General features: G+C 37.4%; 2 protein-coding genes across 5 annotated transcripts; both read left to right on the plus strand.

Moving 5' to 3' along the window:
* Nucleotides 1–16,712: 16,712 nt before the first annotated feature.
* On the plus strand, nt 16,713–156,297 carry OTOGL (otogelin like). Of its 2 annotated transcripts, XM_036912327.2 has the most exons (58): nt 16,713–16,791; nt 17,823–17,862; nt 18,802–18,850; nt 25,108–25,174; nt 26,813–26,911; nt 28,440–28,594; nt 34,001–34,122; nt 37,370–37,575; nt 42,283–42,410; nt 42,771–42,877; nt 46,943–47,049; nt 47,259–47,384; nt 48,617–48,725; nt 49,828–49,874; nt 50,313–50,458; nt 51,558–51,681; nt 53,280–53,457; nt 56,635–56,759; nt 59,465–59,674; nt 61,512–61,677; nt 62,422–62,496; nt 64,911–64,963; nt 66,524–66,686; nt 70,519–70,626; nt 71,389–71,527; nt 77,139–77,273; nt 82,078–82,227; nt 82,786–82,905; nt 85,610–85,726; nt 86,644–86,800; nt 87,392–87,418; nt 91,845–92,012; nt 93,523–93,801; nt 95,710–95,827; nt 99,927–100,006; nt 100,316–100,384; nt 107,021–107,094; nt 108,025–108,202; nt 108,453–108,595; nt 108,835–108,858; nt 108,943–109,035; nt 110,997–111,186; nt 113,882–114,096; nt 130,647–130,788; nt 132,084–132,269; nt 133,667–133,879; nt 134,343–134,447; nt 135,633–135,740; nt 137,037–137,138; nt 137,663–137,767; nt 137,852–137,892; nt 143,314–143,377; nt 144,851–145,029; nt 145,496–145,600; nt 147,842–147,961; nt 149,324–149,373; nt 153,893–153,968; nt 154,621–156,297. In XM_036912327.2, exons 1-58 carry the CDS (start codon nt 16,713–16,715, stop codon nt 154,819–154,821), a joined length of 7,062 nt encoding a protein of 2,353 aa, XP_036768222.2. In that variant the 3' UTR covers nt 154,822–156,297. The 2 variants fall into 2 exon arrangements, with proteins under 2 accessions (XP_036768222.2, XP_036768223.2); XM_036912328.2 differs by lacking the exon at nt 77,139–77,273.
* A 22,281-nt stretch (nt 156,298–178,578) lies between these two features.
* Nucleotides 178,579–193,704, plus strand: LOC118925931 (uncharacterized). Of its 3 annotated transcripts, none has more exons than XM_057487531.1 (7): nt 178,579–178,706; nt 179,581–179,718; nt 181,246–181,381; nt 181,860–182,117; nt 189,813–189,902; nt 189,982–190,027; nt 193,397–193,704. In XM_057487531.1, exons 1-6 carry the CDS (start codon nt 178,662–178,664, stop codon nt 189,996–189,998), a joined length of 684 nt encoding a protein of 227 aa, XP_057343514.1. In that variant the 5' UTR covers nt 178,579–178,661; the 3' UTR covers nt 189,999–190,027; nt 193,397–193,704. The 3 variants fall into 3 exon arrangements, with proteins under 3 accessions (XP_057343514.1, XP_057343515.1, XP_057343513.1); XM_057487532.1 differs by having other exon boundaries at nt 189,989–190,027; XM_057487530.1 differs by having other exon boundaries at nt 189,813–190,027.
* Nucleotides 193,705–225,271: the final 31,567 nt, after the last annotated feature.

A 225,271-nucleotide genomic window follows, 5' to 3' on the forward strand; every position in this document is an offset into this window, starting at 1 on the left:
ACATATGATAATGCTGTTGTTTTTATGATTTATTTTGGCACATAATGGCATTAATAGCAAGTATCTTCACTGAAATTATATTGGATGAGACTTACTGGGCTGCCGTATGATGCACTGATATTTGCTGAGCTGTATTTTTTGGGGAACAGGATGTGCCCTGCATCTGAAGGACCCCTCCACAGAGAGCCTCCCTAGTCACGTGGAATGCATACATGACTAGTACAATTGTAAAATAGTTTGATGCTTAGAAGTAATAAACAAAAAATTCAAGGAAGCATGAAAAGTAATTCAAGCTGATGCCTACTTTTTCTTTTAGACATCATGGTACTATAGGCATCAAATCAATACTTGTAGTTGGGAAGGACCTATCATGAGTTTACCTGCTGTAAACCATGGGCAAAGGGAACCCTTTCAGCTCAGTTTGAAAATGAATCCAGATTTTGTTAAGTGTAGTATTCTCAGTGGTTCCTTTTAAAAAGTACATTTTCCTTGACTCTGTGGTTCGTGCTTTTCACAGGCTTGTTCAGAGGAGCCTTGCAAGGCTGCAGCGGCCAGAGAAAGGTCAGCTCTCCACCCCAGGCAGCCCAGTTCTCAGCTTCGCTGGGCTCTCTCTTGGCATACGAGGTGATGGGAGGAGGGAGAGCTTCTTTCATCCACAGGCCCCAGGCCACTGTCTCGTCACCTTCGAAGATAGATCCACCCTGATGTCTTTAAGACATCCCTTATGTATGTGTATGTACTGTGGCTTTAAAATTATTGGTCACTGCCCTGATACTGTTTTGCAACAAGTCAGAGAAATGCTAAGTACATTTTCAAAACCATTTAATGTGTTTCTTAATATTCAAATTTACTCAAAAGCTCCAAATATGGTTACAATTTGTAAAATTTTGTTCTGTCTGTTACTGCTTCTTCAAAATAAGAATGCCACATCCAAATAGTTGACGTCTTACTAAAACAGAATAGTACGATGTTGTTGAGAGCTGGTTCTGTAAAGGCTTTGGTGTTAAATCTAGTTTTATAATTGTTACGTTGTAATAGAAAGAGTGATGGCCCAGGGTCAGCCAGCGTGAGTTAGTTCTGGTCCCAGCTGTGTTACTCACTAGTTCTGGGACACACAAATTATTTTGATTTCTGTTCCAGTGGCAAGAGAGGGCCCAGGGGCCGTTATACCAGCTTTAAATACTATGGTGCACGTAAACAAGATTTACATTTCAGGGAAGGAATTCTAGAGTGACTTTCACCCAGATTTGCTTTCAGGAAACCCATCTCTGTGTGTGAATTATCTTATTAGCCATCCCTTAGAAGGACCAATTTTTTCTTAATAATATGTGGGCATATCGTGGAGAAGTATCAAGACTGATCCCCACCCCACCCTCTTGCTCTTTCCTTCTACGGGAAATGTCTCCTCCCCCATCCTGTGTTATCTTGGAAGTTCTGATACATTATTTTGTCTCTCTTGAATCCCCTGGGGACATGGTGAACTTTCTGATGAGACCAGTATGGCGAGTCAGACCCCAGAGTAAAACTTTCTGCTCAGCGATGGTTTCCGTTCTCACAAAGCTCAGTGTGCGGTTGGCTTTTTACGTCCCCAACACCAGAGCTGCAGCGTGGGGGTCGCAGCCTGCTCGCCTGGCCCCTGCGGCCGCCCTGCTCTGTTCCGAGATGGCCACTGTCCAAGATCAGCCTGCCACCCTCCCCCCACGCCCCCCACAGACTTCTCTCCCAGACCCTTTTTCCTAGTCCCTCCTTCTGTGCTTTACTATATGACCTTACTTTTCTCACAGCTTATGAGAAAATGGAGGTTGTGTGTGCGCTCCATTTAGTTAAATGTGAATTTCCATGCTGGAAATGTTGCTTTCACTAAAATGAGGTCCTGGATTTTACAGGAAGTTTCTCCAAGATTCTGTGAAGCCTTACCCACTTGAAACTTTTGTCACTAAAAATAAAAATAGCATGTTCTCTGAACAGGCAGGTCATTTTGAAAGAAAATGCTGGGTAATTCTAAATGAAAAAGGACATGTGTATTTTGGTCCAATGTATTATTTTATTTTAAGTTAAGGGAAATATCTGTCAAATTAAAGTGAAAAGCTTCTGATAAACTGATGAAAATAACTAAAAGCTAGTAAGTGATTGTTAAAAATCATATTTAAGTTTTTTTTGGACTGTGAAGCTCTTAAAAGTCAGCACAGTGAATACATAGTATGTATCTAAATATTCATGAATACAAAGAAAGTTATTACTTAGACAAACAGTTGAAGTTGGGAGCTGAGGGAAATGTCCTCTTCTTTGTTACATAGTACAGGCTTGTATGGGATGTTCTTTAAAAATTGCCAGTTGAGTTTTAGAAAATTGTTGGTAGAAATGAATGCCACAGCAGGATGTAGAGGACTGGGCATCTCTAACAGGATCCTGAACCCCTGAATCCGGAAAACACACAATGTCCTCTAGATGGAGCACCAGGCTTTTTCTTTGTTAAGATAAATAAGTCTTATTTTTGTGAAAGGAAATCCACAACTTCATTTTAAACAAAACAATTTAAATAACCTTGTTCTTAAATTGAGCATATTGTCTCCTGAACATGTACCTTTCGATGAAGGAAATGTATTTCAGACAACATAACTTATTTCCATGTGTGCTGGGGTAAAATGTATTTGATTTTTAAGTTCTCTATGTGAGATCCACTGAATTTCGGAGACTTTCTGCGGCATGAGCAAAAGCCAGAAAAGCTACAGATCTTCTCCAAAGACTTGAGTATAACTGAGAGGAAGGGATGATGAGGACTGAGAACTCCAAGGGTTAAGAAAGATCCTTTTGTCTAGAAGGAAGTATTTTCCAAAAGTAGCTTCATTATCTCCCTAGGTAATATCTGTGAGTACAGAAAGGACGTTTGAAATCATCTAATATGCTTATCTTGTTTAATATAAGAAACTGAGACCCAGAGAAGTAACTGTCTTTCTCTTACATTGAGGGAGTTAGTGATGGCAGACAAAATTGAATAAGCAGTGTAGTGAAGCTTTATTGTTTTAGCTGTCTAGCATTCATTGCCTGTTCCTAACAACACTAGTTTTCTTTTGGGAATTATATTCCCCCAGCTGTGTGGAATCTTGGAAAGCTATCTGTGGAAGCTGAGGTGCCCCACGAAAGTCCTGTGTAGCTGAGGGTTAGGCATGTGACCCAGTCAGTCACTCTAGGGACTTCAAATCTTACTCAGAGTTTTTGTAAGGAAATATGAAGCAGTTGGACTGTGCTTATCTTAGATGCAACCTACTATTCATTTTACTGAGCATGGTTATTTTTTTCCCCAGCTGTATTGAGATATAATCGACTTACTACACTGTGTAACTTTAATGTGTACAATGTAATGATTTAATAAATGTATATTTACAAAATCTAAGCATCATTCTTCATTGTTACTATTAGCTCTGTGAGATCTCCAGTAACCATCTGATAATTCCCACTTTGCTTAACTCTCCCCTTTAGCAGAGTTAATTTCTCATACTTGCAACTAAAGAACCTTAAGCATTTCAGCAACTACAGTCTACCTGACATTGAAGCAAGACCTTCTTATTGCAAATTTAAATCACTCAAAAGAGTCTCCTTAAGTCAACAAGAGTAACTTAAGACTGATTCATACAGGAAAAATGAAAGTACTCTCTTCTAATTGCCGTGGCCAGAACGTAATGAGAGTACTATGCTCTAGATCTTTTGAGCTATCCCAAACCTGGAATTCTAGTAAGAATAATCTGATAACACTATTTTGATAAATATTTGTTGCCTGAGAAAAGTTTTCCTTTACATAATGATAGTACTCTAGCATTATACTTTAGAAAGCATTTACATTTATTTTTCCTAGTGGTAAAAGTAATACTGATTTATTTTGCTCAGATTTCATTTTCTTAAATGCCAAAAATTATATAAAAGAAATAAACTGTTGCTTGTTTGCCTATTAGAAATGAGGAAAAAAGTCCTCCAAACTGGTAAAGCTGTTCAAGAAACAAGCTATAGAAATATATGAGTCAGACTAAGATAACAGTGAAATAATAAGGCCTTTACAATTTTGCCCCATTCAAATTCCTTCTCAAAAGCATTTGGCTTAACCCAGCTATTTAGAAAATGTGTTAGAAAAACCTCATTTTTCTTTTAAATGTAATTCCTTTTAACATACCCAGCAAGTAGATGCTCATCCCCCTTTCTGTACCTCAGAATATAATTTTTAAAAAGGAGTGTGATGTTTCTTTAGGCTATTATAGCTAATCTCCGGAATAATGCAGTAGGATATGATTTATAAGCTGACAACCCTCATGTTTTAACAATGAAATCTACTAGAAACAGTTAGGCCATTCTTATCTTAATGACATCATAAGGCAGAATTTGCAGCTTGGCTCAGCTTGGCAAAGCAGGGGAAAGAAGGCCCCCAAACCCGAGAGCTTCCCACTGGCTTTCAGATGTGCGCCAGCAGGGGGCTTTTCCGTGCTTGCTGCAAGGGTCTCCTTAATGGCAAATTCATAATGCAGTTGAAGAAAAAATGACCTTATAAAATAAGCTCAGCTTAAAAGGAAGTCAATTTCCTGGATGTAAGCTAGCTTAAATAAAAAGAAAACAGGCTGGTTAGTAGAATGAAATTGTTAAATAACTAATAGTTCGACCTAACATTTGACTTGTTAATGTAACATCCTTTGAAGGCCACAATGTGTATTCATCTTGTTGGAGTGTAAAAATCTCCCCGGTTTGTGGGGTCCACTCAAATTAGACTCTGACATAGACAGCACCCTATCGTGGCTCTTTAAGTGGGTCGTAGTGTGGAGGTGTGCTGGAACCAGCTCCTGAGGGTGCACGGAAGCCAATTATTAAATTTGCAGGAATTTTATGAGTCAATTGAAATTACATGGGCAGCTCAGGATTGGCCATGGTGGGATTGACACATCTGCGAACGCTGTGAATCTGGGGCCACCCCTGTCCCCAGAGCTGGTTGTTCAACATTTACCAGCACAGACTAGATAAAACAAAAAAGGGGATTTTCTTGAGAACTGTGCTGTCTCACATCATTTTCATACCTGTTGAGGCCGGCTCTGTTCAGCCCAGGTGAGTGCATGAAAAGTCATTCTTGATGGTTTGATCCCTTCCATAACGGGAGCTCCGTCTGGCTCTTTCCCCACTAGCAAGTGAGGAGGACTCTGGCGCTGCCCCTTGTGTTTGATGTGCCAGGACATGCGTGTGGCTGAGGTGGCCAGCAGAGGCCCTGGTGTCCGGGAACTTCGATTGCAGCCCTCTCTCCCCTCTGGTCTTTCACAGGATGTAGTAAATGCATTTTTCCCAGGCACGCTTAATCTGTGGTTAATCAGTTCTGTCTTCTAAAATCCTGTAGCCTTTGAGCTTCCCACCTGACATGGCGCCTATCCTATGTTGTTATTTATAACTGTTGTGGGGCCTCAGATTACTGACACCACACTCAGATGTACAATGAGCAAGAAGGTTCTTTATTTTTCTGTACCTAACCTTATGACTACTGTCCATTGCTCTATGTGGATGGCTTAAATACTCTTCAGAATTCTAGTCCCTTCCCCAGCTAACATCAGGGTATGGCATGTGGTATGGTTTACTTGACCGTGTCTGTCTGTGGAAGACTGGCTCCTAGGTTTGTGCAGTGTTCTCTGAGGAGTGCTGGTGTCTCCTGGGACCGGCCTCTTCTGCTACATGACTGTGTTCTTATCCCTGGTGTCCTGCTGATGTTTGCTCCTGCTGATGAAAGCTGCTGTCACTCCCGCTTTGCTCTTCTGGTTATTTTCCCTGATGATCCCAATATTTACCTTAGGTCTCATTGGCTTTGCAGAACCTTCTGAAGTCTGTCTGCGAATCCCTAGCCAGCCTGCAGACATGTGCTACCGAGGTGGTACTTAAGACAGCACCGCTCTTGCAGGCTGTGAAGTCAGACTCAACAGCTTTCTGTAGCATCTCCATGGAGGCATGTGGTCTCTGCCAAGTAGCATCTGAAGGCTGCCCGGAAGCTGAGTGTAGGGGCTCCCTGTGCCCGGCCATACTTTACTGCTACCTTCAGTGTGCCCTTTGCAGAGCCCCCTTCTTCCCTGTCGCCTCCTTTCTCCTTCCCACGCCCCCATGGCCATGAGTGGTGGGCTTTAACTCCTTCCTCTGACTGCCTTGGAAATGCATCACATCAAACACTAAGATCAGTTTCTCAGTCCTGCCTCTTAATATTTAAGAGGAGGAGATGAATAGTATAGAGAAGCTCTTTCTTTCTTGGGAGAGCTTGGCTTTTACTTTGTCTTTTTTGCAGACAAAAAAAATCTTGTTTTGCATATTTGAAGCTGAATATTATATATTCCTTTCCCCCTCTTTGTTTCTTGACTGAAATAATCTGAATCCCCCCCGGGGCAGATGCATGCCTCATTCTAACTTGGGAGAAGGTCGTAGACATGAAATTGCAAAAGAGAAAAAACAGATTAATCTATTTAAAACACTATCCCATTACATATAGTTAACTCCTCTCACCCTCTGGGTTATACGCTATTTGAGGAAAAAGCTTTCTTACTGCTCAAGAACTGTTGTGTATTGAGCAGTCTCCTATGCCTGTGTCGTCAGTATCTCCCTCGCCATGGTATCCTTCCTATCAGCTTTTAAACAAGTACCTGTATCCCTTTAAATAAAGAAACAGGACAACTCTCCATGGACCCCATACCTGCCCAAACTTCCTCTTTCTCCATTTTCCTATCTCAGTGAATGACTTCACCACCCACTCAATTAATTATGCTGACAACATCAGCCTTTACAGTGTCTTTCCTCTCATGCCTATATTTGATTAACTAGGAAATTCTACTACTCTGTTTTCAAATATTTCTTGAGTTCGTTTCTTTTCTCATCTTCAGGACTTCCATCCTAGTCCAAATTCCTATCATCTCTCAGCCGGCTTACAGTGGTCTCTGTGGCCGCTTTCCTGCATTTACCTTGCTCTTGAATACAGAGTGACCCTAAAGCAAACAAACAAATAGATAAATAAAATATATAATAGCTAATATGCATGTGTGTACATATGTGTATTTATATTTGGGTGCATATATGTATATACATATATTAAATATTTATGTATATATTGTATGTATGTATACACACACATGTCAAATCCTGTTTATCTTACTCCTTTGCTTCAAACTTTCCACTAGCTTCTATTCTTCTTGGGGTGAAGTCCAAGATTCTGCCCATGTCCCAAAGCACTTGAATGGCCTCATTTGCAAAGGGGTGTCGCACCGTTCTCTTCCTGGGCCACTCTACTTCAGCTGCACTAAGCCTTTTATTTTTTCAAACCTACTGAGCTCCTTCCTTCTTAAAACGTCTACATAAGCTGCTTTCTCTGCTTGGAAAAATCTTGGTTCTCTCTGGCTAACTCCACTTCTCAGTTTAAAAATAACCTTCTTTTATAAAGTCCTTCCTGAGCCTCCTCTTTCCTGTGAAACTCTCTTGGGGCTTCTTGCACCTTCCTGAGGGACACAGCACTACAATTGCAGTTAAATAATGCATTTTATTATTCTTTTTAATGTTGTTTACCTTACTGGATTGTGATCTTTGAGGAGGGAGGCTATCATATTTATTGCTTTATTTCCTCTGCCTAGAATTATAATGCCTATTAAATCAGTTTGAGAAGGTTTGTGTATGTTTCATCTTTATGTTTTATCTTCCTATCACATAACATAGTGTTTTACCCATACCAAGCCTACTAGAGTTTAGATTAATAATTATTTATCATTTTCATGATCTCTTACTTTTTTCCCCTCTGTCTTCTTCTGAGATTTTCTGTCTTCTTATCTATATGAAGTGGAGAGTTCTTTGTGAGATATTTGTATGAAAACAGAAGCAATTAAACCAGGAAGTGAGCCAGATGTTGGATTCTGAAATGTTGAATTCAACTTCATATAGCATATTGCTGTCAAAGAGCTTTTTAACAAGATGGCTTCTGGAACTTCTAAAGAATCTCAGCTGCCTCAAGGAGCACATCCATTATATTTAGCATGGAACATAAGGTTTTCCATGATCTGGACTTGGCCTCCATTTCTAGCCTCATTTCCTATCACACACGGCCCTTACCTTCAAAGTCTATAAACATCAGGAAAAGGAGGTGGTCATGAACATCATTATTATCCTCACCACCCACAATATTTATTAAGCATTAGTTTATACTGCATGAGGCCCAATGGGACCATACACACATGTATAAATCAGGGTCACAGCTCTCAATCACTTACTAATCTAGCAGGAGAGACAGGCAAATTCATGAAAGATCAAGTAAGAGCAAAAATTAGGCAAATAGTAAGTGCCAAAGAGTATCTGGGAGCAGAAGTGCAATTTCCTGAGATGTGCACTAGAGCTTTGCTTTAATTTTAAGTTTCCACGAATCAACGTGACTCTTGGGAAACAGGAGAGGAAGGGAGGAGATATTTAATGTTCTGCCTTTGTCTGCGAAGGTAAGTCCTGCCATCTCCCCATCGCCTTGCTCAGTTTTCCTTCTTCCTCATCTTTATAATGATTATAGTTGCAACCTGAATTCAGAATATGAAGGAACAGCTGTTTGTCAGTGACTGAGAGCCCTCACCCAAGTCTCCTTGAGCCCTTGTGTCATTAGTTGTACAAACTCAACTACATTAGCTTAACCTGTGGAGGGTCAACGCTTGGATTCATCCACATGGTGGAGTTAACCTGGGCCACTGGCTGAGGCCATGCATTAAAATGCCAAAAAAAAAGGAGGCTTTGAAACCTCTACTTTCCCAAGGGTTTTGTAGCAGAAACGTACATAAATTTATTAAATTATGAATATTTTTGAGACAATGAGGAAAGAGATTAAAATGTGCCCCATGCCATCAAATGTCCACAGTTACGTAAGACATACCCATAAAGATATGAACACATAATACCTTGTGCTCAGAGCAGTGCCAGTGGTATGAATAATACACCACAGAGAAGGCTGAGCACCTTTGGAGAAAGCCTGTGCAGCAGGGTTAAGTTTAAATTTAACCTAGAATAGAGCAAGAATTAGCCTCGCTCCACCAGAAAAGAGTGTTAGTTCCCCTCTGTCTATAAAGCTGCCACAATTTTGTGCCTTCTCCCGTATCTTTTCCCAGAGGTAGTAGTCCTTAGACACAACCTGTGGGGGGAAGTGGAGCTGGCCGCCTTCCCCCAGGCCTGGTGAGAGCCCATGCTGAGAAGCACACCCTCCCACGTGCCATCCCGGGCAGGGCTGCGTCACTGTCCTGACCTGCTCCATCTGCTGAAGCTCTGAACTTACTGACTCTTCTAAATGAGCCAGGCTGAGGCTGTGACAATGTTGCAAATAACTAGCACCCCCAAATCTCAATGGCATACTGCACATTCATTTTTCTGAGAGTCAGCTCTTGGAGGCTGCTTTAGGCTGGAGTCTTTTCCACAGGTTTCCTTGTGCTCTTTGGACTAGTAACTACTCAGGATGCATTCGTTTTCCGGTGGATACTGGAAGTGCAGGAGAACAAAACTCTGCAACACATTTAAATCCTCTGCTGGAGCTGCATCTGCTTATATTACTTTGGTCAAAGAAAGTCACATGACCATTTGGTCCGACAGCAGGCAGTACGCCTCTACTCCAGTGGGGGGTACTGCAGATCAGAAGGGAAGGTAAGATGCATAATTCTGTGACAGGAGACTATGAAGGAAGAACTGGGAACATAATCCAATGTAGGCAAGAGTGTTCTCACCTCTTGTCTGCATACTACCACCACCTGATTCTTAGATGGAAGCCTTCATCCTCAAACTCCCCAGTGCCAAAAAGGTCTTCTAGGTCCCCAGTCATGGCTTCCCTGTGTGCTGCGCTGCCCCAGCTCGCCCATGGAGCCCCATAACAAGTCTAATGCACAGGTTCCCCTAGATCTGACCAGGGGATCACAGAAGAGCGAGCTGGACACAGCACACTGCTTGATGGTCATGAGACTGTTTGCTTCATTTCTGTCTCTCTTGCTGTTCTCACTCACAGCTTTCATCTCCCCCTGTATCTAACACTGTTCAAGTTTTCCCTGGAAAAATGTAGCATCTTTTTGTACATATATATTCCAGTTGTCCAGTTTTTTCTGATGTCTGAACGATGACTGGGGACCTTGGAGCCATAGAGGCCCCTGGATTTGCAGCACCCCTCAGCAGAAGGCCATTGTTATCAGATCTGCAGCCAGCAAGCTGGAGACCCAGGAGAGCTGATAGTGTGGTTTTGTCCAAATCCGAGTGTGAAGGCAGGAGAAGACCAATGTCCCACATCAAAGACAGTCTGGCAGGAACAGAAAATTCTTCCTTATTTGTTTTTACTGTTTTATGAAGTTCTTCAGTGAATTGGATGCAGCCCACCCACATTAGGGAGGGCAATCTGCTTCACTCAGTCTACCAATTCAAATGCTAATCTCATCCTGAAACACCCTCACAGACACACTCTGAATAATGTTGAACCACATATCTGGGCACCCCCTGGTGCTGTCACGTTGACGCATAATATCAACCGTCAAGATCACCCCCCTTTTGTTCAGCTCCTCTGTCGCAGTCATGGATCATTGCATACCAAGGAATAAAATCCTAGCCAAGTTAGGTAAGGAAAAAGAGTTACTGGATAGTTGTAGTGCTGTACTCATGGAAAAGAATGTGTTAAAGCATCTTCTCCATCACTTGTTTCTTTGCTCCTTATGAGTATCTTCTCCATGTTCCTACTTGTCTTTGCAGAATAGCTTTTTTTTTTTTCCATTGGCATGTACACAACTGAAAACTAGCTACAACCTCTAATTTTACGTGACCACAAAGATCCAGGGTCCACAACCTTATGATAACATGACTTTTATCTCTGTGATTTATATTTTAATACCTGAGAAAGAGAATTGGATCAGTGGTAGGACCACCATGTATCATTTTGCCTAGCATCAAGTGCTTGTCCCCAGTGGCCAGAAAATGTGTGTGCATTAATTTCCTGTGGTTGCTGTGACAAATCACCACAAATTTAGCAGCTTGAAACAAGATCTCATTGGTCTGGAGAGCAAAAGTCTGAAATGAGTTTCACTAGGTCAAAACTAAGATATTGGCAGGACTGCATCCCTTCTGGAGGCTCCAGGGGAGTATCCACTCCGTTGCCTTTTCTGGCTTCCAGAAGCTCCCTGCAATCCTTGGCTTGTGGCTGCCTCCTCCATCCTTCAATTTCTCTTTTATTCTGATCCTTCTGACTCCCTCTTTCAGTGCTAAGGCCTCTTGTGATCACACTGGGCTCACAATGAATTAAATTAAAGCAATGCTTAACTTAATCACATCTGTAAGTCTCTTCTGCCAGGTAAGGCAAATTTTACAGGTAATGGAATCAGGACATGGCTGTTTTTGGGGGGCCATCATCCCACCTATCATAATAAGAGTCAAAAGGATGTGTTCCACTGGAGCAGAGGCTGTGTAGCTTCTGGCAGGAGATGCTCTGCATAAGAAGTGTGGAAAGAGTAGGCAAATTAAATAATATACCTATTTATATTCCCAAACGGACCTGCTCATTAGTGGGCAGTGAGGCTGGCTTTCAGCCTCCACTTACATTTTATTGCCTCTGCTTACATCCCTCCAATAGGATATGTGTGAACACATATAGGTTCCCATGCTTGTGGTCCACTTGCATTCCTTTTTCCTACTAGAATGAACTAGTTTGGTGCTTAGTTTCCCCAAAGTTAGATTCCCTATTACAATAGAGATGACGAATCCCCTTAGAGTCGTGGGTCAGAAGACTTGAGATGCAGTGGAGGTGGGTTTGGGGATCTGTGTTTGGGATGCCCTCCCTAGCTGATTCCTGCCCACACCAAACTTTGAGTGCCACCACTGTGTTTCTAAGGTAAAGCTGATAAACTTACCTTGTTAGAAGACTGAAGAAAATCTTCCAGGGGTGCTAGTGTGTTTTCACTGTAGCTTTTGAGAGATAATGATAACAATTTTGCATGTAATTCAGTAGGAATCTAATTCAGGCTGGGCGATGGGGAAGAGGTCATAGATAAGGGGAAACATGTCTTTTGGGGATGATTTGCACTTGATCTGACTTTCACATCACAATGAGGGGCTTAGTTTCTTCTAAGTTATGTGTTCATACTGATTTGTGCTCTGCCGAAAACTGCAGTTATGCTGTGTTCCCAGAGGCAGTTTTCCTGTATCACCCTTGCCAGTTTGGGTAAAGGTAGAAGGTGATGAGTTGATGTTTAACTCTCCTAGATGGCTGCAGGGACTATTGCCATAGATCGGGTCGCCAGGTGTCTGAGTTGGAATCTTGGTGTTTTATGAAGTCACCGAACCATGATATTTAGGGATTTGACAGGTTTTCTTTTGTATTTTAAATAATTTGACCCAAGTATGAGATGTTTTGATATGCTTTCTTTATAAATTTATAGTTGTGTGCTTTGAATACCTGGGATAAAATTGATAGAAGAGTTAACTTAGGTAAGTACTGACCTGTGAATCATAGGTGGCTTGACATCACTATTTTGTAAATTAGCTGAGAAAGTAAGCTGCCAATATATAAAGTAGTAACCCGGAAAATAAGAGCATTAAATTTTGATAGTTGTTGGTTCTGTTTTTGGCAATATGGGCGATTAGGCAATCTTAATGTTTGCCACCTATGAAATACTTGGATATACTCAATAAAACAAAGTAGTCATCCATTTAAGTGGTTGAATAAGTTCACAAGGAAGTAAGGGGATATAGCTGGAAGCCAAAAACAAAGCAGAAGCTAGACTTGGCCTTCCTTTACACTGGGTTTGGGATTTGAATTAATACTCTGTAGTCTGGGAATCCTCAAACTGAGAAACTAACATGAAATTCCTTAGAGAAATTGGCAGAAGCCAATGCAAAATCTTTTGAGGTGCAACCTCGACCTGGACAGTAAAGGGTTCCCCTAGAAAATGCCCTACCAGAATTGGACCCAAAATTCAAAATTACAAAATCCATTAGGTGATCCACCCTAAGTGCAGGCAGCAAACCCAACAAAGGGTTAAAAGCCCCTTCTCCCAACAAATTCAAATAACGTATCCCTCAACAGCTCTAAAATCAGTTGATACTATATAGTGTAGAGAATGAAGTTTAGAGACTGAAGAGAATGGCAGGAAATATTGTTATTGTACCCTGAACTTGGTGCTAAAATGTTGACAAGACGAAACTTCAGTTGTTTCTTCTTTCAAGAATGTTAGTTCTTTCAAGATATCAGTTAGGTAGTTAGGTATTGCAAATCAGTGGCACCATTGCAACTTGATAAATAAATATGCCTAAAAAATATAACATAGTAACTTCTGGGATGAGCTTTAAATGGAAATCCTGAACAACACAGATACTGCTTAGGACACATAAAAGCTAAGATAGATGCCATTTGTAAGTTAAAGTATATAAAACATTCCAGAAATTGCCAAGCAACAGAACATTTGAAAGCATAAGTAAAATATGGCAAAACTATCATATATTGAAGCAGTTAAATAAAGAGTAATTCAAATCATGTCAAAGATACAGGATTCCTTTTGCATGCTCAATGATGACATAAACTCTGGGTAAAATCACTGAACCTGAAATGTGTTAGGTTTAGTAAAGCAAGCGAGGAATAATTGCATTTCACTAGCAGAACGTGATATGATGGGAATCAAATGTTATCTACTTTAGATTTCTTCTCAATGAATGAAAAATGAATGATGCATAAATCACCAAATAAATTAATTTTTCCCAAAGATGATGAACTTGGTTAAAAATATCCCCCTCCCTTTGTCATTGATGTATAAACTGTAAGACCAACATTTTTCCATTCTTCCCAGTTGTTTTTAATGTTGTGTGCTAAGGCCAATAGGCTGTCAAGTGTCAACTTTCTAAAGATCATATTCCATGTGGGAAAATGTGTGGTGCTCTTGTAGCAGAGAGGGAACTGTTAATTCCATGCATTATATAGTTGCCTCAGACTTCTTATGAACTTAATACCTCTTCAGAAGCTGGTGGCTGGCTGACTCAATTTTTTACCAAAGCTCTTTTGTTAAGGTAGAATGAAATATAAAAGCTGTCAACTAAATTTTGACAGTAATAATGACATGTAGCAACAGTCATAAATTCCTTTTCCTACGGCTCTGGATCTAATCTTTCATCTGAACTCTCTATTCTGTTGTAGCTATTCATACAAGTAATTTTGCCCATTTCCATGCAGCCTACCATTTAGTGTAATGAATTCATAATGTAGTCAGTTGAAAAGAACTTGGAATTTTTGTTATTGTTTTCTTAGCCATTGTCAATTCTCCTTCACTAATCTCCTACCTACGATAAGCCTGGATAGAGGGGGAATAGAAAGAAAGCCTACACTACAACTCCATAAAAGAATGGTCACTGTGAGAATTCGTTACAATTTCAATTTTCTTTACCAGAGAAAACAATTTATAGCTTTTAAATGCATATAGCTCAAAACAGAAAAGCGGTACTTAATGTGCCAGATGATTAGAGCCTTGGAATTTTCAACTTTAACCAGTGAAAATAACTGTGATGCTTTTGAATCAAAAGTTTAAAAAAACTGTATGAAATCTGAGATGAAAAGTTCACAGTTATCACATTTGAATTAGGTACATACAATATGTAAGTGCATGTTAGAAATGGATACTTTTCACAGGGCTTTATACTGCTATTTACTAACCCTTTCTTACCAAGTTCTGGTAGTGCTTAGAAAGAACTATGAATATTATTAAAATGTTTATTTTATTGAATCATGAAATTTAACTTTGGTTTCCACTTGGGACTTTCCCATATGGGTATCACTTGTGAAAAATTTTAAATTGAAAGAAAAAATCAAACAGTTACTAGATTGTTAAAAAAATAATCCTAATGTATGATTTATGGATTCTTCATATTTGAAGTCAACTTATATGGGAAACTATGAAACCAAGAAAAACTCTTATATTACATGGTAAGGAAGAGACTTATTAATGCACATTAGCATGTACATTTCTACCATTTCTGAGGAGAGTCAATAATCATTCTGCATAGTAATATTGCTGCCCTTAATTAAAAAATTTCTTTGAAGGAAAATAATTGTTTTAAAAAATTTCAAGCTTAACTTCTTAATTTATTCTGGTTTCACATGTTCTTAAGTATCTAGAATATTTTATACTTTTGACTGTGGTTGAGTAGATACATATTTTGGGGCCAATATTTAGGATGTAACTATAAATAACTAAGTCTATCTTTTTAGAATTGCATTAATTTATTGTCTCATTAGTTTAAGAGTAATGACCAATAAAGTTTCAATAAACATGTAGTCAACACATACGATACGTAAATTATTTAAACCAATCCATCAAATGTTTAAAATGAGTGTACATGTGCAAGTGTGTTTGTGTGTGTAGATAGGCACATAGCCTCTTATAATGTAAGTGAAGTTTGTGTGTGTTTTCATGCTTAAAAACATGAATTTATAAACAAACGTCTCTTGGCTCATGGAATTAGCAGCTATCTAGGCAATTGAAATTGATCAAAATTATGTAGAGTAATAGTAAAAGATCATTGAATTTGGGACACAGACAGGGAACTGTTTATATACCAGATATTAGACATGTGATATGTTAGGATGTCAAGGTTACTTCAGAAATCATCGCAGAAGAGGTGTCTGAGTTCAACGAGATGTTCAGAACTGCTGTGGTTTCTATGTGTAGTTAGACATTCCTTACTGCCATGCACCCATCTGTTAAGTGAGTCTGATAATAGTACAGGTGATGGGTGGGATCTGCTATAGGAGATGTGCATCCATTACATAAGCATGGCTCTCCCTCATTATGGGCTTAGATTATCTCTGTGGAGTTCATTCTGAGATATTCGAGCTGTTGTCTGATGCCAGTCTCTATAGTCAATCACTACCAGAGAAGAGGGTGCTCACTGCTGGAGTAAGAAGTCGTTTGTTTTCTAATTGGGTATTTGTCACAGAATATGAAAACATGGGTTGTGAAGGGAAGATTTTCAGAGCTAGGTGAGTTATTTTATGTTCTTTTCCAAGTCAAATATTAGCAGATCGTTTTTTGGTGTTATTTTCTGCTTCTGTTGCAGCAGTTTTAACAGAAAGATCTGTGGGCATGAATATGTCAACTTAAACTACACTATACTGGGACTTGAGTCGAAAAATATAGGCACGTGTTTTAGTTCACTTTTAATTCTTAAGGAAAAATTTATGAGAATGTCGAGACATTTTAGGAATGATTGATAGGATTTTATTTCACCTTTTTTCCCCAAAGGACTGCAATTGTTTTATGAATAAAACAGAGAGAATAGATTGGGAATCAGCAATTGGGAATAGTGGTTATCTCTTATGACATCATGAGATAACAACAGACTTTTTTTGTTTTGTTTTTCTGATGCTGCTATTCTTAGAAGTTGTAAAAGACTAACAAAAGCTAGAAAGGCACCCGATGTGCAAGAGCTGGATAGGGTGTAACTTAACACGGGCTCAGGTAAGAAGCTGCCATGCATTACTAATGAGTGACTCAGCCAAAGGGTTGCCTGCAAGTTCTAAAGCTTCAGATGCTGTATGTAGTTAGAAAGACTAGAATTCTTTTTTGAATTACTTTTTTACAAAGCTGTATTTAAAGAACTTATTGCACTCTACAAATATACACAATTCTAAAATGCCATCAGATTAAAGATAAAAAATTTGGTTGCATTTCAGGGAGAAAGGCTACACTGAAATGAACATTGTGAGAAAACTCAATTTAATGATACCTTGGAGTATATTCTTGCTTCAAATACTGCTGTTTTCATTACAAGGTAAGGACTTAAATTCTTCCCTTATTTTATTGTATTGTAGTCTCTCTTACAACTAATATGAATAGTTTGTCCTTATACTGTAAAGCACTTTGAAGTCATTAGAATTGATATATAATGAATGAAACCCAGATCATCTTTTTGAAAATTCTTAATAATGTAGATAACTTGGGACTTCAAGTTTTTATTTTTTGAGTTTTTTCTTTACAAGTTAAAATCATGCTTTTATGATGATGTGCAACTAAGAGCTCTGAGTCTAACTTTTTCCCTTCTAAAAGCTGATTTAAAACAGTTGTGTAATTTAAACATCTGAAATTGTATAATAAATAAACTGAAATCAAGTACTTAAAATTTCTTCATGCCCCAACCCAAAGAATGGGAAAAAGAGTGTTTTAAGAAGGACTGTAACATTTGGGGTTAAGTATTAACTTTCAATTATCTTTATAGAAATTTTATTTACAAATTAATTTTTACAAAATATTTTTATGGGGTAAGCATTTATTTATATTCAGCTGTTAGTTTTTAATCCCTGCAAAGGGGTATGTATTTTGGAACTTGTAGGTGAAGTGGGAGAAATTATTGAAATGTAGAAGACCAGAAAGTTCATAGGCAGTATCTTGCAATCCTGATAGTTCATGAAACTCCAAGGGGAAAATGTCATAGAGCATTGAGACCTGGAGGGGACTTTGGAGATGAACTTCGCCAACACCATCCTTTTTTGATGTATTTGATAGCTTGCTTATCTTGGCATTTACGAAATGTCAGGACCAGGACTAAAACTTGAATCTCTGACTTCTACTGTATTATGTCTCTGTAATCTGGGTACATGCTCCTTCTTTCTGGATTATCAGCACTCTGGTGTCTCATAGGGAATTGGCTGGGCAAAAATCATCTAGAAAATGTGAAATAGCTAAGAGCAGACCTGAATCTAAGTTTTAGAGTTCAGATTAATCTGTTTAATAACCAGAACATGGGCCCAAGATATTTGGATATATTTTTTCATTCTCACATATATACTTATTTATCTCTGGCAGGATACATTTGTACATCATCAGTCTTGAAGACAAGATCAGAGTGAGTATTTTTTACTATTTATGTCCTCTAAAACATAAAGTCAATGTGAGTGAGCAAATCTCAGCAGATAACTGTATCTGCCTTTGAAAAAAATAAATGAAATATTTAAAAAATAAGGGCATGAGATGCCCACGAATTAAAAATTAGCCGACATTCAGTTCTTTATTTACTAAGAAAACATGTGTCCTTTCACTTTAATTATAAGAGCTTTTGGTGGGGTTCAGTAACTGTAGTGCTAGGGAGATACTACTTCCATTTCAAAGATTTGGAAGAAGTTATACTCAGCAATTTCCCCTTTTATATTATTATTATTATTATATATTGTTACTTATTACTGTGCTGTATCTTAACATAAGGTAAAACAGTTTTTAATGGTAAAAAGAATAAAATTGTTCTAGCACTGAATAATGAAAATCATTTTTTGGACTAAACTGATGAGCTTAATGAAATGCAGAATTCAATTCACCATTTGATTTTGATAAACCAAAGTGGGGTATGCTTACTTACATTAATCTGCCCTTTATGACAAGGAAAGAGAGAGAATTAAGCATCGTGTTTGAAAAAAGTGAACGTGCTCTTGATGTGTTCTTATCACACCAATTTCATGAAGTCAGTGGAGAAAATATGGTGCATGTTGGTGCAACAATATTACACTATTTTGTTTATTTCTCTATCTGAAGTTCCTTTCTAAAATTCAGTTTACATCAGAGACTGGAGAGGTCTGGAGACCCTCCCGAATTTTGTAAAATGAGACAGCGCCATCACCCTAATCTAACTCCTTCAAAAGGGGGAGGGGGACCTTTTAAATGTTAAGCCAAGAAAGACCTCTTTGATAAAGTGATGGAAATCAGGAGGAAAACACCAGCTCTCTCCTGGGAAAGGCTTGTTCAGGTTGCCTAGGGGCCTTTGACTATACAAGTTCTTTTTGTTTTCTTCCAGAAACAGGTTTAATGAAAATCAACAGAAAAGAGCTCTTTTAGCGGCCCAGGTAGGTTATGCCTCAGATGGAGAGAGGCAGAGAAATAATCCGCTCTGTTCGGGCTTCTGCTGTCACTCCAACAAGAGGCCTTTGTGGAGGGAATGAAATGCTGAGAACAAGGCAGGAAGGAGCAGGAAGAGCCAGAGAAGCTTCTCTACTGCTTCTCCACCACCCTCAGCTTCATGCTTAGTTCACGATTACTTGCTGGTGGTCAAATGCTTCCCTGCTATTAACCTCGGTTACCTACTGATAGGCTCACCGCACTGGTGGGAGATTTCATCTCATCTACTTCCTAGAAAATTTTAATTGCTTTAAAAAAGAATCACAATACCAGGACAAAGGCAAGAGAACTAAAACAAGCAAATAGGGCAGAGAAAGGTGCAAAGGTGCAGGTGATCTGAATTAAGTGCTGCAAAGGGCATCAGACGTGTCCTGGTGTCCTAACAGGCAGCTTTTATGTTGTCTGGTAAATCTAAATTACAGTCACTTCTGGACAGGTAACCCTATTATTATTGTTTTTGTTTTGTTTTGTTTCTTTGGAGGGCTAGGGAAGTACTGGATTTGAGGAGGTCTCTTAGCCTGGGGCCCTTTATATAAAGGACATTGGATAACATAATTGCAACATCTCCAAACTATGGTTGGAATGTTCCAGTGGGTGGATTTTAAAAATATTTCTCTATGAAAGATGGATGGTAAAATGGAAAATCCTAATGTAAAAGTGTTTCTTCGGAAAGTGATATGATTTGTGTATTGATATGGCAAACAGCTTATAAATTCAAGGAGGCCTTTGTCAAATGCTGATTGCAATCAATTTCTACCAGCTTTTTCTGGTAGATGCCTGAAATTTTGTATTTTTTGGTTTTAATTAAAGAGCAGTGAAGACAGATTTGATATGATGCTTTGACAATGTACAAGACAGAACTGATTTATCCTTACCTAGAATGGAGATCCTTTTTGTACTAGAAGAGGAAAAAGATAGTCTATCGAATTGAAATACTTCTTTTTCCTTAGAAAGTGTTCTCTGTACATAAGTATGTATGTATCATGTGAAGTGGTTGAAATGATTCTTTGAGAACTGTTAAGTACATTTTTGCCAGAAGGCCATATTAACCACAGAAGGACAACATGACTCAGAGGAAAATCTGATTTTGAGAAAACTGTATTTTAGTGAACCCACTAGATTGAAGAACCTATGAAACATACCCCAAAATTGTCACATAAAGTGACCTGTGGATGGGGTTATACTCTTGTTCATTTAGATGTTTTTAGAATTTTGTGTAATTTACCTCAGAGGAGTGATGTGACCACCTCCCTTTGTTAATAAGTGGGGAACACACTTACCTTCTCTTGATTTCCCTTTTAGAGAAAATGAAGAACATGACACTTGTCCTACTTCCCATAACTAGAAAACGTGCATCAGTATTATTGAATATCTGAACAGGTTTGAAAAGAAGAAATGTTAAAGAAGGGCAGTGAGGTTATAATCATGCATCACGTTGTTTAGGATTGAAACTTCATCTGTTATGAGGGCATTTTTATCCAGAGGTTCATTCCCCTGCTCTAGGAAGACAGAACACTGGTGGTTAGATACATCTGTGCAAGGATGGATTCAGACATATGTTGGGTATGAGAAGAACAATGCGCAAAGGAAGAGTAGATACAGACTTCTATTAATGTTGTGTTTGTGTGCTGCAGTGATTTCTCACCTAAAAACTGCTTCTCTGTGCTTCTCGGCCTCCTGTGGAGATTTAATAAGCAAGGAGGAAGAATGGCTGTCCTCTTTTCTCATTCATGTGAATATACGCACCCACTACTGGAATATTTTTGCATTGTCATTACATTTCAAAATTCTTCTCCTGAAAGCGGCTGCTGAGACGGTCTTAGGTGCAGGGAGATAATCTGGAAAGTGCACAAGTGAGGGAGAGAGGGAAGTGAACTGAGGAAGGGAGGAAATTGAGCACAGTGTGTTAAGGGGGGGGGCGCGGCTCCTGCCCTAGGCATCTGTGGCTCAGTCTCGTGAGGGGCGCTCTGAGGAGTCGTGTAGAAGGTGTTGTAGAATTTTTTTCTCCAAGGGATGAGGGAAGCAGAGGCATTCATCCACCAGCAGGATCCTGCCTCTCTTTGGTGGAGGGTGGTCTCTGGGGACTGTAGATTCAGAGGAAGGTGCTTCCTGTGCTCTGTTCTGGTTCGATTCTGCCTGCAGGCAGAGGCAGAAAGGAGCCAGAGCTTGAAGCTGGAGGTGTCCATGCACACAGAACCCAGATGCACGTGGGGTCCGAGGTGGGCTGGGAGGGTGTGGAAAGGGGCATCAACAGAATCCTTTATACTTATGCTCCCAAACAGGCTTGGGAGGCAAATCGTTTCGCTTTGACTATCCCCAGGTCTGTTGGTCTTTGTGGATGACATATGAGGGACCATGTTAGAGAAGAAGCATGACTAGCAGTGTTTGTTATCTAGACACTCGATGTCTAGTGAAGGCAGGATGTAAAGAAGTCACGTCTGTGTAACTTGTCCATTGAATCTTTGTCATTTTAAACATGACAAAAAATAGAGGTGCTTCTAATTGTAAATGTAAGATACCATTCTGAATTCAGATATGTTAAAAAAGTAAACCTATGTGCCATATCACCAATATATGTTTGTATATTGTCATATGATGATATATTGTCATGGTGAAATATTGTCACACGATTCACGGAACACTGTAGTAATTCAGATGCTGTGGTAACTGGGTGGCTGGTGAGCTAAGAAGTCATTGTAATTTCCATGGAGGATGTGTAGCCTGAGTTGGATGAGAGGATATAGGACAAAAATCAAATCATACATTCTTGCCTTGGTTTAGTGTTGTACAGTGTATTAGCTTTTGCCTAAGAATAAAAATAGGTAACATGTTGGCAACCCTTCGGTGCCTGGCACTGCTCTTGGTGCTTTCCCCCATTTCTTTTCATCCTCACAATTCTGGGAGGAATCTGCTGTTGTCCCATTTAATAGGCTGGGAAACTGAGGCTGAGCAGGTTAATTTGTTCACTGTTATAAGCCTGTGTGAGACAGAGGCGAGGTCACTGTACACGACCAGGGAGCATCACAGACAATTCACTGGAGCTGAAGGAAGGAAGCTGGCGTCTCAGCACCGTAGGGTGGCTGTGCTGGGTTCCACAGCTTGAAACAGAGAATAAGAAGCTGTACAGGGGAAGCAAGGTCATAGACGGTTGTTAGTCTAACTTAGTTTGAAGACAGGGAGAAGGATACAAAGAGCAGATTGAGTGGTGAGGTAATACCCAGGAGGAAGGGGAGTGGAAACAATGAACTCGGAGCCACAGTGTGGGGCAGGAGGTCAGGAAGGGGTGCCGAAGTGATGAAAGAGCCTTTTAGCTAGCATGGGGCAGGCAGCTTTGCTTGTTAAAAAGAAAGAACTTTGCTGAAAAAACTAAAATAAAATTCCACCTGTAGGAAGGAGGCCATAACTTGCTGAGAGAGGACCTTGCAGCTGATCATGCTCTCTGTCCCCAGTTCTTCTTACCCTTCTCCCTTTGCAGTTTTTCGAACATCACCTGGTACTCATTTGGACCATGATGTTGCAAACTGGAGGAGCATGAACCAAAAATGCTGTGGGAAAGGACATTGTTCCAGGCAGCAAAATTACCATTCAGTCGGCATAAAAATCCATAACTGATTAGTTTTAGTAATCTATAATTACTTGCTACTGAGCCATATTGACCTCTTAAAAATCTAAAGGCTTTATCTTAAAAATCTAAACTGCTTATATTAATATAAAGCTCTTTATTGCTAACTTTCAATGTGTGAGGCACTATGCGGGAATCTTTACATCCATTTTTTTATTGAAGTATAATTGATATACAATCATATATTGGTTTCAAGTACACAACACAGTGGTTCAAAGTTCCCACATTATTAAATCCTCACCCCAACCAGTGTAGTTACTGTCAACATAGGAAGCTGTTACAGGATCATTGGCTGTATTCTTCATGCTGTACTACCATCCCTGTGACCAACTTATATTATGATTGATAATTTCTGTCCCTCTTTATCCCCCACACCCTCCCCACCAACCCACCACAACTCCTTCTCCATAGTAACCACCAGTCATTTCTCAGTGTCTATGAGTCTACTGCTGGTTTGTTCATTTTGTTTGCTTTGTTTTTATATTCCACAAAGAACTGAAATTGAATAGTATTTTGTCTTTCTCTGCCTGGCTTATTTCACATAACATAATACCTTCTAGCTCCATCCATCCATGTTGTTGCAAATGGCAAGATTTCTTTCTTTTTATGGCTGAGTAATACTCCATTGTGTATATGTACCACATTTTCTTCATCCATTCATTTATTGATGGACATATCAGTTGCTTCCATATCTTGGCTATTGTAAATAATGTGGCAATAAACATAGGGGTTTATATATTCAAATTGGAGATTTTGTTTCCTTTGGGTAATGTCCTAGAGGTGGGAATTACTGGGTATCATGGTATTTGTATTTCAGCTTTATGAGAAACCTCTGTACTGCTTTCCACAGTGGCTGGACCAACTTACATTCCCACCAACAGTGTAGGAGGGTTCCCTTTTCTCCACATCCTTGCCAACACTTGTCATTTCTTGCCTTTTGGATAGTAGCCACTCTGACTGGTATGAGGGTGGTTTGCATTACCCTGATAATTAGTGATGTGGAGAATCTTTTCATGTGCCTGTTGACCACCTGTATTTCTTTGGAAAAATGTCTGTTCAGGTGCCCTCCACCCTGCCCCATTTTTTAATTGGGTTATTTGCTTTTTTAGTATTGAGTTGTATGAGTTTTTAATATATTTTGGATGTTAACCCCTTATCAGATGAATCATTTACAAATATACTCTCCCACACTGTCAGTTGTCTTTCTGCTTATGATTTCCTTTGCTGTACAGAGCTTTTTAGTTTGATGTAATCCCACTTGTTCATTTTTGCCTTTGTTTCCCTTGCCCAAGGAGATGTGTCTAGAAGAAAATTGCTGATGCTTCTGTTCAAGAGATTTTGCCTATGTTTTCTTCTAAGAGTTTTATGGTTCATGTATTATATTTAGGCCTTTAATCCATTCTGAGTTTACTTTTGTGTATAGAGTTAGACAATAATCCAGTTTTATTCTCTTGCCTGTAGCTGCCCAGTTTTCCCAACACTAGTTATTGAAGAAGCTGTCTTTTCCCCATTGTATATTCATGACTCCTTTATCATATATTAATTGACCGTATATGTGTGGGTTTATATCTGGGTTCTCTATTCTGTCCCATTGTTTAATGGGTCTGTTCTTGTGCTAGCACCATACTGTTTTGATTACTATAACTTTGTAGTATAGCTTGAGGTCAAGGAGTGTAATGCCCCAGCTTTGTTCTTCTCTCTTAGGATTGCTTTGGCTATTTGGAGTCTTCTATGGTTCTGTATGAATTTTAGGATTATTTGCTCTAGTTCATTGAAAAAATGCCATTGGTATTTTGATAGGGATTGCATTGAATCTGTAATTGCTTTGGGTTGGATAGCCATTTTGACAACTAAGACAATTAAAACAACTAAAACAATTGTTTTAGTTTACTGTTATAACTGCACAGTGAAGTTGGTATCATTGTTCCCATTTTACATATAATAAAAGTAGGCACCAAGAGATTAGGAAACTTGCTTACAGAACAGCAGAATCAGGGCCCTATTCCAGGTCTGCCTGGTTCTATAATTCAAGCTCTTACTACTACCCTAAAGTGCCTTGGGTCTATAATATAGTTAAGTGTTGTACAAACTTGAAAGTATCAGCTCTTTGGAGGTTGAGGGTGACACATGCATAGCAGAACTTCTGTGAATGGTATCTTCACAGGGGTCTACAGATAGTGGGGAGTCATTGTCTCTTGGCCCATCAGTCCCATACATTTTCTCCAGACACATCTGCACTTGGAAGTAACAGGGAGCTGCAAGAACGGCAGTCAGAGCAGTATATGGGAGGGTTTATGCAAAGATTAGACTTCAACCAGGCTCTTTGGAAAAGAGGAAATGAACAGGTCAGAAAGGATAAATGGCTTGTCAAAGTCATGCAAGAGGGAAAACCAAACCTTGACATCAGATCTTCTAACCACAACCTCAGAGGATCCCTTTCTGCCTCATCAAAATTGCCTCAATAACCCAAGGAAATATAAAGTCAGTACTTTGTAATTTCTGTATTTGTTGTTATTTTCCAGACTTTCTAATTTACATGTTTGATAAATTAAATAATTTAATTCTTACTCCTTTCTTTCAAAGTTTGAATCCACTTCTCCAAGATATTTCTTCCATGAAGCTATTAATTGGGGTGAGAGCAAAATAAAAGGTCAGTGCTAAATTTGAATTCTTGTATTTCACTTCTCAAAAGACCCTTTTGGGGATATATTGAATCACCTCTTTACTACTTCCACAAAATGCATAGAGGAAACTGAGCCATGGTGGTAATGATAGTTAGTAATAGTTAAATTTACTTCTATATTGAAATTTGAGTTATTTTTTGAAACAAGCAGATTTAAACAGACAAAACAGATAACTTCATGACCAGAAAAGATACCACTGGGGATCATAAACATTTCCTGGATCATCTTTTTGTTCTTTGTTTCCTTGACAATCTTGTTTTTGCTTACCAATTTCCCATTTCCATTAACCAGAATGCTGGTAATAGTTTGGAACTTAATTTTTTTGTGTGTGTTTAAAATAAAAGTGATTCCTGACTAGTTTTGGCTTGATATTTATTTTCAGGAGAATAAGCAGAGCTGAAAACAAATTTTGCAAGGTGATACATTTGTTTATCTAAATATTTAGACATTTATTCATTGGAGAAATGCATGTTTATAATCTAAGATAAAATTTAAAGATTGATATGCCTCTAGGGGGAAAACTACATTTAAGCTTTGAAGTTATGAAAAACATAATTTTTTACCTACATGTGTGATCAAAGATGAAACAGCTTATTTTTCCTCAGTTAAGGTATACTTAGAGAGTTGTAGGTTTTTAAATGTTGAAAAACATTTCAGATCAATAGATCTTAAAGTGGAAGAATACTAGTTTTCTAATTCTTGCCTGTGACAGAACTATAGTTAAATCATTGCAGTTGGGTAACTGCCTTCCATGATAAAAATAATTTCAGAGGTGCAGTCTTTACTAATTCTTTGCAGTGACTCAAAGCTATCTTCTAGATCTTTTGATGCATTACTTAAATCTTTCCTGCTTGAGTTTTGCTATTTGCATCTTGTCCTCTCTTTATTAGAGAAAATTTCTCACTGTGATTCATTTGAGTTTCTAAAACTCACTCAGGAGCTTGCTTCCTCTTTTCAACATAATCCTTGGGGATGATTTTTCTTTTCATGAAAGAAAGAATATTTTTGGTGATGTCCAGCCATGAGTTTGGTTTCTGCCCCATTAAAATCAAGTATGAGTCAGAAAGAATGCTTCATTTCTGATTAAGCCTGAGGATTAATTAATACACAAACTTCAAATGAAATGCTTAATTATTCTCTTCAAATATGGAGTTGCCTTTTGAGTTTTGTATTTTGCCTGATCCCTCAAGCTAATGATGGACGCTATTCTTTCATACAACACTTGCTCCTGGAGGAGCAGATTGGACGTGAAGTGGGTGCCAAACTCCGTCGACGAAATCATCTGCAGCATGTGTATTTCTGGTTCTCATCATCTGGGACAGGGATTCCTTACATGGGAACTTGACCTTTTCATTGCTTGAAGGAGGGTAACCTTTGCTCTCAGAGTATTTAAAATGTGAAAGCCTGTCTTTCTTGTTTCACAGCACACATAATGAAATGAACTAGATAGAGACCTGATAGGCTTAATTCTTTAGCTCATCAGGGCAAAAGGCCCAGGGTTGTGTTTGAGTTAATAATGGTTACAGTTAGTCCAAGCTAAATCTTGACATACTGTTTATAAGAACTGATGCACGCCAGAAGATAACTTATTTTTTGCCCTTCAGGTTCTTGTCCTCATGAATGCCTTAATGGGGCTTTCTGTTCTAAGACTGGTACGTGTGACTGTCAGATATTTCAGGCACTTGGGACAAGGTGCCAGATTGGTAAGTTTCAGGGATACTTGAGAGACTATGAGAAGCTGAGAACAGTAAAATATAAGTTGCTATACTAAAGTTTATCCATTGGGAGCTGGTACAATCATAGACTATATAACTAGAATGTCCACGATTCATTCTAAGTGATGTAGAAATAATGTAAAAGAAAATAGATACGCCCATTTCCCCTTCTCTCTGATTGCTACTATTTCCTCAAGTGTTTTTTAGACTTTAGATGGTACTAGCCCATTAACATCAGGTTCTCATTCATCTCTCTTTTGCTTTATAAATTAGATTTGTTTTTTGGAGTCACTCATTCTTTTTGACTTTGAGTTAATTGGAATTCTGTACATAAAATAGAAATAGTTTTGAGAGCTCTTCAAAGGTAGAGGGTACATAAAAATATTTTTATTCACAGTGTCTAGGACAGGATCCCATGTCAATAATGATCAATAACTATTCATTTGTTTAATGAGTATTTATGGAGCATCTGCCAAGCTAGGCACTGGGGGTACAATAGTGAGTAATAAAGACATGTTCTTGCCCTCCTGGAGGTACAGTGCCCCTGAGGAGAGAACCGACATGCAATGGATACACATTAATCATGACATGTGCTATAAAGGAAAGTATAAGATTTTATGAAAATATGCCACAGAAGGAAGGCATACTGCCAGAGAAGGCTGCCTGCATAATGAATCACTGTTTTTTCCTGAAAAGGCCAAAGTTCACTGAGGCTAATACATTTAGGCAAAAATTACAAAAAGACAAGATACTATTGTGCCTTATCTTAATGCTCCCTATACAATGTATTAAAATGTTTTATACATATTAAGTGCTCAGTGTCATTGATTCTCATATTATTCTAAACAAAAGGGTCTAAAAAACCAAATAGATACAGACCTATCCACAAGGGCAAGAAGAAGGGGTGGGCATGAAGACAACAGGATATGAAGTCATGTGATTTAGGGTACACATTGCTTGAAATCTGGCTGGTTTGAGGTCATGAATTCCTAAATTCCAGCATACTTTGGAAGACTAATGCTCCCCACCCCAAGGTCCAGATACATAAACATGAATTTTTTTGTTGGGGGTTATTTTTCTGTATGGTTACTGTTAAGATATTTTTGATGGAATTTCAGAGACTGAAACATTGTAATGTTGACTATATAAATTTTTAGGATAATCAGTGGTGACATTTCTTTCTTTTCTAAGCCATTGTATTTGTTTATCACTACTACCTTCTTTTAGTGGATCATTTTTCCCTCCCTACTCTTCCCTTTGGAAGCAGAAATTAAGCAAGGTTCTAACTTAAATCTTTTCTTCCAAACAACTTGGAGACCATATTTTCTTCAGGGGAGTTTAATAGTTTCGAGAGCAGTTAGTAATTTTATGTTAGTTATTTCTTCCTGTGATATTCACCACTAAAGAAGAAAATATTTATTTTAATGAAAATTAGAGTCACCAACCATGACTGAACCTTGCCAGAAACAGTTGTAATTTATTTTTTACTACTAAATATTATCTTATTTATTTTCAGTGCCAAACATGGGCAATGGTAGAGATGGGATTTGCAAAACCTGGGGACAGTACCACTTTGAAACGTTTGACGGCATCTACTACTATTTCCCAGGAAACTGTTCTTACATTTTTGCAAAGGACTGTAGTAATTTGGAGCCTCAGTATACTGTATGGGTATGTGATCCTAGGGTATAATTAACTTAAAACATTTTTGACGAAGTCTGTATTTTAAAGTGGATTCTGGATACATGATGAAAAATGTATAATAATCATAGTGTGAATACTTGGGGCCCTGACTAGGGGAGAGGGGTTGGTGCTTCAAGGGGTGAATGAAATTTCCTGCTATATTGAGTATAGTTCTACTGAGATGGGGCCTAGGACTGCGAGAAGAAAGTTTGGATCCATGTAGGAGGGTCTTACAAGCAGTGTGGAAATAAATGTCTATCTCACGGATGTCGTAATATCAGCTCCAGATGATATCCCCGATCTTCAGGTTTTATTCCAACATTTTGAAGAGGAGTAGGTTCAGGCACCAAATTTATGACTCCCACAGGTTTCCTTCTTGACAATCCAGTGTGATGACCACCTAGATTGTTTTTTTTCAAGTGGCATCCCTCAGTATGACCTGGAGGCTGGTGTTTATGGAGTACGCAAGCACAAGGTAGACGACATGAAGACAGGCAGCTAGTGGTGAGGTGGACTGATGCTATCTGATTCAGGTCAGAGAGTTAGCTTTTAGTTGAAGAATTCTTGATTCAAAAGAGTTCTTAAGAGATACCTCAAAATGCAGGCTTCAGAATGGCTTCACCCTCAACTGGAAGAAAAGTCAGGCACCTCTCTCCCTGCTCATACTCAACCTCTGGATTTCCGGGTGTTCCCAAAGTACAGCCAGAAAACTTGGTGCTATCTTGTTCAAAAGCTAGAATTCTCCATAGCCATCATTTATTTGACTCTATGTTTTCATTTTTCCTTCTAATTTACACTGGAGTTGCCTAAATTCCCCTCTTCTTCTAGGGAATGCAAAAATTTAAAGTAGGCCCTGAGCTTTTGAAGAGTGACAAATCCTGTGGCCCAGAAAGGAAATGAGGTCTATTGAAATCAACTGATGGGGCACGAGGATAAAAAGTAGAGCTCTCCTTAGCTAGGGAGGTAGTGAGACGCATCTTTAGTACCTACAGGGCTCCTGTTTTCAGGCACACATTGTCCTTTACGCCTCCACTCTCTCGCTGGGTTTATCACTCTGACACCTTCTGACTCCCTCATTGAAATGTTCTTGTCAAGAGTCTAACCCTTGTGAGGACTAAGCTGTCAACTAACTAGATAATCTCTCCTTTGATAATAACACACAATGCTCAACTGTGCTTCCAGAGTTAATAGATATTGTTTCCACTGGGCCCTGTTTCAGCGGGTGGAATTTTCTTTCAAGTAAATAACTTCATTTATTTTAAATATCATCTTACTCCTGATTGTAGAAAGAGTTCACTGCTTTTGTAAAAATATGAAAAAGTCAGAGAAGACTAAAAAATGATATTAGAATTATCAGCCAAGAGTTACCATTTCTAATGGCTTCACATATTTCCTTCTACACTTTTTCCCCTGGATTTTATACACACTACAATATTGAAATCATATTATGTATAACTTTCTGTCTTACATTTTCACCTAACATTATACCAAGAACTTTCCTCCATGTCAAATATTTTGAAAAACACAAATTTTGTAGGCTGTGTTTATCCCAGCTGAGAGAATACTCAAATCATTTAAGTAAGTCCTGTTTTAGAAATTTGATTTGAAAAAATATTTCCAGAGATAATTGATAAACATCTTTATGCACACATCCTTTTTTATAGTCCTGATTATTTTCATTTTCTTCTTTAAATTCAGTTTTATTTTTATAAAAGTAATACTTGTACATAGTTTAAAAAATTTCGTCAAGGCATATGAAGCAAAATATAGTTCTGCTTTTTCCTTCATTCCCCAACCACAGCTAAAGTCTGGCTCCCCAAAGGAAAATACTTCAACTTTTTAAGCTGTTTCTTCTGGCTTTTATCTTACCTGCCAAAATATGCTATTATTTCTTTATTTTTTCCAAGTTAGGGTTTATTGTTCACTTCCTGCTATGGTAAATGGAGTCATCTCGGTTATATTATCCTTCCTACTCCCAACAGACGTAGAGACACACACACAATCCTTCCCACCTCCTAATAGAGTTATATCACCATTTTAGGTTTTTTACATTATTGTCGTTTGCATATTACACATACATGAATAAAACTCATATAAGCATTGTTTAGAGCTGGTTATTATGATTCTCTGTACATTTTTATAGTATTAACAGTTACCCCATTTTTTGTTTGCTGCATTTTCTTCACTCTAATCATTGAGTATTTTCTTCCAAACTCTCTGTCTGTGTAACATTCTTCTCAACAGGGGCAGATACTTCAGGCAATCCCTCAGTTTCTCATTCCTGCCTGAGGGGTCCCTCCCTTGGTTCTCTGTTCTCCTGCCCCACCCGAGACTGGTTGCCTCCAAGGCTGCCATATACCTGGCACCTGGGGTTTCTCTTCACTCTCCTCCTGGAGAATCTCACTTTTCTGTCTTCTCTACTGGTTTTCTTGTTTCTTGGGTGCCATGAAATGCCTAGTGATCTTTGAACTTTGTTTATACTTAAGAGATACGTTCCAAAAAGAGTATTGGATGCTTCAAACGTGTAAAAAGCATATTGGATGTTTCAAACATGTGGATGGATTTGTTGTAGGGTTGATTGAGAGGGAACCCATTTTTTTCTTGACTCACTTGTTTTAATTGACTCTATTTTCAAGTTGCTTTCTGGAAAGGATGATACTTACCTGGAAAGTACACTGAGTAGTGAAAAATTTGCAACTTTCATTATAATTTGGAAATCACATTCAGAATTTTGAAATTCAATCCATTCTGATTTGTCTTCATTTTGCACATGACCTTTTCCCTCGCCCCCCAGAAATTTTTACATCTTCTTTTCTTTATCCCCAGGGTTCTGGGATTTCATAATTATGGAAGGATTTATTCTTTTTTTCTTTGATTTATTGTGCTGAGCCCTTGATAGGCCCTTTCAAGCTTACAAATCCCTCAGTTTTAAAAAAACATTTTTTTCTTTTCTCTTCTTTAAGAATTTACTCTCCTTTCTTTCAGAAATTCTCTTATTTAGATATGGGAGCTCCTGAACTGAGCAGTTGATTGCTAAATTTTTGCTTATTGTTTTTCCTCTATTTTCCATCTTTCTGCTCTTTTGTTGTATGTTTTGGGAGATTTCTTTCCAGCACTGAGATGTTTATGTTCCAACCACTTTATTTCAGTTATAAATTTACCCAGTCATATCAATATCTAACTATTTTTATTCATTGAACTTGTTTCAAGAATGGCAACTACTCACTTTTCTCTTTGATGTGTCAGTTATGAATCTTTGGAATTTTATTTCTTCTTCCTTTCTTTCATGTTACAGTCTTTTATCAAATGATCCATGAATGTTTATTCATAATTGGGAATTAAGTTCTCATAGCTGCTGGGAAGCTCTGAATATATATATATATGCCTGGGGGCTTGCTTACTCAGTGGGGGATTAAGCAGGGAGCCTCTGGTTTCATTAGATAAGCCCCAAGAGTATGTGTATGTCTTTTTTCCTTTTTATTTCTCCAAAAAAGAACCCTGCAGCATCCTGCTTGGGGTCAGATACCTGCATTCCTGGATGCTGAAGACATTCTAGGCATAGTCCTACTTCAGACTTTTGCATGTGCTGTTCCCTTTACTTAGAATGCTCTTCTAAATATCCATATGGCTTGCTCTTATACCTCCTTCGTCTTTGCTAGAATTCTCTTGTCAATGAGGCTTCTATTGTTCCACTTGATCTAATATTGACCCAGTTGCCTCTTCAGACTCTCTGTCCTCTTTCTTTGCCTAGTGCTTCCCCTTTCTGTCATCTAGCATGGTAAATATTTTAGTTACACTTAGTTATATTTTTTAATTAATTGTTTTCCTCTAATGTAATATAAGGTTCATGAGGACAAGTATTTTTTTATTGAAGTATTGTTTATATACAATCTTATATTGGTTTCAAATGTACAACACAGTGGCTCAATGGTTACCCATATCATTAAATCCTCACCCCAGCTAGTGCAGTTTCTATCTGTCAACACAGGAAGATGTTACAGAACCACTGGCTATATTCTCCATGCTGTACTACTGTTCCTGTGACCAACTTATATTGTGATTGTGAATTATTGTGCCCCTGTATCCCTCATAACTTCCCCCACACATGCCCCAACCTCTCCTCTTTGATAACTTCTAGTCACTTCTCAGTGTCTATGAGTCTTTGGCTATTTTGTTCCTTCCATTTTGCTTTGTTTTTATACTGCATAAATAAGTGAAATCATTTGTCTTTCTCTACCTGGCTTATTTCACTTAGCATAATATGCTCTAGATCCATCCATCTTGTTGCAAATGGTAGGATTCCTTTTCATTTTAATGGCTACATAGTATTTCACTGTGTATATGTATCACATCTTCTTTATCTAGGCATCTATCGATGGACACTTAGGTTGCTTCCATATCTTGGCTATTGCAAATAGTGTGGTGATAACCATAGGGGGTCCTATATCTTTTCAAATCAGAGATCTTGTTTTCTTCTGGTAAATTCCTAGAAGTCGAATTACTAAATTGAGTGGCATTTCTATTATTAGCTTTTTGAGGAACCTCCATACTGCTTTCCACAGCAGTTGCAACAATTTACATTCCCACCAACAATGTAGGAGGGCAAGTATTTTGTCTGTTTTGTTGACAGCTAAATCCTCAGAATCTAAGACAGTGCCTGGTATATAATAAGTGATCAATAATATTTGCTGATTAATCATTAAATTAATATATATTACATTCTTGCAATGTTAAAATCTATCTTATCATTGGTGATTTTTCTTATCACTTTTGAACTTAGAAATTTCTTTTCAATCTATATAATTGCCTATATTTTCTTCTAGTTATTTCATGGTTTCATCATTTACACTTTACTTTTTGGAACTTTTGAAGTTAATTTGGAATTTCCTCCTCTACTTTCTTTTCATCCTTCCTTTTTTTTTTTTCTTTTTACTAGTAAACTAATTTTCCCATCAAGTTGTTTTAGAAATAACTTCTCTCTTCCCTAAAATGTCTGGGAAATTTTATTTATAGTGAGGTTACAGTCACTTTTGCAGCCCTTAAATATTGCATTGTGTAGAGCCCCATTTCATGAGCCTCTAATGTAAACAGTATGGACGTGAAAATTGCAAATGTGTTTGTGGTGCTGAACTTGTCTCCCATCAGAACTAGAATTTTCTAGTACATATCATGTGTCTTTAGGATATTGACATCCAACATATAAAGATTCAGATCATGAAAAAAATATGGTAAATTAACTTATATTATGAAGTTAATTCTGTTGCCCAATTTCTGAGGTAAACCTTCTTTTACTCTTGACAATCCTAAACACAGTTACAATTTCAAAAACTGTCCTGGCACCTGTATGTATATATTGTTGGTTCCCGTGCTTGCTTCTGTTTTTCTCCCATTAAGGTTCATAACAGCCCGAGGTGCCTTGGTTCAGTGTATTCTTGTTATCGGTCAATCAGCTTGTTCTTCTCAGACCAGGAGGAAATCCAAATTTATGGGCATGAAATAAAAAAAGATGGAATCAGGTAAGATATGATAAATGATATAATGACAATAATACCACAGATTCATAGAATATTTACACATTGGAAGTGAATTGTAGAGAGTAGGAAGAAAGGATTTCTTTTCAATAAAAATCTTGAAGTTATATCACACACATGTTAAATGTTAGTAGGCTCTGAGGCCAGTTAGGTGGCCAGGAGTCTAACCAGTTTAACCTCCCTAATGCTTGTTCAGGATACACATATGTTTACACAGTTAGAGATAAGATTATTGTCTTACTCTAAGAGAGATTCAGGAGAAATCTTCATGGCTCAACCCTTCAATTATTTTTGCTCTCTTTGTAAAACCAATCCTCCGTTTGTTCGTTTGTTTGTTCCTTCCTTCCTTTCTCTCTTTCTTTCCCTCTCTCTACCTCCCTCCCTTCTCCCTCCCTCTCTCTCTCTCTCCCTTCCCTTCCCCTCCCTTTGCTTTCCTTAAAATAAAACTAAACCTCTGAAATCCTTTGTGAGTTTTGGGTATCACCTGAGATTTCCCATCAATGTCCTAACAAAGATTCAGAGCCAATAAATCACCAGCCTTCTTCCACAGGCCAGAGTGGGGCCCACTCTGGCTTCCTATCTGACAAGAATAAAACCTGAGGGTCTTGGGGGAAGGTGATAATTACTTATTTGGTGGAAGGTTTTATATATTTTAAACTAGGAATATTGTGGAATAATCTACCTTCCAATCTAAATAATGATAGAGAAACTCAGTTTGAAATATTTCCTGGCTGGTTTGTGTCAGGAAAGTAAATTATGGGATAGACCAATTCTATCCATCATTCAGAATTCACCAGCAAGTGTTTGAACCATGGGGACTTTTTCTAGCCCAAGGGCCTTACCAGCTTATGTGCTTTTCTTCTTAGTTTAGATTCCCTAAGAGGCAGCCGATGACAGGAGAAAGGGCTCTGGATGAAGCACTGTGGGGTCAGGCGCTGGCCGAGAGCTCATCATAGGCAACACCAAGCAGCCCCTCTCCCTCCCTGGGGCTTATTTTCTTGATCAACTGGGTTCTGTACTCATTTTCTTATAAAAGAAAGCTTAACTGTTTGAATGGGAAGATAATACAATCACCTATATATTTCTTGGAGCTGAATTTAAATAGTGATTTAGGATTTCTTATATGGGATTTTGGGTAATATAATGAGCACTTAAAAATTATTATATATTATAAACAAACCACCATTCAAGTAGATTTTTAAGAAACTAACACTTTGTTAAATCTCAGACTTATGTAATATTTAAATTTTAACTCAGGGAAATATTTTTCTGAGAATTTCCATTTCTATGATAGAAAGAGGATGGTTTTCTTAGTATTCAGCTAAATTGCTTATAATGATGCTGTACCTGGCCTAGGGCCTAACTCATGGCAGGTGCTACAGAAATGTTTGCCAAAATGAAATCAAATGCATGAAGCTCTGCACATCATGCCTAATTTCCCTGACTTCAGTTCTCTCACCTGTGAAGTGAAGGGTTTTGGCACATATGAACCCATTACTAATTTTCAGCATTAATCTGTGCATTCATTTCATTTTGTATGGTTAATGTGATCTGCCTAGGTTGCATGGAGTTTTTCTTAAACTTACGGGAGATTACCTAATTTTTATTATTATCTCCCACTTCTGCTAGCATCCCTTCATGTTATAGACATCTGGATAACCACAGTTATGCACCTTTTCTTTTAAAAAATTGTGTATTTAATCAAATTTACTGTGAAAGAGATAAAATTACAAATAACCAAACCCCAAAATCCCTCCAACAGAACCACTGTACCTCCAGACACTGATCTTCCTAGTGCTATGAACTCTCTTTATGAAACATGATCCCCTTTTTCAGTATAGTTTTTATAAACTTGTCAACTTAAACATTTTAAATAACTATTTATATTAACAATTTATAGTTATAGCTATTTATAGTAACTTTTACTATGAATTTAATATGAATTCCTAGTGTTTATGATTTTTAATTAAGAATGGATTATGGCAGTAGTTAGCTAGAGTCTTCTTATTTATTCTCCAATGTATATTTTAGTTATTTTCCCATTCTTGTAACTAGTTCTCTATGAACAGTTATCTGCAGGCATGTTTGTGCAAATGGTTGCAGATATTTTGAATAGTTTCTCTGGGGACTCTACCTGTGTTAACGAGTATGTTTGGTTTTACATTTTTGTCCATGTAGCCATGCCCTTACTGGGAAGGAACTCACTAATTTGAAATTTTTGAAAGAAATGTATGAATATACCTACTAATGTCCCACCTAACTTACATTATAGCTTATAATTTTCATTTAGCATGGCTATTTTAGTAAAAACGATTTCTTCCTTCCATTTCCTTAATTACTAGCACCTGCTCTTTTCTGTAATACTTGTGGATAGAAGACCAGAATTCTTTCAAAAGTATTCAAGATGACTTACTGTGCTTTTAAAATACCTAATTGTTCAGTTTTCTTCAGTTCTTTTATGTCCTCCACTTCCTTTGTTTGTGTATATGATTATAAAAGTGGAAAGAGTAGACGTTAGATCATCACTTTAAATATTCGAGGGGATCCTTGTTTAAATAGGCCAAATTGTATCCAATTTAAGAATGATTAATAATAAGCCCTGTGCAATAGTTTATGACAACATATTTTATATTCAGTAATGTATTTTGTAACATTAAAAATGCAAATTATAATTAATTTGCCTAGACATTTTTCTTTTGGAAACAAATGACTTTTACCTAGGTGACATTTTGGAAATAGAAGTTCCTATCTCTTTATAGCCTCCATTTTAAAACAAAATTAAACAAAATCAGAACTCAAGCAGTGTTTCCATATTTTGACTATTGTTTGTCCTTAATTCAAAATAGTTGAGCAGCCTTTTTTAGATTACTTGAACTCTTTAGTTAAAAAATAAATATATTAAGCACTCATTATTCTAAATAGACAAATTTATTTTCCAGATTTTAGTAGACATGTGTTTTTGGTTGGTTGAGAGTAGTATCCAGTTATAAGTATAAAATCTTAATCAGTATGGGGCAAAAGATAACTTTATTGTTTTTTTATTTCAGTATTTAATTTTTACAAAAGTGTTGAGATTTCCTGTGTGATGGTTGCTTGGGAAATCTATGTGCATAATTTATTCAATGATTTTAAATAATAATTATCAATTCTAAGTCACTTCAAGAAAGAAATAGATCATCTGTCATTTATCTTTCATCATAATTATTAGATTGCATTTATTCTGTTTTTCAAGTTTAACATTGCCTCAGACAATCGGACAAGTCTTCATCGAGAAACTAGCCGACTATATTCTGGTGAAAACAACTTTTGGTTTTTCATTGGCTTGGGATGGAATATCTGGGATTTACCTCAAACTGTCTGAGGAGCATAAAGGGAAATCATGTGGCCTATGCGGAAACTACAATGGCATTCAATCCGATGATTTTATCATTCAACAAGGTAACTGAGCAGAGCAGAAGGAAAGGTGGAAAGAGGGCTTCTTCAGTGATCAAGCCAATTGTACCCAGAAGGGCACAACTTGTCCTAGGGTGGGTCAAATTGGTGGCTATCGCTTGCCTGCTTTAGTGCTTTTAAGGGAAGCTTGAATAGGAAAATGTTTTTGTGTCGTTCTTGAAAGCCACGAGCTAGTTTACATTTACTAAATTAAGATATGTGCCTTAGTCATGTAACAAATATGAACTGAGCATTGACTCTGTGTCAGACACTGTTGAAGCAGCTTGGGGTACACCAGTGAGCAAAACAGAGCCTCTTCCCTTCTCAGGGCTTGTGTTTCCATGATTCAGACCCACTGGGGCGAACTTGTCTACTTTTGGACCAAAGGTATTTTGCATCTAGGTTTGATAGGAATAAATTAAATGCCTGCCAAATGATAGTTTTGTAGAGATAACAAAATGTGAAGAGAATTCGAAGTTGAGCAATAACTCGGAAAGGTGTGTATCATGTATAACAGTGTATGTGTCATCTTTCATTTATTCATTCTCACTCACGAAACTGATCTTAGTGAGCTACTGAAAATAGGCTGTTTCAGTTTACGTAGTGTGCAGTGGTAAGAGAAGAGTAGCACAGCACATGACCGTGACGGAGGTCCACATATAGAGGTGCAACAAAACAGAAAATGGATACGAGTACCAGCAGATCTGGCTTTGAATGTTGTGTTACATGATTGGAAGCAACTCATTTAATGCCTCTGATGCTCAATTTCCTCAGCTGTAAAACAGCAATATAGTAATTCTGAACTCACAGCATTCTCAGTAATAATAATGACAGGATACTATTTAGAATAATAGTTAATATGACCACATAGTTATATTATACTTGACCCTTACAACATTCTGTATAGTGGGTGGTATTTTCTTGATTTTACAGTGATGACACAAGATGATATATGCCCCATGCAACACAGCTTGTAAATGGTTGGCTTACGCATCCAACGGACTCCCAATTCTCTGCTTAGATATGTGTGTGAGAAACTGACTTTTAATCTCTCAAGTACCATATACTTTCTTATTTTATATTATAAAATTAATAGGGAAGAGTTGCCTATATGTTGTATTTTAAGAGATGGTCAATGTCTTCCTTAGAGTGTGGGTTCAGAAATTTCAAATTATGTGTTGCCACCTGCTAAACTTTCTAAGTGTAATGGCATAATAATAATTTATACATCATAGAGATGCAAGGGTTAAATAAGATAATCCATGTAAAATGCTTACTACAGTGCCTGGCATATAACTGATACTGAAAACATTTTGGCTGATTTACAGCCACATCCAGGTGTTCTCAATAGGCCTATAATGGGGCTAACATGAAAATGTTCTGTAGACATTGTTTAAAGAGGCTCTAATTAATATGGAAACATTTTAATGGATGGATGGGTCGTGTATAATGGATATGTGTGTCGTCAGGATGAGTCTACTAGCAGCTGGAGTAAAGAGCAGGCCTCCAAGCAGCCAGGTCCTCACATGTAAAATGGAGGTGGTAATAATGGCCCTGAGAGCTTTTCAGACTGTGAAGATCAACTGGGAAAATGTGAGTGAAAGCGTTCAAAAGTCTGTGAGCACAATGTAGTTGTGCAGTACTGAGATCAGGACATGTTGTTCTGCATCCAGTTGAGTATTTAGAAGGAGAGGGCTCTCAACTTGGAATCTTGAGACTGTGTTAGGAGTAAGGTTTGGGACTCAGGCAGCACCCATCAGATGGTAATTATTAATTTCTTGTTCTGTATCAAAGCGTCATGAAAACCGGTGCTCAATCCAGTTATCAGTGTTTGAGTTAGAAAATGCTGCTCTGGGCAATCGTTCCCTGGGACATCTTGGGGACATGGTATAGAGGCCAGGGGAAAATAGCACCTGCTCTTGTTAGAGGCAGAGAGATCCAGGTTTGCATTTGAGTTAAGAATCAGACAGACTCTGATAAACTGGAACATAAAATCGTTGCTTGCAGAGACGTGGCAGCATGCAAAGGGGTGCTCGCAGATTGTTGGTGGGAGAGGACTGGCAGGATGTAACCGGACTGAACGGTGGCTGAACTGGCGGAGGCCAGGAGGACCTTGGGAAGTGTGTGGGAGGGGCCTCAAGAGAGCTTGCAGCTGTCTTACAACTTGATTTGGTGGACAGTATGCAGTACGCTAATTGAAAAACTAACACAATAATTTATAGGGATATGACTAAAATGGCCTTCTGATTTTCTCCCATCTGTGATAATGCAAGAAAAATCTAGCTGAGCTGTATGACCTTTAGCTTTACAATGCCTAGTACTGTTTGAAACACAGCCAGCACTTTTCTGATTAGATCAATCTTTAGAGGCAGTGAGGTGATTTGATGGGATGCTATTGATGGCAGAGTTTCTTAATGGTGATTAAAACTGTATTTTTCTCTGCATTCCTACTCATTCTTCAGGGATGGCTTCACAATGAAATGAGGTTTTTCAGAATTTCTGTGGATAAGGAAAGATTTTAATTTGTCTGGTTTAGATTCTGGTTCATAATTCATGTCTATAGCAGACTACGCATCAACACAGAAGCCTGGTTTACTCTTGTTACTCCTCGTAATGATTAATAGAGCTTCCCTTCCGTTCTCAGATGAGTCGCAATAAGGACGATAAATTCCTCTATTCGCAGCACATTTCATATGAAACATTTTAATATTAGCTTTGCAGGCTCCTAGACCACCAATTGATATGAATTTAAAGTCTCATAATAACTAACTTTTGTGAATTTTTATTAATGCAGTGTGGTATAAATAGCTAAATGTGTGGTTAAAAGCTGCAACTAAGAAGAGATCTAAGGAATCACCCAGTTGAGTTTACATTACAATTTGTGCATAAATATTGAAATAAGTGTGTGTTTAGGAAATATTTTTGAATCTGCAGACTTTAAAAAAAGGATATTAGAAGTGAAATGTGGCTAAAATTTACTTAAAAGGAACATCAGTTATTCCTTTTTTAAATAAGTATAGTAGACCAGGCCCATGCTTGCTTCAGTGTGTAGCATTTCTAGCAATATCAGAGATAAAGAAGTAGAGCAGACAAACTTGAAAGCTCTAGAATTCTAGTAATCTATTTAATAAATATTGCAAACTCCCTTTTATTTATTTATTCATTTATTTAGCAAATGTATTTTGAACACCTGCTCTATACTGGATACTAAACAAAGGGCACAGCAATAGGACAGCTTAGATGAGCTCTCTCCCTTCATACAGTGGAAGACAAAATAAATAGACAAATTAAAATATATTTCTTGTGAGCAGTAACAACCATGAACAATAATGTGGGGAAACTGGAGGTTCAGAATGATGTAATGTGACAGAGAAGGCCTCTTTGAGTAGGTCGTATTAAACAGATGCCTAAATGAAGTGAGGGAGAGAGAAAAGGGAAGATAGGAGGGAAGAAGGATTTTAAGCAGCAGCAGCAAGAGGGGAACAAGAACAAGGTGGTAATGAGTTTGAGCGAAGAGTAGATAAAGCCAGTGTGACTGGGGTAGGTTGAGATAAAGGGGAATAGAAGATGTAAAAGGGGCAGGGCTGTGGTGGGAGGACATGAAGATTCAGGGAGCACAGGGGCCAAATGAAAAAGTCTTCCAGGCCGCCGTACGGTTTGGGATTGCCCACAAGAGAGCAAAGTGTTCTGGCTGCTTTCCCACCGTCATTCCTGTCGTGGTACAGCAAGCAGACATCTTCCTGTCTTGAAGATGCCGAGCGAGTGGTCACACGTTTGGCTTGAGGGTTTTGATTCTAGCGGTGCACTAGCTCGTCATCCGTGGTAGACATGTGGCTCTGGATATCTAAGTGGTAAAAGAATCTACCGCTCAAATCCAAAGGCAGTCTGAGAGGGAACCGGAGGTGTCATCCTGTTGGTTTCTGCTTGGTCCTTTTTGGGTTCCGCCTTTGCCTCTGTGTGGGTCAGGATGCGTTTTTATGTCCGGCCCTGAACTTGTTCTTAGGCCAGGTGCCGAGACGATGTAAGCTTGATTTGGAGCAGAGAGCTGAGAGTGCTCACCACTGATTGTTGCAGCCTACATATTAGCTCCTGGGTCTTGCCTCAGAATAGTGCTGGGACAGTGTCAGGGTTCTTAACCATCTGTCCCGAGCATGTGTAGAAACACTAGTTCTCACATTCCGATGAGATGGAGCCACGGCTTCCTCTTCTCTTCTCCATGTGTCTTTCCCAGTCTTTCACTGTCTGTGTGTCCTCTGAAATCTCCACAAGGGCTCATCAAAGATAGCTTTCATTGTTGGGTGCCCTCAACATGGAACTGCAGTTTTAGCAGGATCCTGACTAACGTCAAACACACTGACGGGGTGTGTGAGAACTTTCACACGGACTTTCACATAGGTCTCTTCGTTTCATGTGTACTTTCTCTCCTCTCTGCAGCCCTAACTCTAGGCTGATTCACACTCACGTTCAGCCCTTCCCTTCCTTGAGTCAATGAAGTTTGCTTTTTCTTTCCAACGACATGAACTTTTATTTGGTATTCACACTTTGTTCAGCTTATTTTTATTATGTTAATGTAATGTTATAGTCTAACACCCTCAATACTTACAAAGCTCCTGAGTTTAACTTTTTGATCAGGAAGTTTATGTTGGTGAACTGTGTGTTTGTGGAAAATGATATGATTATACATGTTTGTATGTGTGTGTTTGTGTGAAACAGAGGACTATACAGAAGACATTGCCATGTTTGCAAATAGTTGGTCCGTGCACATTCCAGAGGACACCAAATGTGTACCCACACCCTCAGATTTTCCCAATCCATGCTCCAGTGGAATGCCAGCATTTGAGGTAAATCTGATGTGCAAAATTTGGGCATGTTGGATATAAGACATCTATTGTATTTGTATATTTAACATAAAGCATTTTTTAGTGGAAACGCTACATTAGTCAACACTGTGAAATTCAGGAAACGTAACTATGACAGGAAAAACTTTAAGGTATTTCAGAAATAGTGAATGTAATGAGGTCCACAGAGGTGGTACTCAGCATGAAATTATGTAGTTAGAAAATGTTGGTTAAAGTTTATAAGTGGGAATGACCTTCTCTTTCTTGGTAAGAGCAGAGTCTTACCAATAGATCAGGATTAGAAAATGGGACTCTGCACAAAGCTTTAAACATGTTTGGTGACTGCCACCGTTTTGTGTGCAGGCGATCTTCTTCAAGTGCCAGATACTGTTGCAGTTTCCTTTTTTGAGCTGCCACGAATATATTGATCCATATTTATATATTGCCAGCTGTGTTAATGATCTCTGCAAGTAAGTGAAATGATTAGTATTTCCAAAAAAATTTTCCTTATCCAAAAAGAATAGCAAAACCCCTTCCGTAACTTAGCATCCCATTAGGTCACAAAATATGATGGGTAATGTAAAACATAAACTGTACTATGAGCTTTTGAACAGCTTACTAGCTAGCAGGTCCAGTCTGTTTTATATAAGCAGCATAAACTGCATCTCTTAAATGTGTTTTGGGGAAAGTGTAGAGATGTCTATAGACTCTTTCTCAGTATAATGTTTTGGATGCATAAAACACTTATATTTACAAAGGAAACTAATACATTGAAGTAGAGTTATCAAAATAGTTAGAGAAGTGAATTTCTGACATATGCTTTTTTATCTGCATTTTGGGTCTAGTTACTACTGTAGTTTGATGTAGTGATGAGTGTAAATAATATTTTGAGACACCTGCAACAATTGTAGTGAGAAATGAAAACATGAAAAAATGAGGTATGAGATATATTGATGACAAAATGACAGATACGGCTAAGAACATTGTGATATGTTACCAGTATGTATAATGGAAAGAAATGCTAAATTTCAGCTGGAGGTTAGTGAAAATAAACATGTAATATTTTTCCCATCCAAGGCATTCTCTCCCAGGTGCAGAACACCTAGATGAGGTGGTTGTCTGGGAACAAATTCAGCGAGAACCATCTTAATAGTTCATCAATGTAGAACTTGTTATAAATTACTTATTATTGAAGGGAAGTCCTTTGTTTTTTCAAAAATTTACCAAGCATATGTGATTAGACATCTTGAATATTCAAAAATATCTGCAGAAGTTTTAATAAACCTGCCTTTTTGAAATAATCCCAAGAAGTATAAATAAAACATGGGAACTCTGTTGTAATAGACTAATTTTTGGTTGAGTAGAACACCTTAAATGATAGCTTGGATAACTTGTTAGGAGGTTTATGTTAATCAAAAATGAAAGCTATCAGGGAAGATAGAGATAGCATGAAGTTGTCTTATTTATAACTATCTCCTTTAATTAAATGAAGGTTATTTCAAAAATAATGGATATAAATGATTTTTTCCAAAAGCTAATTTGGGGGTTACTTAATTTTGAGTACAGTTAGATCTTTATTTATATGTATAGTCTCTGAATTTTAGGAATTTATGAACAAATGCAGAAACTTTGAAAGAGCTCCCTGACCTGAAGTATGGGGTACTAACCTTACTTTATATCTTCCAACACTCTGTTCTCTATTTGCTCAATGTATTGTTAACATCTCTGTTCTTTCACTAAGTCTCTTTTATGAGGATCTCTGTAGGTTGTCCATGGTCCTTTTTAACCATGTGTATGGACTTAAAGATAACTCCTGTTCCACAGTGACTCATTCTCCTACTATTCTCCAATAGTCTTTTTGCATTCCTTTATCATGCTCGTCTTTAGCACCCACTTCTCAAGTAGCCTGAGATGAAGTGCCATTTGGCAGGTCCAGGAAAGCCATTCTCCATTTATTACTTAGGTTATTGTTTGACTGCTTCAATCGCCAAAGTATCATTGGCTTAAATTAAATTGAATGCTTACATTTCTCTCCTATAAAGTCCAATTGTAGGATGTCCTGGGTCCATACGATGTGTCCAGTCCATGATCCAGTGACTCACTGATACTATTGCTATGTCATCCCCCAGGGCCTAGGGTATTATTGTCAATTTCACGGCCAGAACTAACTTAACACTCCCGTGTCCATATTGTAGCCTTTAGGAGGTGGAAATGGAAGTAAAAAGGAAGTGGACTGGAAGTTTCAGTCATATGCCCGCTTTTGAATCTTGGGCTAGAACATGGCTGCACTTTGATACCAGGAGAGCTGGGAATTGTTGTCTTTGGCTGGGCAGCCATATGCTCAGAAAAAAACTTGAATGTTCTAATACCGAAGAGAAGAAGAGGAAACTGGGGACAAAAAGCAGTCTTTGGCACACTCCATCTGAAATTTCATCACTGAGAAATTAGTTTTTTGTCTTTTGAAATTTCTGATATCTTTAGGATTTGGATTTTGAAATCTAATTGCTCTCTCCAGGGCAAATAAAAATAGCAGGAGAGAGAAATATATTTTACTCATCAAAATTGGCTGATACCTTAGGAGAGATGTTAGAGGGGGAGAGGCCAGGTTTGGGGGTGGTGCAGGCACACACCACCACAGTAAGGGCACTGTAAACCTGGGAGTGGATGTGGACAGAACCAAAGTGAGAAGCTACCAGACTTAGCCTTTCATTCCTCTTAAGATTTCATGCAGGACTAGACCTACTTACATTCCTTCTCCCTTAGGGGAGAATCTCCATTTTTTACATTTGGGGACCAGATCATAAACCCTGTACCGTGACAATAGAATTGTGAATCTGCTGAATACAAATTAATTTTCTGCTTAGATTATGAAAGTATATTGGATTCAGTGCAACACACATTTTCTGGGCATCTATTCTGAGCTGAGCTTTGGGCCACACGTTGGAGAAACAGGAACAATTTAGATAAGATCCCTGTCCTAGGAACTCATATTTTAGTGGGACGGGGAAATAGGTCTCCAGCACTGACAGATGCTCTAAATGCAAAGTGCCGTGGACATGGAGGAGAGAACTACTACCTTTATCAGGGAGTGCCTACGAAGACGTCACAGAGATGACATCTGAGTTGGAATTTGAAGAATGACCCATTACCAATCTGTGAATGAATGCCCTCCTGTGTCTGCTTCTGAGAATGATAAACCCAGCAGCAAGGAAATGGCTTTAATTTTGCCATGCCAAAGTCAACTGATTGAAAAATGTTCTTTGATGCTCATTTTCCTTATTAAAGTTAACATCCAAAATGGAAAAAACAACTAATTTTCCTCTAGTAAATTGGCATACTTTCTTTCTTGTCCAATTGTTGTGAGTTTTCATGTGATACCATATGTAGCATGCCTAGCATGGATCCCAGAATAACATAGACAATAAGTGGTACTCTGTTAATAATAGCTGCACTGGGTTGACAAAGCAATATTCAGTTAATTTAACTTTCAAAACTTCCATTCATTGTAGGAAACTGCATAGATTTTAAGATAAATCATAAACTTAATGTCTTTCTAGGAATTCAACAGTTCTGGCTTGTCCTATTTTCAGAGACTTTTCTTGTTTGGAGTTTTAGAATATTTTCTGAGCTCCTGGAGTTTGTATGCTCAGTCCTTTTCTCCTTCTAGAGCTAAGTTAATTGGACTAGATAAACTGCATGACTCCAATTACTGTAGCACAGGATAAGTGTAATTTGAGACAGGTGGCTTTGACAATAGAGATACTGAAAATGCTAAGGTTCACAGAAAGCAACATTCTTAAGGTCATTATCTTGTAAGATAGTTAATTTCGAGTTTGACGAGTTGAGAAACAGGCCCTCTGCCTTATTATAAACCTTGCTTATTTTATAGGTTCTTGTTAATCTGTTTTGGAAACTGGCAGACCTCTTCTATTTGTTTGGGGAAGCTTCAAGGGTGATTATGAGAAAATAATGAGAGATTATTTCTCTTGGCAATATTATAAAAGTAACTAGCTTTGGTAATTTAGACTTGAAAGAATTAAAAATCTTTTAAATCTTAAGTGCTGGTTAATCTTTCAAGAGTTGCAGATGATTAGTATTGGTTTTATTCCAGCATGTAGACTAATCAAGATCTGGTATCCTAGATATAATTTTCATACTTGGTGCTTTGCTGTGATAGAATTTCATCTGTTGTAAGGAAGAATGTCATAATTAAAATAGAAATCTTTTTCAGTATAGGTACTCCCTTGAATCGAAAGAAAAGTGGCCAAATTATTGGAAAACTTTGATGACAATGATTTACCTAGGCCCTATTAGCTAGGATCCCATGTTTTTTATGTGTTTTCTGCATTATTGTACATAATATATTATTATTGTACACAATATTATTGTTGTACTTAATATATTATGCACATGCTGACATCAGTTAACAGTGGAATATTCACCACACACTCAGCATTTCTAGAGATCAGAGCTTGAAGACATTGTTCCTGCCGATATTTCCTGAATGATTCTGGTTCTGTCTTTTCCTTCTCCAGAACTCATGATGATGATACCTACTGCCGGGCAGCCACCGAGTATGCTCGAGCCTGTTCCCACGCCGGCTACCCTATTCAAGACTGGAGAGATGACTTCCCAGCGTGCAGTATGCTTTCTTATTTTCTAAGCACTGAGCCCTTTTGCTGAATTTAGGTTTATTCTAGTACTTGAAACTTCTTCTAGTACTGAGAACTAAATTGCAAGGATGTGTGATTGACATATTAGCACTGGTAAACTCAAATACTTTTTGAAATACTATAAATTTTTTGAAAGAAAGGTGAATGAAGTTGACTCATCTCTGCTTGCCCATCTTAGCTGATAAATGCGATGACAGTTTTGTCCATCGGGATTGCATCAGCTGTTGCCCAAGAACCTGTACATTTGAAAAACAATGTCTTGGGAGCAATCTCCGTTGTCTTGATGGATGTTACTGCCCTGATGGTAAGTGTCGCATGAAAGGGACCATGTCTGCATTCATGCAAACTAGTGTCTTATGATCTGAGATTCAAGTCATAACCTTCTCTCCCAAGACATCAGGGCTGTTGTGATTTCCTACCCTTGTAGGATTTGTTTCTTGAAGTGACCAGAAGGAATGGCTGCTTTTCTTTAATAAAAGGCTTATTACTTTGCAAACTTCCCAGGAATATTGGAATCTGGAGTCCTGAAGTTACCCATGGCATATCTTTTGTTCTCTGAGAATACTTAAAGATATTTAATAATTTATATACTTCCATTTTTTAAAGATGAAAGCAAGTTCAGAAAAAAGCCATCATGTTTTTAGCAGTATTATAGTCTCGATATAGTTTTAATATTTGAAATTAGAAGTAACATAGCAAGTGATACAGTTGGAATTTAAGTTTGGGAATGTCTGCTATACTGATAGACTTTTACAAAGAACACTGGAGATTTACTCAAACCCTTTTATTTTGACAGATGAAAACAGTAGAATTTCAGAGGTGTTAAGCGTTTTTCCCACTATCATATACTTAATATCAGTGGGGACTATTTGGAACCAGATTTGTTGACCTCAATCCTAGGTTCTGTCCATGCTATCCACAAAGTATGCTATTCGGACCAGTGCCAGGCCTGACCTGCCTGTTGCCAGTCAATGATGAGTTCAGGAGCTTGCACCAGAATATGAATACGTGCATCAAAATATAAATCAGTGCTTCTTTTTTCTAGTAACATGGTTGATTTACATTCTGGCTCAGCTACCATCACTCAGTAGAGGGAAGTAACGAATGTGGTTCCAGTGTGCTGGTCCTTTGAGTAACATTGTTTGGCTCTCTATTATCTGTGACAATAGTGTAACTCTCTCATTGTGACATGAACAGAGGTCAAAACTGAATGTATTTTCTCTATCCTTCACTCCCTTCCTCCCTCAAAAGCACAGAAATACTGTCTAGTTGCCTTTGCTCTGTGCGGTGAGCCTTGATTTTCTGAGAACAAGACACGGGATAAGAAAGTTGACAACCACTGAAATAGACCCTGATAAGTAGCCACTGATTGAGACAGAATCAGGTTCCTGGTAACTTCCTTAAAAATAGAGAAATGTGTATTTTCAGCACCTAGTATAAGCAAGCATTTCATAAAAGTTGGTTGAATTATTATATTCAAAGAATACTATCTTTATTATTTCTTTTGAGAATTTGATATGTGTTTTTCTTAAATAGGCCTCATAATGGACAATGGAACTTGCATCTCCTTGGAAAATTGCCCATGTAGTTTTCATGGATTAGCTTACTCAGTTGGTTCAAAAATTGAACAAGAATGTACTGAATGGTATGTGATCTAATGTACAGCCAATTATTTTTGGGTACCTGCTAGTTGACAACTTTACTATGACATATGTCTAAAGGAATATGCTGATTACTGGTTTTCTTCCAAAAATTTCCCAAACACAGTTTGCATTTTATTTAAAGTCTGTACAGGGGTGGAGAGGACATCTCTATTTTCTTTCCTGATGTAATTCTTCTCACTTCCCTTGAAGTTCCATAAAATCTTATACCCATGTGATGAGTTCATTGTATTTTCTTATTGTTTGTAATCACTAATGTGCATATACTTTTACTCTTAGAACTTGATGGAATCCTTGCCCTTCACTGTTGACTTGTTTAAAAAGTGACTCTCCATACTGACAATTTTTGACCATGGAAAGAAATATTTAAAATTTCTTATTAAATTAGCTAACTGAGACTATTATAGGCAAACATTCAATCCCTCCAGGCCAGTCCTAAAAAGAAACAGGGGTCTAAATGCCATCAGACGTCTTTCCCTTTGCTGTCAGTGTGTATAACTGAAATCAGTTCAATAAATAACCATGTTCTTAGACACTGATTTGAGTTCCTGCCTTTCAGAGATTCTGCTACTGTCTTCCAAAACTCATCTTTTAGATAGAAGGCAGAATTTATCTTACATAAGAGGACCCCTCTCTTTAATGGCTGATGATCTTCAAAACCAACTTTCTTAATCTGTAATAGATGAGTCAGTTTATTAGTCTCACTCTATATCTATTTCTCTAATGATATGGGCAATACTTTTTTGTGTGTGACATTTTTAGGGTAAACACTGAGAGAAAGACATGAAACAGAAGTTCTCTGTTGTCTTAGTGTTTTTGTTCGTGACTATTCTGTATTCCCTTTGTTTCATCTTTAGCGATTTTTAAGTATGACATGCAACAGATAGTAATTTAGAAGCTGCCAGCCAAAATTTACCAATTAATTGAGCTTTTGAGAGACATTTTCCATGTTAGATTATTCTGAACCTAGAAACATGATATATTTTGGTATAGTTAAATATATTGATGCAAATACTATGTGTGTATATACATATATATATATAGTTTCTCTATACCAATGATGAATATTTGTATAATTTCATTTAGCGTATGTGTTGGTGGAGTTTGGAACTGCACTGAGCATGACTGTCCAGGTAATCTTTTAAAATGTTTTTAAAGGGAATGATTCAGTTTTCTTTAAATCAAGGAGGAAGAACACTGATTTTTATAAGATCATCTCATATATATCGAGGCATGTAATGATCTATAATATCCATGTATTCCAAGGATTAATGAAAAATTGGATAAATGATAACTTTGGGCAGGAAACTTTGGCAAAAATTTATTAAAATCATATAAATATTACCAAACTTAAAAAATATGTGACAAGAACAATCATTTAGTAAATTTAATAAATTAAATTAGAAACATAGTTTGTCAAACTAATAAATTTTAAACACTTTAGCTATTTTTTTTGTTGCATGATTATTTACCCTAAACTGATCTGCTTTTTTAAAAGTAAACATAGTTTCTTCCTCCTTCTTCCGTCTCTTTTTTTTTCTGTCTTTTTTTTTTTTTTTTTTTTTTGGTAGTTCAATGCTCTGTTGTGGGCGATTCTCATTTTACAACTTTCGACGGCCGGCACTATTCTTTCATTGGAATGTGTCAATACATCCTTGTGAAAGCAACTGGAAAAGATAAATTTACAATTACTTTACAGAAAGCACATTGCGAGCAGGTAAGAGCATCCCCAAATGACCAGAGGTACGTTTATTTTTTTGACTCCAACTTCATGTCTAGGTTAAGAAAAGGAACATGAATGAGCACAGTGATTTTCTTGAAAAATAAGATGCCATTGACTGGTTAAGATGCATCATTTGTCTACATGCTACCAAGAAAGAAAAAATGTTGGTATTTAATCTGTGTTATACTATTGACCATATATTACATTGTTTTCAGATATACTAAAATAAAGAATATGTCTTAGACTAAATATTATATATTTAATTGAATTCTATTTCTTAAAAAGTAGTATTTCTATGCATAATTTTTTGAACATTTCATGCATGACTGTGCAAGCATCCTAATTTTTAGTTACTTTAATAACCACTTTCTTAAGGAGATAATTTTTGATAGAATTTAACAGGTTTCATACCATTCGAAAGAGATATGATGAATTTCTTAGCATACTGGAATATTTATTTTAGGTATTTTCTATAAGTAAACACACAATAATAATTTTCTACAAATAAACAAAACATAAAGACACCCAGATCTTCCATCTCTCTAAATCAGGTAGTCACAATTTTGAAGAAATCTTTAATTATCTAGTTTTATTCCAGCATGAAATGGTTATTTCCAACAACCCAGAACTACTGTATTTGCTCTTTTTTTTCCAGTTTAATTCTTTTCCTTTGCAGTATGTCAGAGTCTGAATAAGCTTTCTTCATAGAATCTTAATTCTCTTTGTTCTTCTCTTTATTGAATTGCTTATGTCTAATATACCAATTAAATGAATTTAGAGAGGTACTTTATGTGCTATGGAAAACAATTTTTGGCACTTTATTGAAAACATTTTTATTTCATGAGCTGTGTGACATATATGAATGTACATGGTATATTTAGTGTACTTTGTAAGATGTATTTTATTGGGAATGGTGCTGCAGAGAATGGATTATGTAGGAATTACTTTGTTAATGTTACGCTCAAGCCTTCCATACACAGAAATTCTCGCCTGTGTGCTTTCTTCTCTCTCACCCCCGCCTCCTGTTTCCCTCTCCCACTGTCCTGTCTCTCTCTCTCTCTCTCTTCCTGTAATTGATATGATTTTCCTGCAGAATCTTGGCTTGGTCTGCCTTCAGTCTATAACTCTAATTCTGGAGGATGATTTTAACAAGCAAGTGACCCTTAGCAGGGGAGGACAGATCCTCACCAGCCCTAACCAAGGCTTCAGTCTGAATGGTAAGACGCAATACCAATGGCAGCGTTCCTTCCATTAAAAGTAACAAGACGAACCTTCGGTCGTCTCCCTCTGGTTGACAGGCTTAACCTTTGATTGCCTAGGCGTTACCACGTCCTCAGCTAGACGCAGTGGAGACCACCATGATTATGGGACCTCATGTTTACCTTAATGGCCTAGAACTTGGAAGGAGAGCGATGCAAGCTAACAGGCTCTTACCTAAAATACAATAAATTCAAACATATTCATCGGGTCACTGGGGGCTAAATAAGTGCAGCTCACCCAGCCTTGGGGAGGGGTGTGTAGGTGCAGTCAGGAGAGTGTTCGGGAGGAGGGGATGTCTGACTGAGCATTTAGAGTTGAGGATTGCCGGGTTGAAGCAGAAGGGGAAAGTGCCCCACTCAGAGCGAGGAGGAAATGTGCAGTGTGTGTTGGGGAACTGTGTCTGGTTTGGCACTGTTAAAGCTTGAAGAGGGAAATGGACGATGTCCAGAGATGAGTACAGGGAAACAGGTGGAGATGAGCCTGAGCAAGGCCTTCTGTGCAGGGCATCATACACGGTGGTTTTCCTGGGAAGGGCCCTGTTCATGCCTGAATTCCAGCATAGTTATTAATAACACTCCTTTTCACTCAGAAATATACCAATTTGGATTACAAATTATATGGTTACACTACTAACTGTCATGCTAAGGAAGCTGAACTTGACATGAGATTATCACTATTTGACCGTTTTTATGTACGAAGATGACAATCTCATACGGTTCAACAAGTTTCAATGAGAAGACTGTTACAGTCTTTTTTACATAGGCTGCTATGACAACAGTGTGTGGAAATGGCTTTGGAGTTGTTAAGAGACATGGAGAACAGTAAGGATGTGATTAAATTAGGGCATCTAAGAAATGAGGAGGAACTGACCTAAGGCAGTGACAGAAAACATGGAAGAAAGGCAGATAGAAAAATTATTTAGAAAAAAAGTAGTCTGAACTTGGTGATGGATTGGATTGAGATTGATTGGGGAGATGAAGTGATCAAAGAATGATTCTCAGATTTCTGGGGCAGAAATTGTGGTATAGATACAGGAGCAACCGTTTGGGTGGCAAAATTATTAGTTTAGTCTTGAACACAAGTTTCCTGTCTCTAATGTTGTCTCATAAAATGGTGCTCCTCAAGCCCTGTGCACCCCCTTTTGCTGACTGTCTCAAGGGAATTGGTAATTTGGAGCAAATGCCACTACTTCCTTATTGAATCATGGCTAATGTGGGAAAAAATTTACAAGCACACACACACACAAGTTAAGGAAAATAGATCAGGTTCCAAATGTCTGAGGACTGCTCACCTCTGCGGTGCAGTGCTTGCCAACTGAAATTACATGCAGACCTGAAAATCTATTACAAATATCTGCTGAAGACCCAGAAAGGAGGTACAGAGGGAAATGGGAGAAAAGAAGGCAGGCATGTGTTGGCAAAAAGTGGTCCCGGAGGGACAAGAACCGGAAGCTGGCCTCAGTGTCTAGGAAGGAGAACCCTGATGTTGCACGCCAGCATTTCAGAACACTGCCTAGGACTCTCAAAGCTAACTTATATATGTTCTTTTCCTGCAGGAATTGTTGAAATTCAAACTCTGTCATCCTTGTTTATTCTTCTAAAAACCACATTTGGCTTAAAGATTCTGTTTGCTATAGATGGAGAAAGAATTTATATTCAGCTTACGAGTGCATGGAAAAGAAGAACATTAGGTCTGTGTGGGACTTTTAATGGGAACATAAGAGATGATTTTCTGTGAGTATGATTTCTATATAGCTAACATGATTTAAGAACTAGTAATTTAAAGGATATGAATTCATTCATTACAAATATTTACTTAACTAATAATAGCTTAGTCATCACTGTTCCAAGAGCTTTGCATGGATCATTGTATTTAAATTTTGTAGCCATCCCCTTGATTCGTTTCTCTGTTTTATAAATAAAGTAACTAAGATGAAGGCTCAAAAGTGGCACATATATAACTCAAAGTCACTTAGCTCAAAAACAGTGGAGCTGGGCTTGAATTGAAGCAGTGTGGCTCAGAGCCTGTGGGCTAACCCACAGGAACACTACCCATTATTCTCTCGCCTGCCACCCTTCAAGCTTAATGGTATTTTTGAAAATTCTCTGCCTTCCAAAAAAATCTTAATATCGTTTGGTATTAATGATAGTATATTATATTTTAAAAGTCTTCCTATCATTTGGTATGAATGATATCTCTAAAGCAACATTTGACATTTAAGTTTAATTGGATTTGTGATAGTTGATATTTCATGAGAAGGAAAACAAATTACATTTGTACTCCTTGTGTTGGCAAAGCACGTTCACCTACTTGTGAAGAGATACAGTGTATGTTTTGTGTGGATGCTCTGAGCACCTGTTATCATGCTAAATGCTGTGGGGCAATTTAAGCTGTATGACAGGTTTCCCATCCTCAAGGAACTTGTATTGCACATCAGGGAGGGGATAACAACCTTTAAGAGAAATTAGTTCTAGGGAAGGTATCAACCAACAATATATATAAAAATATGAGGTAATTCCAGAAAGTTAAGTGTGGACCTGTATGGTCAGGACTAGCAGTAGAGCAGGAATTTGAGTAGGTCAGTGTGGGCTGGGTAGCCAGGGAATGCTTCCTGCGGAATTCATTCTCCAAATACCTTAAAAAAAAAAAAAACCCTTCTGCATATTCTTCCTTCCTGGAATTCTTTCCCCTCCTAATCTTCCTCATGAATTTCTACTTATTGTTTAACCCAACTCAGATATTATTTGCTTCAAAAAGCGAGTTCACATCCCATCAGAGTTAATTTTGACCCTGTCACCTGTGAAAGTCTATTATCTGTCTGGTTCCCACTTAAATCTGTGAGGGCTTTGAGAATAAGGATCATGTCCTTGGTCCTCGTCCTTAGTAACTACCATACAACCTCTGGGCAAGTAGATGGTTGAAATGAACAGATGGTAAATGAACTTTTCATGGGGCACAAAGAAGAGAATTTGGATGGGTGAGGAATACTGGCATTAAAATTTTAAATTTCAAAAGAGAATTTCTTTTATTTTTCTCTCCTGTGTGATTTATTGGTTTTTAGGTTATTTAGGGTTTTTTGTTTCATTTATCTGGAGAATATCGATATCTTTATCTCACATGTGAAACAGAAACTGTATTAAGTGGCTTGGCTAAGATGAGCAGAATAAGCATTAAGCCTTCCTGTTTGTCAGAACGGGTTAGCAGTTGGTATTTAACAGATGGCAGATCTGTCTGCCTCTTTCTAAGGCACCAGTCTCCTCCATGTATAAACATTCAGGCATGATAACAGTGTAGGATAATATTTCAGAGTCAGAGATAAGTTTTGAATATTGTTCAGCTTTCCAGCATAAGCAGTTAAAAAATCTTTACTTCACAGAGTTTAATGTGAATCTACAAACAGAGTGGAATGAAAAATATTAATTACTTGAAAATGTGTTTTGCATGCCTTGTTATACTAAGCTAACTATGGTTATCCAAAAGGTTATTTTGTAAAATGAATGTGATAAATAAATGGGTCTGCATTTTAGCTTCTAATGGCTTTTGTATTTATTGTTTTAAGTGAACTAAATGAAATAAGCCAGCCAAGCTCTGAGTCAGTTCCTCCTAGGAACCCTGGCTGCACCCATCACCTTGACCTATTATATTGTCCACTGTAGGGGTGAAGAAGGAAGAAGAGGGGGAAAAAATGAGAAGAGCTGGAGCAATTCATGCAATTTCTTTGAGTCTCACTGTTCTCATTTGAAAAAAATGAGATTTTGGATTGGGTGTTTGTTTAATCCTTCACAGTTCTAGAATGGCTTAATTCTGAGGACTAAGCAAAGGAAGGAAAGGGTGGGGACAAGGGATGGGCATTGGGGAAGGGCTTGGGCAGCTGTCTTTTTTCCTCCTCAGTCTTTGTGGTGAGAAGCTCCACATACTTAATGGGGACGCCATATACTAAAATGGTAACCAAAGTAGTTAATGTATTAGGTTACTACGGAGAGCCCGGCTAAAGCTTCCTGTACTTTTTGGCCGTGTTGTAGCAGTGAACACAGTAAGGGCTTGTGTTAGTCACGTTTTGCTTGGTCAAACCTTCCTACAGAAGACCGAGTGCAACCTGATTCGCTACGTAGTTTTGATGATGTTTGGCATGGTGTCCAGCAGGGATTGTCACTTACTAGATATTGGCTGATGAGTTAATAAATGCTGAAGACTGTTGGAGGGAGCATTTTAGTGTCTGGCTCTTAAACATTCTTGTGGTTTAGGAGCTTTGACTTGGTAGGGTAGCTGTTTCTCTTCCATTTTGGTTTGCTGAGGGAACTGAAGAAATGAAGGGTGTCTTTTATACTGTTTTTCAATTTGGTTTATTTGCTCAACTTTGTGATGGAACCTTAGCATTTCAGTTTTCATAATGGAAATTGAAATATTGAACCAGAAATATAGAGTACTCATTCTTTGGGACATTCATCTTTGCCCTGGAAAGAATCATGTGAGCTACCTACCTCTGTCTCCCCCCATGTACCCTGAACCACACACACGTTAATGTGTTGGTTGTCTGAGTGATGTATCATGAAATTGTTAAATTAAACTGGATTTGAATCTTAGCCCTGCCCCTTGTCAGCTGAGTAAATGTTGGTATTTTCCTGATCTTCTACTTTGCTTTCTCTGCAAAATGGAGAGAATGATGTTTCCTTCACAAGGCTGAGATGATTATTAAGTACAACCATGTATGTCCACAATTGGACATATTGTAAATTCTTAATAACATGAAGCTAATACTATGTATATTTTTTAAAAGTAGAAATTTCAAGCTCTAAGTAAGATCTTTGTGAATTAAAAAAGTAGTATTCTCTTTTTTTCAGTGTTTGAAGACTAGGAACAAATGAAATGATAGAGAGAGAGACTAAGAGGAATATTATCTTGCTTTCTAGTTCCCCATCTGGCATGATAGAAGGTACCCCACAACTTCATGCAAATGCATGGAGAGTTTCCTCCACCTGTTTTGCCCCTGTTCATGTCCCTGTGGTGGACCCCTGCAATATTAATCAAGAGAACAGTAAGTCCTTCTGCATGTAAACTTAGGGGAAACTATGTATTACTGTAATCTTGTAAAATTAGCGATTTTAAATTCTGATTTTCTTCATTGTGATAAAACCAGTGCCATTCCTTATGTATTTTTGTTTAACATTATGCCTTTACATATACTTCCTTAGGTAATCTATATTATTTTTTAAAATAATTCCAGAAAATGAATATTTTATGTACTACTTTGCATTCTTAAATTTACTTATTTAGCTGCTTGAATATCACTAAATTCTTCCCAAATGTAGGCTAGCATTTTAAAGATTTCTGATTCTTTAAGTTCTAAAGAAAACCTCTGGAAATACTCTAATAAACACTGTTTTAGTCTTGGGATGTTTAACTTCAGTTCCATAGTGTGACAGCTCATGTGGATTCTCCTGTTTATTGCTGTCACATTACTGGTTCCTTTATGGCTTCATAAGCAGGAAGCCAGTGATCCAGGGACGATCTGTGCCATCAGGTATGCAACAATTTGAGAAGGTCATGCTCCAGATTTCTAATTTGCAGTGACAGTGCAATTCACATGCCAAGAATTTCTCAGCAAATAATATGACAGGTTATTTCACTGCCCAATCAAAGAAAACATATTATTATTATTTGTAAAATCATTCTGTGAAAAAAATTAATGTGCATGCTTAAATAGATACTTTTATAATTTTAATTTGTTCCTTTAATTATTTTGGCTCATTTGCTGTTTTTTGTAGCTAGTATTGGTCGGGCACCCACAGGAACCCAGGACGGTTTCTGGACCCTGGAGTGGTGGTTTGGGAGGACTCGATTGACTGTCATGTGGTTCTTACTGTTAACCCAGGATTTTGGTGGACTGGACAGACACAAGATAATCTTGCGTCCAGTGCTATTTCTTTAAGCCAACTTCTAAATTTGAAGATTTTTAACCTCTTTGGTCATTTTTCCTACCTACAATAGGAAGATTAAAGTATTTTGTCTCTATGATTTGATACTTTCAATCTCATTCCTATTTAACAATACTTTGTCCCCTACTCTGTCCTTGACTTTCTACTAATAGATCTATGCCTTCTCCTTGCATTTGTTTCATTTTTTGTTTCTAACTTTCTCAGTTCCCTGCTTGATATTACAGAAACTGCAGTTTTTATTTTTTTAAATAATGTATAAAACTTGGAGTACAGTCCAGGTGATAAACTCAGTTTCTTTCTCTCTGGTCTTTCCTCTAATGACTTCCTTTTTTATGTGCCATTTTGATGTGTATGTTTTTATCACTTTTATCCCCTATCGCATGTTTTCTATGACATACAGCTTAATATTACCCTTCTTCATCTTTGCCATGAACTATTTTTTTAAATTTCAAATAGCTAAATTCAGAAAATCCCCAAAGAAAGGAAAATAAATAAATAAAAGTCAGGACTCTGATGTGAATTCTGAAGGATCCACACCCTTTTCACCAGGATCTTCTGGAATCTCCCTTTTACTTAAAGTCAGTGGAGTATTTTTGATCTACAAATCCTTAGTGCCTGAAATAAAAGCCCCATAGGTATATTACTTTGTTTTGGAGCCCCTGGGGATTAGGAGTATGCATGCCAGTGGTACACTGCTAGAGTCTGAAGTTGGCTGTTTTCACATGCATGTGCGTAGCAATGCAAAAATATACTTAGACAACAGCCATGCAATTCCTTACCAATAATAAATATATTTAAAATCCTCAACAACTTAAGTTAAGTATAGTTTCTTAGTAGTGAGAAAATTCTGATCTCCGGCAGTTCATGTTCTCACAAACAGTGACACTCAAAGACTGACTCTGTCTGTGAGGAAATCAGTGCAGCCTCGTTCCACTACATCAAGGAATCGCAGGCTATCCTTTTCAGAAAGGTGGGATCTAGATTGTATTGTCAAATATGGTTACTCCCATAAAGAATTATACCTGATCAGTCATTCTCAAGGGAAAAATCAACAAATTTCAGAAAGTGATTGCACCCCCATCCCCCAAAATGCCTTGGTACTTATATCCCTTGGCTTTTTATATTTGTTCTAATCCCTAATTTCTATTCCTTATTTATTTATTCATGCCTTCATGGATTCATTTATCAAACATTATTGAGCTCCTGATGTTTCCCAGACATTGTGCCCAGGGAACTGTGCCTCGGGCAGACATTATGTTCAATGACTGTGTGGCATCTGCTGCATTACCGTGGGCCCCCGCGACTCCTTCGGAGTGAGACGATTCTCAGTCCTTCCTGGATGACTGTGCGGTCCAGGCAGTTGCCACGACATTCACAATCAGGAACCATTTTCATTGTGTGTGTGGATGTCTGGAGATAAGCCTTCCAAGACGTATCAGTTATTTTATAGCAGAATTGGAGTGATTTCCTAAAGTAATCCTCAGGCAAAGGAGTGATTGAGGCCACTTCTATCCATCTTTCTGGTACTTGTGTTATTCATGTATAATACGATACTGTTTTTTCGGGGTTTTTTTGCAAAAGATGATTGAAATGGATTAAGTGCTGTCACCAATGTTACCCAAGCTAAAAATGAACAAACAAACAAACAAACAAAAAGTCAGTGTAAGCTGAAAATACTTTTACTGAAAGTAACATGCAATACACTGTAGTTCTAGGAAATGAAGATGCTTGGATGATTCTGGAATTTGCTGCTTAGGGGTAAGATCTAATATGTGAGGAGCTAATGAGATTCCTTGTCTGTTAGTTGCATACGCAGCACACTGTGACGTTCTCCACCAGGAGCTCTTTGCTCCCTGCCACGTCTACATCAGCCCTGGCCTCTACTATCAACTGTGCCGGCACGATGCATGCCGGTGCGGGAGCCCATGCCTGTGCAATGCCCTTGCTCACTACGCCCATCTCTGTGGCCAGCGTGGCGTTCCTGTTGATTTCAGAGCCCAGATTTCCCTCTGTGGTGAGTATGGTGCTGGTGGCACAGAGAAAGACGATCAGCCGGTACTGTAGACTTTTTATGTTCATATTATGGTCTTTATTATTTTTAATGAAAGGTCACTATTACTTAAGTTATTTGAAATATTTCTATAATGTGCAAACATGGAAAACAAATGAAATACTTTTTTACAGTCGGAGCTGGGTTGGATAAGATCAGTGATTTTTGACTATTTTTATTATAAGCAAAATTGGAGTGTAACTACATGGTTTGAAATAGGCAACAGAAATCATTTGAAAAATTTGGAAAAGTTAGTATTGTAGACATGTCATATTTAAGTACTGGAAAGTATGGGAAAGTGTTACATGATAACACAGTGGATTTATACTTTAATAGGTAAGTTATGCAACAGGCAATTGTCTCCAGTTCCTGGGGCTTGAGTCCTCGTGGCTGTGGTGTCTGCTTTTCTCATTCATAGTATTTCTTATGTGTTCTATCATTTCTTTTGCGAGCTATTCTTTATCAGCCTTGCAACCCCCATTAGAACCTTGTGACATGGATTTCGGGATCATCACTGTCCCCACCCTTGGTGACTTCACAAAACTTCCTCCTGTTACTCCAGGGGTATCACTGGCCCTGGATAAATTGATGTTAATTTCTCAACTTGGGCTTCCTAAGACAAAAGTAGTGTAAATATAAAAGTGACGTAAATTCATATACCAAACCTGTGCAGGGAGTAAATCTGGGATACGCTTTCTCAGGAGATATTTTATTTGATCACAGACGCACAGCGTTAGGATTTCCCAGCATCTTCCTGTAGTATGAGCAGATTTCTTCTAGTCCAGGAGCTGGCAAACGACACCTTGGGCTTCCTGTGTCTTTGTAAATAACGTTTGCTGCCCACGTGTATAGCTTTTGCCTATGGCTGCTTTGAGCCTGGAGGGGAGAGCTGAGTAGGTGTGGCAGGGACTGAATGGCCTGCAAAGCTGAAACTATTCACCGTTTGGCTCTTCTAGAGAGGAGGTTGGCTGCTCTCTGCTGTCGTCCACTTTTCAGCTGAGGATGGAGCCTTTCTGAGGGTCCAGGTTAAGGGTCTCCTAATCCCTTCCTTGTGGAGGACCAACTTTCATTCTCCACCTACGCATGAGTTAAATGTAAGGTCTGAGACTGCTGGGTCCTTCTGTCTTCGTTCTACTCCAGGTCCTGGATCTGATTTCCGTCTTCACAGCTGGCTTCTGCTGTATTTTTCTCACAAGATCAATTATGCTTTTAGCATAGTTTTGGTTAGGTTTGGTTTTTTATCCAGCGTTTCCTAAGTGCTTGTACAAATGTGTTTTTAGGATATTTCAGTTTGCCCACTGTAATCAGTTCAGTTTGGTCTAAAGAGAAATTGAAAGGGTTTAGAAAAAGGTATAAACATGATGAAGGCAAAAAATGAGAGCTACGAGTATGGGTCAGTAAAGTCAAATTTTGTCTTATTTGTAGATGACTAAAAATTTACTTAGGTTTCAGGAATACCATAAATAAGATGATGTCAGTGTAATAGCAAATAGGTTTAAAATGTGAGGATAGGAAGCTTATTTAGATGTACAAAATACCTCAAATAATAAAAATTATGGTACCGGCTATTAGAGAATGGTATGGAATGTCACACTTGACCGAGTATTTCAAAAGAGAAATTTTATTCTTTGGTTACACTTCTACCGAGGCAAATAACTGATGTATTTAGTTAGTTGTTTCTGTTGCAGTGTTCTGTATTGTTGACTGATGCAGGAGGTCCGCTTTTCATGACTGATGTCTGTCAGAGGCCCAGAGCCCAGCATAATGTGCCCCTGTGGCCTGGGGGCCCTCTCTCCCGCAGGGCTGGTGTGCGGGAGAGGCATGCTGTACCACCTCTGCGCCTCCAACTGCCTGCGCTCCTGCGCGCCCCTCTCGTCGCCGGGCCGCTGCGGCGATGACTGTGCGGAGGGCTGCCACTGTCCTGACGGCAAGTACTATGAAGACACGCTCAGCTTCTGCGTGCCCCTGTAAGTCCCTGCGGCCCGTCGCCGGGTCCTGCCTTCGGCTCTGTCCTCTCACAGTTCAAGGGCCTCTCCTCCTGGTTTCTTGCCTTCCTTTTTGTACCTGATTGATTCAGCCCTGGTTTCTGGAAAAATCAATTTTCTCCACTATGAACAGTGAGCTTTTCCATAAAGTAAGTGTGCATATATGCAAAGATCTGCATGTGAGTTGTTTCTTTAAAATTAGTCAGGGTCTTTACTGTTATTAATGTTAACTCCGTACCTGTTTGCAAAGAACTACAGAAAGAGGTGAAGCATCTGATAGGTAATCCTGAAGTTTATGACTTCTTGCTTTTACCAAATCAAAATGAACAACAAGGTTATGTTTCACTGTCATGTGGCGAGTTTTGTAATGTCTGTCACCCTCAGAACTTTCTCAACTCTTACAAGAAATAAAGACCTTTGTCTTACATGTAGGGCTAAATGATTTATCAGTTTTGCTCCTCTGGAGTGCATTCAGGGACTTTTTTTTGTGACTAAAATGATACAGATTTTGTATTTTAGAAAAAACAAAATCAGAGTCTGAGTAAGACTTCACATTTCAGTGGTTTCTGCCATTTTATTTAACAGAATTTCATGCAGTCATATAGAATAATGTTCTCTTTATGGGGTGCCTTAACATTTCCAGTACAGAGCATAGCGTATGCTTGAATTTAGTGTTTAAAAATATTTATGTCCTATTTTATTAATTTAACCTTTTTTTTCTTATAGATACCACTGCCGGTGTCATTATAAGGGTAGCATTTATCAGCCGGGGGAGCTCATCCCAACACCCTCAGGCTTATGGTAGGTTTCTACGATGGTGATTGTACTTGATGACTGACACGTGCTAATGTCATTTCTTAACGAAAACTGTAAATTGAAATATAACTTCTGTCATTTAAAAAAATGTTGATAACCTTAACATAACCTTTTAAACCACATACCTATTACATTTCAACCAGGATGCCTAAGTCTTGTACTCATAACTGCAGAAAATTTATGAGTAAAGTATGAATGAAGTGTCATGTAGCAAAATGTTTTCACATAAAGTTAAGGGTGAGATAGGTGTTTAAATACGGCAAGTTACTGAGAGATTTTAACTCTGTGGTTCAAAAAAAGCAATTCCAAAATAGATTTCGCCATGTCACATTCTGGAGTCAGTGTACTGCCTCCCTAGTGGATCCTAGGGAGATGACACTTATTTATGGGATGACACTCTTCCGAGTTGTAACCTGTTTGTTAAACACACGGACATGTCCATATTGGTGCATAACCAGCTCCTGACCTCCCTCTTTTAATTGTACCATAGGAGCCCACAGATAATAATAGACAGTAGATAATAGCAACAATAATGATAATAATAATGATATCTAACCATTATGATGCACCGTCCACAATCTTGATACCATCCTAAGTGTTTTATTACCATTATTAAAACGTTCCATACCATAACCCTCAGGGATGTCACATATCCTCAGTTTACAGGTGAGGAAAACGCGGTACAGGCAGTTAAACAACTTGGTAATGAAATTGGGTTGCAACGGCAGGCGGCTTGGCTCTGCAGTACTTTTTTGTCTGCTTTGTGGCTTATTTTGTATTCACAGCAGAGTGCTGTTCATGCTCAATTTACCTGTATCATTATCTCTATCTCCCTGCCTTCCATCCCCCAATCAACATTCAAAGGCAATCAGCTCTTGGATCTTTCTCTAGTGATTGCACATCTATACAGTTTCCCAGTCCAGAAATTTGGCAGTCATTTTTGACTCCTTCCTCATGCTCAACACCTCTAGCAAATAAACCCCAAGGCCTAGGGGTTTTCCTTTCTAGATATAGTTGAAATCCACTCCATCCTTCCCGTCACCACAGCCTTAGCACTGCCTCTCACCATCCCTCCCTGGACCTTTCTCCCTGGTCTTCTTGCCTGCAGTCTTGCTCTCTTCCATTCTACCAAGGTGTTATACCTCTCTTGAATTTAATGTAACTGATTTTATTTAAGTAAATTTAGCAAACAAAGCAGTCATCCTTCCTTAATCAGGAAAATAATCCCATTTAGTGTAATGACCTCATTTGCAGTTGTCTCAGTAAGCCTTGTGGGAGAATGAGGATGACCCGGAAGAGCTGGGTTTGTGACCTGGGAGCTGACTCAGTTCCTCTCTGCCGCGAGCACTGCGGGTGCCACGCCGCCGAGTGTCGTCCTAGCGTCAGATGACGCATGCGCATGGGTTTCACGCGACAGGACCCTTAGATGTTCCTCGGCTTCATCAGCTGGGTTCAAATACAGAGCATGTGACCTGGTCCAAAGCCGAAGGAGAACTGTTTATGTTGAAATTATGGAGAACTGGCGTGTTGTTTCCTAAAGTGGTATCTTTTCTTAACTGAGATACAAGTAGGCGATGTTTTCTTAAAGGATTTTCGAGATTAGTTTTGCCTGCATTTGGTTTGCCTGATGCCCTGAATTTAGATCCTAATTTTCAAGGAAGAATTAATTGACTATCGTCGACACTACTGCCAGAATGAATTTTCTGAAATTGAAACCAACTTCTCTGTTTAAAGTCTTCAGTGTCTCACCTCAGGGGCAAAGTCCTAGCATCGTAGTGGAGCCGGCCTTTGCCTCTGGGCCTTCTGCTTCTGCTGCCACTTCCTGCACTGCCCCGTGTTACACAGAACACTGTCCTCCCCCTACGTGGCTTCTTCGTACTAGGTTCCACCGAGTGTTACAGCCTTTCTACTTCATCCTTAAGTAATCTCCATCCATTCTTCAAAACTGTCTGGACTTCACCTTTGTTGACTGCCCCGATGTCAGCCTCCAACAAATATTTAAACTTTTTCTTTGTTTTTTTTCCTTCTATCTTAAACATATTTCTATATCATGTCATATGCATACATGTGACATTTTTTTGTATCTTTCTCGCCTACTAGAACATAAGCACTTGAGTAAAGACCGTGAATTTTGGCCTTTGTATCCCCCATGCCTGTAACAGTGCCATACATATAAGCGTTTGATAAAAATGTGTCGAATTGCAATAGTTCTCTTTGAATTGGACCCAAAACAATTTTTTATACTACCAACCAGTATTTTAAACTTATTTGTAAAATACACCGTGGGGAAAAATAACATTTGTATATGTACTCAGTAAATTCTTGCACATTAAGTTGCTTTTGAAATACAGAAAAAGTAAGGTTTGGGTTCATACACTAACTATGTTTGCTTCCATCAGCCAGTGTGCAAATGGGACTGTGCAATGTGATGAACCAGCAACGCCCTCTACTGGTAAGGCCTAGGGAGACGTTTCCTTTAAGGAGAAAGTGGCTCTAATTCTGCCCACCCTTTCTGGCAGAAGTCATAAATCCCGTCTTATTTCTCCTCGCCAATGTGCATGAATACAACTTTGGGAATGTTCAACACAGTGCTCCAATGGTAGCTAATTTTTTTCACATTGAGAATTATATTTGTAGGGCAGTCGGGGGTGAATGTATCATAAAGTTGCTTAGGGGCAGAGCTGATTAACCCAGGTATGTTGCCTAGACAGTGCCTGTCCCAGAACCACCCCAGGGGCTTTAGGGACATGTACCCAGGCACCTGTTGTGACCCACTGGGCAACATCAGTGGGGCACCTACTCCAGACCAGCATTTCTCAGATTCTAATTTGCACACTATCACCTGGGGAAGCTGTTAGAAAATGGATTCTGGTTCAGGAGGTCAGGGGATGACGCTTGAGATGCTACATTTATCTCAATGCCAACGTGACAGCAGTGCCAGTCTTGGGCTACATTAGCAGTGGTATGGCTCTAGGACTAACAGCCATCAATTAAAAATGGCTCGCAAAATGACATCTACTGCCATCTCTCATCAGAATGCCATTTTACACTGGAGGTCATCCCTGGAGATTCTATATATTAAGGAACCCTATATATTATTTGCTTTTACCATAAGAAAGTCTCAAATTTTCAGTGGAGAAATTCTAGGCAAATAATAAACAATACTACTTTCACTGATTTTCATGGACAGAAAGTGTGTAAGCAGGTAAACTGTGAGGTATTGGTTTGTTATTTATTTGCATGGTTATGTAGATATTAATTCACTTTGAATTATGTGCCTGGATTTACTCTATAAGGACTCAGGCTGTCTAGGGCTTCTTTATAGGGTATGTTCATGGACCACACACACATTCAGTAGCAACTGGGCCATTCCTGCTTTGCCCCGTTTGTTTCAGGGTGGCTCAGAGGGAAAGAAGGTAGACAGACTTCTCACAGAGGATTCCACAAGATTGATCCCTTTGGCCCCAAATAAGGGACTTATTTCATCCCCCTGAGCCCAAGACTTTCTGGAAGAATATGTACCACCAGCCCTGCCTGTAATTATGTCCAATTCTGTACTTCTGCAGTATAATGAGGACTGATGTAAACAAAGACTCAGAGGGGAAGCAAAATCTAAGAGTGTCATGTGTTCATTGCAACCACATGGCTTCGTAAAAGTTTACGTATACTATATTGTTGGTTCTCAAAAAACTTGAAAATACACATTTGAATTAATCAAAACACCCTGTTTCTTGAACTCAGAAAGGTATATACTAGTTATTGCCTTATGGAAGAAAAGTGAAGTTTTCAAACTCAGAATAGGCTTTAGGAATTGAGGTGACTGAAGAGAAGTTAGCTGGATGTGTGTAATCTCATCAACCAAACATCACAGACTAAGAGCAGCATCTAATAATAGCTGGTAAAATATTCTATAGTGAACTCTGTTCTTATGACAAATGCATGTCAATATGATTATTTGACTATGGAGCAAATACAAAGTTAAGAGCATTTTGTCTGTGCCTTGCCTCTGAAGTTCATGCCTGTCCCGAGGGAAAACAGTATTTCGACTGCAGGTTTCCTGACCCTGAATTACCAGCTGGTGGTGTAAATTGTGAGACTACATGTGCAAACCTGGCCATGAACTTCACTTGCGCCCCATCCTCACCCTGTATAAGTGGCTGCGTTTGCTCTCCAGGGTAAGCCTTTAAAAAATATATATATAGAATATTCAGGATTTGACAAAAAATACAAGAGCTCTTTAAAAAACTTTACAGAAATAGCTAAAGCTGCTGTTCTGACTGGTGGTTTACATGGAGTTGGTAACAAAGACTATTGTAATTATTTTGCTCTGCTAATGTTACATATCACATGTTATATTTAAACTATTATATATTACATATGATGAAATAATGTTGCATGTATGTTATATAGGCAGTGTTATTAAGGTGGTGCAAAGAACTGAGGACAGATTTCATTTCAGGATGAACTTCGCATTTATCTCCTGCTTCAACGGCAATTTTGAGAGTGATAATGAGCCACTGTTCATTCCACACACTCTGAGGGCATATCTTTTATGTATTCTGTTATGCTGTCACTGTTGCTGATAAGTTATACTAGTGATGTCAACTGCTTTGTTTAATGGATGTTATAGAAAATTCTATGGTGAGGTTACATAGGGCAGGGGGTTAACAGAGGGAGCGCTGACTTCAGATACCCAGTGGTTCAGGTCCCAGTTCTACCAACGTGAGCTGAGTGATTTTTCTGCAAGTTCCCTTTAAGCCTCAGGTAGGTTTGTGAGATATGGTGTGTTGTACGTGTATGTCTGTGTATTCAATAAATATGAGTTACTATTTTACAGCAGCATAATCTACTCCTACCTGTGCAGATTTCCTTTAATAGCAGGAACGTCTAGCACATGTGAGAGGCAATACAGAATCTGGTGGCTATGACCTTCCTTGCAGGCACACATATGATTTGGCCTCACTGGCTCTCCCTTTCCTGGTCATGATAGAGACAGTGCTCAAGTCGGGGAGGGCCGCAGAAGGCAAACAAGTCACCCATTCTTCCTTGGTGAGCATATTCACACAAAGGGGTTCCTGGGCTCAGTTCACATAAGCCACGAGCAAAGAAGAGAGAGGTTTTGTGGTCTGTTTTCCCAGGAGAGTTGCATTTGCCTCAGAGGCCCCCATCTGAAAGAGGTTGAAGAGCTAAATAACTTGGGGCTGTACCAATGTGTTCGGAGGGAGGGCATAGGAGGAGGTAGACAGAGCCAGTGCCCGTGCATGGGAAACAAAGGCAGGTAGAAATCAGGCCATAGAGCAGGTGAGCAAGGAAGACATTTTTGTAAAAAGGACAAGGGAAATAATCCTTTGTTATGGTGAAATAATTGAAACCGACAGCACTGCTTCATTTATTTGATTTGATTCAGACTCAAGGATGCGTGGCTGATTAGATAAAGCTACGTCCTGATTTTGTTTCATATACTTGTGGTTGATGCTATTATTAAAAAACATATCTATTTTCTGTCACCTGTGACTTTTAGTTCAACAATGATTTATTTATTTGCTGGCCTAATTTCATTACAAAAACTTCAAGAAACTTTCTCCCACCTTCTCTTACTGCATAGAAATAAATAGAGTTGGAATTAAGGCTCTATTCCAACTCAAAAGAGGCTTCTGACTGATTTGGAAATAATTTTGCTACACGAAAGTTTTATTGTAAAGTTGTTTATGGGAATGTGATTGGGATTATCTTGCATGTGACCCTGGCTGGTTTATTTTAGGACACTAGCCCAGTATCAGCTGTTTTCATGGAGTTCTTCATAGTGCCAGTGGTTCACTGTGTACAAAAGGTCCAGGTACCTCAGTTTAGAATTCACTGTGGATGAAAGAAACTGAAAGTAACATAGTGGGTTCAAATGCTGGCCCTCCTCCTTCAAAGCCTAAGTACATTGGGGCCCGTTACGTGAGGCCTCTGAATCTTTAACATCTTGGGTTTATAATGGGTATGTTAACATTCACTTCATAGGGTTCCAGTATACGAGTCCTAAAGTAGGGTCTCAGTAAATGTTTATTTTATTGTTTATCCCATTGCTCAAACCGGCTTGAAGCAGATAATTTACAGTGACTTAGAGCTTTCTCCTTTCTTCTTCCAGTTCTGATTAGTTATGAAGAAATCACCAGCCACCAGCAGAACCCCTTAAACGCTCCGCTTTGGCTGGCGTACAGGGACTGTGGTTCACTTAGGTGACACATCCGTTTGCTAAACACCAGTGTTTATGAAGCACCTAATGAGTTAAGCTACAGGACAGGAGGGACTAAAATACATTTATAAGATAATATTAGAATCTACCTTCTGAGATTGTTACTAGGATTAGATGAGTTAGTGATGTGTTTAAAAGTGGTTAGAATAGTGGCTGGGCCATAGCAAGCACTCAAAAATATTAGTAGTAGTTGTTATTATCTCTGTTACACATTTAATGAAGTACTTGCAGTTCACTGTGATGAATCCTCCCATAAAGGTCTGTACAGATTGCTACATATCGGGAGTGTCGGACATAAAAGATTACACTGAAAAGATTGCACAAAGTTGAGTCTTAAATGAAGAGAAGTATTTCAGGCAGAGCTGGGCAGGACAAAGGTTTTCTAGGCAGAGGAGAATGCTCAGGGAAACTGGCTGGAAGTTTGGGAGGGTAGAGGTGAGAAATTGCAGATCCTAGGGCAGTGATGTCTGAGAGTAAGGAATCCAAATGTGACCATGCAGGGTTTATACAGATGGGCTCGTTTATTCACCTTTATTCAACGACTATCTTCCCTGTGCTAGACATTGGGACCCAGACATTAACAGTATGTTCTTGGTCTTCCTGAGTGGAGCTTAAGGTCTGATGGATAACATATACAATGAACAGTAGTGTGGTAGAAGGTCTATGAGAGGGAACTCCGGGGAACATATGTGATCATTTCTATTCGAGAGAAGAGGTAGCAATTCAGGACTCCTGACTTGTATGTTATTTTGATAGTGCTGAATTATAGCATTGTAAAGCAAATTTAGGAAAAGATTTCTATTATCTTTTATCTTTTTTTAGCAGCTTTGTAAATTAATTTACTATTACGTTTCATCTATTATTATTTTGTTATATTATAACCATATTATTTATGTAAATTATATTATGGTTTATTATTAGTATTTTAATTGTTTATGAAACTAATTTTTGAGAAAAATATTTAAGAATATTAAAAAAATGTATATATTTATGTTAAGGGTATTACAATATATATATGTAATGTGTATCTATTTAATCTTCCATTCAAAATATTTTGATAACACAACAAAGTTAATTCTCCCTTTAAGATGATAAGAAATGACTTAGATTACATTTTTACATTCACAGGTATTGTAAGATATTTTTTCCTGGGTTAATCTTTCAAGAAGGAAATAACACTTCAAAGGAAACCAATATTCAAAACTAGATATGTTAAATTTTTAAAAATAAGGAATGTGAAACACTTGATATAATGGTTTCTTTATTCAAAACACACCGAAGCTAAATTCTCATGATATTAGATTTAAGCACTTACAAAAAAAGCTTTTAATTACTCTGTTTTACAAGATAAAATGTTCTCATAATTCACTGTCCCATCACAAAGTTGTTAGACCCACATGCTCTTTTCTATAAAGTAGCACATATTGAAGAAAGGGTTCCTCATATTTTAAATGTTTTTTTCAGAATAGCTCACCTTATTCAGAATTTTTACCTTCTGTCTCCCTTTAATTGTGTTGTGATAAACAGATGTTTGAAATATCGCATCCAGCCATTTGCCTGGCATTTATTGACTCTGTGATATTATAGGTACTGTGTGGAAAAAAGGGGGAGGAAAACTAGATTCAACGCCTTTGTAAGTCAGGTAGAACATGGTTGCAAGAGCTGAATAAATATAAATGGTGTTGATAATGACAAGATAACCGATTTTTTTTAAAAACTGAAATTAGTAGTTTACATTAAATAGCATTTACTTATTTATTTGGAAGCATGGCAGAGCACAAAGGAAACTGTTATGTCCCTGAAAGCTGTCCATGTATGTGGAAAGATTGGGAATACCTCTCAGGAGAAGTGATTGCTACACCGTGTTATACCTGGTAACGAGACCTATTTATTTCACAAACATTTTCCTAAGCAACTGTATTGATGTTGGTTATCTCGTATTTACTTTATGTGACTGACTTCAGAAAAAAAAAAAAATCAAGCCTGAGTAAATGAGATTTTAAAGGCATTCAGCAGTTGGTGGAGAGCTAGTATCTATGGGGGTGCCATACCACTATTTTTGTATATATTTATTTGTTCCGCCCAGCAGAAGTGTGTGCAATATGACAATTTGAAATATTAATAGGAAAAGATGTCTCAAGTTTATAAGAAAGTGATAAACATTCCAAACAGAAGACCACATTTAATGGAAGGTTTTCTGTCTGGAAATAAGCCAAAACAATAAACATAAAATAAAATTAAAATTTCATTCCTTAAAATGTAGATAAATGTTTGAAGCTCACAAACAATGTCATGTCTAATGCATTTAAATTGGCTCAAATAAAGGAGATGGGACTGTGGTCTTTTGGCTACCAGCAGGTCTATCTTCAATTTTTTATTCCAATATCTGTTTTCAGTGTGATCCCAAAACAATTTCTAGGCTTGGTGGTGGGGTCCGATAATATATTTAAACAAAGTGATCACTACATGCCTACTTTGTCAGTGTAACAAATGTTATTAGAATGAATTGGTAATATTTGTAAGAGCTATCAGTTTAGTGGATGCTCTTGCATACAAACCTTTCGAGGTTTATAGCACTTGAAGAACACTATTAGAGCCATATGTCTCAGAAATTAACTAATGTTACTTTCTAATAGTGTTTGTCGACGGGGAATGTTCAATTGCACATATTATCCATGCCCAGCAGTGTGCACAATATATGGGGACCGACATTATTATTCTTTTGACGGACTGGAGTATGACTACATCAGTGATTGCCAGGTATTTTTGATAAAGGTATGTCATAATTACTTAATTTTATTTGCACTTATGTAAAGACAATGTAAAAAAAAAATCAAGTATGCCGATCTATGGTGTATCAAATCCATGTCATTAACAAAACCTGTAGAAGAAGGGCAAATTTAAACATTTCCTTGACTTGTATGGCTCTGACCTTCAACTTCTAGGCTGTCTTTCTGACTCACATTCATCCCTACAAGAGTACAGTTCCTCAATCTATTAATCTTTCTAGACCTATATTGTTCTCCTGTCATTGCTTTTTAAGAAACAGTGACTACCACTTGCCAGCCTCCATGGGGTCAAAATTCCCATGCTAATTTTTCAAGGTTCTCTTAGCTCTGGCTTTCCTCTCTGTCTTTTCTCAGGTTATTTTTTGTACCTGAGTGACATTTCCAGCTCACATTTATCTGCCCTGTCCATGCATTTTGTTGTATTTAAAGTCATTGCGTCCAAAGCAAGCACGTTATATTCTAAATATTTTACATGTGCTCAGCTAGATTGTGTACCATTCTACTCAGAACTATGTGCTACACTTCTTTTGGGTTCCCCAGAGGACCAGCTCAATGACAGCTGCATTGTAACAGCTGAAAAATTACTTGTTCAACTTTTTAACAGTCTCTACTAGAGAGTGGAAACCACAAGATTACACTTAACTAGCAATCCAATGTTTGTTCTAAATGCATATATATCCCTTCAACATGAGGTTGCAGAGCAGAGCTTAAACTTTAGTGACTATGCACGTCATGTGGAAATGTTACAGTACAGATTCTGATTCCATGGGTTTGGAGCAGGACCTTGGATTCTGCATTTTTAACAAGCTACCCCAGTGTTCCACGTTTAACAACTCTTTGAGTAGCAAAGATGAAGTTTCTTCTTAAAAAGCTGATTTTCATCATTTTTTATACTCTCCTCTTCTTCTGAATAGTGAACTTTAAGTCACATCCAGAAAAAAGGAAGTATCTTTGACAATATCACACCACACATGACATGTTCTTATTGGGTATATGGCTAATGTTCATTAAAGATGCTTTTTATGGTATCATTTTAAGCAGTAAAACAAAAATTCTGCCAAACTTTATTTTCATTATGTGAATGGAAAAAAGTCCTTTAAAAGTATTTACTAAAAGCATTTAAAACCTTATCCATGTATAGACATCTCTGCAAACATTTTCCAATGTGTGACAATGATCCTTGCTCATGCGTTATCATTTCATTCATGTAATGAACAATTTTAGGGCCTATTAAATGAAAACCATGTTAAATCTATATACTTGATATTAGGATATTTCTCTAAGAAAATTTTAAAGCATTGAAGATAGAGATCATGTCTTAATTTCTTTTTTCCTCCCTGTGTCATTTTGCAAAAAAGCTGGGCATTTTGGAACACTTACTACTTATTCAATCTGTGTGCTCTACCTTGCTTTTCCTTAATCCCTCATTTGCCTTCACTGTAGAGAAATCATAGTATTTACTATTCTATTTTCAAACAGTGGTTGTACCAAAAGTATTTCAGGCAGAATATTTGTCTTAATTCTGACTGCTGACAAAATGAAAGAAAAGTCTTGTGTTTGATGCTACTTGATTCTTTATTGGTGCTGCAATACAACAGTGCCATTCTATTTAGCAGGCAAGAGCCATTAATGTTTGGCTTTTAGGCTTTATAAACCTAATTTCCTACCATCACTGTAATTTGCAATAATATCCTTCCATTAAAAATTAATATATCATGTTCAGTTTCAAATTGTATTAAGATATGTCTTCCTGGATATGAGAAGACATGTCCCAGGAAATATTCTTCCAATTTTTTAGTGAACAGTGAAATTTGTATCACTAATTTAATATCTGGATAAGACCTGTCATTAGGGTTCATGTAGTAAGATAGTAAGATTAAGATATTAAGAATACTGAAAGTCTAAATTTTCAAGTTCTGTAATTGTGTCTTTTGTTTCTGCCCAAACAGAAGTATTCTTATTTCTTTAATACTGTTCTTTAAAAAGATAATGTGTTTATGAAAAATGCACATCAGAACTTAACTTTTACTGATTTTGATTTGGTAATTAAGGGAGACTGCCATTAATAATTAATTAGAATTATATTAGTGAATTATTTACTATATTGTAATGGGCACTTTTAAAACCCAAACCAGGCCCCCAAAATGGTTAGGATAATTTGACCAATATATAGTTGATAAACCAAGAAATATTTTATTTGACTGTGGAGCATGCCAAAGACAAATTGGTGACTAACCACTGCAGTCTAATTTTCATGGTCTTGAAATATTATCATGCCAGATAGTAAATTTCTCAACTCTTGGATTTTTTTCTGCTTTAATTTTTCTTCAGTTAAGATATATGCACATTTTCACTTACTCCATCTGCCTAGCTTTCCCAAGGCAGAACCTTCTTCTTTTTATTTTTTGGCATGGCGGGGGCGGGGGCAGGGGGAAGTGTCATCATTTCCTTTGAGGAGGATGCAAGGGCTGCCGGCACCACTCAGTTACTTGCTGATTTTTAGTGTCAGGAATCACTTCTGTGACCAGCAGTTTCAATATTCTTCCTTGTCAAGGAGCTCTCTTTCCTCCTTGTCTTGATTACAAATTCCAGGCTTTTCTTTGTTATTTGTATGGCATTTTTAGGTGGGAAAACTTACCGTTTATTTCTTTGGGCCCTGGAGGATCTAGTAATCTAATTCATACAAATTTCTCTTTTATTTGCTGGTTGGACTTGAAAAAAATGAACACTTACTCAACTTTATTTTAAAAGTGTAATTTTACTTGATGGTCACATTTGAGGAGATACAACAGTCCTTTTTCTTTTCTTTTTCCCATCTCTGGATTGTGGAGTTTTAAATGCAACCTAGTTCTAGGACAGAGTAAGTACTTGCCAAATTGATGTTTGTCAAACTTTAAAATTTCAGATTCTCTGATGTTTCATTCATTTTGGAGGCTATTTACCCTTTATTGTAAATAGCACCTGGAATATAGCACATTATTTTTTAAGTGTGTTGAAGCAAAGTTAGGACAAAGGTCACACATAATTGTATTTCCTAAGGTAAGACTTGTTTAAGAGTAGAAAGGGATGAGAAACAAAACAGGGCCTTGATCTGTGCTGTAAACCCAAAGAAAAAGAGACAGAACACTGGATGTCCTCAGCAAAAATAGGAAATGTAATATCCCAATTCTCAGATTTCTACTCCCATTAATCAATGACAGCCACCAACTACTGCTAGGTTTTTTCTTATAATTTGTTCTAGATTAGGTTTCTCAATATTCTCTTCAGGTGATATCTCAAATCTGCAATGCTCTCCTTAAACCTCTAAAACCCCTTCTAATTTCATCACTCTCAAATTTCATTTCTTACATGAATATTTCTTGTACGATATCTGTGTGTCAGGTCCTATACAGATCACCTCCAACTTAACAATGGTTGGAGTTATGGGTTTCGACTTTATGATGGTGTGAAGCCATGTGCATTGAGTATAGTTACCCTTATAAGGGGCTGAAGCTATGACAAGTGTTACAGTAACATGTTGAGTAAATAATATACTCTATACCTTGAGAGGTGCTGACATGTTATGCTTGAGAATCACTTGAGGAATATTCTCCATGAATGTTTTCAGTACCTAAGAATAAAGAGTTTGAAGAATCCATGTGGCACATTGATACTGACCCTTTTCCTTTAGCTTTATATTCATTATTTACTATGTTGCTTAACAACTCTGTGGCATTATCTCCAAATCTAATATTTCTTGAAATACATTAGAAATGGAAATTGTACAAATGTGACTCTTAAGAACTGATACTGTTTCAGATTACTGTCAGCATAACATGATATTACAAGGCAGACCATAGAATGTAGAATATTGCATGCTATTTCTCAGTTAATATAAAAAAATAAAGCTAACGTTAAAGCATTTTAATGAATAGCAATAGAAACGTAATGGCAATAGAAAGCCTTTCAGCTAGGTTTTCACGTCCCTTAATCCAAGTAAGTTTTCCCCAGAGAGAGCCAAACAAAACCATGAATTATATACATTTTTTACTCCTTTGAATATTGGTCATAGGAGCAGAAGAGTGTGGCATTATTGTTTCGAGGAGTACAATGCCGTAACAGTCTTAATGACCTTTATTATTATTCTTCACAAAATTTAGCCAATGCTTTGCAAAAAGATTGTTTAAGAACAAGCAGAAGCTCTTCTGTGAAGGAGAGGAAAATGGGTCAGAGAGGGATGTGTTAATCACTCCGTCAACACCATTTGCTGCAATCCTGTCCTTTAGGCACTATGCTATAGTAATTACTGATAAGACAGGAAGAATTTGGCCAAACAAAGAGATATATTGAGCTAGTGTTCATGTTGCTGACGATAGGAAAAACTGCATGTGGAGAATTTATATCAAGACCTGTCTGATTTCCAAACATTGAAAAACTTTATTCACTTTGAAAATAAACAGTTCCCCATAATATATCTAAAAATGAAAAGGCTTCAGGAAGAACCCCTCGAGAATTGGACATGGAGTCCAAAAAGAAATGCTAACTTTCCTTCTGATGAAATTACCGCCTTCTACAAGTTAGTGGAAAGACTGTCAGAGCAGCGTGGCTTTTAACTTTCAAAGGGATGAAGACCATTTCAAAATTTGATGAAAACCATAAGTTTTCTTTCTAGAAAAATACAGATACTCAAAAACATTTTATAAGGAACCTCCAGGGTCTGTAGTACTACAAAAGCACATCCATGAAGCTGAGATACAAAATCAGAAACTGATTCTAGAGAGTGTTCTTAGTGGATGGAGTGGGTTGTGGCCAAAAGAAGGTGAAGGAGAGCTGAGAGCCGGTGGGGTGGATTTGGGTTTCAGTGATACTCTCTGAGACCGAGAATGCCCTAGGACTTACCCTTGACTTTCTCCCCAGCCATTGCTAGGCACTTTCTCATTCCTCTACCAGTGGCAAAGTAACAAAATTTTAGGGTTTTGAACTCTTTTCACGCCCTCATTTCGCTAAGTGACTTTGGACAGTTCATTCTTCTTAACTCTTGTTTTCTGATCTGCACAACGGAGATAATAATAAAATAATTATTCTATTTTATCAAAATAATCATAAGAATTAAATGAGACTTGTATAAAATTCAAAGGAACCCTTCAAATGATATACATTATTTTATTTACTAACATGTACCAAGGTTTTGTGTCTATTTCAACTTTCAACTTGTAAGCAAATGATTATTTAGCCAGAAAAGTCCCGAAAATAAAAAATGCTGTCTAATGTGGAAATATTTCTTTTAAAAGTCCCCTAAGTGACATGTCTTGCTGGGTATTTATTGAAAAAAACCTGGTTGTTAAATTTGCCGTAATAATAAGATGGACAGACAGCTTTGGTGGAACATAATTTTAACAGAAGCTACTAGGGACAAATGTTTACAGACTGAGCTATCTTGGTATACTTTTATAAAATTCTTCACATGATTAGATCAAAATGATTTTTATTTTAGAGGTAAGTTGTATTTCAATTTCAACACAGTTCATTGTAAATCTTGGTCTTTTCAAAGATTTGTTAATAAAAAACTAAAAAATATAGTATACATTTGCATTAATGTAATATTTTTTACATTTCAGGGTGCACATGATTCAGATATATCTGTCATTGCCCAGAACAAGAAATGCTTTGACAATGATATTGTTTGTTCTAAAAGTGTTTTGATTTCAGTTGGGGACACTGAAATTTACCTGAATGATACTCCTTACAAACAGGTTAGTGATTTATTTCTTTTAGGATCATTTAACTTGTCCTGAAGCTACTGAAAGTAAAACAGAAACAATTTGAGGGTATTTTTCTCTGTGAGTGGTTACTAGATTTGGATTTTTTTTCTTTGTCATTTTCTATGGCTTCAGTAAATCATACTTGACTTGTCTCTACTGTATACATTCTGCTTCTCTGAATTCCAAATCTTTCTTGTTTCCTTCATTCCCGTTCTGGCCCGAATAGCCACTACCTCTTACCCAGAGTACTTCAGTGTCCTCCCAAGTAGACTCTCGGCTTCTGGTCTTAGTTCGTCCCCTCTAATCCATTCTGCCACCCTGTGGCCAGGGTCGTTTTTCTGAAATAGAAATCCAATCTCCTGTCATGCCTGCACTTCAAAACTTTCAAATGATTTCCCATTGGCTTTACAAGGTCTCACCAGTCCGGCCAGGTGTACCTCTTCTGCCGCATTTCTCATCACTTTCTGCTTCAAGCCTATGTTGCAGAAGTTGGAGTTTTTTATTGGTTCTTCAAATGCTCTGTATTCCTTTTCTCATCTCATGAATGTCATTGCTCCCACATGGATCAACCTTGCATTTATCTTATTCTTATATGATAGGTCTTATCTCACGTCCTACAGGTCCCTCCTCCTCATGCCCTCAGCATTCGGTTAGGATACGCCTCACGCTTTAGTGAATGGCTTGTGTGGTTACCCGTCTTCTCCATTTGTTGGTGAGTTCTGTGACAATTGGGACCACTGTCTTCCTTGTCAGTTTTTGTGTCCTTGGAGCCTGCCCAGTCTGAAAGAACAAATTAATCCATTCATTCATCCAATGTCTCTATGTCCCCAAACCCATGTTAATTGCTGTGATGACAGCAGTGAAGACACCATTCTTGCCCTCAGGGAACTTATACTCGGAAGGGATACGAGCAAAGAAATAAGGTGAGCAGCTGATGTGCTGCAGGGCAGGAGTGTGTCTAGGACAGCATGGGAATCCCTGAGAAGGCGTCAGCCACCCTTAGAAGTTCGGGGTTGTTGTTACGAGCATCGACTGTGGGTTTGGTGGGTGGGGTTGGTCAGTATCCACTTAGGCTCTCTGATCAACCTGTCACCTACTAGCTGTGTCACTTTCGGCAAGTTCACTTACCCTCTCCAAGCTGCAGCTTTCCCATAAGTAAATTTGGGATGATTATAAAATCTACTTCCAAGTTCATATGAGAATTAAGTGAAACTATGGATTTCAAGAAATGGCTCTTTACCTTGTTTATTTTTGAAGGCTCAGAAAACATGCTCTGGATGAAACGATCTGAACTGAGTCTTAAAGGCTGAGCGGGTATTAGCCAGATAGAAGGAAAGAGTAGAAAGGCAATCAGCACAGAGCAACGATCATGTCGACAGGAGGAGAGCTGAAAGACGAAATGGCATGTTTGTAGAATTACCTGTGCTTTAGTTTGGTTGATGTATTTGGGGATGGTGGAGAGATGACAGAGCAAAGAGATTCAGGGAAGAGTGTCCAGACTGGCTTTAATGCAGGGGGCATGGTGACAAGGACAGCAGACAAGGAGGCTGGTTCCAGAACCTGGAGGTTCTTGAGTAGTGTAAGGTGCGTTTACTATTTTGGAATTGAGAAGTGAAATGGTCTGACATATGGCCTTTAAAAAGTGGCCTTGCCTTGAGATTTTAGGTCAGTGTTTCTCAACAGTTTGGTCTGCAAATATTATGCATTAAAATCTTCTGGCACATTTATTAGAAGAGCTGGTTCCTGGGCCCCAGCAACCAGTGTCTTAGATCTGAGCTTCTATCACAGTCAGAAACGCTGAGATCAGCCAGCCAGCCAGAGGTTCTACCGTCATGGTGACACCTTTTTGAAGTAATTACTGTAGTTTGGGATAGCGATCAGCTGGATATTCATTTACAGGTGAAGGTTCTCTCTAAGAACAATGATGTGTTCAATAAAGAAAATAGCAAAACTACCTTACAAAGACAGTTTGCCACATTTTAGAAGTGGTAGTTATAGCTCTGTGTGACTTTTAAGTTCCAGTTTTCACCCTGTATGCAGATGCTGATGAATAGCCTTATTATCAAGTGTGAATTATGAAGAAAAGTCATAAAAATAATTTTACCATAACAAATTCCCTGCTGATATTTTTTCTTGAACATCAAAAGTGAAAATAAGTGCCATTTATTTTAAGGCAAATGCATTGCTTATTTAGGGGAAGAAAAAGCCCTCACTTTTTTCAATAAATGCACAATTCTAATTTTATCAACTATGTAAGATATTAACATTTTATGAATTCATTTAAGCTGTACTTTAACTGTTTTAATTCTCCATACTTATAACTTTCTAATACCACTTGAGTTTGTTTAAAGTGATATAATTCTCATCTGAACTGGGGGTCTCTATTTTGGGCAGTTCATATTACCTCACACTTCTAAACAGAAGCATCCTTACTTCCTAATTGGAAAAAAAAGGAGTACAGTATCTCTCTTTTTTAAAAAATAAAGTATAGTTGATATACAATCTTGCACTGGTTTCAAGTATACAGCACAGTGGTTTCAAGAGTAACCCACATTATTAAATCCTCACCCCCACTAGTGTGGTTACTATCTGTCAGCGTAGGAAGATGTTACAGAATCATTGGTTTTATTCTCCATGCTGTACCTACAGTATCTATTTTTGACCAAATAGGATTGTTTTTCTTGTAGTAAACTGCCCTGTTTAATAAAAAGGAAGGATTTTACCTCTACAGGCAAATGGTAAAGATGTGCTTTTACATCAGGATAACGGAGGCAAAACCAACCTGAAAGGAGTCTAATAAAAAGGTGCCTCTCCCAAAAATTCATTTTATATTCTAGTGGCATGTCAACCAGTCTGAGGGAACTTCAATAGGAAAATACATGAAAAAGTATTTCTTGGATTGAAAATGAGGTATGAGCCACAGTTATTCCACTTAGTTACTTTAACAGCTGCTGACCAGGCCAGAGGGTGAGACCTATGATAGGCCTGTGTGGGAAGGTTTAAAAATACCTGAGACACACCTTGATATAGAAGCTGATACAACCATAAACTTGACAGAGGGCATCTTTCAAGGAGTCACATTCAGGTTGGGGGAAAGACAGATAATAAAGCCAAAGACAAATCGTGCAATAGAAAGGTGCTGAAAAGTGTAATTGAAAAAAGAACATAGGCTCTAAGGCAGAGAGTGACTGAAGGGGGAGGGCAGGCTACACATTTGATGGACCTTGTGAAGAAGGAAAATGTGGCAGCCCTGGTTCAAAATAGAAAAAAAATTATTTTCCTTTGTTTTGTAGTCTCTCTTAACCTGCCACGATGTTTTTCTTTATTATTTAATGCTTTGCTCACTCAGACACACGAATACTCCCAGTTTGAGTGCAGACCCTCACAGGCACCCAAGAACATAACCCCAACATGGCACGTGAGACGAGAAGGAAGTGAGATTAGGAAGAACGCATTCATAACATCCATGGTTACACACTATGTGCTGTTATGTACAATCTACTGACCATTTAGGAGCTTGATATGGATCTGGGAGACTGAAAACTCCTTATGGATATGACTAAAAATATTTAATATGCCTTACAGAATATTTATAAAAAATTTCCACTATATAGTATTTCCAAACTGTGCTTTTGTTGTTACTGGGAGAAAAAATAACCAAAGGATTCCATATCTCCTTCACAATTTTTATTTTGCTTCTGGCTACATTTGTTTTACTCACTTTGACTCAACATGTATTTTTGAAGTTATTATCATTTCAGTGTCAGATTCAATGTAATCTTTTATAGAGTACAGCCCCTGGTCATAAAGAACTCACTTTATTGTTAAAATTTATTCTTTAATATTTTATTTATTATTAAAATTTATTATTGCATATTTCTCACTTTAGGCTGAAGGGGCTCTATATTTTTCCCAGTTGGTTCCTACTAGTATTCTTTCTATCATATACACTGTTTTATTTTAACATACAAACATGGTTTGTCACTTTCCTATTCAAAAGTCTTTGTTGAGTACATTTTGTACATAAAATAACAGCCCTTGATTGTATAGGTGACTTGGCTGCAAAGATCTCAGACCGTGCTTGTCCTGGAATCCATGTTCTAGCCCTTTGGTGCTCGCCTTTGTCCTGAGCAAATATTCTGCTTACTGCCTCTGTGCTTCTACTCAAGTGATTCCATTTGCTTGGAATGAATTATTCTCCATTCTCACTCCCAGCCCTTTATACCCTCCTATGTTTGGCTACTCACTGACCAGTTCATATCCTTCCCCTTCCAAGAAATCTTCCTAAGTCCTTCTAATGGAAATTCATCTCTTGTGTGTGTGTGTGTGTGTGTGTGTGTGTGTGTAAACACACACATACATATGTATGTATATGTTCACACACACTTTTTGTTCTGCTTTTCATTTATGCAGATAAAATCGTACACTTTTAGTATGAAAAAAAAGTCATATTTATTGGTCATCAATACAGAATTTCTAAGTCAGCAGGTCTATCCCCTTAATGTACTCTGTGCCCCATGCCTTTGTTTATGCTCTTTTCTATAACGGAAATACCTTTTCCTTTTGCTAATTTATTCCAGTTGAGCCCATTTACCAGTCTGTGTCTTGTTATCAATTTTAACTACTTCCTATTTTTGGCATTTATTTTGCCTTTTACTACGGAATTCAGAAAAAGACAGGGCTGAGCAAAAAATACTAGTTCATGGATACTTATTGGTGCATATTAATTAATGTTTACATTTTCATTACAGAACAAGGAATTCATTTTTTTTCTTTATTGTCACTTTTTTAAAAGAAAGAATCAGGTTTTCTTCTGGAAGACAATCCTACATACCAGCTTTGGAAAGCAGGGTACTACATTGTAGTGTACTTTCCAGAGATAGATATCACTATTCTTTGGGATAAAAAGACAACCATTCATATCAAAGTTGGACCACAGTGGAAGGTAAGTCAGTCTATTTGGTAGGTTAATCAAATGGGATACAAGAAATGAAATTACATTTGCCTTTCAATATGTTGTGGAAATAAAATGATTGATATTTTCCTTTAAGAAACAGGTTATATTTTCAGAATTATCAGCTCAAACCTTAGTGAAGAAAACTTTACCAGCTAGAGTACAGTGCCATGCACAGTTCTTTTGCATTTCAGCTTTATAGCGTCTAAATAACTATAATCTAAAGTTATTTAGATTGTTTATTTCTTTCCACCCTCTTCAGCATGGTTATGTGATATTTGTAATAAGGTCAGATTCAGTTATTACTGATACACACACACACACACACACACACATGTATATACATGACATTGTTTGATACTTAAAGTTAGTGTTAAATATAATTAAATAGATATGAAATTCCATCTTCCTGGAGTATATTTTAAATGGCTACTGTGGAAATTCTTAAAATGTCTCCTTCAAATCTTTAAAACAATTTTGGTAAATTTGAGTCCTTAAATGTTGAAGTGAATATAGAATATGTTATGGTCATTTTTTTTTTTGCTTTAGAACAAATTATCAGGATTATGTGGAAACTTTGACAAGTGTACTTCAAATGATATGACCACATCCAATAACCTAGAAGTGAGAAATGCCCAGGTATTTGGAGATAGCTGGGCATTAGGACAGGTAAGTTGAATACTTGTATTTCACAACCAAACACATGTTTTTTTTTTGTAAATTAACTCACTAAAACGTTAGATTCTTACAGGAAAATTTATTTAGGTAATACTATTTTATGTAATTGCATAGTGATTCATAGTTGGTAAACTGCTTTCACATTCACCATCTCACGGAACTCCTGTGACAATCTTGTGATGTACAGGGTGTTGTTGCCACACTGTAGATGAAGACATTGAAGCACAGGAAGTTTAAATGGCTTGTGTAATATTATCTAGAAAGCAGCAGGGGTGACATTCAAATGCACATGCTCTAATCTCATGCTTTTCCTTCCATAGCAAAATGCTTTATCAATGTGCGTATATTTCTGTGATGTAACTTTTGCCAACTCAAAGCAATGAATACAAGAGGGCAGAATGTCTTACCATTTGTTCTCCAGACACAGCTTTGTGTGGGTGGCAAGGAATAGGAAGTGGATTTCTGGTCAACTACCTTTGGAAGCAGTTCAAACAAACTAGATTAGACACATTTATTTTTTGAGGGATTTCTTAAACTTTCAAGGGATGGATGTGTTTGAAGGGTTTCTCAAACTTACTGATGCAGAGCCTATGTTTTTATGGATGAGTTCTCAAGAAATAGTGTTTTGTGGGACACACTGAGAAAGGTTGAATGGACTCAAAAAATGAGTCAAATTAGAAATTGATTCTACTCTTTTATTCTACTTTTTCTTTTAGTTTATTTTTCTTTCTCATTGAAAGGAACATCCACAACAATTTCCTGATTGTTCAGTATTTGTTTAATTGCTTTACTACTTTGTCTATTTTACCTAACATATCAAAATCTCCTCTAAAAATTGAAAGGGAACTAGTGGAAAACATTTACCCGATCCACTAAAATTTAAGCAGTATATTTCAGTGTAGTCTAAGAAGAGTATGAAGATTTTATTTTTTCGACGTATAAAACGTCTACTCTACAGAGTGATACAAAATCCTTTTTATTACAGCTATCATATATCTTAGTACTGCATTTAGAAGTTCTTAAATTATTTTATACATATCCACTTAAAATTAATTCAGGAATAACTAATTTATAATAATACTTAAATTTTTGGAGCAAAGAATTTTAGATTCACTATAATGTATAATCTTATCCATACCTAATGAACAAAGCTGAGAATCAAAAACATTTTTTCATTCAGTAAGTTCTATTTAGCACTTAATGTTTCCCAGGTTTTGTGAACAATAATATGACTAAAACACAGCCTCTTCTCTTAGGACTATAGAGTCTAGGTTAGTAGAAAAGGCGGAAGAATTAACAATGAAAATATGAGGCAGGTGTTGTGATCGAGGTACATATAATGTGGGGCTCATGTCAAAGGGAAGTTCAAGCTGAATCCTGCCAGGCTTCCAGGAGCTTGAAAGGCAAAATGATGGGAAAGAGCATAGCAGCAAAGGGGGGAGCAGGACTGTAGAAGGTTTCAAGAAGAGTGGAGTGAGTAGATCGCTTAATGGGAATTTCAAGAAGTTCAGTATGGTAGTGGTGGAGGGTTTGAAGTAGGGAATGGCTGGAATGCATGGCGCAGAACTGTAAGATATGAGGACCTGGGCTAAAGGCCCTCAACTAGTAAAAGGCTCTTAAAATCCAGCTGGAAATGTTAACTCAATGGAGATTTAGAAAGCTATACAAATTGAGAGACATTAAGAATTAAATCATCAGCATCTGTTGGATGACTATAGTAGGAAGGATGCATCTGGAGAATTCAAGAAAGTCTCCACCTTCCTGGCTTATTGGGCACTTGCTGGTCCTCTTCCCTGAGACAGAACAAAGAGGAGAGTGGACGGTGGGGACAATGAGGACAAGCCAATGGTGTAAAGATAAGTACAGGTTAAGATATGTTGACAAAGAAGTGACAGGTAGGTAGGTGGAAATGTCCGTTTTTGATATTCAGGAAAGAGATCTGGTCTGGAAATTTGAATTTGGAGGTTGCTAGTATATTCAGCTTGTTGAAGCCATGAGAAGAGTATAGAATGAGGAAAACAGGTTTGAGGATCAAGCTTTGCAAAGAAGGTGTGGGGGAGGAGAGTGGGGAGCAGCAGCCAGCAAGTCAGGAGAAAACAGTAGAAAATGTTGCCACCAAAAGTGAATGAGGAGAGATGATCAAGAAGGGCAACAGGCTACAGAATCAGAGGGGGTGAGAGGGCAAGTGAGATGACTGAAAAGTTGCCGTCACGTTTGGGCAACTCTAATGAAAAACTCGTTGATGACCTTTCCCACAGCAGTTTCAGAGAGGCAGAGACCAAATTGCTGAGTACATGGGAGGGAAGCCTGTAGAAACTTCTGTATAAATACAGATGCTCAGAGAATGGCTTGTGATAGAAATCAAAGAGGTGAAAATGTGAAACAAAATCATTTGCTCATGTAATTTTTTTAGTCATGTAAATGCTGCATTTAAGACAATTTAAAAATTATTTACCTTTACTGTCTCTCTAATATCACAATAATTTTGGAAGTATGTTTATTGGTTTTCCAAAATAATATATGCTGTTAACACTGAGGCGGCTGAGCATCGGGACTCAAGGTCAAGTCCGTCTGAAAGACCGAGACTATAGTCAATACTGCTGTGATGGGTGGAGTCAGAACTGTTTGCTCTGGTTTCATCTTCAGAAATCACTCCTTGAAAAACTTTCTTTTCTCCCTTAAATTTTTTCAACAGTGTGAAAACCCAACTGAATCATTTAAACCCTGTGAGGCACATCAAAGCAAATTTCCTTATGCCAAGAAAGAATGCTCCATCTTGTACAGTGATGTTTTTGCTCCTTGTCGTAATGTGGTAAATGAATACTTTTACTGAATTCTCAAATTCAAATGCGTTCTACTGTACCTGTAATATTGAAATGAAAGAGACAAGCAGGTCAGCTACCTTTTCAGGTACCTTTTCAGACAAGCAGGCTTTTCAGGTGTACTACCTAACCATTGTTAGGGAGCCACATTTGTTTGTTTTCCTGTGGAAGGGATGAATTTAGCTGGTTTACTTTCTCCCGCCATTTTATTTAACAGCATAGATTTGTACATATTTGTAGTAATCTGTTCTAATTTATGATGCATTTTTTTCCACACATCATCAAAGGCATAAATGATTGATCAAAGACACAAAAATACATATATAATTTTTTCCCGAGCACATTGCTAAATGGGTATTCTTCTCCTGGACCCAAAGTTTAGTTTACGAGTATTACTAGTGATGCATTTAAGATGGTTTGGGGGAGGGAAAACAAAATGGAATGTAACTTATTTAGAAATTTAAATTTCCAAATGCCTTTCCAACCTAATAATTACAGGTCTCAATGGAAGTTTAAAATATCATTTAATCGTCACAAAAATCAAGTAAAAGTATAGTAGATAACAGAAGCATCTTTTAGTGCCATGTGAATATATCAATAATGAGACAATAAATTTCTATAAAATATTAACCTATTCCATTACAGATATTGAGATTATATGTGTTTGCTTGTTAATCCCTTTCCCTGTTTTGCTAGTTCTTCGATCGGACATTTGTCTAATGAATTCCTTTCTCCTTTGGGCAAAGTAGTAGTCTGAGATACTGGGAACTCCTTAGGCAGCAGTGCTAAACTGATAATACCAAATTTTAAAATTCTTCAGTTAGTTTTCTTTTAGAAGGTTGAGTTTGAATCAATCATGGTTAGTTATTCATGAAATTAATTCATCTTTCTTTCACTTCATTTTCAGATTGATGTTACTTCTTTTGCCAAGAACTGCCATGAAGACACATGTCACTGTAATCTTGGTGGGGACTGTGAGTGTTTTTGCACCAGCGTAGCAGCATATGCCTACAAGTGCTGTCAGGAGGGGGTGTCAGTTCACTGGAGGCCATCCACTGTTTGTTGTGAGTACCTAATATTTAGAACAACTTCGTTATGTGGGACCCTTGTAAGCAAATCTATAGTACTTGTCTTATCAAGAACTAATATGGAGCTCATAGAAAGAATTTCTTTAAGATGACTACATTTATATTTCTTTGACAATGCAGGTAAATCGTAGTAGACCTAAAGGATTTATAAAAAGAAAACTTTGAGATAACTTTTTCTGGGTGTGTTTGACCATTGTCACTGCAACATTAGAACTATTTTAAATTATTCATATACCATCCTTAGGGACGTTGTTTATGACTCCCACCTCTTGTAGCTGTGATGTTTCACTGTTCTGATTATATAAAACAGACTTTTAAAAACATCATTTTGAATTTGCTTTCACATTTGGCTCTTAAAACTTTTCATTTACTTGTGAGATAGCAAGTCAAATGAAGAACAGCTTATGATTTTAACACTTTCAGTTGACATTTCTAAATTGGCAGATATATTTGCCTATCTATAAAATAATGTTATGAAATTTAATTAATTACAACACATCACTCTTAAAGAGTCAGATATGTAGTCAGATTCTTAATAGTTTAATATTTCTTTTTCTCTTCTTCCAGCACTTGATTGTGAATATTATAATGAAGGTATGTGACATTTAAATAATCACTATAGTGTTCTATTGGATGTATTTTCAGATTTAAAAAGTTTTTGAACAACTTTTGCTGGGAACAGTAGTTCATGATTTGATATATAATTCAGTGAAAGTCTTTACTTTCTAAACTTCATCTAAATTTCTGAGTATTTATGTTAAAATTTATTCTCTGGGAAATAAGAGTGTGTGAGTAAGCTTTCTGCTTTCAGGATGGCTTCAATAAATAGTTTTTGAATGAATGGAGGATGGAATGAATGATTGAAGTTAGCTAATTTTTTAGGTAAAGAGGATGAAAGACATCTACAAATGCAACTCTTACCATTATATACAAAGGTGGACATTATTCAAACTTTGTGTCATGGAAATCAAAGAAACAAACTATAAATGTGATGATAATAATATCAGGAATTTATTTAGTCATCAATACAGGCAAAAATAATTATTTATATATTATTGGAATGAGAACTTAATTGATTTAATAATAATAATTAAAATCTCCTAGCCCCATCAAGTATCCAAATTTGCAATGACAAGTGTAAGAGGAGTCACTGCCTCAAACTCAGATGTGAGACAGAGAATTGTATCCTTGGTGAAAAAGCCAGATGAGAGCAGAATCGGAGCCTGTTCTTTGTCAAACCTGCTTAATGAGGAAGGCATAGCCCTTCACGCTAATCCAGGCAAGGAAGATGATCCGGGGAGGTGTCTGTTCTGTCGGTGACTGGACAAACTGCACCCTTGGTGAGTCAGTGGAGAATAACAGTTAGAGGACAACTGGGCCATGAGAAAACCCCAAGCAACTAACTGAAGGCATTTTTGGTGCCTTCCTGAACCAGGGAGAAATCTGTCCCTGATAAACACTCAAAGAAGGTCAGACAATGATAGAAAAATAGGAATAATAAATTAAAAAGAAAATAGATGTTTTAATTTTTGGTTCTTTTTGTTACATTTACAGAAGTTTGTTGGAAGAAAAGAATGCAACATTAAAAACTCTGGTAGTTAAAAATCTCAAACTCAAAATATTTCCACACACTCCACATCAGTTATTTGGATGCCATGCTTAAAATGAGACTCATTGATTAATATTAACAACAAGAAGAGTAGCAATAGGCCTTTGTCCACCTTGACTCTGGCCTGCTTCTCCCTTGGAATGTAATCAAATAAAACTTTTCACTCTGCTTAAAAAAAAAAAAAAAGAATAGTAACAATAGCTTTGATTGGGTTAACGAATTCACCTGTATTATGTAATTTAAGCTTCAAGATATGCCTGTAAGGCAGGTATTATCATGAACACTTTACAGAGGAGGAACTTGAGGGACAAAGTAGTTAATAACTTGCCAGATCTGCTCACCAAGAATGTGGTAGGTAAACTGTGGTTTGTAAACTGTCTGAGCTGTTACAAAAAGAGTCACCACACATGGTTGTCATGTGCTCTACACAATGTACCCAGATATCAACTTGAGGAAATGCCCCAATAACTTCCTCACTTAAGAATTCCTGCCTAACACAGCTCTGCTGTAAAAATCTCCATCTGTGCCTTTGTGCTTTCTGGCGTCTCTTCTGCAGTTCTTGGATCCAGGAGCAGAATTTTTTATGAATGTGGAATTTCCACCTTTCACTACTTGGTATATTTTGCTTTCTGTCAACAAGTCTGTTGAACTTGTGATGGCTCTCTTTTCTGATGTGTTACAGGGTTCTTCAAACCAGTTCTGGTTTCATTTGTGATACTGTGTTGGTTAATACTCAGAGGGTGAACACGGCATTTGGCCTTCGTGAGACACTGATAGAGTCAGTGGAGTAACAGGGAAATCTGTTTTCTATGATCAGAGTAGCAGAGAAAAGCATCAGACATCCAAGGAGAGTAAATTTGTGCAAAGAATGCAGGGAAGACAGGTGTTCGAAGGGAGATATAAAATTGTGGAGATTGCTGATAGTAGTCATGAAAAGAAAATAATTTTAAATGATGGTTCTTAATTTGCTTCACCCCAAATACTTTCACAGTTATTGTCAGTGTATCTAGTCTCCACTGGATATTCATGGCTGATATCTTTCTCCCTTTACTTACTACATACTGGACACTATGTTATCAAGTTATTTATCAATATTTACAGCTAATGCAAAAATAAATCCTAGTGATTCTGTGAGAGGAAAATTATTTAGAAAGCTGGAGAATTCAGAGGTTACAGCTGAGATTATTTCAATAATCTTTAACAAGAGACTGTATATAATATCTTCATGTTCATTTTATGGCATTTATTAAAAATATAAAGATTTTATTGTTGTTGCTGTTAGGTGAGCAAGGACTTCAATAGCCTGCTAAAAGTTGGTATGCAAATTTTAAGGTCAGAGTGATTGTATCAGATAGCACATGCCTAATATCGTGTTTAAATTATCATTGTAATGATTACTTTTGGCAGACTGTGAAATTATATTCCTTCTTGAAGAAAATTAATGATTAAATCAACTATTTTGTTTCTTAATTGCTGGTGAAAATGCATGAAAACAATGTAGATCAAAAGTATCAATCAACTGGGTAACGATTCAGAAGCTTTTGATTTTATATGAATGGAATTCTCATATGGCACTCATTCGTCTCTTAAGGTTGCTGTAGTTAAAGGACTCACGCTGTAGGGCAGAGATGTTGTTTAGTCGCCTATTTCCTTTCTCCTTTTCTTTTGTTGAATACAAGGGTGATTTAAATCCTCAGGTTGTAGCTGTATATGTCTTCTTCATTTTGAATAGTATCTCATTATAATTTACATATCTACTTAGTTGTACATTATTTACATATTTATACAAATTGATACATTTAAAAGTTGAGGTATATTTGCATCTTGGAAGTTTGTGTTGCTCTTGTCCCTGGAAAATGAGCCAGCAGGTGTGGAGACGAGTGATACAGTTTCTTTGGTTGTAGACTGGGCGCTCGGAGAAGCACGGCACACGGCGTGCGTTCCTAACAGCAGAGGGCGTCCGCCACTGCCAGCTCAGAGAATCTCCAATGTATCTGCTCAGTGCCAGCCTGGCGTGGGGGCAAAGTTCCTTCAAGCTTTCTCTCTGCTCAAGGTGTCCAAATCCCTGAAACAGCTCTTTTCCTCATGGCTGATAAGTCTCCCAGCGGCTCGGCGGCCCAAATGAGTTACGGGAGGAGGGGACAACACTTGGAGATGACTTGCCGACGAGTCCCTGCCTCTTCTCCCCATTGTCAGGATGGAGATTTTGGATCTTGTTCTCCTTTCTACCTGAAAGACTGCTGAGCCTCAAATCCACTGGTCTTCTCCCCTCCCTTATGCCTGATCTTCAGTCTTGAAAAAGCAATAACCCAGTCCTCAGATTTCTTTGAACATCTTTTTCCTTCTATGTTAAGAGAAACCTTGCAAAGGAACATTGTGGTAAAAGTTGGAGGTAAAAAAAGACCAGATTAGTCTTTTAGGTTGACACCTACAGCATGTATATTAGCATTTTGCATAACCTATAGCATAAAAATATACATACAACTGTAAAAAGTATACAGGTGACAATTATGTAGCTTAATTTTGATGATTCAGAAGAAACTTTAAAGTTTTATAATCTCTCAGATATATTAAGAATATCAAATGGCAGAGATTGGGTTGAAGGTAAACTGAATTTAATATCATAAAATCTAAGTCAACTTTTTTGAGTGTCAGTGAACTTATTTATAATTTATGTGTGTCTTTAAAAAAGATGAGGTTTGCAGAAAAATTATTCTGACTGGGTTTCAGATTTGGTTCTACAGTAATGGTTTTTACTGGAGTAAATATTTTTCCCTTTATATGGAACCACTTAAATGCATGGGAAATGATAGCATAAGTAAAAATATCTTCAACTTCTCTGTTAAGCTTCATGTAATTTTTCTTTTTTATAGACATTCCTCACTGTTGAAATCCAAGAATTCACAGAACAGTAAAATATTGTCTGTCATGTCTGTGAATTCTGTTTTCATGCAGTGCAACATTTTTAGAAGACTGTCAAAAATACCTGGCCATTGATAAAGCTGAACTTACATTTATAGAGAGTAGATTAGAGTCTTGGAATGTTAGAGTGGAAGGTTACCTCGACAAAATTCTTCATATAGGTGACAAAACTTGAGGCCCAGAAAGCTTAAATCAGACTTTTATCAAGTACAGCTTTACATGTGTGCCTATAATATCATATGTGTATGTGTGTATATATATATATGTGTGTGTGGTGTGTATATATTCTAAATTACATAATCTAAATATGTATGTACATATTCCAAATCATATTATGTTTGAAAAGAGTTCAGTTATTTTATTAATAATATTTAAATGCTCAATAATTTTTGGAGTTTTTTTGGTCATGAAAAATTTTCCATTGAAGTGGCAGCTTGAAATGTAAAAATCCTATGCCAACTGGTAATTCTCTTATTTGCATTTAACTAGGGCTTGGAGAAGGACCATATATGCTGGCAAATTATGGGCAGAGTGGCCTTGTTCTGGGGGCCAATATGACCAGTAGAAGTGTTTTCTCTTTGCCAAGGACTAGTATTCATGGCAATTTATTTTTTAATTTTATGATGACTCCAGGTCTTTTCAAAGAGAAGGCATCATGTAAGTATAATTTCCAACTGAAAATAAGAATTTTATTTTAGGGGGAAGGGTAGGCGAGAAAAAAGAATTGTATTTTACATGTGCCTTTTTTTTCATTTATCCATGCAGCAAATCTGCAATTTTTGAAAAATAGTTCACTGATAACAAACATTTGAGAAGCTTTAATGCCAGATGGAAATAAAAGAAAAAAATTGAGATTTGATATCAAAAAAGATAGATTTTAAAAAAGTAAAATAGAGTCTAGACAGTCATGGGACAGTCTGTTATCTGTAGGTGGCCATGTCTGTCCCCATATTTACTGGCACCTGTAGATTTATACTGGTCATATCCACTTGGCACCTGTTCTGACTGGTGGCTAGTGTTCCCCTCTGATATGGTGATGCTTGGGCCAAATTGTTACTCTAGTAACTCTACTTAGAACCATGCATGTTGTGTTGTATAAGCTTAGAAAATATTACTGAATGAATGAATTTGACTTTCACTTACTCTGAGAAATCTCCTGATTCTCCAATAGAATAAACTGCTTCTTTCTTGTAAAAAGAACTTCCTTAGTACTTTTAAATCTATGAAGACACCTATCACAGCCTGAACTTCTAATTTCTATGTTAGTTCTGTATTTTTTTTCCCTTATGAAGATCTCTTTTATTCTTCTTGGCATCTTCCAGTGCTCAGCAGCGGGACTTGCAAGTTTTAGGACATAATAAATACCTTTGGAGTCATGTATTAGATTTGAAAGAGATCTTCTTTGTATGGTTTATAATAATTAATGTTTTTAATAGAAAAATACTAATGGATTTAAATTAAATTAAGACCTAGAAGAATTAAGGTGTAATAAATTAAATCTAAAATATCAACTGAAAACTTTGATATTAAGGGTTTTACAAATATAAGGAAAACTTTTAAAGCAATGACATTCCCCAAATGCTTTGTAGTTGTTCATTAGCCATTGATTATATCTTGGGAAATAGACAAGAATGTTGAGCAAATAGTCTTCCTTAATGCAGTAAGATCACTTGCAAGAACATTTGCTCATTTAAAACTATTGAAATGCAGTGACATGCATAAACTGATCTGTTTCTGTATTTTTATTCTTTTCTATCATCCAATTTAGCCATTTGTAGGTTTTCTGTATTTGAAAATGTTAAACCTTGCAAGTACAAATATGTGTCCAATTAATCATTCAATTACTTGTACCTTCTGGAGTCCTAAACTGATTATTATTTTTTTTCCCCCAAGGACATGATAAAATATTTAAACATAGAAGTGATCGAAGACTGATTTTTTTTTTTGGAGCTGTCCCTGTTAGTCATTACATTAAGATACTACCTTTTCTTTTCAAGATCTTACAATTAATTTGTGAAATCTTTGAGATTGGCACAAATTATGCCTGGCAATTGTGCAGTGCTATTTCTGTCAGCTTTATACATTTTGTAATGCCAGTGTTGACGTGCTTCCATAGCATGGTCAGAGAGCCCAGGGATATGTCAAACACACTGCTTATGTTTTGCAGCATTGGTACTTGTTTCCTTGGAATCTGCTGAAAGGCCAAACTATTTTCTCTGTGTCCACGATGATGACTCTCTTAGTTTGCAACTATGGAAGGCGAATCCAGCCTTTCAACGGAGAGCCACATTTTTCCACCATCAAGGTCTCTGGATTCCTGGGTACAGTGCATTTGAATTATACAGCAAGAAAGGCTTTTTCATCATATTCACAGACTACAGTGTCAAAGCATCAAAATATGATGATTCTGAAGAATTTAAGCATTCAAGTAGTTTCAGCATAGAAGGTATGTTTCCTGAGGTCTTCAAAAGAAGAATAGATAATTTACAAAATGGCAGAATAGTAATTGAGTTTTCATTTTTAAATAATTTTTAATGGAGTGTAAGTCAATAGAGTTGTATGTTTCTTAACCTCTTTGTTCTTTAGTTTATGCTTCTGTAAAATGGCAGGTATAGTAATACCTAAATTAATTGATAAGTTGCTTAGAATAGTCTTAAAAAATATTATTTTTAGTTATTGCCCCAATTATTATGTTCAGTGTTGCCTGTAGCTGGGAAATAGAGCTCACTTGTATTTCATGTTTGTCAGGTGTTTGTTTCTACTATTTCTTTTCTAGAAGGTGACTTCTCAATAACTTGATTCTTAATGATGAAGACAACATGTTTATCTCTGTCCTTTGAATACTAGGGTGTCTGGTTCCACTGACCTCTGAAGGATTTCCTTGTTTCAGCAGAAGCCTGATCTTATTTCTAGAGATTTTTATAGTTTTATAACTGTTCAATTTTCTAAAGTCCAAGGAGGAATCCTCACTGCCTCACTTGATGTTTAATAGTTGTGCTTTACGTTCAAAACCGAGGAGCTGCATATACACCTTGGGTCTCCCAACAAGCTGTTTTACTCTAACCAGCTCTTCTAAATTAGTTTAAGAGAACTAACCATTTTTCTTTGGCTTTCGTGGATAAATTTCTGCACACCTTGATCATCTCTGGATTTTAGAAAATTCAAATTAGGCTTCACAGTTTTGTCTATTGAAAGGGATTCCTGTTCTCATGAGAATGAGTCACTGACATGCATATACAATATTTTATAAAGTGAATATTACATTTTTACTTGAATTTACTTAAAAGTTGAGCTTTACAAATATTCCCCCTCCAATCTAGAAATTTTCTCCAACAGAACCAGACCCATTGGCCCCACCTGAGCTTCAGACAACTGCAGTCAATGGCATCTTCAAAATCTCAGAGACTGATTTTTTTTTTTGATTCCGGAACTAGGAAACTCTATATAGAGGTCTGCTCTAGTCTTGGAACCAGTCCTCTCTCAGGACCCACCATCCCAGTAGCTCAGGTCTCACAGTCTCTATAGCCTTTAGGTGAATAGATACCTTCCAAAAAGTCAAATTTCCCTTCCCGTACCTTGGACTGCATTCCATATCCAGAGTCAGAGATAATACAACCTTTTCCTGAACTCTCTCTGTATGGCACTCTCATCCTCAGAGAAAGCTGTAGACAGACTCCTCTGTGACATAAGAAGGGCAGAATATTCACAGAGTTTGAGGGAGAAAACTTCGGTCAAGGGAGGTTTTATGACTATAAGCATGTATTATTCAAATCCATTCATTTATTTTTTGTCATCAGAGAATACTTACCATGGACAAGACAATGTGCCAGGTTTTGTGAGGAGAACAAAGACGGGGTGCTCTCTCTGGGTCTGATGTCGGGGAGCATGGCTTCGGTCTGACCATAGTCCTCATTGTCTGAACTTGGCAAGCCGCTTGGGTACTCTGAGCCTCAATTCCTTCATTTATGAAATGAAAATAATACCTACTCAACATGGTTGTTGCAAGGATAAAAACAGAATAATGGACGTAAAATGATGGCAAAAAACAAAATTCTAAGCAAGTCGTTTGGCAGTATTATGCAGATCAGTGAGAACCCACTAAAAGTAAAGAAAGGAAGGAGACTTAGAACTTTCCTTGGCCTCCTCTGACTGCTTTTTAAAATCTTTGGAAGACAGACATTTATATATTCAACCTGAGCATGAAATGCTCTATCATCAAGCAATTACCATGCTTTCTTCCCTAGCCCAGTCTTTTCCACTGCATTCCACGGCATTCCACAGCAAAGAAGGGTCAGTGTTTTTCAAGCTGCACATTAAAAGCATGCACAATCTAAACTTATCTTTTTCCCCCCAGAAATCCAAGCAGCTGTGCCTTACAGGAGGATGTGTGAATGGAGATACGAGCCCTGTGCCATTCCCTGTTTTAAAACATGCAGTGACCCTGATGCACAGGCGTGTACATTTCTTCCACCGTAAGTCATGTCTAACCATTGAATGAGTGAATTCCAGCATCAGCAGATTCTTCTCTCAGTGAATTTTGTTAGGTTTAAAAAAAAGCCCACAAGAATAACTTGTATGTGTTATATACTCATCCCACGAATTTATCTCATTTTACTCAAGCAATAGTCACTGAGGGGCTGCTATGTGCCAGGCATGCTTCTAGCCTCAGGGATACAGTGCTGCATGGAACAAAGTACTTGCCTTCATGTAGCTGATGGTTTGTTGGGTTGAGGCAGAGAATAAACAAATAAAAACATATATAACACAGTATTATTGTTAGAGATATGTGTGATGGAGGAAAGGAAAGAAAGAGAGGGGGAGAAGGAGCATAAGACATGTGTGTGTTTGCTAATTAATGCAGGGCGGACAGGGAACACCACACTGACGAGGCAGCATGTGGTCAGAGGTCGGAAGGAAGGGAGGGAACTGTGCACGGGACATCTGGGGAAAGAGCCTTCCAGTCTGAGAACGGTGCGCGTTCCTGGAGTGGGCATGTGTTTGGGGTGTCTGAGGATGATCAAGGGAGTCAGTCAGAGCAAAGTGGGCAAAACTGAGAGGGGTGGGAGATGAGACTAGAGAACTACAGTGGGGGCGAGTCTTACCAGGCCGTGTGGCCATTGTGAGAACTTAGTCTTCTTCTCTGTGTAATGTCCTGGTGTATTTGGGGCAGAAGAGAGTGACATGATCTGATTTACAATTTAAAAAGTTTACTTCGGCTGTCTGGTTTGACTGTTGGGAGGGGAAGGTCAGACGCAGAAGTGGTCAGTGATACGGACAAGACATGACCCTTGACAGGTTGGTAGCCCTGGGAATTATGGGATGTGAACAGATTCTGGATATGTTTTGAACTTTGGGCTGTAAGGTATACTGATGGATTTACTCTCATTTCTGAAAGAGGAGTTAAAGACTCCAGGTTAGGCCTCCACAGTTTGTAAGTGGAAATATGAATCGCCATTTTTTTTTTAAGTCAAAACTGGTCAGCTCTCAGAAAATTCAAATGATTCAGCTTAACGGAAGGCCTGAATTGGCAGTTACTGAGGTAAGCAGCAGGTCAGGTGAGAGCGGCTCTCATGAAAAGTCAGGAATTTGGTTTTGAGGATTTTTAAGTTTGAGACTAAAACCTGCTCATTGGTTTTGGCAAACTTGGGAACAGGGGAGGCAGCAGGGAGACAGAGGGTATAAACAAGTTTTTGTTTTGTTTTGCTGTAAAAGAGAACAGAGAAATGGAACAATAGTATGAGGGGCTATTTTGAATAGGGGCGTTTTATTCGGGGTTTTCTATCTTTTCCTCTATGACAAACACTGATACTACAAAAAGTCCTGGACGTATGAGTGAATGACACGCAGCACCTCTGTCAGGGGGCTCACGGTCTTTAGGAAGGCGAGAGGAACAAAAGCAGATCTTGACAATACCGTGGGCAGAGCGCTGGACGGATAACGACAACAACCAGCACATTTAAGTCTTCACAGCGTGACACACACTATGCTGAGTGCTGTAAAATGGGTCATCTCATTATTTCCATTTTCAGGGGAGAGAGCCGGCTGAGAAAGAGATGTTACGCGATATGCCCTGCGTCACACAGTCTTTAGGCCCACAGAGCCAGGGTCGGACCCTCTATACCCTGAAGTACTGTGGGAGCAGAGAGAAGATGTATTTCTATTTATTTTCTTAAAAATAAAAACAACCTAAATAATGTTTCTCAAAACCACTATACTCGTTTATTAAAAGATGAGTTGGATTTAAAAAAACAACCAAGGCTCCTGAAAAGGAGATACCTTCAGCAGTCACTTGGCCTCCTCATGTTCACAGACCTCTGTCCTGCCTCTCCTGGGGAGGAAGCCGTCTAGGGGAAGGGAAGCAACAGGGGTCCCAGCGTGAGGAAGGAAGGGAGAGCGCAGAGGGCTGGGCTGGCCCTGGCCCTGGCCCTGGGAGGAAATGGAGCTAGATTTAGTGATTTTATTACTTCTTGTGACATAGCCAGTCTCCTGTGTGGTTGAACCCAGATCCACAATGCTTCTATTGTTTGGTCTGTAGCTATTCTGAAGTTTCTTGTTTGGAACGGTTTGGACAGGGTGATTCAGGGTGAAACTTCTCCCTGCCACGCTGTTTCTCACCTCCATCATCACCTCTTATCTCCTTTCTGCTCCTCCCCTGCCCTTCACTGAGGCCCCTAATTACTGCTCCTCCTTGTATGTGCAGCCTGGAGGGGAGACTCATGTACTAAGCATGGACATAGCCCTGCACACCTCCTCCAAGTCCCCAACACAGCCACCACCCTTGTTCTAAATAACTGCAGTTTCTGGAACACAGCAGTTCTTAAAATAGAAATATCTAGTCAGAAAGGGGAACTTTTACAAGAAAAGATGCCAACCTGCATACCTAAAGCCTGTATGCCTATTTAGGTATTCCTGTTATGTAATATATCTCTTACAAGAACTGTTCTACACCTGAGAAATTATATTGATCAGTCAGAAGTTGAGTAGATTGTCAATTGGCTGACACAATAAAGAGGAACCTGCAGTATGTAACCATGAAGGTATTTTAAAGGAATAAGTTACTGGTGTTCAGAAAATATTTTAAGAGGATGACTGTGGTTTTGATTTGCATTAAAAAGTGCAAAATAATTGAGTTGTTTAAAAAAGTGATGTTTATTTAGTTTAACAATAACCAGCACACCCCAGACTCTTCAACAATCTATAACTTTAATTTTTCTTTTTTGCATGACACAATTTAGAGTGGAAGAGAAATATCATATACTGGTTTAAGTTTGTTATTCCAGTTCATTTTATGAAATATATAATCAGTTATATAAGCTAAACTGTTTATTGAAAAAAGAAATCATTTGTGAGGGAGGTATTCAAGGGATGGCTAAATGTACCTTAAGTTAAAAGAAATTGTCTTGGTTTTTAAAATGTGTCGCCTCCACCTCCTCCCATGAACAAGTGCCCTCTGGTGGCAACGCTTTACTACTGGTGTCAAATCAGTTTTCATCCTGAGTTGAAAAGAGGCCTTGAGTAATTTTGGCTCAAATTATTTACTTTACTAATGAGGCAAGTGGAAATTGTTTAAAATATTAAAAATATTATTGCAACCTGCTAGTGTGTTTATGAGACAGGTAAACAAGACTTTTTAAAAAAGAATATTTGCATTGATTCTCTTACAATCGGTTGTTACATGAAGGGTTACATTTATTTCCTTTGAATCAGAATAAATGGGACTCTGAGCCCAGATGGGCAAGAAGGAAAATGTAATCTCACTCATTATCTCGGCTTCATTCCCTTACATGAAAACATTCCAGATGGTCCTTCCTGTCTTTGGCTCGTGTTGTCAAGCCATCATTTTTTTAAATGTGGGACTTTTCCTGGCTTCTGTGCCACATGCATAAGAGCTTGGGATCCTTACAAGGACCAGATGTCCTGGAGCTTGAAATCCATCCTCCTTAGGCTCACATGCAACCATTCTGTCCAGGGCAGCACCCCAAATCTGGGCATGGGTCAGAGATGCTCTGAGAGGCAGCCTCTGGTCAGAGAATGGCAGTCCTGTCCCACCCCCATCCCTCTGCTCAGAGACTCCTAATATCTGAGAAGTTTGGGTATCTGATATGAGTTTAGAGTTTAGAGCTTAATAATAGGTGGGAGAGCCACTGAAGATTCTGTTTTGTTCTGCTAATCTCCTTAAAGCAAGGATGCTGAAAGAGTGTGCCTATCTGCTTGAATATGGGAGAGAATAGGAGTGGAAAGTAGTACAACAAATATAGATTAAAATCATGTTAAATTATCTTCCATATTCACTGTTTTATAGACCATGGCTTTTGTGTGTTCCAAGCACAAATGCATTCTTGGAATGTTCTGTGTTCAAATGCTGCCTTAATCATGAATTACATCCCTATATGCCCACTAGTTTGTGATTTCATCAAATGAGATTTGGTGGGATGGCAGCAAATGGAAGATGTCTCAGTTCTTGACAAGGAGAGTCGAAGGATTTTAAGCAAAATACATCTTAGGTGCATATATTAAGTGCAGTATTGTTTTATATTTTAAACTTCACTCTGATTTTTTTTTTATGTTAAGGGTTGAAGGATGCTTGCCCTACTGCCCTAAAAATATGATTCTTGATGAGGTCACCCTCAAATGTGTTTATCCAGGAGACTGTAAGTGTGAACTTTGCTTAATTTATTCTAAAAATGAAGCACTTGAATATTTTTTCTCTATAATGGCAAGTGGTTGTAAACAGAAGTTTTAGACAGAAAGTAAACTTTCTGAAGAGCCTTCTTCAGTATCCCTCCCATAGGTTTTGTTTCTAATTACTTTCTAAACTATGTAAATCTTCCCTCTAACATGCTTCCTGTGATCTCCCTCCCAAAACGTTCTCCTTGAAGCTAAAGATTACTATATGGGGTCTGTGGGCCTCACTTAGCAGAATCGATTAAGGAAGGGTATCTTTCTTTCTTTCTCTGTAGGCATACCTCTGATTCCCACAGAACCAGAATTAATGACAACAGGTAAGCCATTTCTACTCATGTTTATAGGTAGTGTTACAATTTTAGGCACTAATATTAGCATTTCATAATTTAAGTCTGGGCACACTCCGTAGTTTCTGGTATTAGTACTATCCCACTGACTGGAAAACCCAGAAGACATGTCCATTTCATTAAGTGGTTGTTCAGGAACTCAGAGTGCCACATTTCTGAATGGCTTCTGCATTAGGTCCACCTCTTCCTCTATTTTAATTGGTATATGTACAAGGACTTCCATCACACTTTTGCCTAGAATTTAGGTTTCACTAAATCCTGCTTAAATTTTCACAGTGATAGGCTGATTCTAAAGAGATACTAAGGCAAATGACATCATCCTTCAGCGCCTCCACTGTCATCCCCGCGTTGTGTCCCATCCTCTGGAGGAGGCATTCTGGGGCTTCCTACCCTATCTTCTCCCGCTCACTATGAAATCTCTCAGGAAAGGATTTAATAAATCCATTCACAGTGAGGCTTGACAAACTTAATGTATCATTTCTCCTGAAATTATAATTTAGAAATTTTGGATATTTATTCTTTTAATTTATTTGACAAGCTTTGTCATCTCTGCCAGACACTGTCTTGGCACTGGTGGGTGAAAGGGGAAACGGTGGACAAGTCTCCACCCTGAAGCTGCCTATAGCCTGTAAGCTATTGTGATATTGCAAGAGGGGTAAGTACAAGCAGCAATCAGGAGAGGTGTCATACTTACTTGGGGGTGTGGTCAGGAGGGTAACAGGAGCTAAGAGTCGGATAGGCTGCAAGGAGTAACTGTGTTCTGGCTGGAAGGAGAAGCATATGCAAAGTAAAGGAACTGAGAGAGACCATGTCACAGGGAGGGACTTGAAGCAGGCAGTATATCTTTTTCTATTATTATTACTAAGGTGTCATTGATGAATAACCTTATGAAGATTTCACATGAGCAGCATTGTGGATACTACATTCACCCATATTATTAAGTCCAACCCACACCCCACTGCAGTCACTGTCCATCAACGTAGTAAGATGCTACAGTCACTAGTTGTTTTCTCTGTGCTATACTGCCTTCCCTGTGCCCCCCTAATTATGTGTGTAATTATTATACCCTTTAATCCCCTTCTCCTTCCCTTCCCGCCCACCATCCCCAAACCCTTTCCCTTTGGTAACCATTAGTCCCTTCTTGGAGTCTGTGAGTCTGCTACTGTTTTGTTCCTTCAGTTTTTGCTTTGTGGTTATACTCCATAAACGAGTGAAATCATATGGTACTTGTCTTTCTCCACCTGGCTTATGTCACTGACCATAATACCCTCTAGCTGCATTCATGTTGTTGCAAATGGTAGGATCTGTTTTCTTCTTAGGACTAAATAGAATTCCACTGTATACATGTACCACATCTTCTTTATTCATTCATCTATTGATAGACACTTAGGTTGCTTCCATGAACTGGCTATTGTAAATAGTGCCACAATAAACATAAGGGTGAATATGTTTTTTTGAATCTGTGATTTTTGTTTTCTTAGGGTAAACTCCTAGGAGTGGAATTCCTGAGTCAAATGGTATTTCTATTTTAAGTTTTTTGAGGAACCTCCATATTGCTTTCCACAATGGTTGAACTAATTTACAGTCTCACCAACACTGCAGGAATGTACGACTTTCTCCACATCCTCACCAGGATTTGTTGTTCCTTGTCTTTTGGAGGTTGGCCATCCTAACTGGTGTGACGTGATATCTCATTGTGGTTTAAATTTGCATTTCCCTGATGATTAGCGATGTGGAGCACCTTCATGTGCCTGTTGGCCATCTGAAATTCTTCTTTGTAGAATTGTCTGTTCAGATCTTTCACACATTTTTTAATTGGGTTATTTGATTTTTGAATGTTGAGGCATGTGAGTTTTTTATATATTTTGGATGTTAACCTCTTATCGGATATGTCATTTACGAATATATTATCCCATACTGTAGGATGCCTTTGTGTTCTGCTGATGGTGTCCTTTGCTGTACAGAAGCCTTTTAGTTTGATGTTGTTCCATGTGTTCATTTTTGCCTTTGTTTCCCTTGCCCGAGGAGATGTGTTCAGAAAAAAGTTGCTCATGTTTATATTGATGATATTTTTGCCTATGTTTTTTTCTAAGAATTGTATGGTTTCATGACTTACATTCAGGTCTTTGATCCATTTCAAGTTTACTTTTGTGTATGGAGTTAGACAGTCATCCAGTTTCATTCTCTTACATGCAGCTATCCAGTTTTGCCAACACCAGTTGTTGAAGAGGCTGTCATTACAGTGTTGTATATCCATGGCTCCTTTATCATATACTAATTGGCCATGTATGTGTGGGTTTATATCTGGACTCTCTATTCTATTTCATTGATCTATGGGCCCATTCTTGTGCCAGTGCCAAATTGTCTTGTTTACTGTAGCTTTGTAGTAGAGCTTGAAGTTGGTGAGTGTAATTCCCCCAGATTTATTCCTTCTCAGATTGCTTTGACTAGTCAGGGTCTTTTGTGGTTCCCTATGAATTTGGAAGTGTTTGTTCTAGTTCATTGGAGAATGCTGTTGTTATTTTGATAGGAATTGCATTGAATCTATAGATTGCTTTGGGCAGGATGGCCATTTTGACAATATTAATTCTTCCTATCCATGCGCATGGGATGTATTTCCATTTATTGGTGTCTTCCTTAATTTCTGTCATGAGTGTCTTATAGTTCTCAGGGTATAGGTCTTTTACCTCTTCTTGTCCATGGCAAGAAGTTGGATTTCTTTTTTCTGAAGGCTGTAGCAAATCATTAAAAATTTAAAGAAGTCCTGTGACATATTCAAAATAACAGCATCACTAAAACCATCACTATTATCACTGTTCTCATTGACTACCATTTATTGAATACCTTTTATTTACCAGGTAATGGACTAAGCACTTTCCACACCTTAAATCCTTGTAAGAATGCTTATAGGGAGAGGTTCTCATTACCCTTGTTAAGATGAGGACGTGCTTTCCTGTTGCAGAATTTTAAGCATCAGTGAATCTAATATCATAAGAACATATTTTGGGAGGGCCTGGAAGTAATTTTCTTACATCATTTAATCTTTGGAAGGATTAAGCCTATGAATAAGGTTAAACTTCTCAGTATCCAGGATATAAACTGTTAATTCTAGTAAGTATGTTGTCTACTTTGAATTCTCTAATATCCCCCAAATCAATATTCAACATATAGCATATACATCTAAAACTAAACCACCACTGTCTATATGTAGGGGATATGACTTATACTCCATAACCCTCAGGGGTAAGACAATTACCCTGAAAGTCAGGGTATTTCTATTTCTATATGGCATGATCTTGTATATAGATTATTCAAAGGAATACACTAAGACCTATTAGTACTAATACATGATCAAATAATAAAAAATCAACAAAATTGTAGAAAACAAGATCAATAGACAAAAATCAATTGTGTTTCTATATGCTGGCAATGAATAGTCTAAAAGTGAAATGAAGAAAGCAGTTCCATTTAGAGTAGCATCAACAAAGAATAAAATATAGTACATTTGTTAAAGAAGTATAAGATGTACAATGAAAACTACAAAATATTATTCAAAGAATTTAGAAGATCACAATAAATGTAAAAACATCCTCTGTTCTTGGGTTGAAGAATTAATATTGCTAAGATGGCACTACTACTAAATTTGGTATACAAATTTAATGCAATCTTTATAAAAATCCAGTTACTTTGTACAAGTTGACTAACTCACCCTAAATTCATATGGAAATGTAATAACCCTGAAATGGCCAAAACAATATTGAAAAATAAAAACAAATTTGTAAGACTCGCATTTTCCAATTTCAAAACTTATACAAAACTGTAGTTATCATGACTACTTGACTATTACAATTCTGCAGCCAGACAATGCTTATAACAATTTGGTGATTTTAGAAAACAATTGACTCTTTCATTTCTGAGACCACTCCATTCCCTAGTCATTAGAATTTTTCCATTTACAAGGGCTCTGTGTTTGTTATGGGCTAAAGCTTTGTTTCTTATTCCATTCTTCAAAAGTTTATGACGATAGGAATGAAATACTTAAATCTGTAATAATACCACATTCTCTAGAAGATGTAACATCTAATATATCATCATTACACAAAGGACAAGGAATGGGCATTTTGTTCTACTTTATTCTGTAAATTAGCAACTATAAAATAAATACCAAGTGAAGTTTATGTATAGAATTTATTTAACTGACAAAGTGAAAGTTCTCCTTTATGTCACTGTAGGAGACTGAAAAATGGTCCCTAGAGATGTCCATGTCTCAATCCCTGGAATTTATGAATATGGCATCTTACATGCCAAAGGGATCTGCAGATGTGATTAAGAATCCTGAGATGGGGAAATTATTCTGGATTATCCATGTGGACCCAGTGTAATCACATGAGTCCTTAGAAGAAGAGAGAGGCAGGAAGGTCAGAGTCAGAGAAGGGACCTGATGAGGGGAGAGACAAACAGAGAGTGAGAAACAGGGGGAGGAAGAGAGATTTGAAGATATTATGCTGTGGGTTTGAAGATGAAGGAAGGGCCCGTGACCCAAAGTGCTCAGGCAATCCATAGTGTTGGAAAGGGAAACAGATACCCCCCTAGAGCCCCAGAAAGAATGCAGCCCTGCAGATACCTCTGATGTTAGGACTGCAGGCCTCCAGGACCACAGGATAATAAATTGGTTATGTTTAAAGCCATGAAATTTGTAATAATTGGTTACAGCAGCAATAGGAAACTAGTATAAACATCTAAAAAACTTATTTTCCTCTCAAGTTATCAGAATTTTTTTCACAATTTAAAAAAATATTAAGGTACATATAATAAGATGCATAAATATTAGGACACGGCTTGATGAATTCTGCCTTGTGTATACACTTACATAACCTTCACCCAGATCAAGATAGCAACCGTTCTCACTAATTTCTTCCCACTTCCCGTATTTCACCCATCTACCCACCCCCCTTCCCTATGGCAACCACCAGCCTGTTCTCTGGGTCTGTAAATCTATATTTGCTTTGTTTGTTAGTTCATTTGTTTTATTTTTTATATTCCACATACAAATGAAATCCCATGGCATTTCACTGTCTGACTTATTTCACTTTGCATGCTAACCTCTAGGTCCATCCATGTTGTTGCAAATGTCAAGATTTCATTCTTTTTGTGGCTGTGCAATATTCCACTGTATGTATGTACCACATCTTTTTTGCCCACTTACCTGTTGATGGACATTTAGATTGCTCCCATGTTTTGGCTATTGTTAAATATTGCAATGAAGGACGTAGGAGAACATGTATCTTTCAGAATTAGTGATTTTGTTTACTTTGGGTGAATTCCCAGAAATGGAGTTGCTGGGTGGTATGATGTTTCTATTTTTAGTTTTTTGAGAAATCTCCACACTGCCTTCCATAGTGGCTGTACCCATTTACAGTCCCACCAGCAGTGTAGGAACCTTCCCTTTCTCTATGTCTTCACCAATATTTGTTATTCCTTATCTTGTTAATAGTAGCCACTCTTACTAGTGTGAGATGATATCTCATTGTGGTGATTTGCATTTCCCTGGTGATTAATGATGTTTTTTATGCATCTTTTTATTTGTCTGTTGGCCATCTGTATGTCTTTGGAAAATGTCAAGTCCTCAGCCCATCTTTAAGTTGCATTATTTGTTCTTTATTTTTTGAGGAGGTGTTGAGTTCTATGAGTTCTTGATGTATTTTGGATATTTGCCTCTTATCACATATGTCATTTGCCAACATACTGTCCCATGCTGTTGCCTTTTCATTTTGTTGAGGTCTCCCTTTACGGTGCAGAGCTCTTTAGTTTGATGTGGTCCTGTTTGGTTGGTTTTGCTTTTTTTTCCCTTGCCAGGGGAGACATATCAAGGAAAAAAGTCTGTACTGCCTCTGTTTTCTTCTAGGAGTTTATAGTTTCAGGTATTATATTTAATACTAATACTAATTTTGTGCAGCCATTTTTAGATGGTGTCAGTGATGGATGCCGTGTTGGAGCTAGACAAAATTTCAGCCATTTGTTTTGGCTCGTCTATAGTCCTTTAGACTTTGAATACTTTAGAGATACTGTAGTACTGACAAAAAGCTTTGGAAGGTGCCTTACAAATGTGTTTACCAATCAGATCTTCCCTTTCCATGGAACACTCCTACACCCTACCCACCAACTGGGCTTTTCTCCCTGTGGTTCACAGTTCCATGTATTCTGCTCACAAGGATCACATTATAGAGGTTCACCAAGGGACATAAGACAGCCCTACTGCTTATTTTCAAAATGCAATACACTTAGTAGCTCATGAGCAATCATTAGTGATACCACTGGTATTTCACCTTTTCAAACAATTGTCTTGACACTATCATGACTGTGAAGATGTTTATAAAATGGTGGTTAAAAGCCAGGGCTCTGGAATAAGAATTCCTAAGCTCAAATTCTGCCTATGACACCTACCAACTGACCTCTTTATACCTTAGTTTTCTTATCTGTAAAATGATAAGAATATAATCTACTTCATAAAGCTCTTGTGAGGACAAATAAAACAATCTATATAAAACGTATTAGCACAATTTATACCACGTATGTATTGAATATATGATGACTGCCATTTCACTAATGGAAGGACATCCTCATTCCTAACAGTTCCAGAAATGATTACTCCATCAGACTTCACTGTGTTTGACATGCTAACACCCACAACAGGCTTGGAATGTGAGGTATGACTGGGTGATCTAGTCTATCTATTTGTAATTTCATTATAGCATCTGTTCAAGTGTCTGTATCACTAATCACATGCTATGAAACTTCTTTTGCTATACTTTCTAGTCTCTTTGCTAAAAAATTATAAGAAATATGCATTACATTTTAACAATTGTATATTCTTAACTAATTCAGATATTTCTTATTAACTGGACTCTGGTCACATTAAGAGAAACAGATAAAATTCAAATGAAGTCTTAAGTGTAATTCTGAAATAAAAAATCATCTAGTGTGAGCTTCTCTTTAAGTCAGGCATTCAAAATAATTTATCAAGCAGTTGCCATATGCTAGCCACTGCCAGATGACAAAGATACATTGGCAAGTGAAAGGAAAAAGTAACTGAACCCCAGAGCTTTTAATTGCTAGTCAAGTAATTGAACTAGTCAAGCCAAGATGTGATACAGTAGCCATGAAACTCCATTGTGGAGTTTTCCTCACCATGTTTAATTATCCCTCTTTTTGGAAATAATTACGTTTATGTAATTTCTTTAATTCATCTAATGTAAGTATATTTTTAACTTCGTATTTTTACCTCTTTGGCTGAACAACATATCTTTACATAACATTATATGAAAGGTTGACTGCCACTGTATAAGTCTGCTTGTGACACACTAACCTAGATAATTTGGGACAAGACTTCAGTTTGCTCAGATGTCTGAGTATATGGGCAATTCTGATATCAAATCAATATTAAGGCAAAGCTTAAATGAAGTCCATACCAAGTACTTTAGAGAGGATACATCTACTAGAAGTCATAGTGAAATTTTAACTGTTTCTCTTTCAAAAACTTAGTATTTGGGAAATGTACAATGTGAATGACAAGTTAAACAGTTGAAAATATTTTTTGAGCAGAAAAAAAACAATAATTTTCTTTTTTTTATTCACAGCCTCAACAATTTGATCCTGTTTATAATTGTAGCCAATATATATGCCTGGATATGGAATGGACACTCTATAACTGGTCCCTTCATTGCCCGAAGGACTTGGAAATGCCTGACTGTGGTTTCCGGGGGAGACCTGTTCAAGTGAACACTGATATCTGCTGCCCCGAGTGGGAATGTCCTTGTATGTTTACATGGCAGTCAATTTTCAACTGGGGGAGATTGTTATATTTTTGAACTGATTATGTCACTTATCAAGCCTGAGTTATTATTGCACTTTCTTTGCTCAATTCATGATTTTTCTTCCCAGTATGTAACTTTTAAAGTTGCTTCTTGACTAACATAATAACAAAAATTTAAAAGATTTTTTAAAGAAACAGTTATTACTAAACCTATAAATAATTAAATAGACTTAATCCACTTCTGACCCTTAGGTCGCTGTTCCATGCTGTCAGAACTGAGCATTATCACGTTTGATGGAAACAATGCAGCATTATATAGTATGGCTACCTATATCTTAGTAAGAATTCCTGGGGAAATCATAGTTGCTCATATTGAAAAATGTTCCATCAATCAGGTAGGTCATAATCCATCCTTTTGTCATTTCTTCATAAATCTATAGCTAAGGTACACTGCAACATTAGACAGTCTCAGAGTAAGAAGGGGCTCAAGAACTCACTGAGATTTATCTTTTGGTACTTAAACAAAACATGTTTCATGTGAATATATTAGAAGCATGTAATATGAATCCAAATAATGTTTTTAAAAGTGAAGTAATGTATTTCTTTTAAACGTGTTTTTCTATATTTTTTTCAGAATGGAAACTCATTGAAAAAGCCAGTGAGTATTTGCAAAGTGTTTAGTAAATTCCTTCTGTTTATTGATGTTTAACTCCATAAACTTTTAATTTTTTTTCAAATTAAGGCTTCCTCTGGAAGAATCTCTGGACTTTGTTTTAAGAAGTTAAATTTGACAACATCTCTACATAAAATGCTTGTCAATCGGGCAGCAAGAAAGGTAAAAATACAAAGTCAAAAATATACTTGCATTAAATGAAATAAAGATATTACATAAACACAGTTATTTCCAAAAAGAGAGAAAATTAAACATATCAGTGGAGTTTCATTGTGATGTCTAATTATTCTTCTCATGGACAAATCTAAAAAGTGTATTTCTTAATATTATATTTCTTTTTCCATAGTGTGCCAACTGTTACAAATATTTCTCCCCTTGTGAGATTAACTGTAATGACCTATTAAATAAACTGAGGCCACCTCAGATAATGTGAGTGAGGCTTCTTAGTGTCTGAGTTATCATTAGTGTTTCAAAGTAGACAAAATGGAAATATAGTGAAAAAGAGGGATCATAATGTTGAAAGATTAGTAGCCAAGAATATCAGAATGAAGACGACAAGAGAAAAATAATGGAAGGAGTTGAAGTATTAGTTTTTTAGTTAATGGTGTTTGGACACCATTAATTTGTCAGTGAATAAGCTAAAATAAGAAAAAAATGAAGGACTATTTAAGTTTATTGAAATAAGCTGAGGAAGAACAATGAATTATAAGAAGGTTGGAAAGAAAGCATTTCATGTTACAGGAAAAGCCTTTATCCTAAGAAATATGTTTACTGGAAGGAGTGAGCTGTAAAATGCTTCACTCCAATCTAAGTGGCTCTCTCTAAAATGTAAGAAAATAATGTAAAGATTTTACTAAAAATGGCTGAGCTGTTATATGCTTTCCAGAAAAAATTCTGTCTCAGCACAGGCCATACATTCTAGACTGGAAACAATATTAAAGTAAGCCTATAGTATAGTAAGGATGTTAGAAAGTTTAATGTCAAGTAAGACAAAATATATGAATAAAGAAATATTTCAGATGATAGCATCTGTATATACGTTTGGTTTTGATGAAGCTGATAGTTAACAGAAAGTGGGTGGGAAATAAATTTAACCTCAAATCTGGTCAGTGCTGTTTTTGTGAGCATTTGGGCCAAAAGGCTTATTTTTGGCATAAGCTGAACTCATCATTGGTCATTTTTTCAGTCATAAAAGCTAATTATTTAAGGATCATTTAGTGAGAATTTATGAAATAAAACAACACGCTCCCTGATCTCAAGTAACTTAATTCATATGTGGGATGCATAAATGTAGTTATCTGCCAAGTAGAAAGCAATAGGAGGTATAGTGACAATTATGATCAAGATAACATGGAAACAGATCATTGAATGCAGTTTATAGGAGGGTCAAATAGGTATCTCTGGAGGAGGTGACACCTGACATAAATCTTAAAGAATGAGTAGAAATTAACTAGGGAAGAAGAAGGTATTTCAGCCTGGGGGCGGTAGAATAAGGAAGATATAAAGATGAGAAATTGGGTGGTTGGTGAGGCATTACTTCAACAAATTTACTGCTGGTTCCATGTCATGGCTGTCATTTAAAACTCCTCAGGCTGCCTGCATTTGTATGACCAAAAGCACACGCTAAAAATACAGTCAGAATCCCATCCAAACCTGGGAAATAGAATGGCTGGAAATCTGAATCTTTACCAAGCTTAACAGATGATCGTTAGGAACATTATAGTTCAACACTGATTCAGAAGATCAAAGACTCAGATTAAAGAAAACATCCTGCAAATCACTTTATTATCTTAAATTCATATTTGTAGGTAATGCTGTAGTCACATATATTGAGGGAAACAGGAAAGCATATATAACATAAGAAGAGAGTTAGGTTTTGAAGAAAACAAAGGGCAATGAGGTTAGAATAAATACTGAATATAGCAGGACACAGCAAAGGAACAACAGAAGAGCTTAGAACTTAGGAGAAGCTATGACAGCTGCAGAGAAATAAAATTTTAAAAATGTAAAAACAGTTTGTATTGAATCAGAGGAAATGGAATGATCTGAATTCTTCTAATTTTAACAGGCATATATTTAAACATAAACACTTTCTAACAGAAGAAAACACTATTTTGTTTTAGGTGGAAGTGGATTCTATTGTTGTGCCTTTGCCCTTTTCAAATCAAGAGCTGTCCATAGAGGATTCTGGTACCATGTACGTGATCACCACTCCTGCTGGGCTAATCATAAAGTGGGCACATCTCACAGGGATCATAGACATCCACTTTAGTTTTCGATTTAACTTGTCATCGTACACAGAAGGACTTTGTGGTGAGTACGGCTCTTCAAATCTCAATTTCTAATTCTTTGTCCTGTTCAATTTACCCTGCTTTGCCCTCCTTTCTGGGTATGAGATGTGATGTTCGCTTTAAGTTTCCCCTGTGAAATACTGAAGGAAGTGGTGGCTTTCAATAAATGGGCTAAGAAGCAAGAAAAAAAACAGCTCAATTTGGGTATTTTATGGAAATAGATGTTTACCACTAATACTCTGAAACTGTTTCCCTAAGTAGCTCATCCTTATTAAGCATTAATAAATTGCCACACATTATGTTACACATGTTAATTCATTCAATTCTAACAATAGCCCTAATAAGTAGGCACTCGTGTTAATTTATAAGTAGTAAAATGAGGTGCAGAAAGGTTAAAGGCTTAAATAACCATTTCTTCCTCATTTCTTTAAAGTTTGATATTGGAGAAAACATAGTTCTTCAAGCCACCTTGAAAGTTATATACAGGGAACACAATGTTCTGAATATTTGTCCCAGTTTTATTATAAAGTGTAATATCCAGACATACCTTTACACCTAGGTTTAATATCACAATATGTTACATAGACACATAAAGAGTTATAAGCCAAAGGAAACAAATTAGAAATACCTCTAGGTGCATACCAAAATGCACAGAATAATACTCACTGGTGTTTGCTACAAAGTATAACAGGAGCTCTCCCCTTTATAGCTTTGTGCTCTTGAGTGACCCACAGTTTCCTCATCTTTAAAATGGGAACACTAACATTCTACCTTCAAGAAGTTCTTAGAGTTGAATGTAAAAGTTAGTATAAAACACTTAACACCTTGCTTAATGCACACCATGAATAAATGTTAGCTTAGTACAAATATGTTTATTTTAATCTCACTAAATATTGAATAAAAGTTTATCACTTTCTGAGTGTCTAACACAATGCTTAGAGCTAACAACTCAGGAACAAATAAGACTAAGTCCTTGCCCTCAACAATGAAACAATACCAAATTTATTCCATAAATCATTTAGGGCAAAGCTTGGTTAAAGTGGTTTACATATTTCTGTGCCAATTTAGAAAATACCAAACAAAGCACAAACTTCTATGGTGATGAAAGGTTATTACTGGGGAAAAAGCTATTATTAGTATATAGAGTATTGATCATACATAACTCAATAGTTATTGAGTAATAAGTCAGAGACTTTGGGGATGCATATTCCTTCTTATGATTTTTCTGTGTGCCATGATTTATTTTGATTTTCATATTTTTTCCCTCCTTCCTTGTCAGCTCAGACTTTCATGGAGACACTCTGCTAACTGGATTCTTAACTAAGCACTGCAGAGAAAGGTTCATCTTCCTGCTAACCAAGGGTCACCCCTAAACCTCATGACCTTTGCAGTGGGAGACGGGTGGTTCACTAGAGGGAGATCTGTTTTGTCATAACTACTAGGCTGGGTGCTGGCCGAAAAAGTTGTAGTGAAAAAGCATGTGATCCAAACTGGGCATGGACAGCCGAGAGGGAGGTCTATATCAACACCTCGCTCTGTGTAGCACTGTGAAGTCTGCTGGGGTGGTGGCTGGAGTGGCAATGAAGCATAGAAATTACCATTCTCCAAGAGTTAAGACTTAAAAAGAAAGTACTTGCTTTATGGCGTAGTTCACGTCACTTGACTTTTGTTGTTTTTTAATTTTTGCATTGGATGCAGTCCCTTGTATATTTATAAGGATGAGGCAACTATGGTAGCAGTAACATTTGTGATATTGATATACTTGCTTGAGGATTTCGATTTGATAGTGGAAAAAAAGTTTAATTCCTATGTTTTATAGCCAGATCCTTGGGAATTAAGATAACATGTCAATGTAGGGTGGGATTCAGGTAAGTTCGAGTTCTGGGTCCATTTCTCTGTACTTCCCTTAGCTTTGCACTGCACAAGATGAAGGGTAAGCTGCACCCTTAGTCTGGCCTTCCTTAAGGAAGCTAGAGGCTGTAGTAGGTCAAAGCATTGCAGCCATCAATAGGCTGTGTCATCCCGAGGAAGAGAGATAATCTGTATCTTGAATCCGCAGGTCAAATCCTGAGTTGAGCAGTGGTTGTCCAAATGTTGAAGGAACCCATGTGTCTAGGTGACTTCCACAAATGGACTGGTCTATGCCTAGGTTACTTGTGACCGTTGTTAATACAAGGAAGTAAGGATTACTTTTTTGCCTCTCAAGGCCCTATTCTTGAGTGGTGTTATGTGCTAAGTGATAAGACAGGGATAGTTTTAAGGCATAATGTTAAGTTTCAGGCATAATACAAGTTTGGGATCATGTTTTCAGGCAGGGTTTTCCTGGGGAGATGGATGCCTAGATGGCAATGACCAAACATTTATTATTCTGAGGAATACCTTGACAAGTTTAAGAGCTAGTTCTTAAATTAGGAGGTAATAGTAATAGTAGAAAGTATAGGAACAGAATCAATCTCCTTTCTTCATCTTCTATGATCTTTGCACATATCTTGACTTCTAGTATCATAGTTTCTTATTTAGTTAAGACAGTTCTACACTATTTTATCAAAGAATCAGATACATAATTTAAAAAATCCTTTAACATTAAAGTACATAAATTTTGCACTTCAGCAAATAATTCATCATTTAAAATCAATTATTAAGATGATTCATTTCTGCTGCCTACATTTTTGGTTTAAGTGAAAAGTTTTCCTTCTAAATGGCACATTTCTTTCTAGGAATTTGCAATGAAGATCCAGAGGATGATCTAAGGATGCAAAATGGCACAGTTATTACAAATATGGAGGACATACAATTATTTATTGAGAGCTGGGAAATTGAGAAAGCATTTGAAGTAACAACGAGAAAACCTGTTAGGAATTGTACTGAGCACGACTGCAGCCACTGCACTGAATTATTAAACAGAAGCGTCTTCACTCCATGCCATGATAAAGTAAGCTGCAAGCAGCCTAAGAAGAGCTGTCATGTTAGACATGTTGGGAGTACAAGCCAATAAGTCCTTGTTCTTGCTGTGGGGGTCCTACTGAGAATAGTTGACCCCCAAACCTTCTGTCGGTATGCTTTGGAATTCAGAATCATTTACTGCTTATAGACTAACAGAGACAAGAAGGATAATTACCTTTTTTCCCATATGTTTCTTCAGAACTGTATCTACAGCTTTCAAGAAAAATGAAATTCTAGCCTATAAATAAATGTCTCTAGGAGGAAGAGACCAGAGTTACTTGATAAGCCAGTATAGAAACCAAGGCAGTGAGGGTTTATTCCTTTCTCTATGATCCTGGCTTCTTTGGTGAATACTTGCAATAGAACATGTCATATATTCAATTTAATCATTCTGTATTTGTATATAACTTTCTAACTTTATGCAACTAGTAGATATTTTAAAAAGATCCATCCTTACAGACAAAAGACAGGCAAGTGCAGCATTTCATGAGTCATTTACTGGAGAGTTAGTGAACATCTAGCGCCTAGTAGGCATTATGCTAAAATCCTGTGATCCAAAGATTAATTTAAAAGGTAACCTCTTTCTATGTTGCCCTCCAGGAGTCTAGTGGTAAGGCAAGCCTGTGAACAGTTCATTACAATATACAAGATGGAGGTGCTTAGGAGCCCAGGTTTGGAGGTGATTTCTCAGAGTTTTAGATAGTTGAATTATTTAGAAGGATGAATTTGCCAGGAAAGATGGAGGAGGAAGAGAAACCTAAGCAGATTAAGCAGTATGTCTAAGGAAAGTTTGGTATAAAAGGCCACGTTAGGAAAATGAAATAGTTGGGTCCGAAACTTGTGGAGGGCAAACACCTGGGAAGGAGACTGAGGGAATGGTTGAAGCAGGAACTTGCTCTCTGTGAACCACTTTCTGTGCTAGACAAGGGAGTGTAAATTTCAAGGTTCTCTGCTTGCCTGTCCGTGCCCAGAAGGGAAAGGCAAAAGGTGTGGAGTCATGGGTAAGAAAGGCTTATCTTTCTGGAGCTTCATTTTTACTTGGAGATTTGGATGCAAAGAAGTTTTTTGTTTTTGTTTTTTAATATATTTTTATTGAAGTCTAGTTGATACACAATATTATATTGGTTTCAAGTACACAAAGTAGTGATTTGACAGTTGTATATGTTATTAAACACTCTTGCCAACCAGTGTAGTCACTTTCTATCAGCATAGAAAGATGTTACAGAAACATTGACTATATTCTCTATGCTATACATTCATCCCCATGACTAATTTATATTATGATTGAGATTTGTGCCTCTTTATCCCCCTCACCTATTTCACTCACATACCCCAAACCCTCCTCTATGACAACCACCAGTCACTTCTCAGTGTCTGATGAGTCCTTTGCTGTTTTGTTCATTTAGCTTTGGTTTTTATATTCCACTAATCAGTGAAATCATATGGTATTTGTCTTGCTCTGCCTGGCTTATTTCACTTAGCATAATACTGTCTAGGTCCACCCATGTCGTTGCAAATGGCAGGATTTCTTTCTTATGGCTGAATAGTATTCCATTGTGTACATGAACCACATCTTCTTTATCCATTCATCTACTGATGGACACTTAGGTTGCTTCCATATCTTCACTATTGTAAATAATGCAACAATAAACACAGGGGTGCACATGTCTTTTTGAATCAGAGATTTTGTTTTCTTTAGGTAAATTCCCAGAAATTGAATTACTGGGTCAAGTGGTATTTCTATTTTTAGTTTTTTGAGGAACCTCCATTCTGTTTTCCACAGGGGCTGCACCAATTTACATTCCCACCACAGTGCAGGAGGGTTCCCTTTTCTCCACATCCCTGCCAACACTTGTTATTTCTTCTCTTCCAGATAGTGGCTGTTCTGACTGGTGTGAAGTGGTATCTCCTTGTGATTTTGATTTGCATTGCCCTGATGATTAGCAATATAGAGCAGGTTTTCTCATGCCTATTGGCATCTGTATGTCTTCTTTGGAAAAATGTCTATTCAGGTCCTCTGCCCATTTTTTAAATGGGTTATGTTTTTTCTTTTTTTTTTTTAGTTATATGAGTTCTTTATATATTTTGGGTGTTAATTCCTTACCAGATAGTCATTTATGAATATATTCAGTAGGTTGCCATACAGTAGGTTGCCTTTTTGTTTGGCTGATGGTATCCTTTGCTGCACAGAAGCTTTTTAGTTTGATGTAGTACCACTTGTCCATTTCTGATTTTGTTTCCCTTGATTGGGAAGACATGTCCAGGAAGAAACTGCTCATGCTTATGTTCAAGAGACTTTTGCCTATGTTTTCTTCTAAGAGTTTTATGGTTTTGTGTCTTATATTTATGTCTTTCATCTATTTTGAGTTTACTTTTGTGTATAGAATTATACAGTAATCCAGTTTTTTTTTTCCAAGAAAACGAATACATTTTTTATTAAGGTATCATTGACATACACTCTTATAAAGGTTTCAGAAGAAAAACAATGTGGTTAATACATTCACCCTTATTATCAGGTTGCCCCCGACACCCCATTGCAGTCACTGTCCATCAGTGTAGTAAGATGCCAGAGTCTCTATCTTCTCTGAGCTACGCTGTTTTCCCCATGACCCCACATACACCATGTGCACCAATCATGACACCCCTCAATCCCCTTCTCCCTCTGTTGCCACCCACTCTCCCCGAACCCTCCCCTTTGGTAACCACTAGTCCCTTCTTGGAGTCTGTGAGTCTGCTGCTGTTTTGTTCCTTCAGTTTTGCTTCATTGTTATACTCCACAAATGAGAGAATACATTATTTTTATTAATTAACTTCTGATATACTTTTTCCTCTTAAATGTTTAGGTTGCATACATTTTGATTGCCTCTTCAAATGACAATAGTTTTGTAATAATTGCTATAAAGAAAATCGGAACAATCTATTTTCAGTAACACATGATCATTGCACATATTCATGCATATAGAAAGTGAAAAACCACTGTTTCCAGAAACCACTGTTAACGAGATGGGAGGCATGTGAATTTTTGGAGGCTTCTTTACATAGGCATGATTGATTAAATCATTGGCCACTAGTGACTGAATCAAACTGCAGCCCCGCTTGCCTCCCAGAGGTCAGAGAGGGGCGGAGGGGTTGATGTTCCAACCCTCTAATCCCAGGTCACCTCCACTGCCATCCAGCCCACAATCTTAGGTGAGGTGGGAGAATCAGCTCATTAACATAACAACAGACACTTCTGTCACCTCAGCATGAGGGAATTCCCAGGGTTTTGGGAACTGTGGGACAGGAACAGCGGACAATGACAATCAATGACCAAATACATTTTTTTTCTTATAAATCACAACATCACAGGCTGAGTGTGACCCCTGGCCCCACCGCTACTAGCAAGCACAACAATGGACAAGTTACTTACCCTCTCTGTGCCTCACTTCATTCATGTAAAATTTGTAATAGTAGGGCCTACTTCATCGTAGGCTGGAATGCATTTGGTAGCCATAAATCACTCAGAACAGGTACTTACCCACCATTTAATAAGTGCTATGTAACTGACAGCTATTATTCTAAAACAATTTTAGAAAGGGTATTTTATTGCTTGAGAGTAATATTTGGGAACTATAGAATTTATTGAGTTTTGCTTCCTCTTTGAAAATAAGGAGAAATTTGGGTATCAGCAATGGTTTTTTTTTTTTTTTTTTGAGAGGGCATATCTTATATTTATTGATCAAATGGTTGTTAACAACAATAAAATTCTGTATAGGGGACTCAATGCACAATCATTAATCCACCTGAAGCCTAATTCTCAACAGTCTCCAATCTTCTAAAGTATAATGAACAAGTTCTTACATAGTGAAAAAGTTCTTACATGGTGAACAGTGCAAGGGCAGTCATCACAGAAACTTTCGGTTTTGATCACGCATCATGAACTATAAACAATCAGGTCAAATATGAATATTCGTTTGATTTTTATACTTGATTTATATGTGTATCCCACATTTCTCCCTTTATTATTATTATTATTTTTAATAAAATGCTGAAGTGGTAGGTAGATGTAAGATAAAGGTAGAAAACTTAGTTTAGTGTTGTAAGAGAGCAAATGTAGATGATCAGGTGTGTGCCTGTAGACTATGTGTTAATCCAAGCTAGACAAGGGCAATAAAACATCCACGGATGCAGAAGATTTCTCTCAAAACAGGGGGGTGAGGTTCTAAGCCTCACCTCTGTTGATCCCCAATTTCTCACCTAATGGACCCCCTGTGACTGTGCCTGTCTTAGGTTGTTCTTCCCTTGAGGAATCTTACCCGTCTCTGGCTAACCAGTCATCTTCCAGGGCCATACAGGGAAATGTGAAGTTGGTAAGTGAGAGAGAAGCCATATTGTTTGAAAAGGTTAGCTTTTTACTTCTTTGCATATTTATGGCCTGTGGCTTCTATGCCCAGCATTTGTCTTGAGGTATCTTTAGCACTTGCAGGAATTATGATACTCGGTAAATTCGATATGAGGCACGAATTCTATTTAAGGGTTGTAATTAGGAAGGAAGAAGAAAAGCTATAGAGGTAGCAGATGGAAGAAAACATGGGAAGATTGATTATTTCTTTGACATATCTTCTTGTAGAGTAATTTAAGCATGTATAGGTTTTAAACTACTAATTAAATTGCACACACACATTAACATAATAGGAATACAGTTACATAACCAAAGCAGATCTATAATTACCAGCCATCTCCAGTGAGGCCAAGAAAACCAGTTAGGCACCCTAGGCATTTGTGAAAATTTGTCTATGATATGATGGATATCGTCCAACTGTACTTGAACAGTCTGAGAGAAATCAGACAAATTAAAACAGCCCATTCCTGGGAACTGTTCACATCCCATATGTTCTTTTAACAGTAGATAGTCTGTAGTTGTAAGATTTTGGAGTGCTACAACTTGCACTTCTCCTAATTCTTGGTTGAGTTCCAACAGTGTAGATTCAGTCAAATTTGTTGTTTTACTGTATGCACAGGCCAGCTTAGATATCTCCTTCTTCATTCCCATGGCAAGTCCAGGAACCGGTGGGATGAATGCAGCTACAACTGCAGCATTGCCTGGTTCTTTGTTGAGGTTTTTTGATGATCATCTTCTGGTATGACTCTTCCAGAGAGTGCTGATGTTGGAAGTTCTTCTTCATATTGTATCTTAGTTCATTTTCTGGGTAGCCAAATTAGGCTTTGATCCTCTGTATAAACACAAACAGACCCTTTGCCCACACTTTGATCTGCCCTTTATACCATTGTGTAGGACTCATTGGAGATAACCACACAGGAACTGCTTTTTTTTTTTTTTAAGAGAAAGGAATATTATCAGAAAAGTGTACCTCCATAGCCGATCATCTGACACCCTTTAAGTGATCAAAATTAAGGATATTTAAAGCATGCATTAATCGTTGATTTACAGTTAGTTTTATCCTATCATGGAGTAATCCCCCTTTTCTTTCTTTCTTTTTTTTTTTTTATCTTTAATCTACACTTACATGAAGAATATTATGTTTACTAGGCTCTCCCCTATACCAGGTCCCCGCTATAAACCCCTTTACAGTCACTGTCCATCAGCATAGCAAAATGTTGTAGAATCACTACTTGTCTTCTCTGTGTTGTACAGCCCTCCCCTTTCTCCCACCCCCCCATGCATGCTGATCTTAATACCCCCCTTCTTCCTCCCCCCCCTTATCCCTCCCTACCCGCCCATCCTCCCCAGTCCCTTTCCCTTTGGTACCTGTTAGTCCATTCTTGGGTTCTGTGATTCTGCTGCTGTTTTGTTCCTTCAGTTTTTCCTTTGTTCTTATACTCCACAGATGAGTGAAATCATTTGGTATTTCTCTTTCTCCGCTTGGCTTATTTCACTGAGCATAATCCCCTCCAGCTCCATCCATGTTGCTGCAAATGATTGGATTTGCCCTTTTCTTATGGCTGAGTAGTATTCCATTGTGTATATGTACCACATCTTCTTTATCCATTCTTCTACCGATGGACATTTAGGTTGTTTCCAATTCTTGGCTATTGTAAATAGTGCTGCGATAATCATAGGGGTGCATCTGTCTTTCTCATACTTGATTGCTGCGTTCTTAGGGTAAACTCCTAGGAGTGCAATTCCTGGGTCAAATGGTAAGTCTGTTTTGAGCATTTTGATGAACCTCCATACTGCTTTCCACAATGGTCGAACTAGTTTACATTCCCACCAGCAGTGTAGGAGGGTTCCCCTTTCTCCACAGCCTCGCCAACATTTGTTTTTGTTTGTCTTTTGGATGGCAGCCATCCTTACTGGTGTGAGGTGATACCTCATTGTAGTTTTAATTTGCATTTCTCTGATAATTAGTGATGTGGAGCATCTTTACATGTGTCTGTTGGCCATCTGTATTTCTTTTTTGGAGAACTGTCCATTCAGTTCCTCTGCCCATTTTTTAATTGGATTATTTGATTTTTGTTTGTTGAGGTGTGTGAGCTCTTTATATATTTTGGACGTCAAGCCTTTATCGGATCTGTCATTTACAAATATATTCTCCCATACTGTAGGGTTCCTTTTTGTTCTATTGATGGTATCTTTTGCTGTACAGAAGCTTTTCAGCTTAATATAGTCCCACTTGTTCATTTTTGCTGTTGTTTTCCTTGCCTGGGGAGATATGTTCAAGAAGAGGTCGCTCATGTTTATGTCTAGGAGGTTTTTGCCTATGTTTTTTTCCACGAGTTTAATGGTTTCATGGCTTACATTCAGGTCTTTGATCCATTTTGAATTTACTTTTGTATATGGGGTTAGACAATGGTCCAGTTTCATTCTCCTACATGTAGCTGTCCAGTTTTGCCAGCTCCATCTGTTGAAGAGACTGTCATTTCGCCATTGTATGTCCATGGCTCCTTTATCAAATATTAATTGACCATATATGTTTGGGTTAATGTCTGGAGTCTCTAGTCTGTTCCACTGGTCTGTGGCTCTGTTCTTGTGCCAGGACCAAATTGTCTTGATTACTATGGCTTTATAGTAGAGCTTGAAATTGGGGAGTGAGATCCCCCCTACTTTATTCTTCTTTCTCAGGATTGCTTTGGCTATTCGGGGTCTTTGGTGTTTCCATATGAATTTTTGAATTATTTGTTCCAGTTCATTGAAGAATATTGCTGGTAATTTGATAGGGATTGCATCAAATCTGTACATTGCTTTGGGCAGGATGGCCATTTTGACGATATTAATTCTTCCTAGCCACGAGCATGGGATGAGTTTCCATTTGTTAGTGTCCCCTTTAATTTCTCTTAAGAGTGACTTGTAGTTTTCAGAGTATAGGTCATTCACTTCTTTGGATAGATTTATTCCTAGGTATTTTATTCTTTTTGATGCTATTGTGAATGGAATTGTTTTCCTGATTTCTCTTTCTATTGGTTCATTGTTAGTGTATAGGAAAGCCACAGATTTCTGTGTGTTGATTTTGTATCCTGCAACTTTGCTGTATTCCGATATCAGTTCTAGTAGTTTTGGGGTGGAGTCTTTAGGGTTTTTTATGTACAGTATCATGTCATCTGCAAATAGTGACAGTTTAACTTCTTTACCAATCTGGATTCCTTGTATTTCTTTGTTTTGTCTGATTGCCATGGCTAGGACCTCCAGTACTATGTTAAATAGCAGTGGGGAGACTGGGCATCCCTGTCTAGTTCCCGATCTCAGAGGAAAAGCTTTCAGCTTCTCACTGTTCAGTATAATGTTGTCTGTGGGTTTATGATATATGGCCTTTATTATGTTGAGGTGCTTGCCCTCTATTCCTATTTTGCTCAGAGTTTTTATCATGAGTGGATGTTGAATTTTGTCAAATGCTTTTTCAGCATCTATGGAGATGATCATGTGGTTTTTGTCTTTCTTTTTGTTTATGTGGTGGATGATGTTGATGGATTTTCGAATGTTGTACCATCCTTGCATCCCTAGGATGAATCCCACTTGGTCATGGTGTATGATCCTTTTGATATACTTTTGTATTCGGTTTGCTAATATTTTATTAAGTATTTTTGCATCTACATTCATCAGGGATATTGGCCTGTAAATTTCTTTTTTGGTGGGGTCTTTGTCTGGTTTTGGTATTAGGGTGATGTTGGCTTCATAGAATGGGTTTGGGAGTATTCCCTCCTCTTCTATTTTTTGGAAAACTTTAAGGAGAATGGGTATTATGTCTTCTCTGTGTGTCTGATAAAATTCCGAGGTAAATCCGTCTGGCCGGGTGTTTTGTTCTTGGGTAGTTTTTGATTACCATTTCAATTTCTTTGCTCATAATTGGTTTGTTTAACTTTTGTGTTTCTTCCTTGGTCAGTCTTGGGAGGTTGTATTTTTCTAGGAAGTTGTTCATTTCTTCTAGGTTCTCCAGCTTGTTGGCATATAGGTTTCCATAGTAGTCTTTAATAATTCTTTGTATTTCTGTGGAGTCTTTCGTGATTTTTCCGTTCTCATTTGTGATGCTGTTGATGTGTGTTGACTCTCTTTTCTTCTTAATAAGTCTGGCTAGAGGCTTATCTATTTTGTTTATTTTCTCGAAGAACCAGCTCTTGGTTTCAGTGATTTTTGCTATTGTTTTATTCTTCTCAATTGTGTTTATTTCTTCTCTGATCTTTATTATGTCCCTCCTTCTGCTGACTTTAGGCCTCATTTCTTCTTCTTTTTCCAATTTTGATAATTGTGATGTTAGACTATTCATTTGGGATTGTTTTTGCTTCTTCAAGTGTGCCTGGATCGCTATATACTTTCCTCTTAAGACTGCTTTTGCTGCGTCCCACAGATGTTGGGGCTTTGTGTTGTTGTTGTCATTTGTTTCTATATATTCCTTGATCTCTATTTTAATTTGTTCGTTGATCCATTGATTATTTAGGAGCATGTTGTTAAGCGTCCATGTGTTTGTGAGCCTTTTTGTTTTCTTTGTAGAATTTATTTCTAGTTTTATACCTTTGTGGTCTGAAAAGTTGGTTGGTAGAATTTCAATATTTTGGATTTTGCTGAGGCTCTTTTTGTGGGCTGGTATGTGGTCTATTCTGAAGAATGTTCCATGTGCACTTGAGAAGAATGTATATCCTGTTGCTTTTGGATGTAGAGTTCTATAGATGTCTCTTAGGTCCATCTGCTCTACTGTGTTTTTCAGTGCTTCCGTGTCCTTACTTATTTTCTGCCTGGTGGATCTATCCTTTGGGGTGAGTGGTGTGTTGAAGTCTCCTAGAATGAATGCATTGCAGTCTATTTCCCCCTTTGGTTCTGTTAGTATTTGTTTCACATATGCTGGGGCTCCTGTGTTGGGTGCATATATATTTAGAATGGTTATATCCTCTTGTTGGACTGAGCCCTTTATCATTATATAGTGTCCTTCTTTATCTCTTGTTACTTTCTTTGTTTTGAAGTCTATTTTGTCTGATATTTGTACTGCAACCCCTGCTTTCTTCTTGCTGTTGTTTGCCTGAAATATGTTTTTCCATCCCTTGACTTTTAGTCTGTATATGTCTTTGGGTTTGAGGTGAGTTTCTTGTAAGCAGCATATAGATGGGTCTTGCTTTTTTATCCATTCTATTACTTTGTGTCTTTTGATTGGTGCATTCAGTCCATTTACATTTAGGGTGACTATTGAAAGATATGTACTTATTGCCATTGCAGGCTTTAAATTCATGGTTACCAAAGGTTCAAGGTTAGCTTCTTTAGTATCTTACTGCCTAATTTAGCTCGCTTATTGAGCTGTTATATACACTGTCTGGAGATTCTTTTCTTCTCTCCCTTCTTATTCCTCCTCCTCCATTCTTCATATGTTGCATGTTTTGTTCTGTGCTCTTTCTAGGAGTGCTCCCATCTAGAGCAGTCCCTGTAAGATGTCCTGTAGAGGTGGTTTGTGGGAAGCAAATTCCCTCAGCTTTTGCTTGTCTGGGAATTATTTAATCCCTCCATCATATTTAAATGATAGTCGTGCTGGATACAGTATCCTTGGTTCAAGGCCCTTCTGTTTCATTGCATTAAATATATCATGCCATTCTCTTCTGGCCTGTAGGGTTTCTGTCGAGAAGTGTGATGTTAGCCTGATGGGTTTTCCTTTACAGGTGACCTTTTTCTCTCTAGCTGCCTTTAAAACTCTTTCCTTGTCCTTGATCTTTGCCGTTTTAATTATTGTGTGTCTTGTTGTTGTCCTCCTTGGATCCTTTCTGTTGGGGGTTCTGTGTATTTCCGTGGTCTGTTCAATTATTTCCTCCCCCAGTTTGGGGAAGTTTTCACCAATTATTTCTTCCAAGATACTTTCCATCCCTTTTCCTCTCTCTTCTTCTTCTGGGACCCCTATAATATGGATATTGTTCCTTTTGGATTGGTCACACAGTTCTCTTAATATTGTTTCATTCCTGGAGATACTTTTTTCTCTCTCTATGTCAGCTTCTATGCGTCCCTGTTCTCTGGTTTCAATTCCATCAATGGCCTCTTGCATCTTATCCATTCTGCTTATAAACCCTTCCAGAGTTTGTTTCATTTCTGTGTTCTCCTTTCTGGCATCTGTGATCTCCCTCTGGACTTCATCCCATTTCTCTTGCATATTTCTCTGCATCTCTGTCAGCATGTTTATGATTCTTATTTTGAATGCTTTGTCAGGAAGACTGGTCAGGTCTGTCTCCTTCTCTGGTGTTGTCTCTGTGATCTTTGTCTGCCTGTAGCTTTGCCTTTTCATGGTGATAGGAATAGTCTGCAGAGCTGGGACGAGTGACAGCTGGAAGAACTTCCCTTCGTGTTGGTCTTTGGCCCTCCTCTCCTGGGAGAACAGCGACCTCTAGTGGCTTGTGCTGGGCAGCTGCGCGCAGACAGGGCTTCTGCTTCCTGCCCGGCTGCTATGGAGTTTATCTCCGCTGTTGCTGTGGGCGTGGCCTGGCTCGGGCAGCTGCTCCAAAGTGGTGGAGCCCCGTTGGAGGGTGTGCGGCTGGGAGGCTATTTATCTCCCTAAGCGGCCTCCCTGCTCCCTGCAGCCCAGGGGTTAGGGTGCCCAGAGATCCCGGATTCCCTACCTCTGGATTAAGTGTCCTGCCCTGTCCCTTTAAGACTTTCAAAAAGCACCCACCAAAACAAAGTAACGACCAGAAAAAAAAAAATTTTAAAAATATAAATAAATAAAAAAGGCCGCTCTTTTTTCTTTATTCTCTGGCGCCAGCCTCAGGCATCTGCTCACCGGTCTTGCTGCCCTGTTTCCCTAGTATTGGGGTCCCTATCCCTTTAAGACTTCCAGAAAGCGCTCGCCAAAACAAAACAACAACAACAACAACAACAAAAAAAAATTGGCCGCTCGCTTTTCTTATGTCCTCTGGCGCCAGGCCTCCGGTACCTGCTCACCATTCTTGCTGCCCTGTTTCCCTAGTATCCAGAGCCCTGTGCACGCACTGTGTCTGCGCCCTTGTCCGGATGGCTGGGGCTGGGTGTTCAGCAGTCATCGCTCCGTCTCCCTCCCGCTCTGCCTCCTCTTCTCCCGCCAGGAGCTGGGGGGAGGGGTGCTCGGGTCCCGCCAGGCTGGAGCTTGTATCTTACCCCCTTTGCGAGGCTCTGGGTTCTCGCAGGTGTGGATGTGGTCTGGATGTTGTCCTGTGTCCTCTGGTCTTTATTCTAGGAAGAGTTGTTTTTGTTATATTTTCATAGATATATGTGATTTTGGGAGCAGATTTCCGCTGCTCTACTCATGCCGCCATCTTTGCTCCCTCCAGTAATCCAGTTTTATTCTCTTGCATGTAGCTGTCCTGTTTTCCCAACACCAGTTTTTGAAGAGCATGTATTTTTCCCATTATTCTTGCCTCCTTTGTCATGTATTAATTGACCATATTTGCATGGTTTTATGTCTAGGCTCTCTATTCTGATCCATAGGTCTGTTCTTGTGTCAGGACCATAGTGTTTTGATCAGTATAGCTTTAAGTCAGGGAGCATTATGCACCCCAGCTTTGTTGTTGTTTCTCAAGATTGCTTTGGCTATTTGGGGTGTTTTGTGGTTCCATATAAATTTTAGGATTATGTGCTCTACTTTGTTGAAAAATGCTACTGTTTTATTAATAGGGATTGAATTGAAAAATTGGAAAACTGCAAATTGGGAATTTTTTGATCACCACCTCAATTGCATTACTGATAATTGGTCTGTTTAGATTTTTTGTTTCTTCATTGGTCAGTATTAGATGATTTTATATTTCTAGGAATTGTTCATTTCTTCCAGGTTGTCTAACTTATTGGCATATGCTTTTTCATAGAATTCTCTAATAATTTTTTGAATTTGTGTCATTTGTAATTTCTCATTTTTTGTTTCTGATTTTGTGTAATACATCTGGCTAGGGGTTCGTTTATTTTATTTTCTCAAACAACCAGCTCTTTATTTCATTGACTTTTTTCTCTTGTCTTATTCTTCTCTATTTTATTTACTTCTTCTCTGATCTTTATTATTTCCCTCCTACTAACTTTGGGCTTTGTTTATTCTATTTTTATAGTTCCTTTAGTTGTGAGTTTAGATTGTTTATTTGGGATTGTTCTTGTTGCTTGAGGTATTGCTATGTACTTTCCTCTTAGAACCACTTTTATGTCATCCACATATTTTGAACCATTGTGTTTCTGTTTTCGTTTTCTCATGTATTGTTTGATTTCCTCTTTTATTTGTAAATTGATCCATTGATTATTTAGAAGCATGTTGTTTAGCCTCATGTATTTGTGGGAGTTTTTTTGTTTTCTTCATGTATTGATTTTTATCTTCATACCATTGTGGTCTGAAAAGATACTTGATACAATTTCCATCTTTTTAAATTTATTGAGGCTCTTTTTGTGTCCTAATATGAGATTCATTCTGGAGAATGTTCCATGTGCATTTGAAAAAAAAATGTGTATCCTGCTGCTTTTTTGGAATGTTCTATAGATAATGTTAAGTCCATCTAATCTAATATGTTGTTCAATGCCTCTGTTTCCTTTTTTAGTTTCTGTCTGGATAACTAACTATCCATTGATGTAAGTGGGTGTTATAATCCCCTAATATGATTGCTTTGCTGTCTTGTTTCTCCCTTTAGGTCTGTTAATATTTGTTTTATATGTTTAGGTGCTTCTATGTTGGTGAATATTTGCAATTGTTATATCCTTTTGTTGGACTGATCCCTTTATCATTATGTAGTGTTCTTTGTCTTTTGTACTTTCTTTGTTTTTGTCTACTTTGTCTCATATAAATACTACTACTCCTGCTTTTTTATCCCTTTTATTTGCATGAAATCTTTTTCCCTCCCTTTATTTTCAGTCTGTGTATATCTTTAGATCTCAAATGAGTCACTTGTAGGCAGCATATAGATGGATCTTGTTTCTTTATCCATCCTTCCAACCTATATCTTTTGATTGGTGCATTTAAGCCATTTACATTTAAGGTAATTATTAATAGGTATGTACTTATTGCCATTTCATTAATTGTTTTCTAGTTGTTTTTGTAGTTGCTCTTCATCCTTTTCTTCCTGTCTTCTCTTCTCTAGTTATCTGATGGTTATCTTTAGTGTTTTCCTGAAATTCTTTTTTAAAATATTATGTTTCCTATTATAAACTTTAGATTTTGGTTACCATAAGGTTCATAGATAGTTTTCTAAAAATGTAACAGCCTATATTAAGTTGATGGCCAGTTGATTTCAAGCACATTCTAAAAGTACTACTTTTTTCTTCTTCTTCCTCCTCCACACTTTTTATATAAATGTGTGTATACATATCATAATCTACATCTTTTGTGTATTCCTTGACTAATTTTCTCTATAGTTGTTTTTACTACTTTTGTTTTTGGAAATTCATACTTGCTTGGTAAGTAATTGGTCTATTGCCTTTGCAGTAGTTTACTTTTACTGATGAAAAAATATTTAGACTTAAAAACATTTCCATATAGTTACATTACCATATCCTGTAAGGAAATTTTGGTGTTGGTGAAGAATTTCAACTTTTGTTTATCTGGGAAATTTTAATCCATCTTTCAATTCTGAATGATAACCTGCTGGGTGGAGAATTCTTGGTTGTATGTTCTTCCCTTTCAATACTTTCAATATTTCATGCCACTTCTTTATAGCCTGTGAAGTTTCTGCAGAGAAATCTGCTGATAACCTTATCAAGTTTCATTTATAGGTAACTGAGGCTCTCTTGCTGTTTTTAAGATTTTTCTCTTTACCTTCAGTCTTTGCCATTTTACTTACTATATGTCTTAATATTGTCTTCCTGGGGTTCATCAAGTCAAGTGCACTTCCAGGACCTCGGTGTCTCTTCTTTTTCCCGGATTGGGAATGTTTTCAGCTATTATTTCTTCAAATAGACTTTCTACTCCTTTGTCTTTCTCTTCTCCTCTAGGACCCCTATTATGTGAATATTGTTTCATTTGGAGTTGTCACACGGCTTTCTTAACATCTGCTCATTTTTAGAAATTCCTTTTTCTTTTTTCTTTCTGTTCCTTAGCTTGGTTACTCTCTTCTTCTGTATCTTTCATCACACTGATTCTTTCCCCTGCTTCTAGCAGTCTGCTATTCAGTCCCTCTGTTGTATTTTCCATCTCAGTTATTCAAGGCATAGTGAGGCAACCCAGGATGCCATCTCTTAGCTAGATGGATCCGTGATTTGATGCCAAAAGAAAGGAATGCTTATAAGGTGGTTTTCCCACTTCAAATCTTCATGTTCATTTGCAAATCTCCACATAGAAGGCAACTGATCTTTCAAAAGTGGAAACAGGATTGTATCATTTCTCTGTCTAAAACCCTTCAGTGTCTGTCACTTACACTTAGAGTACAAGTCAAAAAACCTTATCAGGGCTTTTAGGTTCCTCTGGCCAGTGTCCTTCTGCAGCTTCCGCTTATGCTGTGTTCTCCTTGCTGTCTAAGCTCCAGATATTCTAGTTCCTTCCAACTCTTTGACTATTCCTGTTTTTTGTTGTTGTTGTTGCAAATGGGCCTTCATGCTTACAGTTTCTCCAACTAGCATCTCCTTTATTCCATTTAACATGGTGATTCCTCATGATTCTACTCAGTCTTGTTTTTTTTTTTTCATTCCTGTGAGATCCACAAGGCAGAGAAAATATCTGTTTCATTCATCTTTATATTCCTCATGCAGAGTACAGCACCTCATATGTAGTTAGGTGCTCATAAATTATGAAAGTATGCATAAGTTGGTCGGTGAATGGAGAATACAAGAGAATCAGCTTTTGTGGTTAAATGGAGAAGGGATACATTAAAAAAAATTTTTTGACTAATGAAGTCATATGGGATTTCAAAGCAAAGGCACCAGAAAAACTCAGAAAAAAAAATTCTGGAGCTCAGAGGAGATAAGTTGAAGCCAGAGATCAGGTTTGCAGAGTTATTAGAACATGAAGTTTTAAAGATAACAATAATATATGATGGACCAGAGTCAGTTCTGTATACTTTTCATCTATTAGCTCACAGCAATCTTCAGTAGTAGGCTTAGTATTAACTAACTTGTGATGAAATTGAAGCTTAAGTGCCCAAAATAGTGGTAAAAATGTTGGGAATGTGTGAGTCTAGGTAAAGTATTTACAATGAATAAGCAAGACTGTCAAGAATGGGATCCAGCATCCAAAGTCTCAGAATGAAAGGCAGAAGTGGGAATGACAATGAACAGATGAACAGATAGTAGAGTGCAGCTCCTCAAAGTCAAAGGACAGGGTTTTAAGAAACAGGGAGTATTCATGTCCTCCTCTGAGAGCTTGGGGAAGGTTAGAGTATCAGTGTTCTCTGGATTTGACAGGTAGGAGGTATTCAGTGCAAAGCGAAGTGGTTGGAAACTGAGGATATTCAATAAAGGAGACTAAAAGGGAAGTAATCTTGGTTTTTATAGTAATGGACCTTGAAGAAGAAAGATAAGATATGAAAACTACTAAGCATTTTTATCTCACCCTTGAACCTGTGTCATAATGTGGCATCTGAATACAGGTGCTTACTAGGTTTGCTGAATAAATGAGTGGAGAAAAATTAGAATGAATGTTGTTACAAGTTAAAGTATTTAGATTTCAGACATCTCTAGCTCAAAATGAAAGAAACTCTGTAGGAAAAAAATGAGTCTCTAATTAAATTAAGACATGTTAAGTTATATAAATTATTCAATGTTCAATATTAATATAATTCTTTGAGAAGCATTTATAACCTTACTTAATGAGTAATGCCACATATCATCATAGACTGCTTCAGGAGCTTCCAATTTTATCTACAATATATCAGAATCTTATTCAGTATATAGAAAAAATAATTGTAACCCAAAGTGTAGTATCAGAAATAGATCTGCATACTCTGTTTCTTTTCCATCTTTATAAGATAGATTTATGAAGATTGGTGCAGACAATATTTCTCTTATTTAAACTGTGTTTAAAAATATTGTAATGTCAGAGGTGACATCTAATATTAAGAAGTTTTGAAAAATTTAATGTCGAAGCAGAACAATAATGAATATTAACTTGCTATCCTTTGATATTCCAAATAGTTTTAGTCTACCTTAGGGCCTTCAGAAAAATAAGACAGCATAATTTATCCCAAGGCAAAATATATCTCTAGGTTTCACCGCAGGACTTTTGTGAAAAGATGTGGATCAATTATACCTATTTTTGGAATTATGAATGTGACGCACTTTCTGCTTATGTGGCTCTGTGCAGCAAGTTTGACATCTGTATTCAGTGGAGAACGCCTGATTATTGCTGTGAGTAGAACACTTCAAATAATATTTGCCAACAAATAAAATTTCACTTCTTGCAGTTGCTTTTTTCTTTTCATTTTCATATCACAAAATAATTTCCTAAGAATAAAATGCATGTAAATATAAGCTAGAAGGTAGAGGTTGGCTCTCCATAGTGGCAACTTCTGTTTTCATCCTGATCTGAGTTTAAAATGGGCCTGTTCTCACAGAAGAAAGTCTAGTCCATAAGAAATTATTTAGCAAAGTAGATTGATATATTAAAGAAATTGAAATACCTGTTTGTGTTTCCTCATTCTTCTGTGTGTATTCTTTGCCCCTTTTTATCTGTAGGGTCCATTCTTTCTCATCAAGTTCTAACACTTTTTGTATTAAACCTTTACCAATCCTAGGCACATTTTATAGAAAATCTTATTATTTAACTTAAGAAATAGTGATTAAATGGATTCAATGGTAAAAGAGTTTCAAGATGAATCTTATAAAATGCTCCAAAATAAAACATGAGATTTCATTTTCTCCACGAAAAAAAGAGTAAAATGCATAAAGAAAGAATACTATACTACAAACCTGTCAGATGACTCACTTCAGAAATAAAACAGGGCCTAGTGTCTCTCCCTCTGTCCTTTCTTCTCCCTGCTCCCCAAGAGGTAACCACTAGTCAAGAGTGGGGCTGCTTGATTCATAGGGAATGTATGACACCTCCAATTTTACTAGACACTGTTAAACTGTTCTCCACTGAGGTTTTATCAGTTTTACACCCCCACCAGCTACGTGTTCATTTTTTAACAGCATGATTTTTTAACATCACGGATAATCCACAAGAATTTTTTAAAACATCATTTAGAAACTGCTCAGCAATGGCAGTTTCTTTTGGCAGTGAAGGATTACACCTACACATGTGGCATTTTTCTTTTTTATGACTTAGTTGAGTTAGATACTTAAAGCGCATGTCTGTGCTTATGCTGAGCAGACTTGTATCTCTCACTGCACAGAGCAGTAACTTCATAATAATTGAGTCTATATTTATGTCCTCTAGATTTGGGCTACTTTTTGGTCACACTTATTTGACATAAATCAGATGAACTTTTCTACTATATCATGGACACCTGGAAGATGTTCAAAAATACCCATTGATTGTTTGATTTTTGGTTTCTGATTACAGAATAAACGAAAAATGGACTTTGAAGGGATTGAAATGGGCGAATTTCATTTTAAGAAAGAAATCTGGCATTTCTTCCTTCTACTAGAATTGAAATAGGTTACTTTTATCACTAGTAAATTCTGTCCTCTATTATTCATAGCTCTGCGTTGCCCAGAGGGGAAGGAATATCAACCCTGTGTGAGAACGTGTGAAGCAAGAACATGTCTGAACAGATGGTTCTACGGACATTCTTCGTGCGTGACTTTAAGAGAAGACTGTGTGTGCAAAACTGGAACCATTCTCCACCGGCCAGAGTCAACTCAGTGCATCCCAGAGGAAGAATGTGGTAAGCAGCAAAAATGACTCCTTAGAGATCCAGCAAATAAATCAACCTTTTTAGATCTTGGAGAAATGTTCTGAGAAGGATGGATCAGAGATAACCGAGGTTTTGGAAAGGAAACGGGTTTGTTTGTAGTTTGATTTTTAATATGATTCCATTTGAAGCTACCAAATTAGGAGCTTCATTGGTGATATGTTTTAATTTCTACCTGAGCTTATAGTGACTGGGTGATAGTATGACAAATTGAGAATTAAGTGTGTAAGATGTGGACTGGATTGAGATCCCAGTTATTTCAAGTATTAATGATTCAGCTTTACCTCTATGAGTCTGTTACACATCTGTAAAATGGGGAAAATAATAGCATTTATCCCATAAGGCTAGTATGGGGACACATAAAATCATACAAAGATTTGCAACAGTGACTAGAGAAAAATAAGCTTTCCAGAAATGGCAGATAGTGTTACTATCCAAGAGAAAACAATATTTCTACTTTCATCTTCAAACCATTTTATTCTGACACACTCTCCCTGGTGGTTTCAGATGAAAAAAGTGAAAAATTGAGAAAATTGTAGTAAAGTACTTTATCAGACATTTATCACTATGTCAGAAGAAAAGATGAAGTTAATAAAAAAGAAGCAAGCAGAAGTGAAATGCAAACATAATTTCAGAAATAATTTCATGTCTGCCATTGAAGAAGGTATTTGTGGAAGACTTGGAGAATATGCAGGCATGCTTGTGTTTGTTTTTAGGGAGCTGTGAAATTGGTTTGGTGGCAAAATGTATATTATAAGAGAAATTCATTAGAGACTGGAGATTGGTGGTCACTGCCCTGACGTATTTATTTTACTATTCACTAAAAGAATTACTAGAGGGCCATATTTATCATTAAGTAAAACCTTAATAATAAAACCGATGGAGTCACTAATATTCTGTTTGATTGCGTACTTTCCACGTTTAGATTTTAAAGCTGAAATGTTTTGAGTTTCCATATGACAAAAATGTTAATGTAAGGCAGGAACTATCTTGTTTTGTAATACCACTCAGTTTTAACAGTTAATAGTTTAAAACTGATTTCAATTTATGTTACCGAGTTTGTACAAGCTAAATGAATTATACTAACAAAACAAAGTGAATGAAAATAATTAACAAATCATCTTATTCATAAAACAGGATGTGCAGATAGTTGTAGGAAGGAAAAAGATTATTTGTGGACTACATCAAAAATTTCATTAAAGAAAAATGTAAGCTAGTAGCTGATGAACGAAAAGTGGAATCTAAGAACAGATAGATATCACATGATTTCTATGTCGCTGGCCAAGTCACAGTCTGAAATCAAAACAACACAGCTTGATTTATTTTAGTGCCCAGGGTTATGAGAGATTTAACATTGTCAATTTTTTAAGCATGTACTGATAGTGAAGACCAGCCCCGCACTGCTGGGGAGATTTGGAATGGCGGCATTGATGAATGTGCCCTATATAAATGTTTGGAGAATGGAAGCATTGTTCCTATTGAACCTGTTTGTGATGAAGAGCTCTCGACCATTTGTGAACGAGAAGCTGAAGTTGTCCTAGCCATCACTGATAAGTTGACCTGCTGTTCAAAGGAAGTTTGTGGTACGTATGCAGGTCGAATCAGTTGATGGCACAAAATATATTATCTGTGCAAAAGCCGGGTATGCATGATACTTGGTATAAAAAACATGCAAGGTTTGAGATAACAACAGAAGTACTGCCATAAATATCATTTACATTTTCTCAAAGCAAGTTTTGCCTCATTGTGGTTTTATTGATTTGGCAAATACACATGCAAAACTCTGGCTATTAGCAATGGATAATATTCAGTAATACATGATAAGAAAAGACCTGGGAATCTCTGACATATGACAATCAAGGGTGAAAGACAATAAATAAGCCTAAATCTGCTGCCTTTTCTCATATGACCTATTTTGTGAGTTGAACAGGTTTAATTGCAGTGTAAAAACATGCATAGTGAGAATCATTTCCCTGCTTTGAGTTAGAGGCACAAGATTTTAATTATTTTCAGTGATATTTTAATGCTTCTGTTTCTTATTTCTAGGATGTGATATGACTTTGTGTGAAGCTACTATTCCAACATGTGCTTATAGTCAAAAATTGATCATTGGCTACAGCCCTCTTTCTTGCTGCCCACAGTACCAATGTGGTGAGTCATTAACTAGGGAACAAAAGTGAGGCTCACTGTTCATTCATACAAGAGGATTAGATTCTCATTCTTTGTGTCTGCAAGAAAATGATGTATTATGAAAGATTACGGAGTTGTCTTGTTAAAGATAACTTCCCTAAACCCACGATTTTTGTTATAAATATATATGTATATGTGAATTTTAAATTCATATATTATGTATATATTTAGATAATTAACTCTTTGAAGACCTTAATCTTAGCAGAAATATATAGGAAATAGCAGGTGTCATATTGTGATTTCTGATAAGAAATATATATATTTGGTTTTTAACCCTGTTCTTGGCACAGAGCTCCTAAAATCCTTAGAATGATCTCAGTGATGCTGGGGGGGGGGTGTCTTTTGTTCTGTTAACAGAGTTACTTCTGGAAAAGCCTGTGGGTGATCTAAGGATGGGGCTGGTTGTCTGGAAAGCCAGTCAGGTGACAGGAGGGTTGGTGACTTGCAGTCTCTATGACCTTCAAAGAGAGGAGAGGGTCTGGAGGTTGGATCAGTTGCCAATGGCCAATGATTTAATTAATCATGCCTAGGTAATCATGCCTTCATAAAAACCCAAAAGGACAGGGTTTGGAGAGCTTCTGGATTCGTGAACCCACCAAGATTGGGGACAGCGGTGCCTTCTGAGAGGGCATGGTAGCTCCCTGCCCTTCCCCATACCTTGCTCTATACATCTCTTCCATCTAGCTGTTCTTGAGTCATATCCTTTTATAACAAATCAGTGATCTAGTAGGGAAAATATTTCTCTAAGTTCTAATTGCTGCTGTAGCAAATTAATCAAATCCAAGGAAGTGGCTTTGGGAACCTCTGACTTATAGCCAGATGGTCAGGGATACAGGCAACAACCTGGCCTTGCAACTGGCATCCGAAGTTGGGGGAGTGGGAAGTCTTGTAGGACCAAGCCTTAGCCTGGGGAATCTGATGCTACCTCTGGGTGCCTAGCATCAGAATTGAGTTAAATGGTAAGACACCAGCTGGGGTCTGGGAAAATCGCTTGGTGCTGTATGGGAAATGCCCTGCTCCACACATTGGGATTATATATACATATCTAAATGTAAATATATTTCTCTAAAGAGAACTAAGCCATACGTCGACTTATTTTATCATCTCATTCTGTACAAAATTTCAAATATCTTTGTGTTTCTGCAGAATGTGACCCATTCAGATGCCCCAATATTTCAGCACCAGAATGCAGAGAAGACCAATTCATGATTCAGAGTCAACAGGAAGAGCCTTGCTGTTTTTCTCCTCTCTGTAGTGAGTGTTCAGTGCACTAATTTCTTGGAAAAAGAGGGAGGATCTATTGAAAATCTCTTATTCGAAGTGAATTTCATGGGATGGATGTTAACCAATATTCTGCTGATATAGGAATTCAACTGAATAAGAACAGTTGAAAAATGACATTTAAATGACTCATGACAATTATTAAAAATAGTACTTTTTAATACTTTCCCCTATCAAGGATTATATATATCAGTCAAAACACAATCAAGATAATATAGTCAAGCTGGGCTTTTTCTTTAATAAGGCCAGCACTAATTCTTTTTGGAGAAAAACTTAGCCCTAGCTTTCCTTGAAGAAACAATTAAAATAATGGACTCTGCTAAGCTATTATAGGACTTCCTGCATATCTTATGTGAATGTGATAATGTCAAAAGAGAATGGTGCAAATGAAAGGTGTCTGGGAAATGACTGTTTATGGAGCTATATATACTGTCTGATCAACTGATGAACTAAAAAATAAAGAATTCTCTAGTTTCTATTTCAAGTAAATTATATCAAAGACTGGTTTGATTAATGTAGATTTCAGATGTTATGAAAATCAAAATATGTTTCTTTGTATCAGTAAAGGCTCTTTTGCAAATGGCAAAAATGGATTGATTCTGGCTAGCTTAAGCATAACCAATTACTGGAAGCCTTTGGGGATCAAGATATTACAGGATCACAATGAAGCAGAAGAGCTGAGCTCTGGGAGGGAAAGAAACCAGCTGCTCTAGGAGGCCGTCACTAAGGGCCAAGTCATCCATTTCCTGTCTCGGTGTGCCTCTATGTATGGTTCAAATGCCATAGAAAAAGACTCTGATTCATCTAATGTGGGTTGTTTTTACTCATAAAAGTGAGACACCTTTAAGTAAGAGTCACTCTAAGACTGTCTGGGTGGGACATTTCCTCAAGGTCATTCAGAGAATTGTTTTCAAAGTCGGGACAGGGTTACAGAACAGCCCGAAAGGACAGGTGCCTACTACGCTGTTCGTCCGTAAACTGGAATAATGAAGGGTAATGAGTTAAGAAAACTTAAATCCATCAATGACATTTTAATTCTTAATGCCCTATATTTCTGCTAAGATGGTGTTCTATGTCCCCTGCCTGGAAAGCATAAAGCAAGATATCCGTATTGTTTTTATGACCAAACAAGGGAGTCTGTCTGTGAAAGCCTTATTTTCCTTACATAACGCATTTTATGGTGATTTTTGTATGTGTATAGTAATCTGAACTCATCGTGAGTTTGTTTGTAGCTCAGCTGTGACTCCCGTTTTTCTGTTTTGCCTTAAGTTTGTGAATCTTGCACTGAACCTATTCCAGCATGTACTGATGGGGAATTTCTCACTGTGGATCTTAATACCACAGACTCCTGTTGTCCTCAGTATTACTGTGGTAAGTATTTTTTTAATATTTTGAAGTATTTAAATATGCCTGACATTTCAGAATCTGAGTGCATCTTAGTTGTACTGTTATATCAGACCTTAGTTGAATTCTAGCATATAAAATATATTGTAGACATATGTAATGTTTTCATATATCTAAGATCTCTTCTTGGATAATATCATTAATTCCAAAAATAGATTAGCTATGACTTTTTTCATCATCTTAGAATTTCAAAATATCCAGGTGATTCAATAGCTTCTCGATGTCCTTTCTCTTCTTGCACACCTGCCATTTCTTAGGGCTCTTCTCCTAAGTAGGATTTAGGATTGTCCCAATTGTACTGTCATTGTACTTGCCTGTAGACCATCTTGTTCTGTCCTCACCAACACACGGCAAATGGGGGGCGGGAGGGGTAGTGCTGGGGAGATACGAGCCCATGCCCAAGGTCAATAATGGCTCTGAACCAAACTGCAGGTAGTAAGAATTAGCTTTGGCAAGAAGCTAATCTTTATCCGTGTAATTTTTCTATTTAGTTTGTGAGCCAAAACTTTGTCCTATGCCACTACTCAACTGTGCAGAAGATATGAAACTTGTGAAAGAAAATATATCTGGTCAGTGTTGTCCAATATGGCATTGTGGTAAGTAATTTTCATACTTTAAAGTTTTATTGCAGCACATGAATGCATTCTGATCAATATCAATTTGTTGATTCTACTTTTTAGAATGTAGCTGTGAAAACCTTGTTATGCCAACTTGTGAAGTGGTAAGAACACACATTTTGATTTACTTGTCATGTTACTTAAACTTGTTCATTCTTCCTTTATGCCCCTTATTTCTGAGTCCTTCTCAGAGTTAATGGAATTATCCCCATTAAATTATACTGAAGTAGAGTAAAAGAATGTGCTCTGATGTCGGTGAGCAGTCAAACCTTTATATTTACTTGAGTTAAGAAAGTACAATATGGTACTTTTTACCAGTGACTGAATCTACTAGACTTATGTCTACTTAAGTACACTGATCTTAAAATGAAACAAAACACTGAGAAAACAATCTCAATATTGAAAGAGTTCTCCTGTGATTCTTCAAGAAAGTGCACTGATGATGCATCTGTTAGAGGAGGTGGGACATGGACATGTAACTGTACCTTCTTAAGAGTTATCTCTGAACATGGAAACCTTACAGAAATTCCAAAGATTTAATTTTTAGAAATAATAAGTATGACTCTGCTGTCACTTGTTTAACCATTAATGCAGTCCATGGTGCTTCATAAGTCTTTATTATCTTGGAATGTTTACCTTCATGATACGTCTATAAAGCTTGAGAAAGACAATATATTCCTGACCCTACTTATCAGAGAAGACATGTTTTCTTCTACAAACACATTTTCTTTTTCCTCCTCCTTCTCAAACAATGTGTATCCTTAGAGAGCTCATTCAGACTCCAGGTTAAAACGATTTTATTCTAGGGAATAAATGAGACACATTTTAAGGTAATATAACCCTTCTTAGGATATATTGTTTTGCTTAAAAAGCAGGTTAAAAAGCTTCAGTTATGCAAAACAAATAAGTCTTAAGAGACCTACCGCACAGCATAGTGGCTGCAGTTAACAATACTGTATTGCACTGTACTTAAAAATTTACCAAGAGGGTAAATCTTTTGTTAAGTATTCTTGTCAGAAAATAATAATAGTGATAATGATAATAACAATAATAATAATAAATAAGAAGGTGGGAGGAGACTTTTGGATAGGTCTATGGCATGGATTATGGTGATCTCTTCATGGATATATAATTATCTCCAAATAGATCAAGTTGTATATATTATGGACAGATTTTTGTATGTCAAATCAATTAAATTGTGTTTTAAAAAACCATTAATCCAACATTTACTGTAATGATTATCATCTATGGCTTGCATAGAACGTTTAAGTAACTTCCATAAAAATTCTCATTTGATTATTGTTGTATGCATTATATGCACATTCTCTCAGAAAATAGTAGAATTATGATATTGTAGTCCTTCAGGACAACATGATCAGTACCTTATCTAATTGAATCTTCACAAAGTACTTTTGGCTCATTTTATAAGTAAGGAAATCAGTAGAGACAGTAAATGATGGACCGAAATCTTCAAGACTCAAACCACTTGTGTGTATTCCTTTGCTCTTTCTACACTGCCTTAATTCTTTCATTTCCCTTGCAGACTGTAGCCAAGACATTAGTTGAAACAAGAACAAAAGCAAGTGTGAGACTACCTTGTTTCTATTCCTGGCTTTGTCTCTCTTTAGCTGTGCTTCACCTTCCTCATCTATAATATAAAAATAATAGCAATACTTGTATCATATGAACAAAATAAAATAAATCAAATTCTTAGATAGTACTTGATGCACAGAGAGGGCTTAATGAGTATTAACTATCATTGTTATTACAAAATAAACTCGACATTCAGAATGTTAACCACAAGGTAGAGATCATCATGGGAAACTTTCTAAGGAAGGTGGCCATCAGTAAAAGGTCGGAAGAATGATGGATGGAAGGAGTTGAGCTGTTCTAGACAAGGCTAGTATGAATGTGAATGAATGTACAAGGGGTGAGGTGATATGTATGCTGAAGGGTAGTGACCTCTCTCCTGCCTTGAGGAAAAGCTAGCTGAAGGAGTAATAGTGAGAGACGAACTGTCCATTCTGCCGGTGTATTGGGGAGGGCTTTAAACGCACAGCTGAGGAGTTTAGATTTGATTGATTCTTTCCAGTTATTTTTTCAAATAACATTTGTTGAAAACTAATTGTGTGTGATCACGCTGCCAGAAACTTGAAGAGACACAGTGCTAACCTGAGAAGTCAGTAGAGATTTAATATCGTGGCAGGTGGAAAGGGTCCCGCACAGCGCGGGCATTGTGGTGAAATGGTGTTGGAGGGCTGTGCTGTTCTGTGTAGTGGAGTAAGGGCAGTGAGACACGGGAGGGAAGGAGGTCAGCAAGAGCCAGGACAGCCATTCAGGAATGAGGACCTTGCAAGGCGGGTCTGTATAGTAGAAGAGGGGGCTGGTAGAATCTAGGAGGGCAAAGTAGAAGACTTTGGCCCTTTGTAATGTATCTTACAAATGTGTGTCAGTGTGTGTGTGTGTGTGTGTTTATGTGAGAGAGAGAGACAGACAGACAGACAGAAGCAGAGAGAGAGAAGAAAATGAAGAAAGAGGGGGGAAGAGAATGAAGAAGAAAAGCAGGAAAAAGTGGGAGGAAAGAAAATCTATAAAATCTTTTAAGATTACAAGGCTTGCACACCAAGAGCCCAAAGTCCTGGGTCCCTGCACAAGCGCTCTGGTGGCCAGGGAGCAGCTGAGAGCAGAGATCCTGGGATCCCACGGGCACCCAGGCACCTTCAGAGCTCTCCTGCTGGCCTGAGAGAGGTAACGACTTCCCGAGGCATTTGAATGACTTCCACCGTAGCAATACAAGCCTAGCCCTTCCTCCCACGGGATTGCCTGCCTCCTGTGTTCTGCGTCCTTTCAGGTTTCTTTGGGTAGAAGCTTCTATGTTCCTTTTTCAAGCTTGGTTTGGTGTCACCTTTTTTTTCTTTTGGTGCCTTTAATACCTGTATCTTGGCTTTGGCCTTGACCACCAACCAACACCCTCCTGTCTGTCCCTCCCTCTCCTGTTGTCTTTCTTTCTATTTTTTTTTTTTTTACGAGTTTCTACCATTCTCCACATACCCTTTCCCTATGTTCTCTCCTTTACCAACAACTTTCAGTGTCTGATTATTAATTATTAGTCAAAACTTAACATTAACTTAATGCTCCAAACACCTACTGAGTGCCTATTATATTATATACTAGCACTATGCGAGGCACACAGAATGTAAGGGGTAGCGTCAATATCCTCGTACATCCTGCCGAGTATATGTAACTCTCCATGTGTGGTAAGGTAGTTTTCACATTTATGGTTCCACACAAGCAGTGAACTGATCCATTATTCCTGATACTCTGAAAGATTGATAAATTGTTGTTTCAGTGCCTAAGGTGATACATTTTTTAGTTTATTAGCATATAGACAACAAATATATTTCAACCTAAGGTCTATGTTAGGCCTTTGCAGTATTTCTTTTTTTAATAAGTCTTATTGACATATAATTCATACACCATACAATTCAGCCATTTGAAGTGTATAATTCAATGTTTTTTATTATGTCCACAGGATTGTATAACCATCAGCATAACCAGGTGTAGCACAATTTTATCACACAAAAGAAACTCTACACCTATTAGCAGTCACTCCTTATTTCCCTCCAAAATGCCCAGCCCTAGAAAGTCACCAATCTACTTTCTCTCTTTATAGAATGGCCTATCCTGAATATTTCATATAAGTGGAATTATATAATATATGGCCTTTTGCAATTCCTTTCACTCAGCATAAGGTTTTCAAGGTTCCTCTGTGTTGTAGGATGTATCAGTACTTCCTTTCCTTTTTACTGTTCAATAATATTGCATTGGCAAGTTATACAAGGGTCAATGGCACGTGAAAAAATCCCTACTATCATTAAGTGTAAGTGAAATGAAAATCAGAACTCTAGTGAGATAACAGTTCACACCCACTAAAAAGACAGATAATAATACATGTTGGCAAGGGTGTGAGAGACTGGACTCCTCCTCCTACTCTGCTGGTGGGAAAGCTAAATGGTCCAGCTGCTCTGCAGAACAGCCTAGTAGCTACTCAAGAGTTTAAGTATGTAGTCACCATAGGATGTAGCATTCCACTGCTATGTATATATATATATGCATATACCCATGAGAAATGAAAACACACATCCATACAAAAGCTTATACGTGGATGTTCACAGTAACACTACTCATAGCAGCCAAAAGTGGAAACAGCCTAAGGTGACTTTGCTGCTGATTTTAAAGGAGAGGGATGCTTGCTTGGGAGTAAAAAGAAAATACCACCATATTTAATGCAATATTAAGTATTGGTAGGACAATCAAGGAGGTATTTCCTCTACGTGAAATTGAGTACTTATGCAAATAAAAGTGTAACTAAATATGAGGATAAGATCTCAAAAGAAGTAAGTATAGAAGGGAAGAATAGAAGACTTAACCCTAAGCTTGAGAAGACACAGAGGGCATTGTGGCTTTAATTATTAAAAAAGATGTGCAAGTGACTTACAAGCATTAGTGCAATCCTAACACTTCCTTTTCCAATCGTTCAGAGTAACTTATGAAGTGGGAGAATTTGATTATTATTATTTTTGAACTCCACATTTCTAACGTTTTATTGCCAATCCCAGTGTATGATTAAAAAGCATAGAATGTCAGATGAGTTACTGTTTATGGAACTACTGTACTACTTGTAAAGCACTATAAAAATTAAGATATTTTTAGTTTGTAGGGAAGAGTGTCTTTTATATATTACTATGAATTTACTTGAATCTTTTTTTGTATGTGTCAAGAATCAAATTAGTTTTATTACTGATACCATATGAAAATTAAATGCACTCAGGAAAAGTTGGCATTTGAAATGCAGTTTTGGAAACTTTAAGTCTGGTCCTACCCTTGAGAGAGGAACTCTACCATTTCTGACAGGTCAAGGTTTAAGCGCTGGTTATCGCAGCAGTGTACTGGCAGCCAAATGTTATGCAGCACTATGTGGGTGTCAGCCAGGAGCCACACCAGAGCAGTCTTGTTCCTCCGTCTGTGCTTTTAATCACTACACTCTGCTCTTCTGCTCATGCTTTATATGCTGTAGCACCCTATATGCAAGGGTGCGGACATCAGAACCTGGCTCACCTCCACAAAAACAGATCAAGAACATTTCCACCAAGCGAAGTTTCCAGGATTAGCAAGTGTTCCTGTATTTCCAATTGCTCTTTAGAAGCTCAGAATCAAACAGTATTTTAAAGTTAGGACAGACCATAATGATCATCTTATCCACCTTCACTTACTTAGGAGATAAGGAAATTTAAGTTTATAGAGAATAAGTGATCCCTCACAATGTTTATTGTGACTTTTTTCCATGGACTGCTAATTAAATGACCACTGTGTTATTCAAAGTGTGTTCTCTATCAAATATTTATTAAGCACCTGGTATGTGTCTGGCTATATGGTAACTAACAATGTTATTTTGTGTGTTTTTCTGTTAGCGTTGTCATGTAATAAGACTTAAAAGTCAAATAATAATCATGTATTTCTATTAGGGAGAATTTACTACAATAGACCCTAAGTTTCAGAGTGACTGTGGATGTGTATGGTATCTCTGTGGTAACTATATTTTTTTATAACTTTAATGATGATTAATATTATTAGTATCTGTTGGTCACTATTAATAAATCTAAAATTCATTCCTTCTAGATATATTACATGTTTTAAGTTATTTATGTTTTTGAGTATAAAAATGTACTATTATATTTCAATTTCCTCATTTGTAGCATCTCTAAATGTTCTGAGAAATTTGATAAATGGACAGAAAAGTGAATATTTTTTTCCAGAGGCTTCTTTTGATTTAAAGTTGATGTTAGGGTTCTTTTTAATATATATGTTTAATTTTTAAAAACATAGATATCTAACTGAGATATTTTGCTGTTTATTATTATTGATGTTAGCTGTGTAAAGCATAGAGGTACTTTTCTATGAAATAACAAATCTTTGTATTAAGCATTAGTTGGTAAATAGAAAATAGAACTTTTATTCAAAAGCTTGAAACTTTTTTGCATTTTTATATGCAACGAGTTTGAATTCAGTGTTGGCAAGGCCTTTATAAAGATCTTCTGAGCTGAATTCCTCATCACTATTTTAGCCTACCCTAATATGCCACCTTTAGAGATATGGCAACACATTGTATCAACTACCTTCATCATGCAGTAGGATTTACATGATTATTTATTTTACAACACAATTAAACTTAAATTTTTCTCTCAAAATAAGCTAAAAGCCATGAAATGTTTCATAATCACATCAAGAAGATACCTACTAATATATATTTTTAAATTTTTTATTAAGGTATGATTGATATACACTCTTATGAAGGTTTCACATGAAAAAACCATGTGGTTACAACATTTACCCATATTATCAAGTCCCCCCATACCCCATTGCAGTCACTGTCCATCAGTGCAGCAAGTTGCCAGAGATCCACTATGTCCCTTCTCTGTGATACACTGTTCTCTCTGTGATCCCCCAAACCATGTGTACTAAACATAATACCCCTCAGTTCCCTTCTCCCTCCCTCCCCACCCACCCTCCACCCCTTTGGTAACCACTAGTCCCTTCTTGGAGTCTCCGAGTCTGCTGCCATTTTGTTCCTTCAGTTTTGCCTCACTATTATACTCCACAAATGAGGGAGACACCTACTAATATTGATTTAGCTTTTGCCTCCATCTGTATCCACTCCCCAATATTGTCATGTTATTTTTCCAGAAGAGGGAATAACAAGTAGTTTGATCATTTAAGTCTAAAATTCTGGAATCTGCTATAAAGTATAGCTTTTGGAGGAAGTTCAAAGAGTAAATAGCAGTTGATTTTACACTGCGTTTGAGTCTCATAGTGAGTTAAGGAATAAATGTGTTACATTCATTATTCAATAAACTCTCGAGTTACTAGCAATATATAAAGAATTTCATTGGTTTTGAAAAATTGCACATCACAATGCAAACATATACTTAAATAAAAGTTCCATTAATTGACCTATAAAAAATTCAATATACTACTTATTGTTAACTATTTTTCTTTTCTTAGAAAAAGATGATGTGTGTGTATTTCAAGAAGTATCAGTATTGAATCCTGGCCAATCTATGATAAAGGATTTGGAAGGGAACTTTTGTAACACAGTAGAGTGTCTGGAAGACAAAGATAACTATACAGGTTTTCACACTCTGAATTTTGCAGTGGTGAATTGTTCAAAAGAATGTGATGTTGTAAGTATTTTTTATAAATCATTCCGGCGAGTTAATTAATCTTAAAATGGCAGTTATAGAATTTGACCTAGCAAATACTCCAAAGTTAAAAATATATACTTGAATAGTTCTTAAATAATCTATTATTGTGTAATATATCATCTATGTAATGTAGATTTTCCTTTTCCTATGTATGAACTTGAGCTTCAGGATTCAGGAGTCTTATTATCTGTACAGTTTGCTTAACCCTAGGTGGTTATACCTGCTTGAAGAATCTCTGCTGCTAGATGTAAGGGTTAGCATTTGCTTCACTTCTAATACAGCTATATAAAGTCAATTATTATTTGAAGTACCTCAAATTCAACCTTAGAAATGCTTACAGGTGTTCTGAGAGAACACAGAGTTATATCAGAAGCACTTCCACAAATTTCATAAAAAACATTGGTAATGGTGTGTGGCTAATTTAATATATTATCATGATACCCAGCACCAGGTATATATTCCATCTTCAAGTGATTTTGACTGTTGTGGTACCTGCAAAAACATATCCTGCAAATTTCAAATGGAAAATGGAACATCAGTTATACATGAGGTACGAATTCCTTAGTTCCTAAAATAAGTTCTTTGGAGGGGAGCTCTCTGCTGTTTTCTGAAGACATTTGTTAAGTCAGGTAAGTTTGAAAAATGTCACACACACACACACACACACACACACACACACACAGGTTCTATATGCAGTAAATACACCCATATACAGCACATTCACAACACATGACACATAGTTACATTTGCTACATTTTAAAGTATCTGATTATTCCTTTTGTAAAGATGTTTAACTTGGTTCTCAAAATTTTTTATCATAGATCCTCATTTTTTTTCCAGATGTGAGACATGCTGATTTCCAATCATTAGAACAAAGGAAAAAACAATATTATTTTATCCACTCATTTGAAATGAGGGATTTTAATAGAAATCTGAATTTCAAGGTGTTAGCACTTTATTATTTCAGGTATTGAAGATTTCAGAGAGCAAATAAGAGAAAAAATTTAGAATATTTGCCAATAACAACAACAAAAAGAAGATCCCAAGAGTTGTTAAAGCTACACCACAGCTTCCCACCAAAACCAAAACAATCACTCAGAATTCTTCCATTAACTCATAATAATTCCTCAGGGGTGTGCAGACTGACCTACTCCTTCCCTAGAAGAAAGGAACCGTGTAATTTAAGTGCTGTTGTCAGTGATGTCATCAGATTTAGGAGGGTCACAAATCAAGTTCATAATTTACATTACCTGGAAGCAGTACCAATGTATTGCCAGCCTTAAGTTTTTTCCACTAATACTTTCATTATCCAGAGGTCTTATTTCTGATGTTCTTAATTACATGGGATTCTTCACCTACCCAGAAGAAAATCAGATTTCATTTTCTGCATTTTATTAAATAAGAAAGGTGAACAATCATCTTCCTGTGCCACAGCCTATTGTTTCACATGATATGCAAAATATTATTATTGATCTAAATAGTGTTGTTACTGTTTATCTGTTTTATTCTAGCAATATTTCTGTTTTATGATACATTTATTTAAATAAGGCATTTTGAAAACAGAAGCTTATAGAAGGATGTAGACATAGGTATCAGTGAGAGAAAAGGAATCAGAGACTATTTTTTAAAATATAGTAATTTGGGAACTTTAGTAAAAGAGCACCATAAACTGTATAAAGGTCAATAACCCAGGAACCATTGGTGTACTTAATTAGTACTTCATAGTGATAGCCTTGAAGTTTAAATAAAAGATTTAATTATGTTCTGAGTATTTTTTGAGAACATAACAAGTAATGCACTATAGGTACATATATGCCAAGATTGTTAACTCTTGGCTCTTTCAAAGATAAACTTCAGTTACTAGAATTCTAACTCCTGTAGAACAACTAATTCTTCATTTTGGGTAATTCAGATAATACTATTTGAATTGATTATTATAATTGCTATTTGAATTTGAATATTTTATCTTCTTTTAGGCCTTGGCTTGTAAATCTTTTCCAATTGAGGTTCATAGAAGACATGAAGATAAATTCATAAGTTAAAATAGAATCTAGACAAAAAGGAAATTCCTCAGAATTCTTTACTGGTCAACAAGGAATCCTCAAGCCAGAGTTGGATTAGCATGTTAAAATGCAGGTTATAAAATAAAAATATAGATCAATTACAGCCTAATAATTATATAATAATTATTCTTCAACTTACTTTTTCTCTAAATAGGAATTCTGAAATAAGAAATGAAGTTATTATCTTTAAAAGTTTGTTAAAAGAATGAGAATAGCTTTTAAAATAACCATAAGGTATGCAAGACTAGAATCATAGTCAATAATCACTGTCATCCAAAGATTCTTAAAATTTTTTGGTGTTAAGGGAGTGAAAGGAAGAATAAACAAACCTCAAGAAAGGAGGTGTACTAAGTAATAGGATTTGTTGTTTTTTAATTAGTGAGGGAATATTAGAGCAAGACCTTTGACATTTGGCCAAATTGGATAATTAATTTCATAGTGGAAACAGACACCTATTCACTTCTTTCCTCCCTATTGCTTTATTTCACACTTACACCTCATGCTAGTATGAAACCAAACATGCATATACACACATGCATACACACAGCATATATGTATTTTTAATGATTTTAGATAAACTTGGGGATATTTCCAGATGGGTATTTATGTCACAGGAAGCTCTCTGCATCCTGATATGACTTTTGATTCAGTAGGACAGGAAATGTTCTACCTAAGAAACACAGCAGATTTTTAATAAGGAAATCAGTAACTTTCTGTTTTATTTTTAGGAGGGGAGTACCTGGCACTATAACTGTACCACATATGAATGTGTTAAGACTGATGAGGGGACAATGATTCTGAACTACAGTATGGTCTGTCCCCCTTTCAATGAGACTGAATGCAAAATGGTTTGTACTTTGTTGTATCTAAGGGAATTTGTTGTATCATATAATGAGACAATAACTAATGTGTTTTCATACACACATTTTGCTTTTGTGGCTTATTTATTCTGGTGAATGTTTTCTTTTTATGTATACATTAAGGCTCTATTATGTTTCCTCAGTTTGCCACTTTGAGTTATATATGGTGTTCCAAATAGTTTTGACCTCCCCTGACAATGCTCTCTCAGGGCATTCTGCTTTTTTGGGATTTTAATATGCAGATCAAAAGATGATTGAAAAATCATTTGATCTGCCTCTCTTTCAATATGGATGAATAAACCAATCAATCAGAGGTTGGCCAATTTTCTCTTTCTTAAACATGCAGACAGATTTAGATGTCATTCATTTTCCAATGCATGCTGGCCTATGTTAAATTGGTCTTAGCTTCGCTGAGCACAGACCACCATGAAACTCTGTACATATCGCAGCACCGCGGATCCTTCAGTCTTGCTCTCTCAATTCCTTATTCTTTCAGAGCAGAGTCCGGTAGATTTGTGAACCTGATACAATTTTTTAACAAGATTATTCATACTTTTAATTATGTAGGAGATAATAGTCTCTAAGGAAAAGTGAACTTTGTTCTGTTTTGTGAGGCAATTTTTTTTGTGTGGAGAAATAGCATAGTCTCATTGACTATTTTTTTCAAGATGTGCCTTTTTAGTGCTGATGGTCAGCTCGCTAGCTGTCTCACTGGATAAAATATGTACTAAAGTAATGGCATTTCAGGTCTAGATAGAATCTTAGGCATCACTTATTTCTGGATTCATTTTTGTAAAATAAATTATCTTTTATGTGAATGGCAATTAGCAAGTTACTAAAAGCAATTAGCAACTTACTGTGAGAATTCCAAAAGATAATCAATAAAATTTTGTTAATTTAGCCTTAGGCAAGTGCCGTTCAGAGGTGGAAAATTTTTCTAAATAATGAAATATTAAAGAAAAAGATGTCATTTTAACATTTAGTTGTATTCAGGTAATCAGTTTAGTCTCATACAGTTTGGCTTATTTCAAGCAGTTGAAAAAAAATTAATGGTTTTTATTTAGAGTGCCTATTAGTACTTTGCTTTGGTAAGGAATTTTTTGTGATATTTAAAATTTTTTAAGTAAAATTTTTTGCACTATTTTTCACATTACTAATGAAGAAAGAACAAAATTTTAAACAAAACATCTGTGTCTAATTTCAAAAACAAAGAAATTCTTATTAGGATACATAATTAAATTCCAATAATTTTCCTATAAAGGATCTTTGATATTTAATAAAAATATTTCCAGTCTAAGAGAAAATGAATGAACACTGTGAGTTTTGACTTTATTCCTTCTCTTTTCCTAGAATGAAGGGATTGTAAAGCTTTATAATGAAGGCTGTTGCAAGATCTGTAAGTGAGGAAATATTACATCCATTTATTTGATAGATTAGTTTAAACTGCTCATGATAATTATGACTTTTCTCATAAAATTCAGTTTCTATAATGCAAGGTGGGAAAATGAATTTTATAATGTATATTCTTTAAATGTGTTTGTGTATGTGGTAGATTATTTTCTAATTTAGTCTTTATCTTCCGGAGTGTGAATAAAGTGGTTTTAATTTAGATGAATTTTAATTTAAGCATTAGGTATTTCTTTATTGTTGCATTTCCCAGAATGTATTGCATAGGATTTCAATAGGTTCTAAGTCTAAAAGCTCCCTATGTCAGACTTGCCTGGAGCATGGTGGACTTCACCAGGTGCAGTAGGTTGTGATGAGGACACTGTGAGCCCAGTGAGGACATGCAGAGGGCAGTAGTTTCCAAACCTATTTGAGCAAGTCTGTGGTTCTGTATAATACATCTGAGAAATGCCAACTAATGAATACATTTAAATCCTCTATATAAAACTTTCCATAATTGTTTTTATAACTGAAGTAATATACATGCAATATTTTATAGTAGTTTGAGTTATAAAGTTTATTTCATGGTGATTTTTAATGATTTTAAGGACTGAAATAGAATAGAGGGGTATTGCTGCAAACATTTTCTTTTTCCTTTTAAAATGTTTGTGGATTTATGTCAAGTAAAAATGGGAGTTTTAGGAAACTTGGCATAGACGGTAATTTTTAAATTGCTCAGAGAAATTCTCAGGAAAAAGAACAATCCAGTTGAGGTTAATAATGCCACTGTGTAGGGTTGGGTTCTTAGATGAAATTATCATGCCTCTTGAGTGAGGTTTCTGAACTTCTTTCATGAAGGGTTAAATCTCATAAACATGTAATATAGTCTTTTCTGTTCAGAGCTGTGGAGTCATAGTGAACAGAATATTAAAATGTATTAAAAACAAATGGCATAATTATTAAATTTAATATTGAATATAGTAACAGCTTTTAAACCAGGAATTCTTTTAAGTTTTCTGTGCACTATTTACTCCTCAAAGAATTCCCTTAAAATAGATTCTGCATTTATTTTAATTCTGTTAATTTAGCCTTAGGCAAGTGCCGTTCAGAGGTGGGAAATTTTTCTAAATAATGAAATATTAAAGAAAAAGATGTCATTTTAACATTTAGTTGTATTCAGGTACTCAGTATATGCAATATAAAAAATTATATTGCAATGTTAAGACCTCGGGTTCTGCAGCTCCATGTTAACAACTTAGAGAGGTTAAGTGACTCATTCAAGTCAGACCTCTTCTGAGCTCTGGGATTCCACTCCAGACCGGATTTCAGCCTGCTTCTGAACCACTTGTCACACCCTAAACATCGCCAGAATAAGGTTTAAGAGAGGGCAGAGGCTGAGTGGTGTCTTTGACCACTGGCAAGGCTAGAAGGAGTTTTCATTCACAAGTGTGTGCCGAGCCAAAGCTGGCCACAGCCCCCCACCTGCAGCACGCTGAAAGAGCGACATGCCCGGACTGGCATCTGATCTGTTACTGTGTTAGTTTACTGTGCCTGCTGTCACAACAAACCGCAACCTGGGTGACTTAGAAGGTTATTGTCCCATGGTTTGGGCGGTTGGAAGTTCAAAAAAGAGACGTTGGCAGGATGGGTTCCTTCTGTGGGCTGTGAGGCAGGGATCTGCTCCTCTCTGCTTGGCTTGGGTATGTCCGTCTTCACGTTCACTGTGTTTTCCCGGGCATGTGTGTTTCTATCCAGGTTCTTCCTTTTTATAAGGATACCAGTCCTATCGGATTGGGGTCCACCCTATGAACTCCTTGTCACTTGATTACATCTCTAAAGACCCTTTCTCCAAATAATGTCACATTCTGAGATACATAGGAATATTTGGAAGACATTATCAACCCATAACAGTTATATTGCTAGAATTTTTATGGATAGTCTAATGCCACTTATTCACGTTTAATTACTGGGGCTCTTAGACACATACTAATCAAACATTTTCTGCTCAACATAAGCAGTTTTTAACTCAGTATGCTCTAAATCAAATATAAACTAATATGTATCCAGTAGTCATGGTATCAGGAACCCACGGAATGGGGTTTAGGATACAGAATCTGAAGAGATTTATATTCTCATGATTTCACTTCTTGTTCCTTGTGATTCCTCCGAGTCCAGACTCTTCTGGGGTTATGAGATAAAGGAAAAAAATTATATTGCAATGTTAAGACCTCGGGTTCTGCAGCTCATGTTAATGATTCGAGAAGTGAGTACCTTTATGTTATCTGAGAGCAGGAAAGGCAAGATCTGAGTGACTGACTCTATTACTACCATTTGTTGCCCGCTGCATTCTGAAGACAAGTGCACAGTGTGTTACAACCAATTGTCACAACACAATGGGAGGCAGATTGGGAGGCGGGGATGGTTTCCCCTGCAGATGAGGAAATGAAGGTTCAGAAAAGTGGATGGCACTAGTCAGGGATGGATGCAGGGCCACCCAGTGCATGGGCCAGGATCTTTCAATTCTGGTAAGCTCTTTGAAGCTAAAGAACAGTAATGAGCCACCTCCGTTTCTCCTGTCAGATGGGAAAGGACTTGTGAAGTAGTTTCTGCTCTGCTTTCAGAGAACCATGGCCTGCCGTCTTTGCGTTTGGGTGGCCAGGCTCGACCCAAGTGACTGTGCTAAACAAAAGGTGTTACAGTGAAGTCTCTGAGGGCTGAATAGGAAATGCCTCTTGGTACAAATAAATCCAACCAACTCAACATAAAATTATGTTGTCCCAATTTCATGCATTAAATGAATTGACTTTCTTAAACTGATTTTTACTGAATGCTTAAGCAGGCACCAGACACTCTTTTTTAGGCACTGGTACTATGGTAGTGAATGAGACAACATCTGCATGCATAGTGCTTATCATCAAGGAAGGCAGGGAGCAATGAGCACATAAATATTTACTCTATGTCAGCGTGTGATGAGTGCCATAAAGAAAAGTAGTGCAGGATAAAAGGGATGGCGAGTGGAAGCAACCGGGTTGCTAGTTTAATTGAGTGCTGAGGAAACGCTCCTGTGATGAAGTGTCATTTGAGCAGAGAGTGAATGTCCTTGGGAAGCCAGCCAGGAAGAGTGAAGTGTTGGAAGCTGAGAAATAGCACAGGGATGAAGGTGATAGAAAGAAAAGGGCAAGGTGCCTTACAGATTATGGTAAGAATGATTTCTTTCTTGACTATTCTTTCTTCTTAAGAAGCTTCTATGAGAATAGAAAGGCTAACGAAGCAACCATAAAAAAATGAAAACACCACCCGGACAAAACAGCCCGCCACCAACACGGAGCCTCAGCTGTGGTTGGGAGGTCTGGGAAAGGAGGAAATAGAGGACTAGGACACTTTGGAGGAGCCACGAATGGAAGGGAAGCGAAACCAGAGCCAAGTGCAGGAAGTGTATCAAGGAGCAGAGGGTGATGGACTAGGTCAAGTGCTGCTCAAAAGTCAAGTAGGATGAGAACTAGATGTGACCTCTGAATTTAGCAAATTGAAGGTCAAGAGCGACCTTGAGAAAAACAGTTTAATTTCAGGCAACCTTTGTCACCCATCTCTCCTTCAATCAGAGTGGCTTAAATTTTATATACTTTACATATTGGGATTTCATATAAGCATGCATTGAAATAAAGATTTTGTGGCTAACTCTATTTGAAAACTGGAGATTGAAGTACAGTCTTGCAAATAAGGAAACTCGGAAGAATGATTCAGTGGCTTTCCTAAAAGTGACAAAGCAAGTTAGTGTCACAGTGAAGTAAGAACCTTGGTCTTTTGTATGCTCATTCAGGGGTTGTATCCCCTATCATACAGTGTTAAAGAAATATTCTTAGGTTTATTGTCCAGGAAAAATCTGTCACACACACAGAGGCATATTAATACATCATTAATTAATACAAAGTGTTTTCATTTGACAAGGTAAGGAATCATTTCAGAGCCATAAAATCAAGTATAGTATGACGCATCCACACATTTAAGCATGGTTGATAATTCAGTTACATTTGTGCATGATTTTATATTAATATACACTAAGAAAATTCAGTTTTAAATCTAATAGTTTTTAACTTAATTATATGTATGGATGCTTTATTATGTATATTTACTTTCTACATACCATAGTTACATCTAAAAATTATTTTATATTTTTAGAATTATAAATACATATTTTATCTATCTATATATTTACCACACACATATTGATGGGAGCATAATAGCATATGTGGAATAATTTTGGTTTATGAAGAAAATTATTCTAAAACAATAAGATAAAGAGATAAGTGTAAAGCTAGGAAATATAAGAGAAAATGTATTTAGAAGGTAGAAATCAGTATTAAAAATAAATTATGTAAGAGCAAAATTTTAAGCATGCTTTAATACAGGAATATAATATATATAAACATAACAACTTTCAATGTTAAATATATTCATATGCTTAATTGAATTAAGAAACAATTTGACATGGGCTCTTTGCTCAATAAATACATTCTATATTTTGTCAGGCAGAAGAGAAGAAAGAATATGCCAAAAAGTCATCATTAAATCAATCATAAGGAGACAAGACTGTGTCAGTCAAAGCTCTGTAAGTGGAAAAATATCATTTGTTACATAAAGGGCATGTGTTTTTCCAAAAGTGTATGTGTCACAGCACTAATAAGTGACAACACTTACAATACTTAACTTTGAGATTATTCCTATATCCTAATATTAAAATATTCTGTTTGTGAAATGTGAATTATTTTTAGCAGAAATAATCAACAGTTCTGAATGATAATTGCAATCTAGAGAGATGGAAATTAAACGTCAATATATTTAACTACATATTTTCTTAACTATGCAATTTTACTCACCAAAAATAATCCTAGTTCTAACTTTATCCCCTTTAATATGACCTATCCAATTCTACAATCTACTTGAGCTATGATATAATATAGGTTACAATAGACTCAAGAGATTGTGATTAATATAGTTCATGTACCTGTCTAGTTATGTGTGCACATTTCATACTTTGAGTGATGTTGGCATTGCTGTCTTAGGCATTGCCGTGGAACATATCTCACTGATCTAAGTTACTAAGTTTTGACCTAGTATTTTTTGAAATCATCTAACATCAGAAGCTTGAGAGTGAAGTGCTGAGGAAGAAAGCCTTGCCTTCGTATGACTTCTGATTAGAATCAAATAACCCGTTTAAAAACATGTTAAGACTTTCTTTTTCTCATTGTCTCTCCTTACAGATCAATGTTGCATCTTGTGATGGAAAATGCCCATCAGCTACAATATACAACATCAATATTGAGAGCCATCTGAGATTCTGCAAGTGTTGTCGCAAGAATGGTGTGCGAAACTTGACCGTGCCTCTGTATTGCTCAGGAAATGGCACTGAAATCATGCACACTCTCCAGGAACCTACAGACTGCACATGCCAGTGGAATTAAACTCTCGGATTCCAAGAACTCTTTACAACATCATCATGTCAAATGGAGTTAACTTTTTTCACTCTTAATGAGGCACTGACCAGATTTATACTGTTTAATGTATTGTTCAGACTACTGGGATATGGCTACTTAACACCTGGTACAAAATATAGACAATTTCCATGGAAAAGTTAAGATTTATTGATTTACTCTATTTAGAGAATCAAATGATTTTAAGTTGTTCAGTTGAAAAGCTATTAAGTATATAGTTACAATATGCCATAGACCTGGGATATTCTCATCAATCAGAAGGTTTTCTTACAGAACTCTTTGTTTCATTCAATAGATATTTTTTGATTTGTAAAGTCTTTTGATTTGCAAAGTGTCATAGCTGTACAAATTAAGATGATCTTTTAATCTCTACTGTTTATTCTGGTAAATACATCTGTTAAAATTGGTATCTGGCTAGTCATAAGTATGCTGAGATACAGACGATAGAATTAGAGGATTTTAGATTATTTAAAGCCTAAATGGGTATTAGAGATGTTATTGCAAATTCCCCTTATTTTTTTGGTGTATCAGAGAAGCTGTGTGACTGCACAGATTCATTGGTGTAACAATACAGTGAATTCACATTAACAGTTGGGTTAAGTCTAGACCTTTTACATTCCAGTCCAGTTCTTTTCTTTTGAACAGTATAGTAAGGTGTCTATGACAGAATCTTTTATTAAATATTTGCTTTGTATAGAATGAATAATTTTAAATTAATGCCTTAAAAAAAGAAAAAACAATGCCACACATACATATGTATATATGTACATATAATAGTTTTCCTAAAAACAAGGAATTAATAATAAGGGGAAATGTAACATCAGTTGTTAAATAGAGGAGGGATATCTTGGGCTTTTAGTTTTTATGCATTAAAACTGTTACTAAATACACTGTTACTATTTAACATTCAGTTAGCTATTTACTTTCTCAAGGTATCTGATTTTTGAGATGTATTTGCATCCTGTTGAAGTTTCACACTATATTGCTTTTCATGCTGCTGCTTTGCCAATGAAGAATGAAATAAAATTATTTGAATGTATCAATAATTCTAGAATGTACTTTTAAAATACAGTAAATTATTGACATTTGTAGAGAATATATCCTGAGACTCTTGAAAATCCCCAAATTCATCACCATTTGTAGTATATAATTATCTGAGTCGCCTACTCTGTAAAAAGGAGAGAACGTCCTACTTGGTATGATTGTTGTGGGGATCAAATGAAATTAAACATCAACATAGAGCAGTAATGTTGCACTGAAAAGCAGATGTGGGAACCTGATAAACTAGGCTCAGATTTATCGAGGTTATTTGCTTCCATTTCAAAATCATGCTTCCCAGAAAAATTTCAACTTATTAGATATTTTGGACCTCCAGGGTCATTTAGGAATGGATGAAAGAATGAAATGAACATTGTACCTGCCAAGTCCCAGTGTCTATTGTATGTAAAATTGCCTTTATCTTATTTGCGCTTCATAAAAGTGTTTCATCTAGTTGTTAAAATTTCAGTAGTCTTTGACTCCTGCTAATACATAGATTGAATCAAGTTTTGGTTAAAAAGAATTAACATTTTGCTTAAGAGAAGCTGGTACGTACCTCTAACGAGGCACATAATATTATATATTTTCTACCACCTATTTCTTCATTTCATGATCTGTGAAATATCTGTTATTAAATTAAATTAAATTAACTCATCTTTAAACCTACTTCTGGGAAAGAGGGCAACATTAGCCTAGAACTTCATAAACATTCTCAAATGCAACAGATACATGTTGAGCACCTGCTATGTACTAGATGCTGTTCTAAGCTCTGAGGCCCCAGGCAAAACAGACCAGACACAGAGCTCACCTGGAAGCAACTTATAGTCTAGTGAAAAAGTAGGCGCTGAATAAATAAAACACCTATGGGAAAGTCCAGAAGAGCCCAAAACTTTCTGGGTAGCATATGATAAATCAGCAGAGAGGTGCAAATGGAGTTTCCATAAATGGTATTGGGACAACTGGATCATAACTTGGACAAAGAAGTTTGGATTATTCATACATCCATTGACATGAGGATAAATTCTAAATGAATCAGAGATTTAAATGTTCGAACAAAAAAGAGGGGGAAATTCTGTAACCTTAGATTGTAGAAAGCCATTCTAACTCTGACTCAATATCCACAAGTCTAAAATAAATGTTGATAACTTTAAGACAAGAAAACTGAAAACAGAAAAATTCTGCAAAACAAAAAATGTCATGGAGTTGAAGGAAATGTATAAAACTTAAGCAAAATATTTACAATGTATCACTGAGAAAGAGTAATCGTCCTACATATGAAGCGTTCCTTAAAAAATTGCAGAAGGAAACTATTACCTCAATAGATAAATGGGCCAACAACTCTTACTGATAATTCAAAGAAAATAAGTAATACTAGTGGACCCTTTAACAATGAAAAGGTAATTGAACATAATTTTAATGAAAGCATTTCAAATTCAATCTACACTAAAATGCAATTTCTCACCTATTAGATTGCTAACCAGTTAGAAGTTTCATTGTACTTTTATTTTTTTTAACTGGACAGCTTATAAATAATAAATATTTACTTCTTACAGTTCTGGAGGCTGGAAAGTCCAAGATCAAGGAGCTGGCAGGTGCAGTGTCCAGTGAGCTCCTGTGTCCTGATTCAGGGACAGCTGTCTTCCTGCTGTTGTGCTCACACTTGACAGGAGGGGCAAGGGCCTCTCTGGGTCTCTTTATTTAAGGGCACTAATCCAATTCACGAGGTCTCCAGCATTATGTTCTACTCATCTACCAAAGGCCCCACCTCCTCCTAGTACCTAATACTAGGAGGTTAGGATTTCAAAATGTGTAACATTCAAACTATTGAGAGTGGGTTGAAAGGTGATTAGCAGGTGATAAATTGGACTCATTGTATACACCCCTCCTGATGCAGTCATGCGCCAGCTCACTCAGACACACACGTTTCTGCGGCTGGTGGCGCTAGGCCTGCTCCACCTTCGTGGGATTTCTTCACCAGGCCACCTGGGGCTGCGGGGCCTGCGCAGCAGAGCGCGTGCGCAGCAGGCAGGCTGAGCCATCGGCCACTTGGCCTCGCTCTGACCGTCTCAGTGCTCTGCTGGGAAAGGGCTCCATCCCTCCGCGACGCCTGCCAGGAATTCTGGCTTCTCCTAACACTTCAGATGCAGAAGAAGCACCATTCCCCCAAGAATACCCGTACGTACTGGGTAAAACAGTCTGGAAAAAATGGAGGAAGTAGTAACGTGTGAGCTGACCTCTGAGCAATGAACGACAGGCCCAGAAGCCGACAGGTAAATGGCTCGCTGTCACTCATCTTCAGACTATTCCAAGGTGCATTGGAGCCACGTGGCCTTTCCGGATAGATCTCGGTTTTAGGTGAGCTGGCGCCTGCCTTTCTCATTCTGGCGTGTGTTTCCTTTGGTTCCTCTCGTTAAAGCAGTTCCTTGCTGAGTCTTCCCCACCTCAGCAAGTGACAGCTGTCAAATTTAGTGTGTGTTTGTCTGTGTGCTGTGTGGTGTGCATTCTTTCTGATAGGCCCAGAAATTTACATTAAAACTACAAGATGAGAATATTAACTTATTAAATTAATAAAAACTGTGAGTTTTTATTATGTCCAGCTGGAAAGGAGAATGACAAAAGAAATTCTTATGGACTGTTTGTAGGAGGAAAATAATACAAAACATCCACATAAAAAATTTCTATTGTCATTTTGTTTAGTTTTGTCTTTTCTTCCTGCCTCTCCTGATTACATTGAGCATTTTATAATTCTCAATTTCTTTAAAAATTTTTATATTCTTTAAAGTTTTATGTAGTAAAAATTTTATATGTTATATAGTATTTCACTAAGTGAATGTCATACTTTAACCAGTCCACTAATGGATATTAAACTTGTTTCTAATTTTCCCTGTTATAAATCCTTATGCATGAAGTGGAAAGAAAGGATCAAATGGCATCACCAGACTGAAGAATGGAATGCCTAATCTGTCTTTCAAAACTGCTGAGTCAACTTTTTCCTCCCCCAAGATGTTTATCAGAATGTTTCTTTTATTCTTTATCATCATCAACACTAGATAGTAAAAGAAAAGTTTTCATTGATACATTAAGCAAAAAAGGTTGGTTCCTATTAGTACACATGTCTGAGGATGCCACTGAATTCAAGTCTTTTTTTTTTTTTTTTTTTTTTTTAAAATAATTATTTTTTATTGAAGGGTAGTTGACACACAGTATTACATTACATGAGTTTCAAGTGTACAACACAGTGGTAGAACATTTATATACATAATTCTAGGTTCCAGCTATCACCCTACCAGGCTGTTACAATATCTTGACTATATTCCTTATGCTATACATTACATCCCGGTTACTAATTTATTTTACCATTGGAAATCTGTCCTTTTTTTTTTTTTTTTTTTTTTGTGAGGGCATCTCTCATATTTATTGATCAAATGGTTGTTAACGACAATAAAATTCTGTATAGGGGAGTCAATGCTCAATGCACAATCATTATTCCACCCCAAGCCTAATTTTTGTCAGTCTCCAATCTTCTGAGGCATAACAAACAAGTTTTTACATGTAGAACAAATTCTTACATAATGAATAAGTTACATAGTGAACAGTACAAGGGCAGTCATCACAGAAACTTTCGGTTTTGCTCATACATTATGAACTATAAACAGTCAGTTCAAATATGAATACTGATTTGGTTTTTATACTTGATTTATATGTGGATACCACATTTCTCTCTTTATTATTATTATTTTTAATAAAATGCTGAAGTGGTAAGTAGATACAAGATAAAGGTAGAAAACATAGTTTAGTGTTGTAAGAGAGCACATGTAGATGATCAGGTGTGTGCCTGTAGATTATGTGTTAATCCAAGCTAGACCAGGGCAATAAAACATCCACGTATGCAGAAGATTTCTCTCAGAACGGGGGGGTGAGGTTCTAAGCCTCACCTCTGTTGATCCCCAATTTCTCACCTGATGGCCCCCCTGCGACTGTGCCTGTCTTAGGTTGTTCCTCCCTTGAGGAATCTTACCCGTCTCTGGCTAACCAGTCATCTTCCGGGGCCATACAGGGAAATGTGAAGTTGGTAAGTGAGAGAGAAGCCTTATTGTTTGAAAAAGTTAGCTTTTTACTTCTTTGCATATTTATGCCCTGTGGCTTCTATGCCCAGCATTTGTCTTGAGGTATCTTTACCACTTGGAAGAATTATGATACTCGGTAAATTTGATATGAGGCACGAATTCTATTTAAGGGTTGTAATTAGGAAGGAAGAAGAAAAGCTATAGAAGTAGCAGGCGGAAGAAAACATGGGAAGATTGATTATTTCTTTGATATATCTTCTTGTAGAGTAACTTCAGCATGTATAGGTTTTAAGCTACTACTTAAATTGCACACACACATTAACATAATAGGAGTATAGTTACATAACCAAAGCATATCTGTAATTACCAGCCATCTGCAGTGAAACCAAGAAAACCAGTTAGGCACCTTAGGCATTTGTGAAAACTTATCTATGATATGGTGGATATTGTCCAAATGAACTTGAACAGTCTGAGAGAAATCAGACAAATTAAAACAACCCATTCCTGGGGACTGTTCACATGCCATATGTTCTTTTAACAATAAATAGTTTGTAGTTGTAAGACTTTGGAGCGCTACAATTTGCACTTCTCCAAATTCTTGGTTGAGTTCCAACAGTATAGATCCAGTCCAATTTTGTTGTTTTACTGTATGCACAGGCCAGCTTAGATATCTCCTTCCTCATTCCCATGGCAGGTCCAGGAACTGGTGGGATGAGTGCATCTACAGCTGTGGCAGTGCGTGGATCTTTGTTGGGGTTTTTTGATGATCATCTTCTGGCATGAGTCTTCCAGAGGGTGCAGATGTTGGAAGTTCTTTTTCATATCATATCTTAGTTCATTTTCGGGGTAGCCCAATTAGGCTTTGATCCTCTGTATAAACACAAACAGACCCTTTGCCTACACTTTTATATGCCCTTTATACCCTTGTGTAGAACTCGTTGGAGGTTACCACACAGGAACTGCCCTTTTTTTTTTTTTTTTTTTTTTTGCTATCACTAATCTACACTTACATGACGAATATTATGTTTACTAGGCTCTCCCCTATACCAGGTCTCCCCTATAAACCCCTTTACAGTCATTGTCCATCAGCATAGCAAAATGTTGTAGAATCACTACTTGCCTTCTCTGTGTTGTACAGCCCTCCCTTTTCTCCTACCCCCCCATGCATGCTAATCTTAATACCCCCCTACTTCTCCCCCCCTTATCCCTCCCTACCCACCCATCCTCCCCAGTCCCTTTCCCTTTGGTACCTGTTAGTCCATTCTTGAGTTCTGTGATTCTGCTGCTGTTTTGTTCCTTTGTTCTTATATTCCACAGATAAGTGAAATCATTTGGTATTTCTCTTTCTCCGCTTGGCTTGTTTCACTGAGCATAATACCCTCCAGCTCCATCCATGTTGCTGCAAATGATTGGATTTGCCCTTTTCTTATAGCTGAGTAGTATTCCATTGTGTATATGTACCACATCTTCTTTATCCATTCATCTATTGATGGACATTTAGGTTGCTTCCAATTCTTGGCTATTGTAAATAGTGCTGCAATAAACATAGGGGTGCATCTGTCTTTCTCAAACTTGATTGCTGCATTCTTAGGGTAAATTCCTAGGAGTGGAATTCCTGGGTCAAATGGTAAGTCTGTTTTGAGCATTTTGATGTACCTCCATACTGCTTTCCACAATGGTTGAACTAACTTACATTCCCACCAGCAGTGTAGGAGGGTTCCCCTTTCTCCACAGCCTCGCCAACATTTGTTGTTGTTTGTCTTTTGGATGGCAGCCATCCTTACTGGTGTGAGGTGATACCTCATTGTAGTTTTAATTTGCATTTCTCTGATAATTAGCGATGTGGAGCATCTTTTCATGTGTCTGTTGGCCATCTGTATTTCTTTTTTGGAGAACTGTCTGTTCAGTTCCTCTGCCCATTTTTTAATTGGGTTATTTGTTTTTTGTTTGTTGAGGCGTGAGAGCTCCTTATATATTCTGGACGTCAAGCCTTTATCGGATGTGTCATTTTCAAATATATTCTCCCATACTGTAGGGATCCTTCTTGTTCTATTGATGGTGTCTTTTGCTGTACAGAAGCTTTTCAGCTTAATATAGTCCCACTTACTCATTTTTGCTGTTGTTTTCCTTGCCCGGGGAGATATGTTCAAGAAGAGGTCACTCATGTTTATGTCTAAGAGGTTTTCGCCTATGTTTTCTTCCAGGAGTTTAATGGTTTCATGGCTTACATTCAGGTCTTTGATCCATTTTGAGTTTACTTTTGTATATGGGGTTAGACAATGGTCCAGTTTCATTCTCCTACATGTAGCTGTCCAGTTTTGCCAGCACCACCTGTTGAAGAGACTGTCATTTCGCCATTGTATGTCCATGGCTCCTTTATCAAATATTAATTGACCATATATGTCTGGGTTAATGTCTGGATTCTCTAGTCTGTTCCATTGGTCTGTGGCTCTGCTCTTGTGCCAGTACCAAATTGTCTTGATTACTATGGCTTTATAGTAGAGCTTGAAGTTGGGGAGTGAGATCCCCCCTACTTTATTCTTCTTTCTCAGGATTGCTTTGGCTATTCGGGGTCTTTGGTGTTTCCATATGAATTTTTGAATTATTTGTTCCAGTTCATTGAAGAATGTTGCTGGTAGTTTCATAGGGATTGCATCAAATCTGTATATTGCTTTGGGCAGGATGGCCATTTTAACGATATTAATTCTTCCTAGCCACGAGCATGGGATGAGTTTCCATCTGTTAGTGTCCCCTTTAATTTCTCTTAAGAGTGACTTGTAGTTTTCAGAGTATAAGTCTTTCACTTCTTTGGTTAGGTTTATTCCTAGGTATTTTATTTTTTTTGATGCAATTGTGAATGGAGTTGTTTTCCTGATTTCTCTCTCTGTTGGTTCATTGTTAGTATATAGGAAAGCCACAGATTTCTGTGTGTTGATTTTGTATCCTGCAACTTTGCTGTATTCCGATATCAGTTCTAGTAGTTTTGGGGTGGAGTCTTTAGGGTTTTTTATGTACAGTATCATGTCATCTGCAAATAGTGACAGTTTAACTTCTTCTTTACCAATCTGGATTCCTTGTATTTCTTTATTTTGTCTGATTGCCGTGGCTAGGACCTCCAGTACTATGTTAAATAACAGTGGGGAGAGTGGGCATCCCTGTCTAGTTCCCGATCTCAGAGGAAATGCTTTCAGCTTCTCGCTGTTCAATATAATGTTGGCTGTGGGTTTATCATAGATGGCCTTTATTATGTTGAGGTACTTGCCCTCTATTCCCATTTTGCTGAGAGTTTTTAACATGAATGGATGTTGAACTTTGTCAAATGCTTTTTCAGCATCTATGGAGATGATCATGTGGTTTTTGTCTTTCTTTTTGTTGATGTGGTGGATGATGTTGATGGACTTTCGAATGTTGTACCATCCTTGCATCCCTGGAATGAATCCCACTTGGTCATGGTGTATGATCCTTTTGATGTATTTTTGAATTCGGTTTGCTAATATTTTGTTGAGTATTTTTGCATCTACGTTCATCAGGGATATTGGTCTGTAGTTTTCTTTTTTGGTGGGGTCTTTGCCTGGTTTTGGTATTAGGGTGATGTTAGCTTCATAGAATGAGTTTGGGAGTATCCCCTCCTCCTCTATTTTTTGGAAAACTTTAAGGAGAATGGGTATTATGTCTTCCCTGTATGTCTGATAAAATTCCGAGGTAAATCCATCTGGCCCGGGGGTTTTGTTCTTTGGTAGTTTTTGGATTACCTCTTCAATTTCGTTGCTGGTAATTGGTCTGTTTAGATTTTCTGTTTCTTCCTGGGTCAATCTTGGAAGGTTATATTTTTCTAGGAAGTTGTCCATTTCTCCTAGGTTTCCCAGCTTGTTAGCATATAGGTTTTCATAGTATTCTCCAATAATTCTTTGCATTTCCATGGGGTCCGTCGTGATTTTTCCTTTCTCGTTTCTGATACTGTTGATTTGTGTTGACTCTCTTTTCTTCTTAATAAGTCTGGCTAGAGGCTTATCTATTTTGTTTATTTTCTCGAAGAACCAGCTCTTGGTTTCATTGATTTTTGCTATTGTTTTATTCTTCTCAATTTTATTTATTTCTTCTCTGATCTTTATTATGTCCCTCCTTCTGCTGACCTTAGGCCTCATCTGTTCTTCTTTTTCCAATTTCGATAATTGTGACATTAGACCATTCACTTGGGATTGCTCTTCCTTTTTTAAATATGCTTGGATTGCTATATACTTTCCTCTTAAGACTGCTTTTGCTGTGTCCCACAGAAGTTGGGGCTTAGTGTTGTTGTTGTCATTTGTTTCCATATATTGCTGGATCTCCATTTTGATTTGGTCATTGATCCATTGATTATTTAGGAGCGTGTTGTTAAGCCTCCATGTGTTCGTGAGCCTCTTTGCTTTCTTTGTACAGTTTATTTCTAGTTTTATGCCTTTGTGGTCTGAAAAGTTGGTTGGTAGGATTTCAATCTTTTGGAATTTTCTGAGGCTCTTTTTGTGGCCTAGTATGTGGTCTATTCTGGAGAATGTTCCATGTGCACTTGAGAAGAATGTATATCCCGCTGCTTTTGGATGTAGAGTTCTATAGATGTCTATTAGGTCCATCTGCTCTACTGTGTTGTTCAGTGCTTCCGTGTCCTTACTTATTTTCTGCCCAGTGGATCTATCCTTTGGGGTGAGTGGTGTGTTGAAGTCTCCTAGAATGAATGCATTGCAGTCTATATCCCCCTTTAGTTCTGTTAGTATTTGTTTCACATATGCTGGTGCTCCTGTGTTGGGTGCATATATATTTAGAATGGTTATATCCTCTTGTTTGACTGAGCCCTTTATCATTATGTAGTGTCCTTCTTTATCTCTTGTTACTTTCTTTGTTTTGAAGTCTATTTTGTCTGATATTAGTACTGCAACCCCTGCTTTCTTCTCACTGTTGTTTGCTTGAAATATGTTTTTCCATCCCTTGACTTTTAGTCTGTACATGTCTTTGGGTTTGAGGTGAGTTTCTTGTAAGCAGCATATAGATGGGTCTTGCTTTTTTATCCATTCTGTTACTCTGTGTCTTTTGATTGGTGCATTCAACCCATTAACATTTAGGGTGACTATTGAAAGATATGTACTTATTGCCATTGCAGGCTTTAAATTCGTGGTTACCAAAGGTTCAAGGTTAGCCTCTTTAGCATCTTACTGCCTAACTTAGCTCGCTTATTGAGCTGTTATATACACTGTCTGGAGATTCTTTTCTTCTCTCCCTTCTTGTTCCTCCTCCTCGATTCTTCATATGTTGGGTGTTTTGTGCTGTGCTCTTTCTAGGAGTGCTCCCATCTAGAGCAGTCCCTGTAAGATGTTCTGTAGAGGTGGTTTGTGAAAAGCAAATTCCCTCAGCTTTTGTTTGTCTGGGAATTGTTTAATCCCACCGTCATATTTGAATGATAGTCGTGCTGGATACAGTATCCTTGGTTCAAGGCCCTTCTGTTTCATTGTATTAAATATATCATGCCATTCTCTTCTGGCCTGTAGGGTTTCTGTTGAGAAATCTGACGTTAGCCTGATGGGTTTCCCTTTATAGGTGACCTTTTTCTCTCTAGCTGCCTTTAACACTCTTTCCTTGTCCTTGATCTTTGCCATTTTAATTATTATGTGTCTTGGTGTTGCCCTTCTTGGATCCTTTCTGTTGGGGGTTCTGTGTATTTCCGTGGTCTGTTTGATTACTTCCTCCCCCAGTGTGGGGAAGTTTTCAGCAATTATTTCTTCTAAGATACTTTCCATCTCTTTGCCTCTCTCTTCTTCTTCTGGGACCCCTATAATACGGATATTGCTCCTTTTAGATTGGTCACACAGTTCTCTTAATATTGTTTCATTCCTGGAGATCCTTTTGTCTCTCTCTATGTCAGCTTCCATGCGTTCCTGTTCTCTGATTTCAATTCCATCAATGGCCTCTTGCATTCTATCCATTCTGCTTATAAACCCTTCCAGAGTTTGTTTCATTTCTGCGATCTCCTTTCTGGCATCTGTGATCTCTTTCCGGACTTCATCCCATTTTTCTTGCGTATTTCTCTGCATCTCTGTCAGCATGTTTATGATTCTTATTTTGAATTCTTTGTCAGGAAGACTGGTTAGGTCTGTCTCCTTCTCTGGTGTTGTCTCTGTGATCTTTGTCTGCCTGTAGCTTTGCCTTTTCATGGTGATAGGAATAGTCTGCAGAACTGGGACGAGTGACGGCTGGAAGGACTTCCTTTCTTGTTGGTTTGTGGCCCTCCTCTCCTGGGAGACCAGCGGCCTCTAGTGGCTTGTGCTGCGCAGCTGCGCGCAGACAGGGTTTCTGCTTCCTGCCCGGCTGCTATGGAGTTAATCTCCGCTGTTGCTGTGGGCGTGGCCTGGCTCGGGCAGCTACTCCAAAATGGTGGAGTCGCGTTGGAGCAGGAGCTGCTGGGAGGCTATTTATCTCCGTAAGGGGCCTCCCTGCTCCCTGCAGCCCAGGGGTTAGGGTGCCCAGAGATCCCGGATTCCCTACCTCTGGATTAAGTGGCCCGCCCTGCCCCTTTAAGACTTCCAAAAAGCACCCGCCAAAACAAAACAATGACCACCAAAAAAAACAAGAAAAAAAATTTTTTTTTAATTAAAAAAAAAAAAAAATTTTTTTAATTAAAAAAAAAAAAAGGTGGTCGTTCGTTTTTCTTTATTCTCCGGTGCCAGCCTCAGGCCTCTGCTCACCGGTCTTTCTGCCCTGTTTCCCTAATATTGGGGTCCCTGTCCCTTTAAGACTTCCAAAAAGCGCTCGCCAAAACAAAGCAGCAAAAAAGCAAAAAAAAAAAAATGGTCGCGCGCTTTTCTTATGTCCTCTGTCGCCCAGCCTCCAGTGCCTGCTCACTGTTCTTGCTGCCCTGTTTTCCCAGTATCGAGGGCCCTGCACTCTGGCCCGGATGGCTGGGGCTGGGTGTTCGGCAGTCCTGGGCTCCGTCTCCCTCCCGCTCTGCCTGCTCTTCTCCCGCCGGGAGCTGGGGGGAGGGGCGCTCGGCTCCCGCGGGGCTGGGGCTTGTATCTTACCCCCTTCGCGAGGCGCTGGGTTCTCTCAGGTGCAGATGTGGTCTGGATATTGTCCTGTGTCCTCTGGTCTTTATTCTAGGAAGGGTTGTCTTTGTTATATTTTCATAGATATATGTTGTTTTGGGAGGAGATTTCCGCTGCTCTACTCACGCCGCCATCTTCCGCCCCCCCTCCTCAAGTCTTTTTATATACTTTTCTCTTCTTTTGTCAAATTTTCCTTTGTCCATTTCCTTAGTGGGAATATCAGAGTGCCCTATTAGGACAAGTAATTTTGCAAACTTTACTCACCTGTCTCTACCTTTAATGTTACACTATAATTAATATATCCTGTGATATTTGATTCTGTTTTTTTAAATTAAAATGAAATCTCTTATTAAATTTGTTTTAAAAGATTAATCTGAATAAATTACTAATCTATTCCATTCAGTTAAGCTGAGAAGAGACAGACACAGCACCTCGAGGTTCTGATGCTTAAAAAGAGAATAGAGGCTCTTAATAGGGGTTGAAAAAAGATTTCTGAGCTTTTTCTAGGCAATTAATTGACATCCAATGTTTCAAGATTAATGTTCACATTACACAGAAAAATCACTCTATTGAAATCCAGATATCTCAACAATTCTTAAAATTAACCAATTGAGAACACTTGTGAATACAACATATAGATTTAGAAGGTTTCAAGATATAGGATAAAGTATGACTCTGACCAGAGGACTTGCCCCCAAGGTGGGCTAGGATTCACACCTGTGCCAATTTTCATAGGGTTTTTGTGAAAGGTCGTGCAGTTGGGTCCCTATAAAAGTGTTCATCTACGGGGCGAGGGACTGCTGAAGTCTGGCTCACATTCCTTAAGCCAGAGCAGGTATCCTGACAAGAAGCGACTTCTGCCAACAGAAAGGAGAGCTTTTCTTTTCGTGAAGGCACTGACCTTTTGCCAAGTCAAACACCCATCTTTGGGATGCAACTTCCCAGAGGGAGGAGCCCCTAATAACTCAGGAGATAAGAAAGGGGAGGCATTTCCTAATTTATCCACCAGACTTTGTGTCTTTTCCTAATGTATCTGCCATGAGTAGGCTCTTTTGCTTATTTGCACAAAGGTTAGTTACCATCTTGTTTCCAGCCTTAGATTTCTTTTTTTTAATACTAATTAAGTCTTATAAATGGCTGGAGTGCTTCAAATCTTGCCTCTACACTACATCTTTGCAAAGATGGAGAAGGGAGGAAACTTAACTTTTCAGATTTTTTTCACTCACAACTGCTAACTAGAAAGTTTGAAGTTTTGCTAAAGTCAGAATTATATTACTACATTATCAAAACTGTTATCTATTATCAGAAAATGCAGAGATTACAGAAACCTTAAGATGGATCGAAAGTAAAGAAAACTAAAGAGTATAGATTTTAAGTTTTCTGCCTTCTCAATCATATTTATTTTGTGTCAAAATTAAATTATATCTGTCTATATTTTCTATGAAAAGCTATGCATGCATGTAAACATAAACACATAAAAATAAATTCAGTTTTGCAACCTAGAGTATATATGTGAATTAATCGTAATTCTTACTGCCAGTTCTAATGTTTCCATTACTGAATTTTTATTTTTGCTTTATTTCTTGGTAATTTTTTTCCAGGAAGTACATGGGTTGTATATTTTGTAAGGTGCTAAACACAGTGTAGCATGATAGCTAAGGTCTCAGGGTCTCAGAAGATGTAGGTGCATGTTCAAATTCTGACATTTTTTCTGTGGGACTCTAAGAAAATTTAACAATTTTGCATTTTATAGCTCTCAAATTTCTTGTAGGATTAGTATAAGTCTAATGGATTTATGCAGGTGAAGCATTAATCCTAGAGTTTTTTGAACTATCTCATATATATAATAGCTGAGTATAAAAAATTTGAGGTCATAGTTCACTTTCAAAACTGTAGACATTGTTTTACTATGTTTGGACATGTCATGGTGCAAAAGAAAAGTCTGAGTCTAGCTAATCTTTGGTTCCATTATAGGTATATTTCTCTTCCTTTTTCTTTAAATGATTGCTTACTGAAATTTCCCTTCAACTTTTGAATTCAATAATGTTGTGAAAATGTGTGGAGGTATGGTTCTCTATTCATTGACATTCTTACGGAGTTTTGAAAACCTCCCATCTTCACATATCCTTGTTTAAATGTATAAAAGGTATTTCTTCTGTTACCAGGTATGTATTTATTTGGTAAGCTTTCATTTTAGTTAATCATGTTTTATAGTCAGTAATATTATGTGTATTTTGTTTTCTTTCATACCTATGCCTTTTTCCTATTTCATCTGTTTTCCTTTTTGTTCTGCATAATTGAAGAGGTTTTCAAGTTTTTCTTCCATTATAGCTCCTTAATAGTTATTCATAGTTGCTCTGTTTCTAGCAGTGTAGATTGTAATTCTGCAAATGCATTTTTAGTTTCCTTGCATTTATTTCTTGTCTAATTCCCTTTTTATATGATCTGTTTTTTAATCCCACATTGTTTTCTGTTTATACCAGACTGTTCTTTCCTCTAAATATGTTTCTATAATTTTATATAAATCATGTATTTTGCATTCTTTTGAGAAAACCAAACACTTTCCTCATGCTTTTTTGCCCTAAATTCTGCATCAGAGTGCTTACACGTGTCTCTCCTTTCTTCATTTTTTAAGATGATATTCTCTTTCCTTTGCTGTACAGTATTTTTCCATAGGTCTCATGGTTTTTCATTTCCCTTTTGCTGTTTATTAATTATTAGATTACATGGCTTGTTCTTGGTTACCCTTTATTAACATTTGAAGAAGGGTGAGATTTTTATTCTCGTATCTCCAGCTACAGGCGGGATGATAAAAGTCAACTCTTACTTGACTTCCCATATTCTAGCCAGTATTTCTGAATATTTCTCAACTCTTCAGAGATGGCAGCTTTCTTCTACAACCTTTCATGCTTCTCTGATATCTGAAATTGTCAAAATTCATGAAAAAGTACAGTTTCCTTCATTCACAGCTCTGCTTTTGTTGTTTGTTTTTCCTGATTCTTTCTTCATCTATGTTTGTCTTGTAATGTCCACTCATAAAATACAGAGGGAGGCTGCCAGCATCTGCTGTCTACTGGGAGCTAGTCTCTCTGAGGACATATAGAAAGACCAGGGAGGTAGTTGGAATGAGAGAAAGTTTAACTCCCTCCCATTAACAGATGCAGCTTCGTAATAAAGTGGTCACTGACTGGTTTATGGTATGTTCAGATCCCAAAACAAGGAATTGGAAATGAGAGAGATACATGCTATCTGTTTTCCCTTTCCTGGCAGACTTTTATTTGTTATAAACAACAGATTTTCTTTCTAAATCAGTTTTGGTCTATTAGAACATTTTAATCTGTGATTTTAAAAATTTTGTTTTTATATTTTTATGTTCAATGTTGAGAGAAATATTACTCAGGGATACATTAGGGAGTGGTAGTGATACATCATTTCCAATTTGAACTTGAAGATCCATTTAAATATTTTTATGGTAAAAATTTGGAAATGCTTCACAATTTTATAGTTTGGTTATCATTATATGAATTTTGTGCATTTATAATATGCATTATTCTGCATAATTCAAAACCATAATATTTTCAAGGATTCTTTACTGACACAAAATGTTTTGTAAAAACAAACCATGAATGAAACAATATTATCCCAATCTTGTTAAAAATAAAATGTGTATATTGCACAGAAAATATCTTGGGAAAACACATGATGTGTTCAACACTGGTTATCTTGGGCTGTTGAGGTTATGGGTGAATTTATCTTCTGTGTACTTGTACACATTTTCCAATTTTTCTTCAAGAAGTGTTTCTTTTAGAATCTGAAAAAAATAGGTTTTTTTTTCTGTTCTGTTTCGCCCTATTTTATGTTTAAAGAGAGAGTAGGACCTTCAAAGAAACAGAAATTTGGGCAGATGGATTTAAAAATCAAATTTACCCCAAAGTATAAATTTTACTACCTAAGTAAAAAGGAACAATTCTATTCATTCTTTGTATTTTTCTTTAAGATTAGCCATTTTGAATAATACCAAACAAGTTTTGTAACATTTAATAGGAGAGTAAACTGGCTCGCTCAAGCCAGGGAGGCTGTAGTTATATTATATAGTCATGTGGAGTTTGTGGCCTATATTTTAAGAGAATGATGTTTGTTTGTATTTAAAAAATAAACCCATGGCCTTATAAAATTTTCCAACTTCATAACTGTTTCATTCACTAAGGAATTAGAAAAAATGTAAAAAGGAACAATGGTTCTATCATTGCCAATAATTGGCCATATCTGGCACCTTGATTTTAGCTAAAATAATGTGCATATGATGCATGATTAAGTGGCACACATAGTGAAATAGAGCACTATACCTTTCTCTAATTTGTGATGAGCTTTTATTTTTGTGCTCTTTTCTTGCCTGGTCAAGAACAATATATTTTGCAGTTCACATGGGACACTTTTTGTACTTAAAGTCTTATCATTTGTTTTATTTTAGAACAATACAAACTCTGAGATTAAAATATAAACACAACACTATACAAAAGCTCCATAAAATTTTACAAAAAAGTCTTCAGGACATAAACTGACTACACTACAGGGTAACAAATGCTCAACCAAATATATGAGAATTATTCAAGGTTGAGAATAGTAGATTAAAATAAACATTTAGGAAATGCTTTCTTAACTTTAGGAAAAGTCCTTAGGATGTAAACATATTAGACTTTATGCTAAATGTAGTAACTACTTTATGTTGTTATATTCATTTCCTTGATCTAACTGCAACTGCTCTAAATAATATCAAATAAGAGGAGTTTATTTAATCAATGGGTAAGGTAGAGCTCTTTATGTGATTAATGGTTATGAGAACACACTGCAGCCTTGATCAAACGATCTTTATGTTTGTCAGCAAAGAGGAGAGAACCTGTATCTCTGAGTGCATGTTTAGAAAATCCCATTCAGTGATTTTCTCATCAATGAAGAAAAGACAAGTAAAGGTTTTCTTATCCCCCATGAATCACATTGATCGTGATTGTGTATTTTCTATTTCTGTGAAACAAATGACCACAGTTGTGGCTTGAAAACAAAACATTTACTTTCTGACCGTTTCTGTGAGTCAGGAGTCTGGACAGGGGTTAGCTAATCTATGCAGAATCTCACTAAACTGAAATTAAGCTGTTGACTGGGACTGTGATCACATCTGAGGCTTGGGGTCCTGTTTTTCCAGGCTTGTTCAGGTTGTTGACAGCATTAAGTTCTTTATGATTGTAGGACTGAGGTCTCTGTTTTCTCGATGGCTGTGGGCAGGGCATACCCTCGGCTCCTGGAAGCAACACTTATGTTCCGACCATTTGGCCCTCTCACATCACGGCAGCTGACCCGTTCAAAGCCAGCAGAAGAATCCCTGTTTCGTTCTGCTACAATGAAGTCATATAAATCACATGATCGTGGAAGTGCTGATCTCATCATTTTCACAGGTCCACCAAACCTCAGCGGGAGGGGTGGGGTCACACAGGATGTGAAGTCCAGGGCATGGGAACCTTAGGTGTCAGCCTGGAATTTGCCAGCAGTAGAAGTCAGTGTGTGCTTGGACCTGCCAGGGTCCCGGCCATCCCTGTGAGCTCACAGAGCTCTGCCAGCCTCGGCTCTCCAGTGAAGAGAGACAAAACAGTACCACTGATTTATCTAGACTAGAAGATTTAAGGAAGCATATTTTTATGTTGGTCTTTAATTTTTTTTCTCTGACTTCTCAAGGTGCAAGGATACTGGATCTTCCCATCTGGGATAAAGCCTTTGCAAGTAAGTCAGGGTTTTGTTGTCTCACCTTTCCTGTCTGCCCATCTAAGACACTTCAATCATCAGTTATCCAGTAAAAATTTACTGAACTGAATTCATTAAATATGTTAAATGTGCTGATAATCTTATTTATAAATAAATTCCCACCTGTCCTGGCATGCTTGTTAACATATCTAGCCAGACAGCCATAAACTTAATGGACTATTGAATTACTTCACAACCACCCCTGTCTCAGAAATGAAGATCTTTTTTGTTTAGCCCCAGTTCTCAACATGACAGTTGTGTTTTAGTTCAGGCCAATGGATACAGATAAATGCAAATTTTAATCTTGGATTCTGAAGTGCAGCCAATAATACTTTATTAAATATAATATTTTCACAACACAAATTCATTTGGATTAATTTGGATGATTGAACCATCTCCTAAAAGTTCTGTTGCACTGACTGCTTTTCACATTGTATAAATGAATATGTTAAAAAGATAATACCACAGATGTTTAGGAAACTTTACATTGTTGAAAAGGCCAGTGCTAGTTGCAGAACTAAAAAAAGGAAACAATCTTTTTTGGCACTGCTTTTAAGAAACCAAACATAATGAAAAAAATGTTGTCTAATCCATCTTTTATTTTCTTTCTCTTACAACTCATGCCAGCCAAAAAAGCTTAGGAATTCTATAGTAATAATGGTTTTCCATTAGATAGTGATGGGAATCTGGCTCACTTTGATTATGTATCAGCTTATGAAAGTATTATTTTTGTAGGAAAATTTATAATAAAATACCTGCTTTCAAAGAGGACATTAAAAAGATCTGTAAGAGCAGGAAACATGAGACAAGGAAAGACAAAGATAGTACCAGTCATTTGTTCAGGTAGAAGATTTAAGGAAAAATGATTTTACATCAGTCTTTAATCTTTAAGCACTGTTACATTTTAATCTTAAAACAGTGCACTTCTGCACACTCTGGTGTATGATAAATCTTGCTACTCTAAAGGGTAAAGCATTAAGAAAGAAAGATTCGCATGACATTGCAAAGAATTCTGAAAAAAATTCTAGGATATCAAGGCAGAGCCAGGTTCTACAGTAATATTGTAAATCATGCATTAGTTTTTCCAGCAACATGCCTCATCTTAAAATTTATAGTTGCCGTTTCCAAAAACATTTAAAAATCTTACAGTGTGGTAAGTCCCAAGAGTCACCTAGAAAAGGTTGATGGCAGAGTTACATAATATTCCTTCAACAAATATTTATTCAAAAATATGTGGTGAGTGCTTATGATGTAAGATATCATGATCAGCCCTTGGAATATGAGTAATATGAAGATCCGTAAGATGTAAGGCTTACCAGGGGGATTCTTACCTGGCAGGGATACTAAGATGTTCACAGATAACTCTATAAAAAATAGAATCCAATGAGCCATCCACAGAAGCAGAGAGAAAGGGGTCCTGTGATCCTTTTTGGGGTACCCAGAAAAAGTGTCATGGAAAAGGTGAATAGGAGGAAATTATTAAGGGGGGGAAAACAGTGGACTGAAAATATAGGAGAACTGAAAATGGTTCTGGAGGGTTTCAGTGGGTAGAGTAAGGCATTAGAATGAGCCGTTGGAGACAGTGGGAGGGGGAAAGTAACATAATCAGAAGGGAGATTAATCTGAAGACAGTTGAAAATGGATTTAAGTAGGGGAAAAACTAGAGATGAGGAGACCTGTTTTAGATAAATCTATTCAGAAGGAATGAAGGGAGACCAGGTATCTAGATGCGATTTATAAGTACTGTGATTTATGATAAGAAATATGTATTTGGTCTTCTTCCCTGTTTTTTAAATATTTTTGGAAACAGCAACTAGAAATTTTAAGATGAGGCATATAGCAAACAGGTAATCTGGTGAGTAAATGGATTTCTTGAGTTCTGTGAGCTGCTCTAGCAAATTAGTCAAACCCATGGAGAGGATTGTTGGAATTCCCAATCCATAGCCAGTCAGTATATAACCTGGGCATGTGACTGGCATCTGAAGTGTGTGTATGGGGGCAGTCTGGTAGGACTGAACCTGGGAAATCTGATGCTATCTCCAGGTAGACAGGGTCAGAATTGTGTTGTAGGACAGCTGCTGTCTCCAGCATTGCTTGGTGATGGTATGGGGGGAGCCCACACTGGAACTGGGTTCAGGAGCCCAAGAGATTAGATGAGAGGGAAAGAGGTCCTGGATTTAGGTAGTAACAACAGGAACAAAGCAACAGCACACTGAATCAGAGTACACAACACACAGCAACTCTCTCAGTAGAATTTAAACTCCAGGAAAGGCTAATCACATTTGTTGGTAGATTCTTAGTGCTTAGCACTGTTCTTGACACATAGTGTACACTCAGTCTTTTGAGTGAATAAATGACTGGAATTTGAAGGTGACAAAGGGATGGTATTGTACTTGTGTACCCATCACATTTCCAACAGGGGTGTGGTCATGTAGCTATGTCCACCCAATCTCTGGAGAAGATGTGGGTTTCCTTTCATAACATTCGCAAATATGACCCTAACCAACATATTTCTTAATAGGGAATTCATGTTATAAGACACAGTGATTTCCATTATTGCCTAAATGGCTTTCATCTGTGTTTCCTCACCTGAAAAATTATTTCCTTCCAGAATAAATGACTTGAAGTAATACAAAATGTACACTTTCCCTTCTCTCAGACGAAAGGACCCCAAATTTTCCTGAATATTGCACTTTATTTCTCTATAGCTAGGTTCCTAGGCCAAATAAAAGGGTAAGTCAGGAATAAGGCTCTAAATAGGTTAGCATTTCAGATGATATCTCTACAGGAAGGAGAGCTTTTTAAGGAAACCTATCAATTGACTTGCTACCAGGTTTACTGACATAGTAGATTGAGATAAACTACAGAACTGGTAGTGTTATGATTGCTCCTTATATAGAATGTCACTGTTTACAGAGCAAATGTATTACAAAAAGCCGTATTGAAATATATATACTTTATTCAACTCGCTTGATGGTTTTTAATTAATTTTGTAACCAGAGTCCTGATATTTTCCATTTTACTGAGATATAATTGACATAAAACATTCTATAAATTTAAAGTATATCATACAATAATCTGATATATGTATATATTGCAAAGTGATTTCCATAATAAGCTTGGTTACCATCCTTGATGGATTTTTAATCTGATCATATTTCTCAAAGCCTAGAATCTAATTAATGGACAATGAAATAATTTTGTGATATATTGCCTTGACACTTTCCACTTTCAAAGGCTAAAGATATGTAGGACCCTTAGGACTTAAAACAACAAAAATTAAGTGCTTAAGGAGAAGACAAGCAGTGACCCTACAGCATCTTACTATGCTGATGGACAGTGACTGCAATAGTGGGGGTGGGGGGAGGGAATTGATAATATGGGTGAATGTAGTAACCACAATGTTGCTCATGCGAAACATTCATAACATTGTATATCAATGATACCTTAATAAAAAAAGAATAAAATAATAATAGTAATAATTGGCAATTCATACATGTATATTAATAAATTGAAAAAAAATTAAGTGCTAAATTTGAGACATATTCCATGCCATCGTGGAGTCCTTAATCAGGCTAAGGACATAAATAGAGAAAAAGTAAATTTTTGTACTACAACATAAATAAAGTTCTACAGGAAAACAGGTGCAAATGATTATGGCCTATTACTTCATTCGAGGGTTTAAGTTAGGTCCCAAGGAGGAGACTAGAGAGGTGAAGCTGAAAGTGTATTTGGCCAGAGGTACGTTGTAAGCAACTAAGAATCAGAACAGACTTCCAATAAGCACCTCAGGCGTGATCACGTGTTTATTTCAGAAAGATCGCACTGGCTGACAGTGTGTAGGAGAGACTGGGGGTGTCAGGCAAGCAGACATAGTCCAAGTATGAGTTCGCTGGCAGTCATTGCCATCAGCCAGCACTACTTGTCACTTTGCCACACATTCATACTCTACTAGGCAGGCTGCAGCCTGTCTGCTGACCATTATCAGAGTATGCTTGGCCATTTTTGAGATGTTCAGCTAGTAAATAGAGCCAAAGAATCTGAGCTGAGGTTTCAACTCTTAAATACGGCACATACTTTCCTGAGGGTGAGGTAATTAAGGTTGTCAATTAAGCCCATGGGTGTGGGAGTGGAGAGGTGTTTTAGAAATAGGACCAAAAGGATTTTTGACAACACAGTGGCTTTAAAAGGTGGTGAGGGAAAGGATCTGAGGATGCAGAGTTGCTATTTTTTTTGTTTGTTTGGTTGGTTGGCTGATCCTCTAGTCAGGAAGGGCTGCTAGCGGGAAGATCATGAATTTAGCTTAGGAAAGATGGTTTTGAGTTGCCTGTTAGGGACGTGCAGGTGAAGATGGTCAGGGTAGGATTGTATATACTGCACTGCAGCCCTGAAAGGAAACGAGATCCAAGAGAGAGTGATCGGGAGTCTCGAATATGGTTGAAATCATAAAAGTGAATGAAATAACCCGACCTGAAGTAAGCCACCGTAGGTCAAATCCATTTTTAGGTTGGAAATGCCAGGGGATGAAGGGGACTAAGAAGTTGAAAGAGCCAGGTGAGGGTGTCAGGACATCTCAGGAAGGAGGAAGGGTTCCCTGTCAAATACAAAGAACAGCAAATAAACAAAGCACACATGATGTTGGTAGTGCGAGAATGTGCCTTACAGACACCTCGTGGATGAACTGAACCCCAAACCGTGTCCCACCGGGGTCTTCACAGCACAAACTCAACCGTTTCTTTCCCTAAGAGGCCAAGGTTGCCCACTCAGTTCTCATCGCCCTACGCTTTCTCCCTTTTTGCAGTTAGGGCGTAATTCTCCTCCATACAGCCGGGCTGGGGAGCCGGTCCGCCACTCCAGTCCGCCCCCTGTTTACTGTTTCCATGGCGACCTCTGCTTACTTAATCCCACCCGGGAGAGCGCCCGGCGCAGCCGCGGAGCCCGGAGGAGGGAGCCGGAGGCCGGCGGCAAGGGGGGCTGCGAGAGGCTGCGAGGCGGGCGCCTGCTCTGCCCGGGCCGCGCGCAGAGCTGCCCTGGGGGGCGGGACCCCGCTTTCCTCTAAACTCTGTCCTCTCTGTCCCTCAGAAGTTGGCTCCTTCGGACTCTGCCTAAAAGGGGGCGCCTCCGCCCCGCTGCTCTTTCTCCACTCCGGGCGCAAACTGAATCGGAACTGAACTGAGCGGTACTCGGGCCGACCAATGGGCAGCCGGGAGCGATCTGAGCGCCTTGGCATTCCGGCAGCACACAAGCCTTCCGAATGCTAGTTTGCTATTAGAGTTGGGGGCGAATTAATATCATAACCCCGAGGATAGGGCACTTAACATCGGATCGCTGAGCAAACCGAACACGGTTTGAATTGTGCCATCCACTTATATGTGGATTTTTTCAACAATTATATTAGAAAATTTGGGGGGGAAGTTGCTACAATTTGAAAAAACATTTTCTCTAGCTTACATTAAGAATCCAGTATATAATTTGTGTAACAAGCAAAATATGTGTTAATTGACCATATTATTGGTAACGTCAACAGTAGGCTACTAGTAGTTAAGATTCAAAAATTATACACTGTTTTGATGTGGTGTGGGGGTCAGAGCCCCTAACCCTTGCATTGTCCAAGGGTCACCTGTATTGTGTTCTTTGTTGGAAAGCACTGATATTTCCAATTTTATTAGGTGGAGAATATTATGCAGCACCTATGAGTGTCTTAATATTCAGATGGATGAGCAGCCTAAATTAAGTCTTAACATTAAAGTGATACACACACCCCACTAAATTATGTCCAACAGTTTAGTTTTGAAGCTAAAAATATACATGTTTATTGAACTGAATATACTTTGCTTTCCAGATGGAGAAATCAATTATTCTACTATTCTGGTTACAATATGTTAAGGTAAGACATTTTTAAACATGGCCTTTTGGGGGGTAATTAGTTAATGGGCAGGATGCTATTGCATTGACTCTATCTGTTTTGGAAAATGAGGAGTATGATGAAGAGAAATAGCACTAAATATTAGGTTTAGTAAGAAAAACCTTTCTATGCTAGTTGTTGCTTAAGTGCATATAGATGACATCTATTTCACTGCTAATAAATTGTATTGGGGACAGTCGGTGGGAAGAGAGATCAGAATTTGGCAAGAGATATGACAGAGTGAGTTCTTTTAAGTTGGTTTTGGTAGGGACTTTGATAAATATATTATTCTCCTGAGAGTTAGTGCCATTTTGTCATCTAGGGAATGTGAAGGGTCTCTGATTCTGTGGTCTAGCTATTTTATCTCAATTGCTAACATTTGCTTAACATACAGATGAACCAAGACTCTAAAATGACTCAGAGTCAAACATCTGTATTCAAATTTACTTTCTTTGCAAGTGTGTTATCAAGGATGTCTCTGCAAAATAATTCAATTTTGTGGCCCTTGTCACCAATATACACAATCGACATGCCATGAGGAAGTGCTGTTTCTCCTGTGACCCTGGTGTCCTTCTTGCTTCTTACCCCAGGAACGTGATGTTTCCTAGTTTATGAAACATGGATCTTAAGCATACTTGCTCTTATTTTACTTGCTTTCAAGTCATTTTCAAGATTATATTTACAAATAGAATATCCAAAGGATGCTATTTAATTCATGTGATATTGATACTGCTGAAATACTTTTCAGTTATCATGTGGCATATTTTAGGTTTAGTTTTTGTAAATTTGCTTATAAAATAACAACCAAGAATGCATTTCTATTATATTTTTACAATTACTTTTCTTTCCATTTCAGATCTCAAAAAGCTTCCATTATAGCCCAATGAATAAACAAACAACAGCAGTTTTTATTGAATGGGATGAATTTCCTAAGGGAGAAAGTCCTGAATTTTATTTTTTAAAATACCAACTTGTTAATAATTTTGCTCAACAAGTAAGGCATCTTTTTTTGGCTTTGATAAAAAGTAAGCATTATGCAAATATGTTGTAACTGAAAGTATCAACATAAATAGAAACTTAATAGTTATTGGGATTTCTTTTCCTCCATTTTATTGAGATATAATTGACATATAACACTGTGTAAGTTACAGGTGTATAACATAATGATTTGATATGTGTATATATTGCAAAATGTTTATTACAGCAAGTTTAGTTAACATTCATCACCTCACATAGATCCAAATACTTTTTCCTCTTTGTGATGAGAACTTGTAAGATCTACTCTTTTAGCAAGTTTCAGATGTACAGCAATTATATATTACATCCCTAGAACTTGTTTATCTTATAACTGGAAGTTTGTGTCTTTTGACTATCTTCACCCAATTTCTCCATCTCCAACCCCCTGCCCCTGGCAACTACCAATCTGATTTCTGTTTCACTGAGCTTGGATTTTTTTTTAGATTCCACATAAAAGTGAGATCAGTATTTGTCTTTCTCTGTCTGACTTCATTTAGTCTAAAGGTCCATGTGTGTTGTTGCAAAGGGCAGGAATTTCTTTATTATGGCTGAATAGTATTCCTGTGTGTGTGTGTGTGTACAAAAACATACTATACTTCTTTACACATTCATGTATTGATGGATGTTTAGGTTGTTTCTATATCTTGGTTATTGTAAGTAATGGTGCAATGAGCATGGAAGTGGAGGTACTCTTTCAGATAGCAGTTTTGTTTCCTTCCTATTTATTCCTGTAAGTGAAATTACTGGGTCATATAGTATAATTTTTTGAGGACCCTCCATACGGTTTCCACAGCGGCTGCACCGATTTACATTCCCACCAACAGTGTGCAAGGGCTCCCTTTCCTCCACTTCCTTGACAGCATTTGAAAAGTATGAGGTGGTATCTCATTGTGGTTTTGATTTTCAGTTCTCTAATAATTAGTGATGTTGGGCATCTTTTAATGTACCTGTTGGCTATCTAAATATCTTCTTTGCAAAAATATCTGTTTAGGTCTTTTGCCCCTTTTTTTAATTGAATTGTTTGGTGTGGAGGGTTTTGTTTTGTTTTGTTTGCTATTGAGTTAAATGAATTCCTCATATATTTTAGATACTAATCCCTTATCAGATGTGTGGTTTACAAATATTTTTTCCCATTCCATAGATTGACTATTTTGTTGCCCCTTTTGCTGTGCATTTATTTGAACTTCATATTCTTCTTTTACTAATACTTAAAATGTTAGCATTTGATGAAATATCTTCAATAAGTAGTTGATCAGATGAATATATAATGTTTTCATAGGAATGATTATGTATTTCCATTTTTTGAATTTATATGCTACCCAGAGAGTAATTATCTAAAAAGTAGTATCATTTTATGTAAGAATCAACATTTCATGTATATGTTTACATTCCACATTGAAAAACTGCTTTTTATGAAGGAGACATACCAAAGTCAAACTTTAAATTAATGTACCTGACACAGTTAATAATCATTTCTTAAGCAGATGAATCTAATTATTTATAGAATGTCAAGAGCATTCTCGCAGACCCACAAAAGCTTCCAAAATCAATAATAACACTAGAGGAAAATGAAGACTATTACATCACTATAGAGTCTATAAAATATGGACGAATTTTAAGTGAAAAGTCCTTTAAAACCCGTAAGTAATATGTATGTGTTATTCAACTATATTACCTAATTATAAGAGGGAAAACATTTGTAATACCAGATAATTTGAATTTTACAGTGTTTAATAGGCATATGATGGTAGTTCAAAATCATATCATTATGGTAGTGTTTTGTTTTTTTAAATATAATGTAAATTTCAAAATTTAAAGGAAATTTTAAACTAAGGTAAGAATAAGATTTTCAGTGCTGACATCTGCTCTACACTAATATGAATAGATGGGCACAATGGGGCTGCTACATGTAACCCAGTTTATTTTTAAAAATTATAATGTGGATTTGTAATTGAATTTATTCATTCTGAGTAGGGTTCAGAAACTCCCATATAATCTAGAAAATATTTTATAGTAGCTAATATGTTTTCCTGTGGTGATGAAGCTTTTGTAATTCAATTATCTGATTTCATTCAGTTTCACTTGAATCCCGCTAATTATCGCCCCTGATTTTTTTAGGTGGATTCTCAACTAGCAATGTCAAAATAATAGCAACCAGTACGAGTGTTTCCTTTAACTGGACTGTGCTGTCTTCCAATGACATTTCAGTGTCAATATCTCTCAATAATTCTTCACGAATTATGCATGATAACATCATGGCTTATGAGTGGGATAATTTAAAACCTGAAACCTTACATGCTTTTATGTTTGAATTTAAACAGTTGCATTTGGATTTTATACATATTTTTCAGAGACTGGATATTCAAGTAGAAACAGGTATATAGATATTTGGTTCATTATCAATATATTTGTACATAACTTGGCAGGTGTATTATCTTTTTAAAAGTGATCCAAGTATTAACCACTGTAAACTGCTTGTAAGTGAATTAGCATAGTTCCATTTTTCTGTCATTCTGGTATTTGACTGATTTATGGAATAAGTGGGATTTACTAGGGTAAAGGTAAGAACCAACTTTGTTTTCCTTTGACCACATCTTTTAAACTGAATTAAGTGGGTTCTCTTTTCTTTAACTCTGGCAATGGTTCATATAGATTCCATAACTTTTTAGGTGACTTTAAGTGTCAATGACAGTCTTATTTTCATAAAAGAGCCATTAAAACTTAATATAAAATATCAGTCTTTCTTCCTAGTTAAAGCATTACCCATCCCTGATCACACTTGACCAGAATTTGGGTTACTACAAGGGGAAAGGAATTGTGCTCAATTCTTTGTGTCTTCCTAGATTCACTTTCATTCCCCACATTGTGATAGAAAAGGACAGAGTCATAGATAGCTAATGAGCTCGTTGTGATGGGCTAAAGGTCCCATTTTGATAATTCTTATAAGAATAATTAGGGAGCCACAACATGTTTACAAGTGAAGTAGAGAAACAGTTGAATAGTAAGGAAAAGATAATGAGGTAATTAATTCATCCCCTCTCCCCATTAGTCTCCTATCCCCAAGAAAAAACGACAACAGTTTCTTCAAAAGGGCCTTTGCACGTCTTCTTAATATGTCAGGCACTGATGAAGTATAAACAAGAGTTAAAATACAATATCTACTCTGAACAGGCTGATATTTTCCTCTGTTTCCCTGTGATGTGATTCTTTGAGAAAAAGACTAAGCAGCCATTCCACTTTTTTGCTTTTTGTTTTTTACTAGAAGGTGAACCCATTTCAAGCCAAGGGGCAGGGTGCAGTACTCTTAGCAACCATTATTATCTGGTTCTCTGAAGTAAAAAGAAACTGGAAATAATAGTTCTCTACTAGTACAAGAGTAAGGGAAAAGAAGGGCAACCTGAAGTAGCTTAGAAAGAAAAACATCCCTGGTTTAGTTTTTTTTTTAATTTTAATTTTAATTTTTTTATTTTGGTATCATTAATCTACAATTACAGAAAGAACATTATGTTTACTAGGTTCCCCCCTTCACCAAGTCCCCCCCACATACCCCTTCACAGTCACTGTCCATCTGCATAGTAAGATGCTGTAAAATCACTACTTGTCTTCTCTGTGTTGCACAGCCCTCCCCGTGTCCCCCACGCACTATACATGCTAATTGTAATGCCCTCTTTCTTTTTCCCCTCCCTTATCCCTCCCTTCCCACCCATCCTCCCCAGTCCCTGTCCCTTTGGTAACTATTAGTCTATTCTTGGGTTCTGTGAGTCTGCTGCTGTTTTGTTCCTTCAGTTTTCCTTTGTTCTTTTACTCCACATATGAGTGAAATCATTTGGTACTTGTCCTTCTCCGCTTGACTTATTTCACTGAGCATAATACCCTCTAGCTCCATCCATGTTGTTGCGAATGGTAGGACCTGTTTTTTTCTTAAGGCTGCATAATAGTCCATTGTGTATATGTACCATATCTTCTTTATCCATTCATCTACTGATGGACACTTAGGTTGCTTCCATATCTTGGCTATTGTAAACAGTGCAGCGATAAACATAGGGGTGCATCTGTCTTTTTCAAACTGGAGTGATGCATTCTTAGGGTAAATTCCTAGAAGTGAAATTCCTGGGTCAAATGGTATTTCTATTTTGAGCATTCTGAGGAACCTCCATACTGCTTTCCACAATGGTTGAACTAGTTTACATTCCCACCAGCAGTGTAGGAGGGTTCCCCTTTCTCCACAACCTCGCCAACATTTGTTGTTGTTTGTCTTTTTGATGATGGCCATTCTAACTGATGTGAGGTGATATCTCATTGTGGTTTTAATTAGCATTTCTCTGATGATTAGCGATGTGGAGCTTCTTTTCATGTGCCTGTTGGCCATCTGGATTTCTTCTTTAGAGAACTGTCTATTCAGCTCCTTTGCCCATTTTTTAATTGGATTATTTACTTTTTGTTTGTTGAGGTGTGTGAGCTCTTTATATATTTTGGATGTCAATCCTTTATCAGATCTGTCATTTATGAATATGTTCTCCCATACTGTAGGAACCTTTTTGTTCTATTGATGGTGTCCTTTGCTGTACAGAAGCTTTCCAGCTTGATATCATCCCACCTGTTCATTTTTGCCTTTGTTTCCCTTGTCCAGGGAGATATGTTCATGAAGAAGTCACTCATGTTTATGTCCATGAGATTTTTGCCTATGTTTTTTTCTAAGAGTTTTATGGTTTCATGACTTACATTTAGGTCTTTGATCCATTTCGAGTTTATTTTTGTGTATGGGATTAGACAGTAATCCAGTTTCATTCTCTTACATGTAGCTGTCCAGTTTTGCCAGCACCAAATGACAGTTGAAGAGACTGTCATTTCGCCATTGTATGTCCATGGCTCCTTTATCAAATATTAATTGGCCATATATGTTTGGGTTAATGTCTGGAGTCTCTATTCTGTTCCATTGGTCTGTGGCTCTGTTCTTGTGCCAGTACCAAATTGTCTTGATTACTGTGGCTTTGTAGTAGAGCTTGAAGTTGGGGAGCGAGATCCCCCCCCACTTTACTCTTCCTTCTCAGGATTGCGTTGGCTATTCGGGGTCTTTGACGGTTCCACATGAATTTTTGAACTATTTGTTCCAGTTCACTGAAGAATATGGTTGGTAATTTGATAGGGATTGCATCGAATCTGTATATTGCTTTGGGCAGGATGGCCATTTTGATGATATTAATTCTTCCTAACCAGGAGCATGGGATGAGTTTCCATTTGTTAGTGACCTCTTTAATTTCTCTTAAGAGCGTCTTGTAGTTTTCAGGGTATAGGTCTTTCACTTCCTTGGTTAGGTTTATTCCTAGGTATTTTATTCTTTTTGATGCTATTGTGAATGGAATTGTTTTTCTGATTTCTCTTTCTATTAGTTCATTGTTAGTGTATAGGAAAGCTACAGATTTCTGTGTGTTAATTTTGTATCCTGCAACTTTGCTGAATTCCGATATCAGTTCTAGTAGTTTTGCAGTGGAGTCTTTAGGGTTTTTTATGTACAATATCATGTCATCTGCAAATAATGACAGTTTAACTTCTTCTTTACCAATCTGGATTCCTTGTATTTCTTTGTTTTGTCTAATTGCTGTGGCTAGGACCTCCAGTACCACGTTGAATAACAGTGGGGAGAGTGGGCATCCCTGTCTTGTTCCCGATCTCAGAGGAAAAGCTTTCAGCCTCTCGCTGTTCAGTATGATGTTGGCTGTGGGTTTATCAGATATTGCCTTTATTATGTTGAGGTACTTGCCTCTATGCCCATTTTGTTGAGAGTTTTTATCATGAATGGATTTTGAATTTTGTCGAATGCTTTTTCAGCATCTATGGAGATGATCATGTGGTTTTTGTCCTTTTTGTTGGTGTGGTGGATGATGTTGATGGATTTTCAAATGTTGTACCATCCTTGCATCCGTGGGATGAATCCCACTTGGTCATGGTGTATGATCCTTTTGATGTATTTTTGAATTCGGTTTGCTAATATTTTGTTGAGTATTTTTGCATACGTTCATCAGGGATATTGGTCTGTAGTTTTCTTTTTTGGTGGGGTCTTTGCCTGGTTTTGGTATTAGGATGATGTTGGCTTCATAGAATTAGTTTGGGAGTATCCCCTCCTCTTCTATTTTTTGGAAAACTTTAAGGAGAATGGGTGTTATGTCTTCCCTGTATGTCTGATAAAATTCTGAGGTAAATCCATCTGGCCCGGGGGTTTTGTTCTTGGTTAGTTTTTTGATTACCACTTCAATTTTGTTGCTGGTACTTGGTCTGTTTAGATTTACTGTTTCTTTCTGGGTCAGTCTTGGAAGGTTGTATTTTTCTAAGAAGTTGTCCATTTCTCCTAGGTTTTCCAGCTTGTTAGCATATAGGTTTTCATAGTATTCTCTAATAATTCTTTGTATTTCTGTGGTGTTCGTCGTGATTTTTCCTTTCTCGTTTCGAATTCTGTTGATTTGTGTTGATTCTCTTTTTCTCTTAATAAGTCTGGCTAGAGGCTTATCTATTTTGTTTATTTTCTCGAAGAACCAGCTTTGGTTTCATTGATTTTTGCTATTGTTTTATTCTTCCAATTTTATTTATTTCTTCTCTGATCTTTATTATGTCCCTCTGTCTGCTGACCTTAGGCCTCATTTGTTCTTCTTTTTCCAATTTCGATAATTATGACATTAGACTATTCATTTGGGATTGTTCTTCCTTCTTTAAATATGCCTGCATTGCTATATACTTTCCTGTTAAGACTGTTTTTCTGTAACCCACAGTAGTTGGGTCTTTGTGTTGTTGTTGTTGTTTGTTTCCATATATTGCTGGATCTCTGTTTTAATTTGGTCATTGATCCATTGATTGTTTAGGAGCGTGTTGTTAAGCCTCCATGCGTTTGTGAGCCTTTTTGCTTTCTCTGTACAATTTATTTCTGGTTTTATACCTTTGTGGTCTGACAAGTTGGTTGGTAGGATTTCAATCTTTTGGAATTTACTGAGGTTCTTTTTGTGGCCTAGTATGTGGTCTATTCTGGAGAATGTTCCATGTGCACTGGAGAAGAATGTGTATCCTGTTGCTTTTAGATGTAGAGTTCTATAGATGTCTATTAGGTCCATCTGTTCTAGCGTGTTGTTCGGTGCCTCTGTGTCCTTACTTATATTCTGTCTGTTGGATCTGTCCTTTGGGGTGAGTGGTGTGTTAAAGTCTCCCAAAATGAATGCATTGCATTCTATTTCCTCCTTTAATTCTGTTATTATTTGTTTCACATACATTGTTGCTCCTGTATTGGGTGCATATATGTTTATAATGGTTATATCCTCTTGTTGGACTGAGCCCTTTATCCTTATGTAATGTCCTTCTTTATCTCTTGTTACTTTCTTTATTTTGAGGTCTATTTTGTCTGATACTAGTAATGCAACACCTGCTTTTTTCTCTCTGTTGTTTGCATGAAATATCTTTCTCCAACCCTTGACTTTTAATCTGTGCATGTCTTTGGGTTTGAGGTGGGTCTCTTGTAAGCAGCATATAGATGGGTCTTGCTTTTTTATCCATTCTGTTACTCTGTGTCTTTTGATTGGTGCATTCAGTCCATTTACATTTAGGATGATTATTGAAAGATATATACTTATTGCCATTGCAGGCTTTAGATTTGTGGTTACCAAAGGTTCAAGGTTAGCTTGTTTACTACCTTACTGTCTGACCTCACTCGCTTATTGAGCTGTTATAAACACAGTCTGATGATTATTTCTTTCCCTTCTTTTTCCTCCTCCTCCCTTCTTCATATGTTGGGTGTTTTGTTCTGTGTTCTTTTTAGGAGTGCTCCCATCTAGAGCAGTCCCTCTAAGATACCATGTAGAGGTGGTTTGTGGGAGGCAAATTCCCTCAACTTTTGCTTGTCTGGGAATTGTTTATTCCCTCCTTCATATTTAAATGATAATCGTGCTGGATACAGTATCCTTGGTTCAAGGCCCTTCTGTTTCATTGCATTAAATATATCATGCCATTCTCTTCTGGCCTGTAAGGTTTCTGTTGAGAAGTCTGATGATAGCCTGATGGGTTTTCCTTTGTAGGTGACCTTTTTACTCTCTCTGGCTGCCTTTAATACTGTGTCCCTGTCCTTGATCTTTGCTATTTTAATTATTATGTGTCTTGGTGTTGACCTCTTTGGATCCCATCTCTTGGGAGTTCTGTGTGCCTCCGTAGTCTGAGCAACTAATTCCTCCCCCAGTTTGGGGAATTCTCAGCAATTATTTCTTCAAGGACACTTTCTATCCATTTTTCTCTCTCTTCTTCTGGTACCCCTATAATGTGGATATTGTTCCTTTTGGATTGGTCACACAGTTCTCTTAATATTGTTTCATTCCTGGAGATCCTTTTATCTCTCTCTGCATCAGCTTCTATGCGTTCCTGTTCTCTGGTTTCTATTCCATCAATGGCCTCTTGCATCTTATCCATTCTGCTTATAAATCCTTTCAGAGTTTGTTTCACTTCTGTAATCTCTCTCTGGACATCTGTAATCTCCCTCTGGACTTCATCCCTTAGCTCTTGCATATTTCTCTGCAGCTCTGTCATCATGTTTATGATTTTTATTTTGAATTCTTTTTCAGGGAGACTGGTTAGGTCTGCCTCTCCAGATCCTTTCTCAGGGGTAACTATCTTGGTCTGGACCAGATTTTTTTTGCCTTTTCATGGTGATTGCAGTGACTGTAGGCAGGTTGTGGGTGTGTCAGCTGGGAGAAGAAAGTCCTTTCCTGCTTGCTGGATGCCTTGCCCTTCTCCGCTGCCTGTGATGGCTGCCTGCACTCCTGGAGCAGCCACCGGGTTAATCTCCTAAGCTGCTGTGGACGGGGTGTCCATCAGAGCTGCACAGAGCCCTGCGGGGAGTGGCAGGCATGCCAAGTGCACTCCTCTGTGCTAGTGGCGACCCAGGTGAAAGCAGCGGCCTTTGGGTCTGGCCTGGGCAGCTGTGCATTGGGCTCGGATTCCGGTCGGCTCCTGGGAGCATGCCTGCTCCCTCTGGCTCCGCTGCTGGTGCGTGCGGGGCTTTTCCATGCAGGCTTCTACCGGGCTCTGGCTTCACTGCCGCCGGTGTGCGCGAGCCGTGCCCGGGCTGTTCAGTCATGCCACTGCGGGCTAGCACAAGCCTGTCCTGCAGCCCACGGATCTGCTCTTGGTTCCTTCTAGAGTTCCGCCCCCGGTGCGCACTCCCACTCTCCTGCTACTGGGCCCGTGTGTCGGGGTCCGTGCCAGTTGGAGGAACGACTGGCAGGCTGCCTAGTCCTGTGAGGGGCTTCAGATCTGTACTGCCTCTGTTTAGGGTGACTAAGTTTCCCCGGTATTCCCAGCTGCCAGGACAACTTCGTCCAGCTATGGGGTCCCTGTCTCTTTAAGATTTGCAGAAAGCACTCGCTTTTCTTTTGTCTCAGGGGTGCCAGTTTCAGGGACCTGCCCACAGGTTTTGCTTTTCCGTTTCTCTAATATCCAGCACCCTGTGCACCTTGTGTCTGCATTCCGGGTGCGGATTTCTAGAGCTGGTTGTTTAGCAGTCCTGGGCTTTCACTCCCTCCCTGTTCTGACTCCTTTCTTCCTGCTGGGTTTTGGGGTGGGGGAGCATGTTAGGCCCGCCTGGCCGCGGCTTGTATCTTACCCCCTTCATGTGATGCTGAGTTCTCACAGATGTAGATGTATCCTGGCTGTTGTACTGCATCCACTGGTGTCTCTTTTAGGAATAGTTGTATTTATTGTATTTTCATAAATATATATGTTTTGGGGAGGAGAGTTCCTCTGAACTACTCATGCCGCCATCTTCCCATGATCCCCTGGTTTAGTTTTAATTAAGTTACAATTGGACAAATATTCTGCATAATTAATTTTTACAACTACTTAAAACTATTTTAATTGGTTGTGATTCATTTACTACTTGAATAATAACAGCCTTAGCATTTTTATTTGCTTGGGAGAAATATAGGGAAATGCACAATTAATACTATGAGTTTTTATAATTAGGTTCTATAGATGTTAAGAAATTTAATTATGAAATGTTATATTCCTGAATTTATCTTTAACGAAGCATCTTTCTTTTGGTAGGTTCATGTGCACAGGGATGGGTAGCATTAAAAAATAGCTGTTACAGAATTAGCAAAGACAGTGTGCCATGGAATATAGCCCAGCAACGTTGTAAGTTACCCTTAAGTTTTGCACACCTTGTGGATATTAAAAATGAAGAGGAAAAAAAATTCGTATTTTCACTTCTCAGGTCGAAGAATCAAATAATAACATGGACTGGTCTTAAAGATTTGAAGGTAAGTAAATATTAAGGCATGAATATATCATTATAAAGCTATTTTATCTATTTCTTGATTCTCCCTCCCTCCCTCCTTCCTTCCTTTCTTTTGTTCTTTCTTTCTTCATTTATTTCTTCCGTCATTCAATAAATTTTTATTGTGTACTTCTCATAAGCCTGACACTGTTCCTTTTTCTATTTCTCTGTGTCAGTCCCCGCACTGCCTCTCTCTCTGTCTCTCTTTCCTTTACAGCAGTTTTAGGTTCACAGCAAAATTAAGGGGAAGGTACAGAGATTTCCCATACGCCCCCCTGCCTCCACAGAAACATAACCTACCCCCTTGTTAACATTCCCTATTTGAGTGGTACATTTGCTACAACCAAGGAACCTATATTGACACATCATAATCACCCCAAGTTCATAGTTTATATTATGGTTCACTCCTGGTATTGTACATTCTATGGGTTTCAACAAATTATAGTGACACATATTCATCATTATGGTATCGTACAGAATATTTTTGTTACCCTAAATATCCTCTGCTCTGCCTACTCACCCCTACTCTACCCTCTTCAATCTCTTTTGTAGACATCTATTTCTTTGTTTGATTTCGCTTTAACTTGGGTGATCTTATCTGTTTCTTCACTTACTTACCATGCAGTCTACTTCTCAAATATTTATCTAGCCCACTTTCTTCTTATGAGCTCTAGACATCTTATCTACTTCTCTTCTAATTCTCAATCTGGAATATTCCGTAAGCTCTTCAACATTGCTCCAACTGTCTTGTCTTCTCCTTTCCAATAAACCTGCTCCACATACCCTGTTTCTCACCTTTGAATAATACAGTAATGTGAGCCTGAAAACACCAAAGTTTTCTCCATGTTATTCCTTTTACTCCACATATCCAGGGTTATGAAATTCCATTTCCTAAAAGAGATTAAAGAAAGATCTGATGATTCTATCAATACCAGTGAAATGAGGTGTGTGTGGGACATTTTTCTCCACATCCCTATCACTATGGACTATCATGAAATTTCATTTGGGTCAATGTTTTGCAGGAAATCCCAAGCCCTAACACAATTATCTCTGTCACATCTGCATTTTTTTCTTAACAGTCCATACACACCTACTTTCTGCCATTCAAAACTAAATCTTTTCTCTGTTCGATAGCCTGATCTGTGGTGACCCAAGGCACATGCCATCAGTCTGATACCAGTTTTGCCATGGATCTTTGTGTAAGCTTCAGAAAAACTATTGACAAGCTTCAATGGCATTTTATCATTCTCTTACTAAGATTCCTTTATCTTTTATTAAAAGGCAGTGAATGAAGTTCTGATAAATATTTCTCAAACTCAGAGATCTCAGACATCTCAGAAAGCCTCCTTCCACCATGCCAGTCTCTTTCCTGTAGGCCAGTTTGTGCATGTATAGCTGTTTCCTGCTGTTAGCATGATTGTTATAAACTGCTTAAGTTAGAATGTACTCTTCCAATACTTTGGCTGCTGGTATCTGTTATAAGGTTCGGGTCGTATGGTCATGATAACCAAAGTGAGGATTTCCAAGGCATCCTCATGGTTGCTGTGAATTATTAAAAGGTGTCTAGGATACACTCTCTGCTTTCTAGATAACTAAAAATAGCTTGAGAAGTAAATGAATTATCAATCTAAAAATCTAAAATGAATTATCAATCTAAAATAGCTTGGGGAGTAAATGAATTATCAGTCTATAATGTATATATATCAATCTAATATAATTTATAATATATATATCAATTATATAATCCTGTGTAGTAATAGCTGAGTCCTATCATGTCTTAAATACTGAGCATCATCTTTGTGCTTTACTTGTACGACATATGAGGAAACAGGGGAACAGGAAGGTTAACTTGCCTCTGTGAACATGCATCAGATCTGCTCTTAAACACTGTCCACTATGACCCTGTATTAAGCTAGTTTTTGGAGGTTGACATCAAGGTCCCCTGCTGGGTTATAATCCCTGTGGCGGGCTGAGAAAGTAATCAGTCCTTTTACCCATGCTAAATGGGTGTGTTTGTTATCAGGCCCGCAGGGTAAATGCTGTGTCTTTTCCACCTTTGCTTTCCAGCTTCCAGTCAGGGCCTGGCACTCAGCAAGAACATAGTGAATGAAATATTAATAGTTCCTATATTCCACTTCAGGAGGGTTACATAGATAACTCCCATTTAGTTCTTACAACAGCCTTTTGAGGTAGGCATTGTCATTGTTCTCATCTTATAGATACAGAAAATGGAGCTCAGAAAGATCCTGCGTCACGTAACTAATAAATCTCCATGCCAGGCCTTGAACCTGCATCTGCCTGATCCACACTCATGCCCTGACTCCTTAAACATACTGCTTCTGAGACTCTGTTTTCAAAACTGCAGCACCATAAGTGCAATACAGCAGTACAATGCAGTGCAGTACAATCCTCTTTGAGGAAACAACGTCCCTCCATTCTGGGAGGTGGAACTGCAATGCACTGTTTTAAAATCTCTCTAGATTGTCTGGTGGTAGCAGGTCTCCAGTCCTCATCTGTGCAGCTAGCTTGGTGCTGTGCCTGGTCCTGGCATGGTAAAGCAGTCACAATATAGACATAGTGTTTGTTTTCATGGCATGCATCATCTTTATAAGAATTAATGTTGAGGGGCTAAGTGCCTGGTGCTTGGAATACATAACTCTCATATGTGCTCATGGTTGACAAGCATGCACAGTAGTTATGATGATCTCTACTGTACAGTGGGAAAATTTAGTTTCTAGGAGGTTAGCAGCTGTCCAGGAATAGATAGTAAATGCCTTATGGGTGTGTTTTTGTTAAAGTTTATACTTTCCATCTACTCCTTTCAAGAAGGGTAGCCACAGGAGTATCTAGACATATATTCATTATATGTGAGAATTGAAGTTTATGATGGTCACCACTGACATCCTTCATCAGAAAGGTATCTTCAGCCTCCCTTGATGCATATGACTTATTTGATGACTTCAAATAAGTACCTAGCACTTAAGAATATGTGACTCTATGTCTGGCATTGTGTTGAGCCCTTCACATGCACTCGCTCTTTAATCCTCACAACAATTTAAGATGTAGATTCTATTATTATACCCATTTTGCAGATTAGAAAATAGAGGTTTAATATGAGATTCAGAAATTTGCCTGAAAACATGGCTAATGAATAAATCAAACCGAACTCTGTCTCCACCTCAGAATCTTTATCATGAAGGAAATCTACCTCAGGAAATTAAACTGGTTGATGATTTATCAATCTCAGAAAATATAACAGTACAGGTGTGACTAATAAAAATCTTTAAATACACATAGTTGAAGATATGACACTTTTTCTTTACATTGGCTTAATTCATACATCTTATTACAGAAAGAAGGTCATCTCACATGGACAAATGGATCATCTTTTGGCCTTAAGAAAAATGACACCATTTCTTTTCTACTGCTACCCAACAAGGAAACAGATTGCTACATTTTACAGCAAAATGAAACTGGATCAAACTATTTCTTTACAAGATTTTTCTGTTATGTTCCATTGCCATATATTTGCAAATATGAATGTAATAATTTTCTTTAGTATCCTTATTATATTTGTGCATCTCATTCTTATTATTTCAAAGACAGAATTAAAATTTCTAATTAAATAGTTCTTTTATATTTTTTCAGCACCTTCTCTGCAAGAAAGCCTTTTGATCTATATAAAGGATGTTGGAACAACTGAAGTTGTATTTAATTGGAATAATTTGAATGGTTGGAATAATTTGAATACGTGGCTGAAACTGGGATATAAAATTATCATTAAGTATTGTTCAGATTATGCAGAAGAACAACATTTTGAAAGCATACCTCCAAATACTACAGAAAAAACAATTAAGCAATTGTCTCCTGGCCATATTTATAGGGTTTTACTGTTTGCAATGAATGAATGGGAGGCAAAAACTACATTAAGTCCAATATTCACTGTTGAAACACGTAAGTTACAAAACATCTGAAAGTATAATTTTTCAAATACTTAATATCATCTTTAGCAGCTATTTCCTGAGGGCTTGGTATTTTCTCATAACACTCTGAGCATGCCTGTATCTTTAACCATTTTAAATTACAGTGAATCTGTTTATTTCTTTGGCTTTGCTGTTGAACTATAAGCCCAGGAGCACAGGAACTGTATCTTATTTGTCTTATAGCTCCAACAAGGCCGGTACATAGTCCTTAGTAGATAATCAATACATTTTCATTGAACTTAATTTTTGATCTGTACTAAGAGCAGGAGATAGACATGTGTTCCGATGTTAAGAGGCTTATAATGGAGAGAACTCGTAAGAAATAAAAGTAAAAGCAAACAAACTATACAGCACAATATAATAGCCTAAGTTTCCAATTCTGGTGCATTTAATAAATGCTTTGTAGGATTCAGAGGACAGGTGACAGGAAGACTTATGGAAAGGAGAGGTTTAGACTCAAAACTTGAAAGAAGAAAAATACATCATGAGCAAAGTGTGGAGATAAGAGTTTGTGGGAAAGGAATAGTACAGACGACTGGAGATTTCCTCAGACATCAGGGTAAAATCAATATGAGTGGCTAGTGGGGCCAGATTTGGGAGTGCCAGGGGCATCGATCTCAGATGGTTGACTTTAGAAGCAATGGGCTCTGGTTTCTAACACTTGCTTTAACCTTTACAAAACACTTTTAATGCATCAGTCATCTCACTCAGTCCTCACCCCAGCCCTGGGAATGGCTGTATGAAAATGAGAACACTGAGCTTCAGAAAGGTTGAACTGACCAGGGTAGCATGCTTTGTTAAGCACACAGGAAATCACATGGTCTTATTTTAACTGTTGAGTTATTTCTTCTAAGAAAGAATCAAGAAGAATGTGTGTGCTCATATGTGTGTTGGGAGGATGTGGGACAGTTATGGGCTTGCAAGGTGCTGTTTTAAGAAAATTAATCTGGTAGGATTAGTTAGGAATATCACTGGCACTTGATGAGAAGGTTTAGAATGGGGAAATATTCCTGCAAGGGGATGATGACCTGAGTTCTGGTGGTGATGGAAATCAAGAGTAAATGATAGGATCCCTGCTCTCTAGTCTGACAAGACTGAAGAGGTGAAAGACATATAATAGGTGAGCACTGAATGCCAGAAGGGCCATTTTGGTGTTACTTGTATTAAAAATAATGATTAAATGACAGTGTACATCTAACACTTTGCCAAGTGCTTGACATTCCTTATCACATTTAATCTTCCTAATAATTTTACAAGAACAACTACTACTGTAATTCCATTTCACAATCAAGAAAACTGAAGCTCAGAGATAATATGGAATTTACTCTGGGAATGGAGATATAAATAGCAAGAACCAGGACCTCCAATCCAGTTTTCCTTTTCTCTCCATCCTAGAGCATTATGGAAGTATTGAGAGGCAAGAGATTACTCTGCCAAATGATGTCACTAATATAATGTATTTTTCTGATTTTCTCTAATCTCCTAGGCCCATTATCAGCTCAGAATGTCACAGTTACTCATGTCACCCCATCAGAAATATTTTTACACTGGGATCCCCCGGACACTCTATGTTTTCACCATTATCTTGTGACTATTTTGGATGTTGAAAACAATAAGTCAGAAGAGGTGTCTGTCGAAAAACTCAACACATCAGTAACAATTGGAGATCTCAGATCCTTCCATCATTATCTGATATATCTATTCAGTGTGGCAGAGAGAGGAACTTTAAGCTGCTTTGAGAAACCTATTCCAGCCATTACAGGTAAATGTATTTCCAATTAGAAATAGAAACTTCATATTTTGAAATTTTATTTTGCTTAAACTTATATTGATCTTTCATAGGTACAATTACTCACTGTTAAATAATTGTTTGAATGTTGAATCACAATTTTAAGCATGGATTCTCAATTCATTCAGATTTACATGAACTCTTTAAACATCTCCATTGTTCCTACCAGAGTTCCTAGAAGACATTCTCCCTTATCAGAGCTATGGCTGGGAAATTTGACAGTTATAGAATGAAGGATTAGTTCACCCAGTTCCCTTTACTAACCCTAGCTCCAACAAGTAGGTCTCCACATTGAATAGGTTGTATTTTTTATTTTATTATTTTATTTTTCAATTTTGGTATCGTTAATATATAATCATATGAGCAATACTGTGGTTACTAGATTCCCCTTATTATCAAGTCCCCTCTACATACCCCATTACAGTCACTGTCCATCAGCCTAGTAAGATGCTGTAGAGTCACTACTTGTCTTCTCTGTGCTGTACTGCCTTCCCTGTGCCCCCCACCACTGCATTATGTGTGCTAATTGTAATGCCCCTTATTCCCCTTATCCCTCCCTTCCCACCCATCCTCCCCAGTCCCTTTCCCTTTGGTAACTGTGAGTCCATTCTTGGGTTCTGTGAGTCTGCTGCTGTTTTGTTCCTTCAGTTTTTGCTTTGTTCTTATGCTCCACAGATGAGTGAAATCATTTGGTACTTGTCTATGGCTGCCTGGCTTACTTCACTGAGCATAATACCCTCTAGCTGCATCCATGTTGTTGCAAATGGTAGGATTTGTTTTCTTCTTAGGACTGAATAATATTTCATTGTGTATATGTACGACATCTTCTTTATCCATTTATCTACTGATGGACGCTTAGGTGGCTTCCTTTTCTTGGCTATTGTAAATAGTGCTGCAATAAACATAGGGCTTCATATGTCTTTTTGAAACTGGGCTCCTGCATTCTTAGGGTGAATTCATAGGAGTGGAATTTCTGGGTCAAATGGTATTTCTATTTTTAGTTTTTTGAGGAACCTCCATACTGCTTTCCACAGTGGTTGAACTAATTTACATTCCCACCAGCAGTGTAGGAGGGTTCCCCTTTCTCCACATCCTTGCCAACATTTGTTGTTTTTTGTCTTTCGGATGTTGGCCATCCTAACTTGTGTGAGGTGATATCTCATTGTGGTTTTAATTTGCATTTCTCTGATGATTAATGATGTGAAACATCTTCTCATGTGCCAGTTGGCCATCTGAATTTCTTCTTTGGAGAAGTGTCTGTTCAGACCCTCTGCCCATTTTTTAATCAAATTCTTTGCTTTTTGTTTGTTGAGGCACATGAGCTCTTTATGTATTTTGGATGTCAACCCTTTATTGGATCTGTCATTTATGAATATATTCTCCCATACTGTAGGGTGTCTTTTTGTTCTACTGATGGTGTCCATTGCTGTACAGAAGTTTTTTAGTTTGATATAGTCCCACTTGTTCATTTTTGCTTTTGTTTCCTTGGCCTGGTGAGATATGTTCATGAAGAAGTTGCTCATGTTTATATTCAAGAGAGTTTTGCTTATGTTTTTTTCTAAGAGTTTTATGGTTTCATGACTGACATTCAGCTCTTTGATCCATTTCGAGTTTACTTTTGTGTATGGAGTTAGATGGTAATCCAGTTTCATTCTCTTACATGTAGCTGTCCAGTTTTGCCAACACCAGTTGTTGAAGAGACTGTCCTTTCCCCATTGTATATCCATGGCTCCTTTATCGTATATTAATTGGCCATATATGTTTGGGTTAATATATGGACTCTTTATTTTTTTCCACTGGTCTATGGGTCTGTTCTTGTGCCAGTACCAAATTGTCTTGATTACTATGGCTTTGTAGTAGAGCTTGAAGTTGGGAAGCAAGATCCCCCCTGCTTTATTCTTCCTTCTCAGGATTACTTTGGCTCTTTGGGGTCTTTTGTAGTTCCATATGAATTTTAGAACTATTTGTTCCAGTTCATTGAAGAATGCTTTTGGTATTTTGATAAGGATTGCATTGAATCTGTAGATTGCTTTAGGCAGGATGGCCATTTTGACGATATTAATTCTTCCTAGCCAAGAGAATTGGATGAATTTCCATTTATTAGTGTCCTCTTTAATTTCTCTTATGAGTGTCATGAGGTTTTTAGGGTGTAGGTCTTTCAGTTCCTTGGTTAGGTTTATTCCTAGGTATTTTATTATTTTTGATGCAATTGTGAATGGGATTTTTTTTCCTGATTTCTCCTTCTGCTAGTTCATCATTTGTGTATAGGAATGCAACAGATTTCTGTGTATTAATTTTGTATCCAGCAACTTCGCTGAATTCATGTATTAGTTCCAGTAGTTTTGGAATGGATTCTTTAGGGTTTTTTTTTTATGTATAATATCATGTCATCTGCAAACTGTGTCAGTTTAACTTCTTCCTTACCAATCAGGATGCCTTTTATTTCTTTGTGTTGTCTGATTGCCATGGCTAGGACCTCCAGTACTGTGTTGAATAGAAGCAGGGAGAGTGGACATCCTTGTATTTTTCCTGATCTTAGAGGAAAGCTTTTAGCTTCTCACTGTTAAGTATGATATTGGCTGTGGGTTTGTCATATATGGCCTTTATTATGTTGAGGTACCTGCCCTCTATACCTGTTTTGTTGAGAGTTTTTATCATGAATGGATGTTGAATTTTGTCAAATGATTTTTCAGCAGGTATGGAGATGACCATGTGGTTTTTGTCCTTCTTTTTGTTGATGTGGTGGACAATGTTGATGGATTTTTGAATGTTGTACCATCATTGCATCCCTGGGATGAATCCCACTTGGTCATGGTGTATGATCCTCTTGATGTGTTTTTGAATTCAGTTTGCTAATATTTTGTTGAGTATTTTTGCATATGTTCATCAGGGATATTGGTCTGTAGTTTTCTTTTCTTTGTGGTGTCTTTGCCTAGTTTTGGTATTAGAGTGATGCTGGCTTCACAGAATGAGCTTGGAAGTATGCTCTCCTCTTCTATTTTTTGAAAAACTTCAAGGAGAATGGTCATTATATCTTCTCTAAATGTCTGATAAAATTCAGCTGGGAATCCATGTGGTCTGGGAGTTTTGTTTTCAGTAGTTTTTTGGTTACCAATTCAATTTCATTCCTGGTAATTGGCCTGTTTAGATTTTCTGTTTCTTCCTTGGTCTGTCTTGGAAGGTTGTATTTTTCTAGAAAGTTGTCCTTTTCTTCTAGTTTATCCAGTTTGTTTGCATATAGATTTTCATAGTATTCTCTAATAATTCTTTGTATTTCTGTGGTGTCTGTAGTGATTTTTCCTTTCTCATTTCTGATTCTGTTTATGTGTGTAGATTCTCTTTTATTCTTATTAAGTCTGGCTAGGAGTTTGTCTATTTTGTTTATTTTCTCAAAGAACCAGTTCTTGTTTCCATTAATATTTTCTATTGTTTTATTCTTCTCAAATTATTTATTTATTCTCTGATGTTTATTATATCTCTCTCTCTACTGACTTTGGGTCTCATTTGTTCTTCTTTTTCCAATTTCAATAATTGTGAATTTAGACTATTCTTTTGGGATTGTTCTTCCTTCTTTAAATAGGCCTATACTGCTATATACTTTCCTTGTAGAATTGCCTTCACTGCATCCCAAAGAAGTTGGGGCATTGTGTTGTTGTTTTCATTTGTCTCCATATATTACTTGATCTCTGTTTTAATTTGGTCATTGATCCATTGATTATTTAGGAGCATGTTGTTAAGCCTCCATCTGTTTGTGGGCCTTTTGGTTTTCTTAGTACAATTTATTTATAGTTTTATACTTTTGTGATCTGAAAAGTTGGTTGGTACAACTTCAGTCTTTTTTAATTTACTGAGGCTCTTTTTTGTGTCCTTCTATGTGGTCTATTCTGGAAAATGTTCCATTTTCACTTGAGAAGAATGTGTATCCTGCTGCTTTTGGGTGGAATGTTCTATAGATATCTGTTAGGTCAATCTATTCTAATGTGTTGTTCAGTGCCTCTGTGTGCTTACTTATTTTCTATCTAGTTGATCTGTCCTTTGGATTGAGTGGTGTGTAAGTCTCCTAAAATGAATGCATTGCATTCTATTTCCTCCTTTAATTCTGATTGTATTTGTTTCACATATGTAAGTGCTCCTGTGTTGGGTGCATAGATAATTATAAAGGTTATATCCTCTTGTTGGACTGACCTCCTTATCATTATGCAGTGTCCTTCTTTGTCTCTTGTTATTTTCTTTGTTTTGAAGTCTATTTTGTCTGATATAAGTGCTGCAACACCTGCTTTTTTCTCCCTATTGTTTGCATGAAATATCTTTCTCCATCCTTTCACTTTTAGTCTGTGCATGTCTTTGGGTTTGAGGTGAGTCTCTTGTAGGCAGCATACAGAAGGGTCTTGCTTTTTTATCCATTCTGTAACTTGGTGTCTTTTGATTGGTGCATTCAGTCCATTTACATTTAGGGTGATTATCGATAGATACGTACTTATTGCCATTGCAGGCTTTGGATTCATGGTTACCAAAGGTTCAAGGGCAGCTTCTTTACTATCTAACCATCTAACTTAACTCACTTATTATGCCATTATAAAAATTATCTGATGAATCTTTATTTCTCTCCCTTCTTTTTCTTCCTCCTCCGCTCTTCATATATTCATTGTTTTATTCTGTCCCTTGTGTTTCCCTTGACTGACTTTGTGGATAGCTGATTTTATTTTGTGTAAAGTTAGTATTTAGTTGGTATTCTTCCTTTTCTGTGGTTTTATTTTCTCTGGTGACAGCTATTTAGCCTAAGGCATACTTCCATCTAGAGCAGTCCCTTTAATATACACTGTAGAGTTGGTTTGTGGGAGGTAAATTCCCTCAAATTTTGCTTATCTGGAAATTGTTTAATCCCTCCTTCAAATTTAAATGATAGTCTTGCTGGATACAGTATCTTTGGTTCAAGGCCCTTCTTTTCTTTTCTTTTTTTTTCACTGCAGAGCTCTTTATATATATATATATTTTTTTTTTGTAGGTAATTATTTTTTATTGAAGGTTAGTTGACACACAGTATTACTTTAGTTTCAGGTGTACAACACAGTGATTCAACATTTATATACACGATAATTCTAGGCACCAGCTATCACCATACCAAGCTGTTACAATATTTTGACTATATTCCTTATGCTATACATTACATCCCAGTTACTTATTTATTTTACAATTGGAAGTGTGTACTTCTTTTTTTTTTTTTTTTGTGAGGGCATCTCTCATATTTATTGATCAAATGGTTGTTAACAACAATAAAATTCTGTATAGGGGAGTCAATGCTCAATGCACAATCATTAATCCACCCCAAGCCTAATTTTCATCAGTCTCCAATCTTCTGAAGCATAACGAACAAGTTCTTACATGGAGAACAAATTCTTACATAGTGAATAAGTTACATGGTGAACAGTACAAGGGCAGTCATCACAGAAACTTCTGGTTTTGCTCATGCATTATGAACTCTAAACAGTTCAAATATGAATACTCATTTGATTTTTATACTTGATTTATATGTGTATCCCACATTTCTCCCTTTATTATTATTATTTTTAATAAAATGCTGAAGTGGTAGGTAGATACAAGATAAAGGTAGAAAACATAGTTTAGTGTTGTAAGAGAGCAAATGTAGATGATCAGGTGTGTGCCTGTAGACTATGTGTTAATCCAAGCTAGACAAGGGCAATAAAACATCCATGTATGCAGAAGATTTCTCTCAGAACAGGGGGGTGAGGTTCTAAGCCTCACCTCTGTTGATCCCCAATTTCTGACCTGATGGCCCCCCTGCGACTGTGCCTGTCTTAGGTTGTTCCTCCCTTGAGGAATCTTACCCGTCTCTGGCTAACCAGTCATCTTCCGAAGGCCCTTCTGTTTCATTGCATTAAATATGTCATGCCATTCCTTTCTGGCCTGTAAGGTTTCTGCTGAGAAGTCTAATGATAGCCTGATGGGTTTTCCTTTGTAGGTGATCTTTTTTCTCTCTCTCTGGCTGCTTTTAATACTCTGTCCTTGTCTTTGATATTTGCCATTTTAATTATTATATATCTTGGTGTTGTCCTCCTTGGGTCACTTGTGTTGGGAGATGTGTGGATTTCCTTGGTCTGAGAGACTGTTTCCTTCCCCAGATTGGGGAAGTTTTCAGCAATTATTTTTCAAAGACACTTTCTATCCCTTTCTCTCTCCCTTCTTCTTCTGGTACCCCTATAATGTTAATATTGTTCCATTTGGAATGGTCACACAGTTCTCTTAATGTTCTTTCATTCCTAGAGATCCTTTTTTCTCTCTCTGCCTCAGCTTCTTTGTATTCCTGTTCTATGATTTCTATTCCATTAATACTCTTCCACCTTATCCAGTCTGCTCTTAAATCCTTCTGTTGTTCCATTTCCTTTATCTCCCTCCTGAATTCATCCTTTAGGTCTTGAATATTTCTCTGTCACTCCATCAGCATGCTTATGACTTTTGTTTTGAATTCTTTTTCAGGAAGATTGGTGATTTCAGTCTCATCAAGCCCTCTTTCTGGTGTTTGAGGGGTTTTGGATTGAACAAGGTTCTTCTGCCTTTTTAGGGTGATGGGAGTTGTCACCGTTGAGTGGCATGTGTGTCAGCTGGGAGAACAAAGTCCCTTCTTGCTTTCTGGTTGCCTTGCCTGTCTCCTATGTCTGTGCCTGTCAACCGTTTGCAGGGAGAAGCCTCTGGATTAATCCCCTGAGCTGCCATGGGCAGGGCAGCCCTCGGGATGGCCAGGGCACTGGCGGTGGTCACTGGTGAGAAGCACATACTCTGCCATCAGAACAAAACCCCTTCGTGCCTTCTGGACTCTGTGCTCATGTTCACTGTCTGTGCCCATCAACTGTGCACAGGGAGCAGCCTCTAGGTCTCAGCCAGTTAGCCACATGCAGGGAGAAGCCTCTGTGTTAAGCTGTATGGTTGCTGTAGGTGGGTCTGCTCTCTGGCTGGTCTGCAGCAATGACGGGGACAGCCGGTTTGCTCACAGGTGCTGACAGGGAAGAAGGAATGGCAGGCTGATTATCACTGTGAGGGCCCTCGGAGCTGTGTTGCCACCCAAGCTCCTTAAAGTTTCCAGCTTGTTGGGCTGAGTATGCCAGGATGTTTTTATCCACCTGTTAAACCCTTGTCCCTTTAAGACTTTTAAAGTACTTTCTTTTCTTTTGTCCCAGGGCAGTCGGCTGTGGGAACCTGTTCTCAGTCTTGGTCTCAGATTTTGCTTTTCTGTTCCTCTAATATCCAGAGCACTGTGCAATGTGTCTGTGCTCCTGGGGCAGATTACTAGGGCTGGTTGCTTAGCAGTCCTGTGCTTCCACTGCCTCCCCATCTGATTCTCTTCCTCCTGCCGGTGAGCTGAGGTTGGGGGGAGTGCTCGGGTCCCGCCGGGTCACGGCTGTGTATCTTACCCTTTTCCATGACATGTTGGGTTCTCGCAGATGTAGCCTGTCTGGTGTACTGTATCTTCTGGTCTTTCTTTTAGGAATAATTGTATTTGCTGTATTTTCAAAATATATATGGTTTTGGGAGGAGATTTCTGCCACCCTACTCATGGCACCATCTTTGGGTGGACGCTTGAATAGGTTTTAACTTCTTTTCTTTCTCACGCAGTGTGGTGGGTTGACCTCTAGAGGGCAGTCTCACCCCAGGCATTTTGGCAAATGCATTTCTAATCTCTGCTCAGCTCCACATGCACAGAGCAGTTTTTGAATTCTTGTTTAGAACATAATTATTAAAATAATCTACTTTTTAACTAAGCATTTTATTTACCCCCTATGTATAAGTCGATCTTTTTTGAAAAGGTAAAACAGCATTGTATGAAACAATATATAACTAAGCACATTTAGGCAATATCCCTATTTGGGCAATGTGTATATTGTATGTTCATGTGTATTTAATATGCCTATATGCAAAGTTCTCTGACTGAAATTTCCAATGAAATCAAACCAGCTAGAATTTAAGCACACTACAGCTGAGGTGGTTGAGGTAGAAAACCTGCATATGCACAACCATAGATTAAATAACCTTCTCACACTTAATGCGAATACTTGGGATTGTAGAAAAATAGTAACAATAATAGATGATAACATTTAATACTTACTATACTGCTTTTATGATTATTATTATAATGCTTCACACACTTGTATTCATCATTGCAACTCCTAATCAAAAATATTTTGCCAATTGGATACTAGAGAGCATATGTTTTCTGTTCCCTGAGCTCAGACAAAGCATCCTTCCATTTGTAAATGCTTGGTTGACTCTCTTATGTTTAAGATGCTTTCCTTTTCAACTGACAGGCACACTAGGAGGAGTTTTTACAGACCCATTAATTTTGAAGTCAAATTAAGACCTCCCATGGCATGTATTTATTTAATAGAGGGATAGGAGAAAGGTACATGTGTGCCTGCACATTAATTTGAGGGTCATTTGCTCCATTTATTAACTATAAGCTGGCAGCGTATGTCCAGAATTTAGTAATTCAGTGTTCTTTTACTCTCCTAAGGGTGAGGCAATACTATTTTTTCCCTTCATTAATCACTCAGTAAGTTATTTTCCAGTATCAGAAACTACAATAGGTACTAGAGATGCAAAGATGAATGAGACCTAGTCTCTGATTTCAGAGGGCTTACATACTAATGGAGTGAGGGAAATAAGTTAAAAAACACTGATAATTCTGTATTATAATTGTTGCAATAGGAGTTATACTCTGGGTCCTGTGGGACCCTAAAGAGGGATCAATTAACTCAGAAGTCTTCCAGTGGAATAATGATGTGCTGAGTCATAGGAGGTGGCCTGGGGGAGAGGTCAGGCAGAGGAGGCTGTAAACTGTAAGTATGGCTAACATCATGTATGGAGGCAGAGAGGACCAGAGAAGACACATTTATGTAGCCATACCTGGGAAAGCCAGAGAAGGCTTTTAGAAGAGACTGACAGTTGAACATAAGACAATTCAAGTAGATTGGCCCATGTAGAGAGTCTAGCAAATGTAAGCTAGGCACAGAAGATGGAGAGCCTTCACATATATTAAAAATATATTTTACTTATAGACTCATCTCCTGTAAAAATTCACTTGTATGTAAAGAAAATTCTGTAGTGCTATCACGAGTCGCCAAATCTCAACATTTACTGAATCTCAAATTATGTGTGGCATTCAGTAGATCTCACCTAAGTTCTCCAACTGAAGTAAATGTTTATAAGTTTTGCAAGTATATAAAAAATCTGAACAGCGATCTGAAGGTGTTTCAACCTGGACTCTTGAGGATGGTTTTTCTAATTGGATTATTCTGGCATTTTTCTGATAATTTTACATAAATAATTAATTTCAACACCTAAAATCAAGTCAGTTACAATTTTGCAAAGTTAAGGTACAGGATGAACAGATTATGGGTCTGACCCCAAAATGATATTTTCCTGAGAACTTAAAGTATGTTGTTTAATTGTGTGAATAAAGAAGTGAATTCACAGCAAATTAAAAACAATAGAATAGTTTCTGGGAACAGTGTAATTATGAAAATAGTGAATTATTAAAGATTATTTAAAGCAAAACTTCTGAACAGTTTGAAATTACATAATTACCCTTATTAACATGCACTAATGATTGATCATTGTGCTTCAGAACTATTCAATATTCAGGGGAAGCATATAACACAGGACAAAACATAAAGATTAAAAGGAAGGCTTTACAATTTCCAGAGAGTTGTATAGTAGTAAAAATCCAAGGCTTGATATTCAAATAAATTCTGTAAGGAGATAAGCCAGAGTATTTTCCTTAGTTTTTACGATAGACTGTCAAGCAGTTTGATGATGTTCTACATGAATGGCAAGCACAACCTGATAGTTTCCTCTCAATTTCTAAATAAATGTCATGCCTTTCAGAAATTAGGAAAGCACTATAATTTAAAGTTGCAACTATTTTTAGAATAAACACAAGTCCCCAAACTTTAAAAAATATCTATATATTAATGACTCCAAAGTTTCTATCTCTAGCCCAGACCTTTTTCCTGAACTTCAGACTGTTGAGATATCTAAGGCACACCTTGAAGTCAAAATGTCCAACACTGAACTACAGATGTTGCCACCCAAATCTGCTTTGACCATAACCCTCTCCATGTCAGGTCGAGGCCATTTCATTCCCTAGGTGGTCAGCTCAGAAACCTTGAAGGAGTCCTTGGCTCTTCTGCGTCTCTCACAACCTACACCCCGTCTGTCAAGATGCCCTGTTGGTCCTCCTTGAACTGAATCCAGGATCCCAATAGTCGTCCCTACCTCTCCAGGGCTGTCGTCACCCAGGCTACCACTCTCTCTTGCCAAGATCACGGGGCTTGCCTTTCTGTTTCTACCTTTGCTGTCTCTATATTTGGTTATGAACATAAGAGCCCAAGCGATTTAAAATTTAGGAAAGATCATGCCTCTGCATATAAGCCTGTAGTTGCTACCTGATTTATTCAAAATAAGCCTATGAAGCAGAATATGGTTCTCCATTAATCCCTGACCCACCGCCCTCTCCTCCTTTCACTCTGGTTTGCTTTCTGTGTTTGAATATTCCAGGTAAACTCCCACCATTGAGCTTTTACTGTAGCTGATTTTTACTTTCCTGACTGAAATACTCTTCCAGATATATGCACATATGTCTAACTTGCTCGCTTCCTATAAGTGCTTTGCTCAAAATATCATCTTTTCGAAGACACCTGTCCTGAATTCCATATTTAGCACCAGGAATTCCTCCTATAGCCACCATATGTGTGATCTCCCTAAGCTTTTCATTTTTCCTCAGCCCTATCATATCTATAGTACGATGTAGCATAGACATTTATCATATGTATTGTTTATTGTCTGTTTGCACGCATTGTTATATACATTGTTTCTTGTCTATTTCCACCTATTAGAGTATAAACTCCATAGGCAGAGACCTTTGTTATTTTTTGTTGATGCCCTCTACCTGTATAGGTGAGTGCCTGGTACATTGTAGGTGTCCATGAGCATTTGATAAAACAATGAAAAATATCAGTAATGGAAACATTACTCTAACGGAACTCTTAAAGTCTGAAGAATTTGCTAAACACTTCTCAATTTTCCATTCATGTGTAATGCTTGGGTTTAGGTAAATCTTGTATACTAATAGCAAGACACATTTTTCTCCAAAATTGAGTCCTTTCCACAACACAGTGACAAAAGGATTTGTTAAATTTACTTCAAACATGAAGTCATATGGGATTGAGATAATTTTACTCAACAATATAAGTATTGCTAATAATAAAGATACGTAAATTTATTTTCTGTTTCTTTCAGGTATTAATCCTCCCCAGAAAGTTTTTGCTAATCCTGAAGATGTGGGAGAGGACAGTATGGTCCTTCAGTGGGAGCTCCCACAAGATGGCCATGAGGTCTACATTCAAATCAAATCTGTATCAGATGAAAGAGAAGTCATGGAGCTGTTTGTAAAGGATGCTAATAGATACAAGATCAATAATTTAACCCCTGGAATGACTTATGACATTCGAATGGCAACAGTGATGAATGGGAACTTGAGCAAGCTGGTAACTATTCAGCAAACTCTAAGTAAGAATCAAATACTATTCATTCTAATCAGATAGTTGCTCATTTGAGGGTATTATGAACTATTACCCTTTAGGCCCTTCTCATAGCAGGTTTTCCCTTTTTAAAGTAGATTCTTGATGTGCTTATCTAATGATAATCTTAGGACCTGGAAGAATTTGCATTCCTTTTATCCTGAAAATGCTCCATGATTATATTAAGGCAGCATTATTTATGATTGAGAATTTGATCCTGAAGCCACACTACTAAGCTTAGATCTGGATTTGACTATTTGAGGGACCCTGGGCAATGTACTCAACCTGTTTATGCCTCAATCTCCACATTTATACAATATGGGAGACAATAATAGTATGTATTTCATGAGTTGTCCTGAGAAAAACTCTTTTAATAAATGTAAAGATGTAGAATAGTGCCTGACACATCACTATAAAAATGTTTATAATTATTATTGTATCAACAAGGGCATGCTGTAGCACACTGAAACAAAATAATTGATAGTATGTAAAAGATTAAGTATCAAACTAAAAAATTATGTCTATGTTCTTTCTCATGTAATATTAATAAACTCAGTAAGTAAACATTGAAAATCTATTATGGAGGGAGAAAGCAAAAGAAAAAAGAAGCAGCAAATAAATGAAATAATATTTATAGATGTGTATAAATTATGGTAAACATTAGAAGGATAAAAAGCAAAGTAATGTAATGAGAGTAATTGAAGAAGGATGGAAGGTCCTACTGTAGAAGGCTGAAATGGGAGTTAGAGTTAAATGGAACCGAAAGGATGAGACGTAGCCAGAATGGAATAAGACGGAAGAAGGGTCCTCCAGGTATAAAGAGCTAGCATAGAGGTAAAACAGGGAACACACAGGCCAGAATATGCAGTGTCTAATGAAGAAGGGCAGGGGTGTAGGAAGTGGTATTGAAGAAGTATTCAGGGATTACATCACACAGGGCTTGTAGGTTATGCTTTTGTGTTTGTTCTGAGGGCAATGGGAAGCCATTGAGGGTTCTATGCAGGAGAGACAAAATGTGACCTATACTACAAAAATTTCCCTCTGGCTATGTGCAAGAAATGATTTGGAAGAGGGCAAGAATGGAAGTAGGGAAACTGGGTAAGCGGGTGTTACAGAATCTAGGAAGAAGATTATTGTGGACAAGGATGGGAAGTGCAGATGGGAACCATAGACATGTTTTACATTGTGCGAGTTGCAAGTCTGAGCTTTGAAGCTGGAGTGCTTGTGATGAATAAAGGGAGAAATGTAGGGTTTTGACTTGAGAATTTGGGTGGATAGCAGTGACTCTTGAGGAAGCAAAGGTCATTAGAACTCATAGGCCTTTTGTTTAACAACAAGGGCAGCCTGCTGGAAACAATGAAGTAGTCCAAAAAATTACTACCAGCAGTAACCACACTCAACCAGCATTGAATGTTTCTGTTTTGTCCTCTGAAGACTAAAACTAATTTATGTGTGGCACTTCCATACTTAAATTTCTGAAAAGAATCTACCTAAAGATAATTATCATGGGAAACATTTCTGTAAAAACTCATTAAAAGGGAAATGACCCTTTGTGTTTGAGTATCTCAAAGTGTATGGAAGAAAGAGAAACAGGATATGGTAAATAATAATCATCAATAAATATTTGTTGAATGAATGCATGGAAAGAACTGATTTCTATCTATGCACCTTGGGATAGGGTAATTCTTACTTTTTCATCTTGAGACAAATATGTATGAGGAATGATAAATAATCTGGTGGTGCCAAAAGAAGTATTTTATGCCTATTAAGCAACCCAAGAAATAATTGTTGGCAGAACAAAAGTGCTATAATGTATAGATGGAAATGAGCTGTGGTCTTAGATCTATGAATTATTAGCATATGAACTTCGGGTGTCCCCATACTGTGTTTCTCTGCCTGAATTTTCTCTCTGAAGATTTAGATCATTGAATACATTTTTAAGATGTTGTCCATCTATTCAGTCCCATTCTACTTTGACTCCAGGGAACTCAGCATATTTCAATTCATCTGCCATCTAAAATATAACATTTCTGCCTTATTTCTAGATAGTGAGATTTTTGAAATTTTATTCAGCTTTATATCTCCAAGTGGAAGCACAGTTCTTGATTCTGTGTAATTCAAGTATTTGTTCATGAAACTGCTATCCAACATGGATGCTGAAACATGTATTAACATATGTAATCCTAGGAAGAATTTTGGGGGTGTAAAATTAGAACAGAGAACTTCTTGCCAATGCCTCATCTGATATGCAGTTCCTAGCATAGTGCCTCTACCTTTTTGAATGCATTCCTCTAATTTCCCTCTATTATGGGGCCATGTCTGTTCTCTAGAGCATCACAGAGCAAATCCACTCCCAGTTCCATGGAAAGCCATCAAATGTTTATAACAACCATTAGGTGTTCCTGGTGGCTAGTTTCTTTCCTTCTGGATTCCACTATTTCTTACAATCATTTTGCCCTTTCCATTTAGTTCTTGTGATTGATAATCACATTTGGCACCACCAGATTATTTAATCATTCCTCATACATATTTGTCTCAAGATGAAAAAAGTAAGAATTACCCTATCCCAAGGTGCATAGATAGAAATCAGTTCTTTCCATGCATTCATTCAACAAATATTTATTGATGATTATTATTTACCATATCCTGTTTCTCTTTCTTCCATACACTTTGAGATACTCAAACACAAAGGGTCATTTCCCTCTTAATGAGTTTTTACAGAAATGTAGCAGAGCAGAAAAGAAAAATATGCATGTTTATTCCTTTTCACCTTTGAAATGTATCTCTTTGTCTCGCTTTCTCTCTCTCTCTCTTAATTATCCTGACAATAGCTGGCTAAACTTGCTCTTCCGTTATTGTAGATCTAAACCATAAAAAGCGCCCTTCCGGAGAAGGCAGAGCTTCTGAGTAAAGACCTTGGGTCTGGATTTCCTGGGTTGGGATTCCAGCCCCACGATGGTCACTTTACATCCTTTGGGAAGTCACTGAACCGTTTCGGTCCTTAGTTTCCTTCTGTCTTTACATGGGAATGGTGATCATCTTATCTGGGTGGAGTTCATGTAATTTAAGGGCTCAGACGCCGAGCAAGCAGGACGAGTGCCGCTGAGGAGCCGCGTCCATCCACGGACGCGGGTGGGGAACCTGCTGCGGCCGTCTGTGCAGCCTCTCTTTGTCAGAAGAATTAACTGCACCCAGTTTTCTTGAAGGAAGGAGAGTATAGGAGAGCTGGTGTTTGGGTTTCTTGTTTTTTCCTTTCAGTATGGAAGCATACATTTTGAGATAGACTGGGTACCTCTGAGACCTCATTCTACCTTGCCTATAGTAAAAGTCTTTGAATTTGGCCTAGTTCAGTTTATCGCATATTGAAAAGACCATATACAAGCTTTCACTGCTACCATTTTCTTTTGAAAAAGTATTTTCTGGAAAACAGGTAAGGATAGAGGTCACAGTTACAGACACGGAGACCCATGCGAAGTCTCCAGAATGTGGCAATACGTTTCATTCATTTTTTAAAGTGAAATCTGCTCCCACTTGAGTTTCCAGAGGTTCAGGATATAGTTTTAGAGAGAAGGAAGAACTTTGTTCCATTCTACAGCTTTCTAGAACATCCGCTTTAACATGTTGTGTAAAATGAACAAACACCATTGGTCCCATTTCCCTTAAGCAGTGGAACTGATGGAAAACCCCACATTTACCCACAGTAGAGAATGCCAGTCACTCTATACACTTTTAGAACCTAAATCGTCTCTCCTTAGAAAATGTCTTGAGCATCCCATATAGAAGTGAATTGTTTCCATGACTACACTGGTTGCCTATGTCCAATCCACAGACTTTTAATTTCTGTCCATGGCACACTGAGAGGATTTCACAGGACATTGCCCACAGAGTCAGGTGGATTGGACACTTGTGAGGTGTCACATTAGCCCTGGAAAAGTCATACTTACTGTAAAAGCTTTGTAACTAAAGAGAGCTCTAGGGAATTTGAAGAGGAAACCCACAAAAAATGTTAGTGATGACAGAAAAAGAAAAGTTAATATAGTTGGAAAAGGAAAAACATGGCAAAAGTGCCTTGAAACCCAGTAGTACTCCATGGGGAATTTGTTATAGTCAGTATATCAAACATTTCCTCATAACCACCAAGAATGGAAAGGGCAAGAGGGTTATATGCTACAGCTGAATGAATTGATGGAGATATTGCACAGATTTTATGTTCTAGAATGCTAATTACAGGTGTGCATTTAAATCCTTTCACACAGAACTGGCTCTGGGTAAAATGGCAGAATCATACTATCAAATATTTATCAATGACTTAGAACAGGTTACATTACCTCAAACCAGATGTCCCAAGTAAACCTAAAAAGGGAAGTCTGTCTAATTGTTCTCTGGAGGAAAAAATACTTTTATAGAATGTGTATTTTAGAAGATCTCTATTTGGCAGAAAGACAAACCTAAGGACATCCTGGGAGTATCTCAGTAATCCACTGATAGATTTGAAATCGACCTGAGGACAAAATAATGTGAATAGAAATTATCTAAAATTTCAAATCTGCTTGAAATAGCACTGTAGAAGTTTGTGGGACAATAAAACTGTTCAATAGAGGTCAGAGAGAGCATAAAATGTAAACAAATCTTTTCGAACTGTTGTCAGAACTATGTTCCTAAAAATGAAATGAAATGTCTGCTCAAAATCCCTGTGCCTACAGGATAAAGTCTGACCTCCAGAGCATGGCATGCAAGCCCTCTGGCCGACAGCGTCCAGCCTCAGATGTGGCCTTCTGCCCCTGGTCCTTGTTCCTCAAACCCACCCCATGCTTTAACCTCCCCAAAAGCCTGCCCTGTGCCTGGAACTGCCCTAAGCACTTTGTGTATAAATATAATTTCTCATTTAGTCAAACAGTGGGTCAGGAAAGCAGATCCTATGTCCTCATTTTAGAGATCAGGAAACCAAGGCACACAGGGTCATGAAGTAACCTTCTGAAGACTAGTAACAATAACTAGTCACCAAAGGCAAGTGACTAGTAGACTGCCCTGCTAGGAAAAAGTGGGAAGACATTGGGGTTCCCTACATGCATGGTGATGCCCTTTTTGGTTTCCATGCCTGGCTCATGCTTTTCTTTGTCTGTAATCCCCACCTTACTGCCTCTCTCCACCACACACACAGTTTCTGGTAAACTCGTAATATCCTTTAAGACTTGGATGCAGCATGAACTCTGGAACGCCTCCTCCAGTGATCTCTGTTAGAACTGGTAATTTCCTCCTCTGCTCTCAACAGCTTTGTGTTCATGTCACCAGTTGCACTCTCTCCATTTGGGATTCTAGTTGATGATTTGGGCATCTCTTTCCCAAAACTGGGAACTCTTTGAAAGCAGGGACCTTATTTGCTTTATTTGGCATTCTTTCTAGTATATAGATTCTCAATAGTATTTGTTTAATAAAGAGATAAAAAGGTAAAAAACTGGAAAATCTCAGATTCTTATGTTTTTTGAGACTATGGCGTATCATAAAAGTTAATTAGGTACTTCCAATGTGTATGTACACACAGTATGTTGGAATGTTTGTCTAAAGCCGACAGAGTAAACATAAGTTTAATGCTTAGGCATTAATATTTTCACAAATTCTAGAACATGCTAGACAAATTATGGAGAAGCATGCTTGGAAAAAAAAACCCTTACTAATTGTAAATCTCTCTTTTTATCTTTCAGAGCCCAAACGAGCCCAAATTGTTATCCCTTATGAAAATCATAGTACCTCTGTGGTCTTATTTGTTCAAACGCCTGATATTGGAGTGTTTGATGGCCTATTTATCACAATTGAAGGAGGGCCAAATGTAACCATGCCTTTAAAACATGACAGTAAAATAACTGTTGACAATTTAACCCCAGGCACAGAATATAATTTCTTTGTTTCCATCATCAGTGGGACTATATTAAGTCATACGTACTATGTGCCTGCGGTAAAAACATGTAAGTGTTTTAGGATTTGATAAGATTTTTCTTGATTTTGTGTTCCATTTAAAATTAGTAGGCTGCATTCACTTTAAGGCAAGTATTTCTAGAGATCTATTAAAATAATTGCAACTACCTCACTACTAAACCTGACCTTTCATTGCCCAAGTATACAGATAGAGCTAATTCTATGTAAAACTGAGAAGTCGTGAATTAAAAAAATCTATCCACTCAAAAAACATTCTTGCACATTAATCAGAACTTTCAATGACCTAATCAAAGATTGAGTCATTTTAGGCAGGGTGTGAGAATTGCAAGATATATTTTTGAGCCCAGGGGCCCTTATAGTGTCTCTAAAAATGCATAACTAAATATGTATTTGTTCTCCCATGTTGCGATATGTCTGGAAACAACTAGTAAATACTTTGCTTAACTCTTTGAATATTTAATGTTAATATATAATATTTGTTTATACCAATGCATAGATTTTGAGATTCATACTGATTTTGATTTATCTTTTCAAACCACTCAAAAGTTCTATGAATATTAATTTTGAATATTTGGGATATGTGAAATTTGTCTAATTTATTGATGAAATTTATTCATCCAGTAGACAAAGGAATGACTGGCACACAGTAATAAATGCCATACAAAAATCACATGGCATCCTAAACACATTATAATTCTAACCATAACATGTCCAGGTTCTTCATGATTTGCTTTCAGTCTTAAATCTTCACATATATCATAATACCACCTTGTGTCTTCTCCCAAATTGTAATTCTCCTATTGCTGTTTAAATCAGGTTTTTCATAAAATACTTCCAAGTTGATGTCACAAATTATATTATTCTAATAGGTATTTTAACATATTTATAATTAGCTCAGTATATGTTTATATTTTATTTTTCTTGCAGTTTTATATGCTTTTTGTATCTGTATGCCTCTTATAAATCATGGGCAACATTTATTTTGATAGTTTATTATTTTAAAAAATAATTAGCACTGGATCATCTAATTACATCAATATTTCAATATCAGTCAGCAAAATGTATTAATATTTGAGATGAGAGTCTAAAGCTGCCATTTTTTTCAGTTTTTCTGAAATAATTATTTTTCTTTGTACTACATGGGATCTTTAAAATGGGAAAAATAACTACTAAAGCTCATCAGATATAATTTGTTTTTAGCTTCAGTCAATATTTGACACAAAGAGGATTCTTTTACTTCTGTGTCTAGATTTCCTGTTTTTATCTTTTTTTTTTCCAGGTTAGGCTGGTAGCTTCAGAAAGCTTTACTCTCTTTTTCCTCCTTTTAATATTGTCCATTTGCTCCCCTGAATTTTTTCCTGTGTAGTGTTCACTCCAACATAACATTAGCTGCCTATAGTGGCATTTACAATGACCGAGTATTGCAACTGATTATATTTGATAAACTGTCATTGTGTGTGTAAATTACTATTTTTATTAGGATGTAGAGATTATTAATAAATATTATTGTTCTTTTTACACATTGTGATTTTTCCCCTCCCTAAATGGAAGAATTAAAAGAAAAATCCAGTTAGAAAACATTCAAGAAAAATTTTAATGTGTTGTGCGTTTTGGGTAGGTCTGGAAGCACCATCAAATATCCATGAAGGTAAAATTACAGACTCTTCCATAGAAGTTCTCTGGAGTCGAGCTGATGGGAATTTTCGCTATTATGAAATCACATGCCTAAACTGTGCGGCTACTTTTCTGGTGCGTTATAAGGGACTCTTGGAGGAATTAAGTTGGAATCTTTCATGATGAGTCCAATATTACTGCATTCTTTCGTTGCCTAGTAGTGAAACTAAATATCCTTTTTAAATGTTTTTTTTTTTTTTTTGCTTACCTTTGACTGTGCAGCATTTCTTACACGAACGCTTCCTAATTTATTCTATTGGATTGATAGGTCCAGAAAGTTACTCAAGAAGCAGCAACCTTCTCTAACCTGGATCCCGCCACAGTGTACACCTTTTCAATTCGCACAGAAAAAGAAGGTTTTAAAGACAGTACTCCAAACATAAAAGAAATACAGACAGGTACAGCCTGAGTACACACTTTATGTATTATTCCATGTGCAAATATCTATTTGTCTTTCTTTGGGGTTTAGTAAATAGTTCATTCTTCCCAGAGTTTCTTTATGGGCAGACAGTGTCAGTGCCTCTCTTTCTGTTTCCCCTCATCTGAGTTAGCAAAACCTCTTTTGTGTACGTATGGCTAGAGAATAGAGCGCCTAATTGCCTGGGATCTGGCCAGACCTTCCATTTATGATTTAATTTCTCCCTTGTTCATTTAAGCAGACACTGAGGTACCCTTTTCTCAGTGTTACTGACATCTTCCCAGTGGCAGAGGGTGATTTATCCCATGGCAGTCATATGAAATGAAGGCTAACTGGGAAGGATGTATGCAAAATGTGTAAGTTTTCATATCTAGGTGAAGTCAAATTTGTCAACTATTCTACTACTCTAATTATTCTTGACAGTGATGCTTTGGAAATATGATTTGTATATTTAGTGTCTGGTGATGGTTTGGTGTTCTTTTACTGCAATAACAAATAATAGAATTGAGACAGAGTATCTTGGCAATTTTGTGCCTTTGTGATATATGGAAGAGTTTTAGAGAGGAAACAAAATATATGTTGTCCTAAAAAAATCATTAAACATTTCTGAGGTTGGTGATGTGGGGAAGAAAAATAATTTTCCCTCTGTCTTTCTAGATTCTTGCTTGAGACCTCCCTATAAAAAAGGACAGACTAGCAGGAGAAAAACAAACAGAACTTTAATAACATGGGAGATGCCCAGGAAAGGCAAATACTCCCAGAAATGGCCCAAGCTGGCACCGTAGTGAAATCTAAAGAAGTTAAATCCAGAGTTAAATCTAAAGAAGAGAGTGTGTGGGGTGGGAGGGAGGGCATTTTGAGGAAGCTACTAGGAAAAGCATGGGAAACCAGGGTAAGGATGTGACGCAGATGTAGGTCTTGCCCTCTCCATGCAGCTACTAGAGACTTAGTCACGCTTCTCTCCCTCGCACGGAGAGGGAGGCACCCTTCCAAATGGAGATTTCCCTTACAAATGTCAGTATCTTGTATAAGAGGGTAACTTTGACTGGGTTTTGCAGAAATTCTCCTGCATCTGCTGTTTCTTAAAAATAACCAACCCCAAATAATCCTTATGCCAAAAAGGCATATTTTGGGGTTACCTGTTCTGCTCCCCTTCAGTGATTGTGCAAGACCAGGACGTAATCTCTCTACATTTTCCAGGCAAGGAAAATATGAGTACGATACTGCTGGGATATATATCAGCTTCATTTTATAGTTTAAAATGATTCTTGCTGTTTTTTTCCCCTCTCTTATGATTTTAACTTCTCATATCTACCCGGAACAATAATAGGAAATGTCTTGGTTGCCCTCAGAGTTTGCAGAAAGTCAAATAAATCCTGATAGTAATTCAGGGCTATTTTAAAGGAGGTGCTTTGGGCTGTAGGAAACATTATTTTATGTGTATGTTTTAAATGATATAGCCCCAAGTGCAGTTGAATTTATGAACCATAGCAGAAACTCCAATTCAGTAACTGTTAGCTGGCCTTCAGCTGTAAGTCTTCTGGATGGATACATTATTTCAATATCAAGCAAAAATGTAATGAAAGAGGAAATCCTGCCTTCCACCCAAAGGTATGAACATATTGAAAAGAAATTATGCCAAGTTACGAAAAACAAGATTAACATTATATATATATATATTTATAAAACTATGTTAGTGGCTTAATCTAACCAGAAATGAGAAAAACTTTGCAAATGCAAAACAATTTTTTGGACTACAATATGATTAGAGTAAACCAGAATACTATCTGATGTACAGTAAAAAATTATTTCTGCAATAAATAATAGTGCATTAATTCAGGATATTATTATACTTGTAGGTATAATATATAATTTTTGACTTTAATGAAATTTTTCAAAGTAGGAGGCTATGATTTCTGATGACCTATTTGTACTTAAGCATAGCAAATTGTTTCTGTGAAAGACAATAAAAAAACAAATCTTGTATATGAAATTCTTTAAACAGATATTTCAAAAGATGGAGCTTTCCAAATGTTTGAGCTAAATGTTTTTATATGTAATTTTTTTTCTTTTTAATGCATAGGACATTCACATTTACTAGCCTCTCTCCAGGGACTGACTTTTTAATTAGTGTTGTAACCACCAAGGGACTAAAGAGAAGCCATCCTACTGTCCTCATGGTTAGCACTTGTAAGTTCATTTGATATTTAATTTTTTATGGGAAAAATTAGAGAAATAGTTGTTTTTAAAGCCGATATCAGATTAAAAATGAATGAATATGGACGGGGTTTATGACATGCTTGGGGACGAGTACAGCATTTACACAGAGAATGCCTGAGTTCTGGTCCTGCCTCTGTCTAACTAAATTTTTAGTTATGTGACCTTGGGAAAAACTATTAAGTTCTCATTTAGAAAATGAGAGTAATTATTCCTGTCTAGGTACAAAATCTTGTTACTAAAATCAAATGCAAGGGCTCTCGGGGAAAGTGTAAAGTCGTCTAAATCCTTAAGTATTATCATCAAGAAACAATACTTTTTCCAGCATTTTGTAGCAACATTTCATGAAAAACAGAACAAAACCTTTGAATATGAAAAAAATAGATGGCACTGTCTTTTTAATTGCATTATTTGGGTTCCATTTGCCTTTGGTGACCTTGGTCTCACTGGTACGCCAGCTTTGAACACACGCAGCTGCTCTGAAGAGTGCTTTCTTGGGGGCCCAGGCCCCTGAGCCTCTGTTCAGCACAGTCTTATGAGGGTGAAAGGAGGCCTCATCTCAGACTGTGCAGTGTGCACAAGGAAAGCACTGGAAAATGTAGCAATAGGCACATCAAATCAGTGCAGTCATACGGTATTTTTCTTATTTGAGTTTAGTACCCAAGCATGGTACTATGTGCATAAGGCACCAGACCACCCCCCGGGTCACTGGAACGCAGGCGAAGGCTGGAAGGACCTGCAACTCAGTACTGAGGGTAAGGCTTGTAACCGAGGTGTCTGACTCTGAAAGTGGTATGATGCTGTGCTGCCTCATAAAGCCCATCCGAAGAAACATCAGAAATAGACGAGAAACGGCCTCGTTTTTTTAAATGATAGCTCGTTATTTATTTTTTTTGAGAGGGCATCTCTCATATTTATTGATCAAATGGTTGTTAACAACAATAAAATTCTGTATAGGGGACTCAATGCACAGTCATTAATCAACCCCAAGCCTATATCTCAACAGTCTCCAATCTTCTGAAGCATAACAAACAAGTTCTTACATGGTGAACAGTACAAGGGCAGTCATCACAGAAACTTTCGGTTTTGATCACGCATCATGAACTATAAACAATCAAGTCGGATATGATTATTCGTTTGATTTTTATACTTGATTTATATGTGAATCCCACATTTCTCCCTTATTATTATTATTTTAATAAAATGCTGAAGTGCTAGGTAGATGCAAGATAAAGGTAAAAAACATAATTTAGTCCTGTAAGAGGGCAAATGTAGATGATCAGGTCTGTGCCTATAGACTAAGTATTAATCCAAGCTAGACAAGGGCAACAAAACATCCACGGATGCAGAAGATTTCTCTCAAAACAGGGGGGGTGAGGTTCTAAGCCTCCCTTCTGTTGGTCCCCAATTTCTCTCCTGATGGCCCCCCTGTGACTGTGCCTGTCTTAGGTTGTTCCTCCCTTGAGGAATCTTACCCGTCTCTGGCTAACCAGTCATCTTCCAGGGCCATACAGGGAAATGTAAAGTTGGTAAGTGAGAGGGAAGCAATATTCTTTGAAAAGGTTAGCTTTTTACTTCTTTGCACATTTATGCCCTGTGGCTTCTATGCCCAGCATTTGTCTTGAGGTATCATTACCACTTGGAAGAATTATGACACTTGGTAATTTTCGATATGAGGCATGAATTCTACTAAAGGGTTGTAATTAGGAAGGAAGAAGAAAAGCTATAGAAGTAACAGACAGACAAAAGAAAACATGGGAAGATTGATTATTTCCTTGACATATCTTCTTGTAGTGTAACATAAGCATGTATAGGTTTTAAACTACTAATTAAATTGTGCACACACATTAACATAATAGGAATACAGCTACATAACAAAAGCAGACCTACAATTACCAGCCATATCCAGTGAAACCAAGAAAACCAGTTAGGCACCCTAGGCATTTGTGAAAACTTATCAATGATATGATGGATATTGTCTAACTGAATTTGAATAGTTTGAGAAAAATCAGACAAATTAAAACAACACATTCCTGGGAACTGTTCACATCCTATGTGTTCTTTTAACAGTAGATAGTCTATAGTCACACGATTTTGGAGCACTGCAACTTGCACTTCTCCTAATTCTTGGTTGAGTTCCGACAGTATAGATCCAGTCAAATTTGTTGTTTTACTGTATACACAGGCCAGCTTAGATATTTTCTTCTTCATTCCAATGGCAAGTCCAGGAACCGGTGGGATAACTGCAGCTACAACTGCAGCAGCGCCAGAATCTTTGCTGAAGTTTTTTGATGATCATCTTCTGGAATGACTCTTCCAGAGGATGTTGATGTTGGAAGTTCTTCTTCATATCGTATCTTAATTCGTTTTCTGTGTAGCCAAATTAGGCTTTGATCCTCTGTATAAACACAAACAAACCCCTTGCCCACACTTTGATATGACCTTTATACCATTGTGAAGAACCTATTGGAGATCACCGCACAGGATCTGCTTTTTTTTTTTTTTTTAAGAGAAAGGAATATTATCAGAAAAATGTACTTCCATAGCTGATCATCTGACACCTTTGAAAGATCAAAATTAAGGATATGTAAAGCATGCATTAATCGTTGATTTGCAGTTAGTTTTATCCTATCAGGGAGTAATCCTCCTTTTCTTTCTCTTTTTTTTTTGTTATCATTAATCTACAATTACATGAAGAATATTATGTTTACTAGGCTCTCCCCTATACCAAGTCCCCCCCACAAATCCTGTTACAGTCACTGTCCTTCAGCATAGCAAAATGTTGTAGAGTCACTACTTGTCTTCGCTGTGTTACACAGCCCTCCCCTTTCCCCCACCCCCCACACTATGCATGCTAATCATAATACCCCGTTTCTTCTCCCCCCTCTTTCCATCCCTACCCACCCATCCTCCCCAGTCCCTTTCCCTTTGGTACCTGTTAGTCCATTCTTGGGTTCTGTGATTCTGCTGCTGTTTTGTTCCTTCAGTTTTTGCTTTCTTCTTATACTCCACAGATGAGTGAAATCATTTGGTATTTCTCTTTCTCCGCTTGGCTTATTTCACTGAGCATAATACCCTCTAGCTCCATCCATGTTGTTGCAAATGGTAGGATTTGTTTTCTTCTTATGGCTGAATAATGTCCCATTGTGTAAATGTACTACAACTTCTTTATCCATTCATCTACTAATGGACACTTAGGTTGCTTCCAATTCTTGGCTATTGTAAATAGTGCTGCGATAAACATAGGGGTGCATCTGTCTTTCTCAAACTGGAATGCTGCATTCTTAGGGTAAATTCCTAGGAGTGGAATTCCTGGGTCAAATGGTAAGTCTATTTTGAGCATTTTGAGGAACCTCCATACTGCTTTCCACAATGGTTGAACTAATTTACAATCCCACCAGCAGTGTAGGAGGGTTCCCCTTTCTCCACAACTTCGCCAACATTTGTTGTTGTTTGTCTTTTGGATGGTAGCCATCCTTACTGGTGTGAGGTGATATCTCATTGTGGTTTTAATTTGCATTTCTCTGATAATTAGCGATGTGGAGCTTCTTTTCATGTGTCTGTTGGCCATCTGAATTTCTTTTTTGGAGAACTGTCTGTTCAGTTCCTCTGCCCATTTTTTAATTGTATTATTTGTTTTTTGTTTGTTGAGGTGGGTGAGCTCTTTATATATTTTGGATGTCAAGCCTTTATCGGATGTGTCATTTACAAATATATTCTCCCATACCGTAGGGTACCTTTTTTTTCTATTGATGGTGTCTTTTGCTGTACAGAAGCTTTTCAGCTTAATAAAGTCCCACTTGTTCATTTTTGCTGTTGTTTTCCTTGCCTGGGGAGATATGTTCAAGAAGAGGTCACTCATGTTTATGTCTAAGAGATTTTTGCCTATGTTTTTTTCTAAGAGTTTTATGGTTTCATGACTTCCATTCAGGTCTTTGATCCATTTCAAATTACTTTTGTGTATGGGGTTAGACAGTGATCCAGTTTCATTCTCTTACATGTAGCTGTCCAGTTTTGCCAGCACTATCTGTTGAATAGACTGTCATTTCCTCATTGTATGTCCATGGCTCCTTTATCAAATATTAATTGACCATATATGTTTGGGTTAATGTCTGGAGTCTCTAGTCTGTTCCACTGGTCTGTGGCTCTGTTCTTGTGTCAGTACCAAATTGTCTTGATTACTATGGCTTTGTAGTAGAGCTTGAAGTTGGGGAGTGAGATCCCCCCTACTTTATTCTTCCTTCTCAGGATTGCTTTGGCTATTCAGGGTCCTTGGTGTTTCTATATGAATTTTTGAACTATTTGTTCCAGTTCTTTGAAGAATGTTGCTGCTAATTTGATAGGGATTGTATCAAATCTGTATATTGTTTTGGGAAGGATGGCCATTTTGATGATATTAATTCTTCCTAGCCACGAGCATGGGATGAGTTTCCATTTGTTAGTGTCCCCTTTAATTTCTCTTAAGAGTGACTTGTAGTTTAGAGAGTGTAGGTCTTTCACTTCTTTGGTTAGATTTATTTCTAGGTTTTTTTGTTCTTTTCGATGCAATTGTGAATGGAATTGTTTTCCTGATTTCTCTCTATTGGTTCATTGTTAGTGTATAGGAAAGCCACAGATTTCTGTGTGTTAAATTTGTATCCTGCAACTTTGCTGTATTCCGATATCAGTTCTAGTAGTTTTGGGGTGGAGTCTTTAGGGTTTTTTATGTACAATATCATTTCATCTGCAAATAGTGACAGTTTAACTTCTTCTTTACCAATCTGGACTCCTTGTATTTCTTTGTTTTGTCTGATTGCTATGGCTAGGACCTCCAGTACTATGTTAAGTAACAGTGGGGAGAGTGGGTATCCCTGTCTAGTTCCTGATCTCCGAGGAAAAGCTTTCATCTTCTCGCTGTTCAGTATGATGTTGGCTGTGGGTTTATCATATATAGCCCTTATTATGTTGAGGTACTTGCCCTCTATACCAATTTTGCTGAGAGTTTTTATCATGAATGGATGTTGAATTTTGTCAAATGCTTTTTCAGCATCTATTGAGATGATCATGTGGTTTTTGTCTTTTGTCCTTTTTGTTGATGTGGTGGATGATGTTGATGGATTTTTGAATGTTGTACCATCCTTGCATCCCTGGGATGAATCCCATTTGTTCATGGTATATGATCCTTTTGATATATTTTTGAATTCGGTTTGCTAACATTTTATTGATTATTTTTGTATCTACATTCATCAGGGGTATTGGTGTGTAATTTTCTTTTTTGGTGGGGTCATTGCCTGGTTTTGGTATTTGGGTGATGTTGGCTTCATAGAATGAGTTTGGGAGTATTCCCTCCTCTTCTATTTTTTGGAAACCTTTAAGGAGAATAGGTATTATGTCTTCCCTGTATGTCTGATAAAATTCTGAGGTAAATCCGTCTGGCCCGGGGTTTTGTTCTTGGGTAGTTTTTTGATTACCGTTTCAATTTCTTTGCTCGTAATTGGTTTGTTTAACTTTTGTGTTTCTTCCTTGGTCAGTCTTGGAAGGTTGTATTTTTCTAGGAAGTTGTCCATTTCTTCTAGGTTTTCCAGCTTGTTAGCATATAGGTTTTCATAGTAGTCTTTAATAATTCTTTGTATTTCTGTGGAGTCTGTCGTGATTTTTCCATTCTCATTTCTGATTCTGTTGATTTGTGTTGATTCTCTTTTTCTCTTAATAAGTTTGGCTGGAGGCTTATCTATTTTGTTTATTTTCTCAAAGAACCAGCTCTTGGTTTCAGTGATTTTTTCTATTGTTTTATTCTTCTCAATTTTGTTTATTTCTTCTCTAATCTTTATTATGTCCCTCCTTCTGCTGACTTTAGGCCTCATTTGTTCTTCTTTTTCCAGTTTCGATAATTGTGATGTTAGACTATTCATTTGCGATTGTTCTTCCTTCTTTAAGTGTGCCTGGATTACTATATACTTTCCTCTTAAGACTGCTTTCGCTGCGTCCCACAGAAGTTGGGGCTTTGTGTTGTTGTTGTCATTTGTTTCTATATATTCCTTGATCTCTATTTTAATTTTTTCGTTGATCCATTAATTTTTTAGGAGCATGTTTTTAAGCCTCCATGTGTTTGTGAGTCTTTTTGTTTTCTTTTATAGAATTTATTTCTAGTTTTATATCTTTGTGGTCTGAAAAGTTGGTTGGTAGAATTTCAATCTTTTGGAATATACTGAGGCTCTTTTTGTGAGCTAGTATGTGGTCTATTCTGGAGAATGTTCCATGTGCACTTGAGAAGAATGTATATCCTTTTTCTTTTGGATGTAGAGTTCTGTAGATGTCTATTAGGTCCATCTGTTCTAGTGTGTTGTTCAGTGCCTCCGTGTCCTTACTTATTTTCTGCCCAGTGGATCTATCCTTTGGGGTGAGTGGCATGTTGAAGTCTCCTAGAATGAATGCATTTCATTGTATTTCCTCTTTTAGTTCTGTTAGTATTTGTTTCATATATGCTGGTGCTCCTGTGTTGGGTGCATATATATTTGTAATGGTTATATCCTCTTGTTGAACTGAGCCTTTTATCATTAAGTAATGTCCTTCTTTATCTCTTGTTACTTTCTTTGTTTTGAAGTCTATTTTGTCTGATACTTGTACAGCAACCCCTGCTTTCTTCTCTCTGTTGTTTGCCTGAAATATATTTTTCCATCACTTGACTTTTAGTCTGTGCATGTCTTTGGGTTTGAGATGGGTTTCTTGTAAGCAGCATATAGATGGGTCTTGCTTTTTTATCCATTCTGTTACTCTGTGTCTTTTGATTGGTGCATTCAGTCCATTTACATTTAGGGTGACTATTGAAAGATATGTACTTATTGTCTTTGCAGGCTTTAGATTTGTGGTTACCAAATATACAAGGTTAGCTTCTTTAGTATCTTACTGCCTAACTTACCTCGCTTATTGACCTTTTATATACACTGTTTGGAGATTCTTTTCTTCTCTCACTTCTTATTCCTCCTTGTCCATTCTTTATATGTTGGTTGTTTTATTCTGTGCTCTTTCGTGTTTCCTTTAACTGCTTTTAGTGGGTAGTTGATTTTATTTTTTGCCTTTAGTTAGTATTTGGTTGGTCTGCTTTCTTTGCTGTGATTTTATTTTCTCTGGTGACATCTGTTTAGTCTTAGGAGTGCTCCTGTCTAGAACAGTCCCTCTAAAGTACCCTGTAGAGGTGGTTTGTGGGAAGCAAATTCCCTCAACTTTTGCTTCTCTGGGAATTGTTTAATCCCTTCTTCATATTTAAATGATAATCGTGCTGGATACAGTATCCTTGGTTCAAGGCCCTTCTGTTTCATTGCATTAAATATATCATGCCATTCTCTTCTGGTCTGTAAGGTTTCTGTTGAGAAGTCTGAGGATAGCCTGATAGGTTTTCCTTTATAAGTGACCTTTTTCTCTCTAGCTGCCTTTAAAACTCTTTCCTTGTCATTGATCTTTGCCATTTTAATTATTATGTGTCTTGGTGTTGTCCTCCGTGGGACCTTTCTGTTTGGAGTTCTGTGTATTTCCGTGGTCTGTTCGATTATTTCCTTCCCCAGTTTTGGGAAGTTTTCAGCAATTATTTCTTCAAAGACACTTTCTATCCCTTTTCCTCTCTCTTCTTCTTCTGGGACCCCTA

This window comes from Manis pentadactyla, chromosome 10 (assembly GCF_030020395.1).
Source record: "Manis pentadactyla isolate mManPen7 chromosome 10, mManPen7.hap1, whole genome shotgun sequence".
Classification (NCBI taxonomy): Eukaryota; Metazoa; Chordata; class Mammalia; order Pholidota; family Manidae; genus Manis; species Manis pentadactyla.

Bases quoted from the DNA above. Each gene is read 5' to 3' on its own strand.
- OTOGL (XM_036912327.2), top strand. From the start codon at position 16,713: ATGAACATTGTGAGAAAACTCAATTTAATGATACCTTGGAGTATATTC. The intron at 47,385-48,616 runs GTAAGTGTCGCA...TTTCTTAAATAG, and splicing joins TGGATGTTACTGCCCTGATG to GCCTCATAATGGACAATGGA. The intron at 143,378-144,850 runs GTAACTATATTT...TTCTTTTCTTAG, and splicing joins ATGTGTATGGTATCTCTGTG to AAAAAGATGATGTGTGTGTA.
- LOC118925931 (XM_057487530.1), top strand. From the start codon at position 178,662: ATGGAGAAATCAATTATTCTACTATTCTGGTTACAATATGTTAAG. The intron at 179,719-181,245 runs GTAAGGCATCTT...AATTATTTATAG, and splicing joins TTAATAATTTTGCTCAACAA to AATGTCAAGAGCATTCTCGC. The intron at 181,382-181,859 runs GTAAGTAATATG...TGATTTTTTTAG, and splicing joins TGAAAAGTCCTTTAAAACCC to GTGGATTCTCAACTAGCAAT.